Source organism: Myxocyprinus asiaticus, chromosome 10 (assembly GCF_019703515.2).
Source record: "Myxocyprinus asiaticus isolate MX2 ecotype Aquarium Trade chromosome 10, UBuf_Myxa_2, whole genome shotgun sequence".
Classification (NCBI taxonomy): domain Eukaryota; kingdom Metazoa; phylum Chordata; class Actinopteri; order Cypriniformes; family Catostomidae; genus Myxocyprinus; species Myxocyprinus asiaticus.
Window position 1 is genome coordinate 44,135,895 of NC_059353.1, and position 274,106 is coordinate 44,410,000.

The 274,106-nt window shown below is 37.5% G+C and overlaps 1 protein-coding gene across 3 annotated transcripts; it reads left to right on the plus strand.

The window, feature by feature from the left end:
- Positions 1-26,018: 26,018 nt before the first annotated feature.
- On the plus strand, positions 26,019-242,057 carry LOC127447376 (double-stranded RNA-specific editase 1-like). Of its 3 annotated transcripts, none has more exons than XM_051709208.1 (12): positions 26,019-26,418; positions 102,050-102,137; positions 155,228-155,275; positions 207,667-207,744; positions 214,712-215,640; positions 221,245-221,359; positions 222,040-222,208; positions 225,324-225,550; positions 228,866-229,034; positions 237,882-238,063; positions 240,819-240,997; positions 241,519-242,057. In XM_051709208.1, the coding sequence occupies exons 4-12, from the start codon at positions 207,687-207,689 to the stop codon at positions 241,693-241,695; spliced, it is 2,205 nt and encodes a 734-aa protein (XP_051565168.1). In that variant the 5' UTR covers positions 26,019-26,418; positions 102,050-102,137; positions 155,228-155,275; positions 207,667-207,686; the 3' UTR covers positions 241,696-242,057. The 3 variants fall into 3 exon arrangements, with proteins under 3 accessions (XP_051565168.1, XP_051565171.1, XP_051565169.1); XM_051709211.1 differs by having other exon boundaries at positions 225,324-225,475; XM_051709209.1 differs by having other exon boundaries at positions 26,019-26,335.
- The last annotated feature ends 32,049 nt before the right edge of the window (positions 242,058-274,106 follow it).

Below are 274,106 nucleotides of genomic sequence, written 5' to 3' on the forward strand. Positions count from 1 at the left end.
TTGAGCTCTTGTTCTTAAACATGAAAAGCATGAAAAGTGCTCTACAAATGTAGTCTCCATTTGTGAAACAATAAAGAAAACTCCTTTCTCAGAATTACGCAAACAATCTTACCAAACGCTGGCATCTCATCAACGAATCAGGGCAAACAAGATCCATATGATATTCAACCATTTCTTGTCCATCACAACATAGAAACTGTTAGTTGCCTGCTTGCTGGTCCCTGAAGCTAGTTGGTATGGCTGCTGATCCTGGTTCTCAGTGTGTTCCTCTTGGCTCCTGCAAGACTAAGGAAAAAGCAAAATACCAAACAATGAGTTATACCCTCTTACGAAATTTTAACTACATAATTTTGTGCTATGTTTCACATTTAATAAAGTGTTGTAATCACCTTGTGAAAAACAACTAGATGACCCATGGCCTGAGCTGCACTGATCTTTTCTTTCTGACAGGCTGAGGTGGCAGAATGTGCAAAGTATCAGGAAAGATGTGTCATAGTCCCATTCTGTCAGAAGCAAGAGAGTTTGCCATCAATATGCATTTTCAGACAAAATTACTTTGCTTGATTGAAATGCCCTACTTCCAGGTTATAATCCATTATTTTATGTTTTTAAAAAGTAACAAGTATTCAGTAATGAGATTCAACTCACTAAACTATAAATATAAATTTGGCCATTAACACTGTACCTGGATGCTCATTCAAGGATTCAGTGTATTGGTTCCTCGCAGACAAATGTTCAAGCTCTCATGAGGAAGTCAGAGTCTCTGCTTCTCTGATGATCTTTTTTTGATAGAGAGTTGGCCACTTTTCAAACAGTTTGGCAGCTGTTTCTGGTGCAAACAGGTTGCAAATGTCTGGTGCAAATATCTGTATAATCAGAAAAATTAAAAAACACTACTGCAATTGACCTTTAAATGGATTGTAACTCATTACTTGCTCTTAAAAAATGTATGCCATGATTTCAAATAAAATGACTATTTAAGAAACATTTAAGATAACAGGATTATCGAGGTCACTTGACGCCATGCAAGAAACAGACATGTGAGCGACGAGCTCTGCGCACTTTGCAAAAAATTTTATTAATTTCATGTTATAATCTGGTGAAATTTGATACACCCAGTTACACATTTGCTCTTTGAGGCAAAACATGGCAAAGAAGTCAAAATCCTCGGGCTCTGGAGACATTAAAAGACACATACGTGTTCAAGATGAAAGCCCCGACAGGCATACAGACCAGGGACTCGATTTGGATGGTGCGGCGGGAGAGGTGATCCAGCGTCAGTTGTCCAACATGTCGGTGATGTTGATGAAGGTTCTTGCTGACTTGGAGGATCTCGCTGTAATACGTCGATCGATTACGGCGATGGAAATAAAATTCTCTGAGTTAGTTACAAGAGTGACTGATGTTGAGAGACGAATTGATTGTCTGGAGTCTTCAGAGAGGGAATTAACCACTAATCCGTCCACGACCAAGTGATTTGGAACACCTCCTTGAAAAGCTTGAAGATCTTGAGAATAGAAGCCGCAGGAATAACGTTCGAATTGTTGGAATTCCTGAGCATGAGGAGGGCAGAGATATGGTGAAATTCCTAGACAAGCTTTTCCAGAGTCTGCTCGACATAACAGGCCATAAATTGGAAATCGAGTGAGCTCACAGAGTCCCAGCTCACAGATTTGCTGAAGGAGATAGGCCCCGATCAATCCTGGCCAAATTTCTGAGATCATCCGATAAAGATCTTGTGTTGCGCCAGGCAAGTATCAAAGGGAAGCTTTCTAGGAAGAACCATAATATTTTCTTTTTCCCGGAATTTGTGAGTTCGACAAGAGAGAAACGCGATCGGTTCAAGGAATGTAAGAAACTCTAACATCAGTGAAAGATCACTTTTGCTCTGATGTTTCTGGCCAAACTGAGAATAGAAACGAAGGACAGTCGCAAAGTATTTACATGTCCTAATCAGGAAATGTCTTTTATAGAATCAGTGGGTGAGTAAACCATTGGGTGTTTCGACTCGCTGTACTTACTCTGGCTTTTGAGGAAGCTGGGCATCATTTTGGTTTCTTTTTTTCTTTTTGCATTGGCTCCGCCGAGCGGCTGGAGTTTGTTTTGTGAATAACACTTTTCCTTAAAGAAACTTTTGCATTGACGAATGATTACATTTGCATTGAAGTTCCCGGGCAGTTTGAGAGTGGACACTACGGATGACCGCAAAATATCTACATGCTCACACAAAGGATGTCTTTTTATAAAGTTGACGGATTGTGTAAGTCATGGTATATACTTTTATGCGGCCTCTGAGTGAATTGACTCGACCATCCGGGGAACTGGGATGCCGGTTTTGTTTCTTTTTGTATTGGTTCCGCCTAGTGGCTGGAGCTTGTTCTATTGAATAACACTCCTTTGGAACAGCTGTGGATTAATCTGTTCGTTCTTCATGCTTATTCCTCCCGCTGGCTGGAGTTAGTTTTGTTGAGTATTTTTACAGGACATTGGAATGATTACGTCATCCGCTGAACTCATAACAGCTGGCTCACTGAACATTCGTTTGTCTGTCCGAGGAATCTGAATGGTTTTATATCAGCTGGAATTTGTTATGTGGAAGATCACACCTTTGAGACAGTTCTGTGAATGAATCTACATGTTCTTTGTGTTCATTCTTCCTATTGGCTGGGGTTTATTTTAAAAAATATTTTCTGTTATGTAATTTTGCCTCACAAATTTGCAAGGCAAAATTGAGCAATCAGATGGCAAAGTTGTCGTGGGGGCTCATGGGTGTTCATGGACCTTTTGAGTTTAGAGGGATTGACGCCAGTTGGCTCTTTCTTGCGCGGGGTAAATGCGCACATTTTTCTTTTTTCTGTTTGTTTTGTTTGGGGGGAAGTTTGGGGTTTGATTGTTTCACTAATGGGGAATGTGGTCTGTATAATTTTGTTTTTGACACACAATTTATTTTTTCTACTATATCAAAATGTCAAATGTTAATATGAGTGTACTATCTCTCTCCACATGGAATGTAAATGGGTTGGGGCACCCCATAAAAAGAAGGAAAGTTATTAATTTTCTTAAATGTAAGGAATATGATATAGTGTTTCTTCAAGAAACACATCTCTCCCTGCAGGAAGCTGAAAAATTTGGGAAGATATGGGGTGGACATGTTTTCTTTAGTGCTGGCTCAAGTAAGAGCAAGGGAGTCATTATATTGATTAATAAACATCTACAATTAAAATGTCTCAAACAGACTAAAGATAAATTAGGGAGAATCATTATTGTTTTAGCTGAAATTCAAGGGCAAAGGTTGATTTTAGCTAATATTTACGCACCTAACGCTGATGATCAGGGCTTTTTTATAGATCTTGAAGGGATGTTGCAAACCGCTGGCACCCCTCATGATATAATGTTGGGAGGAGACTTTAATCTTTTGATGGACTCAGTCCTTGATCTTAGTGAAGCAAAAGTGTGTAAACCCCCTAGAGCAACACTGACGCTTCACAGGATGTGTAAAAATCTTGGTCTTACAGATATTTGGAGACTTTTGAACCCATATGGTAGGGACTATACATTTTTTTCATCAGTCCGTAAGATTTATTCTAGAATAGATTTTTTTTTTATATCCAAATTCCTCATTTCATCTGTTGTTGATTGCTCAATTGGAAATATCTTAGTCTCAGATCATGCCCTGGTGAGTTTAGAGGTGTTGCCATACACAGAGAAAAAGAAATCATATAGTTGGCGCCTTAATGTGTCCCTTTTGCAAAATCCTGATTTCCAACAAATGTTAAAGGCTGGAATCAATGTTTATATGGAGACCAACTGGTCCTCAGTATCCTCTGTGGACGTGGCTTGGGAGGCACTTAAGGAGGTTCTTAGGGGTCGGATCATACAGTATGCCTCATTCACCAAAAAATCCAAAGCACAAGAACTTGTGGAGTTGGAAGGAAATATTAAAAGTGCCGAGGTAAAGCTGAAGCACCGTTTGTGAACTGATGGCCTCAGAGAATTGACCCGATTGAAATATAGATATAATACTATTTTGTCGTGGAAAGTGGAGTTTTGGTATTTCACGGCAAGGCAGTCATACTTTGAGTCGGGGGACAAAGAAGGAAAACTTTTGGCTAGATATATAAAGCAGAGAGAGTCTTTTTCTACCATTCCCTCTGTGAAATCTGCGGGTGGTGAAATATTTACCTCGGCCATTGATATTAATAATGCTTTTAAAGAATTCTACTTTGATCTCTATAGTTCTACGTTTTCGTTTACTGATGAAGATATTAAGAACTTTGTGGAACCATTAGATCTTCCTAAACTGACGACTGAGCAAAAAAATTCTCCTTATTCTGAGATAACCTTGGAGGAGCTTAATGAGGTAATTAAGGCCTTGCCTACAGGCAAGGATCTGGGGCCTGATGGCCTTTCAAATCTTATGCTACAGAACTGGCTCCACTTTTGTTAGAAGTTTATATGGAATCATTAAAGAATGGAAAGCTTTGGCCAACCATGACACAAGTCCGGATCAGTCTGATTCTTAAAAAGAACAAAGATCCAAGTGAGTGTAAAAGTTACCGCCCAATTTCCCTGATCCAGTTATATGTAAAAAAAATTTTTCAAAAATTCTGGCTAATCGATTAAGTAAAGTTATGACATCACTTATACATATAGATCAGGTGGGGTTTATTCAAGGCTGTAGCTCTTCTGATAATATTAGGCGTCTCATCAATATCATGTGGTCAGTAGCGAATGATTAGTCTCCGGTCGCTGCCATCTCACTTGACGCCAAAAAGGCATTTGAAATGGTAGAATGGGATTATCTTTTTAAGATTTTGGAAATGTATAGGTTCGTGAGTACATTTATTGTTGGATTAAGTTACTTTATAGACACCCTATAGCAGCGGTACAAACAAACAGATTAATTTCAGATTATTTTACTCTGGATAGGGGCACCCGGCAGGGTTGCCCTCTTTCCCCATTATTGTTCTGTCTTGCCCTGGAACCATTAGCAGCCACGATAAGAAAGGAGGATGATTTTCCAGGGGTGATTGCGGGAGGTGTGGCGCATAAGCTTCTGCTTTACGCAGATGATATTTTATTTTTCGTCTCCGACCCTACTAGGTCTATGCCTTGCCTCCACAGAATTATTAACTCCTTTTCCAAGTTCTCAGGATACAAAGTCAGTTGATCTAAATCCGAAGCTTTGGCTTTGACAGCATACTGTCCAGTAACGGCCTTCCAGCCAGGTGCCTTCCAGTAGCCCAAACAGGGAATTAAGTATTTGGGAATTTTATTCCCAGCAAATTTGTCTGATTTAGTCAGAGTTAATTTTGATCCCTTAATAAAAAGGTTTTCGAATGATGTGGACAGGTGGGCTTCATTACATTTATCAATGATTGGGAAGGTTAATGTTATTTAAATGAATTGTATTCCAAAATTCAACTACCTGCTATAGTCTCTCCCTGTAGATGTCCCCCTCTCTTATTTCAAGCAATTTGATAGCATAGCAAAGTCCTTCATTTGGAATGGTAAGCGTCCCAGGTTAAATTTCAATAAGTTACATAGGCCGATTGACAAAGGTGGGTTAGGCCTACCCAAGATTTTGTTTTATTATTATGCATTCGGTCTTAGACATTTGGCTCATTGGTCGCTTCCACCTGAGAGAGCCCCTCCCTGGTTTTGTATTGAAAAGGAAGTTCTTGCCCCTATCTCGCCACTGCAAAGCCTTTCGATTAAACTAGCCGGAGAGGTGAAGTCGCACCCCGTTATTTTGCATTTACACTCGATATGGACAAAAGTGTCCAGAGTGTTTAATTCTGTTATTTATTTAAACATAGCCTCGAGCATGTGGCTGAACCCTAAACTATGTATTAATAAGTCCCCTTTCTGTTGGTCATATTGGATTGTGAGGGGGGTTAATACACTTGGTGACCTATATGAGAGTGGAGTACTGAGACCTTTTGAAAATTTGGTTCAACATTTTGCCATTCCCAGATCTCAGTTTTATAAGTATTTACAGCTGCGCCACCTACACTGTTTTGGGGAGTGGCAAGCACCACCCCAGTGCAGCAGACACTCTGGGAGTGGTGATTGCTGCTTTTGGGAAGGGTCATGAGGCATCAGTGTATTACTCCCTGCTAATTCAGAGTCTGGGGGATGGAACTTTGAATTCTCTCAAAAAATTATGGGAGAAAGATCTAAACTTGACATTGGAGGAGGAGGTGTGGTCCTGGATCCTAAAAAATGTCAAGTCTGCATTTAGAGATGCAAGGGTTCGCCTTATGCAATTTAAGATTTTACATCGATTTTATTGGACCCCCTCCAGATTGTATATTCTTGGTCTTAAAGACACTCCCACCTGCTGGCGATGTCAATCAGAGGTTGGAGACATAACTCATGTCTTTTGGGGGTGTGTTGAGATCCAGGAGTTCTGGTTGAAAGTTCAGAGTCTTATATGTGATGTATTGGGCACTCGGCTTTCACTTTGCCCCAGACTCTGGGGCAGATATTTGGCCTTTTGGAAGGCTTTCGGTGAAGGGTAGTGGAGAGGGATCTCTAGTTTTAAATATGTGTGTGCAATTTGATTGTTTTTTTGAAAATATGCTTTTTATTTATTTACTTATTTATTTATTTATTGTGTGTGCATGTTTTGTATTTTTTTTTTTTTTTTTAAATCTATGACCACTGGGGTGAGTGTTTATGTCAGGTTGGGGTGTTCGGGGGGGAAGAGTTTAATTGTACATAATTTGATTCTGCATTTTCTGTGATGTTTATTTTATTTGTTGAATGGAATCAATAAAAATTGTTAATAACAAAAAAAAAAAAAAAGATAACAGGATTATCCATCTACATCATCTTACTCATATGACAAATAAATAGCTTACATCTGTTTATGTAAGCTATTTAAATTGGATCCTTAAGGTGCTACTACCCAATGCATATTTCCCTTTGGTAAGTCGACGAGGGATTCTGCTGCAAAACAAAAAAGATAGAACTAATTAGTTTATGGACCTTTACAAATGTAATTGCTATCTAATCTGCTCATGTGTATAGTGATTTGGCAGGCATCCCTAAAATGTGATAACATCATTCAAATTAGTTTGGACCTTATGAACATCTGTGCTTCAAAAATTTACAGAGTCTAACCGGGGCCAGTACTGGAACTATGAAATATGCATGACTTTAGTGATAACAGTGGTGGTGGCATAGTGGGCTAAAGCACTGAACTGATAAGCAGAAGGTTGTTGGTTCAATCCCCACAGCCACCACCATTGTGTCCTTGAGCAAGGCAGGTTACTCCAGGGGGATTGCCCTGTAATAAGGGCACTGTAAGTTGCTTTGGATAAAAGCATCTGCCAAATGCATAAATGTAAAATAACAGAGACAATGCAAACACACATGAAAGATTAAGACAAGAGGGTTGTGACCAGTTGCACATTTAGTGTAAAAACTGAAATTGTACATTTGTTAGTGCTTAGTTGGAGAGACACAACTGGTTACCTGATTTTCAGATACAATTTATTTTGTCTGAACAGGTAAACAATTTTACACTATAGTCCAAATTCTTTAACAAAACTATAGAGACCTGGATGTTTGGATAAAAACATCTAAACTCAGCAAAAAAAAGAAACATCCTCTCACATTCAACTGCTTTTATTTTCAGCAAACTTAAGCTGTGTAAATATTTGTATGAACATAAAAAGATTCAACAACTAAGACATAAACTGAACAAGTTTCACAGACATGTGACTAACAGAAATGGAATAATGTGTCCCTGAACAAGGGGGGGGGGGTCAAAAGTAACAGTCAGTATCTGGTGTGGCCACCAGCTGCATTAAGTACTGCAGTGCATCTCCTCCTCATGGACTGCACCAGATTTGCCAGTTCTTCCACTAAGGCACTTGCAAGTTCCCAGACATTTCTGGGGGGAATGGCCCTAGCCCTCACCCTCCGATCCAACAGGTCCCAGACATGCTCAATGGTATTGAGATCCGGGCTCTTCGCTGGCCATGGCAGAACACTGACATTCCTGTCTTGCAGGAAATCACGCACAGAACGAGCAGTATGGACTGTCATGCTGGAGGGTCATGTCAGGACGAGTCTGTTGGAAGTGTACCACATGAGGTAGGAGGATGTCTTCCCTGTAATGCACAGCATTGCGATTGCCTGCAATGACAACAAGCTTAGTCCGATGATGCTCTGACACACCACCCCAGACCATGACGGACCCTCCACCTCCAAATCGATCCCGCTCCAGAGTACAGGCCTCGGTGTAACGCTCATTCCTTTGACGATAAATGCGAGTCCGAACATCGCCCCTGGTGAGACAAAACCGTGGCTTGTCAGTGAAGAGCACTTTTTGCCAGTCCTGTCTGGTCCAGTGAAGGTGGGTTTGTTCCCATAGGCGATGTTGTTGCCGGTGATGTCTGGTAAGGACCTGCCTTACAACAGGCCTACAAACCCTCAGTCCAGCCTCTCTCGGCCTATTGCAGACAGTCCGAGTACTGATGGAGGGATTGTGCGTTCCTGGTGTAACTCGAGCAGTTGTTGTTGCCATCCTGTACCTGTCCCGCAGGTGTGATATTCAGATGTACCGATCCTGTGCAGAGATGTTACACATGGTCTACCACTGCGAGGACAATCAGCTGTCCTTCCTGTCTCCCTGTAGCACTCTCTTAGGCGTCTCACAGTACAGACATTGCAATTTATTGCCCTGGCCACATCTGCAGTCCTCATGCCTCCATGCAGCATGCCTAAAGCACGCTCACGCAGATGAGCAGGGACTCTGTGCATCTTTCTTTTGGTGTTTTCAGAGTCAGTAGAAAGGTCTCTTTAGTGTCCTAAGTTTTTATAACTGTGACCTTAAATTGCCTACCGTCTGTAAGCTGTTAGTGTCTTAACGACCATTCCACAGGTGCATGTTCATTAATTGTTTATGGTTCATTGAACAAGCATGGAAAACATTGTTTAAACCCTTTACAATAAAGATCTGTAAAGTTATTTGGATTTTTACAAAATTATCTTTAAAATACAGTGTCCTGAAAAAGGGATGTTTCTTTTTTTGCTGAGTTTATAAATACTATAGCTCGTTGAACATAAGCTTGCCCTCAGTTTCAACCATAAGTACCTTCTAGTACAGTCATTCAGTGTCCCACCTTCCTTATATTCATCAAGCACCGCTGTCTCTCCAGGTTGTCATTCTGTTTAATTAGCTGAACCATTAAACCATTGAGCCATTAAATAATTTTTTAAATATGATAACTTTAGCTCAGAACATTACCAAGTCTGTACACGAATAGTAGAGAGGATACACTTATATCTTTGATTTAAGAACTTTGCAACTTTTCATCATCTTTTCACATTCATGGGTAGTTTTGTTGTTTCACTGTCACTGCTGCTCATGGACCCAGAGCTTGAGCTCAGCCCACAACATCAGGAGACAAAAACAGGGGTGTGCTGGGGTCTGAAGACAAAAAGGAATCACACAACAGAATGAGACTTTTAGAGTGAAATTAAAAACAGGCTGAGATTAATTCATTACGCTCTTTTACACTCAAAGTCAAATCAAAGATTTGTGTGTTATAAATGGTTATAAAAAAATACACTATATACACTATATTTCATCACTATAAAGTACAAATAATTAAACTGTAAATTGTATTTTTTCTTTAATAATCTGGGGTTTGTCAGTGGAGTTAATTTAACAGAAAAATGTACTAGATTTACGTTCTAACTATATTTTCTGGATCAACAAAACGTAATCTGTAAACTCTTAGTATGCTCTGGACATGACACACAACAAATTCTTAGTTTATCTTATTTTGTTACATGTCTTCATGAACTCATATTAAATACACATTCAAACATGTTAACTTATTTTGGTTTTCACCTTACTTTGCAATGGGATTGTAACAGTCTAAGAAGGAGGCGGGAACCGGCTGAAGAGTAAACATAAAGTTTAATGATATAAATAAATGTAAAACAAACATAAACAGACACACATGCAATGCGGCCATGTGCGTCCTTCTCAAACCAGCGCCTCCGGCTGCCCCTTATCTCCCTCTCCCGCTGATCAGCTGATTCAGCCGTCCTCCTTGTCACAGAGATCAAATTCTATTTAGGAATCCATGTAACATCTGGAACGCTAGAAAAAAACAAACCTCAAATTAATTGTATTAAGAGTTCCAGTTTTATATGATCTCATATTCGGGAATGTTGGCAATATTTAATAATAAATAGCACTGTTGTCCTGAGTCTAGGGACATATGGCTGCTTACAGGGCACTCAAATTTGTCTAAAATGAGACAGAAATGTGGTGCAAACTTTTCAGGCAACCGCGGAAAAAACATTGACATGACATGCCCGGACATACACCATAATTAACGACTTAACGACTGAAAAAAATGCAAATAACAGCTTTTTAATACACGCACAGACATTAAAGATCTCTTTAACATGCACTTTTATAACCGAAAGTAATGCATAGTGATCAAGGGAAAGCTTGAGATCAGTGCGACAGGTGCCTTCTAGCTAGTGAATGACTACGAATAATCCCTTTTAAACATAAATTTGTCGCCATATCTGAAATATTTAAGTTAACATGCAGACATAAGCATATCTGGATATAAAATATCTATTAAACGCAAAGTCTTAAGTACATTTACTTACCAGTTGCAGCTTCTCATCCTCTCGGTGAGACGAGGGAATAAATGGCATCTGGAAAAGCCACAGCACTGCCCAAATGCTCGGATGTTGACAATAACACTGGCAGGTGTTGGATACCTGTAACTCTGTGATTTAACACCCACACTACACCCAATAGTGTTCATTTAACTAGATCTAACACTAAAACTAAACACTTTACTCTGAAATGCCTTAACACTGGGATATTAACACCAGTGAATTTGCTGTGAGTGTAAGTTTTGAGCGAATAATGTCCCTTAAAAAAAACAAGAGTAAAACAGGATATGATGTCACGTGGGAGGGTTTCTGGTGTAAGTAAATTACACATCCCAAATAATAAATAATATTATATTTAAAATGTTAAAATGCATTGTCTACTCACTTTCTTGCAACGATAAATCTTGCAGCTTTGAAATATGGTTTCTTTGTATTGAGCCAAGAGGTCAGTGCTGTTTCGATCTTCTATTGGTCACGCGTACTATCGTCATACTCTTGTACGTAGCGATGGTATATTCTATCGATTGCTTGTTTTCTATTTTCAGCATTGCACGGGTAACTCTGTCCGCTGTGAACTGGCATCGGTCCAAAAACTTTCTCATAACAGTTTAAACGTTAAAGCCAGCATCTCATGAGCAGCATCTCATGAGCAGGTTAAAAGCTACTTGATTTTGGCCGAGAATATTGTTACACCTACTGAATGTTTTTGCGGAGGTCTCACTCCCCTCAGGTCTGTCACAAATATTCACCGGTTCAGAATGGAGAAAAGTTGACAGACATTCCCACTTATTCCATCTCTTCTGTTTGATTGAGGACTCTGTTTCAAAACAATAAGGCTGGGTGTAGAAATGGATCTATTCCTCGACTACAAGCTCTTCAGACATGTTAAATAAGTTCTGTTCTCTGGTTTTTGTTCAGCTGTGTTGTGTTCTGTTGTCACTATCGCTGTGGCAGACCTGTTTTTAGATCAAACGAATTTTCGCTTGTCCGCCCCATGTCGCGAACTGTTGCTCTCGTGCCCTATCATGAACGTGCACAGGAGATCAATGGTAAGTGAACATTTTCACTAAATAATAGATTAGATTTCATAACAATCATGAGTCTCATGGAATATTTAATTGACTTCTGAATTATAATTTGGCATTCTTTTGAAGCTTGAAGAGGTAGTCACCATAAACAGCCATTGTATGGCATCACTGAGCACAAATTTTTTTCACAATTTCTCCCTTTGTGTTAAGAAAAACAAAATCATATGGGTTTATAAGAGCACAGGGGGAGTAAACGATTTAATTTTCATTTTTGGGTAAACTAATCCTTTAACATAGAGTGACCTTAAGTTGAGTTAAGTTGAGTTTTCTCAAGTGTTACATGATGTTTTGCAGAATGTTTATTTTTTGCAGTTCCATTCAGTAGCACTAGTGGTACAGAAATTACACGTCGCTTTAAATCAGTGGGGTCAGACCCACAAACAGCCCTCATCAAACTTTCAAGGGGGCCTCAAGATAGCATCCACGTTGACATAAAAGACTCCGTAATGACAAAGGACTTTTTGTCCTTACTGGAGTGCTTTGATTTGAACCAGCTTGTGGACTGTACTACACATAATAAAGGTCACACATTAGACCTTGTGACTGCAAATGGATCGTTTGTGTCTCAGTTTTCCACCGCTGATTTAGGGCTGTCTGACCATTTGGCTATCTTTTTTAATATGGAACTCCCACACACTAACATTTCCTCTTCTCGCACTGTAAATTATCACAAATGGAATCCATTGATCTCTCTGATTTCACTGACTTTATTGACTCTTCTTTAAGATGTTTTTCTCCATCTGACCCTCTGGAGGACACAATTTCTATGTTAAATACTGTTCTCTTGTCTGGCTTGGACTCATTTGCTCGTATGAAATCATGGTCTATCTCCTTTGTACGTTCCGCTCCCTGGTATAATGATGAGCTGCGCTCTATGAAGGCAGCTTGTCGCAAAATGGAGTGAAGGTGACGTCTCTCTGGCCTGAGCGTACATCACAAGGCTTGGAAAGAACACTTGCATGAATATAAGGCAGAAATTTTATCCACCAGGTCCCATTATTTTTCTCAGATAATTGTCAATAATCAAAGAAATCCCAGACAACTGTTTCATATCATTAACAAATTGCTCAAGATTTCTTGATTGACAATGCTCGTAAATGCATTCTTTATACTCCTGTCTCATCTGCTTCTCCTCTTAGTATTTCTTATTTCTCTGGCACCTCTTTCTCAAATTTCTCCTCACTTGACCTGGTTTTTCTTGGTAACGAGATATCACAAATGAAAGCTGCCACTTCCATAGTTGATCCTATTCCAACTTGTTTGTTTAAATCATGTTTCGCCTCTTTGTATCCTGTTGTCTTGAGTATAATAAATGACTCCCTGTGCACTGGTGTTGTGCCAGCAGCATTTAAAACTGCTGCTGTAACCCCTGTACCAAAAAAGACGGACTTGGACAATCTTAACAACTTTTGTCCCATTTCTAATCTTCCCTTCCTTGCAAAAATGTTAGAACGAATTGTGGATTCTCAGTTATACACTCATGTCACTGTAAACAATCTTTTTGAGCCCCTTCAATCTGGCTTTCGCAAACTCCACAGCACTGAAACGGCATTAGTTAAGGTCACAAATGACTTGTTAATAGCTTCGGTCTCTGGCTGTCTTTCAATTCTTATCCTTCTTGATCTCAGTGCCGCTTTTGACACTGTAGATCATTCTGTTTTACTCACTCGTCTTGAGACAGTTTTTGGTGTTACTGATACTGTATTAAACTGGTTCAAGTCTTACCTCTCAGATCATCTGCAGTTTGTTTCCTTGGGTGGATGTAGGTCCAAAGTTGGTTTGGTTAAATGTGGTGTTCCTCAGATATTTTGGGCCCCTTACTTTTTAGCATTTACATGTTTCCCCTTGGTCAACTCTTAAGATCTCTTGGTCTTAATTATCAATTTTACGCAGATGACACCCAGATTTACATCCATTCAAAACCTGGTGATTTTGTGGCTGTCGCCTTTCTTGCACAATGTATTACCGAGATAAAAAATGGATGTCTCTAAATTTTATTGTCTCAACAGTGACAAGACTGAGGTTATGCTCATTGGTTCACGTTAAAGCTGGTTCTTTAACCTTAAATATGGATGGCTCTGCTCTGGAGTTTCAAACAAAATTGAAAAATTTGGGGGTGATATTTGATGCAAATGTGACATTTGATCCTCATGTCAAGAATACAGTTAAAACATCATTCTTCCATCTCAGAAGCATTGCAAGACTACGCCCCATGTAATCTTTCTCAGTGTCTGAAAAACTGATCAGTACTTTTGTATTTTCTCGTATTGATTATTGCAATGCTTTACTTGTTGGGGTCTCTAAATCTACCTTAAATAAGTTGCAGTATGTGCAAAACTCTTCTGCTAGAATCTTGACTAGGACCAGGACAAGTGATCTCATCACTCGTATATTGGAGTCCTTGCACTGGCTCCCTGTCAAGTTTCGTGTGGACTTTAAAATTATCATGCTTACCTACAAGGTTTTGCATGGTTTGGCCCCTTCATACTTGTCTGAAATTTTAATCCCCTACACCCCAATGTGTGATCTCCGCTCCTCCGAATCTGTTTTTTTAACTGTTCCTCCTACTCGTCTATGTTCTATGGGTGACAGGGCCTTCTCTTCTTTTGCTCCAAAACTGTGGAACTCTCTTCCCTCTGAGGTTAGACATGCTGAATCTTTTAGTATTTTTAAATCTTCTCTTAAAAGTCCGTTTTTTAGGGTTGCTTTTCTGTGATTATTATTGTATTCTTTTTAAATTGTTCTGATTGTATGTTTTTCTTTTTGTATTTCAATATATTTTTATTTTTCTCTTGTAAAGCGCTTTGAGATGCAACTTTTAAAGGCGCTATAGAAAATAAAGTTTTATTATTATTATTATTATTAAGATGACTTAAAATGATTTAAAATTAGTTATATTCAAATAAGGTAACTTCTTTTAATGGATGAAATTAACTAAAATTATGTTGTAGGCCTACAACATATTATTTGACAGTTCCTTGAATTTCTGGAATTTAATTGTGACACTTCTAGTTTTCGGGGCTTCGAATATTATCTAAATTAATTAGCAAAATGTATAAATATTAATGTACACCACTCAGGGGCTAATTCAAACAAAACAGCTATGTATTATTCACTAAGCATCCACAATCTACTTTAACCAGGTGCTTAATGTATTGAAATATCATTGCACCATGAGTATTTAAATTTAGTAATTGTCATTATTTTCACCGCAAAATCTCAAGTCTTACAAGGACAAGTCCTATACTCAATCCACTTCCATTCAAACGTTTTTGAACACGGTAGATAGGAAACGCAAGCTCATGCAAAGAAATTTCGCACTATGCTGCAGAGGAAAGTTCAAGTTTGGTTAACTCTGACCTGCGAATCTGGATAATGAGAAGACGTGTGACCAATAGAAGATCGAAATGTCACACACTGACCTGACACTGACTTGGCTCAATTCATAAAATACATATTTCAAAACTGTGTGTTTTTATTTTTGCAGAAGAGAAGACATATATTCTAACATTTTGAATATAATATTATTTGTTAATTGTGATTTATTTTTTAATAGTTATTTATTTGCATGCAACGAGACAACTAAATGGCAAATTTATTTTTTCAGCAGGTGCAAATCATTTTAAGTGAATTGTAACCTCAGAATTTATTTAATACATATCATGTGCATCACCAGACAAATGGGACAGTGAGAGAAACTGAAGATAGAAAGTGTCACTTGATTCTACTGAGGTTTCACCTGTTTTCAAGGTGAATCGGTAAGACAAAGCTCTATTGTCTGCCTGTTGAAAAGCACAGCCTTGAAAACATGAGGGAAACTAATTGCTTCCAATTGCATAATTTATATTTTGTCCCTAAACCAAATGTACAGTAAAAGCTATTCTTGGTTCTTAGTCATGCTATGCTTGAATTATTAAGTTATGCAAGTATGGGTTGAGTAAATACTATTGAGTTGCAAACAGTTTTCAAATCGATTATTTATACGAAGAGCCCCACAACATGTTTTTCTAAGCATCACGCACAGCTGTTTTTCTACACAACAACTGACACTTATATTTATGCAAAGAGGCTTACTATACACCTACAGGACCTTTGAAAATGTAACATTTATTCTAAAAATACTCCTCCACTCTGTTCAACTTCATGTACCCAGATGTCCCTTCTTAAATGCCATTTCTGTCAGTGGCCACTTGTATAAAACATCCGGGTATGTTGCAAGATGTTGCAATGCAGGGCTTGTTATATATTTTTCAAGTGGGTCACAGCATTGCTAGTCTCACATAGCTAGAATTTTGGACTAACAACATAAAATCTGGACCATCCCCTTACAAAAAATAACTGCAGTTAAACTGCAGTCTGATTGCAGTATTACTGCAATCTATGTAGTAAAAAGTGCAGTTTTGTATAGTACAATGATGTTGTACTGCACAATGACAAACTGTACAATACTTACAATGCCGATGACTGCAGAACAATTGCAAAATAATAGCAGTTCACTGCAGTAAAATTTCAAATCAAATCAATGCAGTAGAGCTGTAGTTTGTGTAGTTCAACTGCAGTTCAGTGTAAATAAAGTTTCAATTGCAAATGCAGTTTTCACATTGAACAAAACTGCAGTTCTAAAGCATCTAAACTAGGGCTGTTAAAATTAACGCATGCGATAAATGTACAATGTTTGACACATAATTAATTTTTTTAACGTGATTAATGTAATTACCAACTTGACATTAGATTCTGGCATTCTATTCAGCTCTATGTGAGATCTAAACTCTAGTTGCAAACTCATGCCAGTCGCATGTAATATTTGTAATATTTGTATTAGGAGGTGTACAGTTTAGTTGACTTGTTGGTTAGTTCTCCCACTAGTCAATGTGTTGGGTTGGTGCCTACTAGTCAAGGATCACATTAATTCAGTTATGCTTGTTCCATATGGTGATAGCAAGAAGAATATTCCTTAGTCTATAAACTGCGTTCTGTGTCCACCCATCCATCCATTTTCTCCCGCCGGGTTGCGGGGCAGCAGTCTGAGCAGGGATACCCAGACCTCCCTCTCTCCAGCCACTTCAGCCAGCTCTCCCGGGAGGGAGACATCCTACGAAGGAAACTTATTTCCGCCGCTTGTATCTGCGATCTCATCCTTTCGGTCACTACCCAAAGCTCGTGACCATAGGTAAGGGTAGGAACGTAGATCGACTGGTAAATCGGTAGCCTTGCCTTCAGGCTCAGCTCTCTCTTCACCACGTCTGACCGGTACAATGCCGGCATAACTTCTAACGCTGCACCGATCCATCGGTAGATCTCACGCTTCATTCTTCCATCACTCGTGAATAAGACCTCGAGATAGTTAAACTCCTCCACCTGGGGCAGCCACTCATCTCCAACCTGAAGAGGGCACTCTACCCTTTTCCGGCAGAGGACCATGGACTCGGAATTGGAGGTGCTGATCCTCATTCCTGCCGCTTCACACTCAGCTGCAAACCGTCCCAATAAATACTGGAGGGTAATACCCGATGAATCCAACAGGACCACATCATATGCAAAAAGCAGGGATGCAAATTTCTAGGCGCAGCCAAGGCGCAGAGGGGGTCCAATTTGGTAATCTCAGGATTGCGTTCTGTATATTTTGGTGAAAATACATTTAAAAATATAGGCTATGCAAATATATTTGAAATTACGCTAAAGTGTAGAGTGAACACGGAGCACTTTGCTCATGCTTTCATTTCTCTTGCGCTGAGATGAGAGCGCATCATCAGTTGTGCATGCTTTCTCTTTCTCCAGCATGTAATCAATCAAACAAACACACACACAAATGTGTAGGGAGAGAGAGAAAAGACCCACATATACCACATACAATGAGAAAATGTGGGGAAAATATTGGGAAAAGTTAGATTAGCGCAACCTCTTTTTTTTTCTATTTTTCTTCTACGTAAGAGCTCCCACTCAGTGTGGTGGAGCGGGGATGTAACTTTATTAATGTGAATAATTTTCAACGTTTCCACACATCCATCCATCCATCTTCTAAAGCCGGTTGTCCTATGTAGGGTTGTGGGTAGTGCTGGAGCCTATCCCAGCTGTCTCGGGCCGAAGGCAGGGAAACACCCTGGATAGGTGGCCAGTCAATCACAGGGCAAACACACACAGACATACACATTCACACTCTCACTCTCACCTACGGGCAATTCACAGTTTCCAATTCACTTGACTTGCATGTTTTTGGACTGTGGGGGAAACCAGAGAACCTGGAGGAAATTTCCTACACATGCACATTACTATAAATCTTGACAAATAAGATGTATATGCTGTATATAGAGTCATATTTCAGCATTTTAAATATCTTTGATTAACTATAAAAAGTCATGTGATTAAATATTTTAAACAACATTGCCAATGATGGGTGTTCTATACATTACAGTACTGCAGTTTAGAGTTAATGTCCTGTACTGTGTACTGCATGTACTGTATCACATGTTCATGACACTTGCTGTGATCATTTGTCAAGTCAATTCATTTTTATTTGTATAGCACTTTTCACAACACACCTGTTTTCAAAGCAGCTTTACAGGAAATCATGCATTAACAAAAACAAAAATGAAACTGTAACATCTATAATGTCTTACAGTGATCATTGTGTAGTTTGATTAAATATGATTGTAAAATGTGTATAGAAATGAAATAATAATTGTATTTAGAACCCCTGTGAGCAAGCTGAAAGCGACTGTGGCAAGGAACACAAAACTCAGTAAGATGTTGGTTAATGGAAAGAATAACCTTGGTAGAAACCAGGCTCACTGTGGGGGCCAGTTCCCCCCTGGCTAAACAACATGAATATAATGCCAATATTAGTTATTTGTGTGCAGTACAAGTCATGGTTTTAAATGTGTAAATTAAGTAAGCTTTAAGGTCCAGTGTTTTAAAAATAAAAATACAATATTTTTTATGAATTTTAAGATTAATGACTAATGTCTTTGAAGCCCTTCCTTGATTAACTGCAGAAGTTCACATAGATGCATTGTCCTTTGTTAGTTGGCTGATGAAGGCTTTTGTTGGCAATTAAATGATAATCTATGTATTCCATTTTAAGAGTGTAGTCCATCGATAGACAAAGGTGATGCAGGCAGAGATCAATGAGGTGCATCGCAGTTCAACCTGCAGGTCATTTCGGTGAGGTTCAGTGGGGTCCATCCTAAGTCCAAGGTTCAGGCAGTGGCATATGAAGTATCTGATGTCTTACAGTTGTAGATGTCATCAGTTCATCCTCTGAAATCAAAAGACTGAAGTGATGTCTGGCTAGCACCGGCTGTAGTTTGTCGTCATCTCTCAGCGACACGTAGCAGTGGAGTCCGACACCAAGCAGGAACGGAGCTGGATCTGGCAGGCTCTGGTAACCTCAGGATATGAATCCCGAGGCTGAGACATGGAAACAAATAGAATAATATAAGCGTAGATGCCATTCAATTTTATGCAGACTTATAGATCATGATGGATGTTTCTGGTTCCGGCAGACCTAACTAAAGCAGCCTAATTGTGAGTTGATGGATAAATTAGGTGTATGACTGGCTAAATAGATGAGTCTTTAGTCTAGACTTAAACTAAGTGAGTGTGTCTGCATCCCGAACAGTGTTAGGGAGACTATTCCATAGTTTAGGGGACAAGTATGAAAAGGATCTACCTCTTTTTGTGGATTTTGATATTCTTGGAATTATTAACAAGCCAGAATTTTGTGATCGTAACTTGAAGGAATATAGCGTGTCAGAAGGTCACTTAAGTACTGTGGAGCTAGACCATTCAAAGCTTTGTATGTAGTTGACAGAATTTGAAATTTGGGGGCCTGGGTAGTTCAGTGAGTATTGACGCTGACTACCAATTTTTGGATGCAGTATTCCTGCAATTTTCAGTACTGCAGTACAAGTGTGGTAATTTGGACAAGTATTCCTGCAGTTTTCAGAACTGCAGTAAAAGTGTGGTAATTTGGACGCAGTATTCCTGCAGTTTTCAGTACTGCAGTAAATGTGTGGTAATTTGGACAAAGTATTCTTTCAGTTTGCAATACTGCAGTACAAGTGTGGTAATTTGGATGCAGTATTCCTGCAGTTTCCAGTACTGCAGTAATACTGTGTCCAATTTACCACACTTGTACTACAGTTAAAAAACTGCAGGTTTTTTTTTTATTTTTATTTGTAAGGGACATTAGCTTATTCTGATCAAGATCTGCCCACTTAGGATAGAGCTGTCTATCTGTCACATAAAATGGCCAATCACAGTTTGTTTTGCTTTTATGCCTAGTTTAGGTTCGGATTGGATTTACGAATTTACAAATTTAGTGTATTCATACCACAAGAATAGACCGGAGTGGAAAAAACGAATTCAAATAATTGCACAGAGATTCAGACACATAAAAAAATCACTTGTTTTGTTAACTTGTTAACAATGTTGTGTGTTGTGAATTCACTGGTTCCGTAAAAATGCGCTACACATAATGTAATATCCTAATCTGTTTATAACAGATTAAAACATGAAGAATTCTCTATACAGTAACTTAGTAGCTAAAAGTAGCTAATACTTCAGTATGCTCATTATATTCTATTTTTATTTATGGGTTTGAGACATGTTTAAATTAATAAATATTTATACATTTAAACAGTTTTTTTGAATATTTAGTCTGTGACAGTTTTGACATTTTACCAAGTAAAGGCCTAATAGTAGAGGCCAGCAGCGCCATCTTTGATTTTTGACGGGAATGACAACGAGGCTGTGAGGGATAGACCTACAGTCTTTTCAATGGGTTGTACTGCAGTTTAAAATGTTTTTGGATTGTTCCACAGACAAAACATTGAAAAAACATCTTTTCAAGAACATTCAGCAGACAAAAAACTCCAGAGAGCATGAGCTGTGGAAAATCAAATATGATCTAGGAGCATTTTACAGCTTTATACTGTTTGTGCCATTGAAGAGATGTAAGTCTATCCCTCATAGCCTCGTTTTCATTCCCATTAAAAATCAAAGATGGCACTAGCATGAATAAGGTCTATGTAAAGCTGCAGGCCAGAGATCTCCAAATGGGGCGGAATCTCCCAAAAATGTTAATCCAAAGTGGGCGAGGTTACTCCAAAAGTGGATTGCGCCAACTCCAAAAGAGGGCGTCACCTCCACACACGGTTAAGGTTAGGAAAGTGTTCCGACCCCTTTTTGGAGCATTACTGTTTTTCTTAATTACTGTTTTATGAATACTGAGGATTCGAGCATACTATTCCATTGGCACACCAGATAAATAGAAGGGAAGTATTCATATTTGGATGCAGCTTTTGACTCCACCTCAAAGAAGACTTGTGAACATGTGACTGTGACAAGGAGGAGGGCGTGGCCGGGCCGTGAGAATGCATGCCCTGCGCTAAATTGTCCTAATCAGCCGGGAGGGGGATAAAGACGAGCCAGAGGCGCCAGTTCCAGAGAGAGAGAGACACGCTGTGTGTGTGTGTGTGTCTGTGTGTTTATGTTTGTTTAAGTTGATTTATGTCATTAAAGTTATGTTGACTGTTCTGCCTGTTCCCGACGACTCCTTGCCCATCCTGAACCCCATTACAGTGACCTTTGAACAAAAAACACGCTTGAACGTTGACATAAAATACATTTTTGTGTATGTGTAGCTAACTTGTTTATTGCCATGACTTGAATTCTCTAAAGACAAAACATAATTTGTGGTAATTAGTGATGTTTGCTGAGGCTAACATCACTATTTACTTTTGCTTATAGTTAATGTTAACGATTTTTTTAAAGCATCAATCTCTGGACATGAATGATACCTCAAATGGTGTGCTATTATTCACCTGGTGGATGATAAAACAGCCAAAGATCCCATAGGTAGGTGTGATCAGAATATCATAGAGACTTCAAGGTTTCCAATTAAAGTTTTCTTTCTAGATTTTCTTGAAAAGGGCTATACATCTCTTCCTGACATTGATATACGTCCAAGTTACCTAATAATGAAAAAGACACGAGAGAGAAAATGCAATGTTTGGTATTGAAGGAAGTATTCAAGGAAACATTCAGAATGAAATATAAAACTACTACTGGTCTTTACTGCATGATTATAATACATTAAGAATTTTTAAAGCTACTAAAGTTACCCTGTCAAGAGCAGTGAGTGTTTTCTTCTTATGGTTGTTTGATTATTATAATGACACACTAGACAGCAGCAGGTCTGTTAGCTTACATTTATACTTACAAGTCTGACATTTTAATACAAATCTGCTTTTTTCTCCACTGTTTACATTCACTTTAGACATCACTCTCTGTATTTACATGAATACCTCACCAAGACGGGCATTTTGGTGGAATTTTGAAATGTATTTGACCATTCAGGTGCGCATCAGCAAGAGCATTTTCACACACACACGCGCATGTTCAGCACATACGCCGCTTGTCAGTCAAACAGGGCGCAGCTGTTACTAGATCGGTAGCAAATTATAAAATTACGTGCTCTGGATTACTTTCAACAGCAGAATATGAATATGAACTTTCTAATAAGTGACACAGGCCTAGGCTATCACAAATATAGCTGGTTATTTTTTTGTTACTGACGTTTTAATCAGTCTGCTTGTCTGGTCGGGCAAGTAAAATTTCCTTTCACTTGCCCCTTCAAAAATCCACTTGTCCCGGACAAGCATTAATGTCGAGCCCTGTGAGTCATCAAAGAAATTAAGCAAACATGGTTACCTGTGTTGAACTTGCTTCTCAGATGCTGAAAATAGTTAGGGGGGTTGCTTTGCATCGGTGCAAAACACAACGTTAGAGATCTTTTATGTTATTATGAGAAGTGTAAAAATATTTTCGGTTCATTACTGTGACGGGCCGCCACAGTCTAGGTAATTAATGGGAAACACTGTTACTATACACTTCTGACCTCCTTTAACCGAATCCTGAGAATTCATATATATAGATGGGTAAAGCATTTGAGATCAGACCAGTCGAGATGTGTGTGTTTTTTTTCTTCTGCATTTTAGATGTGACCTCATTCCTTTCTCTGCTCTCTATCAATGATGCAGAAGGCTGGAAATCTCCAGAGAAGCTTTCAATGCTCATGTGTCCACAGTCACCTTGTTCATCCCTTCTGTCAGGCTCACAGACATGTTTATATTTAGCTACTGATTGCAATCCTACATGATGGCGAGGAAGAGATTTTTATGAGGTTTACTGTTGAGGGAAACCCAGGTGAAAATTTAAGTGCTCAGTGGTTACTCTATCGTGCCTCACAAGAAAAAAAAAGGCATACATGTTTGGAATGACACGAGGTGATTCATTGATGACATTTGACATTTTTGGTGAAATATTCCTTTAAAGGGTGTGATACATATTCCATATAGACTGCACAATCCTGTTGAAAGATTCATTAATTTGGACTTTTAGCACTGTGAATGATGGACAGTGTGATGAGAATTTGGGGCACAGTGCTCTATCACTTGAGTAACCATGGGTGGTCCAACAGTTTTTGATATTCACAGCATAACCTTAGAAGTCTTTTAGTCAAAATATGCACTGATGCAATCTGGTGTAATATTTTAAATTCCTTCCGACGTCTTTCTGTTTATATGACAAAAAGTACAGTGTGGAAATTTTTTAACATATTCACCTCAAGGTGAGATAAAGCAGACAGGGTTGCTTCTTGTTCAGTGATGTGGATTATTTAATTTACCATAAGAAAATCACATAAATGCAAAGCAAAAATATATTCTGTAGTAGACTGTGCTGGGAAGTAACGTATTATATGTAATCTAGATTATGCAATCAGATTACAAAAACTAAGAACTTGTAATTAGATTCAATTACATTTTGAAATACTCCTAATCAGATTACATTTACTTTTTATCGATTACACGATTACATATTGATCAGGAAAGGCAGTAAATGCTGATGCCAAGATTTACAGTGAAAAAGTTCTAAAAAATTGATTTAATTGCTTTAGAAGACATGGATTAAACCCCTGGAGGTTTATGGATTACCTCACCATTCACTTGCATTGAATGGACAAACAGACATATCTCCATCAAAATATCTTTGTTTGTGGTCCGCGGAAGAAAAAGAGTCATACGTGTTATACGGCTTAAGGATAAGTAAATGATGAGAGAATTATAATTTTTGGGTGAACTATTCCTTTAAAATGCAATTTGAGAGATTACGTTACTGACTACAATTTTAGTAATGTAATTTGTAAACAGTAACATATTGCAATTCAGAAGTAATTTACCCAGCACTGTCTGTAGATTATATCTGACATTATTCCCTCTTGTACTTTTATTAAACAATCCATGCTGTATCTTTGCAGTTTCTTAAACTGTCTCTGCAAATATCTGGTATCCTTACATGTATAATGCGAAAGTTGCAAGGTTTACTAGCATTAAATGGTCATGAAATTGACTTTGAAAGATTCTACATTACTTTACACACAGTTAGTGATTTTATTACTCTAATCAAATGACAACACATATAATATAAGTCACGTAGCTATAATTTTGAAACCATGTGTATTTTAAAATGTATTGCCTACATCCATTGTAAGTGCCATAACTCAAAGTGCGATTTTAGCTTTAAAATTTTTTTACATTTTTTATGGCACAAATGCTGTTGACAGAGCTTAACTTCTGAGCTTGTACTTAACCCCACATTCTGACATACTTCAAAACACTAATTCTTCCCCTTGATTAATAATGATGGGGAAACCAATAAACATTGCACTTCTAAAAAAAAAAAGAAAAAAATTTGCACTATTGATTTCTCCCCATTTGTTTTTCCAATTTGATCTGGACACATAGCTCAATGGACTACCATAGTTGAAAATCAGATTGTTTTGTGTGCTACATAATTAAAACTGAACAGGTTTATGAAACAATGTAACGATGCATTACATATAATTTATTCAAAATATTATGATCTGACTATTATTACATGAAAGCCTTTTAATAAAGATGTTTCTGGATGAAATTAACTGTAGGTACTGGAACTTTTATAAAATTGTGTTATTACTTTCTCATAGTGGTGTCAGGGAGAAAATGACAGGATTTGCCATGTTCTCATTAAATTCAGTAATATGTCAAAAAGCTTAATCTGATCCATGTAATCTACATGTGAGGCTTTATGGTGAAATCTTTCAAATGAATTAAACAAAAGAGCTCCAAAAGGATTCATACAAATGTTATATATATTATATTGGTAACACTTTACAACCAGGTTCCATTCGTTAACATTAGTTTATGCATTAGGTATCATGAACAAACAATTCACAATATATTGTTCACAGCATTTATTAATCTATTCTAATGTTAGTTAATCAAATACAATTGTTCATTGTTAGTTCATGTTAGTTCGTTGTGCATTAACTAATGTTAACAAACACAAATTTTGATTTAAAAAATGTATTAATATATGTGTATTATGCTGTAAAAGTATTGTTCATTGTTAGTTCATGTTAACTAATGTTGTTAATTAATGTTAACAAATGCAACCTTATTGTAAAGTGTTACCATTATATTTTATATTTATATATAAAATAAATATTTAGTATATGTATTCATATTTATATATAAAATATGTAATATTTGCAAATGAAATGTTTTATGAGTACTACTTTTTGGTCAACTGAAGATAAACAAATAGGGGAGACCGTGACTAGCTGTCACGTGGGGAAGTTGTCACAAGGGCTATATCTCAGTAATTACAAGGTTTGAACACAAATTACACAAATGCTTGTTTTTGTTTTTTTGTTGCAGTGGGTTTGTTTCAAACGCCTGATTTAAAACCCTCTTAATTTATGGTAATTGTGTTAATTCTAGCCTCTAAAAGTCCAGTATATTGTAATAGCTGTTTGGTTAACAAGTGAACATAATAAAACCACATTAGCATATGGTAAGCGTAAACTATATAATAATGGTATATTTTAAATGAAAGGTTGAACTGTGATCTCAAGAGCAGGGTATTTTAATAGAGACATTTCAGGCTGCAGCAGGTTGTTTTATGTGTTGTCATTTTATTAAATTAATAAATTACAATTTTGGTAGGCCAAAACAATATGTATATATATGTATATATATATATATATATGTATATATATATATATATATATATATATATATATATATATATATATATATATATATAGTTATATAAATATATATATAGTTATATAAATATATATATATATATATATATATATATATATATATATATATATATATATATATATATATATATATATATAAAACCATTTAATACATCCGCAGCCAAGCCATCTGATCACCATCACTCTGTAGTTTACAGATATAATTAAAAACAACAAATTAGCATTTATATTTTACAAATGTAATCATCCGTTGCCAATCTGTTTCGCCTTTGTGTGCTCCGCTAATCAGATTCGTCTCTTGACAGTTCGTGGGCGGTCCCTTCCCTCCTTCGGCCAATCAGAGTGTGCTTCTTAAACACGTTGCGCGCTACCGACGTGCGACCTAGCGCGAGTAGTCTAGGCCGCTCGTGTGATCATACGGTCTATGCGGCATACACAATTCACTTCGTTCCCGGGAACATCAACGAGATTAGAGGTGGGCTTTCAACTTTTATTCCAATGGTGGACGGGGCTCCTTTGAATCTGCCTTGAGGTCTTCCGATCGCCACGTTCAAACCCGTGAGTATTGACGTATCTCAACTCTTGCGTTTATTTTTAGACACGCGATATTTCGCGCGTGCTCCCACAGTGTTTATGTAACAGAAAAGAAAAAAGAAAAAAAAAAAAGAATAATCTGAAAAGAACCGCTCGTTCAGATTTTTTTGTTGAAATGAAACCTCCTTATACCACAGTGCGGACGCAACTTGTTCTCATTTGTCAGTCTTATTATTTACACAAAGCAAGAAACAAACCGTTATTGTGGATATTAACCCACCTGCACTATTCGCAGGCGAATATAATGTGGTCCAGTGCTGAACGAGAGCGCGCGTTTAGTGTCCAACGGATAAGAGGAATAGAAACGCTCGTAGATTTTTTTTTGTTTTTGTTTTTATTTGTTTATAATAATAATAATAAATGATAAAATTATATAAAATAAATAATTTTTTAATAATGAAAGCGATACAATGTTGCAGCTCTAATAGGAAGTGGGGCATGCATAGCTGTCATAATGCAGTTCGAGCTCCGCGTGCGATCCAGCTGCGCTTAAAAACGCGACTGCAGGAAACCAGCGCGACGCACTAGTGGATATATAAAGAAATAAATCGTATTTGACTAGTCAAGAAGGGATGACGCTATTTGTATTTTTTCATTTATTTATTTATTTATTTTTCATTTTTTTCAGAAAAAAAACATCAAGTGCATTTTGAATGCAATGCCTGGAACAATATTTGTGTCTTTGATAATTAAGTTGCATGACTATTGGTGGGTGAAAAGTGCTTGAATAAAACGGCATGGCACAAATCGGACATCGCACTTTGGACATCAAGTGGTGACCTGGCACCAGGAATGTGGATTGTACAAAACGTAAACAGGAATCAAACATTGCATTAATGTTGCCATGGACTGATTAAGTCCAGCAAAGTTAAAGTGGCTAAGTTATTACCATTTTAATTTGAGTTGTTGGTTTCAAAATCTTTAGGCAGCACTAAACAAGGTCAACACGAGCCATGTTTAACCTCAATGCCAGTGAACCCATATTTAATGTAGTCTGGGTTGTCTTTTCTTTTTCCTTACATAGTTTTGCTCATAGTTATTGAGGATGAGGGCATGTCACCTAACCTCCATGTTGTCATCTGCCTAATTTGTCTAACTGCTACAAAGTAACAGATGAATTTGTGTGTATTTGTGAGTTTGATGTCAACAAGGAGAGATTGGATAATATCATTATATGTATCAGACATTGAAAACCCCTATAGTGGTCATCCACTATCAATTAGAACGTCAAGCCAGCTATATTATCCTGACTTGCTGCTTAAGTTAATTAATGCAGAGCTCATAATGGTCTCATTTAGTGTTGTGGCGGATCAGCAGCCATCAAATCAGTTTAACTACCCAACCTCAGAGTAACCTGTGAGATAACCAGTGAGTGTGTGCAGCGGATGATGGGCTGCTGTTGTGCCTCTGTGGAAAATTAGTGCATGATTCACTTAGAGACGGCCAGTTGCAAACTGCTCACATCTCCTTAGTCAGATATGCCCTAAAGACTCAAAGCTCATATTTGTGTTCTAATAACGGCTCCGCTGCATGAATCAGATGGGGACTGACATTATAAGCAGAGTATGTGGCAGAGGAAATAAAGTTTCCACTGGTAAGATTACCATCCAAATGCAGTACTGCTTATGTTTGGACTATCGGCCACCCTGACTGTTTAAAAAGTGTCCAATCCGGCACATGCGATCACTCCACCTTACACTGAAACAAACGACTAGTAAGATTTACTTACATTTTATTTAGCAAGTTTTTGCACACAGTTTTTCTAAGTAAATCTTTATGGTATAAAACGAAGTAAAATCTACTTAACTTTATGACATATTATTGATTAACGTGAGTAAATTTAACTTAAATGTTTAAGTAAATTCAGTAACTTTTACTTAATGTTATTCATGGTACTTAAACTTATACTTTTTATTAGAACTAGGGCTACAACTAACAATTATTTTATTAATCGACTAATCTAACGATTATTGGAAAGATTATTCGACTATTTGTCGATTATTGCAACGATTAATCATTAGCTCTTAACCGACTATTCATCTTGTACCTCGACTTAAAATATTGTATTAAATGTGAATACAAAAATAAAGATACAGAATCATCTTTTAAAAATACTTCTAAATGACATTCACTGAATTACAAGGAAAAAAATACTTGGATTGTTATTAAATTTAATTCATTAAAAAATTAAATGCTGAAGGTCCTATTGTTATCAAGTGTTTTGTCTTGTTTTCCATTTAAAATGATCTAAAAATCATATATGATTTTTGAAAAATATAAGATATTCAGACTTGCTTTCAGAGAATGTATAGGGGTTCAAAACAGCATCTATGAATGCAAACTCTAATACAGTGAAAGAGACACTCTATTAGCATAACAGAAATATATGGACATTTTTATTTATTTATAACGTTCTTTTGAATGTCCATGTACTAAAATAAAATATTTGAATGCCATGAGTGTACCTTCTTTAACTATTACTATTATTTTGAATGGCCATGGAAAATCAAGCAAAGTGATAACAATTTTACCTGGTCGCAAAAAGTAGTCTGTTAATTTACCTGATGAACTTTCACCTTTTGCTGACCCTTTATGCTTCGCAGAGCTAATGTGTGCTTCTAAATCACTTGCACCTTTATTAGCAACTGACACATAAGTGCCAGCTTTACATGTCATACATTCTGCTTCCCACGGATCTCGACCTGAACGAAAGCATGGGAATTTTTTGTGCAAATCTTCTGTAAATTTGCACTTTCGTTTGGGCATTGTTTCCACTCAGCTGTCATTTGCTGCTACTGTCAAGCAACTGTTTGATGCCGAACACAACAGCGCTTTGCGCATTCGCGGAGAGATTGACAGGCAGGCAGAATTTGGCCAATAGTTGCTGCAAGCCTCTTATAATTGACCAATTATTATTTCTGTAATCGATGACGTCGATTAAGTCGATGAATCGTCCCAGCCCTATACCATACTGTTAAAAAAAGTGATGTTAAAAACACATAAACTTTGGCTTTGCATTAATACACTCCTAATGACCTGGCAACTGAATACTAGTTAAAACTGTTGACATTTTAGTCATATTTTAGTAACATTTAGTCTTATTGACATTTTAGTCACTGAACACTGTAAACATTTTTAGCCATAAGAGTATTATTGATACGCATTTGTCAATCTAGTCTATCCAAAACCAATATATATATACAGTTGTGCTCAAAAGTTTGCATACCCTGGCAGAAATTGTGAAATTTTGGCATTGATTTTGAAAATATGACTGATGTTTGATGTTTGGCTACTTTTTAAATCATAATGATAACAGAAATCACCCAAATGGCCCTGATCAAATGTTTACATACCCTTGAATGTTTGGCCTTGTTACAGACACATAAGGTGACACACACAGGTTTAAATGGCAATTAAAGATTAATTTCCCACACCTGTGGCTTTTTAAATTGCAATTAGTGTCTGTGTATAAATAGTTAATGAGTTTGTTAGCTCTCACGTGTATGCACTGAGCAGGCTAGATACTGAGCCAACAAGGTAATGGAACTTTATAAAGATGGAAAAGGATATTTAAAGATATCCAAAGCCTTGAAAATGCCAGTCAGTACTGTTCAGTTACTTATTAAGAAGTGGAAAATTCGGGGATCTCTTGATACCAAGCCAAGATCAGGTAGACCAAGAAAGATTTCAGCCACAACTGCCAGAAGAATTGTTCGGGATACAAAGAAAAACCCACAGGTAACCTCAGGAGAAATACAGGCAGCTCTGGAAAAAGACGGTGTGGTTGTTTCAAGGAGCACAATACGACGATACTTGAACAAAAATGAGCTGCATGGTCGAGTTGCCAGAAAGAAGCCTTTACTGCACCAATGCCACAAAAAAGCCCGGTTACAATATGCCCGACAACACCTTGACACACCTCACAGCTTCTGTCACACTGTAATTTGGAGTGACGATCACAACCATAAGCGCTATGTTTGGAGAGGGGTCAACAAGGCCAATAGTGAAAAGAATACTATCCCCACTGTGAAGCATGGTGGTGGCTCACTGATGTTTTGGGGGTGTGTGAGTTCTAAAGGCATGGGGAATCTTGTGAAAATTGTTGATCAGAAAATACTGGCAGACAATTTGCATTCTTCTGCACGAAAGCTGCGCATGGGATTCTCTTGGACTTTCCAGCACGACAGTGACCCTAAGCACAAGGCCAAGTTGACCCTTTAGTGGTTACAGCAGAAAAAGGTGAAGGTTCTGGAATGGCCATCACAGTCTCCTGACCTTAATATCATCGAGCCACTCTGGGGAGATCTCAAACGTGTGGTTCATGCAAGACGACCAAAGACTTTGCATGACCTGGAGGCATTTTGCCAAGACGAATGGGCAGCTATACCACCTGCAAGAGTTTGGGGCCTCATAGACAACTATTACAAAAGACTGCACGCTGTCATTGATGCTAAAGGGGGCAATACACAGCATTAAAAACTAAGGGTATGCAGACTTTTGAACAGGGGTCATTTCATTTTTTTCTTTGTTGCCATGTTTTGTTTTATGATTGTGCCATTCTGTTATAACCAACAGTTGAATATGAATCCCATAAGAAATAAAAGAAATGTGTTTTGCCTGCTCACTCATGTTTTCTTTAAAAATGGTACATATATTACCAATCCTCCAAGGGTATGCAAACTTTTGAGAACAACTGTGTGTGTGTGTGTGTGTGTATATATATATATTTTATTGTTGTAGTCATTTTAGTGTTATTTTTCACATAAGATTGATCTTATCATGTTGATCTCATCAATGATGCAACACGTTGCGAGCTGCAGAGAGTGGGGGTGAGAGACGAGCGTCTCCGTGTTAGAGTGCGCATCAGCCGGCGGAACTATAAATCTCTCCCGTTCACGACTCCCGCTCAGTTTTGGAGTTTGTGCTTATTTACATGTCATGCTCCCGTATTATATGAACTTTAATTAAGGATGAAATAAAGCTGTGATTTGTGTTTCTATCAGACACTGGAGCTGCAGCACTCCTCTCGTCTCACGTGTCATTATAGTTTTATATGATCTCATGTTACGTTAAATGACATCAAGCGACTATTCGACAACGGAATTTTTTTATTATTATTGCTGAGATTTGCAGTTACAAATGACAATCCACCGAGTGCAACGCTTGTTAGTGTTTTCCATGAAGACACCCGCCAGAGTTTTGTAGACAGCCGGAGGCGGCACAAAATTTGATGGAGGCGGCCACGTAGTAATTCTCTATGCAGGAAAAAACCTGTACACTTGTAAAAAAAAAAAAAAACAATCATAAATAATATTTACTTATAAGCTAGAGCATTAATTTTTACATGTTTGAATGTAGAATTTACTTAACATTTTCAAGCTCACGCTTTAACTGTTGAAATGTAGAAAGTACTTAATCGTTTCTGCTATATTTACTTCACTTCAAAATAAAAAAAATTTCAGTGTAGTTTACAACTTGTTTTAGGATCAAGGCATTGTGTACATGAGCAGCGCATCAGCTAATCAGTTTTCGACCGGCTTATTTACTATGACGTGGAGAGATTTCTGTGCTGTGATCATTATTGGTTAGACAAAGGCGAGTTTAGCCACAGGGCTCACAAAATGTGCCATTGACTATTGGGTGTCCCATTTAATGTCAAGTTCAGAGTTGAAGGTTAGGCTTAGCTGTGCGTTTGTTCTTCTCTGTGGCACAGTGTTGCACAAAACATGTCAGATTTAATTTCATCTCACTTGAATTCATTTATAATTTGTTTCAATGCTCATCAGGCGCTTGCCAAAAAAATAAATGCAAAACTTTTCACCCTTTTGATGATATTTGCTATATCTTTATATTTATGTATTTGCTCTAAAATGGTTCAATCATAGGAACCATCATTTCAAGCCATTGTAGCCGAGCAGATTAAAATAGTTTTATACGGTAAAACATTTAGTTAAACAATAGGCTAATCAAGCCATGTTTTCCCACACTGTTTTTTGCTAAATGAACGTAAGTTCATAAGTAATATTTAACACTGATTTTGCACCTATACAATGATACACAGTAATAAATATTTACCTACATTTATTTTTATTAAAATGCTTTAACACATGAAAAATAAAACCTGGAGACTTATGTGAACATTTATGAGTGATTCAAACGAAATGTTAAATTAGAGTTTTGAATTGATTTATTGAAACAGGCAGTTTGTACTGATTCACTGAAATGTTTCAAACTTATCTACTCTAAAAAAAGTAGAAGTTTTTTTGCTACAGAAGTTCAAATTGGAAGCTATTAAAATGGCTTAATGCCAGGAACGAAGGATTGTGAAACTAGTTTTATGGTGCTCTTTAAGAAACTCAGTAATCGTTTCGATATTTACAATGTCGCTTAATTTTGTTGCACTAGCAAATATATTGTAAATAATCAGTCTTTGGTTATTCTGGCCTATTGTTTCCCTCAAAAGAGCCTTAAATTTTTTTGGACTTAATAATTTTTAGGTTTAATTCAAACTCGGAAGGAAACACATTTGATGTACAGTTAGTCAGGTGGAAACTACCAGCACTAATTAGTACAGTTAGTCCAGAGGGAAGATATGAAAAGGGAAAGTAAATACAGAAAGTTATGGTATGGTGTAATGCACAGAAATAATGAATGTTGAAAGAAGCAGCGATGTGTGTCACACTATGAAAGCTGCATTATCTGTGTCTGCACTCTGCTCCCATTCTGATCCATGCGTTTGAAAAATCAGCAACATCATTAATACTTCAAACATGTAAGGATGTTTCAAGTGAATTTAAAAGCAAAAAACAGAAACCACATTGGCTGTACTGCAGAAATTTGGAGAAAGGGCAGTATGAATCTCTTGCTGTGTTTCTGATATTGATGATAACCTATTCTCCATAGAGTTGCCAAAGAGTGTCTGGGCTTGTTTGCTTCATGAAATGTTCCTTGAAATGTAATGATAAAGAGATTCATAGTGGTTCTGTTTGATTTGATTTGCATTTTAAGTGTGGATATGTATTGTTTTTTTGTTGTTGTTATCATTTTGACAATTTTTGAATATTCTGCGTGGTATTGGTCAATGAACATAAGCATCATACAGACATCTTTTGCCTTCTGCTGTTGTTTTAACACGGTGTGTTAAAAGTAGTTAATCTTTTAAAAACTCTTTTTTTTTTTTATAGAGTTTTATGTAGAGTTACTGTCCCAACTTTAACCAATCGGACCATAAGGGACTGGCCAATATACCATCGCAACCAATGACAAAATTGAAAATATTTGGAAAAAGTTGTTGAAAAGTCATGCAAATATAGTGTTTTAATGATCAATAATTGCTGTCACTTTCCGAGTACTCTCGTACTTATCCCTAGTTTTTAGGGATGCTTTATGAAAGCTGTGTTGTGTGATATAAAAAGCTGTATTGTTGTCAAACACAGGACTGTAATACTTCTTTTTGTAAGACTGTTTCTTTATTGGCAAGATTTTTCATGTTTTATTTTTTGCTTTTTCATTAATTTTTACTTCAATTCTTTCAAAGACCTCAAAGCCATAAATGACCAAACAGCAATATTCTGTATGATGGTCTCTGGCCTTGCTGCTAAATTCAGCAGCTCTGTTAAACCGTTCGTCTTGCCATTGTGGTCTGTCATTCTGTTAATATTTGGAAAGTGTGACTCAAAGTTGTGTTAAAGCTGTTGAATAAAGTTTTAATACTAGATTTATTGGACTGGAAGTATTGACCCTTTGGTGAGTTTGGTTTAATAGAGGCTGGGGGTTGGGTCGGTCTTCTTTAAGCTGACTAATTGGGCAGCAGCATGGCCCATGGAGTTAGTGGAACTGGATACAGGGTTTTTGTCATGGACCTGGTGATAAAACCAAAGCTAACATGGCTGGGACATCCTGAAAGCTTCCTAGAGGGCAAATCATTGCTGCCCCAGCTCTTCACCAGAAAATCTGGGCAACAAAGAAACTGCAGATTTGTAGTGATTACTCACGCTGAATAAGTTTGTATGTTGAGACCTCAGTTGCATAATTCCTCTTAGAACAAATAAAAGGCCTAAAAGTACACCAATCGTATTAGCTGCACTTTGAAGGGCTGGGGCATGGCCAACATGCGTTTTGTATGGGGCTGAAACGATTAGTCGACGTTATCGACAACAAAAAATTGTCGACAAAAATTTTCATTGTCGAATAGTCGTTTGATCTCATTTAACGTAACATGAGATCATATTAAAGTCTAATGATGGTGCGCGAGAGGAGCACTTCAACTCGCGCCTGATTGAATAGAGGAAGAAGTCACAACTCACAGTCCAGACGCACTCCAAACTTTCCAGACAGTTTCAGGTGATTCAGGTGAAATTATGAGGAAATTATACAAAATTACAAACTAAGAAAAATACAGAAGCACTCTCGTTGTGAGTGAATCATAACACGTTGCAGTGTGTATCTTATCGGGAAGAAAATCTGCGATACGCAGCTCTTTTAAGAAGAGTTTGCAGATATAAAGATGGATCGAAATCAAGTGAACAAAAAGGTGAGAGAGGGTAGTCTTCGCCCACTATACACTGCAACAAAACACGTTTTTGATTTGTTGTTGTTTTGGCTTGTTTTCCAATATAAATATCTAAAACTCCTTTAAAACAATGCACATTTACTTTAGCAGCTATACTGCAGAAGACAAAAATTTTATCAGAGAATGTTGAATATAATATTAAATATTTTAAAATATCTAAAAATACTTAAAACAAGATACATTTACCTGAAAAGCAACATATAAGATATTTAGACTTGCTTTCAGAGAATATCTTCAATATAAGTATATTTTGAAATACACTTATATTCAAAATAAACTTACAGTATATGCAAGATCCATTCTCTGAAAGCAAATCTAAATATCTTATGTTGCTTCTCAAGTAAATGTCAAAAATGTAAAATCTTATTTTAAGGATTTTTATAAATTTTTAAATGGAAAACAAGACAAAAACACTAGATAACAATAGATTTTTTTTTCTCAGTTAATTTTTTACTGAATTCAACTTAATTTTTGTTCCTTTAATTCAGTGAATATTATTTAGAGGTATTTTTAAAAGATGATTTTGCCCACTTTATTGTTAGTAAGCATGTTTAATACAACCTTTTAAGTCAAGGCACAAGCTGAATAGTTGGTTAAGAGCTAATGATTAATGGTTGCAATAATCGTCAAATAATTGTTCTAATAATCGTTAGATTAGTCGATTATCAAAATAATCATTAGTTGCAGCCCTAATTTGTAACCCGTTTTATAACTTCTTATACCGAAGGAATCAACCCTCTTTAAAGAAAGGGAAAAATGGCTTCCAGCTAATGATAATGTCTGGATATATGAAGCATGTCGGCTGACTTCTTCATCAGATGAGATTCTCAGAACACTCTCAAGAAGGCATTGTACAGCAGTTAAAGGGATAGTTTACCCCAAAATGACAATTCTGTCATCATTTATTGTCATCCTTAAGTTGTTCCAAACCATATGACTTTCTTATGTAAAATAAAAAGGAGACTATTACTATATTATATATTACTATTACTATATTACTATATAATTACTATAATTTTTTATTTTTTAACCAAAATCCTTGGTTATGCCTTCGGAACACAAAATAAAAAAATAAATTTAAAAAACCCTCTTTGACTGAACTTGATTCAGTCATGGACAGTGGTTCCACGTGTTTGAAATGCGATTTCTTAGCTTAAAATTACTATGTAATCTCAACACAAACACTTTGTGTTGAAAGAACCTAGTTGAATTGGGTAAACCCAACAAAATTAGACGTATGAATGTAACTGTGGGGTCTGTGGTACTACTGCAGGGGTCCGCCAATTATTGTTTGATTTCTAATACATTTTTGTAAAAAAAAGTGTAAAATATGCATTAAAAATGCAATATTAAGTAAATTTCAACCAAAGCTAAAGTTAAGCAGCTAATATTCTGCTGTTTCATTGTTCCTCCTACATTAAAATGTATTAAGTTAAATTAAAATGAATTGTACAAGTATGTGTCTCTGTACATCATTAACGATTATATTAATGGTTTTGCAAAGCAAGCATTATAAAGTAAGCAAATACATTAATATGCTACTATACAATATTAGGCCAGGCTTAAAATTCAACACTTGTCAATAATACATGTTATAGGGGGTCCCTGTGTCGTTGATCCATCCATTAAGGGCTCCTGGACCTGAAAAAGGTTTATGAATCTTGGCATGGACAATTTTTGTGATACTTTTGGGTCTTTTTTAAGCTTTTAAGTGAGTCGCTATCAGTTGCCATTGTATTGAAAAGATTGAGTGGAATACATCTAAAGTAAGTCATACGGCTTGAAACGACTGGACTGGGTGGGTAAAGAAATGATTCACCCAAAAATGAAAATTCTGTCATAATTTAATGTAAATGCTGTTGTCACTACCTGATTGTTTCGAGGGTGAATTCATTTGTACGAATGGAATTAAGCACTCAAAAGTGGAGTGACAACCATATTTAGCTGCAGTGTGTTCATAGCCTAAATAAAGCTTCTTGTCCACATCTGTCGGCATAGTGGACTTCACAACAGTTCAGCTCTTTGTATCCAGTGCAGTGAAATAACAACAGTGGACAAGCACATATCTGCAAGTCATGTGTGCTGTTTCATTCTCAAGAAGTCATGATTGGGAAAGACATGTATCTTAGAAGGAATGAACAATACATGAATAATACACGTGGATTTGAGTGCCTCTGGGGAAATGGCTCACTATTTTTTTGCACCAGTCTACACTGAGTGCTCTAATATCTGGTTGTAAATGGCATAGACTGTCTCGGATGGTACACAGAGTTCTCTGTGAGTGAAAAGCCCCATGTCAAGCCAGCAATGTAGGGTTGCTTTACCAGCTAAAGATGGCCGTTTATAGTGTCTTATGCTTGATGTTTTGACTAGTGTTATCAAGCTCTGATTACTTAAAAAAAAAAAAAAAAAAAAAGCCTTTTTGGAATTTCGTTTTACTGAATGGAAATTATAGCAGGTAGTATCTTGACTACAGTTAGAATAAAGCAGTTACCCTGAGCTACTCAGTAAAAAAAGCCTTCTCCCAAAAATGAAGATCATCATTTACTCACTCTCATGACTTTCTTTCCTCTGTGGAACACTAAAGGGGATGTTAGACAGAATGACAGCCTCCGTCACCATTAACTCTCATTGTATGGCAAAAAGATGCAATGAAAGTGATTGGTGACTTAAGGCTGTCAGTCTCTGATATTCTGCCTACCATCTCCTTTTGTGTTCTTCAGAGGAAAGCCATACAGGTTTAAAACAACAAGAGGGTGAGTAAATGGCCAATTTTGGATGAAGTAACTCTGGGTAAAGGAATCGCTGAAAAACGTACATTGATTAAAAAGTGCATAAAAACACACTCCAGAAGTTTCTCTGGCCTGTCCTGCTGTCTCCACTAGTGTTTAGAAGCTGAAAGAAGCATCTGAGCATTTTTGGCACTCACTGATTGGCCGACGGTGGATTCCCTGGAAGCCATTGTTCTGTTGGAGGCAGCGAAGGCCATCTGCTCTTTCCTCTGCATCTCTATACAATCTGCCTCACTGTTTTTGTCCACTCTCCGTCCCCCACTGCAGTGTCAGATGCTTATGGAGACTTCATCACACACTCGTCTGGCACGCAGTGAAGGTTCAGTTATAGTGTGCACACTGTTTGTGCATCCGTTGTCTACTTGTATTTATCTCTGAGATTGTGCTAACGTAGGAACTTGGCATTATAAATAGTTGTGGTGACGTAACTAGGGTTGCCACAGTTTTACCGGTTTTATTCTGTACAAGGGACAACACGTGTGAAATTTTATACCGGGTAAAATGGGGAAACATTATGAATGGAACTTCCAATATCAATACAGTAGCCTAAAGAATAGAATAGCCTTAAATAAAGAATGGTTGCCTAATGAAGCGTTTGCGACCATGATAAATTAACCTAAATAACGCATTGTAAGCCAGATATTATTTACCAACGTATCAAATTACACAGGCAGCAGAGTATGCGCACTCACGGAAGACGTTTAATTGCAGGAAGCGAATATAATGTGCATGTTGGGTAACTGTAAGACGTCTCTGATACGGAATGACACAAGAAATGCTGTTAGACACACAGACACGTGCTTGAAGCAACACGCTTTATAATATTTTTAAGAACAGATGACAGAAAAGCTGTCTTTGCGCATTTCTGACGTGCTGTTTGGAGGCGTGCAGTCTCGTGGAACACGCGTATGTAAAGGGTTCTCACTCTTTCTTTGTTTCTGTCTTCTGAATTTTTTTTGCATCGTCTATAAGAATGCTGCAAAAGACCTCCGACCATCTCAGCTCGGGAGGTGCTTTGTGTTCAGTTCACTTTATTACCACAGAGCTGTTCTTTGTGAGCACAACTCTGTAGGGTCACTTTATATATAGCCTATACATCTGTGATTAAATCATAAAATAATACAAAAACACGTTCACCTCGAACCATGATTTATATTTCAGTGAATATTATCATCATTATAATTATTATGTTTACATTTATAATTGTTTTTAGATCTTAATATGTATTAGTAATTTTCCGCCTGTCGTCATAGACGTACTAGCCTGACGGTAAATGGAAAGGTGGTTATATATGATTTTTTTTTACCACTTCGTTATTTTAATTGCTTTTTCATTTTGTGCAATTTTCAAAGTGCAGTTTGAATTTAGAAATGTCTTTGGTTTAAGTTTTTCATTTTTTAAATAAATTAATTTAATTTTCAATTCAAAATCACTAAAGCAAGAATATTTACCGATCCCTCAGCTGGGGGATTGACTATGTAATTGGATATTGTGATATATATATATATATACATATATATATATATACACATATATATATATACACACTACCGGTCAAAAGTTTTGAAACACTTACTCATTCTTTATTATAATTTTTTTTTCACATTTTAGAATACTAGTAAAGTCATCAAAACTATGGAATAACATAAATGGAACTATGGGAATTATGTTGTGACTAAACAAAATCCAAAATAAATCAAAACTGTGTTATATTTTAGCATCTTCAAAGTACTCCCTCTTTGCTTAGAATTTTCAGAAATGTATTCTTGACATTTTCTCAACCAACTTCTTGAGGTATCACCCTGGGATACTTTTTAAACAGTATCAAAGGAGTTCCATCCATGTTGGGCACTTATTGGCTGCTTTTCTTTATTATTTGGTCCATCATCAATTTCATTTTACATTTACATTTATGCATTTGGCAGACACGTTTATCCAAAGCAACTTACAGTGCACTTATTACAGGGACATTCCCCCTGGAGCAACCTGGAGTTAAGTGCCTTGCTCAAGCACACAATGGTGATGGCTGTGGGGATTGAACTAGCAACCTTCTGATTATCAGTTATGTGCCACTGGGATTGATTTGCACTTTTCGCACCAAACTACGTTCATCTCTAGGAGACAGAATGCGTCTCCTTCCTGAGTGTTATGATGGCTGTGTGGTCCCAGGGTGTTTATATTTGCGTACTATTGTTTGTACAGATGAACGTGGTATCTTCAGGCATTTGGAAATTGTTCCCAAGGATGAACCAGACTTGTGGAGGTCCACAATTTTTTTTCTGAGGTCTTGGCTGATTTCTTTTGTTTTTCCCTTGATGTCAAGCAAAGAGGCACTGAGTTTGAAGGTAGGCCTTAAAATACATTCACAGGTAAACCTCCAATTCAGTACACCTCCTATCAGAAGCTAACTGGCTAATTGTCTAAAGGCTTGACATTGACATCATTTTCTGGAATTTTCCAAGCTGCTTAAAGGCACAGTTAATTTGTAGTGTATGTAAACATCTGACCCACTGGAGTTGTGATATAGTCAATTAAAAGTGAAACAATCTGTCTGTAAACGGTTGTTGGAAAAATTACTCATGTCATGCACGAAGTAGATGTCCTAAACGACTTGCCAAAACTATAGTTTGCTAAACTGAAATCTGTGGAGTGGTGAAAATTTTTTTTAATGACTTCAATCTAAGTGTATGTGAACTTCTGACTTCAACTGTAAATAATGTGAACATAGTTGAGCCAAATCTATATGTTACAGGACAGATCACAGTTTAAGAGACCTGATATAAGTCATAATGTTTACTAAATTTGTAGTAACTGCGTTTTGCCTTTGCAGGGCAGCATAGTTAGCAGAGATGTCCTCAACTGAACTTTCCTCTTCTTTTCATTGCTGTCATGACTACTCGGTTCTTTTTTTGTGTTTGACAGATGAGTTAGTATATGTTTTTCCCCATTTCTATGCTTAATTTCTGTTTAAGGGCAGAGGTCGATGGCAGTCTGAAATCTGTTGAAATGTTTTTTTTTTTTTAATTTTTTTTTTTTATGCTGACATGGACATTGTCTTGGTTACTAAACTACTCCACTGAGTTAAGGAACATTGCTGTCATGAGGTACTTCCTAATTCCCCTCTCTCTCATTTGTGAGGATGTATGGACCTGAAATGCTGTTTTCCACCCCTGGCCACCTTACAGCACAGATGCTGAAGAGAAGTTATTGTCAGAGCTATGGTGCAGCAGTTAGTACATGTGTTACTGAAGGTTTACTGTAAAGCTCATTGGAGTGATACAGGTTCAAGTCCAGCCTGCAGTGTTTTTTTTTTTGTTTTTTTTGCAATTCTGTTTGGTGAGGTTTGTGGCACACAAATTACACTCTTCATGCTTCAAGTAGGTAGTTATTGCTGATTCAGAACAGCCATGGCTTACCTGTTAGTGCTTAATATAGCACATAAATAATGCAGTAGCAGTGCTGATTTCACACTAACAAGAACAAGTTTGGCATATTGTCTCCCATGGGCAGGTTCAGTGTTTGGTTTTACTCCTTCACCATTCTTCAGTGTTAACAAGGCAATAAAATTTAGAATCTAGAGGTGCCAATTATTTAAATCAAATATTATGATGATATCACTGTCGGTTAGAAATTGAATGCTGAACATTCTATCAGTGTAATTGAATGAGAGATTTTTAAGTACAGCTTAATCTGTATAAAAAACGACAGGGAGCATACCTCAGGGGCTGTTCAGACCAAATGCATTCTTGTGATTTAAAAAAATAAAAATATAAATAAAAAAATAGACGCAGCACAATGCATACAATGAAATGCTGGTATCTCAAGACAAGCTTTTAAGGCCATGTCCATACTAATACATTTTTGTTTGAAAATTCATACATTTTGCTATGTTTTCACTTCTCATCCACAATAGAAATTTTTTTTCTCCACACAAAATTCAGCATTTCTAAAAAGCTCCCCATTAGTGCATAATTTGGAAAACGATGACACTGGGAAACTTAAAACTTAGAGTTTTCTAACAAAAACGAATTTGTGTGGATGTGGCCTAAAAGTTTACGTTCGTTCTTGACATGGCATCTAAAAATGTAGCACTCCTGTTCAGGATGTGGAAAAAGCAGCTGGATGCAGCGCAGTGATTAAAGATGTCCGTAAAGCCAGTGTTTTAAAAGAGCGCAGACAGACACGGACGAGTTTAATGTGAATGGCCCTTAAGGCTGTAATTATCTACAAAACATGTTTGAGTGTTGTTTACGTTAATTTAACGTGGTTTGAGTTAACTTCATTCCAGAAGTTTAATACTTAGTAAAGTGTTCACAAAACTAGAGATCAACCATTAATCGTTTTTCTGATATTCTGATATAAACGGATATCATTTTTGTAATATCGGATCGCCGATAAATGGCTCCATCTGGTGGGTGTTTCAGAAATTGAACGCAATACCGCCATTACAGGGCAACATGTTAAACGAAACAACACTGTGTTCACAGGTAAAGTAACTTGCTTTTACAATTTGTTTCTTGAATTAATAAACTTTATTCAACGTAGCAGGCATTCATGCTCAATTGAGTCTGTAAAATAAATGCTTGATGTGTAGTTTAGGGTTAACAAAGGGTTAAAATAACACATAAGAAATGGAGGTGAACACACATATCGAAAAGACAAATCCTGTGAACTGCCAAAGACGTAACATAACATTAATCAAATCGAAGAGACTTGAATGAGTGCATGTTGGAAATAAAATGGTTTCATTTAATTCTCTGTTGCCTGTGCTTATTAGACTTGTAAAATTGCCGTTGGCCAGGTTGATGCCTAAATGGCATGTTTTGACAGAATACCCACCGTATGTTGCCAGCTGCTTTAAACAAGATACTCTTTTTTTATTTATTTATTTATTTCATCTTTTATTTATTTATTATTATTATTCCCTAAATTAAATTAACATTTACTGTTTAACTTTATTTAGCTATGAATCATCATCTGCGTAATTACAGCTCTGTGGAAATTAATTCAATATCTCTGCGACACCGTTTTCCTCTTAATAAATAAATAAATTCATGTGAGATTTTACCTGCTTGAGTGCAAGCTCTATTTTGAACTTTTATAAAATAAAAATGTAATAAAAAAAATTGGTTCGGCATATTGGCTACCGGACATACAAATGTTTAAAAAAATAAACACACAAATAATCGGTATCACATCGGTTGTAAAAAAATCAGTATCGGTCAATCTCTATACAAAACCCTTAATCAGAATGATAGAGGAATTTCAATACAGACATTCTAACAAATTACACTGTTCATTTATATGCTAAATTAACTGTACTTGTACTCCAGGAACTTTTTAATTTCTTTAAAGGAATTCTTTCCTTTTTATTCTAGAGTCTCCCGAGGTACAGAATATCTATGATTATGATTGCATCATGCTTTTTGGTGCAAAGGAACCGAATTTCTCTTTTACTCGAAATGCTTGAAACGACTTGCTCACACACTCTTTTGCGCACAGTAAAGCTCTTGTGTTTTGAGTTTTGACCCTCCTGTTTGTCATCAGGGTCATGTTTCAGTGAGTGGGTTAGGATTTTGAACGTTGCCAGGTAATGAAACCGGAATACCAAAACAATGTCAACTGAAATGAGGTGCATTTTGGACAAGCAGAGGGTTCCTGTTTATTTTACTGCTGTCATCTGCCTAACTCAGATCATTCTATTTATGGCATGTGAGTTTTTTTCATTTGGTTTTGTCAGCATGTACTCTCACTCTCTCTCTCTCTCTCTCTCTCTCTCTCTCTCTCTCTCTCTCTCTCTCTCTCTCGTCGCTAGTGATGCTCTCAGCAGGGTGAACATGAAGCAGCACTTTTCTAGTTCATGTCAATCACTGTCAAGTGTAATGTTCTCTCAGTATATATTTTACTGCACTGGCTGCTCTAATATATTAAAGCAATAAGCCACGAGAAGAAGTGCGAAACAGTGGGTAAAGGGTGTTGTTGCCTGAAACCCCCTTAAACATGGTAAAATCACTAACACAGCCTGTGACAATGTCAGTATAAAAGAAGGCACTAATGTTCAATAAATAGTTCATTTTTTTCATTTCATTTTAGTTCATTTAATAGTTTGTTTATTCTACTGTCATGTAATATAGTTCATTAGCCTAACCCGTGTCCAAACCAAGCGCAATGCAAAGCAACAATCCAGTTTTTGTCCTAACTTGCCATGTCAAGTGACTGGGCATTTTGTCAATTGCTTGGTTTAGATTTTAGATGGATTCATTTTAATTTGTACCATGTTTTGGGCAAAAGTTGTATGCTTAAAGACTTGATTTGGCCACAGTCATTATATTCTGAAATTGTGAATGCAGTGGCTGGTGTGTCTGAAAAATGTTTTCTTCTCTGTCTCTCTCACTCACTCTCTGTCTCTCCTACTGTCGTTTTCCCTCTCGGTCTCTTTCCTGCCTCCTGTCTCGCAGACTGTCGGCATCTGACTGACAGCTTCCGCCGGGAGCACTCCAGTCATGGAGACTTGTTTCCGCTCTTTTCTTAGCACCGCTGACAGGCCGCTCATGATATATTGGGAATACATGGACTGTGACAAAATATGTGATATTTGCACCACAGTCCTTTTGGAAATAACAGTTGTCACTTAAATAAGAAGGCCACATTGTTTGTTCACACTTGTTAGTACCACTGATCATTTACTCTTTACTTCTTAATGATGGAGAGTTTTGCCTTCTGTTTCACTGTTTCCATTGTGCATTACTGTCATGGCTAGCTGGCGAGAGTAGTCCAATTATTTAAATTGAAGTTTAACTAAGATGAGCCACATCAAATGAAATCGCATGTTTCAGCTCTGTTCTAAAACCTTTTAAAGGGGCCATGAAATGCTATTTTTTTAAATAATTTTATTATCGTCCCTGAGGTCCACTGATAATGTTAGTAAAGTGTTTTGGTTTTTTTTGCACCAAAACAGCCATAATTTAGTAATATATGATAATTTTCCACCCTGTCTTTGGCCCTCTGACTGAAACGCTCGGTTTTGGCCTAAGCGTCTCCCTTAAACCTCAACGTTAACACCCGTTATGATAACCGTTAACCGTTATGATTGGCTAACATCGTACAGCCCCTCAAATACAGCCATATTTGAAACTCAATCAGAAGAGAATGAACAAGCTCCACAACATTATAAAACTAAATTTCAGTGTTTACACACAACACACATCCAACACATTGCATCCGATTCAGGACCATAAACTATCAAACAGTCATGACATTTGAAATATTCATGAAGGAAACTGGTTACTTAAGGTTTTAAAATCAGGTCCAATTGGGTTTTTAACTTCTCCATCCTTCATTTAACAGTTCCTTTACAAAGCTTGAATCGTATTATGACTGGTTCACAAACAATCCACTGATATGAGCAGAAAAAAAGCACAAACAAAGTTCAAAGCACGATGAAATGACGCACACACATAGGTGCACATCGGCAGAAACTAGGGATGCTCCGATCAATCAGCCACCGATTGGTATCAGCCGAAATTTATGTCCTGTGACTCGATCGGTGATCATGTCGCAAAAGCCGCGCAGCTCCTTTAAGACTTCAGCAGCAGTCATGGCATCACGGAGTGTGGGGAAGACTAGGAAAGTGTTGTAAGACAACAAACATGATTCAGCAGGTAAGAACGATACAGTGGGAGAGGTATGGCGAATATGAAAAGTTTGTGTACTGTATTGTTAATGTGGCGTTTCACACGCGACTAGCAAAGGGAAAACAGTGCGAGCTATGAAACGTTACTTATTATCGTTCATGGCGGCAGCTTCTCAGTCTCCACCAGGCATAGTCATCTCAGTAATAACATGTTACAAGATGTGGTGCAATTCAAACAATTTATTAAACAGCATTAACAATAGTAGCACCCGTAGAGTCCAGTAACGTGGTCTTTCGCCGCTTTCCTTTCATCTCTTGCCCTCGTGAGAGAGCACGTTTTCCCCTCATTAAAGTTCAAGCAGCAACAAGTGAAAAATGAACTATTAATACAATCAACTAAATAAAAAGGCATGGAAGGAATTTATAAATATAATAATAATTTATACAATATTAAGATACCGTAATGTAATGTGTTAAATATAATGCAAAAATAAAATAGAAATAAAATAAGGAATAGTAATAATTATATGAAATAATGACAACGAATTAATAACCAAAATTGTCACATTTAAGTTTAATTACACCTATGGGTTATCAGTTTGTCTTCAGTTTGACACCAAGCTTCATTTTTTTATCTTAAGATAGAGCAGTGCTACTCAACACGCGGGCCGCATGCGGCGCTTGAGTGATGTTTTGTGGCTCGCGTTATGATATCATCATTAGAAATATATTTATCAGCAGCCTATCAAATCTGTATGAATTTTGAGGTGTCTATCTTCATGAGCATTTATGCTAGATCTCTGCATTGCTGAATCACATTAGAGGGGGAATTTAACTGCAAGAATAATATCTGAGCATGGCTGATGTTATGAGAGTGGCGGCCGGTCTACGTGCACGCGTTCATACACTGTCAATCTGTCAATCAAAAATGCGTGCTGGCAATCTCACTTGTGAGTAAAAGCGCCTTTACTCCACACTGCACAAATCTGTCCAATCTCTTGAATAGCTCATTAAAGATATGTACTCGTCATAACCATATTTTAAGGAAAAATAACTTCTCAATAATTTTTCCTGCTGTGACGGCATCGAGATGCCTTAACGAAAATGCTTCTTAGTGATCTACTTCGGCGCAAAACGCTAAGGGGGTGAACAAATCTTTGACTTGTAACTGAAGGACTTTTGGTGCTAATGCTGTATATATCGCTCTTGTTTTTGAACACATCTCTGGTGTATGTGATGTTGAACACTCATGGTGTTTGTTAGATGACAATCACAATGACAACAGAACTGATCTATATCAGAAAATCAAACTGTTACACCCCTTATGTTTAAAATAATTACCGAAAGGGATAGTTCACGCAAAAATCTAAATTCTCTTATCATTTCCTCACACTCAGTCCATCCCAGATGTATATGACTTTCTTCTGCAGACCACAAATGAAGATTTTTAGAAGAACATCTCAGCTCTGTTGGTCCATATAATGCAAGTGAATGGTGGCCAGAACTTTGAAGCTCCAAAAGGCACATGAAGACAGCATAAAAGTAATCCACAAGACTCCAGTGGTGAAATCTATGTCTTCAGAAGTGATATGATAGATGTGGGTGAGAAACAGATCAATATTTAAGTCCTTTTGTACTATAAATCTCCACTTTCATATCTGTCAGTCACATGTGGCACCTGTTTAGTGGCACCTGTTTAGTTTAACTTTCACATCTGAAAGTGAAATTGGAGATTTATAGTAAAAAAGCCAAGGACTTAGATATTGATCTGTCGCTCATCCACAAGTTTAATCATCAATTGTCTTCAGCAGAATAAAGAAACTTATACACATCTGGGATGGCATGAAGGTGAGTAAATGATCCCGTTAACTAACATTCCAACATTCTTACTATACAAATGTTAACTTGTGTATATATACTGTATATACACCGATCAGCCACACCATTAAAATCACCTGCCTAATATTGTGTTGGTCCCCCTCGTGCTGCCAAAACAGTGCCAACCCGCATTTCAGAATAGCATTCCGAGATTCTGTTCTTCTCACCACAATTGTACAGAGCAGTTATCTGAGTTACCGTAGACTTTGTCAGTTCAAACCAGTCTGGCCATTCTCTGTTGACCTCTCTCATCAACATGGCTTTCCGTCCACAGAGCTGACACTCACTGGATATTTGTTTTTGGCACGATTTGGAACGAGTAAATTCTTTAGACTGTTGTGCATGAAAATCCCAGGAGATCAGCAGTTACAGAAATACTCAAACCAGCCCAGCCCTGACCTTTCCGAAGTTGAGTAGCCCTGATATAGAGAATATTTTGTTTGCCTATCCTAGATTTAAAGTCTTTAAAAAAATAATAAGTCTTTTAAACTGTTTTTGTCAGCAAATACTAGGCAAAATGATAATTCAGTTAATAGTGACAGTGTGCAGAAAGCTTGCATATAACTAGTTATGACAGAGATCCTGATAAAAAGTGAAATGATCGGGATCAGTATTGGACGATCAGGTGAAAAGAAGATAAGTGATTGTATCGGCTGTAAAAATCCTGATCGGAGCATCCCTACTGGAAACGCATCAAAACGGTCAAAGACATCCATCTAGTGCATGTTTAAATATACCAACAATTACAAATAGTGCAAATGTGCGAAAGAACGTGTCCAGGGCAAGTTTGTGCTCAAAACAACAAGAGGCAGAGCAGCTGAATGAAAGAATATGGCGTCTTCTGTTCTGAGTTGTAACTTGACACAGCGTCTTTTAAAAGCACTGTGAAATACATGTAAATGGTCAAAGATGTCTGTTTGGTGCATGTTTATATGCAAAAATAGTACAAAATAGTCCAGCTGGGTCTCCTTTGGTGTTCAGGAATAGTTGACCACACTAGCCTGACTGTCCTGGTCTCTCGAACTGCGCCAGTGGGTGGGGCCAAGGGTGCGATGACACATGTTGTAGGATGTGTAAATACAAAAGAGCAATGTCTTGGGAAGCCACAAACACACATTTCAAAATGAGATGTTTCAGTAGGTTGGTAACCATAAATGCTCTTTTTAGACTGGGAAGAAAGTTTTGAGTTCTGAAATTTACATTATTTTTATAGTACAGCTACCTCTTATATGTCTAAATATCAAGGAAAAATGTATTCTCCATTTCATGACCCCCTTTAAGCTGCCCATGTAGGCAACATTTTAAGACATTGTAACAGTGCATTATGGTGCAAGAAATTTAGCTTTGACTGAATTCTGAAGCAACATAGCATGAACTCTGGAGTATTGAATGCATTCTGGGAGTGCCTTCGCCATTAGCTTAGCAACATGTTCAATTCATTTGCTGATTTTCAGATGTTTGATTGAGTCTGAAGTGTCTAGTAGTGCTTTACTCTTATAAAAAAAAAAAAATTGTTTTCATTTAATAATGTTTGGACATTTGTTTGTAACACATCGCTACCAGTCCACCACAGGTTGAAAAGCGGCATCGCTTCCCATAACAACATTTAGCTAGTTTAATTTTTCCCCTTTTTGTACAAAGGTCTTTCTGTGTCCTCATTTTTAGACTACTAAAACTAAACACTGCATTTGAGACAAAGGCCACTTAACCAGCACCATCATTTTTTAATGAGGTGACAATCACGTTCCTCGTTCTAAACAAGCAGCCCAATATATATGGCACCAGACTGAGAAAAAAGGGTTAAAAAGATTCAGTGATACCTCCCTAATGACCTTCTCATCTCATGGTCTGCATTGCCCTCCTGCTGGGCCAAATTAAAGAGGAAACGCTAATGTGGTAAATAAACTATTCATGGACTGAGTACAGGGGAAGCTAGTCTCTTATCGCCAGACTTTTGATTATCAATAAAGTCTAGTCCACATTGTAGCATATTTCTGGCCATGAACCACCCATTAAGCTTGTGATTTTCGCAAGTATTTTCCAGTGTTGTGTGCAATAAGCATCAAACTTCAGTGGATCTTCTGTGAGTGTGCCGTCTGAGGCTAACACTAAGGGAAAGCCTGTTTGGAGCCGTCAAGTGTAAGTGGCCGGATAATGACACCCACCTCGACAGGATTTGACTGTCTGGCTGCATCCCGTTTTCATTAACGAATGGCTGTTTTGTTTTGGATTAGCCAGTCATGATCTGAAGCATTTAATTCCGTCTCTTTCTGCCGCTCTTGTGGCACAGTTGTGGATCATTGCAGGCGTCTGACGCTAACGTTTATTTTGAACCTGAACAGAAAGCTGGAACACAGCAGACAGGAATATTACCTCAACAAAGGGTGGAATGTCTGCCTCTGTGTGTGTATGTTTGTGTTTATAAACATTTAAATATCTCCTATATACAGTATACTGTACTTGCTTGCTCACTGGGATTAAGTTTTGCAAAAATGCTACAGCATCAATTATTAAAGTGTGGGTTTATTGTAAAGGCTTGGATTTCCTCTTGAATTTCCGATGGTTGGGTTTCTCGTGGTATTTTATTCATGGGCTGATGAAAAGGGTGTAACGGCCGCGTTTGAGTGCTTCAGATGCTGAAATGAAGTTGAGCTGCTGCATTTACGGTGGTCCAAGTACGGTGGGCGTTTTTCACAAAAATACATGCATCTCTCTCTCCCTCGCTAGACTGCATATCTAGTCAAATGTGGATGTGTGGCTTCTTATTTAGTCAAAAGCCTTGACACGGATCAATTCAGCAAATGTACTGCCTTGAACTTTGAAAGTCAGCATGGATTGGGGTACAAAAAAGAAACACGCATGATATAAAAACATTTGAGTCCCTCTCGATCACATGCGCTAATTTAAAGATGCTGTTTTCAGAAATGCCAGTGAATAAAGTGCTCTGCTCTTTGTCATTAATGCTCACATAGGGCGCACGTTATATTAATGATGCGGTTAGTGTATAAGCAGCGGCTTCTCACATTCACTTACTGTTAAAGTGCACAGCTCATGCAAACCATATATTTGTTTACTTAAATCTCAGCCTTTTGTGGTTTAAGCATCACACTAGGACATAACAACATTATTTGATCATATGTGCATTTATACATTTTTATCCCAAATATGTCAAATTCCTTGACATTCCGCATTTTATTGGTAATTCTGTTTTTATGACTGGATTCCGCAATTCCGTCCGTGTTTTCCACAACGCAGAAATCATAGGACCCTACCTCTGCTAAAGCTTTAACAAACTCGTATTCCTTGCAGTGTCAAGCTTTGAGGTGAGGAATCAAATGAATTGTGTTACAAGTTTTAACAGTAGTTCCACTTTGTGAAATTCTAGCAGTGCAAAGCTTACAAATTGTAACTGCTGTTTTTGTCACCAAATTCAAAGAAATTCCACACAAGAGACTTTTTCTTTCACACACAACATGAGTTGTAGGCTAATTAGTCTGATGCATTTTTTCCACCCTCTTTTGACAGGAAATAATTAGCCCTTATTGTTGTCTGTTTTTAAACAATTGGCCGATGTCAGTTTATGCAGATAATTGCTTAAATCGGCCGTTTTTTTTTGTTGTTTTTTTAGCCGATATATCAGTGCATCTCTAGTTGCTAGTTCCAAACCAGGGCAAACTGTTATGCATATATATAATGTACATTTGTTTCATAGAGCTCTTTGGAATGCATGAATCTGATCAGCATTCTGTGGTCAAATATTTTTGTATAATGACTGTTAACTGAATAATCGACTGTTGTCCCAGGCAACCAATTTCTTATAAAAACTGCACCAATTTCAAATCTCTTTCGTGTCCCTTTGCATTCTCTTCTCACATAATAACATAATTTCTACTCAAATAAATGTTGGGGTGTGTTTTGTTATAATGACTTAATTGGCTAATCGTACATTATCCTTTTGAACATATGTCAGTATTTTCTACAGAACTGTGTTTTTGATGTGGTTGAAGTCTGGGTTAATTTAGTACGCATTCTGACAGATTCAATGAGTAACTCATTTGCGAGTCTTTTTGACCAATTCATAAAAGAACTAGCTCAAAGTAATTTGTTTGTCAGTCTGACCTCACTGGTCGCATTTCATGTTTGTTTTTGCATGCAGCCTGCGAAGATAACACAATAGAAAGACATGTTGTCTGTTTTTTGTCTTTATATTATTTTCCAATGTATTTTTAATTCATCATTCAGTTCAGACTGCAGACTCAATAATTTCTTTTTCTGTGGCACAGTAGATTCAGTAAATCAAATCAAATCAAATATGTCACAGCAAACACTATGCATATGTATTTTCTGTGCTAACTGCCCATTTCTGTCCTAAGATTGGCCTTTTTCAGTCAATACTGGAAAATGAAGTGTAAACAGTGTAGCTTTGGTCTGGAGCCTGCAAGCACCAGTGAAAGTGCTGCGGTAGCTATTATGGAGAAAGAATTTGCTGGGGAAGAGAGTAGGGACATATGAACCCCACTAGAGACCATAAGTTTACACACACTGACAAGATCATTGCTTTTCCTCTTGATAACATTTTTGTCTCTCTTTCATCTCTATCCTCCCTCTCTTGAGCTCCACATCCACCCCTCCACCGTCCTTTCATTTGGTTGACTTTGCACTGACCTTGTGGTCTTTAGAAAGATGACTAGTCTATGAGTGTCCTCTGACATATCATGCCTGTAAGGTCAGTGTTCTGCTGACCAAAACCCTGTCATCCTGTCCAACTGTCATCTTGTCTGTTTGCTATAAAATAAACATGCCCTCACATTCACCTTAGCCAAACCTTTGTGCCGATTATACCTTTTGAAAAAACACTCTTGATTGTTTCTTTCTTTAAATGATGAAAAATAAATTTAAAGTCATGGCAGCGGTAAAGTGCTCTGATGCAACATTTAGTTTACACCGAACCAAAGCCTAAAACCTAAACTTACCTGAAACTTTAAAACTATTCTTTTCATGCTTTGCAAACATTGATGTTTTCATTCAGAAAATGCAAATCTATTTCATAAATGAAATGCATATATAAACATTTCATAATTTGTCCTAGATAATTTGTTGATTATGCATTGTTATACATTTGGTTGTACATATTGTTTAATTGAATCTTTGCTTGTATGTGGTGGAAATTTTTAATTATTATTATTAATTATTAATTAATTATTAAATTATATTAATTTAGTCGTCTTGAGTGTGCATGGTGTGGCCCGTTTTGACGTGCTCTCTCTACTGTGCGGGATAAGCTTAGGGCTTCATATTGCACTGCTGATTGTGAATTACAGTTCCTGCTGGATTCCTCCTAATGATGCAGTAACGGCTCAGAGATGGAACTTCCTCCAACTCAAAAGCCTAATTGTTTGGAGCTTGTTAAGCGGAAAGTGTCTGCATTAGTAATGTGTGGACCTGAATAAGGAATATTGTGTCCCTGTTTTACAGTCCCTACTTTAGAAAGTGTCAATTATGTAGAAATATGGGCTCAGCAATGATGGTATAATTAGAGTATTGAGTGTGTGTGAGCCTGGGGAAAACACAGTGTCTTTGTACTTGCCGATGGGTAACCATGTAAGACTTCTACGTTAAGTTCTCATAAAATAGATGCTGAGGTTAGAGAACTGATTTTATTGAAAGTATTAGTTGCATATTGGTTTCAGTTAGTGATGCACTGAAATAAAAATGTTGGCCAATATATTTGGTATTGTTATGGCAAATATCATGAATCTATTGTTGTCTTTTTTAATTTTAATTCCATCAGAAGATTAGAATGTACAGTAGAAAAGATTTTGTCTAGTTCGTGTGTAACCTGGCATAGAAAATACCAATATATTGTGCATCCCTTTATGTTTACTGATATAATGTGCATCCCAAAAATGATCTTTATTTATAGTTTTAGATGCAATTTGATTGGTTTATTTCAATGCACTAATATATAAATTTTCGCTAATACTGATAATACTTTTTAAGTATTGTCCAATACCAGTATGGTCACGGATAGGCTATATCATGCATCCATAATTTGAATTGATCTTTATTCGCAGGGTTGATTTAAATTATGAATGCACAATATCAAAATCTTGGCCAACACAATAGTTACCGAGAGTACCAATGTTATGGCCAATATTATGAATCTGTTGTGAGTGTTTTTGCCCCCCCCTCTTTAAATGGCAGGAAACACTTTCAGCATATAGCAGAAAAGACGTTAACTGTCTAGTACTTTTTTGTAACCTGGCATAGAAAAGTTTACTGTTTGAACTTGGAGAAAGAAGACCTGAAATTATCTGCTTCCCATATCAGCTTAATCAAACCAAAGTTGATAATAAAAAAAATAAAAATACCATTTATAAACATATTGTCTGATGGTATTAGTTGTAAGTTGTTTTTTTATTTAACTTTTAAGTGGAGCTGTAATACTAATATGTAGTAGGATATAGATGTGTTTTCCAGTGAAAGATGTAGGGACCCATGGTAAAAAATATGGACCGCTTTCGATTTTGTTGATGGACAGGCAGAACAGAAGTGCTGCCCAAAAAAGGCCTGCACTTAGTGCAGCCTCGTGTCTCCTCGGTTAAGCAAAGACTTCTGCGGACATGCAAGGTACAGCTGTGTAATCTTGCGGTTTGCACTAATAATTGAGAGCTGAAGTGAATAAATAAACCTAACAAACATTTTCAGACTTGATTGAGAGGAGCAGTAGAGTCTTGAGAATATTCAAGCCCTGGGGGAGCTTCCTCCCTTGTCTCTTTGAATAAGCCCCACCGCTGCTTTACAGAACTGGCCCAGGCCACATCTGGCATGGTTTCTACAACTGAAGCCCCAGCGCAACATGCAACAGCATGGTAAACATTGCAAATCATCAAAGACAAGGCAAAACAATGCCCTCCTTATCTCCTCGAGAGCCGCATAACAATGCGTGTTTGCTTTACGATTTGTAATGTGTCCTTGAGGGACGTCTGCGCGTGGAGGACTGGACCACTTGTCTCTTGGTAGGAGGCCTGTGTCAGACCACAGGCTGTGGGGGATTTAGCTATTCTAAGCCTTCTCAACGATTGTGTTTCTGACATGAGCGTACTTTAGTTTGCAGGGACAGCAGAGAGCTCGGCTGTTATCCAGCTTGATACACTGTGTCTTTTCTGCTGACGTCTCCGGTCTTGCGTACAGCTGTGGACCCCGGGACCCTCTTCCACAGATTTTCTTCTTTGTGCGCTGAGCTGTGCATAATTATTTCAACCAAGCCAGTTTATTTGCTTCTGCTGCTTTTTGCTGCAGTTGGAGATTATCTATCCTGCACGGTTGCTCTGGTCTGCTCGAGGGCATGCGTGTTCCTCTGTTTGAGTGATGCGGGTAGTGATTGGGAAACGTTTGTGCTGCGGCCACACTGGCGGGTTAAGGCCTATTCACACCAAATGTGAAATGAATCGCAGACGAAAGGTCTATTCATACCAAGACCGAAACTAATATTCTTTGCACTGAACAAAAAGCAAATTCACACTTGTAGAGTATGTTGTGTGGATCGACAAACGAATTTGCAGCGTTAAAACAGATGAGACTTGCAACGTGGGTGATTTTGCAGCAGCAACGACTCAGGGACCAGCAGCTCGTATCTCATTGGTCGGTCAAGTTTCTTTGTTGTCTGAGGAAGAAAAATCGGACTGCTCTTCGTAAAAAGAACTTTGGTCTGTTTGTCGATAAAATCATACACTCACTGAGCATGTTATTAAGAACAATATGGTCCTAATAAAGTTCCCGACGGGGTCTTCTGCTGTTGTAGCCCATCCACCTCGTGGTTCAACGTGTTGTGTGTTCTGAAATGCTATTCTGCTCACTGGATGATTTTTTGTTTTTGGCACTATTCTGAGTAAACTCTAGATACAGAAATACTTAAACCAGCCCATTTGGCACCAACAATCATGCCACAGTCAAAATCACAGAGATCCAATTTTTTTCCCCATTCTGATGGTTGATGTGAACATTAACTGAAGCTCCTGACCCGTATCTGAATGAATTTATGCATTGCACTGCTTCCACACAATTGGCTGATTAGATAATTGCACGAGTAAGTAGGTATACAGGTGTTCCTAATAAAGTGCTCAGTTAGTGTATATCGATATATATATATATATATATATATATATATATATAGCAATTTCTCACAAAATGATATTGATACTTTCGATACTACTAACAATATTTATTTGTTTATCATGTGTGCATTCATATCATTCCTAAAGTTTAGGTCGTCTGAAAACAGCATTTCTCAGTGTGATCACAGCTACTTCTATGTACGAGACAACAGTTGCGCAAACAACGCAAGAAAGAAAAACTTATTCTGCATTCACTAATTCACTCTATCTTGAGGACATGCTGGCTGTCTCTTGCACATTTGCTGCAGTTTCAATTGGGGTTCAAGAGATCGTGATCTATTGCGAAGTATTGAATCGTGGCACTTGTATCAAATGCGTATCCTGAAGTAGTTGTCTATATTCAGCCCTAGATTCTATTCAAAATTTGTTCGCAAATAATATTGTCTCGGCGTGAATAGGTCTTTTGATGTGCTCCGTTTGCTCAAGCTGTTGCTAAGGCTGTCTGTGTTTGACTTTCTGTAAGAAATGAACACAGGTCAGCAACACACAGACATGCTGCTCCCCGCTGGGCCAGAGAGTGGTCTCCCCGATATGCATTCACACAGATCAATGGAGATTCGGCCCTCTACAAAGATTTTACTCTCCTGTAATGGTGGAAATAGGCTGCCTGCTGTTGGTAGACTTACGGGGTATTTATGATAGTTGGGTGGAAATTGGATCAACTCGCTGCAACAAATGAACAGTGGCGGTTTTGCAGATGTAAGGTCATCACTTTATTGCATGATTTGGTGAAAAAGATCATATTGCTGTTAATTTGACAAATATGCAATATAAAATATTTTGACATCTTGTATTGCTGCTGCTTTCATTATCAAGGCTGAAAGAACAAAAAGGCTGAATGCAAAAGAGCTACAAACAAGCAAACAATTATCTTTGTCTACAAATAATTATAGTAGAAATAATTCTCTCTAGAGGCCTCTCTAATAGAACTAACCTAGGATCTTTTCAGCTGAACCAAAAGTAAAGGGAGTGAAAAAGAATCCAGTTCTATTTGCATTCACATTGTACCTTGATTTGAAAAGGCACTCAGATCTAGGTCTGGTCTATAAAAAAAATAAAATAAAAAAAAATCTTCCAAATTTAAAGATGACTGATTCATGTCGATTTTTCAACTTTTAAATGTACTCAACTGAGTTACTGCAACATGATTCAAATAACATATTTTATTTATTATAATGCAAGGCAACCTGGTTAGAAAAGTCAAAGTTCTTTTCATTATAGGAAACGTTGGTGTGTAAGAAAAATGCAAAACAAATGCAAAAAAAAAAAAAAAAAGTTAAAAAGAAATGTGCACCACATGGGAAGTTGTCAACGTATTTTAAATATAATTTATTTAAAATAACCCAGATGTTCAGAAATAATAGTATAACTTAAGAAAACTGCAAAATACTTTTAAGCCAATGTAGGTATTAATTAATTTTTTTTTTTTTATCAAAACCAAGTCTTTCTAGAAGATTATCTAGAAATCTACACTGGCGGCCAAAGGTTTGGAAAAATGTACAGATTTTGCTCTTACGGAAAGAAATTGGTATTTTTATTCACCAAAGTGGCATTCGACTGATCACAATGTATAGTCAGGACATTAATAATGTGAAAAATTACTATTACAATTTGAACATTTTTTTCAGAACTTCTTAAACTACTTCAAAGAGTTCTCATCAAAAAATCCTCCACATGCAGCAGTGACAACTTTGCAGATCCTTGACATTCTAGCTGTCAATTTGTCCAGACACTCAGGTGGCATTTGACCCCATGCTTCCTGTAGCACTTGCCATCGATGTGGCTGTCTTGTCGGGCACTTCTCATGCACCTCACAGTCTAGCTGATCCCACAAAAGCTCAATGGGGTTAAGATCCATAACACTCTTTTCCAATTATCTGTTGTCCAATGTCTGTGTTTCTTTGCCCACTCTAACCTTTTCTTTTTGTTTTTTGTTTCAAAAGTGGCTTTTTCTTTGCAATTCTTCCCATAAGGCCTGCAGCCCTGAGTCTTCTCTTTACTGTTGTACATGAAACTGGTGTTGAGCGGGTAGAATTCAATGAAGCTGTCAGCTGAGAACATGCGAGTTGTCTATTTCTCAAACTATAGACTCTGATGTACTTATCCTCTTGTTTAGTTGTACATCTGCCCTTTCACATCTCTTTCTGTCCTTGTTAGAGCCAGTTGTCCTTTGTCTTTGAAGACTGCAGTGCACTCCTTTGTATGAAATCTTCAGTTTTTTGGCAATTTCAAGCATTGTATAGCCTTCATTCCTCAAAACAGTGATCGACTGATGAGTTTCTAGAGAAAGCTGTTTTTTTTATGCCATTTTTGACCTAATATTGACCTTAAGACATGCCAGTCTATTGCATACTGTGGCAACTCAAAAACAAACGTAAAGACGATGTTAAGCTTCATTTAACAAACCAAATAGCTTTCAGCTGTGTTTGATATAATGGCAAGTGATTGTCTAGTACAAAGTTCAAATTAGCAATTTAGCATGATTACTCAAGGATAAGGTGTTGGAGTGATGGCTGCTGGAAATGGGGCCTGTCTAGATTTGATCAAAAATTCCTTTTTTCGAGGGGGCCTGGGTAGCTCAGTGGTAAAGACGCTGGCTACCACCCCTGGAGTTCGCTAGTTCGAATCCTAGGGCTTGCTGAGTGACTCCAGCCAGGTCTCCTAAGCAACCAAATTGGCCCGGTTGCTAGGGAGGGTAGAGTCACATGGGGTAACCTCCTCGTGATCGCTATAATGTGGTTTGTTCTCGGTGGGGCGCGTGGTGAGTTGAGCGTGGTCGCCGTGGTGGATGGCGTGAAGCCTCCACACGCGCTATGTCTCCGTGGCAACGCGCTCAACAAGCCACGTGATAAGATGCGCGGGTTGACGATCTCAGACGCAAAGGCAACTGGGATTCGTTCTTTGCCACCCAGACTGAGGAGACCACGAGGACTTAAAAGCACATTGGGAATTGGGCATTCCAAATTGGGAGAAAAAGGGGAAAAAAAAAAACAAAAGTTTTATTTTTTCATATAGTGATGGTGCTGTTTTTTACATCAGTAATGTCCTGACTATACTTTGTGATCGGTTGTATGCCACTTTGGTGAATTAAATATACCAATTTCCTTTCCGAAACAGCAAAATCTGTACATTATTCCAAACTTTTGTCTGCCAGTGTATATCTAGAATTTTTCAAGTTTAACTAGAAAGTACTAATTGCATATCAAGCAATGTATAATCATAAACGCCTGAAGATAGTCCAGACATCTGAAAATTTTCAGTCTAGAAGAGTTTTTTCTTCCAGTTTTGAACAGTAAATGAACTTGCATCACAGATGTGAAAAATGGACATGGAACAAGGAAAAAAGCTACTTTGACCTCTGAGACATGGGTATGATATCCAATAAGGCTGCACAATTGATTGAATTAAGATTTAAAATCGCAATATGACAATAGGCTCTGTATCCACCACTTCAGTCGTGCTTCACGTGCTTCCAAATGTTGGCTATAGTTGCAGTACACTTGAAACTCATCACAGAACAAAGCAATAATTATGATCTACTGTGTATCTGAATCATCATGGTAAAAAAGGAGTGGTGGATGTTTGATTCTCATATTTAAAGCATATCCGTATGATTTGATATGAAGCGCCTGCAACTGACACATAATTAATGCTTTATTATGGGTATTTAAAGAAAATAAAGGAGACCCATTTTGTTCATCAGCATGCGCACAACGCGGAGGCCAGTTGTAAACGGAAAAAGCCAGTGTATGCATGCATGATGGATGTAATCGAGCTACAATCGCACTGGAAATATTACCGGCTTTAACGTCTCCATGTTGTTAACCAATGTTACGTTCATTTGGTGCATGCACATATGTGCAGCTGATCAGTTTTGGGGCGGCATTAATTTTTTCTCTCTTCCTTATTCTGCCTTTGGTGGATTGACCACGTATCTAACTAAAGGGTTTGCTAAAATTTAATGTGAAACCTCGATTAAAAAAAATAAATAAATAAATAAATTGTCATAACGTAAATTAGATTTTATTGAAAAAAATTGCCCCGCCCAACTCAGATCTCTTTTTGGTCTACTTTAGATGTGATATGGTCTCAGTCCACTATTCTTTCACACTAATACATTTAAACAACAGCCTTTTGGATATAATGAGTGTTTTTTTTTTTTTTTAATTAATGTACAGCCCTATTCATGTGATATTGACTTTATGCATTTGTCTTTGCATCTAGAAAACCATAAATATTCTACATTTATTCTCTTGTAATTCGCTGCCGACTAAATATATTGTAGTGTTAATTAAAACCTGCATTGAATTAAGATAAAATAATTAACTCTGAACTCCAACCTCTAATTAAATGAAAAAACATATTGGTCTATATTTATGTGGTGTATTTGTCTTTGTACAATTTATCATGCATATTTTGTCCCTGCAGTTCTTTTCAGTGTAGTCGAGTATCTTTAAAAGAGCGAGTGTACGTCTACTTTTCTTTATTGTGATTAGATTTACATTTTATGTAGACATGACACCGGAATGTTGCTGTTGATTGAATGATAATTATTTGGAAAAGATAAGGTTTTCTCTTTCTTAGACTGCTGATTTTATTACTGGTTCTGGGAAATTGTGTTAACCAGGCTCAAGAATGTGTCAGCAATGTTCTTATCTCTCTGAAAGGGTCTGTCAGCTAAATATAGGATGCCACGGCACAGAATGCTACTGGGATTCCTTGACGGATGATTTTGTCTGCTCGCAGAACCAAGAACATCTAAGACAAGAAATTATCACAGCACTATCAATCTGGACGATATAATTCCTAGTGTAGTTAAATGAAATCAGGTGGTTTACTAATGCGTCCTTGTCATACACTCAAAAAAAAAAAAAGTCAACAAAAGGATTTTTGCTTCTTGTTTTATTTACTTCATTTAAATTAACTAAAGCAACACAGTTCCAGAAAATGTTGTCACATCTTGATTATTTCTAGCCTTCTATTCATTTAAATTTGTTAAATGGAAGTTTACTTAATCCATTTGAGTTGGAACTAAATGAATACTTTTTGTGGTGTTAATGTAACATTGATGAAACTGGGCAGGGGATTTCCATTTCCCAGCATGCTTTGCTTGGGACTCAGTAGGGACAATTAATCTTAAAATCAAATTTTATGTGTTTTTGTGCAAGATGAATATAAAGCTGGATACTTATTAGTGTTTAATGTTTTGTTATGTTGAGATTTAGAGTTTCTGTTATGTTGGAGTTTTGGGGGTTACCATTATGGTGAAGAGTGGAGCTTGAGCTAATGATGAGGACAGGTAGATGTAGCACATGGAATTGATTGCATGGTTTGTTGAGCCATGTTGTGCCAACCATAGCAAAGTTACCAAAGTACACTCTGTAGTGCTTCCAACCAGTCACTTTCACTAGTTTGTACATACATTTACATTTATGCATTTGGCTGACGCTTTTATCCAAAGCGACTTACAGTGCCCTGATTACAGGGACAATCCCCCTGGAGCAACCCGGAGTTAAGTGTCTTGCTCAACTACACAATGGTGGTGGCTGTGGGGATTGGACCAACAACCTTCCACTTACCAGTTCAGTGCTTTAGTCCACTACACCACCACCACTCCACATACAGAAATAAGAGATTTATTTGGGTTACATTGACATGTCTAATTTTGTTGGGTTTACTCAATTCAACTAGGTTCTTTCTACACAAAGTGTTTGTGTTGAGATTACATTATAATTTTAAGTAAAGAAAACTAATTTCAAACACATGGAACCACTGCCCATGTTTGAATCAAGTTCAGCCAAAGAGCAATTTTTTTGGAGTGTTTATTGTCTTACAGTCATAATAATTTCCTTTATGGAATCTATCCATGGAGATTCATCTTACTGACACAAGAAACTCAGATTCACAAAAATATTAAGTTCTTATCTATCAATATTAATGTTTTAAGAAAAATAGGAAATAGAAAATATTCTTAACTTTTTTTGGAAAATTAGAAAATAGTTAAGAAGAATTATATGCTTAAGAATGTTTTGTGAATCTGGCCCCTGGTTCCCTAACGATTCTGTAACAAATCTTTCAGAACTTCAATAAAATGATACTTGTAACATTATTTTAATGTTTTTGGTACCATTTATTATAACAATGTTGTGAATATGCATCTTTAAATAGGCCTACACATTGTCATGAACTACCGGTCAGCAATTATACTAATTTGAGTCACATAAGCCTTTAATGCTCAACTCCATAACAATTCTTTGGTTCATTTCATGTGAAAAAGTAATGAACTGTGGTTCAGAGAACAACAGATGCCGCGAGTGAGATGTTAGACTGATTTTAAACCAAACAACTTTACTAAAATACAGTATTTCATATAAAGCTTGTAGATCCACACTGGTGTCCTTAGCCTATACCACACAAATGAAATGAATTCAATCTTTCAACATCTTCCAGGTACAAAATGACCAAAATGCATATCCCAGAGGTGTACTTGCTTTAGTGAAAAAGAGGAATTTTCTATTGACACTGATGAAATACGAAAGTGATTGGGTCAGCGAAGCCCACAGAGATGTTATGTGTTTGCCCAGAGCTTGACATGTTGTGGCACCATCTTGAAGATGTCCCGAAACCTCCTCAGGTGGAACAGATTATGTGTTGGCTTACACTCTTAAACCAAAGACACTGTACCAAGGGGGCTCTTTCAAAAGTCCTCTAGGCTTTTCTTCTCTTGCTCTGTATTTGCAGCAGACTGGAGGCCAAACAACCCCAGGGTGCCATTTATTCCGTATCCAAACAGACCAGCTTCATTCGTCTGCCATTTTTGCCCAGACATTTGGCTGCTGGAATACCATGGTGAGCTTTTTCCAAATAGTCAACTGCCGTTTGGTCCCGCTGCTTCCAAAAGCAAGTATAGAGTTGGCGTTATATTAGCCCCTTATTCTGCCTGGAAGGCTTAGACTGTCAGATTGCATCTCAATGAATGCTTAATAGCGAATTTATATACAATTTGCAGAAGACAGCAAGCTAAAATGATTCCATTTATCCCATTTTTTTTTTTTCCATTTTATTCCTCCTTCAGTCAGGTATACAGCCTGGATGTGTGGTAAAGCCCCGTCATGAATGCGTCATGGGTAGATCTGGGATGACATCTGCTTTCCTCAATGTTCTCTCGGCAGGGGTCTCGGTCAGGCCCTGACCCCTTCTATTTGCTGTTCATAGAAGGCCTTTGCCTTTTTTTCAGTGTGTTACGCCACAGGAGCTCAAGTCAGCTACTTTCTTAATACTTTTTGCATGGCTGAGACAAAATCAAATTAAACCGATTGTTTTACACTTTTTTTCCCATTGTTCATCTGGATAGTGAATTATTTGCCATGACAAATCCATGGAGAAAAGTTTACCTACTGATTAAAAGGCCTTGGTTTATAAAACTACAAAGAGCTCCGAAAAGAGTTGTCTTGACTGACAAAAAGAAAGGTGCTGAAAGACTACCACCTTGGCAGTGCTTGAAACCGCATGATGTCAGAGCATGCACTGCTTTTAATGAAGAACGTACTCTTTGGATGATTAAAAAGTATATTCTTTAGGAATGCAGGTGAATAGAATATATTCCGAGACATACAGGCTTCTTCATATGGGAACGTGAGTGTTGTCCTGTGACTTAAATATGATGTAGTAACAACAACTGCCTGTAGAGCCGAGGAGGGCGGGGCCGGGCTGGAATGAGACACACCCGGTCCCCAATCAGCCTGATGGGGCGCGCGAGGGATAAAGGCGGCCGGGGACGACAGTTCGAGAGAGAGAGAATTGCAGGCAGCTGTGCTGTGTGTTTTTGGTTGTGTGTTTTGTTTAAGTTATTTATTAAATTATTATTTAAGTTGTCAAGCCGGTTCTCGCCTCCTCCTTTCCACTGAACCCCCTTACACTGGTGCCGAAACCCGGGAAGGAGGAGGGATTCCCGTCGCAGAGTCCTCGACACTGCCGTCCACCCAGGGGAGTGCCGCTGCCGTACGACGGGGGACGGAGTAGCCCGACCACCCGGACACGGGGAACGGCCGCCGTCCGCGAGGCAAGTGGGGACGGGACTCCCCGACCGCCTGGAGCGAGGGAGCCGCTGCCGGGGGCGGAGGAGTGCCCTGCTGTCCCCCGGGAACATGGAGGGGTCGAGAGAAGACCACCGTCCATGGGGGGAGGAGGGAAGCGACTCCCCGACCGCCTGGAGTGGTAGGGCCGCTGCCAGGGGCGGAGGAGTGTCCCCACGGGACGCCGGGAACGCGGAGGGGCGTTCTGTCCGCTGGGGGTCGGAGGTCTGACTCCGGTCCGCCCGGGGAGGAGCGGCTGCAGTCCGCCTGAGAGGGTGGAGTAGTGATCGAGGACCACGCGATGGCGCATCAGAGAACCGGTGAGTTTCTTTTTCTCTCTCTCCTCTCTCTCTCTATCTGTCGCTCCGTGTTGGCCTTTCCCTCGCCATTTTGTTTTGTTGTTTTTCCCCTCCTGTCTCCTCCCAGGTCGAGGAAGGCGGGGATGACCCGCCGGCAGTCAGGGCGTAAGGCACGCCCCCCCCGGAGAGGAAGGGTGGGGGATGTACGTCATGCTGGGGGCTCCCCGGCCTGAGGCAACGCCGGGAGGAGTGTAGAGCCGAGGAGGGCGGGGCCGGGCTGGAATGAGACACACCCGGTCCCCAATCAGCCTGATGGGGCACGCGAGGGATAAAGGCGGCCGGGGACGACAGTTCGAGAGAGAGAGAATTGCAGGCAGCTGTGCTGTGTGTTTTTGGTTGTGTGTTTTAAGTTATTTATTAAATTATTATTTAAGTTGTCAAGCCGGTTCTCGCCTCCTCCTTTCCACTGAACCCCCTTACACCGCCAAAATTATTTACTCTGGATTTGTTAAACAAGTACAATTAAATCACAAGGAACAACTTTCTTGGTGTTGTGTACTGTAGCACTTACAGTTGAAAAGAGCCTCCCGACCCACAGTTCTCCTCCGTTTTTTCTTTAATTCAGCATTTTGAATATGATGTCTCCACAGCCTCCATTGAATTTTGAGATTTTAAAGTGTCCAGTGGATGCTCACTTCAGAATCTCTCCGGATGCAGTAGATCATCCGGGTATTTCTCGCCTACTGTTTTATAAATACTGAGGATTCAAACGTGCAACTTGATTGACATCCTACTTTACTATAGAGTAGGGAAATATGCATTTTTGGACACGGGTATGTTGCAGGTTACTTGAAAGACAAACTCGAATTCTTAACAGAGCTGAAGAGTGGAGTGTCATACAGCTGATCATTACATACAGTGTGTTAGTTTTTGCTTTAAGCATTGGTGAATGTCTGTTTATTATCTGCTGGCTCTGTTCCTCTCTCTCTCTCACATTCTCTCTCAGTGAAATGAATATTTGAGTCCCTCTTCATTTTATTGTTTTTTGAGGGCCATCTCTTCTCGTAGTGCTTTGAGTTTACCCACTGCAAATGCACGTTTATAAGTGCTGTCAGGTTACTTTACAGGTCTCTGTGCTTTATGCAATTCATGGTTGGGCCCTGTTATGCAGGAGAGTAGCTTGTCAGAGAGGCTTTCCCCAGAATCATAAATCAGCAGCTCATGTGAATAAATACTTGCACACTCATTCACCCTCGGTCTGGGGCTGGAACATGGCCCTCTCTGACAGGCAAGGGATTACGGGTGTAAACATTAGACACTGGAGAAGTTGTAAAAGTCAGCTCTTATGGGCGGGTGGGAGATCTTTCCCAATTCCTCATACTGTTTTAGAGCTTGTTAAAGCCAGTTTTTCTTTGCCGGCAAGAGTGTGGCAGAGTACAGCAAGACTGAAACTGTCTCGGATTGATTTCATGAGTGTGGTTTCTCCGCATAATTAAACGTTACTCACTCTAAGTCCCTTATTGTAGGATTGTTGAATGACGATTGCCATCTGGGAAAGATTTGATGATAAAATAAGCATTTGAAAATGATTGAATCCAAATGCTCAAAGCTCAAATGTTTGAATTGTATGATCTATTCATATTGAATTCATTGTGAATGCATTTAACCCATGTTCCTGGTCTTGTTGTGCATGATTCATTGGTCAAATCTTTGTCTTTTTTGTTTGTAATAACTTGCTTCGAACCCTCTAAGTGTATTAAAGGTATATAGGTCAGGCCCATTAATCTACCAATGTTTAGCTATTTTGAGATTATCGGATTTAGCTGATAACTGCTTAGTTGGCCAAGTCAATGGAAGTGGTTGTTCAGTCTTGTATCAGTTCCAAAATCTACTGACAGCCTTATAGGGTAGTGTGTATTTTCTTTTTTTTCTTTTTCTTTTTTGTGTTCAGTTAAATTCACTAATTTTTTGTACATCTTATTTGCTAATATTACAATGGTAACACTTTACCATAAGGTTGTATTTGTTGACTATAGTTAACAGCATTAACTAGGGCTGGATATCGATTAAGGGTGTAATGGTTCAAATTTCTCACGGTTTGGTTTGTATCACGGTTTTAGGGTCACGGTTTCTGTACGGTTGGGTATTTATGTTCAGAAAAAAAAAAATATTACTGCCAAATCCAAACTAAAAATATTATATTTGGTAACAAACACTTAAAGAGATTTGCTCACTACAAATCACCATGGTTTTACTTAGAGCCCGACTGATATGGGATTTTTGAGACCAATACGAATTTTAGAGGGGGGAAAATTCACTGATTACTGATATGGTGGCCGATATAGTTAATTTTTGAGCTGGAATGAAAACAGACCTTTTCTATGTGGATTGTGCACCGATTTTGCACCGATATGACTATGCAAAGGTACTCAGAAGGCTGCTTTCTTAAACAAATATTTTTATCAAAGAATATTTTACATTATTATTATACATTGTCAACCAATTCTAGAAATGAACACAGAAAATAAAGAATAAATAAAAATACAATAAATAGCTTAATAAACATCAGTACTGTATGTTCAGTATCAGTAGGTTGCTGGCCATTTAAATAAAGAATAAATTAAAATGATAGCTAAATAAAAATCAGTACTGTATGTTTAGTAGCAGTCAAATGCTGACTATTTTAATACTGCCAGTCAATTAGGGGCAGGTTGTAAAACAAGAAACATTTACACCTGCCGAGTCAAGAGATAAACAGCGGCAGCGGTGTTGCACCATATTCTGCTATACAAGTTAGGGGGAAACTTTCAACGGTGGAAAATCAGACTTCTAAATATTACATTTTGTAAATGCAACGACTGGAATTGTTCGATTGAAGGGGGTACCAAACTGCGAATCCTGAACAAAACAGTTTGGTGAATACATGTTTACACATTAGCTTCCACTTAGCTGACAAGGAATGAAAGTAGCTACGTGGTTAGCTAGTTAGCTATAAGCTCGTTGTCACGGAGAGTAAAAGATGGACTTCATTTACTTTCCAGCATTGCGTCTCACCAACTAGGTAACAACGTAGCGTGAAATCAACACTCAACAGACACAATCCACCACCGCACCGTTGTCTGTTGAGCTGCAAAAAGATGCTCTGATGTTTACCTTTCAATCTGCAGCGTTACTGACTGCACTGACAAACTATAGCTGGCTAACATAGCAAACAGATGTGATGAACATGAGTGACATGGTTGTCAGGGACTAGGTTAACATTATATTAGTTATATTGAAAAGGGAAAATGATGGGGTCATTGTTTAATAACTTTCCAGTATGTATTTCACAACTTACCAAGAAGACACTGCTAAACTCCGCACCGCTTAATTCCGCACTGTATGCAGAACCACCGTCAACTCAGCTCTTTAAACAGTGGAGTCGGAGCGCGCTCTGCTGGACAAACTACGTTATGACACCAACTCTTAATCACCCCAAGCATTATTTTCTGCATTATATGTTCTGAAAAATAAGTTTTCATATCTGTGCATATCGGAAAACATACACGCCGATACCGATATATCAGTGAAAGGCTAATATCGGCTGATAATATCGGCCGACCGATAAATCAGTCAGGCACTAGTTTTACTACAGTAACCATAGTTTAACCATGGTATTTATAGTAAAATCATAGTAACCACAAAATTAACACGGTTACTGTCATGGTTACAACACTACAGTAAAATCATGGTTGCTCTATTGAAACTACAGTATTACTGTTGTAAAACAATGGTTAATTGTATCAAAACTATGATTTCTTGGCAGAAATCAATGGTGACAGCAGTCATTGTTACTTCAGTCATGGCTACTACAATATTACTATAGTAAAACCATGGTTACTATATGGCTACTACAGTATTACTGAATAAAACCATGGTTCATTTTGTTAGTGTCCTTTAAAGTTTTAATTTTTTCTCTAATTACTAACTCAACATTTAACTTAATACCTGCATTTATGCTACATGGGTCAACATAAAGGGCATTTCATACTCAACATATATTCAACATTCAAAAGCTGTACATCACTATAGAAGGAAAAATCATGCTGTTAAAATGGATGCTAGAAGGGATGTCGTAAGGCAATACGAGTGTTTTAATCATACACGGAAATCCCACATCTTCATCAATGGAGTAGGGCAACATAACTTTGACAATGAACACTCCAAGTACTTTAGTTATTGTTATATGTCTGTCAGAACTAGCTCTGAGTTCCTTAAATACGGAAGGGAGTGTGTCTGTGTGCAGTTTCGGGCTCACCTGCGGCCCCGTTTGCGCCGCGCGCTATATATCCTCGGGTGATGTCAGTGTAAATAAATAATCAAACATCGATATATTACCAGTATACGGCACTCACGTCGAGCAATGTCTGCAAACAGGCACTGTTTGTAAAGGTTTTTTGACCATCGCTGTTGAGATTGACTGCAAAAAGAAAAAGTTCCCAGACAGGAGACGTAAATGACGCAGGGGCTTCTCTCTTGCGGCTTGTTTTCTCAGCTTGCCATTTTCAACTTCACACTAATGTGTGCAGAACTGTGATGTCATTAACTGATTTAACATACTTAGTTAATAGGACAGCTTCTCTCTGTAGAAAGTTTACCCACCTGAAACAAGCAGAGCATGTTTACAGAGCGATAGAGGTGCATTAGCTGAGGTTATAACTGCGCATGGCTATTTGGCGCTTTATTTTCTTTGCCACCCTGTATGATCCAGATGCATTAAACTTGAGATGAACCGCGGTACAAATGCTTACTGAACCATTGGTGGTGAACCGTACGGTTCGGTTTTTTACCGAGAACCGTTACACCCCTTGAATCGATACAGATTTCCTTATTTGATTCGATTCCGATTCGATATTGATTCATATGGGTATTCTTTTGCTTACATATGAAATCAATTCTCTCCTAGCTAATTCTGTGAATAATACAGGGGACCTTCTAACTAGGTGCAATATGAAAATATAAATTTTACTAGTTATATTTTATTAGTTTGTCATCATTTTGGTTGCATTTTAGCTTTTTAAAAATTACAAAATCAATGTATTTAATCAATAAGTATAATATTATATTGCATATATTATATTTTGTTATATTTGTATTGTTTAATTGCATAATATGTATGTTTACAGGTATTTACATTTGATTTGTTGAACAAGTGCTAAAAACCAGTACTGTCTCTTTAAGGGAATCCTGCATTTCTGTAAACAGCGTATTTAAATAAGCGCATGTTAACGAGAGAGATTCCAATGGCTTTATCTCATCTGTGCTATGCCTGATTAGAATTAAATGTTTCTTTTTTGTTGTTGTTGATATTTTTACCCACCCCTAACATTAACATGAACAATACTTTTACACCACTCGTTAATCTCGGTTAATGTTAATTTTAATATATGATCATAAAAGTTGGATGCATTTACATTAATGTATATGAACTACTATGTACTTAACCATTTGATACAATGTACTTATGTACATACATGTTGTTGCATTGTAATTACATGAAAGTACCTGTATTTAATTACATTTGTAGTTACATTGTTAACTTTACCCCAACCCAGAATTTTACTCTAACCCTAACCCTACCCTTACTCCTAAACCTACCTCGACCTCAGCCTCAGTAGCAGCAAATGTGGGAAGTTTGCAGAACAACATGTAGTTACACAGTAAATACATAATCTTTTATGTATTTAATGTAAGTACATAGTAGTTAAGGCCACCTAATATGAAGTGTGGCCCTAACATGAACTAACAAGGAGCAATTATGTTTTAATAAATTAACATCAACCAACATTAATAAATGCTATAGAAAAATATTGTACATTGTAAAATTCTACCATTCAGTTTTATTATATATAATGGTCTTACTTTGGCATTGGCTTATTGGCCACCCCACTATCTATTTTGCATAGGCCATTAAAAAAAAAAAAATTTCCTTCCCTTCAACCACCATGTTCCGCCCATATTTCGCGTTACAGTCTGTTTATGATGGACAAAATAGAGTGCTGTCCTACATTGTTTTTACTCACTGAATGACTCAGAAATATGTCACATTACGCAAGTAAAATGGTGCCACTTTTTTCAATTCAATCTCCTTGGGCCAGCAGCTAAACTTTCGATTAGCCATAATATTTTTTGCCGCAGTTCACCTTCCTCCAGCTCTATAGTGTCATCAAAGCTCTCAGCTGCCCAGCTGATGTACAGCCAGCTCAGACCTAATATTTTCTTAGCTTGAGGTGGTGGAAAGGATTTAATAATTAATGCTTCTGCTTAGTAAATATTTTTTCACCTGCTCAAGACCATGTCAAGACCATGTCAAGATTACAATGTTGGAAGGTTATTTTTTTTTTATGCCATTTATCTGTTATAATAGACCTTTTTCACAGACTGTGATGACGAGTTTCCGCCTTATTTATCACTGTAAATCTAAAAAAATATATATATATTATACATTTTTTAAATATTGAGTGTACATTTTGTTTTGTTTTTGTCATTAACAATTTTATTGATTTCCATACTCAAATTAAAACAAACAGCACGCTGGTAAGGACCCAGTTTTTTATATGTTTGTGCCTTATGTTTATACCCGCCCCATCACCCAAAATACAAAGTCTGGGGCAGAATAAAATCTGAGTGCTCAACCTCACAGATAAAATTCTGAACCCTCGACGAAAACGCTTGAGACTTAGTATAGAACCAAAAAACATGGGCTATGTACCCATCCTCCAACTGGCATCGCCAGCAGGTAGGTGTGTCTGTAAGGCCAAGCCTATACAATCTAGAGGGAGTCCAAAAAAACGATGCAGAATCTTAAATTGAATGAGGCGCACCCTTGCATCCTTAGACATAGACTTGGCATTTAAAAAAATCCTACCCCATTCTCCATCTTCCAGTACTAAATTCAAGTCTCTCTCCCATAACTTCTTAAGCGATGTTAAAACCCTGTCCCCTAGACTCTGAATTAGCCAGGAATAGTACTCTAAAGCTTCATGACCTTTTCTAAAACAGCAAGCACCATCTCAAGAGTGTCTGCCGCTTTAGGGGGGTGCATACTACACCCAAAGGTGGTACAGAGTAGATGGCGCAGCTGTAAGTAGCTGAAGAATTTAGATCTGGGAATCCCAAACCACTGTATTATATTTTCAAAGGATCTCAATGCTCCATCTTCATACAGGTCACCCAGCATAGCAACACCCTTAGCAATCACTAAAAGTACGTGCGAGATAATGGGATGTGTCTTTACTTCTCTGGGCAGCTTGGTAGAAAGACTTTGCAATGGCAAGATAGGGGCAAGGACCTCCTGTTCAATAAAGAACCAGGGAGGGGCTCTTTCAGGTGGAAGCGACCAATGTGCCAAATGTCTAATGGCCTATGTAACTTACTGAAATGCAACCGAGGGCGTTTACCATTCCAAATAAAGGATTTAGCTATACTATCAAATTGTTTAAAATAAAAGAGGGGAACTTCACGGGGAGAGACTGTATGAATTTTGGAATACAATTCATTTTTTATAACAGTAACCTTCCCAGTCATAGATAAATGTAGTGAAGCCCACCTGTTCACTTCACTTGAAAACCTTTTAATTAAAGGGTCAAAATTAACTTAAGCTTGGGCCACTGGAAGGCGCCCGGTTGAAAAGCTGTTACAGGGCAATACGCTGTCAGAGCCAAAGCTTCACACTGTATCCTGAGAATTTAGAAAAGGAATTGAGAATTCTGTGGAGGCAAGGCATAGAGCTAGTAGGGTCGTTGACGAATAATAAAATATCATCTGCGTAAAGCAAAAGCTTATGCGCCATACCTCCCACCACCACCCCTGGGAAATCATCATCCTTTCTTATCGCGGCTGCTAATGGTTCCAGGGCAAGGCAGAACAATAAGGGGGAAAGTGGGCAACCCTGCCGGGTGCCCCTATCCAGAATAAAATAATCTGAAATTAATCCATTCATTTGAACCGCCGCTACGGGGTGTCTATAAAGTAACTTAATCCACCCAATAAAAGTATTCCTGAGCCCATACATTTCCAAAATCTTAAAAAAATAATCCCATTCTACCATATCAAACACCTTTTCAGCGTCAAGTGAGATGGCAGCGACCAGAGTCTGATCATTCACCACTGACCACATGATATTGATGAAACGTCTAATGGTATCAGAAGAGCTACAGCCCCGAATAAAGCCCACCTGATATATGTGTATAAGAGATGTTATACCTTTACTTAATCAGTTAGCCAAAATTTTTGACAATATTTTAACGTCTAGCTGGATCAGGGAAATTGGACGGTAACTCTTACACTCACTTGGATCTTTGTCCTTTATAAGAATCAGACTGATCCGGGCGTGCGTCATGGGTGGTGGAAGCTTACCATTCTTTAATGATTCCATATAAACTTCTAGCAAAAGTGGAGCCAGTTCTGTAGCATAAGATCTAAAAAATTCAGCGGTAAAGCCATCTGGCCCTGGAACCTTGCCTGTAGGCAAGGCCTTAATTACCTCACCAAGCTCCTCCAAGGTTATCTCAGAATCAAGAGAATTTTTTTGCTCAGTCATCAGTTTAGGAAGTTCTAATGGTTCCACAAAGTTTCTAATATCCTCAACAGTAGATCAAGATAGAATTATTTAAAAGCATTATTAATATCAATGGCTAATGTAAATATTTCACCACCAGCAGATTTCAATGAGGGAATGGTAGAAAAAGACTCTCTCTCTCTTATATATCTAGCCAGAAGTTTTCCAATTGAGCAATCAGCAACAGATGAAATGAGGGAATTAGATAAGAAAAATATATATATATCTATTCTAGAGTAAATCTTATGGACTGATGAAAAAATTTAGAGTCCCTCCCATATGTGTTCAAAAGTCTCCAAATATCTGTAAGACCAATATTTTTACACATCCTGTGAAGATTAAAGTCTCCTCCCAATATTATATCATGAGGGGTGCCAGTGGCTTGCAACATCCCTTCAAGATCTATAAAAAAAAAGCCCTGATTATCAAAGTTAGGTGTTTAAATATTAGCCAAAATAAGACTTTGCCCCTTAATTTCAGCTAAAACTATAATGACTCTTCCTAATTTATCTTTAATCTGTTTGAGACATTTGAATTGTAGATTTTTACTTATTAGTGTACTGACTCCCCTGCTCTTACTCGAGCCAGCACTATAGAAAACATTCCCACCCCATATCTTCCCAAATTTTTCAGCTTCCTGCAGAGAAAGGTGCGTTTCTTGAAGAAACACTATATCATATTTCTTACGCTTAAGAAGAGAAATAACCTTCCTTCTTTTTATGGGTGCCCCAACCCATTCACATTCACATGGAGAGAGACAATCCACTCATATTGACATTTGACATTTTGACATATAAGAAAAAATTTATTGTGTGTCAAAAACAAGATTATAAAGACCACATTCCAACATTAGTGCAACAATCAATCCCCAAACATCCCCTAGAGCAAAAAAAAAAAAAAAAACAGAAAAAAGAAAAACGTGTGCATTAACCCTGCGCACGACAGCGCCAACTGGTGTCCATCCCTCCAAACTTGAACAGTGCATGCATGCCTACGAGAACCCCTGTTTCTATACAAATTTTTTGAGAAAAAATTACACAGCAAAAGATAATCTATAAAACAAACTCCAGCCACTAGGCGGAACCAGCACAAAAAGCGTGCAGATTTCTCAAACAGTCAAGCAAATGTTCAGTGAGCCAGTCCACTTGGCTGCAACGTGAGTTTAACAAGATGACTTACTCCATTGATTTTATGAAGGACATCGCTTGCTGTGGGCATGTGAATGTTTTACGGCCATCCTTAGCATCTATTCTCAATTTGGCCGGGAATATCAGTGCAAAAGCGACCTTCCGTTGATGTAAAACTTTCTTGCACTCTTTGAATCGATCACGTTTCTCTCTTGTCGAATTCGCAAAGTATGGGAACAAGAAAATGCTGTGGTTCTTCCAAGAAAGCCTTCCTTTACTCCTCGCCTCGCGTATCACAAGATCTTTATCGGATGATCTCTGAAATTTGGCCAGAATTGATCAGGGCTTGTCTCCCTACCTGGATCGCCGAGCAGGAACCATGTGAGCTCGCTCGATTTCCAGCTTATGGCTTGCTATGTCGAGCAGATTCAGAAAGAGCCCATCCAGGAACTTCAACATGTCCTGTCCCTCTGCTCCCTCAGGAACTCCGGCAATACGGATGTTATTCCGCTGGCTACGGTTCTCCATGTCCTCCAACTTCTCGATGCCAATGATAAAATTCCTCTGTGTCGTTATCGTTATAGTTGTGGTGTGGACTCTGCTATTCTCTGTTTTTTAAAACGTTATGGTTATAATTTTTGGTGTGAACAGGCATTAACATCGGCTTTGTAGAAACCCCTCTGGAACTATTGTGGCTGAGATGAAGTGGGCGTTGGTTAATTAGTCAGCCAGTGAGCTGAAATGGCGGCATGAGTGTCATTTTGAGAGGCAGCTTTTTCAGGGGAGCGTGGCGGCCGTGAGCTGCTGTCAGTTGCACTAATATTTGTGATTGATAGTTTGGTTAGAGTTATTTGTCAGCCTCCATCCCTAGATGTGACATTTTGCTATTTGATTCCGATGCTGTTGAAGCATGGAGATAAGTGGCCTTCATTCATTGCCTGCTGTTGGATGCTCTTTTTAGCCAACCAACAATTTAGAGCTGATGTGTGTCATTTTGTGGATGTTTAAAATTAATTCCCCTATCCCATCTTAATATGCAGTCAAATTTAGGGAGGTTAACTTTTGTAGGTTAATTTCACCTTACTATTTGTACTGATTTTTACATACACTTTAAAAATTCGATTTCAGTCGGACTAAAACAGCAATCGTCTTTTTAAAATGACATGTAAATGCTTTAGTCTGACTGGAATCATACCAGTCAGCTTTTTTCCAAGTCAGACCTGTATTTAACACTTTCTTAGCTGATGTCTTTTCTTCTAATATTTGATTACACATTGTCTCATGTACTTGGACAGACAAATGAAAACCGTAAATCGACTACGCAAACCCCCCCCCCCCCCGTAGCTCAATTATAACTGCTTATTGTAAATGTACTGACTAAAACATTTCACCTCTGCTTCAGGATATCCTCAGCCAATCAACTTCAGTTCCATTCCATGCATTTGAGTTTGGACCGTTAAAGGCCTGGCTGTCTTTCAGACAAGGAGTGTATCTTAACGCAGTTCTTAAAATTTCATACACATGCAAACTCACTCATATACAAGCTTGTTTTTTCAATGGTTTGAGACTGATTGTTGCCCGCTGTTTGTGCAATTGCCAGTTCTGCTTGTGGGCATGAGTGGCATACATGTCCATTGTGAGAGAGCTCACTTTAATAGAGTATCTCTGTGGAAACATGTGACTTTGGGTTTGCTCTGGGTGATTTGGGCATAAAGACATTGTTTCCGCTTGCTTGCTGAACCAGGATAATGCTGAGGTGTCTGTACTGACTACACAGCACTATTCCCGATATCGTTTGTGCATCATTAGCTCACAAGGAACTGTTGAAGTTAAAGTATGTTGGAAAGCGTTGTCTTCCTGAATAATTAAGACTTCTGGAATTAGATTGCTAATAGACATTTATATCGATTACTCACCCTCATGTTGTTCCAAGCCCGAATTACATATATAGTGGAACACAAAAGGAGATGTTTGGCAGAATGACAGACTCAGTCACCATTCATTTTTTATTGTATGAAAAAAAAAAATTAAAGTGAATGGTGACTGAGTTTGTCATTCTGCATAACATCTCATTTTTTGTTCCTTGGAAGAAAGAAAGTCATTTTGAATTTGGAACAACATAAGTGTGAGTAAATGCTGACAGAATTGTAATTTTTTGGTAACGTTTTTTAAATTAGTGAATAGTGTAGAAATTCAAAGCCTAGTGTGACTAGGGGGTTTATGCTGAATGTACGTTGATGTGCCTTTAAGGGAAAGCAAGCCACAGAGCACTGGATGATTGCACACCAAATGCACATTTTCTAATTGATATTAATTGATTTAATTATCTATTTGTCTACACTCAGGGCTTTCCCTGTTCCACTTTTGATTCAGACGTTGCTAACAGTCGCCCCTCTGTATCAACAAAGCTCCCTCAACATTGCTTTTATGTTTGATAGACATATGCTGGCATGGATGCAGTTTATTCATGCTTGACAAAGTTTGGCCTGTTATAGTGTGCAGTTGCCTGGGTGATATATTTATATCTATATCTTGATTACATTATATTTAGTGTGGGGAAGGGCTGGGTGATAAATTATAGCTCTTAAATTTCATCTTTTGGAATCTTTAAATCAGTATTATGAATCACTTCATTGAAATGAAGTTCGATTCATTTCTATGAATCAGTTCAAAATGTCCAACTCTAATGCACTTCTGAAGTTTAAATCAGAGGTGCTATTAAAACATCTTTCAACAGAAAAGATCTCATACTTTTGAGATGTGAGGTTGCGAAACTAGTCTAATGACATAATATTAGAGGTCGACTGATAGTGGATTTTGCCGATACTGATAATTTAGATTAATTGGCCAATAGTTTTTAGAAATGATTTATAGAATGTTAAAAAGTTTTCTTACTATGACGGGCACAGATGCTACAAGATTTCCAGATGCAGTTTATTGTTCAACCAAAATCCCAGTAATAAACAGAAAAAATTGAGATATGTTGCATAACATGGGACTTTTTTACTATAAACAAGCCCAGAAACACAACTCTTATTAAAACAGAGACTCTTAATTTGAAATGAAAAATGTCACCAGAAAGGAATAAAGTTTTTATTATTCACAAGATATGAAGTTGGAGATACAATGGACTGTATGTACTGACGGTATCTAGTCGCATTTTTCTTTGCATGCCTTCACTTTAATTTAGATTACTTGATTATCTAATCAGAATAACAAAATATGCATTGTAGTGAAGATAACGATATGGATGTAGATTGGAAATGATGAAATATTTAGATGCAGCAAATCCCCACAAGGTGTCAGTGATTTTGTTTTTATTTTACTTTTAGAAGCCGCTGTTATACTGTAGTAGAACAAAGCCTTTCTAACTGTAGAAACTGTAGAAAAACTATCTGCAAAGATTTTTGCTGATAACTGATAGCTCCAAAAAGCAACTACCGCACTGATTAATCGGTAACAGTTATATCTGTCTACCTGTAGTATTTAGGAAACGTGATGAAAAAAATAAAAGCTCATAAAAATCATTGTGATATTCACAGTGTTGCTTAACTTTTTATCATCAGCAATATCTCTGCACATATGTTGTGAATATCTTTGTTAATTTTCATCAATTGCAACTAGAGGTAGACCAATATATCGGTTTTACTGATTAATCGGTGCCGATAGTTGCTTTTTGGAACTGTCGGTTATCTGCAAAAATCAATGGTGATAGTTGCGATTAGTTTTTTCATCCTTTTGGCATTTCAAAATAAGAGTCCCTGGTGTGTTTCGGGCTTGTTTAAACTATTATCCCAGTATTTGGGGGATTTTGGTTAAACCATAAACTGCATCTGGGATTTATTCATTTTACACTATTTGTCTTTGCCCACCATAGTAATGAAAGAATAATAATTTTTTGACATTCTATAAATTGACTTTAAAAACTGTCTGCCAGTTAATTAGTAATCGGCCTTTCCCAATTAATTTAGTTATCGTAAAATCCACTATCGGTCGACCTCTAATTGCAGCAATATAGTCACTTTAGTCTGTGTGCACTGTGTGTTTTTAGACTTTGCCTTAATAGCTATCCTAATGGTTCCCTCACACTTTCTGGCAGTATATTTTTTTCCTTCTGTCATTGTCTCTATTGTATTGTCTGTGTGTGTTTTTTGTGTCTGTTTAAGAGTCTGTCACACTGTGTGCTTCTGGGAAGTTTGTTTTTGTGGATTTCAAAAGCAGTTGATGGCCACTGGCACGCCATGCGACATAAGGGCACCACAGGGGAAAAGAAAAAATATAATGCAATTCTTTGCTTTTCAGCAGATTTAAAGCATAAGGCATAAAATTCGAAGTTTGTTCATAACTAAGGCCACATTCATTCTAATCCTTTTTCATTTGAAAAGTTCTCAGTTTCTTAACGTCATGGTTTCCAAAGTATGCATTAATGGAAAGCATTTTCGAAACGCTCTGTTTTTGTTGTTAGAAAATGCAGTAGGGCTGGGCGATTGTGGCTTCAAAAATTATATCTCGATATTTTTCAGCTTATTGACAATATCCTATATATATCTAGAGTTTTTTTTTGTTTTGTTTTTTTGCTCTGAAATGGCATTAAAAGTGATTATTTTTTCATTAAAGGAACTATAATTTCAATCAAACAGTCATTGTAGCCAAGTTGATTCAAAATGTTTAATGCATAAAATAAAAATCAAAAAATAATGAAGGCATGTTTTTCACAATTTTTCACTAAATTATCACAAGAACATTATTTAATAATTTTCATTTAGATGCACCAATACAACAATACAGTAATAAAAATCAATATTTACTCGCATATATATTTGTAGTAAAGAAAAAATTGTGAACAAGTTCACTCACTTTACTTTTTCAATAAAATAATTGTATTATTATATCAATTGTTATGAAGATATGACAACATTTTTGTTGCGTTTAGGCCACCTTCCTCTGAAGCTTTTATTTTGGCAGAATACTGCAAGTATAGTGTGTATTTGTCAGTTTGCAATGTTGCTCATTACCGATCTGTAATTCTGTGTCCCATTTTTAGATTTGTATGATAACGTGTAGCGGTTACAAATGTTTGTTTTTATGCTACTGTGTCATCATGCTAATATCGTTAATATTCTATGTATTGCCCAGCCCTACGTTGCAGTGTGGTTTAGAGGTGTAAATGTTGCAAAATCAATGTGTTTACAAACGAAAACCTATTACCTTTGCCATTTTTGGCCATTGCATCGTGTCTGTACTGCTATAAGCGACACATTTTTAAGACCCTGTGCCAAGTTAATGCCATTTTGAAACCACTGCGTTCTGTTCCATTCCGATGCTTTTAGTTTTTTTGTTTTTTGTTTAGCTGCCCAACAGACTGTCCTTTTTGTCGAGACCTGCTATGTAATGGACCTTTTTTTGATGAAATACTTGGTCCATTCATGCTTGCGCTCATGCACACAAAATGTGACACAAACTGCCACACTGTATATCGTTCTATGCAATGCTGCTATCAGCCACTGAAATGAAATTTGGTAACTAGATGCTGGTTCTGCCTTCACGAGTGATTGTTTATGAATAAACCTCAATGTTTCTTATAGGCTACTTCATTCTCTCCATAAGATAGATGTCTTGAGGTAATAAAACAATTGAAAAAATATGCTGATGTGTCCAATGTCTAGAGGATTGGATTATTTTTTTCTCTGGCAATTTTCCATCTTTTCTTCTATCTCCCTTCCTCTCCTTCCAAACATTAATCATTTTCTCATTCATTTTCCCTTGTCAGCAAAGGCAAAACCCCAGGGTTATATGTCTGTAAAGCTTGTAGCGAACAATATGTCACATGTTATGTCACTTGTGGTGTCTTGATAGGTTAAAACGCTACTGTATAATTAATCCTGAATTAAATTCATACATGTTTATTCAACCAAAACAACTTGCCGTCTGAATGTAGAAGTGAAAATGTTTCCAAAGAACAAACAGGCTTTTGTTGTGTACTTTGGCCTGATTTTTGCGGACTTCACATTAGCTATTTCTGATGCAGCGCTACAAGAGAGCAATCAGTCAATATTTAATTTCTTGTTTTATTGAGATCAATACAACATATTGACATCTCTGAGAGATTTTGTCTGTTGAATGGGTCGCAGGTGGAGACTGAATGCTCAGTGCCGTTTGAAGGAGTGTGCTATATACTGCACCCAAAGTTGTTTATTAAAGTGTCTTTCATTGGGGTTTACTTTAAAAGTATAGGGGATGATTTTCAAATCATTGAATTGAAGCTCTGTCCTCATTGACCGATAAACTACTAAAGCAATAAGCCATGAGATTGTTACAGTGATATCACATGTAAGGGGTGTGTCTTGAGGCCAGGTTAGGCCAGTAGTTTAGATTACTTACTTGACCTGCCAACATTTTCACTTGCCCTGAGAAAAAAATTAAAATAAAATGTTGCTTTTTTCACGACATACACTGGGGGCCAAAAGTTTGGAATAATGTACAGATTTTGCTGTTTCGGAAGGAAATTGGTACTTTAATTCACCAAAGTGGCATTCAAGTGATCACAAAGTATTGTCAGGACATTACTGATGTAAAAAACAGCACCATCACTATTTGAAAAAAAGTCATTTTTGATCAAATCTAGACAGGCCCCATTTCCAGCAGCCATCACTCCAACAACTTATCCTTGAGTAATCATGCTAAATTGCTAACTTGCCATTATATCAAACACAGCTGAAAAATATTTGGTTCATTAAATAAAGCTCAACATCGTCTTTGTGTTTGTTTTTGAGTTGCCACAGTATGCAATAAACTGGCATGTCTTAAGGTCAATATTAGGTCAAAAATGGCAAAAAAGAAACAGCTTTCTCTAGAAACTCGTCAGTCAATCATTGTTTTGAGGAAAAACTGAAGATTTCATACAAAGGTGTACACTACAGTCTTCAAAGACAAAGGACAACTGGCTCTAACAAGGACAGAAAGAGATGTGGAAGGCCAGATGTACAACTAAACAAGAGGATAAGTACATCAGAGTCTCTAGTTTGAGAAATAGATGCCTCACATGTCCTCAGCTGACAGCTTCATTGAATTCTACCCGCTCAACACCAGTTTCATGACAACAGTAAAGAGAAGACTCAGGGGTGCAGGCCTTATGGGAAGAACTGCAAAGAAAAAGCCACTTTTGAAACAGAAAAACAAAAAGGAAAGGTTAGAGTGGGCAAAGAAACACAGACATTGGACAACAGATAATTGGAAAAGAGTGTTATGGATCTTAACCCCATTGAGCTTTTGTGGGATCAGCTAGACTGTAAGGTGCGTGAGAAGTGCCCGACAAGACAGTCACATCTATGGCAAGTGCTACAGGAAGTGTGGGGTGAAATGTCACCTGAGTATCTGGACAAACTGACAGCTAAAATGCCAAGGATCTGCAAAGCTGTCATTGCTGCACGTGGAGGATATTTTAATGAACTCTTTGTATTTTTTTTTTTTTTTTCAAATTGTAATATTTTCACGTTATTAATGTCCTGACTATACATTGTATTTTGTGATCAGTTGAATGCCACTTTGGTGAACAAAAGTACCAATTTCTTGCAAAATCTGTACATTATTCCAAACTTTTGGCCCCCAGTGTATTTCTAAATGTGTCCAGTGTTTATATCAACAATGCAAGGATTTCTTTAAACATTTACAATAGAACTTTTTTATTTTTTAAAGGATTAAATCGATAATTAAAAAATAAATAAAAACGTTTAAGCAAGCAGACAGCTGAGTTTTATTGGCACTCGAGCACGGCCTTTCAGAACCATTTTTTACATTTTTTATTTACATTCTGATTGGGTGATCCTCGTTCAAAGTCGTTGTCTAAATTTTGATTGGATGAGTCCTGTTCAGAACCAATCTGAATTTAGAGACAGAAAAATGACATTTAGACCACGTCCTCACTAAAATGTTTTCGTTCAAAAACCCATTGATTTTGCCAAGCTTGCACCTCTCATCCACTCTGGAACAGCATTTTCCTCCATCGAAAACAGAGACTTTGGAAAATGGTGATGTTAGGGAACTAAAAGCAGAGTTTTCAAACGAAAACGGGTTCATCTGGATGTGGCCTGTATTCTGTCGTCCTCTTTCAAATGCTTTTTAGCTGCCTAGTTTGGTCCCCCTATCTCTTGTATGTCTGAAAATATTTATACACACACAGACTCTCAAATTACAGCGAGTAAGAGTCGGAACAGTTTAAAATGGGTTCATCAGAAGTTTAATTTCCCTAAGCTTCAGCCTCTTCACCTTAGAATAGGAGTCATGCCCTCCGTTTGTTCATTACTGTCTGCAGTGTCTGGAAAAGTCGTGACTGCCTCCATCTCCCCCTATTACAGCTTTTCTCACCTCCTCTCTCTTCTCTGTTATCGGCTTCATGGCATATGCATAGCCAGTGTGAGAGATTTTGTGGCCAGTTGACAGAACTGTGACTTACTCTATCATGCTAGGTAGGGATGCACCGATACTGGTATCGGAATCGGGTCCGATACCACGCTCATTTACTTGTACTCTTAAAAATGCTCCAATAAGAAAAACCGATACCATCTGACGTACGAATGTCATTACGTGAACATTCAGCAAACAGATTAAAATCATGTCATGTCCTAGTGAGATTATTTAGCAGAAAAAGCTGCTATTTAATGAGATAAATATATAGTTTGCACATGCAGCATTTTAAATGTGTGTGCAGCCGGTGTTGTGCAGGCATAGAGACACAAACTGCTCATACCTTTAGGCATCCTTCGCTCATACATACATTTATGAGCATCGCATGCTCTGTTTGTAGCAGATGACAGCAGGCAGAGCGATAATTCACTTTTTAGCACGAGTCATATACAGACTTCATATTTATTTATATAGTAGCCTTTTGCGGTTTAATAATCACTGTGATTCACATAGCGACTGGCTTTTCCGGATTGGGAATCTGCTGTCAATACGTCAGAGTTTGTTGGTGGAACTACACAGAAACACTTCAAAATAAAAGCTCCACCAAACTAAAAGCTCAATTTAAATGAAGAAAAGTATGACAGAAATAGATCACTACTGTATAGTTATGTAATATTACTGTTATACTACTACTACTACTACTACTACTAATACATCATTAGTAACTGTATTCTTTTAAGTAATATCTCACATCTGTGATGCTCTATTATGCAGCACTTTATTTGAAAAAAAAATAACTCCAATGTTGTATTTATGATTGTGCTGTGAGGTTCTGTATAAAGTCACTTCATTTGATAAAAATAATACAATTTCATGTTGAAAATGAATTGTTATACTTTCATTTGATTAATGTTTTAATTTATTTATTTAAACACAATTTTGATGATAAAATTGAAATAAACTGCTGATATTGAGTTCAGAAAAAAACACAAAAAAAAAAACAGGTATCAGACTCGGCATCGTCGAGTACTAAAAAAAGTAACGGTACGCATACTCATTCTCAAAAAACTGGTATCGGGACATCCCTAGTGCTAGGGTTCATCTTGTATTTGTTGATCTTATAGGCCAACATGTGTTTTTATTCCACGTATCGATGCACCTTCCGATTAGCAACACGGGCAACCGAAGTATACTTTGGCCTTTACATGTGTGAGGTTTTGTTGAATTGTAAAAATGACTTGTAAAACTCTTGAAAGTACGGTCGAGCGCTAAATCTTTTAAAATAAACTTTTTTGACTGTGACCCCATACGGATGCGTAATACTCTTATAGCACAGTCAACACCAGGCGCATGTGCCCACGAGGCGGACTGTTTGTGTGTCTACAAAACAAGGCTGCATGCAGACAGTACTGTGCTGATGACCGAATTTGCATCACGCGCACCGTGCGCAAGACGTACTGGTGTGTGGAAAACCATAGTATTCTTTGGCCTTTAGAATTGGTAGAAAATTATAAACATGAGTAGTTGACATAAAATCCTATGGTGTGACATGCTACACTATTTTAAACAGTGCTGTTTAAAAATGTATTTGTTTGCTTTTAAAAATGTATTTGTGACACAGCAGGACCATTTACAATAAACTAGTGAAGGTGATTTAAAAATGTAAATTTTCAAATTATTATATTTGTGGGAACAATACTAGCGCTCTGTCCATTTACGAGTGTGCATGCACGCTAAACAGTGTCTACGCTGCATGGAGAGAGATGGATGTACAGTCCAATAGAAAGACACTTCTGTGTCCGCATGCTCGTGCGCTCACGCGACTGTGCCTTGGAGCGTACAGTATATTATGCGCTCATGCATATTTGCAAGCAAAATATAATCGCACTCGATCCTCTCCGAGTGCTTTGTTAGCTCTGTGCAATTTTTGTGCTCTCTTGCTTGTTGTCTGCTTGCCCTAATATTAGAAATGCTGCACTGGCCTGATCAGGCAAGTGAAAGTTCTAGCAACTGACCCGAATCTCTCTCACACTGGCCCCGGGCCATCGGTCAGTCCTTATTGTCGAGCCCTGTTATATATATTTATATATATATATATATATATATATATATATATATTTTTTATTTTTTTTATTTTTTTTCTTATATTTAGTTTCTTTCTGACACCCACACACACATATTGCAATGTAAAAAAATATATATATTTTTTATGGTGGGGCCAGTACAGATCTGAACTACTGGCCTGAATGGGCCAGCAGAAAAAATCCTTATTGTTGTACCCTGATAGGGGCCGCAGTGAATGTCATGGCTGCTCGTCTCTGTAAGTGGGTCACAATGCAAGATGTTGCATTGTTAATGGGTTTCTTTCCTGACGTTTTATGGAGCATTTCACATACGTAATCCCTGGCAGGGAATAGATGTGAATATAGTGACCGCTTTAATTTATTGCACAAGCATGACTCGCCCGTGGCTTTCTGCATTAAGGGTTTCCTCTCTCCTCTGCACCCTGGAGGGGGATGGGTAAAACAGAACACTGTCCTGGTTTTCAGCAGATTGCTGGCTGCTGACAGTGGCATTGACGTCTTTAGCAGAGGATTGTGGTGTGGATGATGGGCTCTCAGGGCGAGGGGAGGACAGAGGCTGTCCATATGAGTGGAAGAAGTCGCTAAATTTTGTTTCTTTCACATGGAGATGAGAATGATCATAGAAGCATCAATCTCTGGTATTTCATTGCTGAGTGATACATTGCCCACCCCTAATTTTTCGGCAAAATAAAATTATGGAACAATGTCAAAATCACAATGATTTTAATGCACATTTAATTTGGCCATTAAGCTATTCTTTACAGTTAATCTTTAGACTAGTTTTGCGATCCTTCCTTGCCTCGCTAGTATAAGAGCGTAGTCTGATTTTTAACTTCAGTAGCAAAAAGTTTGTTCGAGTTGGTAAGTTTAATTGTGAATCGGTTCAAAGTGTCTGTTTCGGTAAATCAGTTCGAAATTTGATTCAAAAATTTGTGTGCAACATCATTCAAATGTTTGCGGAAGTCTCCATGTGACATTTTTCATATATTCAATTTGTTTTAAGTTTTGGTAAAATTCTGGTAAATATTGCACTGTGTGTTATGTTGATGCATAACAATTATTACATATTATACTTTTGTTCATTTAGTGAAAATTTGTTTTGTAAAACCTGCCTTGGTTATTTTTAACTAGATTTTTAGTTTATTGTACTTTTAATTATTAATTTTTGTATTAATTTTGAATTTGGTAACAATGGCTATTTGGTTGAAGTGATGGTTGTTCTGACAAAAATAAAAAAAAATAAACTCATTTCAGAGCAAACGCAGAAATATTGAGATATATTTTGAATATCATCAAATATCTGCAACATATCAAGATAATTTTGTAGCGATGTGGCCCAACCCTTTGACTGAGTAAATGCATGGATTATAGGATGTCTTGTTTAAAAAAAAAAAAGGATTTAGACTTATCAACTGTATGCATTTTTCATGTCTGACATTATTGCAGCAGCCACTCAGACAGAATTAACATTTCCGTTTGAGTATTAATATGGCTTATGCAAAATCTTTGGGCAGGATGGGCTCTTTTCGCAGACTGTTTTCTTATTAGAGACAGTGTTGATTTAGTTTAGGGGTTTTTCCCTTCTCTTCGTGATGATTGTCATTTGCTGAACAAAAACATCTCTGCCGTGTGGAACGTAATGGAGTGGGCTTCCTGTCCTAACTTGTCGGCTTCTTTATTTTCAAGTCCATCAGTAAGATGCTAACTTTTTTTTGTTTCATGTTACTTCTAAGATTCACTCATATGCATTCTCACACGGACACTCCACTTGCAGAAAGTTCTGCAGATTTCTGCAAAATTGGAACCTGTCATTTACAAAGTGCTGCACATCCCCCGCTCCTTGCATCTTCATTTATGAAATATTTCTGGTTAATTTGCTAATGCTTTCATATACCAATAAGAATGTAGTATTCTCACCTGTTTAACATATCATGTTTATAGGTGATTTGTGTCATTTCTTCAATGTTAAAATACTTTCTTGTATCTCAGCTTAAATGCAGAAACAGTTTTAAACCATTTGTCAGGTCATTCCCCCAAAAAGTGTCACACTGCTGCTCTGTTGCATTTTCAAAACATTGCTCAGTTTAAGCATTCCGACCAACCCAAAAATGCTGTCAGTTTAGGGCGAGATGGGTTTATTTTTTTAATTTCATTGGTAACACTTTACAATAAAGTTCTTTTCATTAACATTTGCTAATGCATTAGGTATCATGAACTAATAATGAACTATATATATATATATATATATATATATATATATATATATATATATATATATATATATATATATATATATATATATATTTTTTATTTTTTATACTAATATTAATTTATGCAAATACAATTGTTCATGTTAGTTCTAATGCATTAACTAATGTTAACTTCTCATTTCGAAAAAATCTATTAGTGGGGGCCTGGGTAGTTCAGCAAGTAAAGACGCTGAATACCACACCTTTGTCACAAGTCACAAGTTTGAATCCAGGCCGTGCTGGATGACTCCAATCAGGCTTCCTAAGCTACCAATTGGCCCGGTTGCTATGGTGGGTAGAGTCACGTTGGGTTAACCTCCTCGTGGTCGCTATAATGTGGTTCTCACTCTCGGTGGGGCACGTGGTGAATGGTGCGTGGATGCCGCGGGAAAAGCGTGAGCCTCCACACATGCTAGGTCTCTGCGGTAATGCACTCAACAAGCCACATATCTCAGACGCGGAGGCAACTGAGATTCATCTGCCGCCACCCAGATTGAGGCGAGTCACTATACCACCACGAGGACTTGGAGCGCATTGGGAATCAGGCATGCCAAATTGGGGAGAAAAGGGGAGAAAATATCTATTAGTATATGTTGAAAATAACATTGACCATAATTAATATGTGTTGTTAAAATTTTGTTCATAGTTCATGTTAACTAACTAATATAACTAATGTTATAATGTTTTACCATTTAATTTGGTGAAGCTAGTAGTGCAGAAATTACACACTCCACATTCAAATCTGTTATTCAGAATTTTTCAGCAAAATCAGCATAGAAAATTCTAAAAGTCCACAGGCTCCGTCTGGGCCTTGTTATAGAGATGTTTAAAAATTAAACCGCAGCTCACGTAAACTGTAGTTTCCCAGAACAGGTGAACCATCTGTAGGATGATTGTTTCCTTGTTTTAACTCTGTTTCCTTGAAACATGGCATCTGCCTGAGAGCCTGTGGGCCACTCAAGAGCCGAACCATGTGGAATACAGGAAAAGGCAACTTTGAAAGGATCCAGATAATTTCCATTGGCATGTTTTAGTTCTGTATAATTCAACAGAATTTTTAATGTTGAAGTTTGCAAGATGCATACATGGTCAACGAATGTCAGATCATTGGCACATAAGAACATCACTGATCCAAAAAGGCCAGAAACATACTGTATGCGAGTAAATGTACACAGATGCAATATCTTGGCCAACGCATTGCCATCACGCAGTCCAGTTAAACATACGTAGTGTGCCTTCTTGCATTACTGTGGTGGTAAAAAACCTCCATACTCAAGGGGGTGATAGTTGCCTTCAAAGGTCTGTGCCATTAAATGGATGTTATTTTTCAGACAAGCTGCTATAAATATAATGACTAACTTACTAGCTCAGCAATAATCTCTTCAAACTGTTGTTCCGCAGTGACCGTAGTCGACTTGAAAGAGAAAGCTCACCGTAGAAGCTGTCAGTTCACACTAATGTCCGTGTGCAAAGTTGAGATTGCAAAGTGTCCTTGCGTGTGTTTTGAATTGCGGTCTGCAACATCAGTGAATCTGTATTTGGGAAGGGGGTCTCCAATTTGTTGCATTGTGCACGCTATCAACACCAACAGCACACTTCTGCAATCCATTTACAACATCAGACCCAATGGATCTTGCTTCTACATTCTGTGGACTTTGGTTTTTCTGTGGTGAAGGCTACTAGATTAGAAGATTAGAACATGAATTCATCCTATCTACTGGTGTAATAGGGTGGGAAGATTTGGCTTCTCTAGACAGTGAGAATGCAGTAATGTCCATCATTGGGGACACCTGAGGGGTCTTCTTGAGCATGCTGCAGTGGCAGTGCAGTCAAGCCAGAGAGTGATGGAGCTGTAGATTGCCAATTATAGCATCTCAAGGGAGTAGACTGCAGAGAACCACTATAAAAGGCAAGTTCACATGTTCAATAAGGGCTGCTATTAATTTGGGTGGTCTGTGGTAATGAGGATGCAAGTGTGTGTGCTTGTTAGGGCCCTATTGTTAATAAAAGGCCAAGACCTCATCTTGTGTCCTAAAGGTGTGTTCACACTGAGAGGTGACTAAATCACTGGACGTTGCTCAGATGCTGTACTGTTGGTTGCTAGTAGGTGTTCCTACTCAACTGCAGTGTCTAACTGTATCAGGTAGCGGATTACATGAGCTTCACTGTCCACACTTCCATTGAAAGGGTTGGGAATCGAGCAATGCAAATCCATAAAAAAAATAAATAAAAAAAAACAGTTGAACTTGAACTGTTTGGATTGTTTTGCCAATGCGGATGGAATACAATAGTAAAACTGTTTCCCAGTAGCGATGTCTGATTTGTTACCGAAACTTTTTTCAATCAGTGAAACACGACCAGTGTTGACCGATACACTAATAATAATAATGGTGTCTTCTAAGACTGTTCTTTCTAATGCAGTGTTTCTCCTATATGCATTATGCAGCGGTGCTCTTGGGATTTCACATGGTTCATTTAATATTCTTGATGCAACATAATGCTTGCCAGCCCCAGTGTACACTGCAAAAGAGACCCCACCACACACACACAAATACATGTGCATACTCAGTGACGTCACCGCATAACACGTGTCAAACTCGCTTCATTTCATGTGGCCCGCAAGCTAATTTCTGAAACGTAGGATGGCAGGGGATTGCAACATTTCACTGAACAATCAGTTAGCGCTTTCCTCATGAATATTAATGAGCCTTCCCCTGTCATCTGTATGTTTTGGAGCGCATTTTGCTCACTTTAAATGCAAAATTAAACAGCGCTACACGGATCAATTATCAACACGGCTCAGTCGTGGATAAAGCAGCATGAGCGCAGAGCAGGTGTGGTATTGTGCAGACTGTTCTCAACCACACATATTATTTTAAGTGCACTTGTAAACCAGTGAGATGTGCGGCGGGGATTGCGAAACCCGTTTTTATGCGGTACAGAATTGTCTGTTGCAAAACTCTTATGTCTCCGTGATGAAACTATAGATTAAATCTGTTGATGTGCATGACACCCCCCCCCCCCCAACAGAACTGATGTCACTGCTTAAATGAGTTCACATTTACTATATAGTCTAGTCAAAAAAAGTTAATAATGTTGACAAATTATACAAATGTATAATTTGTCAACATTATGAACAAAATTGAACAGCACACTATATAGTAAATGTGAACTCATTTAAGCAAAGTAAAGTCAGGCCCATGGGTGGGGTCAATGAGCTTCAACAGGTTCCAAACAGCCCCCACATTCTAAACGGCACTGACAAAGAAAACAGGAGAAGACATTCATTAGAAGGCTTTTCAATTCTCAAATCACAACACTTACAAAAATGTACCATCGATTTACTGTAGTAGCACTAACTATACTGTTAATTATAGAAGTTGTGGCAGAAGAAAATTCTAAATGTATTTAGACTGCTGTTTTTCATGACAAAAATGCAATAGTTCTTTATATAGAAACCATAGTTACTAATCATGGTAGTGAGGAGCCATGCATGGTTTTACCTATGGTTACCACATACTTATTACAAATATCATTGTTAAAACTATTTTATGGAAGGACTATGGTGAATTTTCTTTATTATTATGGACCAAGCTATCAGATTTCCATCTGTATAAAATGTGTCCTCTTGTAATGCTCTCTGATTATAGGAAAATTTAAGTTGTTTTGTTTGCCTTCAGAAATTCCAAGACATGACTGTAGTTTAATCAGTAGGAGCCTGATGAAAGGAATCTGTAAAGAAGACCCAACTAAGTCACACTCTCAGAATATTTCAATTTAGCCATAAGAAAATTAGGTGTTAATTTTTTCCCACAGATGTTACTGTTGTTAATATCATAATTTTCATGTGCATCCCAACCTCAAAATCAATGCAGTACTGTCAAATGTGCATTTGAACGCATGTAATGTAATATTTTTGGTAATTTCATGGGTGCTACCAAAGCAGGTGGTGCCACAATTTCAATGGGCCCTTTAAGGGCACAAATACACCCTTATGTGGCCCAGGCTGAAATTTAGTTTGACACCTCTGTTTAAGATATTCCTCAACCAATACGTGTTAATACGGGTCCGGCGTTGCGGGCTTGTGGACGCATGCACAACAGCACCGCTGCTGAAAAAAGTCCTAGGGGAAACACCGTAATGAAGGTAGAGAAAATCAGTAACGTAAAAGAATTGTTAACGGAATCACTAATGATTCAGAATTGTCAAGTGGAATTGGTATCGAAGCAGAATTGTTAAATTCATACAATTCCAAAACTCATTGGTAGTCACCACATTTTGCATAAAATTGAACTCTGCAGAACTTTGTCGTATCACCAACATTGCCTGTAATCGCCAATTATCTTTGAAAATGAAAGACTTTTGGTCAGTGTAGAGATGGTATACATCTGAATGTTTTAAAATGATACTTTAAAGATATTGATTCTACACTTATCCACAATTTTAAAATTAAAACGATAGAAAAATATAGAACTATTCATTTAATGACATCATTCACAGTGCTTCATGGGATTGTAGTCCATTCCCTCATGAAAAACATTAAATACAGTCTTGTACCTTTGTCGTTTTGTACGATTTTCAAATACTGTACTTTTTTGCTTCAAATCAAAGTTTGTAATGTTGTGATTCACCTCGGAGCTGGTTGTTTTGCTTTATTTCTTGAAACTCTTATGAATGATTTTTTGAAATCCCTATGGAAAAAATGTATGGGAAAAATACTTCCGTAACCAAGACGGCTGAAAAAGTGGGTGGGCACTGTTGCGCTCTATTGTATAGTATTACGGAGGTGGTTAATTCAACATGGACGTTTACTCTTGCTGATCCCAGAGATGAAGTGAACTTGTTTAATTTAATCATTATGCAAATAAAAAAGTTTTAATGCAAAAAGGCTGTATAACAGTAATGGATATACTGAAGCCGAGTCATAATGTTACAATACTTCATAGAAAGATAACAGTTTTGGGTCTGTTAAGCACTCTCAACCTTTGCCTTTTCAAGTGACGCTTGCTGCGTATTTAACTGTGAAGCATTTTCAAACAAGCTCCAATTTGACTTTGCTTTTACTGTGAAAATCAAATATGTTTAATATTGCTTTTCTGTTGTTTTTGCAGTAAATGAAGTTTCTGCAGAGATCCTTGGATGTACACTACATTGCGATCATTTGCTTGAAAAGCCTGTTATGTTTTCTTAATGTAACTGATCCTTAGCAATATGTAATTTGCAGCCACCATGAATAGGGGAATTAAGACTGAATGTCTGTCTTGGTATAGTTCATTCTGAGTGCTATGCTTAACGTAATTGCATGTTATCGCGCAAAAGAAGCCTAGTGGAACCACCTCTCTTCCTCTGTGCCTCAATGTTTTCCTTAAAGAGGGCAATCCGTCACATTCAGAGAAAACGGCAATGTTTCTTTTCCGTCGTTTTCATTTCACAGTTAGCCGCTTGCTGGCCTGTTGTCAGTGAGTGAGACATTGGCTAATCACATTTTCAACTGGTTGTGTTTTTTTTTTTTTTCATAAAGCTGATGTCGAGAGTTAAGGACCTCGTGGGTGTATTACAAAGTTATTTGGTTATTCCATTCTGTGGGACTCATCTTTTAGTTGACTAGAAATAGGTCTGTATGAACAGGTTTGTTTAATAACCAAATTAGATTGTGGCTTTATAAGCAGTTTATACTGGATGTGTGTTTGTCTTTGCTTGCATGTACAGTGCATTCAGAAAGTATTCAGATCCATTCCATTTATTTCACATTTTGTTACGTTGCAACCTTATGCTAAAATGCTTTAAATAATTTTTTTTTCACATCAATCTACACTCCATACCCCATAATGACAAAGCAAAAAACAGATTTTTGATAACTTTGCAAATTTATTAAAAACAAAAAACTGAAATATCACATTGACATAAGTATTCAGACCCTTGCTATGATACTTGAAATTTAGCTCAGGTGAATTCCATTTCTCTGGGTCATCTTTGAGATGTTTCTACACTTTGATTGGAGTCCACCTGTGGCAAATTCAACTGATTTGGACATGATTTGGAAAGGCACTTATTTAGCTTATTTTTCACTTATAATCCAATTCAAAGTACTTACATACCCATGACTTGTTCCCAAATATCCGTGCTATCTGCAACTTCCACAGTTGTAATGACAATTTCTGTTACAGTGAACTGGGATAAATGTTAGTAAGGGTGTTGATGTGTAGATGTGTAAAGTCTTATAACTGATGCTAGTGCTGGGCAGCAGGTGATTTCTCTTTCCCTCATTAGTGCTGTTCAGAATGTTGGCGTTGTCAAGATGTTTCACATGATGGTTAAACTGCTCCATGGTGCTTTTAAATGGCAAATTCTCATATAAATTTCAAATGGGTCACATGTGCAATGATATCGATGGAAGCCCGAATTAATTGCGCATGTGAGCCACTCTGCATTTGTCATGAGAGCTCGCATTTTAAGGAGCGCCCGGTTGATATGCGCACACTGATCCTGTCACTGGTCTGGAGCTCGTGTTTCGCGGGAAGCCCAGTTGACGTGCTCGCACTGATCCTGTCACTGGTCTGGAGCTCGCGTTTCATGGGAAGCTCGGTTGACGCTCGCGCATGGATAGCAGAGCACAGTTTGGCTTCATAGACCCTGCACACATACTTGTCCCACATGAAAAGCATATTTAGTGCTCATAAAGTGAAATTAATGTAATAAAGTTGCTTCATCGCCTGACGGAAATGCGTACGGACGTGGCTGACATGAGAGTATTAAAATACAGGTGCATCTTAAAAAAAAATTCTATATCGATATTTACGTGTTGTATCACTAACATTGTATCGTTGGTTATTGGAGCGATGCATCAATCCAGATCGATGGATCGTTACACCCCTAAGTTCCCATTGTGACAACTTACCTCATATGGTGTGACAACATGCCCTGGATATGGTTAGGACGATTCATTTTTATGAATTCCCTCAGGTCCTTTTAATGACATTGTCTTGTTAAACTAGATTGATGTTTATTTTAATGTTGAGCCTGTCATCTCCTTTTAAGACAGCCAAATTCCCGGTGGTACATTGTTGCTCCCCTGCTGTGGAACTGGTACAAACTTTCTATTGGAACCCATTTGGTTGATGGTGCTGTTAATTCAAACCCCCCAAAATAGAGGCAGCACAGCGCGAGATGTACTGTATTTTAATCAAGCACATGCTCAATTAGATGCCAACGAACCCACAAATGGCTGCCTCTGCATGAATATGAAATTGCCCCATAGTTTATCTACAACAACAATCAAAATGTATCTTCCTCATCACCGAAGGTTCAGGCACAGATCAAGGCCTTAATACTTTTGAACAGTCATCAACGTTCATTGAATTCTGAGCCGTTGGCTCCCTGCAGTCATGATGTCATTGACTCTCCATTCTGTCAGGGGGGAGACCAGTCCATTAGCTGCACGCAGAGGGGCTGTCTATGACTGACTGAAATATAGTTTTTAGGGAGCGAGATCCAGTTAGATTTCTCCTTGCCACAGTGGCGGCCCAGCTGAAGTGGTCTCCTGGCCCCGGGGCCTGCGGCTGAGGGAAAATTGAGTGCACTCCTGCAGAATTCAATATGACATGCTGGAAATAATGGCCTCCTGTCTCTCAGATATCCATCGGACAGTTCCAGACCCTTGTAGACATTCAACTGCAATAAATAATAAATCATGTTTGGATGAAATTAATAAGGTCGGTTGAGAGATGGCCATTGATTTGGTGACTGCACGGATTATGGCAGCAGAGTGTAGACATATCTGAGGGTTTTTACAGAAATAATATGAGATATTTTGTGGTACAAAGGCTACGACTTGTTGACTTAAAGGAATAGTTCACCCCAGAATGAAAATTCTCTCATTATTCACTTACACTGATGCCTTCCCAGATGTGTATTCCTTTAAAGGTATAGTTCACCCAGAAATAAGTTATGTCAATATTTTCTCACATTCATACCCTCATAAATCATGTGCTGTAATCTTTGCCAGACAACGGCAGTTCATACGCAAAGTGAAGTCATTTAAATGATCATTATAAACAGTATTTGCATTGATGATGATATCTTTTCACAGTGCCACATGAGAAAATGTGGTAACTGCCTTTGCATATTGCATCTTTTACAAAGACCGTGTGAACTGTACCCAGGCGACTGCAGTCTGTGTTTCTGCTGATTCAGTCACTCTTCTTATGCAGTTTGGGACTCATTAGGTCTGTAATGTCTTCATTTTGTTCTATCCACAAAACCATACTGACACCCCAATATTTTACCTCCTTGAAAATGAATTACACAATTGATGCCTGTTATGTTAAAAAGCTAATGGGCTTACATTGACCTTTTTCATGCGTAAACAGAATTGTAAAGGTGATTATTTTGGGCCAGGCAGTATACATCAGTAACCTTTAGCTTTGATTACGATGCAAATTCGTCATGGCATTGTTTCGACAATCTTATGCAACGTCACAACATTTATTTCCACCCAGAGTTGCATTAATTATTGGCTTAGATCTTGTATTGATGACGGGAGAGTCAAACCACTCCGTAAAGTCTTCTCCAGCACATCCCAAAGACTTTCAGTGAGGTTAGGTCTGGACTCTGTTTTGGCCAATTGTGGTGGCTCCCTGAACCACTCTTTCACAATTTGATCCCGATGAATCTTGGCAGTATCGTCCTGGAATATGCCTGTGCCATCAGGGAAGAAAAAATCCATTGATGGGAGAACCTGGTCATTCAGTACATTCAGGTACTCAGCTGACTTCATTTTATTGCCAAATAGCGTTGCTGAGCCTAGATCTGACCAATTGAAGCAACCCCAGATCATAGCACTGCCTCCAAAGGCTAGTACAGTGGGCACTATGCATGACGGGTGCATCGCTTCATGCACTTCCCTTCTTATCCTGACACACCCATCGCTTTAGAAAAGGTTAAATCTGGACTCATCAGACCACATGACCTTTTTCTATTGCTACACAGTCCAATCTTTATGCTCCCTAGCAAATTGAAGTAGTTTTTTTCTGATTAGCCTCACTAACAAGTGGCTCTCTTGTGGCCACACAGCTGTTTAGTCCCAGTCCTGCAAGTTCTCATTGCACTGTGCGTGTGGAAATGCTCTTACTTTCACTATTAAACATAGCCGTGAGTTCTGCTGTCGATTTTTTTTTTTTTTTACGATATGACTTCAAGCGTTTTAGTGATCGCCGATCGTGATCGTTCAATATTTTTTCCGACCATATTTCTTCTGTGAAGCTGATGGTTCACCACTATCCTTCCAGGTTTTAATGATGCATTGGACAGTCTTTAACCCAATTCCAGTGATTTCAGCAATCTCCTTAATTGTTTTCTTTGCTTGAAGCAGGCAATTAATTTGCTCTAGTTTTATTGTGTTGGTGTATTTTCATAGATCGGATTGGGACTTCTGATAGCACTTAGTACATTTTCATTTAATTTTTAGAGAGACCGTGAAGCTGAGAGTGCATTTTCACTACAGGTTTATTTATATTGTCTGAGATTTATTTAGTCAGGCAGGAACTTGCATCTCATGCATTCCTGTTTAACACCAGAAAATTTGCTGATATGCAGAATGTTAAGAATGTATTTTTCTATAAAGTGTCTGACTTTGTCTGTGTCCAGAAAATGGTTATGAAGTATGCAGAGTATTTCAGGAAAGAACCACATGCCTGTCGAGCTGATGTGAACGGCAGATGCTGTGGTATTTAAGGCAGACAGACCACATGGGTGAAGACGGTGTCACTGCTGACCACAGGAAGTGAACATGCTGTTACTGGTCATATGTCTGAAAAGAGATATTAAACGTAGAAACCCTGATAAAGTGTCCGATGATGACCTAGTTTTGCCACTTGTTACTTCGAGTGAAGTTCAGTGTGCGAGAATATATCATTATCTATAGCTAATATAGATTTTATTGCAAAATCGTAAAATTTGCACTATTTTAATGGACTATTTAGCCATAAACTTTGTCTCATTCAACTAGTTTCGTGATTCACGACTTCTCTCGGATCGCAAGTATGAGCGTGATAAGCAGAGGTGTTTTAACAGCATCTCTGATTTAAACTTCAGTACCGTCTTCAGTAAACTTTTGCACAGTCTCTCAAAAATAAGCACTTACTTTACAGTTTTGGTTGCCTTAAATTATGAATTTATTATACCATGTCTATCTGTAATAATAACGTGTACTAAATACATACCTTGGCTTTTATCAGTCAATGTTTTAAATCTGCTTCTAAAGTGTCCGTCTCTCTACATAGCCTCTTTCTCTTTCTTTTGATCTTTACTGTAACTGCTCTCTGAGGAATAACCTCCGACCTGATTGCCATGTGCAACCTTATCCAAATCCTGCCTGAACTCTTGGCCTCTGGCCTAAACAAATAGTTTCTTGACTCCACCTGAACACGCTGGAACAGACACTGCCCACAACCTGATCCAGCCTTTGTTTTCTGCTTTCTGACTCTAAAAAACACCTATTGTAGACACATTACTACCTGTAATTTCAGCCGTAATTCAAGTCAGCTGTCAAACCGGTTCTTTCCTTCCCCAAGTTTCAAGCAGCCGGACATGGCTTACCTTGTTGCTTTGAAGCAGAAAATAAGGCCGTTTTGCTTTTGCTTTTTTCTTCCCACACTTGCTGGAGGTTTTTTAGGTGTCTGTCTTCACTCAGGCCATATCCACACTAAGTTTTTGTTAACATGCATGGATTTGCATTTACACCTTTCATACACACTGGAATGGCTTTTTCCTCCACCAAAAACGGATACTTTCGAAAATGCTAGTACTGCATACTTTGCAAATCAATGCCGTTATAAAACTGAAAACTGAGGTTTCAGTTGAAAACGGATAATTGTGGACATGTACTAAGTCTAGAGGTGGGAATCATTAAAAAATAACCTAATCTCATAGAATAAATATTACTGTAACTACATTTTTGCAAACTGACTCCCAGGAGCCCTTATTTTTCATGAAGGAAGACATTCTGTATGTATTTGAAAATCTGTTTCTTCAAATAGAATAAACGGGTGTCTCCTCCTCTTAGTCACTGCTTGTCATTAAACCTGCAATGACCTGGAACATTTGCCATTGGACGAACGTTGAATTAAAGTGAAACCGGAGTGCTTTGAGTTCGCTATCAAAATCCGGCATATTTTAAGAAATGAGAAACTACAGACTGCATCAGTGAGGGTTAAAATAATTGTTGCCAGCTGAAACATATTAAAATGGCACATGCATAATACAGTGCTTTTAAAACCTTTTTTTAATCTTCATGTGTTCTTCAGGAACCGCTTGTGCGGGTCCGCGTGTGGGTCAGTTAGACGCTCTGAGTTAATTTGGAGTGCTTGCATATTGCTAGAACATTGGAAAAGAAGACACAAATGTGCCGTTCTGGATATTTATATATTTGCTGAAAATGCCCTTATTTGGACAGTAAAATATGATTGGAATTTGAAGTGCACAATAATCACGGTTTTCTCAAGTAACCGCAATCAGACTATTTTATTTAATTTAATAATGACGGCAGACCTAAATCCAAATTATGACTCCTGGAAAGATGAATGAAACTTTTCACCCATTTAAGAGCATATCCAATATCGACCAGTGGCAGAAAAATAGAGAGAGGCCTACTTTTTTTTCTTTTTTTTTTTTTTCAGCTGAAGAGACCAGTCCTAGTCCTCACTGTATGGGCCATGCCGAAATTGGACTTCATGTATGCATCAAAGCGGTGTGCGTTTTCATGACTTATCCATTCTATAGAGCTTAAGTTAAGAAAACCATCTGGCTGAGAATGCAGTGGTAAAGCAGGTAATAAAAGACAGCGGATGGATGTTATTATGCTTGTGAAAGGAGGTGTGTTTACAGTCTCTATACATCTCTTTTATAAAATGCCTAATTGAACTGTGCTGTCACTCTTCTTTGGATTAGTATGATGGTATCCGCACCCTATTTTTAGAACTCCATTTCAGCACGGCCATGATGTCATTTATTTTGAAACCTCTATTGAGTCTCTTTTCTTTACTTGACACTCAGAGCTGTATTTATGATAACAAAGAGATGTAGCCACTCCTTTGACAGCATTTCTTAAGGCTGTAGCAGTTAGGGGTGAAACCACAGTTTGAAACCTTTTAAGATTGCTGTCTGCTTTGTACAGCACAGTAATGCTGACAACACATCCACTGCCATAAAGACCTTAACCATGATACTTATCCAATGACATCAGTACAAAGGTAAAAACATGCCCTTGTTCAATCCCACCCACTGTTTCTGTTAGTTATTAAAGGGTGTTGTTAAACTCTGCATTAATATATGCATTAATATAGAATTCAATTGATGTGCGCCATTGTGTGGTCACGGTTGTGTGCATAATAGTAACATATTTTTTTGTAATACAGTAGTAACATTAATGATAATGTTGATGATAATAATAATAGTTTGTTATTTAATATTACAGTAGTTTTATACAATAGTAATATTTCAGTCAGAATTTCTTTAAAACTTTAAAACCCTGAGGCTTTTCTTTTGGCAGAACACTCCAGGAAGACCTTTGAATTTCTGTGTGTAGTTCATAGAAGTTTTAATATTCTTTACATTTCAAAATATTTTGAAACGCTCCTCCGGTGCCATTCTCAATGCATGTTATATGCGAACCAAAGTATCGAGTATCTACATCTGAGATGGAGTTTGTGTGGAGTGCACAAATATTGGCGCTCTGTGAGCTGAAAACAGCAGCGCATCATGAGCCTTGTGCGTGCTGTGAGTGTGTGACAACAGAGCAGCGCTCATTCGCTTTGAAGCACACATGCAGAGTATATATTTATTAATTAAATGCGCCCTTTTGTGATACACACAGCTATTGTATGACTTCAAGAGACTTTCAGTGTAATGCACGATACATATGAACTACTTAAATGGTGCTTTTGCAATAACAACTATGTTATTGGACCAATACCCGATCCATTTAACTATGTCTATGGGATTGGTGCATCCCTAGTTAGGAATTGAAAACTATGTTTACAAACAAAAACTGATTCAAATAAATGCGGTCTCAGTTTTTGGTAGAAGAAAATGCTGTTTTAGTGTGGATGAGAGATGTAAACGTAGCAAAATCAATACGTTTTCAAACAAAAACCAATTGGTGTGGACGTGGCCTTGGTTTTTACCATTTTGAGTCATGTGTTTTTCACTCACCTGTTGCATAATGTGAAGCTGTTTTTGCACTGATGCCAGATGTATCATTCATTTGTTATAAATAATCTGATCTTTTGGTTTGCGTCCATAAAGTTATGGATAAAAAGAGAAAATAACTCTGTACTGATGAAGTACCTTTCATTTGAAAAATATGTAATTCTCTGGATTATCCAAAAATAGGCATTTCAGCGTGGCTGTTTAATATTGTGACAACCTACTGCAGCCCAGTACTTCCCTCACACAAGTAGGTCTAGATCAGCTGCCTGCCACATTGGAATGGAGGATGAAGCTCATTTAAAGTTTCCCAGGTTTTATTGAGGTGTTTAAACTGTGATGCTTGAGTGGAAATGAAGAACATGTATAACATCTGGTTTTTGGAGGAATGGGGCACCTTTCTCTTAGCAGCTTCCCCTGAAGTTTGCTCTTATTTGAGTAGCTTAGGATCAGCTTGAGCTCTGGGGCCTGTACCATGAAACCGGTTTAGGTGGCTAGCTAGGTAAGATTTAGTTTAGTTTGCATCATCACCATTGTAAATCATGCTGCACAGTTAACCTTCCCTGTAGCAGGGTTTTTTTTTCTGGGTAACGGGTCGCTAACAGATTCTGAACAAATCAGCTGTGAATAAAGTGACATCTTTGACACAATGAAGTCACTCCATCGAGTCTCTTAAAGGGATTGTTTACCCCCCAAAATTAAAATTCTCTCATTAACCCTCATGCCATCCTAGATGTGTATGACTTTATTTCTTCTGCTGAACACAAACGAAGACTTTTGAAGAATATCTCAGTTCTGTTGGTCCATACAATGCAAGTGTTGATGGCCAGATCTTTGAAGCTCCAAAATGCACATTAAGGGAACATAAAAGTAATCCATACGACTCCAGTGTTTTTAATATATGTCTTCTTAATATATGTGTAATGCAATCGCTTTAGGTGTGAAACAGATCAATATTTTGAGTTATTTTTTATTATAAATCTCCACATTCACTTTCACTTTCAAAATGTGATAGAATGTGAAATTGAAAGTGTAGATTTATAGGGAAAAAAAGGACATAAATATTGATCTGTTTCTCACCCACACCTATCATAACGCTTCTGAAGATATGGATTAAACCACTGAAGTCTTATGGGTTACTTTTATGCTTCTTTTATGTGATTTCTGGAGCTTGAAAAAACCTGGCCACCATTCACTTGCATTGTATGGACCTACAGAGCCAAAATATTTTTCTAAAAATCTTTGTTTTTGTTTTGCAGAAGAAAGAAAGTCATACATATCTGGAATGGCATGAGGGTGAGTAAATGATGAGAGAAATTAACATTTTTGAGTGAACTATTCCTTTAATGCGTAATTTACAGAAAGAATCTTAGAAATCTACAAAATCAACTCTTCATGATAAATTATTTATTCGAGAGTCTAAATATAGATTTTCAGCAGATGGAGTCTTGTATATTATTTAAATACACTATAATTGTTTTTCAATGACCTACTTTAGCCATAAAATATCGATGAAAATATACACATAATATAATGTTAGGCTATCTATAAAACAGCTAGTAAAATGGATTAATGATCGATTTTAAAATATTAAAAGCTTAAATACTCAAGATGCTATAGAAAGGGATGAATGCCTCCCAAACCCTCTCTTTTTATTATTATATGCGTACAGTATTCCGAGTGCTCACTTTTTAATTATTCAATAGTAGCCTATATTTATTTGTAATTGTATTAAATGATATCATGTTTAAAATGTAAGTGAATGTGAAAAGCATTTATATTTGAAAGTTTTTAAGCTTTTAAAATGAATAAGCCTGTGTTGTTGTTGTGGACCTATATGAATTCACTCACACATTCATAGATCAGCTGTTTTATATTTTAATCACATTCAGAAGTTTTTTCCAGCAGTCCTCTTGAGTTCTCGCAGCAGCTGCGGTGTTTGTTCTTGCTGTGTAAATGTCTTTAATTTCTTTATAATTGTACAGTGATCCCTTGTGCTGTGTATATGATGTGTTTTAATTCTTAATCATTTCATGGTGTTCTCTTGTGCTGTGTAAATGCATTTTTAATTTTCATATTTTTATAACAATCTTGTTGTGGCGTTTAAATGTTTTTAAATTAAAATTTTCATAACGATCAGCCTTCAGCAGAGAAGTAAATCCCGCTGACTCTCTCACGAGAAGTGAATTGCGTTCTCTCTCTATCTCTATCTCTATCTCTCTCACTCTCTCCATGTTTCATGCGATTGGCTGTTCGTTGCAAACGTCACTCATTCATGCGTACGCTTGCGTGAACTAATCTTAAACTCAGGATTAAATTTAGAGATGACAGGGAAAGTTGATAAAGATGGTTGTGGTACCAATTAAGCCTGATAGGATTGGTTTGGTTTTGTCAACTCAAAACCAATCATGTAACCCTGAGTTTGTTCAACTAGCTTCATGGTACAGGCCCCTGGACTGATGTGTTTTTTTTTTTATTTGTTTTTTTTTATTCCTGTGTTTCAGGAAGGATTGTAGAGTACAGCTGGAAGTACCTTGTAGAAGAAGTACCTTGTTAGACATTGGAACATCATCCACTGCTGTTTTACAGCGGGTAAGTAAATATGCAGTTTAAAACACGTTTAAACACACAGGATATTCTTATGAAGAAGAAAGGTGGAATACTGACTGAATAGGAAGGATGCAACAAAATAAAACTTTTGTAAAATGAACATGCTTTATTTTAAACTGTTGCTCCTGTTGTTGATATGTAGAGTTTCTCTTTTGTAGGACTGTCTCAGAACAGTCGGCATTAGGGCTGGCCGATATATCAGATATTCACACTATATTCGCAACCATTTTTCTGGTAATAAAAATGTAGCTAGACTGTAAATATTGCAATGATATAGTATTTCTGGTTTAGACATCAATCGTAAAAATTCTGTAAATTTGTTTTAGCGTCAGCAATCAAAAAATGTACATGTCCCCATGTTGCATACGTTGCACACGAATGTACATATTGGAGCATATTAAAGAAAATGAATAAATCTCAATCTTCCATGTTCATTTAGTAAAAAAACAGAATGGAAAGCACGCCTTGATAATTTTTAACTAAATTATTTTTTGCATTTTGCATTTGCATGCTAGAATGGCTGTTTGATTGAAAGGCCATTTAAGAGCAAATGCATAAATGTTGAGTTACAGTATATACAGTAGGGATGTGTACGAGTAATCGAGTACTCGTTCTGCACCATCTAGTCGACTATTAAAAGCACTACCTACTCTAATATTGCAAATGTATTTTTCTTTACGCATTTGCCTGCCATGAGGAGAGCTGAATACTGTTTTTTCCATCAGAATCTCTTACTAAATCTCGCAGTTACAATTGAGTCCAATGGGGGCGCTGTGGATGTGTGATGGCAAGGGTTTGGATGAGAGAAGAAAATATGATGCCGTCTGTGCTTTTGAAAGCAAAGCCTAGTGTAGCACAAGCAAAACTTGTAATATTTAGATTCTTTTAGAATTCTACTCTTTTGATATTCGGTTCTTGTTGGAGCAACTTGCAAAAATGTAATGGCTTTTATGTAGACTCAGGTTATTTAAGCAATATCACACAAGCAAGAGTGCGATATGGCCCTACATCAGCACTGCGGCTGAGTGCCGTAGGTAATCACAGCAGTGCTGATTTAGGGCCTTATAGCACGATTGCGAGTGTGATATTGCTTATATACAACAGTTCAGTGAACAAGTAAATATAAAAAAATGAGGAAAAACTGAGTACGGTCATAAAAACGCATTTGTGCGTGGAACTACTTTCTTACGCGGTGGATCAGAATCTGCTGTTGCTGCTTCAAAACAAATGATGCGACCAAGCCTTCATTAGTAATTCAAAAATGTCACTTCAGAAATAGTATCAGGGCTTATGCTGTTTCTAACAAGTTATTGGATAAACAAGGATGGATGTGTGTGTGTCTGTGTGTGTGTGTGTCTGTGTGTGTGTGTGTGTGTGCGAGAGAGAGAGAGAGAGAGAGAGACGGAGCGTGTGCGATCACCTGTTGCCACTCCCAAGCAGAGATGCTGTCAGCTTTCTGAAGATCAGCTTTCTCAGTGGTAAAATAGCCGTCCAAGCGGGGGTATTCCTCTCTATTTCGCGGTAGCCGGTGCACTAGAGTCATTCACTATAAAAACCGCAATGTCCTCCGCCATTTTAAACAGTATTTATCCAGCGCCTTGAGTTCTGTAATCAATCAGTCTGTTGTGTCTCTCAGCTGTGATGAGCCGTAATGCTGAAGTTGTTCGTTTAAAGCCGTTTAAAGCTATTTCCTAGCTTTAGTAGTGTAGTAGCGATCATGGAGCGCTGTTGTATGTAAACAGTGGCTGAGGCGGATTCACTTCACGTCACCAACTGGCTCATATTACACTCAAAAATGATCTTTTGCCACCACTTGCTAGCTAACATATGTAATGTCAAAAAAAAAAAAAAAAAAAGGCAAACAGTAGCTCTTAACACATCTGCACTGCTCTTACACTTTAGTTTAGAACGGCACGAACACAAGCGGAGTGATACACACACAGTGAAGCATCCGAGTGCTGATGGTGTCAGACCATCAGTGCTCATGGAACGTCTCTCGTCCAATCAGATTCGAGGACCGGAACTAACTGTTGTGTATATATATGTCCATTACCCTAATGCCGTCAGAATTGGTTTCTATTTTTCTAAGGTTTATTTATTCATTTTTATTAATTTATATTGTTCATGTAATTTTTTCCCCAAATGAAAAGCAAAGTTTGTTGTAATTACCTAATTTTGAAACCATTCATGGTAACGTTTGTGAATAAAACAAAATACATTTCAGGTACATGTTCATTTTAACTTGCGTTTTAATTTATGAGTAGTCGATTACTCGTGTTTTTTTTTTTTTTTTTTTTTTGTGGGTTAGAGTACTCGACTACAAAATTACTCAAAAATGCCTGTCCCTAATATGTAGTAGAAATTGATTCAAAGGCTTAAAATTATTGTTTACTGAATTATATTTTATATATAATTTTATATGTCACCCAGCCCTAGTAGGCTCTCTGATGTAAACTGTTGATGTCCAATGGAAAATGACATCCATTTCTCATGGTAATACGAAGCATCCTTTTAAGAATTAAAGAGTTGCATTAATTTATTAAACAATGGGGTGATATGAATATAGCCTTTGTGCCAGTTTTCCAGGACTCGCCATCAGAGACTCAAAGATGAAATTACGTGTCCTTCGATTAATTTACCTCTCATTTTTCAGCTCTAATGATGTGTTCTGTTATTGACATTTAGACAGCATACACTTACATTCATTAGCATCACTGTTACAAAGCAGTTCAGCTTTTAATGTGTTCTCTCAGTTTCTTACATTATTTCTGTGCTATTTTAAGGCAAGTAATAGAGCAGGATTCTATTGGTTCCTCCTGTCAAAGTTAAAACCCGAACTGATCTGCATATCTCTGCCAGTCCGATTTGAGAGAATCCATGTTCATTCAGGCTGATGGGAAAGGCTTTTCAAAGCTGGCATTGTTTGAGCACTGTTTCTGTAGTTTCTACGCTTGTTGCAGCGGCTTAACAAAACCTCTGGGCTTTGTGCGTCCCTGGTGAAAAGCTTCACTTGTTTTATATGTAAGCCATCTAAAGACATTGGTGCCTGGGGTCTGGAGCATTCTGGGATTCTGGGCACTTCAAGGTTTATTCTGTTTCATTTTGCTTTGAGGAATTAACTGTCTTACAAAGCGACAGCGTTAAGACTGCAGTGAGGACTTATGGGGGCCGCAGGAGATGAACACCTGCACACTCTTCCTCTGCAGGTGATGCAGGAGAAAGACTGTAGATACCAGAGATCCTTATTCAATCAAGGACATTCACTCTTTTCCACTACATAAGCTTCATGAAAACATCTCTCTCTTTTGCTCTGTCTCATTCTCCTGGTCCCATGTAGGGTAGGCGGTATGACCAAAGTCGTATTTCATGGTGCAAGTAATTTTATATTATGGTAACTGTATACATTGCAATATAATTATTTATGCTGGAAATTCAATTGAAATTATTTACAGATTAAATAACCATGTGGTAATGCCCATATTTGGATAATGGTATCCCTACAATTTATTATTTGAATCAGAACCACAATTTTGGAACCAGAGACAGACTGCTATAGAGGTCAACAGTCGGGTTGGGGAAGTACAAATCCTCCATTTTCTCCATAGAGAATTGTTGTTTTTTTTAGCAATTTTATCTAAACATTACAAGACAGACTTTCCATGAGCTTAGAGATTGAGCGATAGTATATGCTTATGTTGAAGCTAAATTTAAATTGTCAATGTAATTTCAAGCATCCATCCAACTGTACATCTATGAATATTTTGCAGTGCTTTTTAAGTATAAAATACCATTTTTGATAATGTAGTCAGTTGTTTTGTGTTGTATTGTTTCTTAATGGATTACATCATCATTCACAACGCTTCATTGCTGCAGTCACCCACAGACCCCTCTCAGTGCCTTCCAGTCGCTGACTTTAACATAGCTTCTGCTGTCCTGATTACCACCCTCCTTATTTACCCTATTGATCGTTGACCCTACTGATAAGACATGCAGGACTTCAGTGCAGCGGAATGCAGATCTGGAACTTGCTGCAGTGGGCTGAATCGAAAAGAGACAAATCTTATTGCGCCTGGCGTCCTCTCGTATGAAGTACAGCAATACATCTTTTCACAGCGATATTAGAATCTCTATTTTATTTCATATGCGGGTAGTGAGGCATTAAATTCCATAATAGTCCAGTACTTCTTATGTGTCAGAACTGGCAATATCAAATAACAGTGTTCATCGATCATGTGTATGGGATAATGGTTCCTTGCTGTGTGATACTGTGGCTTTATGTCTGATCCTATATGATCTAATTAATAATTATAATTTTATTTATCACACATTATACATTTTGCACATATACAGTGAAATTCTTTTTTTCACATATCCCAGCTAAGCTGGGGTCAGAGTGCAGGGTCAGCTATGATACATTGCCCCTAGAGCAGATAGGGTCAAGGGCCTTGCTCAAGGGCCCAACAGTGGCATCTTGGCAGTGCTGGGGCTTGAACCCCCAACCTTCTGATCAGTAACCCAGAGCCTTAACTGCTGAGCCACCACTGCCCCTGATCTCCAAGACTTTATAAATTAGACAATGGGCAATATAATGCCAATTTTTATGGTAGTTGACATTTAAACAATTTTGGAAAATTGACATTTTAATGCGTAACATGGCCATATTTATGTCCTCATTCTTATTAAGAGACTACATGGAGTATTTGTACTTTAAAAAAATTCACTTACAAACTGTATATATACACACTCACGACCACTTTATTAGGTACACCTGTACATCTACATATTCATGCGACTATCTAAACAGCCAATCGTGTGGCAGCAGTCCAGTGCATAAAATCATGCAGATACGGTCAGGACCTTCAGTTAATATTCACATCAACCATCAGATTGGGGAAAAAATGTGATCTCAGTGATTTGCACCGTGGCATGATTGTTGGTGCCAGATGGGCTGGTTTGAGTATTTCTGTAACTGCTGATCTCCTGGGATTTTTACGCACAACAGTCTGTAGAATTTACTCTGAATGGTGCCAAAAACAAAAAAAACATCCAGTGAGCGGCAGTTCTTTGGACGGAAATGCCTCGTTGATGAAAGAGGTCAGCAGAGGATGGCCAGACTGGTTCAATCTGACAAAGTCTACAGTAACTCAGAAAACCGCTTTGTACAATTGTGGTGAGAAGAATAGTATCTCAGAATGCTCATTAATCATTATTGAAAATGCTGTCAATATAAATAAGTGCAGTTGATATCTATGGGCAGCTGCCATCCTGTCTTTCTCTTAACACATGGCAGAGCTGAAGCCCTTGAGGATTGGAGACTTGCCATTATAGCCATTCATGTAGATGTGTGTGATTGTTGTCATGTGGACTGGGCGTTATAAAGAAAAACACAATACATGACCTATTTTGGCTTGTTAACTGGCCGAGGGCCTTTGGTTTGTGACCTTTACCAAATACGGCTTTAAAACGGCATGGGGGTGATTCAATTATGATCCATAATTTTGGGGTGAACTTTTCTTTTAAAGTTTGATCCAGGCCTTTTTAAAGAGCTTTAATAAAGCTCTAGTACTGTATCTCGTTTCAAAGCTCCGTAGGCTTGGAGAAAGGATTTTTAAATCTGTTGATGTAATAACATTATTTTTTTCATTTGGCTAAGAAGTCGCATGCTGTCAATGATATTGCAGATCTTTACCAGGGAACTGTGGTTCTGCAGAGCATTCCCTTATCTGGAATTATTCAGTGCAGATGTGTTGGACGACATGAACGCTATCATTTTCTGAGGCACAGTGAACGGAGGTGCCGGTATCTGATCAGGTTGTGTTGAATGAGTTTAATCGGTGTGCTGAATGCAGACTGGCTGATTTAAATCATGAGCCACGCGTTGTCTTGTAGAAATTAAGTTGTACTGCCACATTCAAAAATGATTTCCACCCAAATTTTTCATTCCACAAGCCTTGTTCTTAATTTTAATTAATCATGCTTCCTAAGGCAAGCATCAATATTGCTCCTAATGTGTAACTCCCACAGTGTTTGTGCTATGGACATGTGTGATATCCCAAATCGTGCAGCTTGTTTGAGGACAAATGTACATTTTCAAGCAATTGAACTTAAGATTTTCACACGGTGAATGATAAAATGCTCAAAAATCCTGATTTACATTCATGGAAAACCTGAAGAAATCAGTTAATTTCAAAATTGGGTTTTCAAGGCCTGGAAAGGTCATGGGAAGTACCGTAATACATGCTCTAGCTATCTCTAAATATTGCACTTTTGTTGAGTAAAACTTGGCCGCAAGCCATAGCCAAATTGATTTCCAATTTATGATTTAATATATCAGTGAATTGGTCTGCATTTGAATGAGTTTTAAAAGTCCTATTCCAGTAATCACAAACTGCTGGAAAGATCTTAGAAAAGTCATGGAAATTCATTCGTCAAAATGTTTTGGAACCTTGATGGAAAAAATCTAGTCTTTTAGTTATCTGCCTTTTTTTTAAAATAATAATTATTATTATTATTATTATTTTTTTTTTTTTTATTGAATAAGATGTGAAAAAAAAAAAACAGTAGTTATTGTCATTTTAACCTTGTTTTTGCCATTTGCTTTTAAATAAAGAACCTCAGGTGCAAATTGCAGGTTTCACTAGTGATCATCTGCTGGTTCCACATCTGTGCGTGAACTGCATGAAACCACCATGCTGCTAATGCTTTATTGCGTTATGGGGCACATATGTGTTTGATGGTATGGAGTTCGCAAAGGGCTGTTATGACCGAGAGCTGTTTAGACTGCCCCCTGACCCAAGATGCCTTCAGCTTGTGAATTAGTGCTGTCCTGGCTGGTGGGCTGCTTTACGTGGCATTAAACATCACAGCCGTGGGTCCACTTGAGTCATTTCTTCTAAGAAGTCTTCCACTCTAAAGGCTGCTGGGGTTTGGTTCAAATGTGCAAATCAAGACCTGAGACCCTTCTTATAAATCTAAATACATTCAATTTCAACCATATTTGATCTAGGGAAGTGGTGCGGCCAATTATATAATTATAATTATAACACTATAAACTGTTACATTTCATTTTTATTCTTTCTCCTTCTAATGTTGATATGGAAAAAACGCCATACACAGACGTGACAGCGGTTAAATCGGCACTTACCTATATGATGAGGGAAACCATCCAAAACACTTTGAAAATAGTAGACTTTGACTTCTGAGATATATAAAATTAGATATATTGAAAAGTAGATATATTGGAAATTATTTTTTGTTTTCATATCGGTGCAACCTTAATACTAATGGTTTAACATGCAATTTTACAAAAATTTAGTCTGCCTTTGTTTCATGAATAAAGCTCCCCAAGCAGCAAATGTGAGTGAAAATTGGCCTTGGCATGTAAATAAAAATTGCCTGTGTGCCAGTAACTTTACACAATGTAAAGTCTAACATAATAAAACATGGTATAAATAGAAATAGGGTACAACGGGACTTGGGGGGTGGGGGGTGGGGGTGGGGGGGTTTCAAGATTGAAAAAATACATGTCTTTTTATTGAATATTGATGGAGCAACATTATTTGTGTGAAGAAGAAAAAAATAAAATATATATATTTTTTTTTAATAAAGGTGGCAAGGAAGCCTTTTACCCCACACGTTTGGGGTAAAAGGCCTCTTGGGGGTTATAGCGATATAGTGTAAATATAGGAACATTTACATTTAGTCAAATACTTTTGAGACAGCAAGATGCTTTTTTTTCAGTAACAAATTAAGTTTGTTACATTCGCAAAATAACCCCTTCAGAAAAGGGTTAACCATTTCCTGTTAATTTCACATTTGGCATTTTTTAATACCTCAAATATTCTATAAATAAATTGATCGCCATTATGATTGGATCAGTCGGTGTGAGCCAACTTTGAACATTTTTCATGACAAATCTATTGCCCCACTTAAGAAAATTGTGTTTTATAAGGGCATTTATCCCCTGCAAAAGGGGGGCTTTTCACTCCAAATACTATCCATTCACTTATTGGACAGTTATTTAAAAAAATGACTTGGAAAAAAAAAAAAGCTTGATTTAATTACCTTAAACAACACTTAATGACAAATGTATTTTGTTTTCAAATAAATGTGATAATTTCAGGGACTCATTAGCTACATAAATTTGCAACATTATAAAAATATTAAGTATTAGATCAAATTACCTCAAAATCAAACGTTAGACATTGCACGAAATAATCTCATATATCAGGAATATTTTTGCAGTGTATAGTGGCAAACAGGTGTTTGGGATAGTACTGTGGTAGTTTTTGTTACTATTTAGTGTCTTGGGAGAAAATAAAATCAAAAGTGACTTTAACCCCAGGGGGCCTTTAGCCCTGTTGAACCATAAGTATGATAATCAGACTCTCACTAATATAAGTAACATTTGTGAACAATATGATATAAGTAACAATATGATTCTGCAAGTGATGAAGTAACTTGTTTTGTCACCAATATGCAAGGAAAAATTGGTAATTCAATTTGGACAAAAATGTAGTCTTAAAATACAAATCATAAAATGCAGTTTGATTTATGGTAATATATATATTACTACATTTTTGTCCAAATTGAATTACCAATTTTTCCTTGCATATTGGTGACACATATATATATATATATATAATATATATATATATATATATATATATATATATATATATATATATATATATATATATATAAAATGTACCTTTAACAGGTGTGGCAAAAACTTGGTCATTGTTAAAACTAATCTCATGCTTCAGAACTTTCAAAGTTCCTGGAATTTGTATTTGTCAAAAACTTTCAATTTAATTTATCACTGGAGTTCCCCTGCTATTTGCCACTCTACCCTCATACTTTCTCAGAGGAGATCAAAATGGACTTTTTATTTCCAGCTCCTTTGAGACACTTTTTTGTTCCAAAGGACATTTTTTGACCTGAACAAAACAGTGACTGCCTGAGGCAACCCTTTCCCTATAACCACCTGTATGCATTGGCAGTCTCTTTTGAGGTGACGTAAATTGGCATGAGTGATGAGATTGAGACAGTATGTGGCATCCGAGAGAGAAGCATTGAGGACAATAAATAAATAATTGTAATATTAAATAAATTACTCATGGCAGAACCTACAAGAAAAAAATATACAGCATGGCATCACAGTATTTATGATTTTGTTTGGTTGCCGTGTTTGTCTGCAGGGTGTTGTGGTGTTGTTTATCATCTGGAAGCTCTTTTTGTTTTGTTTTTTTTTAATCTTTTTTTACCCCTCACATCAGACTGTCAGCATGCACGCAAAGAAGAGAGTCAGGGTTATTATAGTTTTGAAAATGTCACTAGTTTTAATTTTTTATTTTATAATATATGTATAAGTAGATAGAATATTTTTTTTTTTAATTTAGCAAGTTTTTTTGTTTTATTTCTGGTACATTTTTATTTGTAGTTGTAGTTTTAGTTTGTATTCTTTCTAAAATGGCACAACAAATTGCTCCAGCTGCCTATGACATCACTTGCTAAACTCTGAGAAAATGCCACAAGCGAAATGTGATTGGTTGTCTGATGGCCGTCTCTAATTGGTTGGTTCACATCAGACTGTCAGTATGCAAGCAAGGAAAAGAATCTGGGTTATTATAGTTTTGAAAATGTCACTAGTTTATATATATATATATATACAGTACTGTGCAAAAGTCTTAGGGACATAAGATATTTCACAAAAGCATTTGTCTTAAGATGGTTATTTATATCTTCAGCTTTAGTGTGTCAAAAGGAAATATAAAATGTTTTTGCAAATAGAAAAGATTAGAATAGAAGAACAGGGATCCCTGCAACAGATGGCATGGTCCCCACAAAGCCCCCCACTGAACATCGTGTCAGTCTGAGATTACATAAAGAGACAGAAGAAATTGAGACAGCCTAAATAGATAGAAGGACTGTGGTGAATTCTCCAAGAAGCTTGGAACATCCTATCTGCCAACAACCAAGAAAAACTGTGTTCAGGTGTACCTAGGAGAATTGGTGCTGTTTTGAAGGCAAAGGTGGTCACACCAAATATTGATTTAGCTTTTTTATGTTTACTGGACTTTGTATGACATTAAGTGATAAATGAAAACTATTTATTTCATTATTTTTGAAGACATCCTCACTATGCAACATTTTTCACAAGTGCCTAAAACTTTTGCTTAGTACTATACAGGTGCATCTCAATAAATTAGAATGTCGTGGAAAAGTTCATTTATTTCAGTAATTCAACTCAAATTGTGAAACTCGTGTATTAAATAAATTCAATGCACACAGACTGAAGTAGTTTAAGTCTTTGGTTCTTTTAATTGTGATGATTTTGGCTCACATTTAACAAAAACCCACCAATTCACTATCTCAAAAAATTAGAATATGGTGACATGCCAATCAGCTAATCAACTCAAAACACCTGCAAAGGTTTCCTGAGCCTTCAAAATGGTCTCTCAGTTTGTTTCACTAGGCTACACAATCATGGGGAAGACTGCTGATCTGACAGTTGTCCAGAAGACAATCATTGACACCCTTCACAAGGAGGGTAAGCCACAAACATTCATTGCCAAAGAAGCTGGCTGTTCACAGAGTGTTGTATCCAAGCATGTTAACAGAAAGTTGAGTGGAAGGAAAAAGTGTGGAAGAAAAAGATGCACAACCAACCGAGAGAACTGCAGCCTTATGAGGATTGTCAAGCAAAATCGATTCAAGAATTTGGGTGAACTTCACAAGGAATGGACTGAGGCTGGGGTTAAGGCATCAAGAGCCACCACACACAGACGTGTCAAGGAATTTGGCTACAGTTGTCGTATTCCTCTTGTTAAGCCACTCCTGAACCACAGACAACGTCAGAGGCGTCTTACCTGGGCTAAGGAGAAGAAGAACTGGACTGTTGCCCAGTGGTCCAAAGTCCTCTTTTCAGATGAGAGCAAGTTTTGTATTTCATTTGGAAACCAAGGTCCTAGAGTCTGGAGGAAGGGTGGAGAAGCTCATAGCCCAAGTTGCTTGAAGTCCAGTGTTAAGTTTCCACAGTCTGTGATGATTTGGGGTGCAATGTCATCTGCTGGTGTTGGTCCATTGTGTTTTTTGAAAACCAAAGTCACTGCACCCGTTTACCAAGAAATTTTGGAGCACTTCATGCTTCCTTCTGCTGACCAGCTTTTTAAAGATGCTGATTTCATTTTCCAGCAGGATTTGGCACCTGCCCACACTGCCAAAAGCACCAAAAGTTGGTTAAATGACCATGGTGTTGGTGTGCTTGACTGGCCAGTAAACTCACCAGACCTGAACCCCATAGAGAGTCTATGGGGTATTGTCAAGAGGAAAATGAGAAAAAAGAGACCAAAAGATTCAGATGAGCTGAAGGCCACTGTCAAAGAAACCTGGGCTTCCATACCACCTCAGCAGTGCCACAAACTGATCACCTCCATGCCACGCCGAATTGAGGCAGTAATTAAAGCAAAAGGAGCCCCTACCAAGTATTGAGTACATATACAGTAAATGAACATACTTTCCAGAAGGCCAACAATTCACTAAAAATGTTTTTTTTATTGGTCTTATGATGTATTCTAATTTTTTGGGATAGTGAATTGGTGGGTTTTTGTTAAATGTGAGTCAAAATCATCACAATTAAAAGAACCAAAGACTTAAACTACTTCAGTCTGTGTGCATTGAATTTATTTAATACACGAGTTTCACAATTTGAGTTGAATTACTGAAATAAATGAACTTTTCCACGACATTCTAATTTATTGAGATGCACCTGTATATAATTCAAAGACAAATCAGGTCATCACGATCCTCCACCTGGTCGTCTAATGGTTAGAGAGGCCTACAAGCCACAGTGTCTCGCACCCACTGTGAAATTAAAAAATTTGGTGGAGGATTGGTGATGATCTGGGGGTGTTTCAGCAAGGCTGGAATCGGGCAGATTCGTCTTTGAATGAAGTTTTCTTCACATTATTCGAGGTCTGAAAACTGCATCTTTTTGTTATTTTGACCAGTTGTCATTTTCTGCAAATAAATGCAAATAAATACACTAAATTACAATATTTTTAATTTAGAATTTGGGTGAAATGTTGTCAGTAGTTTATAGAATAAAAAACAAAAATGTTCATTTTACTCAAACACATACCTATAAATAGTAAATTCAGAGAAACTGATAATTTTGCAATTTAGTTTTTTTAAATTTTAAAGTTTTAATAAAAAAATAAATAGTTTTTTTTTTTTTTGTAGTATTCTTGCTATCAGCCTATGAAATCACTTGATAAACTCTATGAGAAAATGACACAAGCGAAATGTGATTGGTTGTCTGATGGCCGATTAATTGATTCTTTGAATCAGTCTAACTAATATTGATTAAAAGTACGGAAACTAAAGTCATTTTCTCGCAACTGTTTAGTTTTCGTGTGCATTTTAGAGCACATTTGTAGTTTTTGTTCTTTTGCTAATTGTTTTTTTTTTTTTTTGTACTTTATCACAAGTGTTTTTTCACTGCTAGTTTTTGTCTTCATAATAGTTCCATTAACAATAATAACCTTGAAGTGTGTTTTTATGAAGTTAGAATGCTCAGAATAGCTTACATTAACTTCTCCTTCAAATCACCTGTGCAAATTAACAGCAGATACATTCAAACCATCGGCGTGCAAAATTGCATCATATTGTTAATACTCGCTAATACTCGTTAATACTTTCTTGTGTGTAATCAGTAATGCCTCTATTTAAGCTGAATACCGGTGCATTACAGGGTGCAGGCGCAGTGATTTCATCAGGCCATTCAACAATGAGATTAGATGCTGGCAGAAGCATAAATAAAGGTTTTATTTGATTAATGCTGCTGATGTAATTAGAACTGTGGTTACAGAGTGGGGGAGAGCATGAGAGTCTGTCTGCGCAGTCAGAGTTCAATCTACACGCTGGAGATGTGACAGTTGTGAGTAGGGTGGAGAAAGGGGATTGTCTCGCTCCGTTTGTGTCTCTGTCCTCCTTGTGGTTCTACACAGCACTTTAGCAAAATAAGCAGTGTAACTGGGAGAGTTAAAGTGATCGTTCACCCAAAAATCTAAATTCTGTCATCATTGAATCACACACGTTGTTCCAAACCCACATGACTTTATTTCTTCCGTTGAACACAAAAGGAGAAGTTATGCTGAATGTAAGTCTCATTTGCCTCTCAACTTTTATTCATGGAATGGAAGGAACATTTTCATACAAATAAATCTGTATTGATATCTCTAAATAAGTCAAGCACATGTTAATTTCCGCAGTAGCTCTGATCCTGATAGAGTTGTTGTGAGGTGCGTTTTGGTTACATTCATCATGTAGGCCTCTGATGGCTTGATTCCATCATACTGTAGCTGTGGGCCATATGGCACGCATGTTTTCCATCTGGACGACAGGCAATAGTTTCCACCATCATGACTGCACCACCCCGTACATCATATATTGATCAGAGTTTAAACAATGTGTCTGTGGAACACTGCGTGCAGACAGATCACAGTGCGATAAGGCAGACAGGCAAATTACAGTGACAGTGTCACCTTGCATGTTGGTAGAATTATCTTACCTCCGTCTGCTGTTCAGTTAGACTGCTGTCCATCAATCCATACTGCTTGTCGCCACTGTTTGTTTGAAGTTTACACTTACATTCAAGCATTTGGCAGATGCTTTTATCCAAAGTGACTTTCAGTACATTAAAATGGAAAGTTTGCTCACCCAAAAATGAAAATTCATCTATCATTTACTCACCCTTGATGTTGATTTGCTCACTTCATTTTTTTAATTTTTTTATCATATCGCATTTTAAATCCCTTTATTTTTTCAAAATAATTGGAGCCCTAATTCCTTATGATTCCTATCACTAGTTAAGAAGATTAAGACTTGCTCCAGCTGTTAAATCAGCACGTGTCCTGCTCACCAAACTGGTGTGACAGAATTTCATATAGATGTTTTTGCTCAAGCCAGAGTGGATCAGGGCCAATCTGAGCATGACCCAGTAAGGTGTCTCTCTTACAACACACATTGTCTATCATTCTCATTCTCTAATAGTATTCCTTTAAGCTGATTTCACATTATTCTGCTTTATCTTATCTCTTAGAGTGTCCCAGGAGAAAGTACCTGAGGGCTGAGATCTGGAAGTGTAGAGACTTGATTTAATGTCGCTCATGCGACCTTGCAGAAACTGAGAATGGGCAACACTGTCAGTATAGCTGAACATTAGGGTTGGGAACAGAGAACCGGTTCTTCAGAACCGAACCAGTTCCATTTAAAAAAAATAAAAATAAAATACCGGAACCGTGTCATTTTCATTAATTTCTGTTTGGTTAACGGTTCTCGCGTGCAATTTTACGCCAATGCGGGACACTACTTACTCAGACAGTGTTTTCAGCAGTGCATTTCAGCAGCAGTGCTGCCCGCTACTGAATCTACAGCGTCATACATGCAGTGCGGCTCTAATGAGCCGGTTCTTTTAAATCTGCAGCTTGAACCCTGCAGCGCACCCAGTGTTGTCCAATTCCCGAAAGAATGACTTTCTTTCTAAGCCGGTTCTTTTTAGTGAATCAAAACACGTATACATTAGTCAGAGCGGTTACTGAATGAATCTTATATTGATACGCAAGTTATGAATGTCCAGTTTGAAATTAAATGAGAACTGTTGAAGTCTTACTAGCCTTAAGTACAACATTAGGCTTCATAACACATTCTGTGGAATGTGAGACTTCAATCAGGCAGTGCCGTTACTAACTGATTTTTCATATTAGTGGTCGACCGATATGGGTTTTTTAATGCAGGGTGGCCGATATGCCAATACAATACTGATATTTCACACAGTTTAATATAGTAAATAACATAAACATTAAAAAAAATTAAAAAACAAGAAAATGTTATATCTGCTCTGTGGAAATCTAAATGATGTCATATTTTGGGAACAGGCTGCTTAGGACCAAATAATTCTTTCTCAGAAGTACTGAAAGAATCGTTAAGATGACTCGGAATGTTAAATTCCTAACTATTCCCATCCCTACTGAACATCATAATTTCTATCTCACACTCTATCAGTCTTCCCTTTTGCCTTTGCAATAGTGGTGGGAATCTTGACTGGCTGTTAGCTTTAGGGTTGGGATTTGGGTTAGGGTGTATGTTTAATAAAATGTGCACAATTTACAGCTAAAACTGAATAAACGACAAACTAAAAACTCAGTTTTTGCACCACTCTGTGGACATTTCACCCGGAAACTGTAGTCTAGTCGCAGTATGTTTATCTTTTCACACACTTGATCTGAATGGTGGTCAATCCACCACATTTATATGATATGTTTAACGAAGAATATTGATTCTTGGCATTAAAATATCGATACAGTAATGGGAGGTAAAAAATCTGATTCTTTGCAGTGACTTTTTGGTCTGAGGTATGAATGTTAGTGCACAGAGCACATTACCCTCTCTGGATTAGATACTGCCAGGTTGGAAAGACATTATTTTCCCCCGACACCCCTTTTTGGATCAATGCAACCATTTTTGAAAGTCTGACACATTTTACTGTAGAAAGTCATCCAGTGTGCGATTCTATTTGATACATTGTGTAATTGTCCTCTTGTGGCAGTTTCTCTGAACACAAAGTTGGAAGCGTATGAGTCCCTGGGCGTGCACTGATGCTCGCTCTTATGCCATTTTATGAGATGTCCCATTTTGCAAGCAGATATGTAGCAAATTCAACCATTGAAAATGTGAGCTGCTTCCAGCAAGTTCTGTTTCCAATGTGTATCTTTAACTATAAGTTGTCAGTTTATGTTATAAATACACTGATTTAAGTTTCACAAACCATAAGAACAACAAAACACTGTTCCTGGTTTTATATAAGAGTTATAAATGGCTGAAAGCATTGACATGCATTTTAGTAAATGAGTGATTTGTGAGTAATTTGGACAAATTCATTAAAAAGAACTGGCCTTCGTCTTTCGTTTGTAAATCGGACTATACCCGTCACGCATGTTTGTTGCGTGCAACCAGCAAGAGCATCATATTATTTTGCCATGACACTGTAGATTCAGCATATTTTAAATAGAGCTGTCGATTTAACTTGTTAATTCAGTGCCATTAATTTTATAATGCCACAATTAATGTCCCAGGACCATAAGAAGGAATATTTATATGTACATATAAGTACCACTTGTTTTCAGCCGGGGGCAGTTGGTGTAACTCTCTGTATAGTTATATATAATTAATCAAATATAACTATTTATAATTATTTAATCAATATATCTTGAATTGTAAGGGGCATTCTCAGCAAATATATATGCAATCAATTCAGTTAAACGGCATATATTGTAACTAATTTGATAAATTTAACAATTTGACAGACCTTATTTTAACACATTGTCAGAAAAATGCAGATGTTCAAGAGCTAAACAGGACATCATGGAAATCACTTTATTCCAGTATTAAAAGAAAGATTAAAAAAATAATAATAATCTCTGTCTGCAAAAGAGATTGTATTATCCTGTAAGGCTTATTGGAAGGTATGAACAGAAGATGGAAATGGAAGCACATGTACCGGTAGTTGTACTCGCCACATGTCAGAGAGCAGAAGGCCAGGCATGAGCCCTTCTTATCTGAGGAGAGTGTCCTCTCAAAAATATGGGCATCCTATTGAGAACCATCATGTTCTGCTCTCAATACACCACTTAATTTCCTGAAAAGGGGCAGAAAGCAAGGACGAGCAAGGATAGTTCAGCCAAGTGCCCAGTTATCTGACAGAATGCTGTGCTCCGTTGGAAAGCCAAGGCAATCTGTTTCCCAGGGACCTCTGTCAACACAATATAGCACAGTGGCAGATTTTCAAATCTATATATATATGCCACATAGTCTATTCAGTTTATGAAACTGATTCCATTTTTCTTGATATGTGTGTGTGTGTGTGTGTGTATGCATGTATGTGTATGTGTGTGTGTATATATATATATATATATATATATATATATACACACACACACACAGTTGTGCTCAAAATTTGCATATCCTGGTAGAAATTGTGAAATGTTGGCATTGATTTTGAAAATATGACTGATCATGCAAAAAAGCTGTCTTTTATTTAATGATAGTGATCATATGAAGCCATTTATTATCACATAGTTGTTTGGCTCCTTTTTAAATCATAATGATAACAGAAATCACCCAAATGGCCCTGATCAAAAGTTTACATACCCTTGAATGTTTGGCCTTGTTACAGACACACAAGGTGACACACACAGGTTTAAATGGCAATTAAAGGTTAATTTCCCACACCTGTGGCTTTTTAAATTGCAATTAGTGTCTGTGTATAAATAGTCAATGAGTTTGTTAGCTCTCACGTGGATGCACTGAGCAGGCTAGATACTGAGCCATGGGGAGCAAAAAAGAACTGTCAAAAGACCTGCGTAACAAGGTAATGGAACTTTATAAAGATGGAAAAGGATATTTAAAGATATCCAAAGCCTTGAAAATGCCAGTCAGTACTGATCAATCACTTATTAAGAAGTGGAAAATTCAGGGATCTCTTGATACCAAGCCAAGATCAGGTAGACCAAGAAAGATTTCAGCCACAGCTGCCAGAGGAATTGTTTGGGATACAAAGAAAAACCCACAGGTAACCTCAGGAGAAATACAGGCTGCTCTGGAAAAAGATGGTGTGGTTGTTTCAAGGAGCACAATACAACGATACTTCAACAAAAATGAGCTGCATGGTCGAGTTGCCAGAAAGAAGCCTTTACTGCGCCAGTGCCACAAAAAAGCCCAGTTACAATATGCCCGACAACACCATGACACGCCTCACAGCTTCTGGCACACTGTAATTTGGAGTGACGAGACCAAAATAGAGCTTTATGTCACAACAATAATGTTTGGAGAGGAGTCAACAAGGCCTATAGTGAAAAGAATACCATCCCCACTGTGAAGCATGGTGGTGGCTCACTGATGTTTTGGGGTGTGTGAGCTCTAAAGGCACGGGGAATCTTGTGAAAATTGATGGCAAGATGAATGCAGCATGTTATCAGAAAATACTGGCAGACAATTTGCATTCTTCTGCACGAAAGCTGCGCATGGGACGCTCTTGAACTTTCCAGCACGACAATGACCCTAAGCACAAGGCCAAGTTGACCCTCCAGTGGTTACAGCAGAAAAAGGTGAAGGTTCTGGAGTGGCCATCACAGTCTCCTTGACCTTAATATCATCGAGCCTCTGGGGAGATCTCAAACGTGCGGTTCATACAAGACGACCAAAGACTTTTCATGACCTGGAGGCATTTTGCCAAGACGAATGGGCAGCTATACCACCTGCAAGAATTTGGGGCCTCATAGACAACTATTACAAAAGACTGCACGCTGTCATTGATGCTAAAGGGGGCAATACACAGTATTAAGAACTAAGGGTATGCAGACTTTTGAACAGGGGTCATTTCATTTTTTTCTTTGTTGCCATGTTTTGTTTTATGATTGTGCCATTCTGTTATAACATACAGTTGAATATGAATCCCATAAAAAATAAAAGAAATGTGTTTTGCATGTAAATGTGTGTGTATATGTATGTATATATATATATATATATATATATATATATACATGTGTGTGTGTGTGTGTGTGTGTGTGTGTGTACAGTACTGTGCAAACGTTTTAGGCACTTGTGAAAAATGTTGCATAGTGAGGATGTCTTCAAAAATAATGACAAATAGTTTATCACTTCAGAAGACTTTGAAAATAGCACACGAGTCATATGGGCTATTTGGTGTTTTTATAGTGTTTTTTTGAAGTTTGACTGACATTTTGGACTGTCGTTATATGGAATACAAATCTGTGAAGACTCTTTCGAAAACAGCATATGGGTTTAGAATGACCTGTGGGTGAATAAATAATGATGGAATTGTTATTTTCGAGTTTAACTATCACTTCAAACATCATGATTTGAAATGTTGAAATTCTGCTCATGAGAACTAATGAATTTGTATTGTGTTATGATTGAAGTTTTTACAATAGAAATTTTGCATGCTGACCATATAATTATTGAGGAGCATACAGATTTTTAGGTGGGCTTTTTTTGTCTTTTTAAAGGCTGTCATTTGGTGTGGAAAGACACTTGTTTCTCATTGGTGTATTTGCATGATTAATTTTTGCCACATGTGTGCAGTTTTCTTGCAGAGATCTCCATGAAGAATTAATTGGAGAATTCTCCTGCTTTGAAGAACCCAATGTTCTTGTATAAAGACAGTATGTTAGCACTTAAGTGTCTCTTTTTGCCTAAAAAGACTTTTTTTGGTTTTCCCCCTGCACACAACCACATTTAGTTTTGACTAGGGTTTGGGATCAAGAACTGGTTCTCATTTAGAATCGGTTCCATAAAAAAAAAAAAAAAACAGAAAGAAGAAAGTATTTTAACATTTTAAAAAATTACTCATTTGAGAACAAAATTCCCCATGACATCCAGAAGTTACCCTAAAAGAAAAAGAAAAGAATAATGGCTTCTCAGAGAGTAGCAGTGTCCATGAAGGATTGGTGGAAATGTCTCTTGGCTCTCTGTTGTCTATGAAAGCAGGTGCTCTTTTATTTGAGTGTCAGTGACTCTTCCTGTCCTGTTGAGTCTCTACAGACATCCTCACACGTAATAAAGGATTAATACTTTGAGTCATGGTCCCATCTGCTGCTCTGCAATACACAAAACCATTTATCCCAGCACACTCGGTGACCTTGTGTGCTTTCAATACAAGTACAGATATACTAAAATGTCTTGAGTCTATGTGTCCAATAGAGAGGGAAATTTCAATATATCGCGGTATCTTACTATGACAGGGGGGTTAAAATGGGAAAGGAGGAGGCGGGAACCAGCTGAACAGTCAAAGTAATATTTAATGAAAAATTAAAACGTAAAAGCACAAACGCACACACGGCAGCTGCGTGTGGCTCTCTCTCAAACTGCCGCATCCGGCTGCCTTTATCCCTCTCCTCGGCTGATTAGCCCGATTGGCACGCCCCGCCCCGCCCTCCTCCTCGTCACACTTACCTATCAATACTGATTGATATTCTAACCCTATTAGCTTTGAATATAGCTTTACTAAACTATTGGCTTATCATAATAATTAAGGTGCAGAGAAAGCTTTGCAAGACCCATGATGTCTTTGCCCAATGCTGTTCCTCTGCATTGAGCTCCACAAGGGTTTATCCCTGATCAACCCCATTTCTGCAGGAACTCTGTTAACTGGACTAACTCTTTTCCAACTTCCCTTTCAAACCCGCTACTGGATGCAATAACTGTCAAATGGAAAGCAAGAACCTCATATAGCCTAAGTTCTATCGTGTACCAGACTTGAGACAAACACAAGCCACATAATTGGCCCTTTTTATATAGACCACAAGAAAGTCGGACTGGAGCAGAGTCTGAATGAAAGATCAAGCATGTTCATTTTAATAGAAGATTATTTTCCTCAAGCTTATCTCCAAATGGGCTAACTGTCAAGCGATAAAAAATTGCTCATATTATTCGCATGATTATCTCAAACAGTGTTTCTCTTTGTTCTACCTTCTTTTAATCTTCGCTGTTTCAGGTGAATAAAAGTGTGATCAGACTCATGCAAGACAAGCACGGAGCACTCCAGCACGAAACAGCTGACCTAGAGGAAATGCAAGCTTGATTATGGCTAATGTTCCCGCATTCATTGCCTGACCGTGCTTTTTTGTAGTTTTAAAAATTTGACGTATTGCAGGGACAGGCTGAGCGCAACTAAGTTATTAATGATAAACGGATGGAGGTTGGAAAGAGGGAAGGAAGGAGGGTCTTTGTTGAGATGCCATCTGAGTGGAGATTTGCTTTTTCTTATATCCACGTGACATGCTAAATTCTGTTTATCCGTACGCTTTTCTTTCTGAAAAGTTTAGAAGGCAATAGGATTGGGTCATGATGGTGATCTTATCGACTACTTTGTCTGATAACCGACAAGTCAATTAGTGTTGTTGACTATCTAAATTTTTACTTTATTTTTGATATTTTTTTTACTTGCATGTTGTGTTTAGCTGTTAGACAGTTTGCACAGTAAAACCTTCTCAGAAATGTTAAAGCACCACCACTACAGTCATACATATTTGGACAGGCATATTTGGCCATGGCATCATGTGTTGCATCTTGTTTTTGTTTGTTTTTTTTGAGCGTCCCGTCATGAACATTGCCTTTTTAAGACCAAATTAAGGCCACGTCCACACTAATTTGTTTTCAGTGTTCTAACGTTATCGTATTTCAAAATATGCAGTAATAGAGAGCGTTTTCGAAATGCAACATTTTTGGGGAAAGAAAACGCCGTTCCAGTGTGGATTAGAGGCATGGAGAACTCGATGCATTTTCAGACGAAAATGTATTAGTGTGGGGGGAAAAAAGGTGTGGAAAAAACTTAAAATCACATCAAAACCTTTGCATTCTGTTCCATTCCATTGCACTTAGTCTAGCTTTTTTATCGCAAGAAAACTTCATATGTATCACTAAATGTGTCCAATTGGGGTCTGCTTTTTTAGAAGGCGTGGGCGGATGTTGAGTGCGTGTGAAACCAGCAAAAAACTAAATGCCATGCAGCCTCTTTTTAATGCTGCACTTTATAATCTGGGAGAGTGCAACTTCCTATTGTCAACGCAGTAACATCACCTTTCAGAGTTAACTAGTCTTGAACTCCACGCGAATTCAGCAAGGGGAAATTCTTCACCACTGGAAGTCCATCATGTGAAATTCACGATCGTGCGGATTCCCATTGCGATGACTGTTTCGCCCGTGGAATTACACCGTGCAAAGGTAAATGTGACCGTGCCTTTAAGGAAGCCTTGTTTAATTATGCTGGTTTTGTGTTCACTTGATCCAGTTGGACCTATTTCTTATTTTGAGTATTTGTAATTTTGCACATCCCTAAAAGGCAACTTGTACAAACATTCACACTGCCCACTTGTTTTTTTGTTGTTGTTGTTGTTGTTGTTGTTGTTTTTTTGGAAATTTGTCTTTGTACAAAACTGTTGGGCATTATCTATTAATATGCTGGCAGTGATGCCACGCTAGTTTTCATTCAGGGCCCTGTGACGGAATGAAAACACCCTGTGGATGCCCTCTCCTCCAATGTCATTTTCCTTCCTTTCCTCTTCCCTCTTTAATACCTGTACATAAGAGTACCCATCCTGACCTTGTAATATAATTAGAATGGTAATACACTTGGATCAAATCAAGTCTGAGCTTGCCTTAGTGGGGCAAGATGAGCATCTGCGGCCATCCATTTGTGCAGCAAGTCACTTAGAAAAGCATCATTTTAGATGTTGGGTTGTTTATTTTAAAGCTGAAGGAAAGGCCTGTCACGATTATAAAATTTAGCAGACGATTAATTGTCAAACACATTATTGTGATTATGATGATTAATGGTCTGTTTTACAGCTTTCATGATTATGACGATTAACTGACTGCTTTAGGGCTTTCACGATTATGACTATTATACAAATTGTCATACATAAGTTGAATGTGTACTTCATATACATTTAAGAAGTAATTTATTCTTAATTAACTTGAAATTATGTACAGGGTTTTTCCTGGGTCAAAAAAGGGTCTTTGGTGTTGGCGGACATACACGGCCAAACCACACGTGCAAAGTTAAATACATATTTAATGTAATTATGTAGCTTCACATCAAGTTTACATTTGATATACAAGTTATTTTTGATCATCAAAGCATCTTGAACATTTTTCATTAGATTTTTTTTTACCTCAAGGAATTGTGGGAACTCCAACTTAAGCTAAACTTGGTTTAAGCCATCATTATAAACATCTGAAGGCAAACATGGCCAGTTTGTTTTCTAGTATCAAACCTCATTTGAAAATTAAATATTACAGAGTAGGAAATCTAATTCTTGAAGGTCCAGACATTGCCCTTATTTTTACCATAGTTTTTCTGTTGTGTCTTTTGTAATGCCATAACCACAGGTAAGACTATTGATGGCTGCTCATTGCCATGGTAATGAGTAAAATAAATTAAATTAGAATGACGTGTATTAAATTCTCAATGAGAGATTATTTAATATGAAACTAGAACATTTCAGTTATAGTTTACCGTGATATAGTTTAGAAAGGGTGATGATGTGTAGTTTAAAAAGGCTTATAATTAATGTTGGTGCATGGAAGAGTTTTCTCTATCCCTTGTCAGTGCTGTTCAGAATGTTTGGGCTGTTTAAAATATTTGACTTACTCCAAAGAACATTTGCAGTAGAATTCAAATGGGTCGTGTTAGTTTTGTGCTCTGTGCCGCAATATCGAGGGAAGCCCTATTGGGCCAAGCAAGTTATGCACTCTGCGTTATAGTGTCTCTGGAGCACGCATATCGGGGTAAGCTGGGTTGACGGACGTGCACCTGCGTCTCTAGAGACAGGATTGAGCAGAGCAGATCATTAGAGTGAGGGGTTTTGCACGAGCAGTCGTAACATTCATGTGAAACCTATTTAGAGCTTTTACTGCACCTAACGTGAGATAAACATTCAGTTTGCTTTGGTGGCCCAACATTTATCAATACAAGAATAACCCTTATATAATAAAATAAGGATATATGATTTCCTTTAAGGCTTTACAAACTTGTAAAATATTGCACAGGAGTAGAATGACATGAAAATAATGTTTTACATATCAAATTGTTTTCAAATACTTAAAGCATATCTCTTTTTTTGGTCTACTTTAGTCTTGGCCCTTTTTACATTTGCACTGTTGTTTTTGTAACTCAGCCAACATGAAAATTATATTATATTATATTATATGCAATTGTAGAATATTTCTATCATAAATTCTGCTCTTCTACACGTTGTTTTAAACCCCACAAGCTCTTATATAGCATGAAGGAAGACCTTTGAGATACTGTGTGTAGTTGAAAATATATTTCTTCATTCTGTCATCTCCACAGAAATGGGCATCTTCTCCTCTGTTTCACTGTAAACTTTTTAATAACCAAGAACATTTGCCAACATTTAAAAGTGAAATTTGAGCGCTTCGCATTCCATATCAAAAAGGGAGTTTACCGCGAACCTCCACAGATGTTGCATTTCAGAAGTGGTTATTCTTTACACACTTTTCAGGAGCTGCTCTGAGTGCAGTCCACATTGTTGCTTAGTAAAACACTTGCCGTTCATTTGGAATGCTCACATAATGCAATAACATAAAAACATTAGACACAAAAATGTGCCATTCATGGCATTTCTATATTCGCTTAAAATTTTGATAGTAAAATGTGATTGGAATTTGAGGTGAACAATAATGGCAGTTATGCCCAATTCCCACTACTTAATAGATCCTCGTGGTGGCGCGGTTACTCTCCTCAATCCAGGTGCCAGAGGACAAGTCTCAGTTGCCTCCGCTTCTGAGACAGTCAATCCGTGCCATGTCTTATCACGTGGCTCGTCATGCATGACACTGTGGAGACTCTGTATGTGGAGGCTCATGCTACTCTCTGCAATCCACTTACCACGCGCTCCATTGAGAGCGAGAACCACTAATCACGACCACGAGGAGGTTACCCCATGAGACTCTACCCTTCCTAGCAACCGGGCCAATTTGGTTGCTTAGGAGACCTGGCTGGAGTCACTCAGCACACCCTGGATTCGAACTCGCAATTCCAGGGGTGGTAGTCATCATTAAACACTGCAGATTTAAGAAAAATCCTAGCCTACACTGGCATTTTTGGACACATCTAGGAAATGGCATAATTTTTGTTTTTTAATCAATATCACCTCCTACGCTAAAAGCTAATAACGGAACAGCAACAGCTCATTTAAATCGGCATGCCATTTACACTTTACAATTTTTTCCCTCCCTCTACGTGCTGTACCATATGCTAATATTTTAGTCAGTTCTTATTCTGGAACGGGTGCCCATAAACACTCCTGTATCAGTGTGAAATTAAGTCGTAATAGCCAAACAGTGATTTGCAGGTGTAATGAGGGAGCTGAACTTTTACAAAGGACCTGAGGGGAAACTGCCACTCTACCAGAATAAAGACCAAAGACTGAGCAAGAATATCAGGGAAAATGCTTTCCTTGCACGACTTGTGCTTGTCTGTGTTTTGTGGTCAGGGTCTGTGTTTGCCTCTTTTAAGAAATACGAGGAGGTCTGGGAATCCATTCCTCAGCTCTTGAAAGGGAGTTCTGCTGAGCTGCACTGCCTACCTCAGCATCCAAACTTGATGATTTCTTCATTCTGCAGTGATTGGTCTCACTCCAACCATGAGACGATCAAAGATTTTTTTCTGGGTTGTTTTTCCTCTCATCCCTTTGTTCTTCCTGTTTTGGATTAGTGCTGCAACTTGTCTCATTGAGCTCATCCACTGTTTACTGTAGTAAAATCAATTCAGATTTTCCTATTACTTTTTTCTTTTCTTTGTCCTTTATGCGTTTCCTTTCCCTAATCCTCTTATCTCCTTTTCTTTCCATCATTTTTCCATTTTCTCTTTCTTTCCCTTCCCTTAATCCTCTTCCTTTCCTTCCTCATTCTTTTGTCTACTTCCTCTTCCTTTTCTGTTCCTTTCCTCTCCCCTTTCCCTTTCTTTTATTTTGCCTTTTCCCCATCTTCTTCTTTCCCTTGTCTCTTCCATTTTCCTTTCCCTTTTTGTTATCCACTTCCTCTTCCTTCCCTGTTCCTTTCCCTTCTCATTTTCCTTCCCTTTTCCTGTTTTTTTATTTCTCCTTTTCAACCCTTTCCTCTTCCTTTTCCTTCTTATTTTTCTGTCTTGCTTAAATTTTCCCTCTCTCCCCATTTTTTTTAGTTTTCCTTCATCCTTCGCCTTTTTCTTCCCTCTTCCTCTTTCCTTTCCCTTTTGTTGTTCTCTTCTTTTTCCTTTCCTGTTCCTGCTTTTGCCCCTTTTCTCTCTCCCCTCTTCCACTTTGCTTTCATTTTCCTTCTTTTCCCTCTTCCTTTTTTCTTTTCTTGCCTTATCCCTTTTTGTCTTCCACTTCCTCTTCCTTCCTGGTTCCTTTCCCTTTTAATTTTCCTTGCCTTTTCCTGTTTTTTTTTAAAAATTATTATTATTATTTCATTTTCCCTTTTCCTCCCTTTCCTCTACTTTTACCTTTCTGTTGTCCACTTCCTTTTCCTTTCTTGTTCCTTTTCCTTCTCATTTTCCTATTTTTCCTTTAATTTTCCTTCTCTCCCCATTTCTTTTTTGTCTTCCTTTACTTTGCCTTTGTTCTTTCCTCTTCCTCTTTCCTTTCCCTTTTGTTGTTCTCTTCTTTTTCGCTTTCCTTTTTCTTCATTTCCCTTTTCCTTTTTCTTTCCTTTCCTTATCCCTTTTTGTCTACTTTCTCTTCCTTTTTCTTTCCTGTACCTGTACCTTTCCCTTTTACTTTTTCTTCTTTTTTTTTCTTTAATTTTACCTACTTTCCTCTTCTCTTTCTGTAGAATAGAATAGAATAGAATAACATATTACATCACATTATTTGTGTAACTTCATAGACCAATGTGATACCTCAAGCACCTGTTTTTCCCTTTATGAGGGAATATTTCAAGAGTACATGTCGTATATTTTTGTGCACTCTTATTCTTACTCTCACTCAACAATAGATACGTTTTTATTGATAATTCAGAGGTCTGACCTTGCTAAAATGAACACCTCAAAGGCAGAGTCACATCTACATCTCTCTGCTCTTTCTCTTAGGGGGCATTTACACTTGGTCACCTCATGCGTTTTTACTAATCGGATTGCTATTCGATTGAATAAGCTTATTCAGTTTACACTTGGTTACATAAATGTGTCTTCATCAAACGGATACAAATTCTTTCTTCAATTCCAGCACTATATGCAAATTAAACAGTTAATTACTGTCATTATGATAATGCCATCCAGCGAATTTAAAAGATGTGATTTATTATTTGATTCCAACTGACTTTGCCCAGTGCGTGTGTCTGTGTGTGCGCAGTGTATTATGATTTGTAAGATATGTCTATATGCATCAGCTTCTCTTATTGTGAGTGTTTAGTTTCAGTTTTGTCAGTGACCTGTATCGAATAAATTAAGAAAAATATTCCGTCGCTCCTACAATGTGCATTCATATATCCGTCTCGAATCTGTCTTGGAGGGCATTTACACTTTGTCTTTTCATGATCGGATAGCTTTCCGCCAGTAAAAACACATGAAGTGACCTAGTGTAAATACCCTCTTAGACGTCTCGTATACATAGAATCTTCTATCATTTGGATGTTTCCAGGTCACCTGCATTTGTTGTTTTTGGACTTTTGCTGCTTTATATGGAAGGAACTAGGACAATCCTGGATCCACATCCTTATTGGTCCTGGAACAGCATTAGTTTACATTTACATTTAGTCATTTAGCAGATTCTGTTATCCAAAGTGATTTACAAATGAGGAACATAGCAAGCAATTTGTCATACAAAGTTCAACAACATCTACATTGTACTGCCAAGCTCTCATGGTGGCTGGAGTAGTATAGGTGCTAGTGCAGAAGAAAGAGACTCTTTTTTTTTTTTTTTTAGTTTTTTTGGTACTTTAAGTGCAAGTTAAGTTCAATTAGTGTGGATTGGTTAAATGCTCGCTTATCAGATGGTTCTTGAATGTTGAGAAGGTATCAGCAGATCGTGTGGAGGTTGGAATCTCATTCCACCACAGTGGAACAGAGAACGTGAAAGATAGCGAAATAGACTTTGAGCCTCTTTGTGATGGGACCACCAGGCACCGCTCATTCATAGATCGCAGAGAGCAAGTAGGAGTATAGACCTGGAGAGGTGAATTGAAGTAAGAGGGTGCGGTTCCATTGGCTGTCCTGAAGGCCAGAGTCAAAGCCTTGAATTTGATGCGGGCAGCTACAGGTAGCCAGTGAAGTGAAATCAAGAGTGGAGTGACATGAGTCCTTTTTGGCTGATTGAAGACCAGATGCGCTGCTGTCTTCTGGACCATCTGCAGTGGCTTAATTGTGTTAGCTGGGAGGCCAGCCAGCAAAGCTTTACAGTAGTCCACAGGGCTCCAGACTGCAACTAAATTGGTCGCAAATGTGACCAAAAATAATTTGTGACAATAATTCAGAATCTATTTGCCACTGGCAACAGTCAGGTTGTGTGCGTTCATATGCAGTTTCGTCAGATATCATCTAGTGAGTTATTGAATACATAATTAGAGCGCACACCAGTGTGTCTCGTGCCGCTTTTCACCCGTTCTGTTGTGATGACGAGCTCACTGCACTACACGCAACAACAAACCCAGCACGTGAGAGACGTGAACAAATAACTCTTTTGAACTGGGGCTTTGCATGAATCACCCAAAAAGAACTGAGGGTTTGAACTCAGGAGCTCAGGTTAGCAGTTTGAATCAGACTCACTTTCTCAGCGAATCAGCCGCTATTCAGTTCACAACTGGGAGTGCAGACTTTTCAAAATAAGAGTCCCATGTGTATTTCGGGTTTCTTTATCATTAAAAGTCCTGTATTGTGTACCACTTTTTTCTTCCTCTGGTAATTATTAATTGGGATTGGAGTAGCACAATAACTGCATCTGGGATTTTATTCAGTTTGCACTCTTGTAGTCTCTGTGTCTGGGCCATCTGGTAACAGTAAAGAAAGACTAAGGCAATATTTTAAAACTATTTAAATTATATATAAATATATGAGATCCAGCTTTTGACACTTAGAACAATTGAGGGACTATTACACAAAGTGCATACATTCATTGATGCTCTAGAAGGCAACACACTACTATATGCATACTATATGTAAATATCTGAAATGTAGATTCTGAAGGGCAGTACTAAATTAAAAGATATTTTATCTCTTATATTTGTATAAATTATGAAAGGGGTGTGAACATTTGAGACAAGGGAAATGCAAACTTATCTTCTCATATGTATATACTGTATATTAAACCTCCGATTAATGGGTTATCAGCTGTCTACCTTCGCCTTTATATCTTGTTTCTGAACAACAATCTAAACTGGGCAATTCTGCCATTTGGCTCCTTAATGTTTCAGTTTAGGAGCCAATGGCTCCTACGTAATTTTTTTTTTAGTCTGGAGCCCTGAGCTCAGTCTTGAAATGGCCAGAGCTTGGACCAGGAGCTGTGCAGCATATTCAGACAGAAAAGGTCTGATTTTCATGATGCTGTAGAGCATGAATCTGCAAGACTGGGTTGTTGATGAGATATGGGTGGTAAAATTAAGCTGGTCATTTATCACCACTCCCAGATTATGAGCTGTTCTTGTTGGTGTTAGTGTAGTTGAACCAAGATGAATAGTGGTTGTGGTTGTGGTTGAGGTTGTGGTCAACAGATGGGTTGGCTGGGATCACGAGGAGTTCTGTCATGGCAAGGTTGAGCTGAAGGTGGCATTTCTTCATCCAGGCCGAAATGTCCGAGAGGCAGGCAGAGATGCAAGCTGAGACAGTAGGGTCATCAGGCTGGAATGACAGGTAGAGCTGCGTGTCATCTGCGTAGCAGTGGTAGGAAAAGCCATGTGCCTCAATGATTTGTCCGAGTGATGTTGTGTATATCGAGAAGAGGAGGGGTCCAAGCACTGATCCTTGAGGAACACCAGTGCTCAGCTGGTGTGACTTGGACACCTCTCCTCTCCAGGAGACCTTGAAAGATCTGCCAATGAGGTATGATTCAACCCATCCAAGCGCAGTTCCTGTGCTGCCCAGGTCAGAGAGTATGGACAGGAGAATCTTGTGGTTCACTGTGTTGAAAGTAGCAGACAAGGAGTTATCAACCAATTCATTTTTAGGGTTGGGCTTGGGGCTCGAACAACATTCTTATCAAACTATCATTTCTCTCTGGTATTAGGGTAATAATGGTTAGGGGCTAGGGAAAGGGAAAGGGTTAGGACTACTTTTGTTGGACAGGAATATTGTTCCAGGACCAACAAAAGATGTTTTTATTTTTTTATTTTTTTGGCTGTGTTCTATTTACTCGCTAAGCTATAGCTCATGCCCCTGCGTTTTGTTTTCCAAAAGTCTAAAACAATACAAAAAGCCACTTCCATGCCTTCAGTATTTCCTCCTAGACCTCCTGTTTTCTGTCCACAAGCAACTTTCCGGCAGATCAACCATTTCTCTTGAGCGGCTCGGGTATCTGGGAGCTTTTTGCAAGTTCAGCAGAGTGGGACTTTCACGGCATGGCTGGTGAAACACATGGGATAAATTATGACCTGAGCTCCCTGAGGGAACATATCCATATGTATTAATGAGTGTGAGTGTCTGTCTCTCAAGTAGGAGGTACTGATGGCCTGTCTTTACTGATCATCAAGACACAAGCCTTCTCTTTATCTTCATTGGAATTCAACACATAACAAAGATTTTTTCTTTGTAGCCCTTTGGAAAAATTAACACATAGTCTTTAATGAAGTGTGCTGAGTCTTTTAGAGGACAAATCGAATGTAATTAAATGTCAGGGTGGTCGTGGCCCAAATCTCCATGGCAGGTGTAGTAAAGGGATCTGGGATTCTTTGGCATTTGGGTAAATTCTGCCTTGCTCTGTATGATACGCATGGCGGTACATGAGCATTTTAATACCTTGGAAAACTATACCGTTCATAACTAGGCAGTAGTCTAGAGATGAAGAACTCCCAGGCAAGAAGGGAATGGACTGTGGTGTCATTGCAAGGCCTGGGGTTCTGATATATGCATTTGTTGAAGAAAAACAGATTGCCAGCATTATTGTCAGAGTCTTCCTTCTCCAAGGTATGAATGGTATTTCTGCTGTGAAATATGCCCGTGTGATATATGAAAGAGCTATCTTATCAGAGGAGTAGTGTCAAATATAGTTTTGGTGGGGTGTGAGTGGGTGACATCTCTTTTGTTAATTTATTTATTTATTTATTAAAAAAAAAAGTTAGTGTTTGGTTTGTTGCAAGAGTGACAACATACTTTGATTATGGGGCGATGTGCAAATTGCTTGAACAATGTTTTGGGATACGTTAAAGATGTTAAAAGTTGTTGAAACAGTTTCCTCAAAAATTTTACTGAATTAGATTGCCACGATTCCCTTTAACCACAAGCCCACTCTTCCACCTCCCAAGACATGTCAAAAGTAGTGCACAAGATTGACAAATCAATTGTCAGATTGGAGACCGATACGATTTCTCAGGACACCCATTTCAGTGATATTTCTCAGGTAATATGGACATTTTACACATGGCATTCCAAATAAAAAGCACTTATGGTACCTACGGTCCGATAAAATGTCTTCTTTTTGTCGTCCATTGTCATCCAAGCACATTACACAAAGCTGTAACCAGGCCGAGTAGCGTACCTTGTCTTTTTAACACCAGGGTAACCTTATAATAGTCTCTCATTATTTTCTCTTACTGAGGTGAGACCAGAACGTGTTTCCATTTCACTCAAACTCTGTTTGTCATTGAGGGCCATTGAGAACCTACCCACAATGCCTTGTGGCCCATCAGTGAGTGCCGCTGGGGCTCCAAATTACCCCGTCACAGCTGCTACCGTTCTGCATGGGTGACCCCACGAAGGGGCTCCAACTGAATTGATTAGATCCTCGAGCTCAAGTGATGATGTGTTTAAAGAGAGATGATAGAGAATGTCAGTGTAATAGATTATGCTGCCAATCCAGTGGTGATGTCTTGCATATAAAATATGAACCCTGAATGTTGATTTGTGGAGTAGCAAAGCATGTCTTTTATTTATGTGAATGTGTGTGCAAAACTACATAAAATCTAATCCAAGAAGTTTGAGTATGATTATTAATAGGGCCAGATAGAATCTGTGGACTTTTTTTTTTTAACATTACCCGTGCTAATTTTGAGGGAAAATCTGCACAATTCTGTGGAATGGATGTAAAAATTGTCATATGCGTTCAGTGGAGTCACTACACTCTTAGAGGGTATTTACACTTGGTCAATTAAAGGAATATTTTACCCAAAAATGGAAATTCTCTCATTGTTTACTCACCCTCATGCCATCCCAGATGTGTATGACTTTCTTTCTTCTGCAGCTCTGTAGGTCTATACAATCCAATTGAATGGTGACCAGAGTTTTTAAGCTCTAAAAAACACATTAAGGCAGCAGAAAAGTAATCCATAAGACTGAAGATCTTCCATAAGGTCTTCTGATGCGATCTAATCGGTTTTGGGTGAGAACAAACAAAAATGTAACTCCTTTTTCACTGTAAATCTTGCCAGTGCAGTCTCTAGGCACCATCATGATTTCAAGCTTGATTACACTTCCTAGTGCTTGACGCTTGTGCAGAGTGCTAGACGGTGCAAGGAAGTGTAATTGAGCTTGAAATCATGATCGCCAAGGAGACTGCAGGTGTCAAGATTTATAGCGAAAAATTAGTTATATTTTGGTCTGTTCTCGATTGCATTAAGGTGAGTAAACAATGAGAGAATTTACATTTTTGGGTGAACTATTCCTTTATTTTTACTGATCGGCATACAATCATGAAAAGACCATTTGTAAATGCCCTCCTAGATGCATTCAAGACGTATAGCAATCTGATCACTCAAACCAACTCTGGAGATGGTTTGAAATGCATTCCAGACATAACTTGGTCAAGTGTAAATGCATTTTTTATTCAAGCCATGTATGTAAACTTTTAACAAGCGGCACAACTGTTACTGAGTACACATAGGGCTCGCGCAAACATTAAATCAAATATTTGTTTTTTTAATTCGCTGCCTGGTATTAGCAAAATCATGGATGTGAACTCAATGAAAGTTTTATTTGCATGTAGTGCAGGGATTGAAGATTGGATTTACATCAGTTTTGCTGAGACTTATGTTTTGCATTTTTAATGCGCATTTCTGAAAATTAAACTAAAGAAAATGCGAAACATCACGCGTTTCCATGAACTGTAAATCTTTTTTTTTTCTGATTAACGCTTTTATTGATTCAGACACATGAAACAGAAAAGCAAACATATATACACTGAATCAACTTTTAACCCCCATAATTCCCTTTTGCCCTCCCAATCCCCAACCCCACCCTGACCCTCAACAAATATCCCTCGAGAATACACATTGCATAAGGCACACCCTTGCATCTCTAGATGTAGACATTTTTTTAGAATCCTAGCCCACACTCCCTCCTCCAATACCAAGTTTAAATCTTTCTCAGATAATCTTTTATTTTGAGAAGTTGAAGCTCTGTCCCCCAGACTCTGAATTAGCAGGGAGTAATACACTGATGCCTCATGACCTTTTCCAAAAGCAGTAATCACCACTTCCAGAGTATCTGCCACTTTAGAGGGGTGTATGCTACTCCCAAAAATAGTACAAAGCAGGTGGCACAGCTGTAAATACCTAAAGAATTGAGACCTGGGGTTCCTAAAATGTTAAACCATATTTTTAAAGGATCTCAACACTCCACTCTCATACAAGTCACCAAGCATACTAACCTCCCTCACAATCCACTCGGTCCAGCAGAATGGGGACTTATTAATACATAATTTTGGGTTCAGCCAGATGCTCGAAGCAACATTTAAATAAATGTCTGAATAAAACACTGTGGACACTTTTGTCCATACTGCGTGCAGATGCGAGATAACGGGGTGTAACTTAACTTCTCCGGTTAGTTTGATAGAAAGGCTTTGCAAAGGCGAAATAGAGGCAAGAACTTCCTTTTCGATACAAAACCAGAGAGAAGCTCTCTCAGCTGGAAGCGACCAAGGAGCCAAATGTCTGAGACCGAATTCATAATAATAAAACAAAATCTTGGTCAATCGGCCTATGTAACTTACTGAAAAGTAATGTGGGATGTTTACCATTCCAAATGATGGACTTCGCTATGCTACCAAATTGCTTGAAATAAGAGAGGGGGACATCTATAGGGAGTAACTGTAGCAGGTAGTTGTATTTTGGAATACAATTCATTTTAATAACATTAACCTTTCCGATCATAGATAAATGTAATGAAGCCCACCTGCCCACATCTCTCAAAAACCTTTTTATTAAAGGGTCAAAATTAACTAACTAAATCACACAAATTTGCTGGGAATAAAATGCCCAAATACTTAATGCCCTGTTTGGGCCACTGGAAGGCGCCCGGCTGAAAAGCCATTACTGGGGAGTACGCTGTCAGAGCCAAAGCTTCGGATTTAGACCAATTGACTCTGTATCCTGAGATCTTAGAAAAGCAATTAATAATTCTGTGGAGGCAAGGCACAGATCAAGTAGGGTCGGAGACGAATAATAAAATATAATCTGCGTAATACAAAAGCTTATGCGCCATACCTCCCGCCACCACCCCTGGAAAATCATCCTCCTTTCTTATCTGTTAATGGTTCCAGGGCAAGACAGAACAATAATGGGGAAAGAGGGCAACACTGCCGGGTGCCCCTATTCAGAGTAAAATAATCTGAAATTAATCCATTTGTTTGTACCGCTGCTACCGGGTGTCTGTAAAGTAACTTAATCCATCCAATAAAAGTGTTCCCGAACCTGTATATTTCCAGAAATGTAAAAAGATAATCCCATACTACCATATCAAACGCCTTTTCGCCGTCAAGTGAGATGGCAGCGACTGGAGTCTGATCATTCGTCACTGACCACATGATATTGATGAAACACCTAATGATATCAGAAGAGCTGCGGCCCCGAATAAACCCCACCTGATCTATATGTATATGAGATTTTATAACTTAATCGGTTAGCCAAAATTTTTGACAATATTTTAACTAGCTGGATCAGGGAAACTGGACAGTAACTCTTACACTCATTTGTGTCTTTGTCCTTGTTTTAAGAATCTGACTGATCCGGGCTTGTGTCATGTTTGGCAGAAGCTTTCCATTCTTTAATGATTCCATATAAACTTCTAGCAAAAGTGGAGCCAGTTCTGTTGCATAAGATCTAAAAAATTCAGTGGCAAAGCTAAAAGCGAATTATCTTGAGGGAGCCTGCCTTTTTGGCATGGAGCAGCTGAACGACCTCTTTGCTTCGGGGAGAGTATTTGTTGTAATAAGGCAACTGTACATTATGGTATTAAATGCTGCCAGGAGACGTCACAGAATATGTGTAATAGCCCAGATAATGTGGGCTCAAATGGCTATTCCCATTCGCCGACAGCCTCCATATACCTGGGAGCGCCCACGCTCAAAACAGTTCTGGTGGTCTGTGAAGACCCACTTAAACAACGGTCTGTGGGTGAAGCACTTTCGACTAAACAGGGCAATGTTTGAAGAATTGTGTGCCGTGGTCGGGGCTTTCGTTTTGCCAGTCACGTCAAGCTCTCGCACACCTATACCATCCAATGAGCACATTGCCATCGCGCTTTACAAATGGTCATGACATGTAATCGTTCATGCAATTAAGCCGTTTCCATCACTTTAATGTGCATTTTAACTAATGCAAAACTCTAGAAAATCCACCTCCTCCTCCTAGCGCATAAAATTGTATGCAAATTTTATGCATTCAGGATTTCTTATGCGCATTTTCAAAATGCACATAAAAATAGTTGGAGGGAAACGCAGCTGATGGCCTAGTAATAATGGAATGAGCATATCCAATCGGATAGAAATCAGATAAATTAAAACGCATGAAGTGGCCAAGTGTAAGTACCCCCTTTTTGGTAGCTGAAAGCACTATTAAATTATCAAAAATATCTAATGGGTGAGGGATGTGTAGAATTAATTAATAATGGGAGTTCCATGTCTGTGTAGCTTTCTGCGAAGTTCTGCATGTGCAGATTGCATATGGGTCTGGGTATGTGTTTGTAATATTGCTCATTGTCTTGTGCTAGTTTATGTTTTGATGATCACATGTTTTCCATGATATATTTAAATGTAAATTGATATGTTCCTGAGTTTTGCTACCCTACAGGCATAAAAAGACTGCTGCAAAACACTGACATGTCTTAAAATATTCAGCATATCATTGTCAGCAGGAGTTAATTTTAAAACTTATCTCTTCCTGACCTCTTCATGCCCTGAATGTATCCTTGTTGATTTTAAAACGTCATGTATCTGCCTTGGTACTCAGAGTTCCCTGGTTTCACACTCATGTTCTCTTATGCACAGTTCTGTTGTGTAACCTCATCCTGTTGGCTTTGTGCAGCATTTTTTTTTTTTTTAAAGCATTTTCGAGTGCTGAAAACTAGTTTGAAAATGTGCATTAGGCCTTGCAGAATAAATACAGCCAAATAGACCTACTGCAGTCTATTATGTTGTTAATATTAATCAAACAACAATATTAACAATAAAAATGGAAAACCACTTAATGAATGCTCTTAATTATTTTCTGACAGTTTATGTAAATAGTTATATTTACATAGTTAATAGAAAAATGTAAAGCAGTGTTTATTTAATTGAGAAATACTTGCATGCAATTGTTTTAACTTAATTTGGTAATGTTTATATAATTTTTCATGACTTGAGGTCAACAGCATTTTTTTTTTTTTTTGGTGAAATCAAAATTGGGTCATTCCATGCACACTCAACCGGATGTCCCAGGCTCAAAAATGTGTTTCTGATGTTTCTTTTTTCTGGTGAAAGAAATAGATAAATTATGATGAAAGCCAAAATATCAAATGCAATGGATCAATATTTACGAAATAATCCATTATTTTGTCGAGGGGAGTGAAAATGACAATTTTACATATGACCTGGAGCAAAACTACAGGTCAAAATAATAACTTTAGAAAAGTTGCAGTGTCATTATTTTATGTTTACTCATGAATCGGTAGGTCTGTTACTAAAATCAGTTGACTTTAGCAACACTTATTGCATTGTATGCAAATGGTGTGAGACCAAAAATTGGAAAACCTTGTGTTGTTTTTCCAACGATGGGGTGCCTATAACTCCAGAAGTATTTAAGGTATCTTAATATCCTTTTAGATTCTGGTTTAGAGTACAGTTGCCTTTTTGTATCTTCATATTTAAGGCCCTATTTGGTTAAATCCCAGAGATATGGTACTTTCAATGCGGCCTCATCAGTAAATTGTTAAACATGCCCCAGTCTCATATTGCTCAAACCAATTGTGGTTCACGTGGTTTGAAGCTAGCTTTTAGTCCTTTTTTTAACAAAACATTGTCCTGAAGGACAAATTCAGTTTATTCACATAAAAACAAACTGAGATGTCCTTTATTTGAATCAGTGGAATAACCCAGTTGATATTTAGAATTGTGAAATTTAAATGGTGTTGGTACAGATGATTTTGTATTGCCACACCTAACACAGTGCAAACATAACCAGGTTTTCCGGTATCTTTTTTGCTTTGTTGTGTGATCAACTGCTCCCTCAGAAGATCATCTAAAGGTGGCATTTGATTGGAATGATGGCCTCTGTATGCTAATGATCGATCGGATTTACCCAGGGACCAGATTTGAATCATCTGAAGCAATTTACCACCTTCAATTTTTTTACTCTTTCCTTCCTCAGGGCTTTTTGTGTCACTGAATCACAGGTGGGGTTAATGTCAGAGTTTCAGTTGGGGAGAAAAGCTTGACTTGTTGCTCCAAATTTAAGCCTAAAGCAGAGAGTAAATTGTCTCATACCATAGCCACCAACCTGCCCACTTCCCTTCCCTCTGATGTTATTCAGGAATTATGAGTTGCCTTCACTTCTGTGTTCAGAGGAAATGTCTGTGTTTGCTTTGGAACCTGCCCACCGATGGGAGAGATGGACGCTGGGCAGACCGGCGGCCAACATTAAACCTTACGCCCTCCTCTACAGACTTCAAGCATTACTGTGGATTCCTGTGTGTCTGCTGTGTTCTTTCTTATTTTTTCTACGTGTTTTCTTTTCATCCTGAGACCTTGAGAGTTCTTGCTTTATTTTGCTCTATAGATTTAGGGTCAGGCTTTAGTGTCATTAAAAAAACTCTTTTTCTGTTTTGATCAGTCAGCATAAGTCAATCAGATGCTGGTTGACAGAAAAGCTCTAGAGTGCAGATCAGTCGACCCAATTTGTTTGCATTTATCTGAGAGTACTATTTAATAAACGATTAAGGGGTGTGAGATGTGTATAACTTTATGAATGATGGGCGTTCCAATTTGGCAGATATCTGTGCACATGGATTCTGTGTGGGCCTGGCGTTAGCCAATCAGATGCTGGCTGATAGAAGAGTAATAGAGTACTGATCAGGACCAAACAAAATTAAATACCATATCAGCATCATAATCTTTTGACACATTTTTATAGTATAAACAGGGTTCCAAAAGTCATGGAAAACCTGGAAATATCAGTGGATTTGAAGATGTGAATTTCCAGGCCTAGAAAATTCATGGAAGTGAGTTAAATCTTAAATTACAGTAGTGAATATACATTTTTGTAGTTATGCTTTGCTCTAAAATAACCCAGCACGACTGGAAAAATAATGGACAAATCATGGAAATTAATTGGTGTGGAAATCCTGCATGAAGTTATAAGTAGCTGCTGCTGTGTTGAGGGTCAGATGTTTTCCCAAAAAAATTCTACTCCTTATCTTCTCATCTCATCTGAAATGTAATGTGGACATAATTTTTTCTTAAAAAAATGCTACATCTGTTGGCCAGCCCTGGTCAGAGGCCTGTTCAAAACTACCTAACTTCTCACAGCTCCCCTCAAGAGTGTTGTGTGAGAAATCTTTAGCTCATTCTCTCTGTTTTACACACTCTTGGCTTACACACAACTGCTGTAACACAAGCTTGAGCACCTCTGCAGATCCCACGTGTGGAAAAAAAAAAAACTCAGGAGTTGTTCTGTGCTCTGACAGGATTGTTGCAACCTTATCCTCTGAGTGGTAACTAGTTTGTATTGTCGCAGGTTGGTGCTGGACACTGGTAATCGGTGGGTTTCGGTTTCTGCTGAAGAGCAAAACTCCATGCTCAAAGGAAACAGGTTTAGCCTCATTGATGAACTTACAAAGTGGGCTTTGTTGAAGCCAAGTGTTTGTCCCACAGACACATAGTAAAACCTGAAATTGTCTACAATTAGTATGTTGAAAATAGGTTTGTGCACAACGTCAAAGCCAATTGTGGTCCGATTAATGTGTATACATACTAGATGAAGACTGGCTACAATCGCATTATCTACTTCTGTTAGTCCGATTTCGCCACAATCGAATTGGTATGAAGTTAAAGAATAACTAATATTTAAGTCAGAATGAAAGCAAACTTTTGAGGCCGAAACGTACTCTAGGCAAGTACGTGAACATAGGCGCTTCTGGCTACTGTACGCAAGCTCGATTTCGTGCATTGTTTTAGGTTTAGGTGTAGGGCTAAAAATACAATTTAGCTCAGTATAAAAACAATAGAAGTCAATTGAAAGTCCCTACAAACATAGAAAAACAAACATGTGTAGGCAAGGTTTTGCCTATATTGTGGAAACCAGCCAACGATCCTCACTAGGTGAACAGCTTAATAAACATACTGAATCGTACCTTAATGTAAATGTAAAAATGCAAAAACATTTATCTGAGGGTTAGGGGATAGAAATGATCATTAGCTCAGTTTTAAAAACAAGATAAGTCAATGGAAAGGACCCACAAAGATATACAAATGTGTTTGTTTGGAGGGGGTATGGTACTTCCCTCACTTCCTGTCCTGAGAGACCACTTTGTACAAGCTGCAGTGCGTCACTGTTGGTATGTCATAGTATAAGTCCACCCAGTGGACTGCGACTTATCAAAACTTTAGTAACAGCTATACCACAGCACTATGCTCACAGCATTTTTACAGATCGCCCTCTTGCTTTTAAGGGTCTTCTACTGAGCTTGCTCACTCCCTGAAGGACTAATCAGTACCCAGGTGTCAGAGTTGGGTACCTGCCCTTGGCTTTAGAACTGCAGATGTCACCTGGTGGGTACTATGACCCCCCAGCTGTGCCGGCCAGCTGGATTTGCCGCACTATCCTTGCCCCTCCCTAGAGAGTTGACCCAAATAGCAAGCCCCAGGGAGTACTGAAACACACCACATACAAACAACCCCAATCTGTCAAGTGCAAGTAAAGAGAGGAGGTGTAAGAATGGATCAAGATTTTAAGGTCCCAGAAAGGAGAGAAAAGGTATCCTTTAATGATTTGATGAAAGATGATTTTTAAAATTGTTTCTATGTAACGTCTTTGACCGTTGTCATTTTTTCGCTTGTTTTTTGTTTTTTTCAGCATCTTGTGCAGGAACACTGCATTTTTTTTAGATGCCATGGAAAATTAAAAAGAACTTCAGTGTTTAAAAATGCATCTTGAGATACCTGTGTTCTGTTAAACTGTATTCATTGCTCTGTGAATAGCTTTTTATTAGTGCAAGAATGTGATTGGTCTTAAGTCATCATCTTTGCTTGGCACACATTCAAAATTCGAATGCACAGTTTTTGCCTTCAAATGTGTATTTTTCACTTAAATTCGAATAATCATCAAATTTTAAATTGACAGCGTATGTCATAAAGTCGGCATGAAATGGAAATTGTGACCCACTTTTCTTCCATATTGTGACGTATTTCTGAGTGAAACGGTGATGACCTCTGGAAGCATTCAGGCGTAAATGTCTCGAATTCGCCGTTATTCCTTCTCCTTCAAAATGTAAAACTGAGCTAATGCCCACTCTTGATTTCACTCCACTGGCTACCTGTAGCTGCCCACATCAAATTCAAGGCTTGGACTCTGGCTTTCAGGACAGCCAATGGAAACGCACCCTCTTCAATTCACTTCTTCAGGTCTATGCTCCAACTCGCTCTCTGTGGTCTATGAACGGGCGGTGCCTGGTGGTCCCAACACTAAGAGGCTCAAAGTCTATTTCACGATCTTTCACTTTCTCTGCTCCTCTGTGGTGGAATGAACTTCCAACCTCCACACGATCTGCTGATATCTTCTCAACATTCAAGAACCATCTGAAAACACATCTGTTCCGCGAGCACTTAACCAATCCACACTAATTGCACTTACTATTGAACTTAACCTGCACTTAATGTCTCTTTCTTCTGTGCTAGCATTTTTACTACTCCAGCCACCATGAGAGCTTGGTAGTCCTATACTGCAGATGTTGTTAATACTTTGTATGACAAATTGCTTGCTATGTGTCTCATTTGTAAGTCGCTTTGGATAAAAGCATCTGCTAAAAGACTAAATGTAAATGAAACAAAGGCAGTTTAGGGTAGGGAACAGGATTTTGAGAGGGAAACAGACGAAAATACACTATCTCTGCATTAGCTGCTTTGTCACCAGGTTTGTTTACGACAGTCTCTTGAAGAGGCGGGGTTAAAACTGACTTGGCTTAACTGCAGCGCGGCCTTGCATACGTCAGCAGAGAAGAGTCAGTCATATCCCCAAATCACATGCCTTCTCAATTTATGAGAGCAAGTTATGACATTTTGATTAAAGAATTAAAGGTTAACAAATCTGTTTTTATTTTATAAAATTGCAAATATGCATGGAGGAATCGTTCACAATAAGACCAGTAACATGCATTAATAAAATACATAGGGCCCATTTTGATTTCATGCTGACTTTAAAGCCCCCTGTGAGAAGGCCAAATGCAACTATGGCAAGAAAAAAACAAAAAAACAAAACAAAGGATGTCAAGTAGTGGAGGGAGAAGAACCTTTGGAGGAACCAGACTGGGGGAGCCAGTCCTCTTCTGGCATTGTAATACATTTACATATGCCAAATATCATGTGTTTACATAATTTGTGTAATAATAGTTGTGTTTTCATTGAATAAATTTGACTTGATGTTAAGGTAGTGATTAAACGGTATGGATAAAATTAGATTAAAGGATAATTAGTTTATAGTCCTTAAAGCCTATTCTAAATTGCATTGCAAAAAAATAAAAAATAAATAAAAATAATCACATTTCTTAGTCTTTCTAGTGAAAGTATCTAAACATCCTTAAAACAAGATGCATTTGCTTGAGAAGCAAAATGACATGAGATTTTATGGCCTGATACGATAACCGATAATTCACTTATCGTGACTGATACAGATAATAAGTCATTTTACTTTTTGCATTTTAACCCTTTAAATTTGTTTTAACCCCTAAAATTATCGGCAACAATATCGGCCGTAGTTCCACTGTCAGTGCAACATTATTTTTATTTGACCAGTCATCAGCCAATGACATATCGCCCGCCGATATATCGTGCACCCCTAAAATTAAGTATTTTTTACACAACATTTTCTGAGGCTTATGCTAAAAACAAGACAAAACTATTTGCTAACGGGGTATGAAAAGTAATATTTCCCATTCGAAATTATTATTATTATTTATTTATTTTTTTAATTTAAAAAAATACTCCATTTTATACCCCATTTGCAAATAGTTGTTCTTGTTTTAAGCATAAACCTCACAACGTTTTGTTAGATTTCTCTGAATACATGAACTTGATTCTCAAATAAATGTATCTTGTTTTTTAAAGGATGCTTATATATATATATATATATATATATATATATATATATATATATATATATATATATATAGATAGATAGATAGATAGATAGATAGATAGATAGATAGATAGATAGATAGATAGATTTTTATAAGAAAACAGCAGAAGTATTGAGTAACATATTGAGATTTTTTGCAGTTGTGGAGAGATGCAGAAGAGATTGAACCAAGGAATGTTGTTTTCAGAGGGAAACACAGCAGAGCATGATTCTCGTAGCCCAGTCCTGTGACATGTGCAGTCAGATCAGGAGTGCGGCGGTGCCTTGACAGAAACTCGCACATAACAATCAGTGGCAGCAATCAAGCCAAGAAGAAAGGTTATTTTTCTTTCTCTCTACCTTGCTTTTCACCTTAACAGGCCCTGAAGACAACATGCCATCCTCGTTTGGAGTCAACAAGTCTGGCATAACTGTTCAAGTTCCTTTTGCACTTAGACGGGTGTTAATGACTCTTGCTAATGGGCCGAAGCTTTCCATCCTTTGTGGTGTAACTGGAGAATAAAGGAAGGCTATTCTTCTGTAAATGTAGTCTCTAGGCTAATTTACACTTATAAGGGTGAACAGGTTTCTTTTAGTTCGACAAAAATTATGATGAAATGCTCTGATGTTTTTGTTTTGCTAAGGTGTTTGGTGACATTTCTCCTGTACTTAAATTAGGCCTGCACTTTCAATTTGAGAGTGAATATTGTGAATATTACAGAGGAGATAGTTTACAAGCAACACTTTGAGCAAATGTTTACACATCTCACATTTTCTTGGTGTCTGTATATGTTTTGCGAAACCACCCAATGGCTTATTGGGAAAAGAAGCCAGGCTACAGAGAATATTAGCCAGGCATCTTTAAATAAATGTAATATCCTACCGAGTCTGCTGTCAGAAGTTCACACTCGGGGCAGCAGCAGTAATTTTACCTTCATATCTTTTTCACCGTCTAATCGTCCTGTATTTCCAGCTCGCTCTGCCAGCAGGGCTGCTTTGAGCAGGAAGGGGGTAAACAGGCTGACCGTGCACTGCAGCCGAAATAGGCGCACAAACGTACGCTTGCATAGTTTTCTTTGAGGACCTTGCAGGCTGCAAACAGACTGATTCCATGTGGGGAACAAAGCCTGTCTGCACCTCCCTTTCCTGCTCAATCACTTGCTCTGGTCATTTTTCATCTTAGCAGGTTCTGTCTCCAGAGGAAGGACTTCTCAAGTTTAGTGGTGACTGACGTCGAGAATGCCTGTTTTTCTCTGCTTTGCACGCACAATCTTCTGCAGCATCTTTTTGGCAGCTTTTTCCTCAACTCTGGTACCTACAGTAGAAACCTCCATTCTGTAGATATCGTAAGTTGGCACACCCCTAAAGGACAAAGGTATTACTGCAGCTGTTGGTTTGTTTCCAACCCTCAAATGCCGCGAAACTGAAGTTTTCTAAATTCAGGCGGCTCTCGCACGCATGCAGAGCCATGATCCAGTTGGCCAATCAGAAACTGAGAAATCTGTTTTCTCACCTAGGCTGTCTGCCGTTGGCAGAGGCTGTTCATTCCTTTTATCTGTCTTTTTATTCCCCTTCTCTTAGAACTGTCTATCCTGTCTGGAGGTGTGATTTATGTATTCCTTTATTGAATTCCTCAATGCAGAGTTTCATTGGCAGCATTAAAACTGGTCTCATCTGGTCTGCTTTGATCGTAAGACAATGGAACCCTGTAGAAGACACTGTAAACGAGTATGAGTTATGAAAGCACTTAGCATGTAAAATTGAGAAGGCATGTGTTTGGTTGAGGCATTTTACTCGCTTGGCTGGTTAAATAAATTGCATGTAACAAACTGAAGACTTTTTTTAAAAAAAATTTTAAGACCTTTAGACCTTCTGGTACAAGAGCGTATAACATCATTCTGTATGCAAATGCTTGCAGTATTAGCTGAAAGGAATGTTCTGGCTTCTATCAAATTAAGCTCAAAAACAAAAAATCGTGGATACACTAAGGCACTTACAGTGGGAATGGGCCAAAATATTTTTTTATCAAAGGTATAGTCAAAAGATGTAAACATTATTCATGTTAACATTATTTTAGTGTGATAAAATCGCTTACTAACCTTATCAGTATAAATTTACATCAGTATTACAACTTTGTTGTAATGGCGACGCATTGCTGGTAAACCCCATAAACAGTTTTATCACACTAATATGTAATCTTGTGACTATACTTTTGAAACCATGTGTATTTTAATGTTTATGGTCTGACCCCATTAAATTCTTTAGTGTAACCACGTTTTTTGCCTTTTTTTTTTTTTTTTTTAAGTTTCAGAATTATTGTTTGTGGTAATCAACATTATTCTACCAATGCTTAGAGCTTAACTTGTATTGAACCTGGACCATTTCTTTAATGGTGCACACCGTAATGTTTTTGTTGGGATTACTCCTAGCGGTATAGATCCAGCGTCCCGCGAAAGCAAAGTTCACTGTTTCTGATGCCATTTTAAAAATGCGCTATTCGCTGTCAGCCATTATAACTTTATTCAGCAAGTGGAAGCGTCCAATTACAGTGGACTATCGGATAAAGCTAGTAATATTTGGCTGATCATATGATCTGATAATGGTGGCGCAGCCCAGCTCTAATTATGAACATCATGCACGCTGTGTGTTGTAGTAGATGACATAACAGAGCACTCAATCATTGTGAAGCGCAGAGCACATGAAGACTACCTATTTATATACTGTACAGGTTTTCAGATCAAAATGTCTGAGGGTGCTCCTGAATTTAGCAAGGGGTGCTCTAGTAGTTAAAGTGAAAATGCAATAAAGCACCAACATCATTTAATTGAGGGTTTGAAACTGGGTCTGTTTATATAATTAAATCGCTGGGCCATGGACCGTGTAGCAAACTGTTTATCCGGAGGTGTGAAGCTTCCTTCAAAAACACGTCAAAATAATATCTTGATTCAAAATAAAGCTACACATGCTAAACTGAAGAAATTGCAGTAGATTTAAATATTTTACTTTATAGCAAAATGTATTATTCACTGTAATAATAATAATAATAATAATTTAAAGAAATATATTACAAGCAATAGAACTGCCGTACTGAATTTAAGTTTTCATCAATGTTTTCGTCAATTGTTTTGACAAAATAAGACCAATGCCGTGTTTTAGATTATGCAATGAGGATTTTTACAGAAGCACTTCATTTGGTAAAAAATGCAATGGTATGTTGGAAAGTAATTGTTCTGTTTTAATTTTCATTAGACAGCATTTTGATGATGAAATTTAATTAAACTTTAAAACATGAGATTAAAAAATAAACAAAATGGGAAAAAAAAAACTTAATTGAGAAACACTTAAGGGAAACATGCATTTGATTTCATTTATTATTTACCTTTATATTTAACTTTTTAAATAGGCTAAAGGAGCGTTTAGTAGCATTTTAACCATTTTAGCTGTGATGTTGAAATTGGTATCAAGAATCGTACGAATTTTACTGGTATCAGTCACCGATTTGGGAAAACACTAGTGTACATCATTTTAAAATACATTTTTAAAATACTATTCATTTCTTGGTTTAAAAATGTAACAATTAGCACAAAAGAACAAAAAATGAAAAACAGAAAAATCACTCAGTACACGTTTAAGTGGAAAACAAAAGTGAGCACACAGAACAGTTAGAGCTCATTATCACCTCTTTTCTCAGACAACTAAAATGCTTACGGAGGAGAGAAGAGCAAGGGAGGAAGGGTGTTGATAGAGGAGTAATTTCATCCTTGTAATGGCGAGTGTATCTGTAATTAGCCTTTTGCCTTGTACAGCGAAAGTTCAAGCCCTCGGATCCACACATGCGTGACTCCTGCTTCCCGTTTAGCTTGACTGAGGAGCCTGTCGCCTCACTGTCTGCGCTGCTTAAACATCTCCCGCTCAACACTTTAGCTGTGGTCACACAATGCACTTTAATGCAGATTGCAGTCACACATGCCCTTGCTGTGCCTCAGCATTTGCCTGACTGATATCTGGCTTATTTGCTCGACATTGGAAACTTCTCAACCCAGTTTCCTGTGGAACCCTCAGGCAGTCTTCGCCCTCAAGCTGTTGTTAAACCATCAAAGCATATTCACTATACTAAATATGACCCTGAAGAGACAGGCTGAGGAGATTGACAGTTTGAGCGCATTTTTTGATTATTCTAGCCATAAAAAAGAAAAAGAAAAATTTTTGCAATTTAGGCATTGTTACCAGTATGCTGGAATGTTCCTCAAATCTCTTTCTCAATCTTTTTCTTTTTTTCTATCAGACTAGGTTATTTAAATGGTTTCATTGTTTGGAGCTGTTGTGACAGTGCAGTGCTGCCACATTTAAGTTTGATTTGGTATTACTCTGTAATATATAGTGGATGCTTTTTGATATCTTACACAGAAATAATATGGTGGGGGAGGGGGGCAGAAAGAACGAGCAAGAAAAGAGCAACAGTGCCCCCATGTGACCCAAACACTGTACAGTATGTGAGCTTTGTAATTTCTGGCATCTAATGGTTGTTGCATCAGAAACTACACAGTTTTACACAGTTTTATCTGAAGTCATTATTATTATTATTATTATTGTATTTTTTTATGGATTGGATAATTACTACTGGGTTAAACAACATAGGGTTGGGAACCAAGAACTAATTCTGAACAAGAAATATGTTTTGTGTTCTATTAAAAAAAGAAAAACGGTATCATATGATTATAATGTCTTTTTGTTAAGGGTTCCCAAGTTGTGCAATTCAGATGGAGCACCATACTAAAATATTTTGACAGTGTTTTCTGCAGCGCAATTCAGCAGCAGCACTGCCCCCTAGTAGGGGTTGGCTGATATGTTTTTTTCAGGGACGATAACAATTATTAATAATCAAGGAGACCGATAACTGATATTTGGGGCCGATATACATTTGCAGTAAAAATGAAAATGTTAGTGTCAAAATTTACACTAACACAAACTCCAACACAAAACATCCTTTAAATACCTATGAACATGTGTTTAATGAAATACAATGCAAAACAGATTATTTCAATATTATCTTTTGAAAAATATTGGGAAAACAACATATCAACATTATTTTTTCAAAAATAAAGTGGAGGGAGCTCCTAGCAGCATTTCTTTTGAATCGAAATTTTAAATATACAGGTGCATCTTAATAAATTAGAATGTCGTGGAAAAGTTCATTTATTTCAGTAATTCAACTCAAATTGTGAAACTCGTGTATTAAATAAATTCAATGCACACAGACTGAAGTAGTTTAAGTCTTTGGTTCTTTTAATTGTGATGATTTTGGCTCACATTTAACAAAAACTCGCCAAATCACTCTCTCAAAAAATTAGAATACATCATAAGACCAATAAAAAAAAACATTTTTAGTGAATTGTTGGCCTTCTGGAAAGTATGTTCATTTACTGTATATGTACTCAATACTTGGTAGGGGCTCCTTTTGCTTTAATTACTGCCTCAATTTGGCGTGGCATGGAGGTGATCAGTTTGTGGCACTGCTGAGGTGGTATGGAAGCCCAGGTTTCTTTGACAGTGGCCTTCAGCTCATCTGCATTTTTTGGTCTCTTGTTTCTCATTTTCCTCTTGACAATACCCCATAGATTCTCTATGGGGTTCAGGTCTGGTGAGTTTGCTGGCCAGTCAAGCACACCAACACTATGGTCATTTAACCAACTTTTGGTGCTTTTGGCAGTGTGGGCAAGTGCCAAATCCTGCTGGAAAATGAAATCAGCATCTTTAAAAAGCTGGTCAGCAGAAGGAAGCATGAAGTGCTCCAAAATTTCTTGGTAAACGGGTGCAGTGACTTTGGTTTTCAAAAAACACAATGGACCAACACCAGCAGATGACATTGCACCCCAAATCATCACAGACTGTGGAAACTTAACACTGGACTTCAAGCAACTTGGGCTATGAGCTTCTCCACCCTTCCTCCAGACTCTAGGACCTTGGTTTCCAAATGAAATACAAAACTTGCTCTCATCTGAAAAGAGGACTTTGGACCACTGGGCAACAGTCCAGTTCTTCTTCTCCTTAGCCCAGGTAAGACGCCTCTGATGTTGTCTGTGGTTCAGGAGTGGCTTAACAAGAGGAATACGACAACTGTAGTCAAATTCCTTGACACGTCTGTGTGTGGTGGCTCTTGATGCCTTGACCCCAGCCTCAGTCCATTCCTTGTGAAGTTCACCCAAATTCTTGAATCGATTTTGCTTGACAATCCTCATAAGGCTGCGGTTCTCTCGGTTGGTTGTGCATCTTTTTCTTCCACACTTTTTCCTTCCACTCAACTTTCTGTTAACATGCTTGGATACAGCACTCTGTGAACAGCCAGCTTCTTTGGCAATGAATGTTTGTGGCTTACCCTCCTTGTGAAGGGTGTCAATGATTGTCTTCTGGACAACTGTCAGATCAGCAGTCTTCCCCATGATTGTGTAGCCTAGTGAACCAAACTGAGAGACCATTTTGAAGGCTCAGGAAACCTTTGCAGGTGTTTTGAGTTGATTAGCTGATTGGCATGTCACCATATTCTAATTTTTTGAGATAGTGAATTGGTGGGTTTTTGTTAAATGTGAGCCAAAATCATCACAATTAAAAGAACCAAAGACTTAAACTACTTCAGTCTGTGTGCATTGAATTTATTTAATACACGAGTTTCACAATTTGAGTTGAATTACTGAAATAAATGAACTTTTCCACGACATTCTAATTTATTGAGATGCACCTGTATAAATATAAAAATAATGAGCTAAACAGCTCCCCAAAGTTTTTTTTTTTTTTTCTGTAAAAATGAAAAATAAATAAAATCAGTAAAACCAGTTAAAATCTGAACCCTTCCCTCCAAGTCCATGTCCCCAAAAACTCCTCAGTACTCCCAGTTCAACAGCACCAGGTTGTGGTGCAGAAATTGGTATTGGTAATAGTATTGACATATAACATTGTTAAATATTTACAAATGTAAAATTGAAAACAGATTGTTGAAACCATGGGTTAAAAAAACGTACCAAGCAAACGCTTCTTCACGTCCATCTGTGCTGTTTGTTTATCTTTGTAAACGTGTTAGATGGACGTTTTGAACCAAATGTTCTGCGGCTCGCATTGGGGCGGCACGTTTTTAAGACGTTGCGTCACGTTAAAAGAACTGTTAAATCAACTAGTAAAATCTGTCTTGAGACACCTGTGTTTTATTCTATTCGTTGCACTGTGTCTGGCTTTTTTTTTTTTTTTCTCAAGAATGCGTTTGTTTTGAACAGCCTTTTACCCATGGTAAAATTATTGTAATGCACAGCCTCTTATTGCTTTGCTAAATGCACTGTATGAATCTTGCATGTACTGTAAATCACGCAAGAATATCTGAATGAGAATTTCAATTTAGCTACGACTATACATTTTGCTAGTATGTGCTGAGCTACAAGAACTATTTTTTGATTAGCTTACTGCTTGGTTCCCTAAACACTTTTGTTTGGATGTTGAAACAACATTCAGCAGTTGTTTTTGATGCGTTTAAGATGCTGAATGGATGGAACACAGTGCTTTCCATAGAGTATACTATGCTCTTTCGTTTATGTCTTTGCAACATTTGTGCACATTCCGGCATTAGTGTCAGTTTCCCTCACTATTTCTCTTTGCTTAATTATAAAATTGATCTTATATTCTTATTTAAGGAGATCTAAAAACGGTAGGCCTTTTAAAAATATCTCAACAGATTTTTCTTGGAAAGAAAGATCTTATTTGGAGCTCTTTCTTAAACTGACCTTAGCAGGCCCTGCAAAGTTCAAGGCAAATTTTTCATATGTAGTTCCCTGCTGGTTTCCCAGCAACTCACTGCTCTCACTTTGCTGTGGTTTGATGATAAATTCACAGAAATGCTGTGTGCTCCTCAGTACCTTAGTCGGTGTTGAACTCTCACTCCTCCAATAAGTGAAATACATAATTTATATGCGTAACAACTTCCTACTAGCTTCTCAATAGGAGCTGTTCAAACAAAATACATGTATGTGCTAGAAATGGCGTGATGTGGCCATTTAGCTAGAACATCTCTGCTTATTCTCAGTGAACACATTCAGGCTTTTAGGGTTTGAGAAACATTTTATTGGGTTGCTGTTTTATGTTTTCTCCTATAAAACTTCCCAGTGCAGCTCTTGCTTCACAGGCTCTTGATTCTGGTGATGCAAACAGTGAGGGGTGTAACTGTATGAGATTTTCACATTATGATAACTGTCACAAAAAATACCATGCCATTACTTTATCACGAAATTAAGGTGCATTGCATTTGATTCAGTAATTGGTTGATTCTAAACAATACTTACTGAAAAATAAATGATTATTCATTTGCCCTAGTTATTGGTGTTTTTTCAAGTATTGTCTATTTTCTGCTACAGTGTGTGTGTGCAAAAAGCACTTTGTCAACCCTATTTACTACTTTACAAATAAAACATGTTAGAATTAGTAGTATTAACCACACTGTAGGCCTACTCTTTTGCTGCACTTAAGCAAATAAATGCATGAACAAACAGTTGGTCATCGTAATGTTGCATATAAGCGCTTGTATCAGTTTGCTGCGTTTGTGAGTGATGAAGCTCAAACAATGTTAGTCTATCAATAAACCTAATGAATCATTACAAATCATGTAAAACTGTATTGAATCTGGTGTTTTTCATGGGAATATATATATATATATATATATATATATATATATATATATATATATATATATATATATATAATATAATTTATTGTCCTATACACTGTATTTTTTTTACTTGCACCTTACCTGCTTGAAATCTGGCTAACGAGACGTCAGGTGTGCGCACTTTCCCGACAAGCGTGAGACCAGCAATGGACAACAGCCAATGAAATATAGAGAGAGCGCAAGAGGAGAGCAAGGTATTGGGAAGCAGGAGACAAAAATAATCAAATAAAATAAAACATCACCCACATCTCCCTAACCCGCGTTCTCATCATTATTTACAGCTGTTTTTTGTTTCATTTTTTCCCCTTGCTGTGCAAATCAGCGCAATAAATGGGCACAAGCCATCTTTAATGTTTGTTGACATGTTATCACAAATAAACTGTGCGCGAGATTGTGAATACATTTAGTTATCTTAATTTTAAGATGCATTTTGGGCAATCCTTTTCATCCGCTAAAGACAGCTGTGAAGGGGTCCAAACCATTTTAAGATGTGTCCACTTCAAAACACATTCACTGGTGGTTGAAAACACTTTTGACCAAATTGAGCTCATAATGCTACAATAGTGGAGCGCTGCCTAAAAAACAAGAGTGCTGATGTAAAGGAAAATAACGGTCTGATCGGAAAATTTTTATAAAATACATGTACGTGCACAATAACTTGTAATTTCCAAACAAAAGAACAAAATTCTCCAGCGTGTTTGATATCAACATGCAGGGACACAAATATGAGAAGCACGCACATCAGAAGCTCAGTTTATAGATGTATTCTGCTAAAATAACTTCGAATTCTGCTCGAAATGTCAAGTTTGTGCTTATTTTATTGCAAGTGTAATTAAGAGAAACTGTGCGCCGGTTTTTAGCCCATTCAATTTCTTCTTTTACTTTTTTGCACTTTATTATCATTTAGTATTACACAGACGTAATGATTGATGTATGTCATCATGAAATCAGAGTCTCTCACCTCGAAATCCGAACACAGTGGGTCAAAAGGGACAACCAGGTGCAACGGTGATCGCCCAAAACGAAAAACTTGAGACACCTAGTCTAGGATCAGTCATATAGTGTGCTTACCAGCACGACTAAAAACAGTTGCAAGGCGCCGACTGCAAGTCGTGTATTGTGCGCTTAGCTTGAGGAACGTTTATTGTGCCTTGAGTCTGTAGTAGTACTATGGCACCAGTATAGACTACTGTGCACCACTAAGTTAACATAGAACCATCTATTGAAGCATTTCTTTTCTCATTTTACTTGATATTTGAGAATATGAACTGGCTAAATCTTTTGACTTTATCATTTTATGCACATATGTTTAACAGCTAGATATGTTCTTCACAATAAACAATTGCTACAGCATGGCGCTGATTGGTTCATATTGATTTGTTGTGCCCTCTTGTAGACATAGGAGACAACATCCGTTTAAAAATCAGATATCTTGTAGATTTCTCCCCCTACCTGAAATAATGTCTTAAAAATTTGGATACAGTTAGAATTTGGTAATATATCAGTGATCATTTTTAATTGAGCTTCTCAGCCATGTTGACAGCCCTACTGTTATTCTCCTTACCCTACATCTCCTTTACTCTCTTGTAATTCCAAGCCATTTCTCTCTCTTCTTGGCCAGGAATCTTTGTGGATTTGGACTGAGGGACTGTTATTTTTCCTCTTCATATAAAAACCCCAGTTTTATTCCAACTCTGACTTTTATGAGGGACATTGCTCTCATATATGTGACAGTGCTTGGAATGACACGTCACCTGATGCATTTAGCATACCCATTAGGTCATATTTTTAACGGTATTCAACTACAGGTGAAGATTATCAGTAACTTGGATTGTTAAAAGCCTATGTGGCCGATGACGTGATATAGGGGACTGAAATCTGCAAAAGATTGCATCTAAATGCTGAAGGCAGTGTCAGAGTGAATAGAGTCTCTGTAAAGTGAGGTGGAATATATGCACAAAGGTAAAGACCTTTGATAGAGGTTGGTCAGACAATGCCTGAGATGTTATAACTATATTTGGTATTCAGTGCTCTTTTCTTTCTTTCTTCTGTGTAGGTTCTGTGCCAACCAGGAGTGGTTTTTTGACAGCAAGTGGAAAACAAGGTGTGTAAGTCTTACATTTATTTACTCCCAACACACAGGGCTTAGTTTACTATAGTAGTTATCTTAAAGTCAACATTAAATCAAAATTGACCCCATTTTGTTTTTTAATCCACGTTCCAGGTTTTATTGTGCTCGATTCATTAGTGATCCTTTTGTTTAAAAAGGAGTTTGTTTGTCTTTGTTATCCTTAATCAAAGTGTTATATATTGCTGACTTCATGAATTTCCATCACTCAATCCCTCTTCTCCAATCACCTGGCTCGATTCTGGTATGTAACGTCCACTTTTCTAAATCCAACCAAATCTTGATGGATTAAATCAAGACCCACACTAGATTTTTCTTTCATTGAATATCCCATTTTACTTTGAAATGCATCAGATTATAAAAGTAAAACGAGTTGAGAACAGTGTTTCATGTTGACTTTAAGGAAAAATATTATTTTAATGTGGTCAATAATTGAACACTGTTGGGGGTCCCTACCTAGTGTTTTCCAAGGTCACTAATTTCTATTTGTAGGTCTGACATATTTCAAGTAAATACAATTTGCATTTGTTTAGAACATTTTGCCCCTACAGCCAGGGGCGGACTGGGAAAAGAAATCGGCCCTGGATTTTACATAGAAACTGGCCCAACTGTCCTTTTCTGCATATCGAGTGTATTCTGCATAGATTGAGTGTATTTGAGATAATGTTGTAATTCCAGCTCAATCCTGTAGAGGGTGCTGGAGAGCTGAAAATGCAAAAATCTCTTTTAGACCTATATTCAATACAGTATCTTGGATTTCTTTACATTATCAACTCAGGACATCGGAATAAATATTATATGAGCTAGTTTTTAAAAAAAATAATAATAATTTTATGTTTGCAACCATGTTACCATAATTTAGGGCATGTTTGAATGCAGTTTAAAAGAGTTTATTGTCTAGAAATAAACATTATAAAAATAGTAACACTTTAAGGTTCTATTCGTTACCATTAGTAAATGCATTAGGTATCATGAACTAACAATGCAAAGTATAAAAAACTATATTGTTTACAGCATTTATTAACCTTGGTTAATGTTATCAAAATACTATTGTTCATTGATTGTGCATGTTCATAATGCATTATCTAATTTTAACATATACAACTTTTAATGTAAATTTTTTTTACAAATTTACATTTAACCAAGATTATTAAATACTGTAAAAGTGTTGTTAATTGGTAGTTCATTTTAACTATTGCATTAACGGTTAACTAATGTAACGTTATTGTTAAGTGGTTCCAATAAAATGTATTAAAGTTAAAATTAAAAAAGCCAACATGGATCTTTCGGTTGTAGCATTAGTGTTAGTTGGTCACAGACATTTGATGTGTTTAAAAGTAGCTATTTTTCATGCTATGTTAATATGTTGGATAATAGTTTATCCAACATATCTTGAAGTCATCTCTCTAAAGAACATGGAATTTGTACAACTAATGGGACACCAATTTGTACACAGTTTGTGGAAAGTGACATAAAATCTGAATTATGGCCACAGGATGGCGTAAGAGGGTTTTTTTCATATCTTCAGACTACAGCTGAGATGAAACATATTCAGATTACTTCAAGATTAATATAATGATATCTATTATGATTTCCATAATGAAGGACAATTTGATTATAGTTACATTTAACAATGTAGTCATCAGTGCTGGTTTAAAACTGAATTTTTACGTGGTTTTTTTGAGTGCTGTCTTTGGGTAAACCACTCTCCTGTTTTTCCCAAATTCCCAGCAGCTCGACATCAAGTATTACCTCTGAGCTTTAGAAGTTGCATGAATGCATGTTCTTTTTTTTTTTTCACTGTCTTGGTTACTTAAAAATATCCGTCCAATGCCAAAGCGTTGCATGAAAGTTATTTTCTCTCATCTATATTTTTTTTAGATTAGCAGGTTATTTCCCCTCTGCTTGCCGTCCTTGGTGATTTTAAAGGGGGCCATTTCTTGCGAAATCAAATTGTCCTTGATCTATTGAGTTCAATGTACTCTAAACACATATTGTAACTTTTTAGAATTCAAAACTTCCCCACAATCCAAAAAAGACCATTTACTGAAGCTAAGCTGCAAAAACAGCTTGTTGCATACTTTCGTAACTTTCTGATGCCAGGAAGATACAGGCAGAAATATGTTTGAACACATGTCTGCCCACAATTTGCTACTCAGAAACCTGTCTGAGGGTAGCACATTTACGTGGTTTAATAGGGGGAAACGCAACATTTTGGACATAGCTAAATATTTTGGGGTTTTGTAATTAAAGGAATATTCCGGGTTCAATAGATGTTAAGCTCAATCGACAGTGTTTGTGGCATAATGTTGATTTACCATAAAAAACATTATTTCGACTCGTCCCTCCTTTTCTTTAAAATAAAACTTACAATGGAAGTGTACGGAGCCAGTTTTTGGAGGGTTTAAAGGCAGAAATGTGAAGCGTATAATTTTATAAAAGCACTTACATTAATTCTTCTTTTTAAACTCTTGTTTACTGAAATGTAAAAAATGTTTACTGATTAACCCCATTCACTTCCACTGTAAGTGCCTCACTGGAACTGGAACGAGTCAAAATCATTTTTTGTGGTAATCAACATTATGCCACAAATGCTGTTGATTGAGCTTAACTTGTATTAAACCCTAACTATTCCTTTAAAGTTATTTAATATAAATTCAACAGACTGTCAAAATTAACTTCTGATGTATTATTTTAGTTGTTGACTTCAGTCAAAGAGAGGTGAAACGGACCAAAAACACCATTTTATGCTTTTAAAACTTGCTACATTTCATGCAAGATTAATTTTATGTATCATAATAGTTGATCTGACATATTGGAAACATTTTACAATAAGATTCCATTTGTTAACATTATTTAATATGAACTAATTATTAACAATAATTTTACAGCTTTAATTCATCTTGGTTAATGTCTATTTTAATATTTACTAATACGTTTTCAAAAGTTGTATATGTTAACATTAGTTAAAAGAATATTCCGGGTTCAATGCAATTTAAGCTCATTCAGCATCATTTGTGGCATAATATTGATTACCACAAAAATGAATTTCAACCCGTCCCTCATTTTCTTTAAAAGAGAAAATCTGGTTTCCAGTGAGGCACTTACAATGGAAGTGAATGTGGCCAATCCATAAATGTTAAAATTCTCACTGTTTCAAAAGTATTGCCACAAAATGTTAACAATATGCATGTTAACATGGTTTTAGTGTGATAAAATCACTTGCTAACCTTTTCTGTGTAAAGTTATATCCAATTTTACAGCTTTGTTGCCATGACTTGCAATGCCGTAAACTAAAACCTCAAAACGACCATAAAAACAACAATTTAAACAACTTTACAGCTCAAATAACACATGAGTTTTAACAGAATAATCAATGTAAGTGCTTTTATAAAATTATATTTCTGTCTTTACCATGGCCATCTGATGAACTGAACCCTGGCCCTTAATTGGCTGAACGTGGTGTGATTTTGCAGTGCCTAGTCTGATAAGACCAGACTGTTCTTGCCTCAGGTAAAATAGCCGGATGGATAAAAGAAAAGTAAGAAAACTGAATTCTAGCGCGTAATCTCCAGTGTTCTCTGTTTACTCCGAGTCTAACCTTGCAAGCTCTTTGTAAAGCTCTACTAGTGTCCTCTCTCTCCCTCTCTCTCCCTCTTACTAAGTAGCAAAGCGAGAGGAGGGGGAGTATAGTACGTGTGTTTTTTTGTGTGGTGTGGTAGAGCACAGAGAGGGAAGGGTTCTGGCAGCTCCTACCTTAACTGAGTGGTTCAGAGATATAGCACAGGACAGTGCAGGCAGGTAACGTGCTCTCTACAGTACAGGTCAAACGTGGCCATGGCCCTTGTTTTGGACACCGCACACTGCATGGGGGCCTACTACTGTCTCATTAGGACCAGATTCAAGCGGAGGCGCAAGAAACGGTCAGAGCGCAAAGGTCAGAACTCTTTCTTTTAAAAAGGCCAGGCGTAGTCGCCGATCTGTGCACAGAAGAGCGTTATCGTCTTTTAACATGTTTTCTTTAATGCATGTGGTTAACATTTAACTTAAAGGGTAATTGAACAATATCAGGATATTAGATTAGCAATTCATACAAATTTTAAGAGAAAGTTTATATCTTATGTCCTGTAACTGGTCTCAAATGGCAAGTTTTTGTTTTTTTGCCATTTGAAATCACCTTTTTGCCTGCATTTTACAAGTTAATTTTCAGAAAGCTCACACTGGAATTGTTTAAATCTGCCGTGAAGTGAGCAGCATGTGTGTGTCTGATGAATCACCATGGTGATGAGCTACACAAACAGGAAGAACGAAGACCGTTTGAGCAATCCTGCAGCAAGCATCTTAAGCTGAGTTTGTCAAGATGACTTCTTGTAAGCTTGCATCGCTTAGAGCACATTTCACTAACAGTGATTGCATAGCTTTTTCTATTAAAATGTCATTTTGAAGGTCCTTTTTTACATTGATATCTGAGAATGTCATGGTAAAGACATATTCCCTTTTAGGTAGGTTTGAAATATTATTTAAAAGGATAATTTTCTGTTTGCACAGTCAGCAGATTTTATAGAACGATCTTAGGTGGGTAGAAATGCAAGCAGAAAAGTTAATTAACTGCTAATTGGGTCGGTAGGTAATGACTTCAAAGTTTGTGAATGTGTCGGTTTGAGATCCACATTGATTTAATTATGCTAATTTCAGTTTCCCTGCCAAAAATCTTACTTGAGAACCTTTGAAAGTTTTCATCTCTTTGGGTGAATGTGTGTAATAACTGTTGTACTTGGGGAAGTTGCTTGGTTTGAGTGTTGAAGTAGAAAATATATATTCATTTGTCACTTTATTATTGTTGCTTTTTAGTATGTGTACGGAAAATAACTTCTGCTATCACACAAAATCACAAGAAAACGAGACAGATGGCAACGTGACTTTGTTCCAGAACTTACAGTGGTGTAGTTCGCTGCCTTGCTGTCTACTGCCTACATAGACAGCTGACCTCTAAGGCCACATCAATCAACACTGATTAGTTTCCGTTTTAAGTTTCTTAACATCATCGTTTTACAAGGTATGTGGTTTTGTAGTGTGTTTTTGAAACATTCCTTTTTTTACTGGAGGGAAGCGGTTTCTAGTGTGGAGGGTAGGGGTAAATTTATTTCAATCAATGTGAATTAAAATGTATAAGTGTGGATGTGGCCTTAGTAGACAGCTCACTGTGTTTTGGAACAGAACTGTTTCTTAACCTGTCCAGTAGTAGGGTGAGCAATTCCACCCTGTTGCAACTTATAACATAATAATGCGTAATGTAATAACTACACATAATGTATTAAGTGAATCATAATAAATGTAATGTAATATTCTTCTCAAAACGTAATAAAATTGTGCATAATGTAATAACTTTTTTTACATGATGTAATTGGTATTATATTCTAAGAAATGTATTACATTTATGAATTCACGTAAGCAACTCATGATGTAATCACAGTACATAATGTAATATGTACGTGAAACAAAGCCTAATGTTTATAATAATTTCCTCTTTACATAATTAAGTTATGAGCAAAAAAACTTAATATATACAGTATATATACACTGATCAGCCACAACATTAAAACCACCTGCCTAATATTGTGTAGGTCCCCCTCGTGCCGCCAAAACAGCGCCAGCCCGCATCTCAGAATAGCATTCTGATATGATATTCTTCTCACCACAATTGTACAGAGTGGTTATCTGAGTTACCGTAGACTTTGTCAGTTCGAACCAGTCTGGCCATTCTCTGTTGATCTCTCTCATCAACAAGGTGTTTCCAGCAGCAGAACTGCCACTCACTGGATATTTTCTGTTTTTGGCACCATTCGGAGTAAATTCTAGAGACTGTTGTGCATGAAAATCCCAGGAGATCAGCAGTTACAGAAATACTTAAACCAGCCTGTCTTGCAACAACAATCATGCCATGGTCGAAATCACTGAGATCACATTTTTTCCCCATTCTGATGGTTGATGTAAACATTAACTGAAGTTCCTGACCCGTATCTGCATGATTTTATGCACTGCCACACAATTGGCTGATTAGATGATTGCGTGGATGTTTGTTGGTGCCAGATGGGCTTGTTTGAGTATTTCTGTAACTGCTGATCTCCTGGGATTTTCAGTCTCTAGAGTTTACTCTGAATGGTGCCAAAAACAAAAAAACTCCCAGTGAGCGGCAGTTCTGCTGCTGGAAACACCTTGTTGATGAGAGAGGTCAACAGAGAATGGCCAGACTGGTTCGAACTGACAAAGTCTACGGTAACTCAGATAACCGCTCTGTACAATTGTAGTGAGAAGAATAGAATCTCAGAATGCTATTCTGAGATGCAGGTTGGCGCTGTTTTAGCAGCACGAGGGGGACCTACACAATATTAGGCAGGTGGTTTTAATGTTGTGGCTGATTGGTGTATGTGTGTGTGTGTGTGTGTGTGTGTGCGCGCGCGCGCGCGTGTGTGTGTGTGTGTGTGTGTGTATACACACACACACACACACACACACACACATATATATATATATATATATATATATATATATATATATATATATATATATATATATATTATTATTTTTATTTTTATTTATTTATTTATTTTATTTTTTTGCCGAATGTAATAGGTTATTAAATATGGGAAATGTATTAGGCTACATTGTGAACTCACCAGTAACAAATTCATAAATAAATGTAATAATTTTGTGATTGTTACCTGCTCCATGATTTTGAGTTGCTTTGAAGTGTTCCATTGTTTTATTATTATTTTTATTATTATTAAGTTACTGGTTTTAAAGTGTTTTTTTTTCTTTTGCTGTAAGAAGTCGTCCTACTCTCTAACATATTTTGTAAATGTGTGCTGAAATGTTGTTAATCAAAAACAACTACAGAGTATAATATACAGTCCTGTATGCATAAAATGCAGTGTTCAGCTAGTGTGTTAATGATTAGTCAGTTTATACATACAGTATATGTACTGTATATACAAATAGTCCGGTCCTGATCTGGACTCCAGATTGGTTCTATCTGGCCAGCAAAACATCATACAACGAGACCCCCTTCTAAACGTTAGCGAATTCTATTCGAAAGTGAGCATCCCTGCCCTACTTACTCGGAAGGGCAGTGCCCTTGAAGTAGGTACTTTGGTAGGTAGCATGGGATTACTGTATGAACGTACCCTTTGCTAAAAGCCTTGTGGTAGGGCCTTTTGTCAAAAAAATATACATTTTCTTCTCTTCACTTTTGTTTGGAACAACCCTTCGAATGGCGTCCCCTTCCCGCAGTGCCCTTCAAAAGGCACAAAAATGCTGTTTGGAATTCAGCCCTTTTCTACACTGGAAGTGAGCGGTGATAGCTATGGACACCGCAAACACTCAGGGGCATATAGCACTGGGCATTCAGGGCTATACTCCTGAATATAATTTTTCTCTAGCACTGAACTCTTTTATATCCTTTCCCGATCACTGCGCGTAGTTTAAGGCTAAATTCAGATTTAAAAAAATGTACTGCTGTTAAGGAATGCCAATGGGTTTTTTTATGCCTTAAAAAGAATACCATTGATTTGTTTTGAAAATTAAGACAATATGACAGTTACATTTTTCATTAAAATGTTTTTTTGTGAGTTCATAATGAAAAAATTCTCAAAAAGTTATAATATTGTGAGCGCATAATGTAACAAACGTTTTTTTATTTTTTATTATTAATTATGGTATTATTTATTAATAGATTTATTCAGGGTTCTTGCAGATCCTTAAAATGTCTTTAATTCAGTTTTCCAAAATTAAAGTCATAAAAAGTCTTAAATATCTTAAATGATTCAACAAAAGTCTTAATTATCATTTAAAGTGGTCTTAAATTTGGGGGCGGAAAGACAGGAATTGTGATATGACCTAATGCGATTATCAAATTCAAAACAATACGATTTAATTCAATAAATGCATGTGCTGCGTCCTTCAAAGTGAAAACGCGGCGCTGTATTTTCTCCAAGCACGCGGGGGCTTGTGAGTGTTTTCAGCTGTTGCAGAGCAGTTCACAATCATTAAGCAATAATATCGGAAATGTATGAAAAGCTATCACTAAAGATCAACTGTTGATGATGATGTAGAGTTGATGAAATATGACAATGTTTACTTTTATTTGTTTATATTATAATACGTTGTAGATTATTTTAGGAGTGCACATTTTATTTCCTTTATCTGTTTGAATGAGCAGCTAGAAACTGTGAAGCTGAAACATTTCAAAATAAGAGTCCCCGGCGTAGTTTAGCCTTTAAAATTAAAAGTTTTGCGCTATGTATCAAATCCCCCCTGGTTATTAGTATTTTGGTTGCACCATAAACTGCATCTGGAATTTAATTACATTTGGATTCTTGTAGCCTCTGTCTGGCCCTCCACATCACAGGATGGAAAGACTAAGAACATTTAATATAGGCTACCAATTAAAAAAAAAAAAACTATCGGCAGATGAATTGCCTTTCAACACATCGTCGTATCAGCAAAATCCAATATTGGTCGACCTCTAAATTATATTTATTTATATAATATTGGATTTTGCTGATACGACGATGTGTTGAAAGGCAATTCATCTGCCAATAGTTTTTTTTTTTTTTTATAATAGATTTATAGATTTATATAATGGTACATAAACCAATTTTAATGTGATATATTTGTGGAAAACGTGAGTATTTTAACTTTTTTTTAGATTGTGATTTTTAATTTTTATTTGTTCAGGTCTTGAAAAAGGTCTTAAAAAGTCTTAAATTTGATTTTAAAAACCTGTTATTACATTTAGCTAAACTTTTTTTTTACATTATGTGCTCACAGTGTTATTAAATTTTGAGAATTATTACATTTTGAATATTAACTACATTTAAATTAAAATATGTGCCGTTATGGACCTTATTCACACTAGCACCATCTTTGGTTTTTAATGGGAATGACAACGAGGCTGTAAGGGTTACCATCTCTTCAATGGCACGCACGGTATAAAGTTGTAAAAATCCTTCGCTGCTGAAGTGACGTTTTCAGCATGCCTCACAACCCCTAATGCCGCCTGCCAACTTAAGACGGCTTTGTCAAACCTGTGAGTTTGTCTCCTCTTATCTGGCCCCAGGTGCCGACAGGAGGCAGAAAAACTGAATTTTCTTAGCATGATTTCTCTGTGCTGTAATTCCCTTACTCATGCGGCTGGTTGGCCTGCATTGTGTCAGTACAGTCTTCTTTTAGCGCTGCTGAATCTGACGTTTAGCTGGCTGTGAGGTATCTTTGACTTTGTGTCACTCATGGTTCATGCAGCATTAGTCATAATTGTGCATTTAGGAAGTGGGAGGGCCTTGAAAATCACAAACCTGACATCTCAAAAATGAAAATATTGTCTTTCTTTTCTCACCCTCATGTTGTTCCAATCTGTATGCTGTTATATTTCCGTAGAACGCAAAGGAGATATTTTGAAGAATCTTAATACAGCTCTTGTCATACGATGAGAATTTATAGTGACTACAAGCCCTAACAAACACAGAAAAAGCACAATAAAAGTAGTCCATATGACTCTTGCGTTGTATTCAAAGTCTTCTGTATCTGTACAATAGCTTTGTATGAAGAACTGACTGTAAATTAGTCGTTATTCACTGATAATCATGGATTGATAGATTTTTTTTTCACGTGCTGGATCGGCTTGCACATGGTTGAATGCGCACTATGACTGCTTTGTGATACTCTTTTAGTACAGTCAACGGCAGGCGCATGCTCCAATGCGCAGAGACAAGGACTGTCCCATGTCGAGAAAGTCAGGGCCGCTCGCAGACAGTGCTGATGATGAAATTTGCATCACACATACTGTGCACGATCAGATGCTGAATGCGGAAAACCGAAGTATACTTTGGCCTTAACGTAAGCTTCAGTGGGCAGAAAGATTTTCAGTGAATAACAAGTTAAATTGCAGTCTGTTCCCCGCACAAAGCTGTTGTATTGCTTCAGAAGACTTGGAATATAACACACATGTTGAACGTACTAGTTTTATGGTCTTTTTTTGTTCTTTTTAGAACTTGAGATTGCATTGCAAAAGTGAAAAGATGCATCATAAATTTGTCCTTTTGTGTTTCACTGAAAAAATAACAGCATACTGGTTTGGAACAACATCAGGGTAAGTAAATAATTATGGCTATAATGGTAGTCCAGGCAGAGAATCCATACAGTTGAAATAATTTCCTATGTCTGTCTTATGCATTCATGTCATTTAAACCATCCACAATGGGCTGCTGATGACATGTGCAAGAGATTTCTGCCCAGCCAGCAGACTGGAGGAAATGAGGCTTCTCTGATGGAGTGAATGGATCGTGCACTGTCTGATGATCATGCATCTGGGGAAGATCACCATTGCTTGCCTCACTTTATTATATGCTATTTGCTGTATGAACATGCATAGCAACTTTACTGTGAAGAACAGAGATGTATCTCTTTTTAAGCTAGAAACATAATTCACGCAAGTTCTTACGCATTTCAATTGTGCCCTGTTGAACATGCATAATGTGCACTCTTGTGTTGCTTAGGCGGTAACAAACCTCAGTATTCAAGGGAGTGATACTTACCTTCAAATATCTATGCCATTAAAATAACATGTTATTATTCTGGTAAGTAGCTATAAGCATGTTGATATTTTAACTAAATTGCTCAGCAAGATTCTCTTAAGACAGTTTACAGTATGTTTATGTCTGCGATAGCGCACCTTGCTTTATCACTTAAGCGTTACCATCAGGTTTAAAGTGATACCATTTTACTTTTCTTTGCTTATCAATTGAATTTTAACAGTAAACTGAAGTTCATTTGAGTATGCGTGACGTGGTGTGTTGGTAAAGTGTCAAACTTTCCACTCTGGTCTGAGCAAAATGTTAGCGCTCACTTGGAACACACGTCTGTTTTCATCATAACAAATGGTGCCAACCCACTTTGCTGATTAAGACAACAGTTTTAAACTCCTGCCACTAGAAGACAGAGACACATTCACAGTGCTCTTGCACTCCAGTCTTATAGAGAATTAGTTTGTAACACCAGCATGACATTACTATGGAATGACCAGCCTTGATCAGTATGCGGTGGTGGAGTGGTTGCAAGGAAAATTCTTTTGTTCTGTATTGGAAGTGTGTGTTTGTGGAGACAGTAATTGAGCCACTCTCAGAGGAGCCAGAGATATGCTGAAGTCATCGCTCCATTTCTCAGGCTCATTAACTGCAGGTTTGCAATCTGAATGGCTGCTAATGTTTGTTTAATAATTCTTAAACAAGCTGCCCACCCACATCTAACACATAACATCTGCCAGTGCTGAGCTCTCATAGCTGAGCTCTGCATTTACACTGTCAACCAATTCCGATTGTTTGTTTTTTTTCACAGATATCTAGCACAGATCGGATAAACCGCAAAAACACTGTGAGATAGGATTTTTCGCATCCGATCTGAGCCGCTTCCAAATGTGGTTTTAAATCAGATACATATCCGATATCTGGACATCTCAACTGCGTCTAAACACTCGTATCTGATTCTCCTTGTATTTTTGACATGAGAAGAATCTGTGTGCATGAATGAATGAATGTTATATAGCACTCAAAGTGCTTTACATACTGAACAGAGGACTCTCCTCAACAACCACCAGTGTGCAGCATCCACCTGGTTGATGCGACGGCAGCCATAGTGCGCCAGTACGCTCACCACACACCAGCTGTTGGTGGAGAGGAGAGAGTACAGGTATATTGCCAATTCAGGGATGGGGATTTTTAGGGGGCCAGGATTGATAAGGGCCAATGGGGGGAATTTGGCCAGGTCACTGGGGTTACACCCTTACTCTTAGTGCCCTGGGATTTTTAGTGACCACAGAGAGTCAGGACCTCGGTTTAACGTCTCATCCGAAGGACAGTACCTTTTTAGTGTCCCTGTCACTATACTGGGGTGTTAGGACCACACAGACCACAGGGTGAGCACCTCTTGCTGGCCTCACTAACACCTCTTCCAGCAGCAACATTAGTTTTCCCCAGGAGGTCTCCCATCCAGGTACTGACCAGGCTCAACCCTGCTTAGCTTCAGTGGGTAACCAGAGCTCCAGGGTGATATGGCTGCTGTGGCAACAGGGTGATATGTGTACTGTATAACAGTGTTATTCTGGAGATACTAGACGTTAGGCAACATGTGAAATGTGAAGCACGCATTTGCAATGAGGAGACATTTCAAACTTGAAAGGGAATTGGTGAAAGGTCTGTAAGTCTATCAGACAGTTTTACAGTATGCTCAAGGCTGATTGTGTGCACACATATTTTACCATGATGAGGATATCAATAATTATGTTGTTAAATTACATGTTCACAATTAGCGAAATGCGATGTAATAAATGGCAAGAGCGAGCCTCTCTAGTGTTTCCAGAAGAGAATATCAGCAAAAGAATGAGAATGTTTTAGTTTATCCTTAGCCACGTGTACAGGAATATTCTGAATATACAGTATGTATACTCTATGGAGCATATAAACTTTTTTTTGGAATACAGTCTTAACCAGTATCATTAATTACCTTTATCAGTGACGACATACAGCGGGCTCAGTTGTGAAATCATCCCTTGATTGTGCTTGAAGCTGGTGAATGAATGCTTGTATGGGAATGTAAAATAAATAGTGTGGTGGTGATGTAGTGGGCTAAAGCACATAGGTGGTAATCAGAAGGTTGCTGGTGCAATCCCCACAGCCAACACCATTGTGTCCTTGAGCAAGACACTTAACTCCAGGTTGCTCTGGGGGGATTGTCCCTATAATAAGTGCACTGTAAGTCGCTTTGGATAAAAGCGTCTGCTAAATGTATAAATGTAAATAGTGCTGACTGACAGCATATAGTGTCTTGGTAAACCCAGTCAGTTATGTCTTAAGTGAATGTAAACAGGCAGGACAAAAAATCAGATAGGGTCGAAAGATCGGCTCTGAGCTTTAAGTCTTGCAGTGTAAATTTGCTTTCTTCATTTTTATTTTTCTTATCTCTTGTTCATTACTTTCTTATTATTTATTCATTTATTTATTCATTCATTTTGTCCTTTCTTTCTTTCTTTCTTTCTCTCCCTTTTTTCTCTTTTTATTTCTTTGGTTCTTTCTCTCTCTCGCTCTCTTTTTTGTTTATTTTAATTGTTTGTGCTTTCATTCATTCATTTTGTTCATTCTTTTATCTAATTTATTTCTTTCTTTTCTTTCTTTATCTCTTTTTTATTTCTCTCTTTCTCTTTTTTCATTTGTTCACTCATTTTGTTCATTCTTTTCTTTTTCCATTTTGCTTTCTTTTGTAAAAATTTTTTCTTCTCTGTTGTTCATTCTTTTTCTTATTGTTTATTCATTCATTTTGTCAATTTTCTTTATCTTCTTTCTTTCTCTCCCCTATCTCTTTTATTCTTTCTGTCTCTCTCTTTCTTTGTTTATTTTTTTTATTTTATTTTAATTGATTCATTCTTTTGTCAACTTTTTTCTTTTTTCTTTTGTTTACTTTGTTGTATTTTATTTTGTTTGTTCATTTGTTTGTTCATTCTTCTTTTCTTTTCTTTTTTGTTCTTTTTTTTAATACTTTTGTTCTCTTGTCCATTCTTTCCATCGTTTCTTTATTTATTTCAATCTTTGTCATTAATTGGTGGAGTTAATGGGGAAACAGCTGAGGTTGTGTTGACAGTACTAGCACATGAGTCACAGAGGCCGAATAGTTTGGCCGATATTTAGTATTTCTAAATTATCTGTGTCCGGCGATTTAATTTTCCATTCGGGCCAATTAGTTTAAGCTGTGACTGTGCCGAGTCTGCCTGCTTGCACGTGAGTGAGCCATCTGAGGTATGTAAATCTACCATCTAAAACACAAAAAAATCACATTTTTAAAGATTTTATTATTTTTACAAAGTTACGTTTTGTGTGATAGTTTGAGTAAATGTAATGCTAAATAAAAGTTAATTACCTTTTTAGATTTTTTTTATTTTATTATTTTTTTTTTATCTACATGTCATGTACTATTATATTAAATTGTGTGATGTATCGGCCACTCTGCATTTTGGGTATCGCATCGGCGTCAGACAATTAAAAAACAATAGCAGTCGACCTCTGCTTATCATCCTCTGATGTTTCTGATGCTCAGCTCTACTGCCTGTCCATCAACGCTACCTTCAAATCTGCTAATAACCCAGCCGCCGGGTGTAAAATTCAGTGTTTAGTCTGCTCAGGCATACACGCACACAGCGCTGCCTTCCCCCTGTGGATATTGGAGTAACTGACCTGGCCTTGAATTAGGAATACAGTGATAGTCATCTGTTGTGAGTAGCGGGGCCGCTGAGGCGAGGAGAATAGGCAGGGAAGGAGACGAGCCGAGAGAGAGAGGGAGGCAGACGAGAGAAGACAGGATGATACATAGTGCTGAGTACAGCAAACTTTCCCTGCCTGTCCAGTGTAGCTTGAGAGAGCTGAGGATTAAACAGACACACACACACACACGCACACGCACTGCATGACCCAGTTAGCCTTTGCTGGTAAATGTTGTAACTGCACCATCTGGGCTCAAAAAGCATCTTTCTCAATTGAAGGCCATTCAAAAGTAGCCATGCATTCTGACAAAATATTATTCATTTATTTTTTGCAAGCAACATGTACATTGCAAATTTTTGATTGTTTTGTTAAATGGCTCTCTGGAATACTTGATTCTGATTGGTCAGTTGCACCATCCAGTGGTCTGATATTTCTGAATAATGACTGGAAAAATTGATATCAGACCGCTCATCTGGGTATTGCAAGTGATCTTTCCAACTTTTCGTATATCCCACTGCGATCTCTACAGTAAGCTAATAAAATAATTTCATCTCAAATCAATATTTTGTGTCCAGTTATTTATTTGGCAAGAAGTTGTGTAATCAGCAGGATAGCGAGCAGTCAGATGGCCATTTTCTCAAATGAAACACTAAAAGGTTAATCAGAATTCAGACGCTAACCCAAGATGGAATTTCATTGTTTCTGGAGACTGCACGATCTCTTGTCACATTACATAATTTAAACTCAAATCAATATTTCATGTCCATTTATTTATTTAATATGGTGGTAGCCAGGACACTGTACAGTCTAACCACCTTCTCTGTTTATTTGCGATAACAACTGTACATTATGCCTTATACAGTATATATTTTTACAGTAACGCAAATCACAAATGTTCTTATAATATAAAAAAATATTTAGCCAGTGACCGATTATTAATATCTTGCAGTGACTTTCTTTCTTTAGTTTATTTAATTCATTATTTCTATCGCAATATTTATTTATTTATTTATTTACAATTTGGAATGCCCAATTCCCACTACTTAGTAGGTCCTCGTGGTGGCGTGGTTACTCACCTCAGTCCGGGTGGTGGAGGACAAGTCTCATTTGCCTCCGCTTCTGAGACCGTCAATCTGCACATCTTATCACATGGCTCGTTGTGCATGACACCTTGGAGACTCCGCATGTGGAGGCTCATTTTACTCTCCGCGATCCACGCACAATTTACCCGCGCCCTATTGAGAGCGAGAACCACTAATCGCGACCACGAGGAGGTTACCCCATGTGACTCCCTAGCAACCGGGCCAATTTGGTAGCTGGAATCACTCAGCACACCCTGGATTTGAACTCGTGACCCCAGGGATGGTAGTTAGCGTCAGTACTCGCTGAGCTACCCAGGGGATTATTCTAAAATATTTTTTAGAATAATCCCAATATGTTTTTTTTTTTTTTTTTGTCCAAATCGTGCAGCCCTATTTCATTCTTTCATTTCTCTTTTCTTTTGTGTTCATTCTTTAATTTGTTTTCTTATTTGTTTGTTCTTCTGTTCTTTTCTGTTCGCAATAATTAAATTGCAATGATTAAAATCTTGTGAAGTTGGAATTATGTGATTTATATTTTTCCCTGTCACTAGTGAAGGGCTTGGGATTGTGCGCATTATTGTGGTGCCATTAGCAATCAGAGTTGTCATGACGTGGTTTTCCTGTAATTAGAAATTAGTCACATGGCATTTGGCTGAGGTGATTGGCAAAAAATTTTTTTTTATCTGAAACTGTGTGTGCATGAGCAAAGTTCGCAGAATAGAGCACAACAGTGCCCGCCCACTTTTTCAGCCATCTGGGTTTCGGAAGTATTTTCCCCATTCATTTCTTCCATAGACTTTTCATAAAACCCTTCATAAGAGTTGTAAGCCATTAACCAACCAGCTCTGATTCAGATCTCCAGTGATGGTAATATAAAAGAAAGATGACCAGTATGAATTCAGTTTGGGGCATGTGTAGAATGTATGTGTATGGTCTGCCGAAGATAGCGAGCATCTAATGCAACACTGTTAAAGAAAGTTTCTTCAATTTTGCTTTGGTGTAATGAATTCTGTGAACCACCTTGAACTGGACAAGGTTCAAACGAGCGCATATACAAGTTAATTTTAGCAAGGGCATTATTCCACAGATCCCCATCAAGTTCTAATCCGAGCTCCTTCTCCCAGGTTTCCTTGAGACCAGAAAGAGAAGGTGATTGTGAGGAGTGTAGCAGGTCATATATTGAGGATATGTGGCTACGTGATTTCAGAAGTGACTACATCATCTATCAAAGTCTTTTTTTGGCTGGTGAGGAAAGAATTCAAAGTGTACTCTAGCAAAGTCCCGTAATTGAAAATATCATAATAGATTGGATTTAGAAATATGAAACATACTTAAGTCTTTGAATGTCACAAATGTGTGATAAGAGTAGACAGTGTGTTTAATCCTAAATGCTGATGAAACTAGTTCCAAATTCTTAGCGAGGAAAGCACAATCGGGTTGTTGATGTACTTAAGAGGGGCGTAGTGAGCTGGAGTCAAGAACTAATGCGTGTAACGAGGACGACTTAAAGGAGATAGATTCTTTGATACACCAGTTAATCTCTGGGGAATTACACCATGCATATATTTTCTGGATGTTATCTGCCCAATAGTAAAAAAGCATATTTGGCAGTGCAAGACCCCCCATCTTGTTTGGTTTTTGAAGCGTTATCTTCTGTACACGTGGAGGTTTACCAGCCAGATATACGAAGATATAATGGCATCAAATGACTTAAAAAAAGATTCGGGAAGAAAAATGGGAAGGGTCTGAAATAAAAATAGAATTCGTGGTAGGACGTTCATTTTTACTGATTCAATCCTGCCTACTAACGAGAGTGGAAGATTGCTCCAGCGCTGAAGGTCTACTTTAATGCGATCTATTAATTTAGTAAAATTTTTCTTTGTGTAGTGATTTGAATGAGTTTGAGATGTGAACCCCTAGATAATGAAAACCTGTGGGAGACATGTGAAAGGGAAGCATATCTGAAGGGATTTGTTTTGCCAAATTGTTTATGGGAAAACACAAGTTCAACTTGTAACCTGAAATAAAACCGAATTCATTCAACAGATGTATTATGTTATCCGTGCAGTTAAGCGGGTCTTGAACATATAACAAGAGATCATCTGCGTATAATGAGACACGATGTTCCCTTCCTCTATGAATAACTGAAAATAATGAAGTAGATTTTAAGGCAATAGAGAGAGGCTCTATAGCCAGAGCGAAGTAAGTAGTCCCATTCTACCTGGTCGAAAGCTTTCTCAGCGACAAGTGACATTTGTCATTTCCGGCATTGATGAGCTAGATGGAGTAAGGATTATATTTAAGAGTCTGCATATATTGGATGACAATTGACGACCTAGTATGTAACCTGTTTGATCGTCTGACACAACGGTCGGCAGATGGACATCTAAACGTTTGGCCAGTACTTTAGCTAATAATTTAACGTCATTATTAATTAGGCTAGCAGATCTGTAACTGCCACAGAGGTTAGGGACTTTGTCTTTCTTTAATATTAAGGAAATTAAGGCTTAATATTATTGATTCAAGTATGGCGGTTAAAAAGCCCTGATCTAAGGAAAGATTGTATAGCTCTAATAGTAAGGGGGATAGCTGAGTGGAGAACATTAAAAAAAAATCTGCAAGGAAGCCATCAAGGCCAGGAGCTTTATTATTTTTCATGGTTGAGATACAGGAGGCTATCTCCTCCAAGCAAAGAGGTTAACCCTCAGGGGTCGACGGACACGGCGGCACGTCCTGCTGGATTTGTTCCTCATAACAGCAGAAAGAACTTAAAATACTCAATTTTTGGGCATACAGATAAGTGTAAGGCATCATTAGAGACTATAAAGGGTCTACTTTTATTTGTGTACACTCACAATAACAACAAAACCTTGTGCTTAACCTTGAAAGTAAACAGGGTGCGCTTTCAGCCGTCTCTGTCTCCGCGAGCATCTTTCTGAAACACGTCACAAAAATTAACTGAAACTCCGCGAATGTGTCTAAAGAAAGCTTAAAATGTCTACTTTTAAAGGTGCAATATGTAACAAATTTTGTTTTTTTGCCAATGTGTGAACAGCTTGTAACGCAACTTAAAAAAGAGCCCTTCCCGGACTTCCTAGGTTGCCTATTAAAGCCTGTTGACTTATTTTCATGCGAAGGGAGCGGGTCGCTTTTGCCAGGAAAATCCAAAGGATGTGATGTTTTGCGCGCTCCTGAGAGCCTTGCCTCAGACAGTAGCGTCTCTTCCGCTATTCAACAGTGTCAACAGACAGTCTGCAACACTAGGTAACGTTATCTTAGAGATGTCTAAGCAATCCAGCAAACGGCCGGCTCCAAACACAACACCAACTCCTACACAAAAACCATTTACTGAATCCCGTCTGGCTAAGCGGTAACGTGATCGTGGTTGAGCGAAAACTAGAGTGAACATCGGCAGGGCATTTGATTCCTAGAGGGACCTTCGTTCAGTTTTGGGGATCACAACTGACACTGAATTGGCGTTCTTCTTATTGGACAGATAAACTAGCTTACATAACTGCAAAGCATGTGAAATATAGTGCCATAAGGATTGCTCTGTGTCATTTTAGCTAACTTGACCTTGCCTGCTAATGCTAACGATCTTCTCTTTATACTAAAAGTCAGGTATGGTGATTCACAGTAACTGACATAAAGTTAATCTGTAATTATTCAGCAAAGTAAACTACAGTAACACATGAAATGAATGCTAGACAATGTTCAAGATAATGCAAAAAGACCCATTCATTAGTGTAACGTAACTTGGTTATACAGAAAATATATACATTCTATTATTGTAAAATAATAGCACATCGATATATCAAAATGACAGTTGTGATGGAATCACATCAATACTGAATTGTGTCAACATATTTATAATGTGCAGTCTATTTTATAAACAACTACTGTCATCATCCACCAAATTTAGCTAACAGCTATTGATAAAGCTGGCTAGCTAGCTAAAGCCGACATAGGCTATCGTATAAATGCAGTCAATTTATCATGCAAGGAAAAGTGATTACTTCAACTACAGTCTCGCATAGTCAGACCTTTATCCACACTTCCAGCACAGGAGAGTCAAATATAATATACAGTCTCAAAGTTTGTAGTAAAACAATCATAACTGTGTAATTTTACTTATGCTACCTTATCTGTCATCCTGATGCCGGTGAATCACGTTCAGTCTCTTTGTTTTGGTCATGCTCGCTCGCGTCCCTATGGAGTGTGTGCGTATGATCACGAGCAACAGGCTGCAGTTCACTTAATGGCCACAGGTGTTATTAATAACAAGGTTTTCTGAATCTTACATACTGCACCTTTAAATAAAACAATTCAAATTTAAAACAAATATTCTCCTGCAATGTAATCTGTATGAAACAAAGCGATGTACAGTTTCTCCTGACTCAGCTAATTATCCCTAATGTGATCACACCCACCAGCAGAGCACACTATTCATACGGTAATGTGCTGAGGCGATCAATGCAAATTGTAAATGCCCCTAACAGTGCCTTAAAAAATATCAAGTTCATTCACTTTTCTGCGCGTTTGGAAGATGGCACACTACACAGGTGAGGAAGCTCCTGGATAGTGACGAAGAGTTCACATTTTTCTCAGAAGAAGAGCGGGACTCCGACGAGGAACATTTGAAGAACAACTTGATCCAGCCGAGGATACAATTTCGGATGAGTAAGTCTTTACTTATATTAGTTGACATGCTATTTTATATAAACATGGACATATTTTACTAGCTGGACTATTTCCAGACTTGCCAGCCAGGATTCAGAGTACTGAAATTTGAAATATGTCCCAATAGGCAAGTTTTAGTTACATTTAAATGTTGTTTCGGCTAAAGCAGGTATTTAAATTGTATGCTGTATGATATAAATATGATATGTAATATGATATAAAAATAATATGAATGTTTTAGATTATATTTTAACTAGTGTTTTTGCTGCCTCATTATCATCAACAAAGCTTGTGCTTGCAAATATCTGTTCGGGTGTAAATGTGTAAAATGTGCTGTAAATATGCCCATATTAGAAAATCAGCATATTAGAATGATTTCTGAAGATCATGTGACACTGAAGACTGCAGTAATGATGCTGAAAATTCAGCTTTGATCACAGGAATAAATTGCATTTTACAATATATTCAAATAGAAAACAGTTATTTTAAATTGTAAAAATATTGCACAATATCACTGTTTTTGCTGTATTTTGGATCAAATAAATGCAGCCTTGGTGAGCAGAAGAGACTTATTTTAAAAACATTAAAAAATCATACCAATCTAAAACTTTTAAATGGTAGTGTAGTTCTAAAGTTTTTAAGTAAAGTCTTTATGTAAAGAAAATGTATAGTCAGATTACTTCTTTTAACTTAAACTTGATTTTGTGAATAAGCTACAAACAATACATTCAATCATTAAGTCTCCTCACATTCATTCTCTCTCAGGGGAGGGGTCTTTGTCTCCTCAGGTGTGAATCACATCAATATTCATGATCATCCACGCCTCCTCGCATATGGCCTTTCTAACACTAAAAGTGTCTTACAAAAGTTAAAAATAAGTTTTGTATGAATGAGTGATCAGGATGGTTTTCACATCATTTTTGTAGCAAAAACTCTAGGCTACAAGATCCAGTTCTCAAAAGTCTTGTGAACAAATGTTTAGTATGTGTTATATGGCCTTATTTTAGTGACTTACAATTTTTGTTTTTTCAAAAATCACGCATAAACGTTAAGTTTTCAAAAATACAAACACGTACATACATGTTGTTCACATATTCTTGTAGCCCAGTTTGTGCTGAATACAGTATTATCAGACTTTAGCCATTAATATGTTTTTAAACAACTGAAAAAAGCACAAGTGTAAAGGCATGTCAAAACTTCTTCAGGGCCCAAAACACCCTCAGACCCCAGAGGGTTAATCTAGGCTACTGGCTGTATCTGGGCTTATTTTAGGTATTTCTAGTTGGGAAAGGAAAGATTGAATAGCAGCAGTGTCTGGGCAAGTTTCTGATTTGTAAAGATTAGAGTAAAAAGAAGAGAACTCTGAGTTTATTTTAGCTGGATCCGTAATTAGGTTATTTGAGGAGTCATACACCTGTGAGATAAGGTGAGATGCAGATTGATGTTGAGCTGAGATGCTTAAAGGCAGCTAGCTCTCTCTCCGTGCTCATAATAGGTTGCTTTTGTATGTTTTAGTAGGAATGCAGCTTTGTTGGTTGTCAATAAGTTGAATTCAGTTTGTAATTTTAGCCGCTGCGTTGCCAAATCGGGGTGCAGTGGACTGGTGTTTTGCCGTTTTGTCTATTTCTAAAATTGCGTGGAGTTCCTGCTGTTTTAATTTCCTGGCTTTGATCCAACATGCATTAAAAGAAATAATGTTTTAAATGTTTCCCATAAAAGTGATGGCAATACCAATTCTGATTTGTTTGTTTCCAAAAAAAAAAAGTCAGTGTTCTTAAAGACAAAGTCACAAAATTACTTATTAGCCAACAGCCCGGTATTGAGCTTCCAGCCCCCAGTGTGCCTATATGAAATTTGGGGGAAGGAAAGGTCTAAAATATGTGGGGCATGGTCTGAGATTATTATATCTGAGTATTCTGTGGATTTAACTAGAGATAATAGAACTTTATCAACAAAAAAATAATCAATGCATGAATAAACATGGTAGACACTCGAAAAGAAAGAAGTCTTTTGCAGTCGGATTGAAGAAGCGCCAGGGGTCTACACATTCTAATTGGTCCATAAGAGATGAGAAAGTCTTAGACATTGAGGTAGGAACTGCTGACTTGGGCTGAGAGTGGTCTAAATTTGGGTTAGTCATTCAATTAAGATCCCCTCCTAATATAAGACAGTGAATGTCTAAATTCGGCAAATGGGAGAAAAGCGTAGTCATGAAAGCAGGATTATCATAATTAGGTGCATAAACAATGGCTAATATGACAGGTGTCTGGTACAGAATGCCAGATACTATTATATAACACGTACATGTTGAACTTGAGTATGTTGCTTACTGCCTGTCCTCATAGGCTTGCTCATTTCGATTGAAGGTTCCGCCAGCGGAATGTACAAAAACAAAAGACAATGGATTCGACTTGATAAAATAGAAAAGATTACATGAAATAACGTGGAGCTCAGACACCGTGCATCCTAACACCGCATTATCAAACCGGAAATTCTCCGGCTGCGGTTCTCTGATTTTTCCCTGCTGTACCATGGGTAATGTAGTTGTTTAACATGAATTCCGCTAGCAAACACATTTTTTAAACAACGAAGTTGAAATAACGCAGATGGATGGCTTCAACAGAAGCATCATATACAGTCAGTGTGCAACCTTGTAGCTCACGGTAGGTCTGTCTTTAAAGATTTATAAGTTATCGTTGAAAAATGAATTAGTCTATGGGATAAATAAATGGGATTTTTCCTTCCGGAATCAGACTGTTGCGCTCTATTCAGATTTTATGCTTCCAAGGGGTCGAGCGCCAGCCGAGCAACTGCCATTAAGATGAATGAGAATGCTAAGAGATTGCCTTCTCCGGGTATCAGCCTAGCAACACCCTAGCAGCAACCACCTAGAACACCCTAGCAACCATATAGAAATCCCCTGACAACCACCCAAAACACCTAGCAATGTAGCAGTGAGTTTACATAGACCAGCACCAAAAATGTAGTTGTCTAATATTGTAAGTAAGCCCACATTCTAATTAAATAATTGTATTAGTGTCAACCCCTGTATGTAAGGCACTATTTTTAAAAAATTTTGTTTTCTATTTTAAAGCTGTTTTGAAACAATATGTATTGCAAAAGCGCTAATTGAATTGAATTTGGGTGTTTAACAGGTGCTTATGCTGGCTGTGATCTTGTGATGGTCTTCTAGTGAGTTGCCAGTTGTTTGCAAGTACATGTCTACTGATGCCAGCAGTCTCATTTATCAAGCCTCCAATATCAGGAGCCACTTGATCAAAGTGTCTCGTCGCAAGCTTTTGTGCAGGAACTTCTAAATGTGTCTGTGGTCTAAAAACCCTGTAATTTGTGGCGAGGTAAAAATGAGTGTTGGCAGACTAATTCAAATCTGTTATTGGTCATTAAAGTGCTGAAATTCAATAATGGAGCACGATGTTCTTGGCAGTGCATGGTTGCCATGGTGCCAGTCTAGTGGAGGGGGGTTGACTGCTCACAGGGCGCTCTAAGGTGGCTGCGCTCGTCTTCCCAATATGCCCAGCCCATCAGTTCTAATCAGGAAGAGCGACAGCCTGCCCCATCCGCAGGGACCCCTCTCCATTAGATGCTCAGCCACCCAGCGTCCGCCGCACGTGTAGTCCATTAAGGATCGTTACCTGGGAGCAGAAAGCAGAATCCATGTTGGATGAAAGACTGGACGGTTTGCACAGAAACAACTGTGGGGAAAACATGGTTGACGAATGTGTCTAATAATTAAAGGGACCTCATTCTACATTTGTAGCGTTGAATGTTTTTATTTTTATTTTCTCTGAAGTCCACTTACCGGTATGTTATTCAAAGGGATCTTAAACCAAAAACAGTGATAATTTACTTTCTTAAAGGGACAGTTCCCCCCAAAAATGAAAATTCTGTCATCATATACTCACCCTCATGCTGTTCTAAACCAATGGTGACCAAAACTTTCATTCTGCCTTACATCTCCTTTTGTGTTCTACAGAAGTAAAAAAAAAGTCAAATGGGTTTGGAACATCATGAAGGTTAGTAAATCATGACCATTTTTTTAGGAGGACCTAAACATGGTTTTGTGAGATTCACCCAATCGTGACTTGAGCAAAGCTCAACGTTATTGGTGCTTTGCATTTACCTTTTCCATCTTTTCCAGAGAAAGTGAGAAAGGCAGATGGAGAGACCGAGAACGTATTAACTTTTTCTGAAATATAGGTATGGGCCCTAATGGACGTGGATGCTCCTTCATTTTAGGAAGAGCCCTCTTTTTTTCTTACCTTTGTTTTGGGTAGTGGATCTATCCATGTGTGTTAGGACACACAGGGGCTGCTATGATGGTTTTGGCTGTGTGCTGAACTTTTGCACATCTTATATCCCTCTTCTTTAGCTCAACCCATCCATCCATGTCCACTCTCCCTCACTTTTTCTTTCGTTTACTTGTTCACTCGCTCTAAGATGATTAGTTTCCCCTCACAGGTTTGCTTGCGGGGCAAATTTGCAGACTGTTAGCAATTTGATTCTTACTTTTTAATGCAGATACATTTTTTTAAAACATTCGTAGTTACCATGTGTGTTTGTACAGCTGGGGGAGCTGCTATTCTGTATGGTTACATTTGTGGTGCAGAAATTGAACCGCTTTAAAGCTGAAGTATGTAACATTCGGTTCGAAAGGCTATTTGAAATCACTGTTTATTTTTGCATTTCCGTTTGAAATTACACATTTCAGCTTTAAGTCTATCTGTTTTCTATATTTTGTTTTGTTTGTTTGGTCTATCTTTTGTTTTGTAAACTTTATACTTAAATTAAAATTAAAATGATAGTAATATTAACAAACAGTTGATTCCAAATGTACTTAAAATGTAACCAGGAATGATGACGTCTTTGTAATATACGCAAACTGAATTGCGATTGGTCCTTTTTCTGTGGCTATTTGCATAGTGACTGATTTTTGTATTTTTTGCATATATTTAACCATTTATACCCACCTTTGCACTTCACAGTGACTATGTTTTATCTTCTGTGGGCTGCACACAAGAATCAGCACAAAGTCAAAAATATAAACTAACATTAACATTAGGGTTGTCACGATGCCAAAATTTCAGTAGTCAGTACCAATACCAGTAAAATGTCACGATTCTCGGTACCAATTTCGATAACACAAAAAACTAGGTTACATGCTATTGAACACATGCATTTAGCCTATTTAACAAGTTAAATATAAATGAAAAGAATACATTTAAACAATTGCATGTTTCCTTGAAGTGTTTCTCAATTAAGTAAACATTGCTTTATGTAGGACCGTATATTTTGTTTTTCTTTGATTTAATATTTTCGATTCAGTGTTTTCTATGTTTTAAAGTTGAATTAAATTTCATCATCAAAATTGTCTAATAAAATGAATTCATAAAACTTTTACTTTTCAACATACCATTACATTTTTGTATCCTCACAGCATAATATATAACACAACATTGGTCCTATTTTTGTCTAATTAAGTGCTGCAAAACAGAGAATCACATTATAAATTAAAACACTGATAAAAACTTTTCTTCAGTACAGCAGCACTCTTGCTTGTGATATATTGCTTAAAAATAATAATAATAATAATAATAATAATAATAATTAATTAATTAAAAAATCTATTTCTGTCATGATTTCTTCTATTTCACACTTCAAGCTTTTATTTTTAATTGAACTTTTATTTTGACGTGGGTCATTTCTGTGTTTTTGATGGTAGCTTCACACCTCCAGATAAGCAGTTGGTAATATGGACCAATGTGATTTATTAAAATGCAAAATGCTGTGATTTATATAAATATATAGTCTGCAGGTTCTGCGTGCTTCACAGTGAATGTGCACTCTTTTCTGTCATCTGCTGCACAGCGAGATGGTCATAAAATGTGTTTATTGTTTTCAGAGTATAAGCGGCATTACATATTCACTTTGAAGCGTGCAGCACATGCAGACTGTATATTTATATGATTTATTTATATGATTAAATTGCATCCTTTTGTGGTTTAATAATCACACTAGAACATTTCATAATTTTGATTTGATTAATTGTACATTTCTATTGTCCAGTGTAAAAGGAGTAACAGAGCATGTGCTCAAATAAGCTTGAGAGTCTTGTGTCAGTCAGACAGCGTACGGGGACCAAGTTGAGGATTGCAGAAATACTGGTATCATTGCATCTTCTTTATTTTAGTATCGACTTGGTACAGAAGTACTGTTACTTTTGACATCCCTATTAACACTATTCTTTTACTGCCTTGCAAGCACTGGTATTTCCTTAGAAGAAATGCAAATATTGTGTATTATTTTTGTCTTCGTGGACACAGTTTCTCTTATATGAGTGTAATAAGATTCATTCGTGGAGGAGGAAAAGGAGGAAGTAGGAGGCGACGGATCCAACTCAAAAAGGTATTTTATTTTCACAATTACAGAAAATGTCACACTCAGCACTGCGGGCTGCACGGATACTCACACACACATGCAGGCTCGGCTCTCTCCTTCTTTGGGGTTTTGGGCAGCCTTTTATCTCCCTGCCTCTCACTGTGAACATAGAAATCACAATTAGCAGCAATTCATCTTAGGTGAAAACCCTTACCGCTTCCTCTCTCCCCAGATGAATGCTCGCCCAGGCCTTCAACTCCACATACCCCCACCGCCTGACTCAGGACCTGCCCACCCCCCCAAGGAAGAGGAAGTACGCAAAACCCCGTGGAGGCTTGCGGGACCTCTCGCACTGCAAATAACAAGGGTTCAAGCCACTTATCCCAATTCCGAGCATCTTCATGCATGAACTTACGAATCAAATTCTTTAAGGTTTTATTTAATTGGTCGACCAAGCCGTCCGTTTGGAGATGGTACATGCTTGTCCAAATCGATTTAATACCCAATAATTCCTACAGCTCGCGTAGTGTACGTGACATAAAAGCTGTGCCTTGATCAGTGAGGAATTCTTATGGAATCCCCACTCGGGAGATAATTTTTAAGAGTGCCTCCACAACACTACGTGCTGAGATGTTGCGCAGCGGCACTGCTTCTGGATATTATGTGCGTAATCCACTAGGACTAACACAAAGCGATGTCCGCATGCTGTCTGTTCTAATGGCCCGACGAGGTCCATGCCAATTCACTCAAAAGAAACTTTGATCAACGGAAGAGTGCGCAATGGTGCTTTTGAAGTGTCCGGCGGATTCACCAGCTGACATTCACAGTATGACGCATACCACCGGCAAACATCCCCATGAATGCCCAGCCAATAAATACGGGCCATGAGATGGCTTAGTGTTTTCCCCTGTCCCAATTGACCTGCCATCAGATTATGATGAGCCACCTGGAATAACATTTCCAGATGGCTCTTTGGTACCAACAACTGGGTTGTATTTTCTTGCATGCGAGTGTCCTGTGTCACTCTATATAACCAATCTTTTATAATTGAAAAGTATGGATATGAGAGTGCGATGCCCGGTTGGAGCCATTGACCATCAATCACAATCACTTGGTCAAAGGCGTGTCGCAGTGTTTCTTCTCGTGACTGCTCTAGGATGACACCTCCCCCAGCATCAGTATGACGTGGAGCAGCTGCAGACGGCCCAGGTCACACCTCCCCAGCCAGTGCTTTGCACATCCCACATCGATTCACTTTCTCACAGGACCCATCCACACACAACCCCTTCAATAATTAGTGAAAAGCCGGTCAATTGGTTCCCAAAATTAGAGGATGGGTGAGGCGAGGACTAACCACTGCCTCAATATTATGCTTTTGTCCCCTAAATATTACAGTGACGGTCACTACAGGATAATCATGAATATCCCCATGCACACACCTCACCTTTACTCGATTATTTGAATCCAATGCATGATGGATAGAGGTTTGATTACAACCGGAATCCACCAAGGCTTGGTATGTAACCCCCTCAATACTCATGGGTATTTGGTACATCCCTGCACGATCGGAGTTGGTCTGTGGGGTGTTAGGGACCAAGATCAAGGCCCCCACTTCCATTACCGGGCACTGCTCGCAGCCATGACCTGGATCCCCACAACTCCAGCAGACTGGCCTAAGCCTCCCACCCACACTCGTGGCAGCGGGCTCCTTCACCTGCGATGAAGAGTGGAGAGAGACAGGGTTTGGTGGAGCAGTTGACCCCCAAGCCCGAGAGGCCAGTCTTGGGGGAGTGTTTCCCCATTTCTGGGGAAATAGAACAGGATGGAAGGAGGGGTGAAGAAAGAAAAGGAGAGGTAACATTAGTGGAAGGAAAGGCAGGGGGTGCGCCTCTGCCTGGATACGCTGCCAGATGGTCCTCACCAGCTGGACCACTTCATCCAGTGACGCCGGTCGGTGGCACTGGACCCACTCAGCCATCTCCTTCGGCAACCGGGAGACAAACTGCTCCAGCACTACCAAGTTAACGCCATCATCAGCGTCGCTGACCTCCTTGGCCAGCACTCACCGGTGGCAGGCATCACGGAGCTGCTGGGTGAAGGCAAATGGGTGGCCAGACTCACTCAGCGTTAAGGAGCGGAAACACTGGCGATGTTCTTCCATGCTACGGCCGACCCGTTGCAAGATGGTCTTTTTCAGCATTGTGTAGTCCAGGAGGTTGGCGACCGGAAGCTGTTGCACCATGATCTGGGCTTCCCCGTTCAGCAGTGTTAGCAGATGCACCGCCCACTGGCCCTGTGGCCACTTCATCACTTCGACGGTATGTTTGAAGAGCTCCATATATGCTTCTGGGTCACCTTGGGGGCCCATCTTGGTAAGCAACACATGGTGGTGCACTGCTGCCGGAATTGCGGTGGCCGCACCTCCTGGGTAACCAAGCAACGCAGCAACTGCCGATCTTCTTTCTGGGCCCGAAGGAGCACCTCAGAGCGCTGCTGGTGCTCACTTCTGAGTTCCATGAGGGCCTGGTGTTGGCCTTGGTGGATGCTGGCGAGGGACCGGAAGACTTCTTCCACTGGCTATGACTCCATGACAGTGTATCCTCTTCCTTTAAATCCCGGGTTTCGGCACCAGTGTAATAAGGTTCGTTCATGGAGGAGGGACAGGAGGAAGTTGGAGGCGACGGATCCAACTCAAAAAGGTATTTTATTTTCACAATTACAGAAAATGTCACATTCAACACTGCGGGCTGCATGGACACACACATACACATGCTGGCTTGGCTCTCTCCCTCTCTGGGGTTTTGGGCAGCCTTTTATCTCTCACTGTGAACATAGAAATCAAAATTAGCAGCAATTCATCTCAGGTGAAAACCCTTACCGCTTCCTCTCTCCCCAGATGAACGCTCGGCCATGCCCTCGACTCCACAGTGAGGTTGTATGTTCAGTCTTCATTGTATTTGCGACATGAAAGAAGAAATATTTAGAATACAGGACCTTGATAAAACTATTTTATTCTCTTGTTTGTCCCTCTGCATTTATTGTTAGCAGGACGAGTCCGTATAAAATCAAGGCTACTGAATACAACCTTTAAAATCAAGGCTGCTGGATACTGTCAACAAATTACAAAATCATGGTTGCTGGAGAAATATAACAGAATGAGTACTCTGAATCACATTTTTTTTTGTTTTTCCATTTTTTTTTCTTTCCTCTTTTAAATTGTGTTATTTTAATAGAGTTTCATTAAATGCCATTGACTCTCTTCACTATAAAGTATGAAGGACACTGAACATCCTCATTCGTTGCCGCCTCATTCGACTCTGTGTTTTGGCTTAAACTGTCTGAAATTCTACTAAAGTGAAAAAGGGAGCTATGTATAGGCCTTCACCAATATCCACAACATATGGACTTCCTGTCATTCTTTATCTGCAGTCGAAGATGGTGTTCATGAGTTCTTTAAAAACAGCTTAATAGAGTGCAACAAAGATTTTACATAATAAACAATGGGTAACATTTGTAAACCAACTAGTTTATCTAGAGTTTTGATATTTTAGTGGCAGAGCATGTTAAATCCCTCAGAAAAGTTGTGTCTGTAAATTCATCCAAATTAAAACTCTGGTGCTACCGCCATCTTTGGCAGGTGCGGTATACCGTGCTCTACTTTTTGAGCATCCTGCCTAAAGCATTGTGTTTGTAAGACACCAAGTCTTGTATAAATAGTTCAACCATCTTGAGACCCCTGCTTTCTCTCATTCCGTTACACTCCTCCTAGCTGTTTTGGAACTCAAGAGCATGTATTATTTAAACTTGGGTAAACAATGAGATGCTTTGCAATGCAACACCCATCTGGCGCATGTTTACAAAGAGCAACAATTTAAAAAATAATGCAGACAGAACACAAGAGCACATCCTGTTTTAACAACCCCAAATATAATAGAGTACCCTCTGCATTGAGCTGCAGCTGTTAGAGTTTGATGTTGATTCCTCTTCACAATTGGAATTTGTAGCAGTGCTTCTTTCCTGTATTGCATACTAATTCTTGGGCCACATATGTATAATATGTAGCTTGTGTGCTCATGATATTTCTGTTTTCCCTGTGCACTATGTTTATAACAGTGTTAATTCTGTCGCATTGATCTGTTCCATGTTTTTGTCTCAGAAATACCTTCGTCTCTTGGAAGTTGCATCTTTGGAAGAATCCCTTAAGATTGTTTTGAAAAACCTTCAGTTACAAGGATTGCATTTTATTGCATCACATTTGTGTAGACAAATGTTTATACATGGGATATTTCTTCCTTTTGTTGTTTTTGTTTTCTTTCTTGAGGGATTTACCTTATTTCCCAGAATATAAGTTGCGTTTAAAAAAAAAAAAAAATTCCATTGTAGAAAGGGTCCTGTGACTTTGTCCAAAGCGACTTATTTATAGAATGTATATGTAATTTCTGTTGATCGATCAAACACACTGTACACCAAAACACATATGCTTACACACAAACAGATGAAAACATCAGTCATAGAGATGGTAGAAGCGTTTTAAAGTAGTCAATTCAGAGAATACCTTTACAAAGTATTTTATGCAATATAATTCTGTCCAACATTATTATGCTAACAAAGTAGACCCCTGTCAAATGCAACTACTCACATTCCCACAAAATGATATTTCATTGCACCACTCGTAAAAACATTCAGTCAGTGAACTGATCAAGGGTTGCAAATATCAGAAACAAACGTGCTCGACAGTCGTTAAATTTAATGAATGAATAGAATATAACAAGCTTATTGTTTTACTCGCAGACTAAAGCTGTTATTTGTATACAGCGTAAAGCTACATACTGTATGTATTAAACAGATGTGGCTTGTTTGTTGCATTTGTTCATGAAACATAAACAGATTAAATAAAAAATAAAAAAAAAGACTGTTACACACAATTACTTAAAGCAGATGCTCCTGATTAAAACAAGCCCCAGTACACCTGATAGAATGTGTAGATTCTGAGGTAATCTTTATGAAGCGCATCGATACATGCTGAGCGTCTGAAGGGAAGTCTGGCGGATGCTCTCGGGTCCTAATGCCTGCCACATGCATCCTTTGTTAATGCGACTTTTACACAGATGCGACTTGTCTGTGTTTGTGTGGTATTTTTTACTATTAACAACGCAATTTTGACCAGGTGCGACTTATGTTCAGGTGCGACTATTTCCAGAAAATACGGAAAAACATTAAATTAGACTGAAAGTATGCATTGTATTCTCAGTGTTGCAACAAGGGTCACTATAACAGACATTAGCATAAACGGTCTTCTTCTTACGGCCAGTTTTCTTTTCAGGTAAACTACTATCATGATGTAGCGTCGGTTTGAAGAGAATCGTGCTAGCAAGTTTATAGCTAGCTACCTGTATAATAACGCATCCGGTTTAATGGAACAGACAGTTGATGGTAACTAAATTGCCCCTCGAGTTTGTAACACAATCCGTTAGCCAAGCATTCATGTCTGCATTTGTGTACTTCTTTGCATACTAGGGGTCGCATACGTATATCGTATTGTATCGTACGATGCGACGCTCTCGATTCAATATCATATGTATTGTAAAATACATAAATAAATACATAAGTGTGATTAAAACCAAGCAATGCAACATTGAGAACTGCGAAACAGTCTCCTCCCCAGAGAGGCGGCGCTGAGCGCTCACAGGAAAACAGAGCAACTAGTCTACATAGGTGAGTTGAGAGCTCGAAGACCGTTGGCAAATGGCAAGTAGATTGTAGCGTTACAGCTCGTCGAATTTGCCAAATAAACGGTGTCATGTCCCGGTGCCACAGTACATCAAGCATGTAATTTTATTTATGCCGACATTACCGTGCAAATTGGTAGATTTGCGAGACAGAAACAGCAGCAGCAAGTTGCAATTAACAGCCAGCCTCTCCCAGCCGACACTGAGCGTGAGTACATGCACAGCAAGACGCTCATAACTATCAAAAACCAGCTTTTTTAAAACAATTACAATGTAAGAAGCCCGCAATTACATGACTTATTTTTCTCTGCTTTTGACGTCGAAATGTAAAAGGCTATGAGCACAACACTTGCACGCACTGGATAAAAGTTTACGTCTAAAGTGAATCTAAGGGAAGAGGGCAAAAAAAATTACATGTGCCGATCGTTTTTTGTTCAAACCGCTAAATAATATTGTATTGTATTATTTACTATACATATAACATAAAGCCAGAGGTCAGGTTCCTCTCAAATTTTTCTCTCTCCACTAACTATTGAAAGGAGTGGGTTTTTTTTTTTTTTTGTTTGTTTGTTTTTTTTACACGGTCACCTTTAGCTTACTCACTTTAAGCTTTAAGACTTTAAAAGATGATTTTCTACAAAGTTGCTTTGAAATGATGTGCATTGTTAAAAGTGCTATTCAAATTAAAATGACTTGAATGTAGACAAGAAAAACATGAAAATTGAGAGTTTATCTGCTGATAAATGCAGTGCTGTAGTTTGTTACTTTATTATAGAGCTCTGCTTTTTTGTTTCCAATATCAGACACTGTTGTGTCACTTAAGATTTAGAATACATTTATGTCCAATTCTTGAATAAGTCACAAAAAAAAAAAAAGGCTGCATTTTTATTTATTTTATTTTATTTTTTAAATTCGAATCGTATGCTCGTGTTTTATGAATAAGGCCCGGTATGTTTCTGGCCTAAAAGTTAGAGTCTCTGTATAAGTTAAGTTGTGGAGCTGCTAAAGCAGTGGAGCAGAAATCCTTAGCTCAGCACTGACTCGGCCAGCTTTCTTTTTCAGCCCGTATAGAGGTCAGAAATTAAAAAGGGAATGAGAAAAATGAAAGAAGCTGGAAGCGTCTGTTAAAGCCTGTGTTGTGGATTGATAGGGGAGGCGGGCTGTCCGCAGTGTGGCTGTCACTCAACCTTGGTATGATTGAGTTTGGGAGAGCAGCCATTTATTGTTCTTCCTGCTATGCCTGGACTTATCTACACATGTGGCTGATTTATACCTTACAGTACATGGAGGGTGGGTGGATGAAATGTAGGGCTGGATGGTATATACTGTGTGGTGGGTTTAAATAAGCCAGTTTTACTTACATTTTCAGCAAAAATAATTGTGTTGTAATGTACTGTATATACTGTTACTGTGAGACAAGATTTTGGTTATACAGCCCACCTTTTGAGTGCTTGAGGAAATGCACGTGTGAGTGTGTTTAAAGACAGGAAGGTTTCGTGGTAAATCAGTGTGTAAGGATTTCTGTATGCATTTACGTACATTTGTGTATGCATGGTAGGTCGGGAGGAGTTGAAGAATATCATCTTCCCCGTCTCATCTTCCCTCTCCTCATTCTTCTCCACAGAAAGCAATCACACATAAAACTATCAAATGAAAAATTCATCCCACCTGCTCTTTCTCCTCGCTGGCCATTCTTTTAACTCTGCTGCAGTGTGATGAACAGTCAGCTGTCAAATATTAAATCCTCTAACACAATAAAAGACTTTCTGGCCTCAGTTCTAACTCCAGGAATCAGCTCTCTAAGGGAAAAAAAAAGCTGCTGCTTGGAAATCTGCTGGTGTTCTGAACAAATCTTCACTCTGCCTGAGCTCGGAATACTGTCACAGCAGAATTCCAAAGCTAAAGAATATTCATTTAAAAGCTTTCTCCCTCTAAAGAGAGCGAACTTTCTTAAACCCCAGGCAGTTGCCTTGCTGGGCAGTCAGTCAATGACTTAATGGTGAAAAGTGTAATTTCTGTGGTACTACCATCAGCAAACAGAATTGCAAAAATAATGACTAAAGACTACCACTGTTTGCCATTGGATGCATAAAAAAAATATTCCCGCCCCAAACCTCAGAATTTCGTTTATTTTATTTTATTTTTTCCTGAAAAATGGGAGAATCCAGGGGTTTATATTTTTTAGGCAGCGCTTGAATTAGCATGCTGTGCTTTAGCGTTCAGACCGTTCACATGGTTTAATTCATCTTCTTTAAAAAACTGCCGTTACAACCGTACACATTCAGACAGACATTTTTGGCATTGCAGGGTTTTGTTTTTTTTTTAGCTTCCTGCCACAAGTGGTGAAATGCTGTGTCAAATTTAAAATTGTGACTACAAAAATGGTCTCGTGACCCAAGCATTTTGCTCCATTCTTTTGAGTTCCATTGATCAGAGAAACGCATCCGATCAGGTTCAGGTGAACCTGTAAACAGCCTAATTATATAAGGTTTCTTAAGACCAATTCGGGGTTCACATGGTCATGGAAAAAGTTAAAATATAAATGTTTAAATAGTTATTTCCGGTCCTGGAAAAGGCAAAGAAGTGAACAACGTCTTAAAAAGTCATATAGTCTGTATAAATAGATTATGGTAAAGTTGCAGTAATGCTCAGCTCTAAAAAGGATTGTTTTTATAATTATGAACAATTGGAAAGTTCTTGGAAAAATCAGAAAATGATTTGTTCAAAAAGTGTGGCAACCCTGCCAGTTTCTCAACTAGTCGTTCAGACAACCCACCGAGAGTATCATATTTGATACATAATATTATAAAGCCACTACATCATCAACATTATTAATACTTCTCTGAAAAACCTGTTTTATGGTGAAAAACCTGCCTCCTTGTGAAAGTTTCCATGCTCTTTGGGATGTAGAAAACCTTAAACCTGATGCATGTGTCTTTTTGCTGTGAAAATCTTTGCTTTGTTTTTTATTTTTATTTTTATTTTTTTTATTAAGTAACATTTATATGGTTACTGATATTTCAAAATGAGTATTTGCTGAATTGAAGGAACTTGTGTTTGGTTAAAATTTTGTACATTATTTTATAGAACAATCATGTTAAAATTCTTGCATCAAATTTTATAAAACAGGCTTCTGAGGTATATCATTATTACATTTCATTCATGCCCACCTCAATAAAAAACACTTTGGAAATACTGATACATATAATATTTACATGTATGTATCTGTATAAAATACTGATAAATATGATGAATTCAGATAATATACACCGATCAGCTACAACATTAAAACCACCTACCTAATATTGTGTAGGTCCCCCTTGTGCTGCCAAAACAGCTCTGACCCGTCAAGAATGGACTCCACAAGACCTCTGAAGGTGTCCTGGCACCAAGACATTAGCAGCAGATCCTTCAAGTCCTGTAAGTTGCAATGTGGGGCCTCCATGGATCTGACTTGTTGCTCCAGCACAACCCATAGATGCTCAGTCGGATTGAGATCTGGGTAATTTGGAGGCCAAGTCAACACCTTGAACTCTATCATGTTCCTCAAACCATTCCTGAACAATTTTTGCAGTGTGGCAGGGCGCATTATCCTGATAAAAGAGGCTACTGCCATCAGGGAATACCATTGCCATGAAGGGGTGTACGTGGTCTGCAACAATCTTTAGGTGGTACATGTCAAAGTTACATCCACATGAATGCCAGGACCCAAGGTTTCCCAGCAGAACATTGCCCAGAGCATCACACTGCCTCCGCTAACCTGCCTTCTTCCCATAGTGCATCCTGTTGCCATCTCTTCCCCAGGAAAACGACACACAAACACGCACCTGGCCGTCCACATGATCTAAAAGAAAACGTGATTCATCAGAACAAGCCACCTTCTTCCATTTGCTCAATGGTGCAGTTCTGACGCTCATGTGCCCATTGTAGGTGCTTTTGGCGGTGGACAGGGGTCAGTATGGGCTTTCTGACCGGTCTGCGGCTATACAGCCCCATACACAACTCTGTGTTCTGACACCTTTCTATCATGGCCAACGTTAAGTTTTTCAGCAATTTGTGCTACAGTAGCTCTTCTGTGCGATCGGATCAGACGGGCTAGCCTTTGCTTCCCACACGCATCAGTGAGCCTTGGGCGCCCATGACCCTGTCACCGGTTCACCGGTTGTCCTTACTTGGACCACATTTGGTAGGTACTAAGCAATGCATACCGGGAACACCCCACAAGACCTGCTGTTTTGGAGATGCTCTGACTCAGTCGTCTAGCTATCACAGTTTTGCCCTTGTCAAAGTTGCTCAAACGTTTGCCCATTTTTCCTGCTTCCAACACATGAAATTCAAGAACTGACTGTTCACTTGCTGCCTAATATATCCCACCCCTTGACAGGTGCCATTGTAACGAGATAATCCATGTTATTCACTTCACCTGTCAGTGGTTTTAATGTTGTGGCTGATCAGTGTATTTAAAGTTGGAACTTATATTTATGCATTTTTATATATGCAGCCTGCTCTGTCATTTATAAAGATCTCATTGTTCTACATTACAAGATATTATGTCATCTTACTGTATCCTCCTGAGACCCAGCCAAAAAAATAGGTTTTACAACTTTGCTTTTTTTAAATGTCAAAATAGTGTTTGGTGCATTGAAATTATGATTCTATTTTATTTAAAAAATATATTTGATTTATATTTGATTTGATATACTGAATTGAAATGTTATATATTGCAATAGACCAAGGAGAGGAAGTTGCCATGGCCAAACTTCCAAATATTTGTTATTTCTGAAAAACCCAGGGTGTCCTCTTAAGATACCCCAAGATTTAATGCTATGGCATGTAAAAGAAACTTAAAAGTCCTTTACAAAAATAGCTGGGTCTTAGGAGGAAGATGACCTTTTAAAGCCTGATATATCAAGTATGATGCACAGGCGGCCAAAAGTTTGGAATAATGTACAGATTTTGCTCTTATGGAAAGAAATTGGTACTTTTATTCACCAAAGTGGCATTCAACTGATCACAATGTATAGTCAGGACATTAATAACGTGAAAAATGACTATTACAATTTGATAAAAAAATTCAGAACTTCTTAAACTACAAACAGTTCTCATCAAAAAATCCTCCATGTGCAACAATGACAGCTTTGCAGATCCTTGGCATTCAAGCTGTCAGATTGTCCCAATACTCAGGTGACATTTCACCCCACACTTCCTGTAGCACTTGCCATTGATGTGGCTGTCTTGTCGGGCACTTCTCACGCACCTTACAGTCTAGCTGATCCCACAAAAGCTCAATGGGGTTAAGATCCATAACACTCTTTTCCAATTATCTGTTGTCCAATGTCTGTGTTTCTTTGCCCACTCTAACCTTTTCTGTTTGTTTTTCTGTTTCAAAAGTGGCTTTTTCTTTGAAATTCTTCCCATTAGGCATGCACCACTGAGTCTTCTTTTTACTGTTGTACATGAAACTGGTGTTGAGCGGGTAGAATTCAATGAAGCTGTCAGCTGAGGACATGTGAGGCGTCTATTTCTCAAACTAGAGTCTCTGATGTACTTATCCTCTTGTTTAGTTGTACATCTGGCCTTCCACATCTCTTTCTGTCCATGTCTTTGAAGACTGTAGTGTACACCTTTGTATGAAATCTTTCAACAATTTCAAGCACTGTATAGCCTTCATTCCTCAAAATAATGATTGACTGATGAGTTTCTAGAGAAAGCTGTTTGTTTTTTGCCATTTTTGACCAAATATTGACCTTAAGACATGCCAGTCTATTGCATACTGTGGCAACTCAAAAACAAACACAAAGACAATGTTAAGCTTCATTTAACGAACCAAATAGCTTTCAACTGTGTTTGATATAATGGCAAGTGATTTTCTAGTACCAAATTAGCAATTTAGCATGATTACTCAAGGATAAGGTGATGGCTGCTGGAAATGGGGCCTGCATAGATTTTATCAAAAATGACTTTTTTTCAAATAGTGATGGTGCTGTTTTTTTTACATCAGTAATGTCCCGACTATATTTTATGATCAGTTGAATGCCACTTTGGTGAATTAAAGTACCAATTTCCTTCCGAAACAGCAAAATCTGTACATTATTCCAAACTTTTGGCCGCCTGTGTGTGTGTGTGTGTGTGTGTGTGTGTGTGTGTGTGTGTGTGTGTGTGTGTGTGTGTGTGTGTGTGTGTATTTATATATATAATTTTTTAACCACTCCATAGATTTAATATTAGCAAACTACAGTTTTGGCAAGTCGTTTAGGACATCTTCTTTGTGCATGACACGAGTAATCTTTCCAACAATTGTTTACAGACAGATTGTTTAACTTTTAATTGACTATATCACAATTCCAGTAGGTCAGAACTTTACATACACTAAGTTAACTGTGCCTTTAAGCAGCTTGGAAAATTCCAGAAAATGATGTCAAAACTTTAGCCAATTTGCTTCTGATAGGAGGTGTATTGAATTGGAGGTGTACCTGTGGATGTATTTTAAGGCCTACCTTCAAACTCAGTGCCTCTTTGCTTGAAAATTGGAAAATCAAAAGAAATCAACCAAGACCTCAGAAAAAAAATTATGGACCTCCACAAGTCTGGTTCATCCTTGGGAGCAATTTCCAAACACCTAAAAGTACCACGTTCATCTGTACAAACAATAGTATGCAAGTATAAACACCATGGGACTGTGCAGTATTATGGCTGCATGGTCCCATGGTGTTTATTCGAACAATCTGTCTGAAGGAGACGCATTCTGTCTCCTAGAAATGAATGTAGTTTGGTGCGAAAAATTTAAATCAATCCCAGAACAACAGCAAAGGACCTTGTGAAGATGCTGGAGGAAACAGGTAGACATGTATCTATATCCACAGTAAAATGAGTCCTATATCGATATAACTTGAAAGGCTGCTCAGCAAGGAAGAAGCCACTGCTCCAAAACCACCATAAAAAAGCCAGACTACAGTTTGCAAGTGCACATGGGGACAAAGATCTTACTTTTTGGAGAAATGTCCTCTGGTCTAATGAAACAAAAGTTGAACTGTTTGGCCATAATGATCATCGTTAAGTTTGGAGGAAAAAGGGTGAGGCCAAAGAACACCATCCTAACCGTTAAGCATGGGGGTGGCAGCATCATGTTGTGGGAGTGCTTTGCTGCAGGAGGGACTGGTGCACTTCACAAAATAGATGGCATCATGAGGAAGGAAAATTATGTAGATATATTGAAGCAACATCTCAAGACATCAGCCAGGAAGTTAAAGCTCAGTCGCAAATAGGTCTTCCAAATGGACAATGACCCCAAGCATACTTACAAAGTTGTGGCACAATGGCTCATCGACAACAAAGTCAAGGTACTGGAGAGGCCAACACAAAGCCCTGACTTCAGTCCGATAGAAAATTTGTGGGCAGAACTGAAAAAGCGTGTGCGAGCAAGGAGGCCTACAAACCTGACTCAGTTACACCAGTTCTGTCTGGAGGAGTGGGCCAAAATTCCAGCAGCTTATTGTGAGAAGCTTGTGGAAGGCTACCCAAGTTTGACCCAAGTTAAACAATTTAAAGGCAATGCAACCAAATACTAACAAAGTGTATGTTAACTTCTGACCCACTGGGAATGTAATGAAAAAGAAAAGCTGAAATAAATAATTATCTTTACTATTATTCTGACATTTCACATTCTTAAAATAAAGTAGTGATCCTAACTGACCTAAGACAGGGAATGTTTTCTATGATTAAATGTCAGGAATTGCGAAACACTGAGTTTAAATGTATTTGGATAAGGTGTATGTAAACTTCTGACTTAGACTGTATATGCTGTATATATGTATTTGTATTTTTATGTATTTATTTTATTTTGTGGATTCTAAGTGAATTTTCTGACTATTATCATACAGTATATCTGTCTTTTTATAGGGTCAAAAATAGTTTTGTACATTCCTATTTCTTGGCATTTGGAGTTAAATTGCATTGTTTCACAACAAACTTCCTGTGTTAATTTGAGGGCAAATCTAATGTACTTTTTGCACTTTCAATAAGGTAATGCTGTCATCTACAGTAAGTGAGGCCATTTGTTTCAGCTCTTTGCATTGGGTTTATGGCTTAGTCCCTCTCCGTGGTGCTGAAAGCCCTGGTGTCGGTGTAGGGCTGTGTTCCATCACCTGCTGTGACATGTGCTGGGCTCTAGGCCACCCTGCCCCCTGCATTCTATTAGAGCACAGTAATTGGCATTCGGGTAGGTGGAACCGAGTAGGAAATCCACAGCAAATAAATTGTTTTGAAAGAAATTTTACTTGTTGCAGTCTAAGTTGAATGCAATGAGATTAAAGAATGGACTGTATCACTAAATAATGTAAAGAAAACATGTCTTTTATGTATTTTCTTTTGTGAAACTTAAATCAGTGTCATTACGAACAGGTTGTTTATATGACAATGTGTGATAAATATATAAAAATGTATGTAATACAATAATACATAATAAATAATATAAATAAAAAATTAAAATAATAAATAATCTTTATATTTTTAATAAATAAAATAAATTATATTTTATGTATATTTTTAAAATATAAAAATATCATTTCTGTTTCAAATGCTTTTTAAAATACACTTTGTCATAACAACCTGTCAGTAATGATACTGATTTAAGTTTCACGAACAGCTGTTGCTTTATTTCTGAAAGTAATGATAACTTTAGTTTAGTAAGTCAATCAAGTGTTTATTCAGTAAGCGGTCTGACTGATTCTGTAAGTCATTTAGTGAATATTTCGTCAGACTGATTAAACTCGAGTTTTTTAAACCATTCATTAAAAGAACTTGTTCAAAAGACTAATTTTCTATTGAATCGGACTACACTGGTCGCGCTGTGTTTTTGCGTGCAGCCCGTAAGGACAACTATATCAAAGTATACAGCAGTTTTACCTTCAAAATTTTGTTTTTTGCAGTAGAGGAGTCCCCGTTGAGCCATATACAGGTGCATCTCAATAAATTAGAATGTCGTGGAAAAGTTCATTTATTTCAGTAATTCAACTCAAATTGTGAAACTCGTGTATTAAATAAATTCAGTGCACACAGACTGAAGTAGTTTAAGTCTTTGGTTCTTTTAATTGTGATGATTTTGGCTCACATTTAACAAAAACCCACCAATTCACTCTCTCAAAAAATTAGAATATGGTGACATGCCAATCAGCTAATCAACTCAAAACACCTGCAAAGTTTTCCTGAGCCTTCAAAATGGTCTCTCAGTTTGGTTCACTAGGCTACACAATCATGGGGAAGACTGCTGATCTAACAGATGTCCAGAAGACAATCATTGACACCCTTCACAAGGAGGGTAAGCCACAAACATTCATTGCCAAAGAAGCTGGCTGTTCACAGAGTGCTGTATCCAAGCATGTTAACAGAAAGTTGAGTGGAAGGAAAAAGTGTTGAAGAAAAAGATGCACAACCAACCGAGAGAACCGCAGCCTTATGATTGTCCAGCAAAATCGGTTCAAGAATTTGGGTGAACTTCACAAGGAATGGACTGAGGCTGGGGTCAAGGCCTCAAGAGCCACCACACACAGACATGTCAAGGAATTTGGCTACAGTATTCCTCTTGTTAAGCCACTCCTGAACCACAGACAACGTCAGAGGCGTCTTACCTGGGCTAAGGAGAAGAAGAACTGGACTGTTGCCCAGTGTTCCAAAGTCCTCTTTTCAGATGAGAGCAAGTTTTGTATTTCATTTGGAAACCAAGGTCCTAGAGTCTGGAGGAAGGGTGGAGAAGCTCATAGCCCAAGTTGCTTGAAGTCCAGTGTTAAGTTTCCACAGTCTGTGATGATTTGGGTTGCAATGTCATCTGCTGGTGTTGGTCCATTGTGTTTTTTGAAAACCAAAGTCACTGCACCCGTTTACCAAGAAATTGTGGAGCACTTCATGCTTCCTTCTGCTGACCAGCTTTTTAAAGATGTTGATTTCATTTTCCAGCAGGATTTGGCACCTGCCCACACTGCCAAAAGCACCAAAAGTTGGTTAAACGACCATGGTGTTGGTGTGCTTGACTGGCCAGCAAACTCACCAGACCTGAACCCCATAGAGAATCTATGGGGTATTGTCAAGAGGAAAATGAGAAACAAGAGACCAAAAAATGCAGATGAGCTGAAGGCCACTGTCAAAGAAACCTGGGCTTCCATACCACCTCAGCAGTGCCACAAACTGATCACCTCCATGCCACGCCGAATTGAGGCAGTAATTAAAGCAAAAGGAGCCCCTACCAAGTATTGAGTACATATACAGTAAATGAACGTACTTTCCAGAAGGCCAACAATTCACTAAAAATGTTTTTTTTATTGGTCTTATGATGTATTCTAATTTTTTGAGATAGTGAATTGGTGGGTTTTTGTTAAATGTGAGCCAAAATCATCACAATTAAAAGAAGAAAAGACTTAAACTACTTCAGTCTGTGTGCATTGAATTTATTTAATACACGAGTTTCACAATTTGAGTTGAATTACTGAAATAAATGAACTTTTCCATGACATTCTAATTTATTGAGATGCACCTGTATATATATATATATATATATATATATATACACACACATACACTTAGATTTGTATTGACTAGGGATGGGCATTTAGTAATTCTGTAGTCGAGTACTCTAACTTACAAACAATGAGTAATCGTAATCGTATAAAATGTAAGTCAGAAATAAGTATGATGTGTGAAATTGTTATTTTGTTTTGTTCTCAAGTGTTACCAGGAACGGTTTCAAATTAAGCTAACTTCAACAAACTATGCTTTTCTTTTAGAGAAAAAAAAAAAATGAAATGATCAAATATGAATTAATAAAATTAAATGCATTTACAATTGAGAGCCCAGTGGACTCAGTTGTTACTGTGAAATTTGAGATTCAAAGGGAAATACAGCATATTCAACATTGCCCACTGCAGACAAATGAGGAAAGGAAAATCAATTTGCAATAGTCGAGTAGTGTTTTTTTTTTTGTTTTTTTTTCTCCCAATTTGGAATGCCCAATTCCCAATGCGCTCTAATTCCTCGTGGTCGCATAGTGATTCGCCCAGTCCAGGTGGCGGAGGACGAATCCCAGTTGCCTCCGCGTCTGAGACAGTCAACCCGCGCATCTTATCACGTGGCTTGCTGAGCGTGTTGCCACGGAGACATAGCGCGTGTGGAGGCTTCACGCCATCCACAGCGGCAACCACGCTCAACTCACCACGTGTCCCACTGAGAACAAACCACATTATAGCGACCACGAGGATGTTACCCCATGTGACTCTACCCTCCCTAGCAACCGGGACAATTTGGTTGCTTAGGAGACCTGGCTGGAAACACTCAGCACGCCCTGGGATTTGAACTAGTGAACTAGCAAACTCCAGGGGTGGTAGCCAGCGTATTTTACAACTGAGCTACCCAGGCCCCCCTGAGTAGTGTTTTAATAGTCGACAAGCCTGGTGACGAACGAGTACTCAATTAGTCGATTACTTGTGCACATCTGTAATATTGACCGGTTATATAAATGTTCTGTCTTTTAGAACAAATTCATAAAAAACTTTTTTCTTTTTTTTTTTTTCTTTCCAAATCTGGAACGGACCCATACTTGTGAATTATTCACAACTTGAGCTTCAAGTTTAGTGGAATTGGATGTGTGTAGTGTGGATGACGAGCCATCTCTCTCCTATTTACCACTCTTTTTCTGTATACCTTAACAGCATGACACATGAGAGCCATAGTTAAAGTTGAAGAAATGACAGAATGTTCTCAGGTGTAAGGGCCAAAGTGCCTGGGGCGTGTCACCCTTCATCTGTTCACAGGCCACTTTGGCAAAATTACATGGTTGCATCTTGTGGTGAATACCCTCACTGTAGAAACCTCACCCTCCTCCACTGTCATATAGCTCTTTAGTTGTGATGTTGACACTCTGTGGTTGTTTGGTAGGGCTGAAATATTTGGAAAAAAAAAAGATTGTGAATATTTAAAAAAGTATTGTGGCTGGTAAAAAAAAAAAAAAACCTGACTAAAAAAATAAATAAAACTACAGTGAAACATTACATTGTATCTGTTGCCTGTGTTTTTGTCCAATTTGTGATAGGGTCTCAGCTAGGGATGGGCACGAGTACACGGACGTGGCAGCAATGATCGATCATGAAAACGATGATCGATGGTGATCATGCATGATGTGACTTTTCACTTAATTTGAAATTCATTGACAATTACCTGACAACTAAACACAAACTTTTCAAAGAGGGAGCTTTTTTTTTTTTATTTTGAGATTGATTACATTGTGGTCTTTAGGGCTACATTGATTGTCAGAGACATCTCATAGCAACCAAACTGATATACGATGCTGCAATGCTATCGTTACGATAATCAAAAGAGAGTGTAATTAACCATGTTTTGAACACCTGTCTCTGCAGAGCGTTTGCTAAACACGTTTTTTAATCATTAAATGTAAGAGCTTTGACCCGTTAATGGATATTATAAAAAAAATAAATAAAAAAAAAGTGAATGTTTATCACTGACTGTAAACCTCCCTGCCCTGGGTGACGTAACACACACCTGCATCTCGATGAAATGGGCGTTGAAGATTTCCGCACCAGTTTCCACATAAAGTTTCATTCTGTTGCACTTTCCCCTGTTGAAAGGTGGAAATTCCAACTCTCCGAGTTAAATGGAATGCTTCATGAATCATCACAGCAACAACAATACAGAGCATTGCAGCTTTCCCCACAGGAGCGAACATTTGGGGACACACACACATGCACACACACACACACACAAGGTGTGTGGCAGAGGACTCAATGCGCTGAAGCAATGCATATACAGCAGGCAAGTGTTTCAAACAGCTAGACAGAGTGCAACCAAATGGAACAGAATGCAGTGACTGTACTTCAACTTAACACGCATATTAAAAACACGATGGTTATAGCGTCTTCTGTTAAACCAACCGCGATTTGAAAACAGACTGTTCAGGCAGTCACTAAATAAACTGGTGTGTGCTTACTAAGATTACTACGATAACCTGAAGGAAGAACAGACAGCCGCGTACATTTTTTAACAGATTATTTTATAACACCCTATGATAATGAATAGACGATACACTGGAACAAGACGCAATGCAGCAGCCAAAGACGTTTGTCAGACATATTATTATATATACAATTATGTACATGTCATTGCCCCTCGAGTACTCGACGAGTATTCGACGAGTACTTGAGTAGACAAAATGACCAAAATGCCCATCCCTATTCTCAGCCCACTTTTCATTATTATTTTTTGGAATCCAATAATAAGTTAAGAATTTTTATGGAAATATATTTTTGTATAATAAGAATAATTATTGTTGTTATAAAACAGTACCATATTTATGTAATAATTTAATAACTTGCATGCGGCATTGCTATGCGGTCCGGTTAAACGCTGGCAGAAGCTTTTCAGTCAGGACCACTTACATCACTATATCTTTTTATACAGTTGAGCATCTGTTGGTGTTGGCGGAATGGTTCTGTCCTGGACAAACTCCACGCCCATCCATGCAGCCATGCTTGGACCGAGCATAGAGAGCTGCGAATCAAACTCCCAGGGATAAAAGAACAGATCCAGCATATTACATTATAACATGTATGATATCCTTGCATATTAATTGATGATAAATGAAAAATATACTTGATTTTTGGCGGAACATTGAAGAAAGACATTTCTTTTTGGCTCATTTGATAAGGGCCTTGTAATGCAGAGAAATACTTCCATCCACTCTTCTGTCCATGAAAACCCAGTTTTATGAGTGTAACAGTATAAGGGCGGGCAAGGAGGAGGCGGAAAACGGCTGAACGGTAAACATAAACTTTAATAATTTGAAGTAACTTAAAACAACATAAAACATAAGGATGCAGACACACATGCAACGTAGCCACATGCATCTCTCTCTCTCAAACCGGCGTCTCCAGCTGCCCCTTATCTCGCTCTCCCGCTGATCAGGTGATTCAGCGCCGGCCGTGCTCCGTCACAGCCCGGCCACACCCTCCTCCTCGTCACAATTAGGTTACTTTAAATTTGGATAATATCTTCTAGCAGCCAAGCTTATTTGGAATTACGCAAATGTGCAATTAGTGCAATTTCTGTGTAATGTGCAATTAGTGCCGTTTATGAGCATATGAGGGCCCTAACGAAATCCTACTTGGATTTCCTATTTGGAATTCCTACTTATTGCTCAACAGAATTTCTGCTTCCTTGACTTCTTGGAAGTAAAGTCATCAGTAATGATTTCATATGATATTTTCCCTCCAATAACGTGGTTGACACTTATTATTCTCACTTATTATAAGAATAGTTAGCAGAAATGTCTGAAAACATGTAATTTCTTTGTGTCATGTAACCTTTCTTTGTAAGTTTGTAATTTTCAGGTTTCTTATTTGATTACACCTTCTCTGTAATTGCAACAACACCACCTCTCGCAGTGTTCGGTTTTGATGTACTCTTAGAGAGTCATGCTTGGAGTTTTAACCCACAAGCTTGACTTTGCCGACCTCTGAAAGGGCAGATGTGTTGCCTTTGTCCAGTACTTTGAATTATGTATAATGAACTGTTGTGTGTCCAGGTGCTGGTTAAACTGTAGCTGAACTGTGTGCAATCAGAGATTGAGTGAACTGACAGCTGTGCAAACAGAAAAACCCTGTAATCACTTCTCAATACTGTCTGTGCCCAGACAAGCTAATGCAAATGTAGTATAGATGCCAAATAGCCATCCACAACTTTGCCAATGGTCACTTCTGTGACTAAGGCTCTGTTTCAAAACCTTATCTGTTTACTGCCTACATAGGCAATCCCCTTAGTGAAATAGAACCTTTTTAGTGATCAATTTGGAACATTCTACATGGACAGCAACTTTGTGCGACATACAAATAGAGCTTCTCAGGTGAAACACACAGGAGACTCAACTCAGCATTTAGCTAACAACACTATTTTAATAAGATTAAAATATATTGCACTGACAATTTTGGATAAAATAGTCCTTTTTAATTAGATGAAATTATGTTGATATTTTTATTAATCAATATTATATCAATATGAGTACTGAATGAATTGTAAGCATATTTCTAATTAACATTTCTCTCTCTTTGCCTGTCATTATGGATTTTTCTTTCTTTTTTTTTTCTGCATAGCTCAGTGTAAACTTCATTATTTTTCTTAGATTTTTCTTTTGCATTATATATTTAAACTACTTCCGACCATTACAAAGCTTGTGATGTTTCTGGTTCTAATTTAAATAATCTTTTTCATTTTTAACCATATGTATATTTAGTTGTAGCAATATTAACATGTTTTAGAATTATTATAAAGTTAAATCTTCTATTTTATCTTTCTAAAACAGTCCATGCAATGAACCATTGGCTTTTCAGCATATTTTACTGGACTGTCCTGCATTTAATAACTATAGGCTCTATTCAGAAAGGCATTATTGGGTGTGTTTAAAAAGGTTTCACCAGGAAAAATTTTAGAGTTAGATTTTTAGGATTTCTATATTTTTGTTTATTGTTTGTCTTGTTTTCTTAAACAGCTATGATCTTGCCATTAAAGTAACCATTGTTGCTGATGCAAAGTCAATTTTTATAACTGTGGATTTAGTAAAAAAACAAAAAAAAAACAGTAAGATTTTTTGTTAACTGATTTTATCTTGGTTACAGTTTACAAAAAGGTTCTATTCATTAACATTAATGCATAAGATATCATGAACTAACAATAACAATGAATTTTTACTGCATTTATTAATCTTGTTTATATGTTAATTTATTAAAATTCTGTTAAGTGTTCGTGTTAGTTCATATTACATTAACAAATTAACATATTGCCTCAACATAAACAACTTTTAATGTAAAAAATGCATTTGTATATGAGCTAATATTGTTTTTTCATTGCATTGTAAGTGCATGTTAACTATTGGGTTAATGAAAACAACATAATTGTAAATTATGACTATTATCACTTTACTGTTGCTAAAGTCTAGTCTTGAGCGTACAGCTAATTCATTCATCTGTGGTTAGTGAACATTTTGAGCTGACATGCAGCTTCAATGCTTCCAGTTTAGAGCCAATCCAGTATTAAGTTGTCGTGGCATCAGTCCCTTCGATTTCAGACACGGTACGAGGCTGAGACAATGACCTTCATGCCCTGGAAGATTCAACATCCAGCATCACCGCACTTTGTCTGCACTCTTGTGTCTACCACTTGTAGATTGAAGCTGATCTCATTGCTGTTTATGGATTCATGAGCAAAATGAGAACAGCAGACGAAGCTAAATCAAAAGCGACAGACACAAAACGAGCTCGAGTCTCCGACCTGCTTATTACAGCGTAGACCATTAGAAGACCAGCAAGAGGAGAATATAGCAGAGAGATGAAAATCACAGGGCCGTTTGACGCCTTGTGAAATTTCGGCTCCGCTCAGACAAATACTCTCTCTGAAACAGCACTCCCCTGACTCTTTTCAATTTTCTAATGGAATATTAATCTTTAATAGAGTAATAATTGTGCTAGCATATTTGATGTCACCCACCATTTGGCCAGATTAATTAGGCCATTTAGTTTAGCTTAAGAAAGTGTCACCCATGAAGAATGGGTCTGAGCAAAAGCAGAGCGCTGTGATTGGCTGTTTTATGACATTTTGTAATTGTTTTCATTGGGCCGTAGCACATAGTGTGTGTGGCTTTGTACCTAGATGTTGAAATTTTGGTGTTTTGCGATTTTAAGTTACAACTTTTCAGGTTTTGATATTTTAATCCAGATCTATAAAGTTATTCAAAAATGCATACAGTAACTCCAATTCATACAGACAATGATATGCTGCCTTCAAGTGCACCTAGAAAGCTCCTACGTCCGAGTTGGGCGTTCATTATTACCACATGTCACCAGGGTTGGCAGATTACTTTAAGTATTCTGGGCTGAATACTTAATACTCTTTCTTAAATGTATTCAGTAAAGTATTCTGAATACGTTCACATATTAAAGTGAACGTATTCAGAGTAAAATAATACTTTTAGAATACATATTTATAAAGGCAAGGTACAACTGGAAGAATTAAGGTACGTGTGAAATGTCATTATTACCGTATCTGAACCACTACATCTCCACTTTTAACTAATCTAAATTAATCTGAATAGCTAGTCTCTTTAAATTAGATGTGGTGTTGGACACTAATGTTTTTTTATTTTTATTTTTATTTTTTTTATGGAAGGCAGAAGACAAACAAGGCAGTTTGTGGTCAACTACAATATTTTAATATTTTAACAAATTTTTTATTTTTTCCTTAACCCATTATTTGATTGGACTGACAAAGAATAATACATTTTGACACAAAATTAGATAAGAAATTCAAATAAACCATATTTATTTTCAAGATGATAACTGGATGCCACATGCAGAAATTAAACAAAATAGTGAGGTCATGTGACAACAATGTTTTTTTATTTTTTTTTATTTTTTTTTAGTTATATATATTAAAATGCCGGTATGTTACAACAATTATCACAATGAACTAGCCTCCCATATGTCTATAAACACACATTTTACAGTAGTTATTTACACAAGGTTTTTCTTTCGCCATTTAGACTCTGATCTAAGTCCTTTTCCTTCTTTCAGTCTTTGCAGTACTTTCTCCCATGTTTTACCTATTCATAGTATTATTGTTGTTAATAACTGCTATTTTATTTTTTTGGCAAGTTTCTGATGTGGACGTGACTCACCAAATGCTTATCGGGAGCCGTCCATATTTACACAACGACAATCATGTGCGCAAATGTTATATTTGTGGAAAAAACGTTGCAGACTCTATTGACAGTAGTGCACAGCTGACAGCGCGCTGATTGTTAAGGTGTGCTGTGCGGGTGCCAGATATTCAATGCGGGAAACATTATACATAAGACGTTGCATTTCCATTCTTTAGTGCCATCCATCAGACCTTTTGGTGACCGTAGTCCATTTTTAAAGTATCCTAAAAACAAAACCCGTGATTCTATGATTTTAACCCGCGATTGTGTTTTCAAATTAGCCCTATTTGTTGTAAAAGCGCAAACCTGGCAGCACTGCACACGCGCTGATGCTGCTCTGAAGGAAGAGAGAGTATGTAGCATGCGCTTGTGCGCTGTTTAAAAAAACCGTCTTACTTGATTGCCCATCGTTTTCTTCCACGTCTGCCTTATTTGTGTTCATTGTGAGAGATGTATTCTAAAGTATTCTAACAAAATGTTATTAAGTAACTGTATTCTGAATACAGGTGCTTGAAAACTTAACGGGGGGCTGAATACAGTTACTTTATTGAGACAGTTCATTCTGAATGAATACGTAACGCTGTTGTAACGTATTCCGTTACAGCCCAACCCTGCATGTCACACATTCAAAAAGGGGAAAGCTAAATAAAATCGTATTTTATTTTAAATAATTTGTCATCGGGGCCTGGGTAGCTCAGCGAGTATTGACGCTGAGTGACTCCAGCCAGGTCTCCTAAGCAACCAAATTGGCCTGGTTGCTAGGGAAGGTAGAGTCACATGGGGTAACCTCCTCGTGGTCACTATAATGTGTGGTTCTCACTCTCGGTGGGGCACGTGGTGAGTTGTGCGTGGATGCCGCGGACAATAGCGTGAAACCTCCACACGCGCTACGTCTCCGCGGTAACGTGCTCAACAAGCAACGTGATAAGATGCATGGATTGACGGTCTCAGACGCAGATGCAACTGAGATATGTCCTCCGCCACCACGAGGACTTAGAGCATATTGGGAATTGGGCATTCCCAAATTGTGGAGAAAAGGGGAAAAAAATTAAATAAAATGTTATATATATATATATATTTCTGTGAATTTTTTTTTTTTTTTTTTTTTTTACATTTATTTGCACACATTTATTTGTAATTTTGGCAGACTTGGTCCTCCATACATGTACACATTCTGAGTGTCTTCTCTTTCAGTTAATATAGAAACTCTTCATATTAGCTCTTTTTCATAAAACATCGTCCAATAAAGGCCAACTCACTATAGCCTCAAGTCAACATAGTCTTTCATCTCGACTCTATTATGAGCTTTTGGAAAGAAATGTTGAATTTTTCTGTTGTGCATGTGGTGTATTTTTCACCTGAGCTAAGTAGCATCAGTGTCAGTGGGAACTAAGAGCCTGTTGATGTCAATAACTGTATTTTTCTTCGGAGGCAGCTGAAGATGAAGTCTAATCGAATGGATATTAAAGTCACAATAGACTGCGCCTGCTATTACTGCCTGTCAAGCGCACCCCTTTCTCTCAGAGATTAGTTTCTCCTGCTGAATATTTATACACTTACTGTAGGCTTAACCTCACAGTCAATGCTGTTTGATTCCTCTTCTAACCTTTCTTCTCCTCTTTTTCTTGCTTTTGCCCTTTCTTTTCTAATTCAAGTAGATTAAGGATGCTTAATACCAGGTTTTGGAGACCAAATACGAGTGCAATACTTTCAGTACTCTCTAGAACCGATATGTATATATTTAGTAATGCTGTAATATTCAAGTACAGTAATGTGGGACTAATGATTTAGGAGTAATGTGTTTAATGTTTTCATGAACTGTTACCAGAGTTTGCACAGTTAAGGAAAACTTGAAAACTGTGTTTTGTGTGTATGATTTGTAAGTGAATCATTCTTTTGAGTTGATTCTTTTCAATGAATCATTTCCAGTTTGCAAATGCTTCATTAGCGAATCAGTCTCATTTTGTCATATTGAGAATGATTTAGAAATAAGTCACAAATCATAAATGACTGTTTTAAGTTATGGAAAGTCAAGGACATTATTGCCATTGGTTGCTATGCAGTTGCTAAGGTGTTCTGAGTGTTTTAGTTTATTGAGGATGATAGGGTGTTTTTGGTGATTGCTTACTGGCCCAAACCAAAAGAGCCCACCCGCAAGTCTCTTTGATGTCCTGGTCCCTAGATATGGCTCGGGTCCCTCTTTCAATGTAAATCTATGGGATTTTTCCACCCATTTTATAATCTGCCAGGCAAAAACCGTAAGGCTGATCTCTTGGAAAAGTAATACCATACCTTACCTAAACAAGCCACACAATTCGAGATATTATTCATGTTCATAGCGTAAACAGTGCAGCAAATCCCTAACCCTAAGTATGAGGAATAGTAATGGTATTGAACACAACTAATGACAATCTATCTCTCTCTTTCTCAGGTGTGGGTAAGGCTCAGCAGATGCAGGGCCAACCGAAACGCTTCTCCACCATGGATGTTGATGAGGAGGAGAACATGAGTGAGTGCTGATACCTGAAACCCAAACCCTCTGTTCCAACGCACACACTCGTTAAACTAACATGTCTCTTAGTGAAAAGTTCATGCCCCTTCTGTCCCCTCTCTATGCCCTTGCTCAAAACAATCCCAGCTAACAACAGTTAGAAATGTTTGAGGGTCACGTCCTGTTAAGTCAAGCTTTTAGATGCAGGAAAAATGCAGATGCCTTACATTAAAACATTGGTACATTTATACTTCAGCCACATTTCAGTGCCTCACTTCTAGTGTTTGCCTCATACGGCACACCCATAGACTGCACATCGCACACAAAACTGGGAAGCACTTTCTTTATCTGGCTAGCTCTAATCTGATTGAATGGCTTAACGCAACTTTCAGGAGTAAGGGCACCCATGATTGTTTATTTTTACGTAGTGACTTTTGTACTCAGGTGTAAATAGCACCTAGCAAAGTGTGGCTATTTACACCACAATAGTCTGGTGAAACCATAGAAATTAACAACAAAGTATGTCATTTGTGTCGCTGCAGTGGCGCGGAGAGTTAACTGTACAAATGTGCTTTATGTGCGAGCAACCTAAGTTCGACTCCGCCTCTTTCACTCTTAATATTTCCTTCAATAGAGCTGTTCAGCCATGATGTCAATTTGTAGACAAACCCAGAAGGCTAATTTGCCATGGGTTCCCTCTGGAATTTCCTATGGGTTTTTATAATGGGTTTTTTGGTAAACATTATTTGAAGATACTTCAACGTTTTGTTCTTCAACATAAATTACACACAGTTATACCTCAAACGGGAATTTTAAAGCCTCCGTTTTGTTTTAGTTTTTTAATATATTATACAGTATATGCTAACAAGTTACTAAATAAGGACTACAACTACCATAAGCTTGTTAGAGTATGTGCCTGACAAAACAGAAAACCGTTGTTGTCCTTATCTAGCAACTTGTAAGCAACATACTTAAGGGTTAGGGTCGTTAGCAAGCAACACACAAGTAGAGGTTAGTCCTAATTTAAATTAACCATTGTTTTACTATAGTAATATTGTAGTAATCATGTTTTGTTTTCAACATGTGCACAGTTTGCGCACACTCAACGCCAGGCATACGTGCAGGCGATGCGCACAGATGTGGACAAGTGCGTCCTAAAGTGTATCACAAAGCAGTCAAAGTGTGCATGCGACGAATGTGTCCAGGGTTGTGGTCAAAGGAGTCTGTACTTGGAAAGGTTGAGAGCTTAATTTTGCACAAGATGGAACGGCGTGCGGAAAAACGCATAGGTATACCCTAGCCTTTAGTTGCAAGTAACCTAGATATCCACAAGAAGAATTGTATATTTTACATATGTAGTTTACATCTATATTTTTGTCTATGAAATAAATGGGACTTTTGGACAGACAGCAATTCTGGTTCTAAAGTCTGCACAAATTTTCCCCTAATATTAGTACAACCGATAACAGACCGACACTGCTGTTCAGATGTTTGAATATGTTTTTCTATGGCAGTCTGTTATTGTGGTATCAACCATTTCAGATAAACCCGTCCCTAAACAGCATGTAAAAACTACACAAAAAGACTGATTGATCACTTTACATGTTGGTGGTTCTTGACTTGAATAAACTGCAATGTGGACCAAACTTTATGCCTCACTTCTGTTAAATCCCTAATTCAGTGCACATACAATTTAATGAAGGCTGGAGAAATAGACAGTGTTCCTCCAATGTCTTTGAGTCCCATTCCTCTTTAGTCAGTGCTTTGACAATGCATTAACAAATCGCTGGCGAGAAGAGTTGTTAACCCAGAGGAACCTTCTATTGTCCTGTCACTCACTGGCTATTGCTTTCAGAGCCGCTGACAATGGAGGGCCCTGTCATTATAACACATCCAGAGCCAAGCAGACCATTTCTTATTTAGATTTTCATCCTATAACCATACTTTGGTATCTAAAATCTTTTTACCTCTGATAGAGAAATATGCACTGGCAGGTTCAGATTTTAGCTTGAAACTATAGGTTTGTTTTCAGTAATTGCTTGGCAAGAGTCTCGATTATGCACACTCATTCAAGGTTCTTCGCCAGATTTTCCACCCCATTGAATAAAAAAAGATCAACAAGTTGTCAATATGAGTAAGCAGGTATTAGCTAAATGTGTATTGCACAGTTATATCTGTGTTGATTGCAAGGCAATATCCTTCCCTGCTGTCAAGATGAATGGATTGATTGCACATCGTCTCATGGTTATACAGAACGTGTGCTCGCTGAAGTTTTGAGAGAGATTCAACAGTTGGTGTGTGTGTTTGTATTCATACTGTCTGTGGCCTAGAAAGTTTCCTGATTGGTCAGATAGTATGACATAAAATAGATAAGAGGTGTGTTTCAAATGCCCTGAACAGTTGCAGTATGTTTTACAGCTGCAAACTACTTAACATGTTGTTGGCAGAGTAACTGGGGTGTCTATTTGTAGATTCCGCGTTAACATTGGCTCTGTTCTCAAACCTAGTGAGCTGCCTTGCTATCTACTGCCTACATATGCAGTTGCCTTCCAAGTACGCATCCTAACTGAAATGAAAGTGTGGAATACTGTTTTGGAATGTTCCTCACTAATAAGCCAAAATAATAATAATGATAATAATAATAAATAGTGCAAAAATTTTGGGTAAAATATTTTAATCCATTTTTAATTAGATTGAACTTTTTTTCTTTTTTTGTTTGTTTTTTTTTTTTTGATGATGATTTTCGATACTCTTGAATTAGTGAAATATATTTATAATCGATATCTCTCACTTCATCTGCCATCTTGGCTAGATTTTTATTTCCCCTGAGTTTCTTACAGTGCATTTCGTGATTGCCGTCTCTGTGAAGGATACATGCAATGCAGCATTAAGGCTAGGGTATACTTAGATCTTCTGTGTGTCGTTCCATCTCGTGCAATTTTGAGTGCTAAGTAAGGCTGTAACTAATGATTATTTTGATAATCGACTAAACTAACAATTATTAGAGCAATTATTCAACTATTCGGGCAATTATTGCAACGATTAATCATTAGCTCTTAACCGATTATTCAGCTTGTGCCTCGACTTAAAAACTTGTATTAAACGTGCTTACTAACAATAAAGAGGATAAAAACATCTTTTAAAAATACCTCTAAATGACATTCACTGAATTATAAGACTGAATCCCAAAGTAAATGTACGTAAGAAGTTTTAGATATTTATATTGGGAAACAAACCAAAAAACACAAATCAAAAACCTTTTTTTTTTGTTTTTTTGCATTGTATATTGGGCTAAGACAACACTCTCTCACCTTTTTGTTAACTTCAATCCATGTCACACACACAAAAAAAAACGATCTTCTTAACAGAGCTGCATATAGCCGATTTTCTTCACAATAAGAAAGACACCGTGACGCACATTATGATTCACTTCATCGCGAGCCATCATGTTATAATCTAGCTGTACCAAGCACGCACGATGGACAAGCGTCCCCGCACCAGAGAGCGCATCAGCCGGGAGTGTTCAGTTGTAAGTCAAAGCCACACGTGAGATTGTAAATTAAGCTTGCAACGCGCTTTGTTTCGGGGCAGAAGACTTTCCGGGCTGCGAAGGCTTCGTGGCCGAGGTTGCAGCAGCAGCACGAAGTTTAACACATTCTGCAGTTTATGGCGCTGCTATAAATGGTGGAAGAGATTTGAGGTGCTTCCACATTTTAATGCAACCTGTTTATGGCATTCACTACAGATGACATGCAGGGCTCGACATTAAGCATTGTGATGTGCTTGTCCTTCGGACAAATAAATTGGTCATTCACTTCATTCACATCTGAGTAAAAACGTTACTTGTCCGGAGAGAAAAAAAGACATGCATTGGTTACATGCTCAAGTAACATCAGAGTTTCTGTTTTCTAAAATTACAGCATGGCCAACCTAATAGTATTATACCTATGCAATCAACTAGATTATCTGGGACAGAAATGTAAGCTGCTCTGGGTACGGGAGGTTATTTTATGTTACATGTACGCACAGTAGTCAAATAAAGGAAAGCATCCATCACCATCATTTACGGCAGGGGTGCTCACACTTCTGTGGAATAAAATCTACTTTTCCATCATGTTGTTGCAGCAAGATCTACCATACACAATATATACATTTATCACAATACCAAAATTTCAGTCGTTTTTAGTGAAATGTGATGATTTTTGAAAACAGCTTCAATACCACAACAAATAATAGCTTAACACTAACTAATTTGTTAATTATAAAATAATTAAGTTCTCAAGTTATTATTCAAGAGTAATAAACAGTCAATAATAAAATAACAAAAGAAAAGCAATGAATTACACTATAGAACAAAAAAATACAAATTAAGAAAACAGTGCTTTTTAACCACTTTTTAAAAAAAATTAACAATATCAAGTATTCAATTAAACATTCAGAATGAATTTGACATAAAAATACTACTGATCTTTCCTGTATGAATAATACTTTAATACTAGAGTTATATAAGTAAATTTATCCAGCCAGGTTTTGTCATATTCTTGTTATTGTTATTTGATTAATATTAAGGATACACTAGACAGCGGCAGGTCTATTAGGTTACATTTAAACTTACAAGTCGTACATTTCAATACAAACCAGCTTTTCCCCTAATGTTTATGTTCACTTTAAACATAGCTCTCTGTTTTTACATGAACACCTCACCAAGATGGGCATTTTGGCAGAATTTTGAAATGTATTTGACCGTTTTGGTGCAAGCGTTCTTGGAGCACACGTGCATGTAAAGCACGCCGCACACACATCATATTATATCGATATAAACGGTATTGTCTCATCCTATATCTTGTTTGAAAATATATCGATATACCTTAAGTCGATATACTGCCCAGCCCTAACTGTGAGCTGTGTTTTCTTTCTCTCCTCAATCAGTCGCAAGCTGAAGTGCTGCTCTTGCGCTTCATCATTAGCGTTTCAAATGATCTCATGTTGCGTTAAATAAGATCAAACGACTATTCAACAATGAAAATGTTTGTCGACAATGGTTTTATGTCAACGTTGTCGATAACATAGTTTCAGGCTAATCGTTTCAGCCCTAGTGCTTAGCTTTTCAAAGTATACTCTTTTGATCGTGAGCCAATACAAGTTTGATGCATTAGCAATACGATTGCTTTGTGATACTCATTTAGCAATGTCAGGCGCATACTCGTGTACTCTCTGCATGTCTAGAAAAACTGGGCTGGATGCGGACAGTCCACGCGTACTGTGCTAAAGACAAGATTTGCGTTGTGTGCTGTGCCAGGCACATGGAAAGCCAAAGTATACTTTAGCCTTTAGAATGTGTCCAAAGAAGAATTCTAACCTTTTGGAATGGCATTCATGTCTGTAGTGTGTCTTTTACATTAAAATGCTACCTGCTTTGGCAGCTTGCTAGATTTTCGAGCTGAGCCATTGTTTTGAGATCTGTCAAAGCATAGCGCCATCATTAAGGCTGAAATAAAATTGGATAGATTACATGAGTGTGTGTGTGTTTGTGTGTGTGTGAGAGAGAGAGAAAGAGAGAAGTGAAATGTGCATTCAAATTTGAGACATGAATGGTTCTGTTTGTTAAGATCTTGTAGACTATGTTCTCTCTCTTGATCTCCCTCACCCTCTGTCCACTCTCACTCAACTTTCTCTCCTCTCAGATATCTTAATATTTCTCCTCATGTGTTGCCCGCACTCCCTTATCCACCCTTTTGCTCCTACTGTTTGCAGAGAGTTCTTACTCTTGTTCCCCTACTGTTCATGGACGATATTCTCTCTCTACCTGAGCACCGAAAGCAGTAACCTAGCGAGCTTTTGCTGAAGGATGTTATAAATGGAAATTTAGCCAAAGTTCCATCAGCTTTGTCAACGGGACATGATGATGTGTGGTTCCTCTGGTTATTAAAACCAAACAAAACATCTCTGACCAGTAGACCTGTAAAAATACACGTAAGACAGCCGAATGAAAACATGTCCAGGTCATATTTTGTCCCAAAATCAAACGAAAAGATTAAGGATATTTTGCATAAAGAAAATCCAGTCCATTTTTAGGACCGTTAAAGGTGCAGTGAGTAATTACTGTGCTTCTTGCCATACCAAACAGAATTGCAAAAATGTTGGTTTTCAGACCATTTTTCCACACACACTCCACATCTGCCATTGGTCGAACAGACGGATGGTCCCACCCCAAATTTACACCATTGGTTGAGCCAGTGTTGCCATTTTACGGGATGCTTACAAAAAGATATAAATATACTTTATCTTGGAGATTTTTTTATTTTTATTTTTTTTTTTTTTTGCTTTGTGACAAAACAGTTTCATGACAGTGTTTATCATTATATTTAATTTTTATTTTGGGGTGCAGTATGACCCAGATGTGTTCATCCTAAATAGGTGATTTAGACCATGCCAAAATCTTGAGATTTGGTGTAAATAATGAAATACAACTTTATTGTGAACTTAATTATATTAATATTTTATAACCACTTAATATATGGAGGGACCTAAAGAAGTGCATTTGTCATCCCTGAAAAAGAGCCTCGTTTAGGTAGTTAGAGCTATGTTTTTTTTTTTTTCTCTATTAGTACCCATTTTGTCATGCCAATGAGATGATTAATTTCACTTGGCACGAGCCATTGCCTACAAACTGAATGTCCAAACTATACTTTAATCTTATGATTATGATCATTTAGATTTTATACTCCATGGTCTTTCTTAATTATATTAATTAAGTCTTTTCTGAAAAGATATTCTTCCACTGTCAGTCCCAGAATTCTTGTCCTTCATAATGATGTTTCGCAAGATTAGTCTGAAAATGTATCATGCTAACGACCCTTTGGCCACAAAAAAGGAACACACATCACTTGTTCGGTTACAAAGAGAGATAAAGGAATCTATAAATTTTACATTTACAAGATCCTGCAACGAAGGCGTTGTAAGTTACTCTTTCTGGGCACCGCAGGTTCATCCAGCACCGACGTAAAGGAAAACCGTAACCTGGACAACGTCTCTTCTAAGGAGGGAGCTGGACTGGTCGAGCAGCTCCCTAATGGTAGCGGAGGAGGGGGTCGCAAGCGCCCCCTGGAGGAGGGTAACAATGGCCATGCACACTCGAAATTCAGACCCAAGAAGCGTAAGAAAACGCCAGGGCCCGTTCTACCCAAGAATGCCCTGATGCAGCTGAATGAGATCAAACCAGGCTTGCAGTACAAGCTGCTATCGCAGACTGGTCCGGTCCACGCTCCGGTGTTTGTTATGACAGTTGAGGTCAATGGGCAGTTGTTCGAGGGTTCAGGCCCCACAAAGAAAAAGGCCAAGCTAAACGCAGCCGAGAAGGCCTTACGTTCCTTCGTCCAGTTCCCCAACGCATCCGAGGCGCATTTGGCCATGGGCCGTACACTGACTGTCAACACGGATTTCACCTCCGACCAGGCTGACTTTCCTGATATGCTCTTCAATGGGTTTGAGACGCCGGTACCGCCTGAGGAATCATTTTTTCTGGGCTCCAACGGCAACGGCTCCTTAAACCTGCTGAGAGAGTACCCCGTGCCCCAAGCGGTGGGCACTAACAGCCTCGTGCAGGCACCCCTGCCTCCGCCCTCTTCTTTCTCCACTTCATCGAGCGGCAAGAACCCAGTTATGATCCTCAACGAGCTTCGACCGGGCCTCAAATACGAGTTTGTGTCAGAGAGCGGGGAGAGCCATGCTAAGAACTTTGTGATGTCGGTGACTGTGGATTTGCAGACTTTTGAGGGCTCAGGGCGGAATAAGAAACTCGCAAAAGCCCGGGCTGCACAGGCGGCTCTGTCTGCGCTTTTCAACATGCAGCTGGACCAGACGCCGTCACGTCAACCCATCCCCAGAGAAGGCCTGCAACTACACCTGCCCCAGGTAAGACATCCACATCATATTCCAGGGCTATTCAAATCCATTCCAGAAGGGCCTCCATCTTGTAGAGCTTTGTTTCAACCATAATCAAACACGCATTTCATGTCATTTTCAAGCAATCCTTATGACTTTGATTAGCTTGTTCAATTGTACTTGAATTGGGTTAGAGTGAAACTCTGGAAGGTGGTAGCACTCCAGGAATGGATTTAAATAGCCTTCGTGAATTGCTTTAGTCCAAAGATTTGAGCTGCACCTAAGCCTGTCTTTCCAGAGTTTGCCCGAAAACGTATGATTTCGCTCTTTAAAAGGGCGTTCACATAGGATGCATTCTATGTAAAAATAGCTAGACGGAATGGTTCAGAACACAGGTCTCAAGATGTGATTTTAAAAGTTTAATTAAGAAGTAGAAGTTGACAGTCTTAAAATTGTGGCACAAGAACTTACGCAACAATTAAAAAAGTCTGTCTGAAACATATGTACAAATACCAGCAATTTAAAAAAATAGCACAGACAGAACGCAAGAACATGTCCTGTGTAAACGGGGTTTTACCCCCTCAAAGTCTTTAAAAGATACATCAGTTATTAATGGTTATGCACCAGTAAAGTAACTGTCAGGAAATTCTATTCATAGCTTATAGATACAGTATTTAGGCCTTGGAAATGGTAATGTAATACAAGAAAAAGTTATGGTTAAAAATAATAACTTACAGAATATTTTCACAAACTCTCTACAGAAAGATAATTCTTACTTGTTGAACTAATTTAAACCTTTGAAACACTTACGTCTACCTCTATCAAACAAGTCAGACTTTTTGATAAAGTCTGATTGTATCTTTTGTCTAACAGTTGAACAGTCTAATCTGATGAACATAAGAAATCAGTCAATCTCTTAGTGTTCAACTGATGTTTCTGAGCTCTTTCAGTTTATCAGAGATCTTAATTTAAGCCTTTATACTGTGTTACTTTGATTTGACCCAAATCAGAATTATGTCCTTCTTCATTAGGAGCAAAGTCTAATAGAAATTAAAATGGGCTTTTAAAGGGCTGGGTGACAGCTAAAAAAAAAAATCTTTATTTTCAGCCTTTTAACGATATTCGATTTGTATCTCTGTATTTATTTTTTATTTATTTTATGTTTTGTCTCTTAAATGGCTTAAGACTTATTTTTCAATCAGAGAAACCATCATTTTAACCAAACATTAAAAACTAGTAAAAATAATCAAGGCATGTATTCTACTAAATGAACATAATGTAGAATATCTAATAATCTTCACTAATATGCATCAGTACAACAAAACATTGAAATAAACAGCAATATTTATCTACGTATACAGTATATTTTTACTAAAACATTTTTATATGATAGCTTTGACTGTGAACATCTCTGAGTGATGATGCGAGCAAGTGGTTGACACAGTTTTTAATCAATATACTTAAATGAACAATTTACAGAAATGAATCGAACTAACACTGCCTAATCTAACGCCATTTTTGTTACTGATGTTTAAATCGGAAACACCATTTAAATATCTGCCTAAATGCTCTCATACTTGCAAATCATGAGACAAGGATTGCAGAATAGAGTATTTTTTTGAAAGTTTAAAGTGCAATTTAAATAATTTACACATTCACAAAGTTGCTTAATTGTTTTTGCCAACGAACATTTTTTACCAGCTTAATTTTGAATTTATCGTAAATTAAAAATTTATTGTAAAGCCTAAAAGTGATCAGCCTAAAAGTGAGCCGAAATGACCAAAGATGCCAGTTTGTGTGAGAAGACGTATGTTTACACATTTCCAGAATCCTCTGTTAATCCAGCTTTTGAGAAAAGGCCAGCCCTGGAAGCAGCCCAGTCTTAATTAACGTCTTCCTATGAACCGTGTCAAAGCAAGAAAATTTTGTTTCAGCTGACCCACTACCTGTCCAGTAAAGAGCAGTCCTGTCACCACTGGATGTAGTCTGTGGTGCTTTTGGCTCTCGAGCTGTCTGTGTAACAGATACAATGCAATAAATGCATTATCCATCCCTAATCTGATACACACATATTTAACATGCTGTCAATTCGGCTTGGGTGGGCACCAGGTTGCATAGCTGTGTTTGTTTTAACCAGATGGAGATAAGTCAAATAGGCTCTAGTCACGGGGTGACTGGTCATTTCAGTCATGCTTTTCCTGTGGCTGTGTAGCGATACAGAACGACCTCAAGTCAAGAATGGGAGATTTGTTGAAAATATTTGATATATTTTTGCTGTACATTCTACTTGAAAATGGTTCATATATGAACTAACCAAAAGGTAAGGTCTGTTTTTGGATAATCTCAGTGACTTAAATACTATTGTATCTCTTTATATGGAACTTGATGGATGCAAGCCAAACGATATGATTATTCAAAGTGAATGAAGTCTGGTATCTGTGCAAATTATGTAACAATGACTCAAAACTGCAAGACTCCAAATTCTGATTGGATGTGCCATATTCGAAGCTGTTATAAAAATAGTTGACAAACATTCATCTGTGACAGCAAATGAGTCACACTGGTGGCCAAAAGTTTGGAATAATGTACGGATTTAACTGTTTCGGAAGGAAATTTGACTTTAATTCACCAAAGTGGCATTCAACTGATCACAAAGTATAGTCAGGACATTACTGATGTAAAAAACAGCACCATCACTATTTGAAAAAAAGTCATTTTTTATCAAATCTAGACAGTTCCCATTTCCAGCAGCCATCACTCCAACACCTTATCCTTGAGTATTCATGCTAAATTGCTAATTTGGTACTAGAAAATCGCTTGCCATTGAAAATAACTAGCTATTTAGTTTGTTAAATGAAGCTTAACATCGTCTTTGTGTTTGTTTTTGAGTTGCCACAGTATGCAATAGACTGGCATGTCTAAAGGTCAAAAATGGCAAAAAAGAAACAGCTTTCTCTAGAAACTCATCAGTCAATCATTGTTTTGAGGAATGAAGGCTATACAGTGCTTGAAATTGCCAAAAAACTGAAGATTTCATACTAAGGTGTGCACTACAGTCTTCAAAGACAAAGGACAACTGGCTCTAACATGGACAGAAAGAGATGTGGAAGGCCAGATGTACCACTAAACAAGAGGATAAGTACATCAGAGTCTCTAATTTAAGAAATAGACGCCTCACATGTCCTCAGCTGACAGCTTCATTGAATTCTACCCGCTCAACACCAGTTTCATGTACGACAGTAAAGAGAAGACTCAGGGGTGCAGGCCTTATGGGAAGAATTGCAAAGAAAAAGCCACTTTTGAAACAGAAAAACAAAAAGAAAGGTTAGAATGAGCAAAGAAACACAGACATTGGACAACAGATAATTGGAAAAGAGTGTTATGGATCTTAACCCCATTGAGCTTTTGTGGGATCAGCTAGAGTCCAGGGGTGTCAAACTCGGTTCCTGGAGGGCCACAGTCCAGCAGAGTTTAGCTCCAACCTTAATTAAACACAGCTGAAGCAGCTAATCAAGGTCTTCAGGAGTGCTTGAAGATTACAAGGAGGCATTTTAGAGCAGGGCTGGAACTAAACTCTGCAGGGTTGCGGCCCTCCAGGAACTGAGTTTGACACCCCTGAGCTAGACTGTAAGGTGCGTGAGAAGTGCCCAACAAGACAGCCACATCTATGGCAAGTGCTACAGGAAGTGTGGGGTGAAATGTCACCTGAGTATCTTGACAAACTGACAGCTGGAATGCCAAGAATCTTCAAAGCTGTCATTGCTGCACGTGGAGGATTTTTTGATGAACTCTTTGAAGTAGTTTAAGAAGTGCAGAACATTTTTTTCAAATTGTAATAGTAAATTTTTCATGTTATTAATGTCCTGACTATACATTGTGATCAGTTGAATGCCACTTTGGTGAATAAAAGTACCAATTTCCTTCCATAAGAGCAAAATCTGTTTATCATTTAATTGGCAAAAAAGAGTTTAGTTTTCTGCTAAACAAAACAGTTTAGTCATTTGATAAGCTAAATGATTTAGTCGTTTGCCAAGAGAATGTTCTGCTCTGTATTTTCACATTACTCCATATTTTTTTGATTGCTGTCTTCCATATATAATGTAAAGCAAAACATAATTAAGTATTTGTTGGCATAATATCGCAGTGTGTTTCGTTTTCTCTCAAACTTACTCTGAGTAGTGGTCAGTCTTTTTTTTTTTTTTCAAAGACATTATGTAACTAAAAATATTAATTCTTGGTGTTTGAATATCGCTACAGAATTGTAAGGTAAAATATCACAATACATTACAAAAATATTTATCTTGTTACCGTTTGTATCATTCTGGGCCGTACTGCGTTAGCCTCTTAATTTCCCCACTGTCTTTGTTCACTTGGCTGCTTCCCATTGAGATCTCTCATCGTCTGTTTGGCTAAAGCAAGTAACGATGATGGTCGAAAGTGTGTTTTATTGTGAAAGCCTTCTATTTGATGGGAAATCACACTGTCTCTGATAAAATATCAGGAGGGGTATTCTCCGTTTAGAACTCCCATTAGCCGTTTCCAACCAAGTGACTTTGAAGTATTTGGGAAGTAATGTTAGACTAATGTCTCTAATTCGTGCCCATTGGGCCGTTGACTTCTCTGTGGCATAATCATTTTCAAGCATATTAACAGGGAGCTTAAGGAATGTGAAGTGGAGGGCAGTGTTAGCGGAAAGAACTGACTGCTGTGTTCAGAGGGTTTCGATGAAATATTGATATTATACTGCAACAGTGGAAGATGAATCTGAGGTCTATAGTAAATTCTGGTTTCCAGTCATCCATAGAGAGGAATGGGCTTATTATGAAGTATAAAATTGAGCTTGAATACAGTGTTTTTTCCATTACAGATATGTTGTGTAATTGTATGCATAGTAGTTGATGTTAAAATTAACATGAAATGCCATTCTTAACCCATTTATTTGCAATCTCGCACATTTACAAGTGAAACTTGATTTTATCCATCAATTGGACAGTTTGAACTCATTCACAGAAATGAATCAAACTTACCAACTTAATTCAGGTTTTGCTGGTGAAGTTTAAATCAGATATTAAAATTAGAGTCATGAGACTATGAAGGATTGTGAAAGTACTCCGAGTCTTTAGTAAACTTAATAGCCAAATTAAAATCACATTAAATAATTTCAGTATTCATTATGTTGCTTAATTTTATATTGCCAGCAAAATCATTTTAAGTATATTATGAATGTTCGATAATTCACCAAACGGTGAGCTGTCTAATGGATTCTAGACATTATATCCAATGATCGAATTTATGGGGGGGGGGGGGGGAGACTTGATTTTAATAAATCAGAAATTGATTTGATTCTTTTTTTTAAATAGTCATTACATATGGTTGGAAGTGAGAAGTGATTTATTACATCAGCCATGAAGGAAAATTGTTTTAGGATTGGAGAAAGAAATGACATGTTGATTAAGTGTTTTTATACTTGGAATATTGTGCACAATAGGACCAGTAATGTGCATTTTGAAATCAGTTCTGTTCTGACTATGCCTGCATGTAGTGGTGTCATGGATGTACTGATTTGTATTAATGTATTATTAATGTTATCCTTGCTCTGTGTGTGTTATCTGACAGCTCTGTGCTCTTCACCAGGTTCTTGCGGATGCCGTTTCTCGTCTGGTGGTGGACAAATTCAGCGAGCTGACTGACAACTTCACCTCTCCACACGCACGACGGAAGGTTCTGGCTGGAGTTGTCATGACAACAGGTTAGGGTTGAAAACCAAGTACTGGTTCTGAATGTTGCCATAACACTGGGCACCGCAAAATAAAACTAAGACAGTAAATAGACAGCACATCTTTCTATTGCATTTTCCATACTGGTTGCATGGAACCGCAAACACACAGCATGACTAGTTTTGTCTGATTAGCTAACAAGTGAGTAATATTTAAAGAATCAGGCAAAAAGACTCTAAAATAATTTTTAATAGTTTGAATCAGTTTGAATCCAAAAATTCACCCCATCCACTTCCATTGTAAGTGCCTTGATTTTTTGCTTTTTTAAAGAAACGGAGGGACGAGTCAAAATAATCTTTTGTGGTAATCAACATTATGCCACAAATGCTGTTGGTTGGGCTTAACTTGTATTAAACCTGGAGTATTCCTTAAAGTTTTGTCATTATAAATTATACTTTAAATATAACATTGTTACCAAATAGTAGTATTGTGTTTTAGTAAATAATTAGGACCAGTTATTTTGGGGGGGTATGCACTTTTTCAAGTACTTAAAGAATAACTTATTGGATTGTGAACAAACTAAATTAAGTGGAGTAAGACTCATTACATAAGTCTTAAATTCCTTATGATTCCCATCCCTAGTTCTATGTGGTATTTAGTGCAGGAAATACTAGTCATGTTAAAGTGTGAATGGCTTGTTTTTTTAACTCAGGTACTGACGTCAAGGAAGCTCAAGTCATCTGTGTCTCCACCGGAACCAAGTGTATAAACGGCGAGTATATGAGCGACCGCGGCCTGGCGCTCAACGATTGTCATGCTGAAATCATTGCTCGTCGCTCTTTGATCAGATATCTCTACATGCAGCTGGAGTTCTTCCTGAGGTGAGACGCCACATTTACAGTACAGTTGTGCTCAAAAGTTTGCATACCCTGGCAGAAATTGTGAAATTTTGGCATTGATTTTGAAAATATGACTGATCTTTTACTTAAGGATAGTGATCATATGAAGCAATTTATTATCACATAGTTGTTTGGCTCCTTTTTAAATCATAATGATAACAGAAATCACCCAAATGGCCCTGATCAAAAGTTTACATACCCTTGAATGTTTGGCCTTGTTACAGACACACAAGGTGACACGCACAGGTTTAAATGGCAATTAAAGGTTAATTTCCCACACCTGTGGCTTTTTAAATTGCAATTAGTGTCTGTGTATAAATAGTCAATGAGTTTGTTAGCTCTCACGTGGATGCACTGAGCAGGCTAGATACTGAGCCATGGGGAGCAGAAAAGAACTGTCAAAAGACCTGTTGACCAAGGTAATGGAACTTTATAAAGATGGAAAAGGATATTTAAAGATATCCAAAGCCTTGAAAATGCCAGTCAGTACTGATCAATCACTTATTAAGAAGTGGAAAATTCTGGGATCTCTTGATACCAAGCCAAGGTCAGGTAGACCAAGAAAGATTTCAGCCACAACTGCCAGAGGAATTGTTCGGGATACAAAGAAAAACCCACAGGTAACCTCAGGAGAAATACAGGCTGCTCTGGAAAAAGACGGTGTGGTTGCTTCAAGGAGCACAATACAATGATACTTCAACAAAAATGAAAGAAGCCTTTACTGCGCCAGTGCCACAAAAAAGCCCGGTTACAATATGCCCGACAGCACCTTGACACGCCTCACAGCTTCTTGCACACTGTAATTTGGAGTGACGAGACCAAAATAGAGCTTTATGGTCACAACCATAAGCGCTATGTTTGGAGAGGGGTCAACAAGGCCTATAGTGAAAAGAATACCATCCCCACTGAGAAGCATGGTGGTGGCTCACTGGTGTTTTGGGGGTGTGTGAGCTTTAAAGGCACGGGGAATCTTGTGAAAATTGATGGCAAGATGAATGCAGCATGTTATCAGAAAATACTGGCAGACAATTTGCATTCTTCTGCATGAAAGCTGCGCATTGTACGCTCTTGGACTTTCCAGCACGACAATGACCCTAAGCACAAGGCCAAGTTGACCCTCCAGTGGTTACAGCAGAAAAAGGTGAAGGTTCTGGAGTGGCCATCACAGTCTCCTGACCTTAATATCATCGAGCTACTCTGGGGAGATCTCAAACGTGTGGTTCATGCAAGACGACCAAAGACTTTGCATGACCTGGAGGCATGTTGCCAAGATGAATGGGCAGCTACACCACCTGCAAGAATTTGGGGCCTCATAGACAACTATTACAAAAGACTGGATGCTGTCATTGATGCTAAAGGGGGCAATACACAGCATTAAAAACTAAGGGTATGCAGACTATTGAACAGGGGTCATTACATTTTTTTCTTTGTTGCCATGTTTTGTTTTATGATTGTGTCATTCTGTTATAACCTACAGTTGAATATGAATCCCATAAGAAATAAAAGAAATGTGTTTTGCCTGCTCACTCATGTTTTCTTTAATAATGGTACATATGTTACCAAACCTCCAAGGGTATGCAAACTTTTGAGCACAACTGTATAGTCTTTGCTATATAATCCATGTGTCATTTGTCAATGTTAATGTAACCTGATGGATGTTTAGACAACTAGGAAATGAGACATGGAATTACATGTTTTAATTTATTTTTTATGTTATTATATACAATTTCAGGATGTATATGTAAATAACAATTAATATTATATGATTCCATGGTAGTTTCACAGTGTCCAAGGCTCAAAATACTGGTGGTGCCACAGTATTCTGCAACCTGTATTATCGCAAATATAGTACTACTGTAACTACCTTTGTATAGTACTAATGTTCATATTAACATTCATACTCAAAGTTATGTCTGCAGAAACATAAAATAATCTTGCCTGGCTACTTGCAAACAAAAAGCAGTATAGTCAGATTCACGAATGAATGACTCCTATGAGCTGTTTTTTTATTATTATTATTATTATTATTATTAATAAAAATTTTTATGGCATTTCCTGTTCCTGTTGCTGTCAGCGCATAGCTCAAGTTTATGTTTGTAGCTGGCAAGCCTTCTCTATTTTTTCTTTTCATTAAAATACTAACTACACTACACTAACTTCAGGCTAAATGGTTGCTGTTAATGTCATATTTAGTGCTGAACAACTAATCAAAATCAAATTTAATAAACTGCTATCAACCGAAATACAAGCGAACACCGAGTAACGCTTCTCTGACCACAGCTTGCATCACTTTTCTTAAAGTGAAATACATAGACTATGAATTACTGCCAACTAAAGCCTTTATTAGCCAAATAACTAAGGACACTGCATCTACATTCACTTCCACAGTCAATTTCGAGATGAACTTCGAAGACACTTAATCATTAATCTTACATCTCAATCAATATCCTATAGTTTACATTTTTTTTACCAAAAATGTACTCCGTTTACTTAGTTAATACATAGCTTGTATTACATATATAGCTAACTGATATTGGCAATAGATTCATGCTATATAACCAAAGGGGAACTGGCTTCCCCAGCTGAGCCTGGTTTTTCCCAAGGTTTTTTTTTTTTTTTTTTTTTTTTTTCCTCAATTAATTAACATTTTATGAAATTTTGGTTTCCTTGCCTTGAATGCCTTTGGCTTACTCTATGGGGGCCAAAAGAAAAAAAAAATATTTAAGGCATGATTTTCAATGATGTTTTTCAATGAAACTGCTCAATGAGAACTTTCTGTAAAGCAGCTTTGAAACGATGTGCACTGTGAAAAGCACTATAAAAATAAAAAGGACTCACAAACATTTTATCACATTATTATTATTATTATTATTATTATTATTATATAAATTGAATAGAGCAATATTAATGATATTCTAATTCAGTATAATAATAGAAGAATTTTAATCATTATTATGTAAACTGTATAAAATACCCATCACATTCTGTATAAGAAACATACAAACAACAGGAGTGGTATCATGATACTTTTGCTGGTATCGTACCATAAAATGTTATTATGTGAAATGTGAAAATGTTTCTGTTTCATTAAATTTAGCAACAACAAAGAGGAGCAGCAGAAGTCCGTATTTACGCAGTGTGATAAACGTGGCTACCGGCTGAAAGACAACGTCCAGTTCCATCTGTACATCAGTACGTCACCCTGCGGAGACGCTCGGATCTTCTCGCCCCACGAAGCGGGTGTAGAGGGTGAGAGAGACTTTAAGAGCCCCAACTATTCAGTCAAAGCCTCTTTTGATCCCTTTCTACATGATCTTACCAGAGGTAGATAAGCACTTAAAATTATTTTATTCAAACCCTTGTCGGCAATGAATGATCAAAACCTAACAGTTGTATTCAAATAAGATCAGTATGGTTCCTCTTGTGATCAGCACTCATTTAATTATAATTTAATTCTGACTGTCTGACTGCATTTCAAAAAACAAATTTCATCAGTGTTTTTAATTAGCTGGCTTTGTCGATTCCTCTTGTGGCCTGATTAATTCTGCTCTTGAGCGTTGGATTTAAATCATTTAGTGTTTAACTGCTTTGCATTATATGTTGTACAATTATTCAGCTGTTGAAGCGAAACACGACAGGAGAACACAATTATACTGCTTTACGTTACATTACGTTTACGGTGGTTGATTAAATCTGTTAGTTTGTGGAGTAGATTAACATTTTTAGAAAATATTGCCTATTTGTATTATTATTATTATTATTATTATTCTGTCTCAGCCGTTTCAAGTTATTAAAAAACACAGAAATGTTTTAATTGGACTGCCAATTATAGTTCAAGCTAATTCTTATGTGTATGTTTTTTTTTTTTTTCCAGTAACACTTTAAAATAAGGTTGTATACATTAACATCAGTTAATGCAATAGTTATAAACTCAATGAACAACACATTTACAGCATTTGTTAATCTTGGTTCATTTCTACATATACTTTAAAAGTTCTGTACATTAACATTGGTTGCTTCATATAGCTGGGAGTAGAAATGGTTCATGGAATAAAAACGAATAACATTTTGTGCAGCAAGTAACTGAAAACGGGAACAAAAACAAGGGAAAAAATGAAAAGCTTATTTTCGCTAATTTTGGTGAGGCAAGTCGCTTACTTTGTGCTTGTTTTGCCAGACCTGGTTGCTTGTTTCTCTTGCAAGATCAGGCAACACCCCAACTGGTATATCACCCATTTTTAAAAGAATGTTATTGGGGGGCCTGGGTAGCTCAGTGGTAAAAGACGCTGGCTATCACCCCTGGAGTTCGCTAGTTCAAATCCCAGGTCGTGCTGAGTGACTCCAGCCAGGTCTCCTAAGCAACCAAATTGGCCCAGTTGCTAGGGAGGGTAGAGTCACATGGGGTAACCTCCTCATGGTCGCTATAATGTGGTTCCCTCTCAGTGGGTCGCATAGTGAGTTGAGCATGGATGCCGCGGTGGATGGCGTGAAGCCTCCACACGCGCTGTCTCCATGCCAACGCGCTCAACAAGCCACGTGATAAGATGCACGTGTTGACGGTCTCAGACAGATTCATCCTCCGCCACCCGGAGTGAGGCAAATCACTACGCCACCACAAGGACTTGGAGCGCATTGAGAATTGGGCATTCCAAATTGGGTGAAAAAGGGGAAAAATCCAACAAAAAACTTTATTAACTGTTCTTTTATTTCTTTCTAACCGGATACCATTTGTACAGTAAGCCGCTGAACACAAAATCTGGAGCAAAAAAATTATATTCCTGTCTGGAACAAACCAAAATGAAAAATATGTTGTTTTTAATCCTTTATGAACTAAGATTATTTAACATATGTATAAATGAACATTAACCAAGAATAACAAATGTTATTTGTTAGTTTATGCTATCTAATGCAGTGTTTCCCAACCTTTTTTCTGCCACGGCACACTTTTTACAACTAAAAAATTCTATGGCACACCACTATCCCACATAGGCTAACCATTGTCAATATTTTTCCTTTTCAGGAACTTGTCCATGTTTTCTGTCCATCTTAGTAGCGTGTTTACTTGTAATGTTTGAAATTCGGCTATGCAAAAAAATAAATCAAATCAAATCAAATCACATAGGTAGGCTACACTGTGTGAGGTCACAGGTGGCAAGAGCGCTAAATGGGTAATGAAAAAACAACAATGCCACAACAAATGACAGGGATGCAAACTCATAAGGGGCGAAAAAGGTAAGACAATCACTGGTCCACGAATATTTTTTCTGGGGATATTTTTTTAAAGAATAAGTTAAAAGCACCAATTCCAGCTATTTTAGTGATTCAAGTTTATTCAAGTTTACAATTGTGCAGAATTAGCTGCAAAATAAAGAGTATTTTGGTGAGGCTTGCTTCTGTTTCACAAATTTGTTCAATTTTATTTACTGATTAGTTCAGTGACCCCTTCTGGAAATGTCACTAGGTGGCAACAAATGAGCGTCTTATGTGCTATGAGTGAGTCTGTGAATCATCTTGAGTCGTTCATGATCGAAATCTACCAAGAGACTTTATAGTGTTTAAGCATTAAAAGAACAAAGCAGATCTATAGTCTTCCTTCAGTCTGAGCATTATTTTTCATCCAAAAAGACAACAATAATAGTCTAATAATAGTGAGTTTCAATAATGTTCTCCTTTATTAAAACTTGCATGGCTAAAAATCTACTGACTTCAGTAGAAGAATTATAAACACAAAGCAGATCTACGGTATCATTTTCCTACAGTACCCTATTTAAACTGCTGAGCATGACTTTTATCTGAAAAGAGGACAAAAATAGCCTAATAGTAATAATTTTGAGTTTCAATAATGTTTTTTCGTCATTGTAAAGCGCATTTTCGAGGAGTCGAGGCGTCAACGCTCCGTTCAATGCCAGCGTCAAGCGCCACATTGCACTCCACCTGATAAGCGTTGCAGAAAGCATCACAGAAGGTCGATTTTACGAGTTTTCCACGTAAAAAAGTGGGAGGTGTACACAATAAACATTGAAAACGTATTTGGAAGAGAGAAAAAAAGCTTGCAGTTGCTTTGACAGCAGAAAGTAATAAAATGACTCGTTTATGTTTAGGTCTAAGCATTTTCTTGGTGAATTTAAATTAGTTCAATAACTGGGGTCTCTGATACTTGGAAACGAGAAGGTAATATTTAATTAAAAGAAATTATGAGACATTCAATGTCTCTTCACAAATTTGGACAGTTTTTAAATATTTCTTGTTGCTTATTACTCTCATGTGTGTGAAAAACACTTTGGTGTGAAGTGGCGTCACTTCATAGACTTCAATGTATTCTGCAGCGCTGATGTGAGTCATGTGAAAGCCCCTTAACGCATATAAATATCAGTCACTTTTGCACATTAATCATTAGGCTCTTCACAATCACAAAAGTGACCGATTATTGTTTCAAAACGGCGAATTTATCCGAAAGGTGAGGAGTTTGGATCCCTGAAATTATTTTTTTTCATGCATTTATTTATTTTGTGGAATTTGATCATTTTCAAATTGGTTGGGAAACACTGATCTAATGCATTACATAATGTTAACCTGTAGAACATTATTGTACATTTTAGCATTTATTTATTTTATTTTTTTTTTTTTTGTTCTCCTCAGACCAGGGCGACAGACACCCAAACAGGAAGGCAAGAGGCCAACTGAGGACCAAGATCGAATCTGGTGAGGGGACCATCCCAGTGCGCACTAGTAACACCATACAGACATGGGACGGAGTTCTGCAGGGAGAACGACTGCTTACGATGTCGTGCAGTGACAAAATCGCAAGGTATCGGGCAACATGTATAAATTATTTTATATACAGGTATATATATATATTAAATTAATAAGGATAAATAAATTGATTTGTGCTCCCTGGAATTGATTTTCAAGGCCATGTTTTACCTTTATGAGGGCATACATTTATAACATTTATTTAAATCAGTTAATTGAAATGGTCATTTTGGTTTCTAAACCCATAACTAGATAAACCTAGAGTAGAATATTATGAAAAAGGTCAAATGTTAGCAAATAAAAGGGAATTCACTGAGAGGGCAGTTTCTGCCCCACACTTCAAACACTTTCGGTGATAAAATCTTAGTTAATTAGTGACCCTGACTCCAAAACCTAGTGAGCTGTCTTACTGTGCCTTCAGAGATAGCATCCTAACCAAGATAGAACATTTTAAGTTAGAGATTTTTGCATGCTCTACATATCCAGCAACTCCACTTAACAAGTGCATGAATAGAATCGCAATTGATTCCAGTTGTTTACATTAGTAAAAATGCATCAGTCTATGCACGTACAATACATAGAGCACACACTCAGTTAAAAAAATTAATTCAGCTACATTTTATGATACTTTTTAGTATTGAATGTAATATAAATTTGATACCTAGCTAGTATGCTCGCCTGGTTTTGGAACAGTGCCTTTTTCATTAGAATGATGGTCAGTTCAGTAAAATGATTAGTCTGAAACCTTCTGGTTAATCTTACTGCACACACATGGTAGAGACTTTACCTGTCACTACAGTGTCACTGATAGGAATATTATAAGAGCTTTATGAATTATAATTTCCCATTGACTCTTACCAGACATTATAATTGACAGGCTGTATACTTGTGGTGTGTGGGTTTAAAATTCCTTGCTTTAACCCTAGTTAAATAAGAAAGAAATGCATATCAGCAGTGGAGAAGGTAGTGTTCATTTATCATGTGAGGTCAGTGGGTGGTGCTGTCTGACTCTGTCGCCCAGCAGCTGTGAATGGTGAGATAAGGACGTGTCAGAGATGGCTGTGACCAGAGAGCACAGGTCCTAATGAGAGATTAGCCTGTGTGCACCTCGATACACAGACCCCCCTTTTTTTTTGTGCAAAATAGGCACTTATCTGAAAGTAGAAGTTATGTTCCTGTGGACATGGAAAACCTGGAAATATCAGGGAATTTTAAGGGTATTTTTCAGGCATGGAAATTAGTAAATCATGGTAATGTAATGAAAAGTTTTATCGAGCATAGAAATTTTTCTAGTGATGCTTTGCTTTAAAATAATTCAGCTACAAATAGCTCATGTACAGTAAAACGTGCTCGCAAGCCATAGGCCATTGTGATGATCTGATTTTTATGCAAATTATTATTTTGAGTTGGTTCTTTTCAATAAATTGATCCATTTCGCCATTGGGTCATTATCAAAATATGGTGACAAATATGTCCCTTTTCATTCATGGAAATGAAACCACATTTAAAAGGCATAATTCTATAAACAGCGTTTTATTAAATAACATGAAGTGGTTTGAATTTATATTGTTTACACTTTTTATATTTTTCAGAAATATATTTGAATTTGTCAACCGCCTGAAAAAATCCTTGTCCCCTTCATCTGGTGCACCACTTCTATGACATACAGATATTTATGTGTTTATTTTTTTTACCCATTTTATTATTTGTTTTTGGGTAAAGCATAAAAGCAAAACAAAATAAGTAATTTATAATGTAAATAATGTAAAAAGAATGTTTGTCCGATGATTTCATGTCATTGGTGTTATCAATGTTAAAAACTTGTTAGGTAAAAAAATTTTTTAAAAACTTCCAAATTCAGAGGAAGATGAGGCTGCTTAAATGTGAATATTGTGGTTTTCCCAGCATGTTAAAAAAGTTATTAATTTACATTTTAACTGTTCATTTAAATATATCATTGGGGTTACATTGTTTAATGTTTATGTGAAAGATTGTTATTTAAAAAAAATATATTTAATGGTATGATTTATTGATTTTAGTCTGATCAGCAGTGTATGTTTTGTGATGCTATTGACACCATCTTAGAAAATTAATCTTTTAAGAGAATTTGTCACATCACAAATGAAGCAAGGGTTGTAACACCAGTGAAAAGTATTTAATCAGATTACAGTTTGCCAGCCTTCATTTACACAGTGCTGTTTAGTGAACTAAACCCACCATAGCTGATGTTTATTTTGCACATCAGGTGCTGTGAATTTATTATGTACATTTCTACAGAATTGCATTATTTGAAGCATTGAAATACCATGACAGCGACCATGTCATGTTGATGCCATCTCATTGATACTGAAGTGTTTGCTGATTTGGTTTATTGCTCTCATTTACATAAGAAAACTGTGTTTTGTCAGGGCTGGAGCAGTTCATGTGTTGCTCAGGGACAGGCTGACACATTCATACTCTAACTCAAGGAACATCTACTGAGATGAATAGCTGTGTTGTGTTGTTAGAAGTCTGCGTCTCCTCTGCCAGGGCCAGTACCTGCTCTTTAAGCCTATATTGCAGGGGTCGGCAACCTTTTTGACACAGAAGTGCCATTTTTTATTTATTTTTTCTCGTCAACCACTGTGCCACATCACCCCCTCCCACTGATATAAACTGTGCGACAAAGCCAAAACACAGTAACTACCCAGCACTGAAACTGAGAATAATTATTTTAACCCTCTGGAGTCAACGGAGGTGCCGGCGCGATCACTTGGATTTTTTTCTAATAACAACAGCAACGACTTAAAATACTCCATCATTGATGGCCGTACAGATAAGGGTCTACTTTTATTTGTGTCCACTCACAATAGAAACAAAATGTTGTGCTTTTGTAAAATACAGAAAGAAAAAAAAACAGGATGCACTTTCTGCTGCCTCTGTCTCCGTAAACTTTTTTCTGGAGCACGTATCAAAAATTAACCAAAACTCAGCATATAATTGTCGCACAGGCACGATAAATATGTCTATAGAAACCATGAAATGTCTACTTTTAAATGAACCAATTCAAATCCAAAAACACACATTCTCTGATTATGTAATGCGTATGAAACTCACTGGAGGTACAGCTCATTAGTGCTGGTCCAGGCACGTTCATTCGCGGAGCCCGCTATTCATACGTTAATGATCTGACGCCCCCATCAATGCTGTAAAAATGCAATCAGGCTTCATCAGATTCATCGATTTCCTATCGCTTTTGAATGAAGGCACACTACACATGCGATGAAGCTCTATAGATGATCCTGAACAGTGAGGAAGAATTCAAATTTTCATCAGAAGATCGAAACTCTGATGAGAAACGCTTGCATTTTAAGTATCGACTTGATCCAGCGAAGGATATAATTTCTGATGAGTAAGTCATCTATTCATCTATTCATATATATATATATATATATATATATATATATATATATATATATATATATATATATATATATATATATAATTGCAACTGAGCAATTGAGATGCTGTTCTTCTCACCACAATTGTACAGAGTGGTTATCTGAGTTACCATAGACTTTGTCAGCTCAAACCAGTCTGGCCATTCTCTGTTGACCTCTCACATAAACATGGCATTTCCGTCCGCAGAACTGCCACTCACTGGATGTTTTTTGTTTTTGGCACTATTCGGAGTAAATTCTAGAGACTGTTTTACGTGAAAATCCCAGGAGATCAGCAGTTACAGAAATACTCAGACCAGCCCGTCTGGCACCAACAATCATGCCATGGTCCAAATCACTGAAGTTTTTCCCCATTCTGAAGGTTGATGTGAACATTAACTGAAGTTCCTGACCCGTAGCTGCATGATTTTATGCACTGTACTGCTGCCACATGATTGGCTGATTAGATAATCACATGGAAATTCTGCACCCAAGAATTTCACACACCATTGCACTTGTGTACATGGCTGTGTGACAATAAAAGTGATTTGATTTGATTTGATTTGATTTTGTGCCAGACGGGCTGGTTTGAGTACTTCTGTAACTGCTGATCTCCTGGGATTTTCACACAACAGTCTCTAGAATTTACTCCGAATGGTGCCTAAAACAAAAAACATCCAGTGAGCGGCAGTTCTGCGGATGGAAATGCCTTGTTGATGAGAGAGGTCAACAGAGAAAAAAAATAATAAAAAAAATAGCATTTTCCAAACAAATCCTTTCACAATATAAAGATAGAAATGAACTAAAATAGCACCAATTCAAGTAACATTTAACATTTCCCAAAGAACAAGTGGGAGTTTGACTAATTGAAAGAACTAGTCTCCCCATTGGTTGCATATTAATTGCAATGGGCATTAAATCTCTTAAACTCTCATCCTCTACAATATTACAGACTGTGGCTATCCGCTTTCCTACAGCAATCGTGAAGCTGTGTTCATGATTCACGTCAGGGAGTCAGCATCAAGCTCTGCTTTGAACTCCACATAAAAAGTGCTTGCTGACAAAATTGTCTCATTCTCTGTTTTAGTGATAGATAAGACTTGACGTGCTTCTGTGGTAATTAAAATGTGCCTTATTAGGCTGAAAAATACTTGATTGTCACAAATTCCATCTGTGCTTGTCTTGTACATCAAATAGCATTAAGAGGTCCTTTCCGCATCATTTGATCACTGACACTGAATCACTGTTGTGTGTGTTTATGATGTGCGTCAGTGTAATGACTCTGGACGGACACATTACAAAGGTTCCGCCCTTTCAACCAGACTGGTTTGTTGGTTTATTCTGTAAAAACATAAAATCCATTAAATTAACTTTTTTAATTGATGTATGCCCTGGGCAGTTTCCCATAGGTTGATGTTTATTAACACAAACAGATTTCATCAGTTTTCTTTTTGTTATATGAAGATCACATTAAAACGGCCTTCGTATTTTTTAATTTTTTATTTTTGCACTTTTCAAATGCCTTTTATGTACAAATTGTAATGTTTACCCTTGTCCCAGACCCAGACTTTCAATATTAAGTGATGAAAATCCATTATAAAAATACAAATCACTATATGTTTAAAACTATGATAATGTGAACAAAGAGTGAAATGAACGTTTCTATCAATATTTCAAAAACTAAAACTGTCCCAAACAATCGATGTATATGTTCAAGGTTGTCAACCCCTGCTATATTTACTGCTTAAACCTTTTTCGGAGGCAGTTATTGATCTCTGTCTTGTTTACAATGCACTCCTACATTTTGGATCTTTCCTCACCATAATTGACTTGATGGAATTCAAGAGCAGTCTTACATCATAGCATGGATCTATTGCCTGCGTGTTTATAGCGTCAGCTTTAAATTCTTCCATCCCTCTATCATAAATCTGAATTATTAACGGTGGATGAATTATATAAGCTGTGCTTGATCTAAACATGATCTTTAGTTCACTGTGTGGCTTTTTCACGCATCACAGTTCTTTTGATTAGAACCCTTGCTTTACAGCCAAGTAAAAGCAATATAATATCAATTTATTAATTCATACACTGTAAAAAAAATCATTTTCTTAATTAGTATTTTGTCTTGTTTTCTAGTAAAAATATCTAAACATTCTTAAAACTAGATAAATTTACTTAAGCAAAATGACATGTCTTGTTTTCAGAGAAATCGAAAAAAATTTTGTGAGGTTTATTCTTAAAAAAAAATAGAAAAAAATATTTTTAATGTGGTAAGAAAAATAAACTTAAAGGGGAAACTATTTGTTTTTCTAATCCCATTGGCATTTTTTTTTTTCTTTTTTTTTTCTTGTTTTAAACAAAGTTTACTAAATTGTCATTTCTCTGACAGCAAGACTTAATATCTTATGCTGTTTTGTTATTAATATTAAGTTTTATTTTTTTGTCACATGACAACAAATTGGCAACAAACTGTACATGTTTATTATTTGGTGAAGAGTTTTTTTTGTATTTAAATTTATGTATTTTTTTATTATTAAATATTAAAGAATATTAAATATTATTTTTTTAAGAAATAATAATAATAGATAATTCTGCACTACTCATGCCAAAAAAAAATTCTTAAGAATTTCAGCTTTTAATGAGACTTGAAGAGGTGTATTCAAGTAAATGTTTTGTGAATTGCATTTTTTTTATGTATTTTTGAATAACGTCTTTGACCCACTCATTACTTTTGGGCAAACATCAATTCTGACTGCAAGTCTATATACATTTTTGCTAATATCTTCTGTGTTTTCTATACAGCCATTCGCAGAACGACTGCTGTGCAATTATTTGAGTTTTTCCACATCAGTCTATTATTGGGATGTCAACTATTGCAGATAAACCTGCTCCTAAATGGCACGTAAAAACCAAACAAACTCCAAGTCACTTTGTTCTTAGTCAAAGGCCCCGTTTCCACCTGGTATTAAGATGTGTTTCGGTTGATCCGATCACATGCGTTCAGCCCTAAATACAGGTCTAAACGAAGTCTAAACCGTTTTGTGATCGGATCACAAAAACCACATACGAATGTGGTCAAAAATGTATGTGACCACATCGCATTTGAGGTGTGAACGCTAATCCGTCCTGGCAGCAGAGACGCACCAAATCAGCCACTGCGCTTAAACAAGAGTTTAAACTTTGGCGTTTACGAGCGATTTTAAGGAATTAACCATCCAATCGGAAAACTTTAAAAAGCGGATACATACACAAACGCAAGAGCTCCACGGATCTTCTTTAGTGTGTCTGATATCAACAGATGACAAGCACAAACACCTGAAGCTCCTTTACTACAGATAATCCACTAAAATAATGGATAATTCTGCTTGAAATGTTGTGTTTGTGCCTTCAACCGCATCTGGGAGAAACAGCGTGCAGTTTTTCATTTTCATTTTATTTTTTTGTTGCTTTTTTTGCTTTACCTACTTTGTTGCACTTTAGTATCATGCAGTAACACACTGACACAGTGATTGATGTATGTCGTCATGAAAGAGAGACCCTCCCCTCCAAATCCGAACACAAGTGGTCACACAAGACGCATCGTAATACCAGGTGGAAACGGGGCCAATGTAAACTTCAAACTTGACCTCACTTCATGCAGATAGTAAAAAATCTGTCTGCTTGGCTGAAAAGTTGTCGTATTAATAGTAGCAAAATTTGGACTTTGTCTGTCTGACATTTGAGTCAGTTGATTGGTCAGGCCGAGGAGAGCAGCTCCAATCACTCTAGTTGGGGTACTTTTCAGCCGCAAAGACCAGGTGTTGTTTCACGGAGTAGATTTTGGCTTAATTAGGCCTTTTGATTGGGTAATTGTGTACTGCTAAGGAAGAGACAAGTAAGTGAGTCTGGGACCTTATGAAGACGTAAATGAGTTGGTTTGGAAAAACTGCACCAATGAAACAATTCATCCACTATTGATTGATTTTATATATCGAACATTTGAAAATCATTCACAACGGGGCTGCTGACCAGATTGCTTTTCCTCCTCGCATGTATTTGTGTTTCCAGTCCTAAGGATCTTACAGATTCTGTAACTGTTGTTTCCTGTTTGTCTTGTATACATGCTATATACATGGTAATTTTTACGTTGTAGATGGAACATCAGGGATTGAAAGAGTGTTTTATTATGTCAAAGTGTTGAAAATGCTTCACGCAAGGACAAACAAACCAAAAAAATCATTTACTCCTATGAAGACAACTTCTACGCAGTATAACCATTGCAACAGCAATCGTGTCTCCAGTACAGTGGGTCGCATGGGTTGCAAGTCTGTTCTGATATAGCCATGGACAGCAGGGGAAAAATAATGCTAAAGTGCAATTTATAAAATGCAACAAACCATAGAATTATGCATAGTTAGGATAGCAAATTAAATATGCTTATCAACTTTTAAAAGGCAGGAGAAGACATTTCCCATATCTTTTGTTGTTGTTCAATCATTCTGGTGCAAATTGATCTGTTGCTTCAAAGAAGCTAGCCAGATTAGGCAGATGCCAATGTGGGTAGATTGTGTGGCATGCCCTCATTCTCAAAAAACTATGAACAAATCTTTGCTTGGTAAAAGCAAATATGTCCCAGACTACTTCAAAAACTGGTTCACTTGCAACAAAGGTAAACATGGTTTGTGCCAACCACATTTTTTGTGGTGAATTATTGGGTGCCAATTGAAATTCAACAGACGCTTAAAAACTAAACACTCAAACTAGAAAGACAAGCTGTTTTTTTTGTGCCATAATTTTTATTACAACAACAAAAATGATAATTTTTTTTAAAAAGAAGCAAAAATCGTGGTTACAGTAAGGATTTTACAATGGAAGTGAATGGGGCCAGTCCATAAACATTAAAATACACACTTTTTAAATAGTATAGCCATATGATTGAAATATTATACATTTTAACATGATTTTAGTGTGAAAAAATAAGAGATTTACAAATGTTACAGCGAGGTACCAGATTACATGGTTTACTGGTGTTATGTCGTCATTACAGCAAAGTTGTAATATTGGACGTAACTTAACACAGATAAGGTTAGTAAACAATATTTATCACACTGTAATGTTCACGTCTTGTGGCTATACAAACAGTGTGTATTTTAATCTTTATGGACTGGCCCATTCACTTCTATTGTAAGTACCTTACTTAAACAGCCATTTTTATTTTTATTTTCCTTAATATTTTAATTTTGTGGTAATGAACATTATGCTTCAAAAGCTTAACTTGTTTTGAACCTAGAGCATCCCTCTAATAATTTTGAATTCTGTTGGGCATATGTAGTTCACGATTTAATGTTAGATTTTAAGGACATTTTGTGACCTTTTGTACAATAAACAAGTCTGGTACTGTGTTGGGCCGCCACTTGATGTCCAGTATAAAATCTGGGTCCTGAAACAAAATCAGCTGAGAACCAACAGCTCAATTGTGTCTTGTTTTGGTGTGTTTTCTGCAGATGGAATGTGGTGGGCATCCAGGGCTCTCTAATGAGCTACTTCACAGAGCCAATCTACTTCTCCAGCATCATTCTGGGCAGCCTGTACCATGCTGATCATCTCTCGCGAGCCATGTACCAGCGGATTGCTGACATTGAAGACCTGCCCCAGCAATTCTCCCTTAACCGCCCCCTGCTCAGCGGTAAGAGCTCACATTTTCACTTCTAAATCATTGAAAATGGCAGCCGTGTCAAATTATATTAGCATTTACTAGACGGAGTGTTTTCCCCCCACTCACCTTCAATTTCCTAGTCGGTTGATGAATTACTCGAATTAAGTTTGGCCTCTATCTCCCCATCGTACACTGGTGGCCTGCCTCAGTAATTTAAAGTTTGCCCCATATGCCCCAGTGGGATTTCTCATATTGTCAGTTTTTTTTTTTTTTTTTTTCGTATAGAGAAAGCAAAAAAATTATCAGCTCAGTCTATAGACAATTCAATTAAAGGGATAGTTCACCCAAAAATGTAAATTGTCTCATTGTTGAGCACATTTACATGCACACCAATACACTGATTACTCCCAAAAAATCAGCTTATTTAAAAATCGGACAAAGCAAGGAAATCGTGTTAACATGAGATGTGAAATAATCGTGTTATTCTCTGCTTTTGATGTCAAACCGTGAAGAGACATGCGCCCAACACGTGTGCACATTGGATAAGCTGGTGAGAACACCGATAAATGCCATGCGAAATCGGTGTAATGAGCAAAAATCTTCCCATGTCGACCGGTTTATTCTTACACCGTTTATGACCTTACACTGATAAAAGAATGCCGTTTATTGCGTTTACACACCTTGTCGGCTCATTAAGCATAATCGGTGTAAGAACGTGCATGTAAACACACTCATTTACTCACTCTCATGCCATCAGAGATGCGTATGACTTTCTTCTGTTGAACACAAAGATTTTTATATGAATATTTCAGATCTGTAGGTCCTCACAATGTAAGTGAATGGTGGTCAGAGCTTTGAAGGTCCAAAAAGCACATAAATGCAGCATAAAAGTAAACCATATGACTCCAGTGTTTTAATCAATGTCTTCTGAAGCGATATGGTAGGTGTGGGTGAGAAACAGATTAATATTTAAGTCCTTTTGTAAGTCCTTTTTTACTATAAATCTCCACTTTCACTTTCTTTTGTTTTTGCCGATTCGCATTCTTTGTGCAGGGAGGAAAATGTATACTAAAAAAGGACCTAAAATATTGATCTTTTTCTCACCCACACCTATCATATCGCTTTCAGAAGACATTGATTAAAACCACTGGAGTCTTATGGATTACTTTTATATTGCTTTTATGTGCTTTTTGGAGCTTCAAAGTTCTGGCCACCATTCACTTGCATTGTATGGACCTACAGAGCTGAGATATTCTTCTAAAAATCCTTGTTTGTGTTCAGCAAAGAAGGAAAGTCATACACATCTGGGATGACATGAGGGTGAGTAAATGGTGAGAATTTTCATTTTTTGGATTAACTATCCCTTTAATTACTTGAATTTCAGAATGTTTTCTGGAAAACAGCTGTGTTTGGAGAAGTATTTACAATTAATGAAGTTTATAACCTTTTTATACTTTGCTATATGGTCCTTGTCCTGCATCATGTGAAGTATACTGCACAGCTTTTGCACTGGGTTACATCAGATTCCCATAAGAACATGCTTTTTAAAGGTGTTCTGCTTAAAAATTCCATTTAATTAGTAGGTTGAAACATAAAACCTTTGTTGTACTCCACCTGTGCTTCATAATTCTACCTGAAAATTTGCTCAGAGACTGACATGTGTGTAAATGATCTGAAATGATCTTTATTTGTATTTTTTTCCTTTGTTAAATTAGTAATGAATGGAGCAATAAGCCATTTATGTTTTGTGTCATTTCAAGGGCCATTCACACAAAACATGTTTTTCTGTCCGTCTGCACTTTTTTATTTGTTTTTCTATGTAAATTTGCTCTAGATGGATATGTTTGAACGCTGCGCAGTTTCACTTTTTTTTTTTCAGTGTCTTGTGCAAGAGTGCCACATTTTTTTTAGATGCTGTAGCAAGATGAAAAGGACTTCTACTTGTAAAATCATGTCTAAAGACACTTGTGTTCTGTTCCATTTGTTGTATACCATATAGCTTTTTTATAGACGCAAGGACATGTTTGGTATGAACGGCCCCTTAGACTGGTTTATATGATCACTGATCAGTCCACAAAACAGCAGTGAAAAAACATCATTATGTCAGTCAACAAATATTCAGCATTAAAGGGATCGTTCACCCAAAAGTGAAAATTCTCTCATCATTTACTCACCCTTATGCCATCCCAGATGTGTGACTTTATTTCTTCTGCTGAACACAAAGATTTTTAGAATAATATTTCAGCTCTATAGGTCCTTACACTGCAAGTGAATGGTGACCAAAACTTTGAGGCTCCAAAAAGCACATAAAGGCAGCATGAAAGTAATTCATAAGACATATGAACATTAATCCATGTCATATGAAGTGATCCAGTCGGTTTTGGATGAGAACAGATGTAACTCCTTTTTCACTGTAAATCTTGACATCCACACGTTTTCTTGGTGATCATGATTTCAAGCTCAATTACACTTCCTAGCGCCATCTAGTGCTCTTTGCATGCATCAAGCACTAGTAAGTGTAATCGAGCTTGAAATCATGATCATGCTTACAGACTGCAATGACAAGATGTACAGTGAAAAGGGTGATACATTTTGGTCTCTTCTCACCTAAAACCAATTGGATCGCTTCAGAAGACATGGATTAAACCACTGGAGTCTTATGGATTACTTATGTGCTTTATGGAGCTTAAAAAATTTGGTCACAATTAATTTGCATTGTATGGACCTACAGAGTAGCAAAAGGCTGTCTCTTGATTTGCCTTTCCACTGTGGTTTTTGTTTGCAGGAATCAGTAACGCTGAGGCACGGCAGCCAGGAAAGGCTCCCAACTTCAGTGTGAACTGGGCTGTGGGAGACCAGGCTCTAGAAGTCATCAATGCCACCACAGGCAAGGATGACATGGGTAGACCCTCTCGTCTCTGTAAGCACGCCCTATACAGCCGCTGGGTTCGGCTGTACTCTAAGGTACGGCTCTCACCTTTTTTATATGATAAAATGCATTACATTGAAACTTTTTGCTTGTGCACCAGGACTGTGCCTATAATGCCTAAAAGTAGGCAGCTCGCTAGGTTTCATCCAAACATGAAAATTCTATCATCATTAACACAACCTCAAGTTGTTCCAACCCCTATGACTTTCTTTCTTCAGTGGAACATAAAAGGAGATGTTAGGCAGAATCTTAGCCTCAGTCACCATTCACTTTCATTGCATCTTTTATAATGAAAGTGAATGGTGACTGAGGCTAACATTCTGCCTAACATCTCCTTTTATGTTCCATGGAAGGATAAAAAAAAAAGTCAGATGGGGTTGGAACAACTTGAGGGTGAGTAAATGATGATAGAATTTTCATGTTTGGATGAACCATCCATTTAAAGTTTTTATTAAAATCTAGCGAGCTTTTAGGCATTATAGGCACACTCCCAGCGCATAAGCAAACAGTTAGTGAGTAAATTAAAAGTGTCACCTCTCATTTTCCCTCTCCGCAGCTGTTGTCAACTCTTCGGATCAAAGTGGCCAAGCCCAGTTCATACCACGAAGCCAAACAAGCAGCAGTGGAGTACCACACAGCGAAGCAAACGCTCATCAAGGCCTTTCACAAAGCAGGCCTGGGCGCCTGGGTGAAAAAGCCCATAGAACAGGACCAGTTCTCCCTGAACTCTTGAAGAGGGACCAAAACAAAGACCAGGACATGACAACAACCAGCTGTTAATATTTCACTTGATGTGTGGGTGTGTGTGTGTGATTGTGTTTGTTCTCAGACAAACCAAGAGCCCTTTAGTGTCTCATTTTGCTCTCTCTTTGTGTGCAATCATAAATTTGCATTTTAATTTTAATGTAGAAGCAGATTGTCATGTAAATGATTGTTTGTTTTGAAGTTAGCGGCATTAGCCTACAGCAGATAACAGGAAGTAATGTCATTTGTAACTGGAAAAAAATTAATTTTTTACATTTCTGTTTGTTTTTTGTTTTGTTTTATTTTGGGGTTTCGTTTTTTATTTTAGTTTTGTTTGGTTTTTATTTTGTTCGGGTTTTTTTTTTTAATCTTATATATATATATATATATATATATATATATATATATATATATATATATATATATATATAGTTTTGTTTTTATTATGTTCTGTTTTGGTTTCTTAAAATTTTTTTTTTTTTTAAATTTTTTTTTTTTTTTGAGAGGGTTGTTCTGACAAAACCTTGATGCCATTAATGTGCATGCATATGGCTTCAGGTCGACCACACATCTGTGCACGGGTTTCCTGGTCCAGCCTACCCTAATGCTGGCTCACCTTTGTTGAGCATGGTTCTCTTTAATATGCAAATCATATGCATATTTTTATTTTTTATTCCATTTCCTCCAGATCTTAGAGAGGGAATCATTTAGATAATAAATACACGGCATGGTCCCTTTAGCTAGAAACTAAACTTTTGTCAGGACTCGTAGGCTTTAGTGTAGATTTAGCATAACATGTCTTTATAGTCAGAATAGATTTCAGATTTTAATTTAACTTCAGAGGGAAACATGAATTTGCATATGGTTTCTTGAGAGCTTGGAAATATATACTGTATCCCCAACTGGTCTTATTTTGAATTGGATGATGGAATAGTCCTTTTATGGATGCAACCAAAGTGCACTGATAAATTATATAAAATATATATAAATTTCTCAGAGGTCTGAAATGCATTTTCGTATTGTGTAAGGCACATCGCTTTGATTCAGGCCTTGCTCAAAGCCCTTTATCTGGGCATAGTGCTTCACTAGCCAATTAAAATGAAAAATTTTAGAAGCCCCTACTTTTTTAGTTTTTACACTGTTTTGACCAATAAGCTGCATGGACTCCAACTTACCACACAAATGGCAGGTTCCTGTTAGTGTGATTCAGATACACTTGTGTTAAATGAATAGTTCACCTGTACTTCATCGTCCACATTCTTCCAGAAACTTTAAAGAATCTTAATGCAGCTCTTTTTCTATACAAGGACAGTTCACCGTGACTATGACTGTCAAGCTCCAAATATGACCAAAAACACCATCAAAGCACCTTAAAAAAGTTTTTTTTTAACTTGTGCGCTATATTTCAAGTCTTCTGAAGCCGTACAGTGGCTTTGCGTGAGGAATTGACCAACATTTAAATAGCTATTCACTGATAATCTTTCCCTCCGCAAAAGCTCTGAAATCTCATTTGCATTTACATTCAGATTCAAAAAGGGCATGTTGGTCTGAGCCATAGCCTAGCGGGCTGCACTCATGACATATAAAGCTGATGCATCATGGGTGACCTGAGTATGAGTCCTGGCTCATGAAGTCCTTTCCCAATCCCATTCCTACTCTTCTCCCCTATCATTTCCTGTCAGCTCTCCACTGTCCTCTTGCTATTAAAGCCAGAAAAGACCCCAAAAAAAGGCCATGTTGATGCTGAAAATTCCATTGGTTCTCATGTGCATCATAACCAATTTGCACAGATACAAAAATGAGATTTGACAGCTGCAGCTGAGAGGGAGATTATCAGTGAAAAATGACTTAAATTTTACATAAAGCTATCGTATGGCTTCAGAAGACTTGGAATATAATGCACAAGACATATGGACTACTTTATGTTTTTTGTCCTTTTTTGGAGTTTGACAGACATGGTCATTATGAACTCTCATTGCATGCAAAAAAGGAGCCTGTACATTCTTCAAAAGTTCTCCTTTCGTGTTCCAAGAAGAAATACACCTTATGGGTTTCGAACAGTAAATTATGATCATATTAGGGTTAAATATTCCTGTAACATCCACGCTGCATTCAGTCACTGCAGGTTTGAGCGCAGGACATTCGTGATAGTTTTTTAGATGGCAGAATGGTCTGAAAAATGCTGCACGTTTTATATTGACAAAATCCATCTCTGCATGCAGAAGGGAGGGTTTGCAGGGTCCACTCTGACTTTCACTTTATCCTTGTCTTGTTTGAGACTTTTTCTTTGTTCATAAACCTGAATGCCTGCATTCCTTTGCAAAAACTGCTTCTGTAAGGCTAAGTTCTGCTAAGTCCTTGAGGAAGAGGTTTCCCCTATGGAGACGTCTGTTGTACAAGGTTCTGAACCAATAGCACAGGCTGTCTTTGATTTATGGCTTATCCAGTGCAGAATGTTTGACTGGTAAAATTACTGAGATTCTGAAAGCAGACCTATTTTCTGTACTCATTTTTTGATTGAGCATTGGAGGTATTCATATTCCAGGAGTATTAATGTTTATACTAGAAAGAAAAGAAAGAAGGCTGCATTAGTATTTAAAGGATTAGTTCACCCAAAAATAAAATTTCTGTCATTATTTACTCAACTTCATGTTGGTCCAAATCCATCTGCTGTTATTTTTTTTGTTTCTTCAAAAATTCTTCTTTTGTGTTCCGGGGGGGAATAACAGCATACGTGTTTGCAATGACATGGGGTAATTTTGCGTGAACTATTCCTTTATAACCCTCACAATCAGATCTGAGGATTTCAAATATTGATGTGCTGCAGGGACATCCGAGCCTGCGGTTTTTTGCAGTTCAGCCATCTTTGCCTTCCACAAAAACAGACTTGCACCACACTGCACCGTTTTCTGAAGGCGCTCTCTTTCCAATCCCCCACAATGGCATCAGGTTTCTCAAGTGGGATTATGTTGATTTTAAACCTTTTAAAAAAACAGCAGAATGTGTGTGTGTGTTTGTTTGTTCGAGTGTGTTTGTTTGTGCACCTGATGTTGAGCCCATTTGGCACTCTGCAGAGACATCGAGGCACCATGACTTGGAGATTGCTGAATCTTCACCAAAGATGTCAATTTTTTTTTTCCCCTTTTAAACATTGAAACAAACGGAGACTATTTTTTAAAGATGAGAACGTTATTGGTGTAAAGATTGTTCAGCATTTTACAGTTTTGCCTTGAGGTGTGTTCATTTATTCACTAATGTATTTTTTCATGTGTACATTTAATTTGAATTAGTCAGGACTGGCTTTGGAACATGCTAGTAATTCTCAGTATTCTTGTACATGGTGGATGTACTGCTGTAAATATATCGTGACCCTCTAAGATGCAGTGGACTGTTTGCATATGTATGAAATGTTTTTATTATTATTATTATTATTATTATTATTAACTTAAGCAACATGCATTTGGGTTCAAAGTCTTTACACAGAGCCTGGAAAATTCCTGGGTGAGAAAAGGGGGTCTAGTGCCCATTTCATTGCAGTGTGGAGCCTGTGGTTTGGACCATAATGTATTTCCGAAGGGCCCCTATGAGCGTATGGGGAATCTACAGTACTGTAATGATTAATGACTGTAGACTTTGACATCCTTTGCTATAATAGAAACGATTATGCCCTGAAATTAATGAGCACAGGCGGTTCAGCATAAATGTGGCTCAGCAAAAAGTACAGCTTTTCGTGTGACACTTTTCAAGGACAGCAGACTTATGGAACTTTTTCTTTTTTTTTCTTCTTCTTTTTTTTTTTTTTTTTTTTTTCATCATCCTAGTTTTGTTTTTACCTTACAACTGTCAGAACTTCAGCTGTCTGCTTCTACTTTTATGCAGGGCATTTTGATGAATGATGTCACAATGTACATGGTCAGTGTTCGAATTAATGGGGTGGAGGGGCTGTAGGGGTCCTGGACCCCGTAACAGTTAAGAGACCCCCATAAGAACAAATTATAAAAAATTAACATGCAAAAAGAAAAAAATCAATTATTACCCTGATGTAACAAGATTATTTCTCAATAAGACAAATTGAGAGTTATTCTCATTAAAGAAAACTAAAACTAATAAAAAAAACATTGTTAACTAAAATAAAATAAGATACGAATATTAGATTAAAAAACTAAACTAAAAATAAAAATCTTGCCTTGACGACTTATTAAATAAAATAAAAACACAAACTATATTTAGTTTTTGTACTTTTAGTTTTCATTTCATTTTTTCCACCCAAAATTATGTAAATATCAAGGAGCAATATGAACTCATCTGCAGTTTTGAACTGTCAGATCTAGCACCACAACAAAATACATTTGGAAATGCATTAATCTCAGTAGTGAGGTGAGCATGTTGCATTGCCTCTGTATACAATAAATAATCATTTGATTAAATCTGTATATTTCCATAATTACTACACTATCTCTGTTAAAGAAATTACTGTTTCAGTAAGTTTAACAGTACTTTAAGAACTTAAGTGTGCCATAAATTAAGTTTTATTCCATTTTCTCTGTCAGCTGAAGCACTTCATAAATTAGTCAATCCCTAAAACTAAAATAACTAAAACTGAAATAAAAATAAATAACAAAATAGAAATATTTGTATTTAATAAAAACTACAAAAAACAGGGACTAAAAATGAAACATTTTTTTATTTCGGTTCGTTCTGAGCAAAAACTGTATTTTTTGTTCTGTAGCCTCCTTTTCAAAAAGTTACCGGTTGGAACAAAATAAAAGAATGGTTAATAACATTCTTTTAAAAATGACAGTACTCTGTGCTAAGGGGTGGGTAAAATAACAATTGCAGTGTTACCAGATCTCACAAGAGAAACAAGCAACCTGGTCTGGAAAAACAAGCCCAAAATAAGCCACTTGCCTCACAAAAATAAGCAATAAATTTTTTTTCCTGTGTGGTGGATTTGTTGGCATAGAAATCATAACAAGCAGTTAATTAACAGTTAATTAACAGTAAGTATAATTTTATTTACAGATCTGCTTCTGAATCAAAACCCGGCAGCATCAGATCTGTATTTAATGCATCACATCTAACAATAATTCATTAAAGACTTGGAAACAACTGAGAAATGTACTTTTTACCTCTTACAATGTTTCCTTGTATCTGGATTAGGCATGCATGTATATGTAGTAATTATACATAGTTGTTAAAAAGGTCTTCATTCAGAGAATGAGACATCCACAACGGACAATTAGGCAAAGAAATGTGTGATGCAGCAGTTTCCTTCAGGATCAAAGCATGTTTAATTTTTTCAGGCAACATGAAATGTAGTTCTAAAAATTTACTGTGATGAACCCTTTGGCCTTTAGTTCTATGAAAAAATGATCGGAACAAAATTATCCATTTATAACCGGTTACCAGCATTTAAAAATAAAGTTTTCACTCTGGAACAATTGAAAATCATTTTGTTCCGGTTTTCGGTTACGTTCTGCTAAAATTTCGTTCGTTTTCATTCCTTGAACCGTTTTTAGTCCCTGCAAAAAACAATCAAGAAAAATAACTGAAATTCAAATGAAAATTGAAAATATTATTTAAAAAAAATAAAAAATACTATAATAACAATGGTGAGTACAGTACACAAGTATGCTGGTAACTACCAAAATCATCTTATTAAAAAATATAGAATATAAGAAAACTGCGTTTACATGAGATTTGAAATCATCAGGTTATTCTAATTGGTCTCAAGAGAAGTTTTAATATTAATAGCACGAGATGGTGAAATTGTATATCGAAATTGTACAAAAACTTATAACTTTTACACCCATAGAGGAAGTTTATAAACAATGTTACTACAAATTTTACAAAGTTTAACTGCCTACCCAAGCCCTAAACCTGATAAAGTGTTGGATAGGAGGCTAGCTAAAATTTGATGCCTGTCTTATATCGATTTGAAATTGTTGATTGATAAAAGTCATACCTTTTTGTACGAGCCAAGTCGTACAATATCTTACGATTTCACCATCTTGTACGAATTATTACTATGTTGGTTATTCTCTGCTTTTGACATCAAAATGTAAACAGGCATTCGCACAATGCTTGATCACACTGGATAAGTCAGAACGCCAGTAAAGGAGTTTACATGCGACACAAAATCGGTGTAATGGGCAAAAATCTACATGTGGTGAACGTTTTTTTCTTAACACGTTTATGACTACCCCAATAAAGGAAAATCGTTTAAGGCATGTATTCCCGCTCAGTGATCTGAAAGTGATTTCCTACTTAAAGTTCAAAACGTTCAAGAGCAATTTTAAGCATTTTGAATGGGACTAACACTCCAGATCCCTGACTTCACATAAGACTAACATTACAAATCACTGTTCATTTATAATTCTTCAGTCTATATTACTATATTATTGCCGTTTTACCTTTGTGCTGAACTGTCGCACTTGGTTACTTGGATATTTTTAGGTAATGTTAACGGTAGAAGTTGGTGCATGATTACGTTCAGATGAATTTGTTCACAACTGCTTTGCAATCGAGTTAATCAAGTCAGTAAAATCACTAACTAAAATAATTAAAAATACAGTTGATTTTTTTTTCCCCTAATAGCCCTGACACAATTCAAACACTGTACATAGTCCCATCTAAGATGGAACCTTTTTTGTTTATTTATTCTTTTTGGAAACTGAGCCATGTCTTAGCGAAGAGTCCTGACTTTCATCCTCCTTTGGTCCTGGCCAGCCCGTTTCTTAACTTCTTGTGATTTGGTGACTGTACAGTGGAGTCCAGTGGTGGTTCGGTTTGCGTGTCGAGGCCTGGCGTGCCCTGGTGCGACCCAGCTCGATCTCGGTCCACCCTGATTTTTGCTTGTCCTTCGTAATATCCCCATGGGTCACCTGCATGAGCTACTTCACTGAAGCTGCACCCAGCATGACGACATACTTTAAAAAAGGACTTGTATGTAGAAAAAAAAAAAAAGAGATCTATAAATAAAAAAAAAAATCAAATAAAAAAAATGAAAGGAATAAAAAAGATCCTAATTTACCTTTGCATATTGGTGTCATTTATTTCTCTGACTTTCTGTGTTATTTGAAGTGTGTGTGCATAAGTGTGTTGTCCATATAAAAATGTTAAGAGATATTATTTCTCAATGACCTAGTGACCATGCCTCTCTGTCTGCTGCCTTTCAATGTTGCATCCTAAATTAAACGGAACCTCATAAGTGACTGATTTGGAATGTTCTACATAGGCAGCCACACAAATAGCATTTTGCACAGGAGACAGAGACTGTTTAGCCCTAAGATTTAAATCTGGGAGAAAATGGAACACTCAATATGGCGGCGGAAAAGTAAGTCCTGTCTTACAGGTAAAAGAGCCAATCACCTTTTAGATACAAACATCACCTTTAAGTTAACTCAAGAACATGCATGCGCATTAGCTTGATCTGAGCTACAAAATAAATAAATAAATAAACAAACAGTTTTGATAGCATTTTTGTCAGATTTTACTGCATGACCAAATCTTGACCAACCGTTTTGGAGATTTCAGTCTTTACCCACAAAAGTAGATAGGAGCTGTACTTTTATGCTGCTTCTATCCACAGAAATTGGCTGCCCAGAAGCATTACCAAGATGGCCACCGAGTGGACTGACTTGCCTTCAAAGTATGACGGAAGACTAGGCTCACAATTTATTTCCATTTAGTTTCTCGCCATTTTGCCAAGTTTACAATGTTATATTAAAAAGCTTAAAAAATACATCACAACACACAAAATGTGGGTAAAATAGTAATAAAAAAAAAAAAAATGAGATTGAGCTATATTTTGATACTTTCTGTATTTAAAGGGATAGTTTAAATACTGCAGTCCAAATACCTCCTCCCCAGACTCAAAGCAAATGCGGGTTGCCAGGTTGAGGACACGCAACAGGAACGAGCAAACTGACAATGGCAAGCGACAAGCCTTACACTGTAAGTTGATCAGCTAATGTATACGTTTGCAATGTTTTTATTGTTTGCAAATTATAAACCAGCTCATGTGGGTTTTTTATACCTCTGTCAATGTTAGCTAGATGTATTGCTGGCTTCCATGGCTGCAGCACGCTGTGTTTGCCCGCTAACTTGTTTCAAATCTGCCATCCCGGGGTGTCGAAATACTATTGGGAAATGGGCAGTGGGCGGAAACATATAGGCCAAAACACAAACAGAAATTCCGGCCCGGAACATACATTTAAAAGTAGAATACCTGTAGCATTGTTTTCAGAGAAGCCAGTATTTCCTAAATCTCTGATAACATATTATGATAATTTAATGCTTTAGTACAGTAAATATATTATATATTGCACCTTTAAAGAACCCTACTGTAATGCCTATTTTTGGAACTCCAGTCAGTGAATTAATTACTTTATAAATTAAAACTACTTCCTCTTTATTTGGAACAAGACAAACCATGTCAAAGCAAGTAAATAAATAAAAAATCAGCTTCTTTTCAAAAATCAACCTTACCAAAATTCTAAATATAACAGTATGTCACATTTCAGTTTGAAATGTTGACCATTATTATTATTATTATTATTATTATTATTATTATTATTATATACTTTGATCAAGAAACTTAAGAACTTCTCAAAGAAAATAAAACATTAGTAAAATAATAATAATAATAATAATAATCCAACGAAAATAAACACCTCTTGAAGAAAATAAATATAAAATAAATATCACTTCTTGCTAAATAAATAAATGACCAAATTAATGCAGAGTTCATCTTTTGGCTTCATAATATTCTTTTGCATCCTTCATTTTAAGGTGATAAAACAGATTGCATGTATTACGAGTGATTATCGTCATGTGAACCCCATATGTTTAAAAACAAGTTCCTCTTCATTTTCTTGGCCTGTTTGGGAGTCGTCCCATTCTGTGGAGATTTCTTTCTACATTTGGGGTCTTCCTGGGTCAAAAATGATTGAGTAGTGCGAGTGTCTCTGGAGCACAAATATCAAGAAGCCTGCTGGGCTCGTACGCACTTTGGAGCTCCAGAGACAGCACGCGCCACAGTCACAAGAAACATTTGCATGTCAGATGAGAAGAATATTTAGTGCTTTTAAAATCGTTAAACGTGCAATGAAGGTAATTACATTTGCTTGGGCAGCCGCATAAAAATGTTCAATGCCGGAAAAACCCTGTCCATGTTTCTTCAATTCTCTCAGTCTCACGTGAAGACCTGCCCACTGATAGAGATGTCCACACTGCACATGGATATTTACATATCGAGTTATACACGATCTAGCAAAATCTCTATCGACTGACAATTTTATATCGTCACCACGATATAGACTGTCATATCGCCCAGCCCTACTCAGCAATATTCTCTTCAAACTGTTGCTCCGCCATGACAGTAGTTGGCTTGGAAGAGAAAACTTTCTGTAGAAGTTAAAGTGAACAGTTCACACTAATGTCCGTTATAGCGCCCCTTGTGGCAACATTGAGAATGCAACGCAGTCTGACAAATTTATGAACACAACGATGTGCGAAATATAGCATTCACTTGAGTAGAGCATGTTTCAGCATTTACAATTTGGCTAAAACCAGGTATCTAAGCTTTTACTAAAAAAAAAAAAAAAAAACCTTTACTATTAAAATCTCCCTGTACACTGTAAAACAACAACAGATCAATTGAATGTACTGTGATTAGTTTTGCTGCGTTCCGAGTGATTACACTTTTGCTGTTACTGATCCAGGTACTACCAAGTTTGTTTGCTTTTCTTTTTCCAACACAAGCAGAAATTCGACAAGTCCCACTGCTGCTGCTGCTGCTGTTGCTACTGCTTACCTGTCAAGGTGTAGGAATCGCACAGTCACTCCCAAAAGCCCCTGTAAAGTTAGGACCTAGTTTGAGGTACTTTCAGGACAGCATGCTCTTCTAAAACTTCCAAAGCTTCTGTAACTCTAGTGATCTCCCTCCCTTGGGTTAGATGTCTCTCTTCGACTGGTAGGCTAACTGGGAATTAATCTCGATTCATCAAACCAGGTGTGAAGTTCTTGGACGGGTAGGTTTTATTGTGAAATTTCTCTTAAATTACTTCTCTGATAAATGCTTTGTCTCACTGACTATGGCAAAGCTGTCAGATGCATAGTGCTCCTATCAATAATGAATCAATAGCCAGTTGCACACAGAGACTCAAAAACCAAGTCAGTCCAGTGGGATCTGCTTTCGGAGTCATCAAGGGAAGCCTTGAAGTCTTCTGGCACTTGCTAGGATCTAAAGCACATAAACATCCATCATGTTCTGAACTCCAGTGTGTGAGTTATCCAGTGATTTGCAGGGAGTTGGCCAATGCAAATTGTCATTTGGCACTATTAGCACAGCTAGCTATCACAGCTACTTATCAAATAAATAATTAAATGGATAATGAAATATTGATTTTGAGTTGAAATTATGTTATTATGTGAGAAGAAAGAGGCCACAGAGTCTCCAGAAACAGCTGAATTCAACCTCCAGTTTGCTTTGGAATTCTGTTGGTGTTTATATTGCGAAAATGACCATCTGACTACTCATTATCACACTTGTTACATGACTACTTGCAAAATAAATGAGTAAATTGACATGAAATATTGATTTGAGTTGAAATGACATTATTATTTGGGAAGAATTAGACCACAGAGTCTCCAGAAATGACTGAATTAACCTCCTGTTTGCATCAGAGTTCTGTTGGTGTTTATATTGCAAAATAACCAACTGACTACTCATTATCTTGCTTATTACACAACTACTTTCCAAATGAAATAAATGAATATGAAATATTGATTTGACATGAAATTACATTATTATTTGGGAAGAAATAGACCACAAAGTCTCCAGAAACGGTTGAATTCAACCTTCTGTTTGTGTCTGTGTTCTGTTGGTGTTTATATTGCAAAATAACCAACTGACTACTCATTATCCTGCTTATTACACAACTACTTCCCAAAATAAATAAATGTACATGCCAATGTACGAGCCAAGTCGTACAATATCTTACGATTTCACCATCTTGTACGAATTATTACTATGTTGGTTATTCTCTGCTTTTGACATCAAAATGTAAACAGGCATTCGCACAATGCTTGATCACATTGGATAAGTCAGAACGCCAGTAAAGGAGTTTACATGCGACACAAAATCGGTGTAATGGGCAAAAATCTACATGTGGTGAACGTTTTTTTTTCTTAACCCGTTTATGACTACCCCAATAAAGGAAAATCGTTTAAGGCATGTATTCCCGCTCAGTGATCTGAAAGTGATTTCCTACTTAAAGTTCAAAACATTCAAGAGCAATTTTAAGCATTTTGAATGGGACTAACACTCCAGATCCCTGACTTCACATAAGACTAACATTACAAATCACTGTTCATTTATAATTCTTCAGTCTATATTACTATATTATTGCCGTTTTACCTTTGTGCTGAACTGTCGCACTTGGTTACTTGGATATTTTTAGGTAATGTTAACGGTAGAAGTTGGTGCATGATTATGTTCAGATGAATTTGTTCACAACTGCTTTGCAATCGAGTTAAAAAAAAATCAAATAAAAAAAAAATGAAAGGAATAAAAAAGATCCTAGTTTACCTTTGCATATTGGTGTCATTTATTTCTCTGACTTTCTGTGTTATTTGAAGTGTGTGTGCATAAGTGTGTTGTCCATATAAAAATGTTAAGAGATATTATTTCTCAGTGACCTAGTGACCATGCCTCTCTGTCTGCTGCCTTACAATGTTGCATCCTAAATTAAACGGAACCTCATAAGTGACTGATTTGGAATGTTCTACATAGGCAGCCACACAAATAGCATTTTGCACAGGAGACAGAGACTGTTTAGCCCTAAAATGGAGCAATTGTATTTAAATATGTGAGAAAATGGAACACTCAATATGGCGGCGGAAAAGTAAGTCCTGTCTTACAGGTAAAAGAGCCAATCACCTTTTAGATACAAACATCACCTTTAAGTTAACTCAAGAACATGCATGCGCATTTGACAGAAGACTAGGCTCACAATTTATTTCCATTTAGTTTCTCGCTATTTTGCCAAGTTTACAGTGTTATATTAAAAAGCTTAAAAAATACATCACAACACACAAAATGTGGGTAAAATAGTAATAAAAAAATAAAAAATGAGATTGAGCTATATTTTGATACTTTCTGTATTTAAAGGGATAGTTTAAATACTGCAGTCCAAATACCTCCTCCCCAGACTCAAAGCACATGCGGGTTGCCAGGTTGAGGACACGCAACAGGAACGAGCAAACTGACAATGGCAAGCGACAAGCCTTACACTGTAAGTTGATCAGCTAATGTATACGTTTGCAATGTTTTTATTGTTTGCATATTATAAACCAGCTCATGTGGATTTTTTGTAATGGAATTACATATTGATTTGAGTTGAAATGACATTGTTATTTGGGGAGAAATAGACCACAGAGTCTCCAGAAATGGCTGAATTGAAACTCCTGTTTGCATCAGAGTTCTGTTGGTGTTTATAGTGAGGAATGACCATCTGACTACTCATTATCCTGCTTATTACACAACTACTTCCCAAAATAAATAAATGTACATGAAATATTGATTTGACTTCAAATTACACTATTATGAGAGAAGAGAACACAGAGTCTCAAAAAACGGCTGAATTCAACCTCTTGTTTGCTTTGGCATTATGTTGTGTGTTTATATTGTGAAAATGAATGTCTTATCCCACCTATTACATGGCTACTTGCCAAATAAATAATTAAATGGACATGAAATATTGATTTGAGGTCAAATTAATTTATTCTCTGAAATTATAAACATTTCTGGAATGAATCTTGCGAGACCTGCCAAGAATACAGTATATAAGGGTCACCCCATTTCACCCAAGAAATAAATTATATTTTGTATAAAGATTTTTTTCATTGTGATATTTTCATGACAATTAAGTGATTTTTACTGTGCAATATGCTTAACTGTCATTAAAATGTGACAATGCAAAACATATTAATGATCACCCCCACCCTCCCCACCACACACACACACACACTCACACACACACATGCACTCACACAAAATAGGCTCAGTTTTCATCTAATTTCTTTTGATTTTGGAGTGATACGTGACCTAGCAATGTTTTAGTGCGATTCACCAATTCACATTCTCTCTTTCACACTTTTGTCACCAAATAACAGAGCATCATGTTGTTTCACTGAACTAGTTAGGCCCACACTGATTTTGGGATCACATTACTACCATACTTAGTACTTAATCCCCTCTTAGTACTTCTGCCATCTATATTTGGCCATTATAGTAAGAGAGGTATAGTAGTATGAAATTCTGAATTTAGTCATTTTATTTCTATTTATTCAGGTACATCCTGATTCTAGAATATTCCATTTAACAGACAGAACCACAGAGTGTCCCACACAGGGTTGGGAGGGTTACTTTTGAGATGTATTCCACTACAGATTACAGAATACATGCTGTAAAATGTCATTTGTAACGTATTTCGTTAGATTACTCAAGGTCAGTAACGTATTCTAAATACTTTGGATTACTTCTTCAGCACTGGTAGATTTTTTCACTTGTAAGACAAAATACACATGTTAAAAATACATTCTCTGAAAAACCTAAATATCTTATGCAGTGTTGTTTCTAAAACAAGATTAATCAAATTGATCTGTTTTAAGGAATTTTAGATATTTTTACAGGAAAACAATACAAAAATTATTATCAAGAATAAGATTTTTGCCCTAATATCAAAGGTCTTACTAGAAAAAAGAAATTATGATCCAACGTGAATTTTCTTGATAAAAAAATATGATCGTGCCTGGTAACATGTGCATGTAAAATGGCTAGAAATAGCATTTTAGCTTAGCATAAAGCTGATAATTTACACAAGGTTTCTTCTGCTCCAAACTTACTTCAAACTCACTTCTCTGTCTGCTCGTATGAATGTAACACATCATAAGAAAGTGTTTCACCGCTGTTCAAATGCACTTTGGATCGCATCATTTGTACGTATAAATGTTTTCCATCTGAAAGGACTAAATATGAAATGAAACAAATGACAATAAAATGCAAAGTAATCTCTTCAGTAATCAAAATACTTTTTGAATGTAACTGTATTCTAATTACTAATGATTTAAATTGTAACTGTAGTGGAATTCAGTTACTTATTGTTTTGTATTTTAAATACATGTATTCCGTTACTCCCCAACCCTGGTCCCACATAACTAATGACGGGACAAATTTTTTATCTTCCTGCGGTAGCTTGGTGATTTCTTCAGTGATTAGCTTAATGGAGCTGAAGCTGTTGGTTCAAACAGTGTGTTCTCCAACAGATGGAGTTATTCTCTTCCAAACACCTCCACCTGCTACGATCACTGCTGAATCAGTCCCTGTTTCTGTGTATAGTACTACAGGCTCCTGTGCAACCCATAGGCATGAATCTCACGGAAACATGTCCAGGTAACATTTTACCCCAAAATCAAAAGGATTCATTTTTATTATTATTATTATTATTATATTTTGCAAAAAGACAATAAAGCCTATTTTAGGAGCATTAAGATTTTTATTTTTTTTTATTTTCATTGTGACATTATTTTCTTGACAATTCAGCACATTTCCCTCAAAAATTTCTCATTACTTTATGCGTTTGGACATTTTACTTGGAGAATTTTGCGAATTCTTATTATTCTCAATGGTGATTCTGTACCACTTTCCAATAAGTTTGTATGTATTAATATTAACATTAATTAATACAAGCTAACAATAAACAATACTTTTACAGCACAGTACTTGTTTATGTTGGCTAATGTCAACATACACATTTTTTAAATTAAAAGTTGTAAATGTTAACATTAATGCATTATGAACTACTGTATAACAACAAACAACTGTATTTTCATAAATTAACATTAAACATTATTTATAAATGCTGTAAAACAATATTGTGTGGTGTTAGTTCATGATACCTAAAACATTTACTAATGCTAATGAATATAAAAAACAATGTTTTTTTTATTTTTATTATTTACATTTGCATCATTTAGTACAACAAATACTACCATTCTGTAAACTTTACATTTGAAATATATTTATTATTATTAAATATTTATTTTGCATGCAAATATGAGGGGAAATGTGCTTAATTGTCATTAAAATAATGTCACAAAGTCTAGTAGTAATAGTAGTTCTTCTTTATGCCCAAAATAATTCCGTCCTGTAAGAACCCAGGGTACTATGTTCCTGACATTAAAGCACTTCTCTTGAGAAATAAACCTTTACTTGTGATGAACAGTTGTGGTTTGTCCTGTGTTTCGTTCTGTGAGTGTGTGTATTGTCTTCAAACTGAAAGCATCATTACCTTCACCTACCTTCTGGTTTGAAATGGTACTGTAGCAGGGCTGTCAAGAAGTTTACGAGCATGAGTTTTCTGTCCCCTTTCCCTTTCTCGTCCATCTTGACCCAATCTAGTCAGGACAGAATAATTGCCCGAGATTTGTCAATTTGCCAACAGATGCCTCATCAAATAATTCAGCACTTTGAGAACAATGTTCCCCAAAGACAAATTGGAAGGATTTTGGGCATTTCACCCTCTACAGTGCACAATATAGTTCAAACGATTCAAGGAATCTGGTCAAATCTCTGTGCGTAAAGGGCAAGACGAAAACCACTTCTGAATGTGCGTGATCTCTGATCCCTCAGACATCACTGTCTTAAAAAACATCATTCATCTGTAATGGATATCATGAACATCCACAGATGCAAGTTAAGACTTTACAATGCAAAGCAGAAGCACTACATCAACACTGTCCAGAAGTGCTGCCGACTTCTCTGGACTCGGTCTCATCTTAGATGGAAAGTAGAACAATGGAACTGTGTTTTTTGGTCCAATGAGTCCACATTTCAAATAGTTTTTGAAAAAATCAGCCGTCGTGTTCTCCAGGCCAAAGAGGAAAAGGACCATCTAAGCTGTTATCAGCATCAGGTCCAAAAGCCAGTGTCTGTATGGGCCAGGGGTGTGTTGGTCCCCATGGCATGGGTAACTCGCACATCTGTGAGGGCACCATTAATGCAGACAGATATGTACAAACTTTGGAGCAGCATATACTGCCATACAGCACCGTCTTTTCCAGGGATGTCCCGGAATTTTCAGCAGGACAACTTCAAACCACATAATGGCCAAATAAGCAGAGAGTGCGGGTGCTAGATTTGCCTTCCTGCAGTCCTGACCATCTCCAATTGAGAATGTGTGGTGCATTATGAAGCGCACAATACGTCAATGAAGCCCCCGAACAATTGTGCAGCTTAAGACCTGCATAATGGATGAATGGGGGAAAATTCAACTTTTTAAATTTAACAAACGTGTGTCTTCAGTGCCTAAATGCTTAATAAGTGTAATTAGAAGAAATGGTGATGTTTCACAGTGATAAACACTCGACTGTCCCAACTTTTTTGGAGTGTGTTGCAATCATCTGATATGAAATTACTGTACATATTTTTTTTTTTTTAAAACAATGAAATTCACAAGGTAAAACATCATATAATGTTTAGTTGTAGTGCTTTCAATACAGCAAATGGTGAATATAATCTACAAAGTACTCCTTTTTGTTTTTATAACCATTTTTCATACTGTCCCAAATTTTTTGGAGTTGGGGTTGTATGTTCATCTCTGTCGAGGCCTCAGGAACAGACCAATATCCGCAGAAACCCCCGGATAATTGTCCAGCGAATAACTTGACCTTCACTTTGAGTCAGCATAAGTGTAATTCTGATGCAGGAAAATATTAAAAGGTTTTTGAGTTTTTTTATACTCTATGTTCATTTATCTATCTGCATGAAAGCAGTCTTAATTTATCTGTAAATCTTTAAAAATTGCACAGTGTTTCAAAGAATACAGAAATCAATTTAGACTTCATATGCTTTAGGTTACCAAATCATTAACTTTTGAAGTCAACATAATACCAAAATTTACATTTACACAGATGCTAAGTTAAAAATTATTCTCATTATTGATCAAATGTGAAACCAAATGAAATTGAAATGAAATCATCCATGCGATTATCTAATCAGCCAATCGTGTGGCTGCAGTGCATAAAATCATGCAGATACGGGTCATGAGCTTCAGTTAATGTTCACATCAACCATCCGAATGGGGAAAAATGTGATCTTAATGATTTGGACTGTGGTATGATTGTTGGTGCCAGACGGGCTGGTTTGTCACACACAACAGTCTCTAGATTTTACTCAGAATGGTGCTAAAAGCAAAAAACATCCAGTGAGCGGCAGTTCTGCGGACGGAATGTGTATATGTGTATGTGTGTATGTATGTATGTGTGTGTCTGTACGTATGTGTATAATTAGTTTTTATTTTTTATTATTATCTATGTCTTGCTGCTGTTTTTGTATTGTTGTACACTGGAAGCTCCTGTCACCAAGACAAATTCCTTGTATGTGTAAGCATACTTGGCAATAAAGCTCATTCTGATTCTGATTCTGAAATGCCTTGTTGATGAGAGAGGTCAACAGAGAACGGACAGACTGGTTCAAACTGACAAAGTCTACAGTAACTCAGATAACCGCTCTGTACAATTGTGGTGAGAAGAATAGAATCTCTGAATGCTATTCTGAGATGCGGGTTGGCGATGTTTTAGCGGCACAAGGGGGATCTACACAATATTAAGCAGGTGGTTTTAATGTTGTGGCTGATCAGTGTAATATATATATATATATAATACACACACACACACACACACACACACACACACATTTAATGCAAACTTTCTCAAGAACTGAAAGCTGCCTGAGGGTAAAGGTAGTTACCAGAGAGGCTACAAATGTTAGTGACCCTGTTTTAAACCTGTTGTGCTCCAGAGGAAGTTTACAGTTAGTTCTCCTGCAGCTGCCTGGGTACTTGCTGTCTTGCTTTGGATTACTGTGTCTAGTAAGTAATAATCAGTTTTCTTCATTTTAAATGCACAGTTGGCAAAACAAATCAAACTTCCCTTGACATTTTTGATTTATTGTAAGACTTTTGTTTAAAAATTCTGTCAAAAATATTTTTTTATTTGCAGTGTCAGTGGATTTTGGTATGATTTATGTAAATGTGCTTTTATTGCTTTTCTCTATTTTATTGCAACTCAAGTGTTTATCATATTTCTTTTCATACAGCTATTGTTTTTCTCTCTGGAGACTGCATCTTGATCTTTACGAATCCATACTTGTGCAAATATGGCCACACGGTGTTCACTGAAGAGTCTTCATACTCTGTCTAAGGATCCTTATTAAGACGTGGCCACAAAGTTTCACATGAGCTCACCTGTCCAGTTGTGGTTGAAAATGATGCGGCGAGCGGGGACCGGCCGCCTTAAAAGATATCATACATCATCAGATTGCATTCGGGGGGACAATGGGATCCGAACTCATTCAAGGCCCAGATTTCCATTTCAATTTTCTGCTCAGTGGAGTTGATGTATGTGGCGAATCGCTCCACAGCCTCACACTCCAACGGCCCGTTCCATCTTCACACCATTTATTAGCTCGGAATCCCGGTGACCTTGTCTCTCCCCGCTCACGCTGACGCCAAACCTGCTGTCACCGAGAGCAAAGAGAAGCGCCGTGGTATGAGACCGGCCGCAAACCCCAGGACATTACACTTATCTGCCTGCAGCATACTTCAATTTGGTCTGAACCCTGCATCTGTGCCCCATTTTAAGTTGTTGGTTAAACTTTGCTTTTACTTTCCCCTGGAGATGTATGGATGGATGTCAATGTTTTTCTGACTTCTGATTAAAATTTGGAAATGGTTTGGATTTAAAAGATCAGGGTAGGGTTCTCACGTAAGTTAGGATGTAAAGTTCACACTAAGGGCTCAGGAACTAGTACTAGTTAGTTTGTAACTAAGTCAGTGCTTAAATTGGTTGCACCACCTATTCTTAAAGCAAGACTTAACTAGTAGGTCGTAAGCTCTCCGTAAAGTAATGCGTAGTCACATAATATGACGTTTACCTGTATTGATCCAATACGCAGCCTTCAAATTTGTACACAGAACTGTTAAAAGCCGTGCATTTCAGTTTTATCTCATTACGGCTGATGTTCAAACCTTGTTTTCTCACGTAACTGTCAGATGTAATAAATTATATCCCCATTAAAATACATTACGTAATAAAAGTAGCTACATTTGATATATAGTATATTTGCCCTGTGTAAATAACAATAAATAGGAACTGTATCTAAAATAAATAAGGGGAGATAAATAAATACTAATACAACAGGCTGGAAAAATAGACATTTATTCATTTTAATATCTTGAAATTTGAAACTTGTTACCGAGCAACGCATCTTGAAAACTGCATCGTTTGAATAATGTCATGCTGAAGAGACACTTAAAAGTAAGTTTTTTTCTCTCTCTCGTAAATGTAAACGAGTGAAAATGCCAACATTATCATATATGTCGAAAGGATTGAAGCCTGTCACGCAAAACATGAGCTCATTGATGTCACCAGTTACTCCTGGTCAGAGTCTTCCGTAAATATTTAGTTTATACGTAGGATTACGTCCTACCTAAGTTTAATGGTGCAACGCTCAAATATTTAGTAGTGCGTAAATTGTGACATTAGTGCCCATTTACACCACAACTAGGCTAAGTTGTAACTTACGTATAGCTGGTGCAACTGGCCCCAGATGTGTAACAAAACAGCTATGCGTTGTTTGACTGACAGGTGGCTTGTCTGTGCGGCATGCATTGGGGCATTTTCAGACCTGTCGCTCGTTTAAATTGTTCAGAAACGGGGGCTAAATTGTTACAATGTTGCATTTTCTTCTTGGTTCGGTTCATTTTCACAAGGCAACATTTCAAAACGGACCAAAACTGTGTTAATAAATGTCACGTGAGCAAACTGTCCCCTCATTGGTCAAAGTCTGTGCACTGTTCAGAGATTTAGCTCTTACATCCAAATACCGGTTAAAATGATATACCTGCATACATTTTTGAAACTGTTAAAAATGTTCGACTATTGTTTAAAATGTCATGGTTATGAAAAACCTTTCCACGTGGTACAGAATGTGCCTTCCAGTCAGAGGTTGCACTGCAAATAAAATCCGTCACTCGGATGGAAATGAGTTGTAAAATTTTCGTCATGGTTATTTTTATTTGTCATTAGCTGCTTTTGCACATGCATGCATACACACACAAACCCACATCAGAAAGAGTGATACCATGTACAGTAACCACAAGCGAACCGCTCCAGAGTTCATTTGCAATCGGTTCGAGACCACCTCATTCAGGAGGTCTCAGACCGATTGTTTTGGTGCGGACCCGAGTGCGATTGCCGTGTTCATGTATGCCTTAACAAACCAAGCCAAGGTAGAAAACGCTCCAGGTTCCGAAACAAGTGCTCCAAACAAGTCAGGTGTGAAAATGCTCTCACATGCGCGTGTGCTCTGAGAATGCTCATACCTAAACGGTCAAATACGTTTAAAAATCCTTGTCTTGGTGAGGTGTTCCAAACCAATTTCATGAAAAGTCGTATATAATTTACGAGTTGGCTATTTCGTATGGTCTCGCATGATGTTGTTCGCATAAACTCGACTTCATCACGTGCAAATTCCCGGATGTCTAATGCGGAAGAGCGAGTTCCGCGCACAAGGCGTTAAGGACATACTTATAAATATTATGCCCTTACCCAAACCCCTTATCTAAACTTAACCAATCAGTAGAGTGTGTAAACATGATTGGAAGCTGTTGTGTGTGACAGAAGCAAGTAATTGTCGTGTTTTAGATGGAAACGATGTCCAGCGACGTCATTGGCTGTAGTGAATGTCGTAGGAATTCAAACGAGTGCATATCGTACAAATTAGCCAAATTTAGAAAAGTCGTATGAATCCTGAAGATTTCACCATGAGAGTGTGTTGTGTGTTCATGTAAACACAGAGTGTGATGTCTAAACGTAAACATTAGCAGAAAAGCTGATTTTTATCTAAATGTACGACTTGTAAGTTTAAATGTAACCTAATAGACCTTCCGCTGTCTAGTGTATCCTTAATATTAATCAAACAACAATAACAAGAAAATGACAAAACCACTCACTTCTCTTGGCTGGATAAATTTACTTATATAACTCTAGTATTAAAGTATTATTCATACAGGAAAGACCAGTAGTAGTTTTATGTCAAGATCATTCTGAATGTCTAATTGAATACTTGATACTGTTTAAAAAAAATAAAATAAAAAAAAAATTTAAGCTGTTAAAAAAGCACTGTTTTCTTAATTTGTATTTTTGTTTGGACTATAGTGGGGTTTTTTCTATTAATTGCTTTTCTTTTGTTATTTTATTACTGACTGTTTACTACTCTTAAATAATAACTTGAGAACTTAATTATTTTATCATTAAGTTAATTATTGTTAGGCTATTATTTGTTGTGGTACTGAAGCTGGTATCAAAAATCCTCACATTTCACTGAAGACTACTGAAATTTTGGTATTGTGATAAATGTATATATTGTGTATGGTAGATCTTGCTGCAACAACATGATGGATAAGTAGATTTTATTCCATAGAAGTGTGAGCGCCCCTGCCGTAAATGATAGTGATGGATGCTTTCCTTTATTTAACTACCGTGCGTACATGTAACATAAAATAACCTCCCCTACCCAGAGCAGTTTACATTTCTGTCCCAGATAATCTAGTTGATTGCATAGGTATAATACTATTAGGTTGGCCATGCCGTAATTTTAGAAAACATACAACAGAAACTTGAGCATGAAGCCAATAATTGTCCTTTTTTTTCTCTGGACAAATAACTTTTTACTCGGACAAATGAATGGCCAATATACTTGTCCGAAAGACAAGCACATCACAATGTTAATGTCAAGCCCTGCATGTCATCTGTAGAGAATGCCATAAACAGGTAGCATCAAAAAGTGGAAGCAATTCAAATCTCTTCCACCATTTACAACAGCACCATAAACTGCAATAAGAAGAGTGTGTTAAACTTTGTGCTGCTGCAACCCAAAAAGTATTCTGCCCCAAAACAAAGCGTGATGCAAGCTTCATTTACAATCTCACGTGTGGCTTTGACTTACAACTGAACATTTAGCTCACTTTGTAGCCTATTCAGCCTAAAAATACAGAGATATGAATTTTGGTCCATATCGCCCAGCCCTATTACAATGTAAGTGCAGTTAGCAGTTGGAGCCAGCAACTATTTTCATTTTCAACAAACATATTATATTTTTTCTGCCATAAATTATACATATAATTCCTCTGGATAGCTCAAAAGAAACTGAGAAAGGCCAGCCCATGTAACTATGGAAACCTCACACTATTGTCTACATGACCTGCCAGTCAAACCATTACTAGAAATCTATTGGCCGGATTGATCTAGATAAATAGCCAATGTGCATTTGGTAATACCACAGTGTGACTGATCTGTGTTGAATGAGAGCTCTGGCTGTGAATCACAGATCAAGGTGTGGGTGGGCCCAAAATACTCTGAAGAGTCCACAGAATAGGGGAGACACCAATTTTTATAGCATAAAAATTTATTAGTATCAATATTTTATTGAAATTAGACATTTTTGTTCTCATGATAACATGAAAATAGAGGATCAGTCAGGTTTTTTCCCCATTTACCCCCGATTTTCAATTTTAAAATGATTGAGTCCATTTTCATCAGTGGACCCTCACGTTAGGCTCATTTGAGATGCCAAATACCTCGCCTTGAAAGTAGATAAAAGCAGGTTGGTGCAGGAGATCACTTGGATTGAGATTACTTTGGAAGTTAAGAATGTTTTTTTTTTTTTTTTAAATTATGATAAACCTTTGGAAAAGAAAATCTGTTATGTCCTAAACCTATTTATTATGTTAAGTAAATACTTTATCCATAAATGTAGATGGTTAAAGAAGATACCAAATTTTGGACATTTTAGTTTGAGCTCTATCAGTATCTTGGACTGGATCTCTGGACTGATGTAGAGCCTTGAACTTTTACCCATCTTAGACACCCCAGCGTCTACAGCTCTTGAATATTCTAATACCCCTTTGTACATAGTTATTTAAATGTTTTTGTTTTTCTCTTTCTTTGCTTATTTCTTTTTTCCCCCTTTACTTCTATTATGTGAACTGTTATAATAAAGCATTAAAAAAGAGAGAGCAGGCTGGTGCAGTCAGGGGAGGAGTGAAATAAGAGCTGTCAAGTCTGACAGATCTCACTTCTCATAGGGGATTAGCCACTACGAGATCAAAGGCAGATATCGCGTATTTCACGTTCAAGTGCTTTGTTGTTAATAAAGTAGATGCAATTTAAATTATTCTGTTGCTTTTAAATGAAAATAAATATGATGAACAAAACACTCAATGTACCTATTATTTAATTCCCCCATAAGACATGTCTTTCCATACATTTTTAACCTGTCAGGGCCAAACATGTTTGGTTTTACGCGAATGGGAAATTCATGTGACCCCAGAGCGCTTTTTGTTCACAACGCACGTTATTAGCAAACTGAACCAAAGGCTGCTAGCGAACCATACTCAGACCACATCCCAAGATGGTCTTGGCTCGGTTCGCTTTTAAGGGGTCTGAGATCATTTGGTGTGTTCACATATGGGCCAAAAATCCCCCAAACTGAGATCAGACCCCTGAAAAGGACCAAGTGTGAAAACACCATAAGACGGCCTCTGTAGCACCCCCATTTTCACCTAAAGTCACCAAAATTGGTACATATATAGTTCTCGTCAAGCCAGACAACTTTCACATTTATAGTCATTAGGTTCACCCAACAGTAAGTCGGACATTTTGGATTATTTTATTGGAGTCTCTGAACTTTTAAATACTCCTCCTAGGGGATTCATGAGACTGTCACCACATTTAGACAACATTATGCCAAGACATTGAAGATGCTAAATTGTGAACAAAGTTTTTATATATTGAACGGTGTAGCCATGGCGAGGCAATAAATTTATGGCAAAAAAAGGGAAATAGTGTCTCACATCTTCTGTGACCATTGACAGATTTAGATCAAACTTGAGCAGTATGTATGGTCATGTCGGCTAATCGCATTGATGTGGCTATTGTGGGTCACGGTCGTAGTGCCGCCAACTGACAACAGGAAGTGTGACACTTTGTGTGACTCTTATATTTACCCTCTGAAATGCATGCACCCACCATTCTTTGTTTTCCTAGAGCCACCAGGTGGCGATGGTGCCGTAGTGCTTGGGCCTGTCATCTGTGCTTGCAGTTACCGTCTTTATCGTTGTTTTTATTATCGTAATTATTATTGTTTTTGTACAGTCGTTATTAATGTTTTTGTCACCATTGTTGTGGTTTTTACTGTCTTTGTTGTCACTGTTTTTGTTACCATTGCAGTTTAAGTTGTTTTTGATACCGTCATTGTAATTCTTGTTTTTGTTACCATCCTTATCATTATTGTGACAAAAACTATGATTTATAGTTTTTTTTTTTACAATCTTTGTTGTCACTGTTTTTGTCACCATCACAGTTTAGCCCTTACAAAAAATCTAAACTAGCCGCAAACTTGTCGCAAATTTTCCGCTCGTTATTTTCACATGCAAATTAGCTTTTGATTCACCACAAATGTTTTCCAGAAGTTTGCAGCTCTTCGCCGGTAGTGGTAAACCTCTGGGAAACATTTGACATCAATGGACAATTTGCTGCAAGTTTGCCGCAAAGCTCATTTGCATGTGAAAATGATCGGAAAATGAACTCTCGATTTTCGTAAGAGAGGTACCATCGTTGTAATCATTTTTGTCACCGTCATTATCGTTGAATGTGTTACAGTCATTATAATTGTTTTTGTCACCATTGTTATTGTTATTTTACCATCTTTGTTGTTTTTGTTACCATCATTGTTTTTGTTACCATTGTTTTTATCATTGTTTTTGTTACTGTGATTGTTGTCATTGTTTTTGTTACCATCGCAGTTATCTCTGTTTTGTCACCGTCGTTATCATTGTTTTTATCATCATTGTTGTCATTGTTTTTTTTTTAAATCGTTATCATTGTTTTTGTTACTGTCGTTATTTTTGTAATTATCGTTATCATTGTTTTTGCTACCGTCTTTGCCGTTTTTTGTTATTGTAGTTATTGCTGATTTTGTTAGCATTGTTGTTGTTAGCATAGTTGTCAGTGTTATCATTGCTTTTGTTGCTGTCATTATCATGGTTTTTGTTATCGTTGCTCTTGTTGTTGTTTTTGTTACCATCGTTAAACCTTGGCACAAATCTGGACATGAATGATACCTCAAATCATGCAACTTATTGAGAAGATCTGTGCTAATACTTATCTAAGAACACCTTAGCAATCACATAAAAATACCCTGGCAACAACCCACAGCACCCTAGCATTGTGATGACAAAATTTGCATGGGCAAGCACTACTCAATATGTATTTGAGTATTTAAATGCAAATTCTAAGATTTCTTTTGTAAATCTTTGCCCAGTCTTTCTATCGTGGTAACAGTGGCGAATGACAGCCGCATTCATTTTTCTAAGGTTGGAAAGAGCACTTTCTTTTTAACCGTGATCTGTTAATATTTGTGTCTGTTAGGTTGAGCCAGCCTGTGATTACATTGTTTCCACATGTCAAATAAAACACTACACGCCTATTCACTTCACTAAACCATTTAGCTAATGTCTCACAAGTTAATTGGCCCTGTTTCCCCTGCCAACCTTAAGTATATTGATATATTGTAATTACTTGAGGTACGGCTGCAGAGTTCGGCAAAGAGAGCATAGACATTGTCACAGAAACTGATAACATTTATCTGAACGCTCAGACCCTCATGAAAATTCCGACAAGGAATTCTTTGAAGCTGACAGAATAATTAAAAACATCGACCCAGTGTCTGCTGATGGGAGAGGTGAAAGAAGAATGAGAGCGAATCAGCATTTTGACCTTCCTGTATCAATGGCACGGATGCCCCTTTCTTAGCAGGGCACACGCCGGACTCAAAGAGACATCAAAGAGTCGCTCTGGCAAAGGTGTGTTGAGGGACAAATGCAAAAAGAGAGCGATTAATGTCACATTACCTATTCATCATCTCATTGCATACAGTTTCCACAAAGCGAGGGCATATTTGAATATCTAAATTGTCTGTGGGCTGCTGGATTGGCATTTATTGGGTCTTTGTCCTTGTCAGATTTCAGCAAGTCAAAAAGAAACTTGGACTGGTAAATGTGTAACCACCACAAAATTGCAGCATTATAGCTTCTGTTTACCTACCTACCTACTGTACCTACCTAAGATTGCAATTTTCACCTTTCTTATGAAATATGTTAAAATAAATATAATTTTTTTACAGTCTGTATTGTGATATAGACATAGTATGCTATGCTATTATATTATATCCTAGTTTTTATGTTTTAGTTGTATACGCATATACAGTACAGCATGATTGTGGAGTAATGGAATACATGTAACGGGATTACGTATTTAAAATACAACCACTACAGTTACAATTTAAATCTTTGGTAATCAGAATACAGTTACATTCAAAAAGTATTTTGATTACTGCAGAGATTACATTTATTTTCATTTGTTTCATTTAATATTTAGTCTATTCAGTTGGAAAACATTTACACATATAAATGATGCGATCAGAAGAGCTTTTGAACAGCGGCGAAACACTTTCTTAAGATGTGTTATGTTCATATGAGCAGACAGAGAAGTAAGTTTGGAACAGTATAAATTTACACTATCCCAAATATTTCTGATTCGCCATTAAAAGACTTGAAACTGAAGTCAACCTTAAATTTTAAACTGTCCTTGAGGATCAGTGCACATTTTATGTATGACCGACCCATACGTGTCTTTGTATAACTGTAGAGCTCTTGAAACGTCCTTCAGAATTGTTGGTCACCATATATCCAATAAAATAAATAAAGAATTATTAATGATTGTCTCACAGTGATTCTTCTGTGTAAATACTAGGCCTTCAGGGAGAAGAATACACTTTGCACAACATAGAAAATAGGTTTCCAAAATGTGTGCTGTTACATAATATAACAGCATACAGTTTGTCCATGAACCACAGCCCAGTGAGACCAGCTGTCAGAGAGTATGACACATGGGATTTGCCTAGAATTGTTAGGATGTGGTTTTGCTTGACACATCCATTTTTGGTTGCTGCCTTCTGGTATTGAGTTTTGTACTAGTGCCTGAGAAGCGAAGATCTAAAAAAATTGCAAACATGGATCAAATTTCTGTGAGGATGTGCACTAAGAAATACATAAGAAAGGCAGACTCGCTGAACCATGTTACACCATGGAACACAAAAGGAAATGTTAGGCAGAATGATGTCCTAAGTCACCATTCACTTTCGTTGCATCTTGTTTCCATACAATAAGATTGTATGGTGACTGAGGCTGTCAGTCCCTAACATTCTGCTAAACATCTCCTGTTGTGTTTCACATAAGTCATACTGGTTTGGAAGAACATGAGGGTGAGTAAATGATTAAAAACAAATCATATTCTGGGTGAACTATCTCTTTAAAAAGTGAACACCAAACACATTTATTTACTTTCGCATTTAGTGTTTTTGTCAAGGGCTTGTGTGTGTGTCTGTTGACAGCGCTGGCAGCCTTATTGGTAAGGTAAGTGGATGTGCTCATCTGTGGCTTTAATAAGACTGTTCCCTGCACCTGTGTGACCAGAGTGCGGCTGTCAGTCAGAGTCGTAACCAGGCGTACAGCATTAATTCACTCTGTCGGCAGAGGAATGACCGTGCTGCTCCGCTCCATTACTCTCTATGACCCTGGGCTGGCCGCAGGATTAAACACCAGCGGTTTGAGTATGTCACACTGGGCTTGGCATGTGTCACTTCCCCCTCATTCAGCGCACTCAGCAACTCCTCCATAGCCTTAAAAATATTCCAGCATTTTCAGAGTGTCAAACCCACCTCTTTAGCTAAATTATTGGTAAAAATACTCCATATAATAATACTGTATAATAAATGCTCCTAAATTGTTGGAGTAACAATCCTAGTCTCACAGAGCCAGAGCCGTATCCATCTACAGAGCCATACAGGTGCATTAGCTGAGGTTGTGCCTCCGCCTGTGTATTTGACGCTGCTAAACCAGATACTTCAGATGCGTCGCTAGATTTCAAAATCAGATGAACCGCGGTACAAATGCGTACCAACCTATATCATTGAGAACCAACTGATGTGCTCCAAGTCTAGCTAAACGTTTTAATGCAAAGAAGAACTTGACGATATATTTGATTATTATGACTGATAACCCCCCCCCGCCCCCCATTTGTAACCTAACGACCCCCTCCTACTAATTTGCTCTCAGTGCCCCCTGGCATCCTTTGAACGCCCCCTCAGAGAACGCCTGTACTAGAAAATGCAAGGAATCCAAGAAGGATTTCGCTTAGGGCCCCAGTATGCTCAGAAACGCCCTGAATGGTGCTTTAAACAAAACTCTTAAGAATGTTTCAAAGGTTTGATGCAACAAACCTTGCAAACTTTGTCAAATCTAGTGATTTATTTCTTCATCAAAAGTGTTCATTGCAGCAACCCTGTACAACTTTGTAAACATGACTTTACATTCATTTCCAGGCAGACTGGGGCATCAGAAGTTGTGTTAAACCGGATAATCAGATTGGAACAGAAGATTTCAGCTTGCCAGTTTTGCATGCAATATGGATCAGACAGTCAGTGAATAGACTGTGAGCGGTCCATTGACATGCCATCTGAAAATTTGACCATCTTAATCTTTATCCACCATATGTGCTTACTTGTCCAATTTAAAATATTTTACAAATTTGTATGTTTGCTGATTATTGAGTATTTCTCTGCTGCTTTTCTCTCTAGTTAGTGAATTAGTAAACTGATATTTTAATTATGCTGAGGCAATAAGTGATGAACATAAAACCCATTTACTTAAAAGCATCCATATGTTTTTCGCAGTGGCTTCTCCACATAGTCTGCTTTGCCATCTAGTGCATAATGTGTGTCATTGCATACTAGAAGATTCTTTACATTTATTTTCCTCATCATGATATCAGGGTTGTCCAAGTCGGGCAAAAACAACACCAAAGCATTCAGTTCTAGTGACTTTGAGAGAAGTGATTTTATATTTGCTTTATGTGAAACATTAATGTAACTATTAGCTACAAAGCATTTCTAAAAGCACATGACACTGCACTAGTGGAAGTTTCTCAAAGTTAGCCTACCTCTCAAAAAGTAGCTTTTTTAAAGCTGACTGTAGGTAAATATCCATTACATCCAGCGATATGTTTCTTCTCTGCATTCCAAAGCAGTATTTCCCAACTCTTTTTGTTGCAAGTACCACCACAGAACCATCAGTAAGGCTGACAAATTACCCCATCATCGACACAAAACCAAAGATGTGGACCAAAGACTAAATGTAATATTTAATATTGTCATGAAAGTTGATAATCATTGATCAATCGGTATTGGTTTGATCTATTGATATCCCTTTATCAATACCAATTAGGGCTGAGTATTGATAAAGATATCCAGATTCAATTAAATTCAGATTAATTTTGGGCATATTTCAGTTATAATGTCCATTTTGCTTGCATATGAAAGAAAATCTCTCTTAGCTAATGCTGTTAAAATGCTTAGCTAAAATATTAATTTTACAAGTTTTATTTTATCATTAGTTTTTCATAATTTTGGTCACATTTTAGCTTTTTAAAAATGTACAAATTCCATGTATTATATCAATAAACTGCATATATTATATTGCATACATATGTTTTGTTACATGCTTATTGTAATTTGTACTATTTAAAGGTGCAATATGTAATGTATTTACTGTACTAAAGCATACAATTATCATAATATATTATCAGAGATTTAGGAAATACTGGCTTCTCTGAAAACAATGCTTCAGCCAGTATATTCTACTTTGAAATGTCTATTCCGGGCCGGAATTTCTGTTTGTGTTTTGGCCTGTGTGATCTCGCCCACTGCCCATTTCCCAATAGTATTTTGACACCCAGGGTTGCCAGATTTGAAACAAGTTAGCAGGCAAACACAGCGCGCTGCAGCCATGGAAGCCAGCAATACATCTAACTAACATTGACAGAGGTGTAAAAAATCCACATGAGCTGGTTTATAATTTGCAAACAATAAAAACATCGCATACATATACATTAGCTGATCAGCTTACAGTGTAAGGCTCGTGGCTTGCCATTGTCAGTTTACTCGTTCCTGTTGCGTGTCCTCAACCTGGCAACCCTCGTGAGCTTCGAGTCTGGGGAGGAGGTGGCGGGGGGGAGACAACTCTCTCCAATATTTTGAATTTGGACTGCAGTACCCATTTAAACGCTTGATGTCAATGTTACTTATTGCTCCTTTAAGTATTTACATTGACAGGCAGAACAAGAGCTAAAACGGTAGTGTCTCTTTAAGACTACCGGCAGTTCACCCAGTGAGTGCATTTTAACCAGAGAGGACAAGCATGATTTCTTTAAAGAAAATTCTCTCATCATTTACTCAACGTCATGCCATTCCAGATGTGTATGACTTAATTTCTTCTGCAGAACACAAATTTTTTTTTTTCAGCTCTGTAGGTTTATATGTAAATGAATGGTGACCAATATTTTAAAGCTCCAAAAGGCATATAAAGGCAGCATAAAAGTGACCCATATGACTCCATTGGTTTAATCAATGTATTCTGAAGCGATCTAATCAGTTTTGGGTGAGAACAGGTCAAAATGTAACTCCTTTTTCACTGTACATCTTGCCATTGCAGTCTCTAACCACTACCATGATTTCAAGCACGATTACACTTCCTAGTGCTTGGCATGCATGGAGCGCTAGATGGCGCTAGGAAGTGTAATCAAGCTTGAAATCACGATCACCAAGGAGACTTCTGATAACATGCAGGGGCGAGTTTACGATTTCTGAGGCCCCAAGCAACTGACCAACCCGGGGCCCCATTTCGAAAATGTTACTTAAAAAATTACATAAAATTGATTTTAAATCATAATTTTAAATTCATCCTATCAGCCATTGTAACCAAGTACATTCAAAATGTTTAATGAAATAAAATTCTAGTTCAAGATAATTAATGCATGTTTTCCAGTTTTTTCGACAATACAGTTATAAAAAAAAAAAAGCAATATATACCTACATTTATTTGTACAAAACACTTTTTTTTTTATGAATAGGATGTGCAAAACCTACTTCTTCACTCACTAACATTTTGGAATTCAGCTGTTATTTATTATTATTATTATTATAACCTAACAATTATTAATTGTTGCCCAATTTTTCATTATAATACAGAATGATACAGTATTATTATTATTACTTTGATGATTTGTTGTATACAATAGTAATATATTTCTGTCTTATTTACTCTTCTTTCACCTGGATCTTATATTCTAATGCTGCAGTGTATTGTTCATCATGTTGCAAAAGGTTGTATTATATGTAAGCATTTTAGGCAACATTCATAACAGTAACCAGACATAGTAAACATACAAGGCATGGCGGCCTCTCAGCACACTAGAGCAGAATAATCTGGAATAATGTTAAACATTGTAACAGTCACCTCTTTGCAACCTGAACTTGTTCAAAAAGTTAAATCTTTGTGACTCATATGCTAAAAACAGTCTAGACGCAGCGCACCGAATGAAACAGAATGCAGGTGTCTCGACGTGTGTTTTTAAGACCTGAAGTTATTTTTAAATTGACAGTCTCTAAAAATGTGCCGGTCTTGCGTGGAACACTGAAGAAACAGCAAGACACGATGCAGCAGTCAAGGACGTTCGCCCAACACGTGTTTACATAGAAAAACAATGGAAAATCAGAGCAGACGCACACAAAAACTCGTTCAGTGTGAACGGCCCCAACTCATGGGCGAAACAATTTCGGAAGTCCTGTATATTTTTCATAAATTACAAACCCGAACCCAGCCTACCTCTAACGTGAACCACTCTAAGAGCACTGACAACAACCTATTCGCACATGTACCCAGAACGACATGCCACCCCTCAATCATTTTTTGCGGAGCTTTCCTACCGGGGCGGGGGCCCCCCCGACGTTCGGGGCCCCACGCAATTGCGTGGTTTGCATTGCGGTTAAAAGCGCAACTGATGACATGATTTATAGTGAAAAAGGAGTTACATTTTTGTCTGTTCTCACCCAAAACCGATTGGATCACTTCAGAAGACATTGATTTAACCGCTGTAGTCTTATGGATTACCTTTATGAGATCTTTATGTGCTTTTTGGAGCTTCAAAATTTTGGTCGCCATTAATTTGCATTGTTTGTAAGGACCAACAGAGCTGAAATATTCTTCTAAAAAATGCTGTGTTCTGCAGAAGAAAGTAAGTCATACACATCTGGGATGGCATGAGGGTGGGTAAATGATGTGAGAATTAAAAAATTTTTGGTGAACTATTCCTTAA

Coding starts and splice junctions, on each gene's coding strand:
- LOC127447376 (XM_051709208.1), top strand. CDS start 207,687: ATGCAGGGCCAACCGAAACGCTTCTCCACCATGGATGTTGATGAGGAG. Junction 225,551..228,865: donor TCTACATGATCTTACCAGAG/GTAGATAAGCAC, acceptor TGTTCTCCTCAG/ACCAGGGCGACAGACACCCA. Junction 229,035..237,881: donor TGCAGTGACAAAATCGCAAG/GTATCGGGCAAC, acceptor TGTTTTCTGCAG/ATGGAATGTGGTGGGCATCC.